This window comes from Sinohyriopsis cumingii, chromosome 10 (assembly GCF_028554795.1).
Source record: "Sinohyriopsis cumingii isolate HCF-2022 chromosome 10, ASM2855479v2, whole genome shotgun sequence".
NCBI lineage: Eukaryota > Metazoa > Mollusca > Bivalvia > Unionida > Unionidae > Sinohyriopsis > Sinohyriopsis cumingii.
Window position 1 is genome coordinate 38,256,758 of NC_142970.1, and position 288,358 is coordinate 38,545,115.

Below are 288,358 nucleotides of genomic sequence, written 5' to 3' on the forward strand. Positions count from 1 at the left end.
CTTAAATCGTAATAGCTGACAACTACATGTTCCCCACCCTACAACCCCAGATACAAGTAATTATTCTGGCTCCCATGACTTTATGCCAACTCGGTACGGTACAGGAGCTTATTTTGCGCAGTGATGTGTATGTACAATGTCTGAGACAGCAGTAAATATTGTTCTAAGTTGTTTTCATGCCCATTACGTTTCTTTCTTAACATGACAACTACTTTATACCGCAACCGCTCCGGTGACCTAATGGTTAGATCGTCCGCCACGGATGCGGGAGGTCGCGGGTTAGATCCCTGGCCGAGTCCTACCAAGGACTTTTAAAAAGGGTACTAACAGCTCCCTCGCATGGCACTCAGTATTAAGTGCTTAGTGTTTGGACTGGTTGACCTAGTGTTAAGATAATGTGTCTAGTAGGGACTACATGTCTGCGGCTTGATGCCCAAGTACTAGATATCACTGTAAACTGACACAATGTAAACATCCTAGCTACATGACTGAAATTTCTTTAAAACTACGTTAAAAATCTCTCTCTCACGCGCGCGCCAACTATTTCACGAACAGAGTTATCAATCCGTAATGATTTAATATTGAATTCACACGTTTTATAATGTCCAGCGTTAGGGCTTGACGTAAATAAATCGAACTGTTTCAGCGAATTTATATTATTGTTCGAGATTGTAAACGTTAAGAGCGTATAAATAATACACCATGTATATAGATTGAGTACACCAATATAATTTGAATATGTGGTGGCCCGATATGTATTGCAACATACAATCGCGCATTCTCGTTTTGCGATTTACGTACTATGTACTCTTACGGCGCATAATGTATTTTAGGGTTAGCGTTGTTCACAGTTGTTTGTGCATTATATGCGGGTGGTTGCGTAGATGACATGCTCCAAATGTTCTATTCTCAAGCAAATAAACTTACTAGACTTTAAGATCTTGAGAACAAATTAGATAATTAAATCCCTGACATTAACTTCCTTACAGCGCTGTATAATCCACCATTACAACGAAATAATGTTTGTCAAGACGAATACAGTACTTCCCCATGATGCTGTGCAACCCACAGTTACAAAACGAAAACCGATTTGTTTGTTATAAGGTTTAACACCACGTTTCAGCACAATATAGGCTATACAAGTCGACCAATATAATTGCTAGAGGAAGAACCCTGCAAAATGTCGGGAAGAACCACCGACCGACGAGAAACTGCTGGCAAGCTTACTCACGTAACCACGTTAATCGAGCCTGAGTCTCGAACCCACACAGACAGAAGTGAGATGGTAGTGATTTGGAACGTTGAGTGCTTTAGACCACATGGGGCCCCAAACTAAAGGTTGAATTGGTTAAGTGCAGTTTTTCAGTAAAGTAAATGTCGTGCACTTAAAATAATTTCCAGGTATCTTCTTACAGAATTTCGTAAAGTGCGTAACATGTCTCTTCAATAACTTTTCATCTGTCTTCATTAACATAGACGATTTACATTCCCCGTTGTTTGGGAAGCCTGATATATGACCGTTATCATTATACCGTTTTAGTTTCAGCTATTTGGTTCCGACATCGCTGGTTCATATAAAACCTTTTGTCATTTTTAAATGATTATACACCTAACATTTTGTATGGCGCTAAATATCCTAACAGTGCGGGTGCGCCGTAAAACTCCAATCAATCAATCAGACAGTTAGCCTATTAAATACTCAATAGCCTACAATTACTACTATTGCAATAATATATTCGGGATATAATTTGTTATTACTAAAAATAACATTATAAAGAACAGATGGCGATATGGCTCATACAGCTCTTGGTCAATACAAACTTGATGATAGCATCAGTAACAAGTAGAAGGCACCTATGAAATATACCACGACTTTTAAGCTTTTAATCCTATGACAGATTGTTTTTGAAGATGGAAGTTTTTTTCTTTCTCCCCCCCCCCCCGTGCATATATAGAAAATGCCACCTAAACAATCTGTCGGTAGTAAGATACTCCTTGATAAGTAAGGTCTTGGCGATGGCACGTACAAAGCAAACCGCATGAAAGTCCACCGCAAGCGCAGGGGTTCGTTAGAAACAAAATTAGGAGTATCCGTCCTTGAATTAAGGGATACAGATATAACACAGGTTAGAACCCCCATCCCTTGATTCAAGGACGGATACTCCAAATTTTCTTTGTAACTAACCCCTGCGCAACAGGGGCGGATTAAGGCTCACCTGTGCCGTAAGCACTGACAAAACTTGGTGCCCCTCTCCTTTCCACGGTGACCCAGTCCATTTTCGTTGTTGACCTGTCTGACCAGATATACAATGCAGGTTGCAGCAGTACAAAAATTTATTCATATGATAACACAATAGACTGTACAAACTAAGCCAAGCTTAGGCTACATAAAGTTCTACAAAAATGCAATACAACATCTATTTTAATATTTCACAAGTTAAATGTATGAAAGTTCCTATTATCAAGACCTGAAAGGCATTTTTCTACATTTCATTTTCGCAAAATCACTGATAACATCCACTAAATTAATACTTCTCAATGTCTGCTTCAATTGTTAAAGGCATACAACCTAAGATTTTCGACTTTTTTTGTTCTTGCAAATGAATATTATAAAAAGTATAGTACAAATAATGAGGAACTAACACGTCATTCAACTTCATAAAGTGTACAACTGTCAGTTTAATCAATGAAAATGTAATGATTTTCTAGTCACGTATATACGAATTGCTAATTAATTATGCGGAAACGGAATTTACCGATATTACCCGAAGTCGCAGTGTCACGTGACGCATGTCAAGAAATATGAAGTCGAGGTAAACGTGTTTTTCTTTTGATGTAATTATTGCTTTATTATATTTTTTCGTCTGTCCTCCTTAGTTCTTTATAGTCACGCGCAATATATGTATTGATTATAGATTTCTCATTGTATATAATAAATTACAAGAAGTAGGTAAAAAAGGCAATATGATGGAGTATCATGAAGATGAGAGTTCCTTTAAGGGCGAATTCTTAAAATTCCCATTCCCCATTACTTGTCGTGTTTGTGGGATTGTGTTACGTTGCAAGATAAACTAAATAAAAATATGATAATTCGTATCATTGCAGTCAGAACCCCAATCAAAAGATCTCGCTAAAGTCGCCTCTTTGGCTCAGAATGAAGTTAATTATCTTGTAAATTTGCATCACCACCTCATGCTCACGTATCCGATACTCGATGTGATTTGCGTACTTGTTTTTACGCTTCAGTAATAATAATAATGATACCAGTGTTGTGGGCAAGCTACATTCATGGCTTTGTCAGTTAGAAACGTGTGGTACTTTGTTATGCAATAGAAGTATTAGCTTCGACAAAAGTGCAATTAAAAATAAAAATTACACCACACCTCCCCATATTACAGTTGAAAAACTTGATTTTTCAGCCTTTTATCACATATGATATAATTATAAGGTTTCTGATAACACTAAGTGAATCAGGATCTCAGACATCATCACTTCATAACAGTACTGACAGCCCAGACCAAAATCAAGTATGAGATGTTTGAAGACGAGGTATTAGAGGAAGGTAGTCTACTAGAAGGGGTACAGGAAGGGAGTCAAGTAGGGGGAGCAGAAGAGATACAAGGCAAAGGAGAGGAAGAGGAAATCGAGGACCATCACTTAGTAGGACTAAAGTGGCTATTACAGCTGAAGCCAGCGATAATCAGTTGACGGTAAACATGATTTTTGTTACCCATTACAGTTAGCTTTTGTATTAAGACTTGTAAATTTAAGATTTATTTTTTTGTCATTTTTTTTATAAATTGTTGAATTCATTTCTTATAGGAACACATTAGCCAAAATGGCAAAGGAAGGACAAGATAAACTTTAGGCTCGAATGTGCCAAAAACACCCCAGCATAGTCTTTCAAGTGATAAATGGCTCATCAACGGAGCAACAATGATACCATTCAAGACCAAGAGGTGAATCACCAGGTTTGTGCATATATAGTAACTGCTGTGAAATCCCAACTGATGATGAAAAGCAGTGCTGCAAACAAATAATGCCAAACTGCTATTCAAGGCTTCCTGTAAGTAATCTTTTGGTAACTTGTCTTTGTAGTTTTACTTTCCATAAGTCTCGTGACTGTAACCTGATTCAATTGCCCATCCAAAGTTAATATTTTTGGTATTTACTTTTAGTATATTAAACAGCTGATTGAAACACTGGTTTATCCTTACATGTTTGCTTCATTACATAAACAGAAAAATCATTATTTTCCCACAGAACATTTAATGCTTTTATCTTTTTGGAATATTTCATACTGGCAATTTTTTATAATTTCTGCAGGACTTCGACCTGGTTCTTTTAGACGAAGTCATGCTCCTTGTTGCACAGAGGTAAATTTTGTTCTGGCAGCAGAAGAAGAGAACGATTACAATTGGGGGGAAAAGGCATGCTGCTTAAAGGCAGTTTATTTTATGGACTTGCGGATACCTTGGTGCTGGCAACAGACGTCATTCCAAGCTGCTGTGTATGGCGTATAAGGGATAAATACCCAGATTGTTTTTGCGAGTACTGAGGCTTTACTGAAGGAAGACTTGGGTGATCTTTCCAGTGATATGATGTGTGAATAATAGAATCTATATTGGGGTTTGCACCAAGACAAGAAAATCCCAATCAAAGATTGGGATTTCATTGTCTTGGTACAAACACTGACTTAGATTATTTTTCTCATCCAATTTTTCCAATTAAAAGAACCCTGCAAGTTTGTAATATAGTTAGCAGATTCAACACATTAGGCAAGTGCTATTATTGCCTCTCACTTTATATAAAGTCATCAGGTATTGTACTCTTGTATTAAAATAAGAATAATTACCTTAATATAATATAGTTTTATATGCTGCTCTTAGAAAAAGGAAATAAGGAAAAGAGTTATAATTGTTACATGTTGGAAGTATTGCACAATAAGCATCAGGAACAATGTGCTATTATGTATAAATACAGCACATTGATACAAATATATGAATGGGGGCAATTGGGTGATCTGTCAACACTAATTACTCAAGTTCATGCATTAGAAAATAGAAAAATAAAAACATTTGATATTATTGCTGTATTAGGTGTCACAGGATAGTTTCGTATTTTGACACCTACTAATTTATAAGGTAGAAGACATGAACCTAATCATCACAAGCATATCATTTATAAATTCACACAGAAGCTAAATCTGTAATGTGGTTGAGATTAACTTTGAGTTAGGCTTGGAAATGGGTTGGCTTGTTGTTGACTGGCTGTCACAGTTAGACGAGCATTGGAGATAAATTGCGTAACTTGGGCTGCAAATGAGCAGCCGACATGGCTTATGTATTTACATGTGTCTGCTACAGAGGTAAATATCTAAAAATCTAGATGGTTGAGGGGTGATGACAAGTATGCTAATTTGTTATAGTACTAGTGAACTTGATTCATGCATAAGGCACATACTGATTCTTTTAGCTGCCTTGTCACAGGAAAATATTCAAAATAGGAGTTGGTGGCAGTGTTGGTTCAGTATAAAAGCCACCAGTTGTAATAGGAATTAACCTGATTGCCTCGGTCAAAATCTCACATGTATGCTTTCTACAGAAATCATTAGTTTGTTTTTATTTGTATCTTCAGTGTAAAATTATTCTCATTTTTCCGCAATATGTCCTTTTCAGATGAAAATTCACCAGATAAACTGTCCAGTGAGACCTGATGACATTTAATTGGAAGATGTCCTATAAAAGTAATAATAAGTAATTAATAGCCTATATACTCCTAACTTTTAACTTTCATGAATTTGGAAAACATTGTGGTTTGTCGCAGCATGATACCGTCCAGTACAATGCTTGGTACACAGTTCTAAATAGGTATGTAGTGACTTCGAGGAGATTTTGAATTGATGACTTAGAAATTTATATTTTCTGTCCTGGAAAGGTGGCAAGTATATATATTACTAATGTAGTGGTATGCTACAAAGAAATCTTGTGAAATAGCGAGTGCGCAAGTTTTCATTTACATTCTCAGATGGGGCAGATCCAGATGTTTGAAAAGTTTTGAAGAGAAACAAAAACAAGTTTGACATAACACATTTCTGGTTGTGGCTGGCTTTGCAGTAGTTCTTGAGAGAATTTCGTTTGTCTTAACCAGTGATGTGTATTGCCTGTGGGTCTGGAGTTCTGCCAGATAGATCAACCTCTTGTATGTGTATCTGTCTCAAAATATTTTGTATGGTGTGTTAACAAAGTTGGAGAAAATAAGTTGATTTATGAGCAGAGTTTTTGGAGTGTGTGTATATATATATATATATATATATATATATATATATATATATATATATATATATATATATATATATACTTCATCTGGCACAGCAGAAGACAGCAAGGGTTTTCTTTTTAAAAGTAGACAGCCAGGCTGAGATAAGAAAAGCAACATTAGCAAAACACCTAGATTTCTTGGTCACATGGGTGAGAAATTCTGTTATTAGGCATACATCTTAATTTTTACTTTAATACTTGTCCTTAAATATATTAGATATTTAGTACCTGATTTTAGATATTAATTTCTTGATAGGAGTCTCTTTCTTAGGTGATTTTATAAAGAATTTCTTTTGTATTATGCAATTTTTATTTTGCATGAACAAGTTTTGTTAACATTTTATTAGCTACCTATCCGCCAAAGAATTATTATATGTATGGCTCTGTTTTAAAAGTAACTGTGAGGAGACCATTTACTGGTATTGTACAGAATATTTATTTAAAAACCAGGTAGAATTAAAGTTGACTAGCATTGTCTTGGGATGCAAAGGATGTAAGGCACGACAGTATGAAAACCCTAATGAATGTACACAACTTCATACACTGTAAAACTAACTGTTATATATCGTGATATTTACTAAACTTATATAATTACAAATGTGCACGTACAGCCATAACTTTAATTCAAGAGTATAGTCAGGTATCAAGAACTGATACATATCATCTAAGAATAATTATGGCATGCATATAAAACTCGTTCTCTCTCCACGTTAAAACTATTGCTACTATATTATATAATTCGCAGAAGTTTGTTTCAAATTTATAGATGGATCTATCTGCTGAAGTCATTGTCATTGCATCCAGAAATGACTTGTCCATCAATCTCCATCTTTACATTAATGGAGAGTTATTTTATACATTTTTTAAGATCATTGTTCCAGAAAAGTCATAAAACTGACTATTATATGAGGAACTAGTCTACCATTACTATAACAGATTGATTACAGACATCCCAGTCCAAAATACTATCCATTACATTGATATTTTATTAGCCTGTTGATTTATTTGCTTTTGACTGAAGTGATTGCCATTTGCTCAATGACAAACTTTAGTACATCACCTAAACAAACTACTACACAGAAACAGATATTGTACAAAGCCCAGCCCCCCACCCCCATGTGTTTCAGATTGCATTTGTTTTAATATTAGTAATGTATATGTAATTATGCACAACAAATTTACTTGAAGGAGTCAATGGTCACAAAATTGTTTGATAGTATACCATATTTACCAAATATATAACCTGTTATGAGTAATGCGGATTATATATATATATATATATATATATATATATATATATATATATATATATATATATATATATATATATATATAACTTATTGTGATTGAATATAACTTATTGTGATTGTTTGAATGTGGTTATCTTGTCTTTCTAATGTAAACCCAATACTATTGATCACTGTTAGTGCACGCATTCAACACAAACCAACAATGATGTGATAGGCAAAGGACATTAAAGTTTCAGTTCATTAGCAGTCAAATGTCATGTACATAATGAAGGAGGGATGCACGTTATTTTCATGAAGTGACATTAGATTGAATTTCGATATTAGGTATTACTCAGGATGATGTATATTTCTGGCCAGCATTCAGTACATGTTGATACATCACATTTTTTATATTGCATTTTTTTATCATACTTTATATTTTTTGTTTATCAAGAAAATAAACATGCACATACATTCGGGTCATTTCATTATATCAGAGTAATTAAGCAAAAGTCAACTTGTTCATCAGCATAGTAAAATGTGAATATGTGACTTCTACAATTTTTATTTTATTTTCTTTAAGAAATTCAACCCTTTTACAAAGCATGCCTTTTCTTAGTTTGTGCTTTTCCTGTCTGTCATTCTTTTGTCCATTGTTATGATGAACACAATTTTCTAGCTGGAATTTTCCATGAATATGTATGTGCAATACCGGGCTGAATGTCCAGGGCTGTCCATTCTACCATCCCCATAATACCAGGATACAGTTCGTATTGGCCCTAAGTTTCATATACGCATTTGTAATAAACAAGAATGATAGCTATCTTATAATAACAACTGCCATGTTGTTTTTGAGTAACCAATGATCAGAGCTGGGATTTAGCCAGAAATTAACGACTAAATGCTGAAATCCAGCTTTCCTCACCTACGTTTTATTTTCCCACCTAAATTTCAAATTACGCTTACAAGCCGAATGATTAAATTTCAAGTCAAAGTGTTAAGATAAGATACAAAATATTTTGTATGATGTTAAAGAGATCCTGTTTAACAAGGTAAGCACATTGAACACCTTGATTTGTCTTCATTCATCTTTGAGCAATAATACTGATTACAATTGATATCAAAACCAAGTGCTGAACATGACGATAAAACAAAACCAATCGGTATGTTTCTTTACTTGGGTTAAAGGTGTTTTCATGATATTTGGAATTTGAAAGGACATGTATATCTTGGATATAGCTATAGGTTTCAGATAACTTTGAGGTTTAGCTATATTAACTGCAATTTAACTTACCAAGAATTACAGTTTCCTTTCCATGTAATGATTAATAACGTGTTCCTGATGGTCAATACAATATTGGTCAATGATATAATTAATTTTTTTTTCTTTTGAATTTCATGAAATGTAAAAATTTAAAATAGGTAGCCTCAGAAATTTTAAAAACATGACAATATTCTGAAAGGTACTGCCAGACATTAATTAGTATGGCAGATGCCAAAAGTAAATCGCAACCATGTAGTTGCCATTTCAGCAGAGGCTGTGAACACCATTTCTTGACACAATGTCCATTTACACAAACCTTTAGATGCATATAAAACCCGATTTATTTTACATACCATAAAAGAGTTCTTTTTTATATTTAGTGTGACTGTTTTCTGTAATAAATAGGGACTTCTACTTACCTTTATGTTTATATTTATTCTGCCAATTACTAAATGTGAACCCACTGACATTAACAGATAACATATATATGACCACCAGTACAGTATGCATAAACGAGTCTAACAATCCAGGAACGTTAGTTTATACCTTAACTGATATGATGACAACATGTATAGTAATATAATGTGAGTAACATCCTGCAGTTTGCAAACTCTGATACATTTCAGAGCACATCTAACAGTTTTACTGGTAAAGGAGTAAATATATCTTTGTAAAAGTAAAAGAAATATTGATAAAGCTGATGAATCTTGGAAGTGCACTGTAATAAACTATAAAAGTACTGTCACCAACAAAGTTAAAGGTATTTTGACAGTATGAATACGCCAAATATCAGGTCCTCCTACTTCTGGTTGATCACTACCATCATCCTCATCATTTTTGTCTTCTTCGTCTTTAGCATCTTCCAAACAAATGTTACTGTCTGGTCTTGAAGATAAAAATGAAATTGCTGTGAGAAGGTTATATTTTATGAAGTTTTAGTATACAAATCTAATATTTGTTGGATTTCATATAAATATTCAGAGATTCTGATGAAAAACATTTCCAATGATATTATCAGGCAGTATGACAGCGTCATTATCTTTTCACTATCTGTTACACAGTTACATACATAATAAGATTTTTTAATCACATAAAAATTATATTGAAAAGATACTAAAATTTTAATTACCTGAATGAAAGATTTAAACTTGGCTTATAATCTTTATCTGACATATGGTCATCTGCTTCAAAGTTACTCTCAGAAACTTCCATTGTATGCCCAGAAAAAAAAACAATAATATTCATTCCCCTCTCTCATACCAAGCTTTCAAAGTTTTGTAGGTTGGTAGGAAATTTTTAGACATTTTGTGTGTGGAAAGCGTATCAGGTATGGGAAAGTTATTACTTTCAAAAGAAAAAGTATGATTAAAAAAGTCAGAAAAATAAAATTTTGAGTCTGTGGCTGTTTAGATCAGTTGGACAGGTGTGAAAACAGAAAATTCTTCAGAGGCCATCTATTTAGTGCGTATGCAAAAATCTGGCGAAGCTTTGTCTCTTCCCTCCCCATCCCTGTACACATGCATACTTTTTTTTTTTTACACACACCCCACCTGCGTACGTACGCTTTGCCGTACCACCACCACCCAAATTCTATAGAACGGCCTATATTTAATCCATGCAGAAATGATCGAGGATTAATAATTTTAACGTGTTTAATAAAACAGCTAGTCCACTGACGTTGAATGTCTGGCTGCATGAAAGAAATAAGCTGCGTAACTTTAAGAAGTTTGTCTAGTGTCCGTTATAATTAAAAACGCTGACTGAACCGAGTCAAACAGGTTATATATTAGACAAATTGTTATCGACCTCCCCCCCATTTCCTATGCGTATGTATATATCAGTAGACCCCCCCCATGTGTATGTACTAAATGGATGGCCCCTATCTATGGCCTTAGTGTGGTTTGTGTTTATAATACAATGTATTAATTTCCTTTCTAAGACAGCCATCTTCATGATTGCAATTATGCATCTATACTATATTTAAGGAATATTGTAATTACACATTTGTAACTTGTAAAGAAAAGAAAGCTTTTGTAGGAGCAAATTTCTCATTCATACACAAATACCATCCATTTATATATATATATATATATATATATATATATATATATATATATATATATATATATATATATATATATATATATATGCCATTGTTTTTAGCTACGTTACATATATCATGCATGTATTACAATGGTTGTTTTTTTAGTTTACTTGACAAATACTCTCCTTTTATGTATGTATCAATTTTATTGTTGTTAGTATACTTAAATGGGTTGATAAAACTATCCCATCATAACACTTTCCTTCTCCTGAAATTCTTCAACTCCAGACAAGGCTGAATCCCCCCCCAAAAAATTTTGAAATTAATAATAATAAGGAGGACTTTGTATAGCGCATAATCTTTAAAGCTCTAAGCGCTTTACAACATTAGACAACACCTATAAGATATATAAAAAAAAACATATGATTACAAAAACGCCATGAAAATAGAAAACGGAAAAACATGCTAAGAATATTTAAGGTAGGAAACATTTTTAGGTCTTTAAGTTCTTGCAGTCGAAATAAGTGAGTTTTGAGAGCACTCTTGAATGGGATCACTGTTTCTTTGTGTCTAAGTTCAGTGGGCAATTCATTCCACGTTGCTAGGCCCTGGTATGCAAAAGAACGCTGTCCATATGACTTTGTTTTCATAGTGGGATTAATGAGTATACGATTGTCTGAAGAGGAGTATCTTGCTGGTGTGTACACATGGGTGAGGTTGGATAGGTATGTTGGACTAGAGTCCCACAGTGAAATGAAGCAGAAAACAAATTTTGTGTTTGATTCTGGATTGGATAGCCAGTATAGGGTACAGAGCAGTGAGGAGGCGTGATCTGATCGTGGTACTCTAAGCATGATCCGAGCAGCTGTGTTTTGAAGTTTCTGGAGCAGATACTGAGATGAACCAGACAGAATTGAGTTACAATAGTCCAGTCTTGAAAGCACTAATGAACACACAAGTATTTTAGTGGCATCAACTGAAAGATATTTGCGAACGTTTTATGGTTGCTGCGAAAATGAAGATGATCCTTAATTCCCCTTTGATAGCCTCAAAAACAGCAGCAGTACATGTTATGGTTTACACGTGTGTCAAGCGATATGCTCTGTACAGGCTATATTGATGCAGGGCTGAAACATTTTATTGCAAGATAAATAAAATAATGTCAGTTTATATAAAACATGTTAATTTAAAAGCTATGATAAGGAATTAACTATAAGAAATAAATGGCGGTATTACAAATTGGCTGTTCATTGCAAAATTGTGACTCACCTATTCAGCAAGAATTTGGCGACCTCTGGATTAGTTTTGAGGCTTAAAGTGGACTTCATTTCATTCCAACGTTCATGCTGGTCACCAATACATACGCGCGTGTTGCCATATTTTTCCCAGCGAGCTTTATTTTTTATTTTTTTCCCTTTCAGAATCCGTAAGGTGGCAGGGTCCAGTTTCGTAATTTGGCCCCTGGCAAATTTCTTAACTTAAGGCTATGGTGTGACTTTTTCAGCTATTATTGTTTACTATTTATAGATATGGATATATTTGTGAACTAGGTGTTTTGGGCTTGTGTTGTTCTTGAAATTGATGTCAGTCATTTACACCTTCCATAGTTGCTCTGCAGTATGTTGATAGTGAAATACCAATAGTTGGCTAGGAAGAAGAGCTAGCCTCCCATAGCAGTAGCCACGTGGGTTCAAGGCAAGCCGAGTATCTCAAAAACGGCTTGGATGGCAACTATTCTGAATTGCATCAAACTATTTAGTAGACAATGTTTTTCAAAAGTTTTATCCAGGGAAAGGGCTTGCGTTTGCACTGTGAGTACTACATGCTGTCAAAAATGGCATTTGGATGTGAAAAATGCAGGTATAAAATAGGGGTTGGGGTGCATAAACCTCTTCTGCTATGAACTGCCATTGACTTCTCTGGTCAAGTGAATACTATTCTTATGCTCTGTTTTAATATAGGTATCTAAAAATATGGACCTTTTTGACCTCACTTGTGTATTTGATTTTTTATGATTTTTTATACTAGGTCACTGATTGCGGCATTAAATTTGTACATAAAAACTGGACCCTGCCCCCTAAGTTTTCGCTTTCTACCGAGTTTCGATCTAGTTGCTTCCTCCATTATTTTTGTAAACACGCGTTTGCGCATGGCTGCAATTTTTAATCTTCGGGAGAGGTCAACTAAGAGGTTACATGAATATAGGCGTGGCGACTTATAGACAATTCGGCCCAACTTGGACCGAAAATAAGACAATTCGGCCCAAAAATCTACTGTACTACTTTTTATCAGACGTCCTTTCTCCACAGTAATATTTGTATTTGGGACGGTTTACCTAAAGATATCAGAAAGCTCCTAACCATTATAACTTCGGAAAACATTTATTTAGTTCACCCAATGTTTCAAATTTTATTCTCAACCTATTCTATTTTACAAACTAATTAAAATGAGAATGAATAATTAAGCTACCTAATGCAAGGATTTTGAACTATACGGTAAAAACATATTACATAAGAATTGTCAAAATATATGTTAAAAATAAATACTTGTTAAAACTATTGTCAGTTGTGTTATAAAATTGGGCCGAATTGTCCAATAGCCAGGCGTGGCAAACAGCGAATTTTTGTCTGCCAGACAATAATGAAGAATCGCGTTTTTTATCACAAAATTTCCGATACTAGCCTGATTTCGGCCTCGGTAAGAACACGAATCATAATTATTCGTCTAAATAAGTAATTATGAACTGAAAAAGGAACTTCATAATTTTATTCGTGTTTACTTGGGTTGTATGCATTTAATATAGACAAAGAGTCGAGTCTTTCTTGAAGCGTAATTGATCTGTTTGGGGTTTTTACACGTTTCAGTTGTGAGAAAGACCTCTCTGTTGTGCAGTTGGTGACCATTAATGTTAAAAATATTCTTAAGGCAATTTCAGCATTTGGAAAGGCACTCTCTAGTTTGTCTTCTGTAATTGTGTTGTAAAGTTCCATGTGAGTGAAATGTGTTTTCTCGGCTTTTTAAACTTACGAAGAACATATGAATGGAACTGCCGAAGCTCTGGAGACAAAGTATAGTTCATGTCATCTGGATAAGCATCAATGAGGGTCTGACAAGTCTTTGAGTACCTTTCACTTTCTGATAATTGGGAATTAGCGCCTTGTTGGGTGGCATTAGGAACATCTGTCAGACGAGAATCTGTCTGCTATTTCAGTGTACATCTTTCGTCTCCTACTCATTGCAGTTTCTAACTTTTCAACAATTACATAAAAAGTGGAGATACGGATTTGTCTCTGGCACTGAGAATGACCTCTGGTGCGTTTCCATCATTGGGCATTCTGTCTTATACGCTTACGCGTTTGAGTTGCTTTGTATTCTACACCAGGGAGCATGTCCTTTTCAAGCGACTCAGATCTCTCGAACTCATCTCTTGATGTGGTACACCAGGAAAGGTAACCCTAAGGACATGAACAATTATCTTCATTTTGTTTTTTCTTCTCACCCTTTTCTCATCTTTGTGGTGCCCCCTTTGGCCCTGGTGCCCTAAGCACGTGCTTAGTCTGCTTAATGGTTAATACGCCTCTACTGTGCTAGCAAGAGCGCATAAGTGTCAAACTTCTCAAAATTGGATGAAGAATCGTATAAAATATAACGAAAAACAAAATTCTGCAGAATATATAAGGAGTGAATACATTTCAGACGACGAGGAAAGGAAGAAAACATGACGGTGGTTTATAATGCTATACGACATTAGAAACTGATATATGTACTTCAAGCATATAAGTTTATTTGACATGTAAAATGTGTTCATGAAAATATGTTTGACTATTGACCTCTTATACCTATTTTCTGTGACACCAAGGATTTATTTTTAAAAAGAGTGAAAACCATCAAAACGAAACATGTTATAGCATATAAATATTTATCTTTACACCTATGAAATCCTCAGTGAATGGAAACCTTCTCAAAACAAAAAATACTTTTGGTTTTGTATTTTCAAGTGTTTTACTGTATGAACCAGAGTGTAAAGATGGTAAAAATTGTGTAGATTTATGTTACAATATACTGTAGGGATTCTATTCAAAAACGAATTAATAATCAAGATATGTAAAACAAAAGCATGAAAAGGCACACAATGAACAGCAGAGCCATACACTGATAAAATGGAAAGATAGAAAAGTGAAATGATCAGCCACTTTTGTAATAACCATATTATTCAAAGTTACTATTTCACATTTCAAAAGTTAAGCGACAATAAGAAATAAATAAAAATAAAAAATCATTGTAATGTTGACACTTTTTGTACCACTCTCTGGAATAATATACGAGTTAAGACACTTGTTGCTATCTACATCAAACACTAGTACTTAACACAACCGCTCTCCAGCCATCAAACACCTGAATAACAATTGGGTTTTGCTGTTAATCTGTCCTCTTGTAATACGAATGTCAATAATTCTTCTGGATTGTCTGTATCTGTACATTTCTGCCGCACTTCTTTTGGGCAGAAGCTCTCAAGCAGCATTTGTCTGTGTTAGGCATATTTTGAACAATTGCGTTCACAAAGTATTCTGGATGTATGTTGTGTACACCTCTCGTGATGCAGTGTACAGTGAAGATATATATGACATATAATCAGATGTTTCATGCTGTTATTATTTAAGCAAACGGATAGAATTACTGAATAAAATGTATACCTTCAAATTCCTTATAAACTCCAAACATATATTTTCCTTAGGTATATTCTTTATGAATATTTGTATGTTCTGAGCAACATTTAACAAAACAAGAAATACAATTTGTAATAAATTTTAAAACAAAAATAAACAAATACCAAACAAAATCATCCGTATAATTGCTTCAGACCTTTCTTAAATGATGATCAAGATGCAATGCTGCAGGTGCAGCCCCTATTCTTAGCTCATGAACCATCTGGCTCATATCGCCTGTCCACAGATAAGATAATGATGAAAATAGACAATCTCCCTGCGTGAGACTGTAACCTGGAACGAATCCAGGAATATGGACATTTCTGAAATGAATGCAATCATTATAGAAAGGAAAATTATTCGATGCAGTCCAAGTGTTTTCAACTTTTGACAAGTCAAGCACCACAAAATGAATATCGCTTTTCATACGAGAAATTATCAGACACTGGGTTACCTAATTAACCTCCATACTATGGTTGTTGCAACCATGCTGAGAGATATTTCATCTGCTTGATATCTGTCTAAACATTTATACATTTGGATAAATTATACTTTTATTAAATACCTCAGTGGTCTTAATAATAAGCACATATGATATCATTAGCAGCTATTAGTTCCAATAATCCTCTGTGGACCATACTGCACTTGTAAGGGAAGAAACCTTGAAGTCCTTAACCTTTAGCCAGTAAATGATTTTTCTGCACTAGAAACAGTATTGTTTTATAATTCATCAACCATATTGAACATTAAAGAAAACAGCTTCTTAATTTTAATGCCAAACATGTTAAATTGCAATAAACATGTTACACAATTTTACAGAATATTTCTTTTTATAGCATCCTAAAAATGTGATAAAATACATGTCACATGAAGAGTTGTGAAATAACAGCTTTGGGTTCAAACATGTCTTGCTTAGAATATATTTCATTTTGAATTTGACTATGAAGATGATGCTGTAAAAAACAAATGAACAGACACTATATGACCGTAACATTATACATAATCGTAACTAAAAACAAGAAAGTAATTAAGCTATAAATGTTGCAACGCAAAGACTTTGTTTTGAAGTCTTGTATCCAAACCATAGCCCTTTGAATATGGCTACATGTGTGGCATGGGGTTGTCGACAAAGGACTTCCATACAGATGCCCCGGAAATCAGGAAAATAACAAAAGCTAATCAAACTACTTGTCTCATAAACTCTAGCAAGGTCACAATTCACCAAGCGGGCCCTCGGCCCATATTGAGAGCGAGTGATCCCTGTAGGTCAAAAACGGGGAAGCATCCCCCCACTACAATACATGCCACAGCGGCACGCACAAATCGATGACACAACTCGATGAGCTCAGCCACAATCAAATTAGGATCCAGATACTCTATATCGTTCTCTCCAAATTGAATAAAAATGATATCCGGAAGCGGCTCCAACCTTGTAGCCCATTGCTGAAAATTATGAATACGTGTCCCTTGGATCCCATCTATGGTCACTATCAAATCACCTGGCTGATGTCACTATGCTGGAAACCAGGCACACCGAGTCAAACTGGCAACGAAGCTATGTCCAACTATATGTAGATGCATGACAATCTTTACAATAAAGAATCTTTCACTTAAATGAACTAAATTAAAGGGATTTGCCAAAGAAATCCTCAAAGAATCGACCATCAAAAGCACTACTCCACCACACCTAATACACTAACTAGGCTAAACAATGCCAATCCCTATTCCTGACACATCCGGAATAAACAAATAGAATAGGCCTCAAAAGGGCCTTTCGGCTTTTAAATCTTATTTTCTCTTTTTGAGCAATAGCTTTTTCCTTACAAAGGAAACAAAAAATGAGAAGAAACCTTGAAGTCTTAAACCAAAAGCCAGTAAATAATTTTGTAAATTAAAAAGAGCTTTGTTTTATAATTCAGCAACCATACTGAACATTAAAGAAAATAGCTTCTTAATTTTATTGCCAAACATGTTAAATTGCAATAAACATGTTACACAATTTTACAGAATATTTCTTTTTATAGCATCCTAAAAATGTGATAAAATACATGTCCCATGAGGAGTTGTGAAATGACAGCTTTGACTTCAAACATGTCTTGTTTAGATTATATTTCATCTTGACTCTGAAGAAAAACACTGAACAGACTATATGACAGTAACATTGTAACTAAAAACAATAAAGTAATTAAACTATCAATCTTTGCAAAGCAAAGACATTTTTTAAAGTCTTTTTTTCCAAACCAGAGCCATATGAATATGGTTATATGTGTGGCATGGGGTTGTCCATAAAAGACGTCTGCTGATAATACCTGTTTTCCTACCCCTTGTCCGCATGTGCACCCCCCCCCCCCCCCGGCTGTGAAAGTCCCCTTCATGCATTATACACTTATCTATGGTCTGGAAGTGCTACAGCTGGTGCTCTCAAAATACAACGCTCACTGATCCCATCACAACATGTAGCTCAAAACAAAGAAGAAAAAACAGAAAGTTATTTCTTTAAAAAAGTCTTTACTCTATATATAGAACTAAAGCTGCCATCACCCAGAAAGCTTAGTTCGATAGACTGTCAGTGTCTTACTCCACTTAAACAAACGCAGACCGTAGAAAGTCAAATAAGTTGCAAGTAACTTACAGACCATCATCACTGCTTTCAGTTGCGGAATTGGATGATGCAGTTGACAGAAGAGCGCTATGTATGCCACTTCGGCTTGTGTACTCACTACTGGATGCCTGTGAATACGGGCATGATTGCGCTTCGCAGCCCGAGATGGAAAGTACACGACACACTGATTACAAAGGCGCTTCTCTTATTACCTGGAAAAATAAAGATATCAAAAACTCGATTAAACCGTAAAATGCATGTAACTGGTTAAAACACGTGTGTGGAATGCCGCTGGAGTAGATGCTTTCAGATGTACTGTGCCTAGCAGCAGTGTGGTGGTGGCTAATAGAGCCAGTCGCCTGCTTCGAGGGAGGCTGGCACTAGCTCTGCAATCGTATGGTCAGCCAGGCTCTTCATCACATGCCAGGCACTGTATTGTCTTACTTGGCTATTTGTATACTCGCTCAGGTCCGCATGGCCGATATGTGGGCCATGTAATCAACCTCAGGCACTGGGAAACAGACCTATGTATTAATGCAAACCCATGCATATATATTCTGTGGCACGAATCGTACGAATTGAAATTGACAAATAGCTTATACTTAGGGATCACCCATAAAGAACATCCACAAAACGTACCGGAATACATGCAGTAGGCATAAAGTAGCTGTTCAACACATAATATCTTAACAAAAATACTAGCTTGCGGAAGTCAGCAAGGTCCTTTACACCCGTCCTCCCTTGTCCGCATTTGAACCCCCCCCCACGACCTTTATGGATTATCCCCATGGCAGCAACTGGGGCTTTTGAAAGAAGGCTTACCTGCTATCAAAACAACGTCAGTAAAATAACCCAGAACTATATTATTATAACACTATCCTAGTTATGATAATGTGCTTGTCTCTCGATTAAGGTGTTATCTTAAAAATAGAGGGTATCAAGAGAAGTATGTTTAAAAATTATGCCAGGGTGCTTTCATTATTCAAAAGTTAGGATGAAAATGATACAAAAACTAAATGGCATCCTGCTAACTCCTACGTACTGAAAGTGACTTCATTGCATCTCATTTGTTTCACTGCAACAGCTGTAACAAGTAATGGTAGCCTTTAGCAAGAAATATTACTTTCTATAAAATAATACTGTAAACAAATAACTTACACACATTTATCATGTTCCAAGCTACTCCTCACTCTTTCAGTAACCTTTGGTAGCATTTTGGCAATCACCTGGGCCAAATTCGAAAACACTTCCCATGTGGCTGATGACAACATCCTTCCTACTTCTGCATAGTTCTTATGCTGAGAATAAAAATGAGATCTTTAAATAATAATAATAAAAAAACTAATAAATATAACCTAAGCCTATTAAACTAAAATATTTGCATTTTTACTTTAAGAAAATATTATATATATATATATATATATATATATATATATATATATATATATATATATATATATATATATATATTGGAGACATTGCATTTAACAATACGTCAGCAACTATATTTTAAGTATCTGACAGTTACAATATTTTAATATTTCGTGTTGACATGAAATGCGATTAAACAGTCAGAAATGCTAAATTCATGAATGAAATGACTAAGTATTGTGATATGTTATATCCTTGATGTTTTCAACTTCGAGGAAGATCGCAACAGGTGTATAAAATACTGGGGGGCGGGGGGGGAGGGTTAAATAGCTAGATCTTAATTTGAATTGTAATTGTACATTACCAACTTGTAAAAATTCCTGTATGTCAATTTTCCTGGTTCGTGATTGGACACATATGCCGTCTTTTTTCGGGCGTCAACTTTCTCAAGGCATTATTGTGCTGCTGTGTTTGGATTTGGCTATAAGCTTTGGAATTGTTACAATTTTGCTGCCATGTTCCGATTTGGCCATAAGGTCCAGTGTCATCACCTTTCTGCTGCTGTGTTTGGATTTGGCCATACGTTCCAGTGTCATCACCATTCTGCTGCTGTGTTTGGATTTGGTCATAAGTTCCAGTGTCATCACCATTCTGCTGCTGTGTTTGGATTTGTAACGAACCCCTGTGCTCGCAAGAGCGCATAAGTGTCCAACTTGTCGTGCATTCTCGTTTTGCGATTTACGTACTATGGACTCTTATGGCGCATAATGTATTTTAGGGTTAGCGTTGTTCACAGTTGTTTTGTGCATTATATGCGTGTGGTTGCGTAGATGACCTGCTCCAAATGTTCTATTCTCAAGCAAATAAACTTACTAGACTTTAAGATCTTGAGAACAAATTAGATAATTAAATCCCTGACATTAACTTCCTTACAGCGCTGTATAAACCTCCTTACAGCGCTATCCACCATTACAACGAAAGAATGTTTGCCAAAACGAATACAGTACTTCCCCATGGTGCTGTTTAACCCACAGCTAAAAAATGCAAACAGAGTTATTGTCAAGATGAATACGGATCAAAGATCGGCAGAGTAGAGGAACTAAAGTTTGTTGTTGGGTTTAATGCCACTTTTCAGCACAATGTAGGCTATACACGGCGGCCAGCATAATTGATGGAGGAAGAACCCTGCAAAACCTCGGGAAGAATTCCCGAACGAGGAGAAACTGCTGGTAAGCTTTCTCACGTCACCACGTTAGTCGAGCCTGAGGCTGGAACCCACACAGACAGAAGTTAGATGGTAGTGATTTGGAATGTTGAGTGCGTTAGACCACATGGGGCCCCAAACTAAAGGTTGAATGGGTTAAGTGCAGCTTTTCAGCAAAGTTATTGTCGTGCACTTAAAGGAATTTTCAGGTATCTTCTTGCAGAATTTTGTAAAGTGCGTAATATGTCTCTTCAAAAACGTTTCATCTGTCTTCATTAACATTGACGATTTACATTCCCCGTTGTTTGGGAAGCCTTATATATTACCGTTATCATCATACCGTTTTAGTTTCAACTATTTGGTTCCGACATCGCTGGTTCATATAAAACCTTATCATTTTTGAAATGATTATTCACATAACCTTTTCGTATGGCGCTAAATATCCTAACAGTGCGGTGCACCGTAAAACTCCAATCAATCAATCAGTTTGCCTATTAGACACTAAATGACGTACAATTACTGCTAAAGCAATGATATATCCGGGATATAATTTGCTATGACTAAAAATAACATTATAAAGAACAGATGGCGATATGGCTCATACAGCTATTCGTCAATATAAAATTGATTAAATCATATGTAGAAGGAGACCACTATAAGATGTACCACAATTTTCAAGCTTTTAATTCTGTGAAAGATAGTCACTGTTGAAGATTTAAGTTTTTTTCTTCCCCTTGTGCATATATAGAAAATGCCACCTGAACAATCTGTCCGTAGTAACATACTCCTTGATAAGGAAAACCTCGGCGAGGACATATACAAAGCAAACCGCAAGAAAGTAAAAACACCGCAAGCACAGGGGTTCGTTACAAAGAAAATTTGGAGTATCCGTCCTTCAATCAAGCTCCGTCCCTTGATTCAAGGACGGATACTCCAAATTTTCTTTGCAACGTTACAAAGAAAATTTGGAGTATCCGTGCTTGAATCAAGGGGGCTTGATTCAAGGACGGATACTCCAAATTTTCTTTGTAACGAACCCCTGTGCTCGCAAGAGCGCAGAAGTGTCCAGCTTGTCAAAATTGGATGAAGGATCGTGGAAATACAACTATAACATAACAAAAAACAAAACTGCAGAATATGCAAGGAGTGAATACATTTCATACGACGAGGAAAGCAAGAAAACGTAGCAGTGGCTCATAACGTTTTACTAAATTAGAAACCTATATGTACTTAAAGCATATGATAAGTTTATTTGACATGTAAAATGTGTTAATGAAAACACGTTTGACTATTGACCTCTTAACCTATTTTTTGTGACATTAAGGATTCATTTTTAAAAAGAGTGAAAACCATCAAAACGAACCATGTTATGCCATATAAAAAATATATCTTTACACCTATGAAATCCTCAGTGACTGGAAACCTTCTCAGAACAAAAAATACTTTTGGTTTATATTTTCAAGTGTGACTGTATCAAGCAGAGTGAAAAGATAGTAAAAATTGTGTAAATGTATGTTACAATATACTTTAGGGATTCTGTTAAAAAAACGAATTAATAATGATAGAAACTAAAAGCAATAAAATTAAAAAAGTGACACTATTAATCATAATCAAAATATGTAAAACAAAAGCATAAAAAGGCACACAATGAACAGCAGAGCTATAAACTGTTAAAATGGAAAGATATAAAAGTGAAATGATCTGCCACTTTTCTAATAACCATATTATTCAAAGTTACTATTTCACATTTCAAAAGTTTACAGCGACAATAAGAAATAAAAAAATAAAAATCATTGTAATGTTGACAATTTTTGTACCACTCTCTGGAAAAATGTAGGAGTCGAGACACTTGTTGCTATCTACATCACACACTAGTACTTAACACAACCCAACCGCTCTCCAGCCATCACACACCTGAATAAGAATTGGGTTTTGCTGTTAATCTGGCCTCTTGTAATACGAATGTTAATAATTCTTCTGGATTGTCTGTATCTGTACATTTCTGCCTCACTTTTTTTGGGCAGAAGCTCTCGAGCAGCATTTGTCTGTGTTAGGCATATTTTGAGCAATTGCGTTCACAAAGTATTCTGGATGTATGTTGTGTACACATCTCGTGATGCAGTGTACAGTGAAGATATATATGACATATAATCAGATGCTTCATGCTGTTATTATTTAAGCAAACGGATAGAATTACTGAATAAAATGTATACCTTCAAATTCCTTATAAACTCCAAACATATATTCTCCTTAGGTATATCCTTTATGAATATTTGTATGTTCTGAGCAACATTTAACAAAACAAGAAATACAATTTGTAATAAATTTTAAAACAAAAATAAACACATACCAAACAAAATCATCCGTATAATTGCTTCAGACCTTTCTTAAATGATGATCAAGATGCAATGCTGCATGTGCTGCAGCCCCTATTCTTAGCTCATGAACCATCTGGCTCATATCGCCTGTCCACAGATAAGATAATGATGAAAATAGACAATCTCCCTGCGTGAGACTGTAGCCTGGAACGAATCCAGGAATATGGACATTTCTGAAATGAATGCAATCATAGAAAGGAAAATTATTCGAAGCAGTTCAAGTGTTTTCAACTTTTGACAAGTCAAGCACCACAAAATGAATGTCGCTTTTCATACGAGAAATTATCAGACACTGGTTACCTAATTAGCCTCCATACTATGGTTGTTGCAACCATTCTGAGAGATATTTCATCTGCTTGATATCTGTCTAAACATTTATACATTTGGATAAATTATAATACTTTTATTAAATACCTCAGTGGTCTTAGTAATAAGCACATATGATATCATTAGCAGCTATTAGTTCCAATAATCCTCTGTGGACCATACTGCACTTGTAAGGGAAGAAACCTTGAAGTCCTTAACCTATAGACAGTAAATGATTTTTGTGCACTAGAAAGAGTATTGTTTTATAATTCATCAACCATATTGAACATTAAAGAAAACAGCTTCTTAAGTTTATTGCCAAACATGTTACACAAGTTTACAGAATATTTCGTTTTATAACATCCTAAAAGGGGCCCCGAGTGGCCGAGTGGTCTAAAGCGCTCTTCGTTACGGATCACTGCCATCTCACCTCTGTCTGCGGCGGTTCGAGTCTAAGATTCAGCCAATGTGGGCATGTGAGAAAGCCTGCCAGTAGCTTCTCGTGGGTCGGTGGTTCTTTCCGGGGTTTTCCGGGTTCTTCCTCCACCATTAATACTGGCCGCCATGTATAGCCTATCGTGCTGAAAAATGGCGTTAAACCCCACAACAACAACAACAACATCCTAAAAATGTGATAAAATACATGTCACATGAAGAGTTGTGAAATGACCGCCTTGGCTTCAAATATGTATTGCTTAGATTATATTTCATTTTGAATTGGACTATGACGATGATACTGCAAAAAAAAAAAATGAACAGACACTATATGACCGTAACATTATACATAATCATAACTAAAAACAAGAAAGTAATTAAGCTGTAAATCGTTGCAACGCAAAGACTTTTTATTTAAGTCTTGTATCCAAACCATACCCCTTTGAATATGGCTACATGTGTGGCATGGGGTTGTCGACAAAGGACTTCCATACAGATGCCCCGGAAATCAGGAAAATAACAAAAGATAATCAAACTACTTGTCTCTAAAACTCTAGCAAGGTCACAATTCACCAAGCGGGCCCTCAGACCATATTGAGAGCGAGTGATCCCTGTAGGTCAAAAACGGGGAAGCATCCCCCCCCCCCACTAATACGTGCCACACCGGCACGCACAAATCGATGACACAACTCGATGAGCTCAGCCACAATCAAATTAGGATCCAGATACCCTATATCGTTCTCTCCAAATTGAATAAAAATGATATCCGGAAGCGGCTCCAACCTTATAGCCCATTGCTGAAAATTATGAATACGTCCCCCGGGATCCCATCCATGGTCACTATCAAATCACCTGGCTGATGGCACAATGCTGGAAACCAGGCACACCGAGTCAAAATGGCAACGAAGCTATGTCCAACTATATGTAGATGCATGACAATCGTTACAATAAAGAATCTTTTACTTAAATGAACTAAATTAAAGGGATTTACAAAGAAATCCTCAAAGAATCGACCATCAAAAGCACTACCCCCACCCCACCTAATACACTAACTAGGCTAAACAATGCCAATCCCTATTCCTGACACATCCGGAATAAACAAATAGAATAGGCCTCAAAAGGGCCTTTCGACTTTTAAATCTTATTTTCTCTTTTTGAGCAATAGCTTTTTCCTTACAAAGGAAACAAAAATGAGAAGAAACCTTGAAGTCTTAAACCAAAAGCCAGTAAATGATTTTTGTAAATTAAAAAGAGCTTTGTTTTATAATTCAGCAACCATATTGAACATTAAAGAAAACAGCTTCTTAATTTTAATGCCAAACATGTTAAATTGCAATAAACATGTTACACAATTTTACAGAATATTTCTTTTTATAGCATCCTAAAAATGTGATAAAATACATGTCCCATGAGGAGTTGTGAAATGACAGCTTTGACTTCAAACATGTCTTGTTTAGATTTTATATTTCATTTTGGCTCTGAAGAAAAACACTGAACAGACTATATGACAGTAACATTGTAACTAAAAACAATAAAGTAATTAAACTATCAATCTCTGCAAAGCAAAGACATTTTTTAAAGTCTTTTTTTCCAAACCAGAGCCATATGAATATGGTTATATGTGTGGCATGGGGTTGTCCATAAAGGACGTCTGCTGATAATACCCGTTTTCCTACCCCTTGTCCGCATGTGCACCCCCCCCCCCCCCCCCCCCCCGGCTGTGAAAGTCCCCTTCATGCATTATACACTTATCTATGGTCTGGAAGTGTAACAGCTGGTGGTCTCAAAATACAACGCTCACTGATCCCATCACAACATGTAGCTCAAAACAAAGAAGAAAATACAGAATGTTCTTTCTTTAAAAAAGTCTTTACTCTGTATATAGAACTAAAGCTGCCATTATCCAGAAAGCTTAGTTCGATAGACTGTCAGTGTCTTACTCCACCTAAACAAACGCAGACTGTAGAAAGTCAAATAAGTTGCAAGTAACTTAAAGACCATCATCACTGCTTTCAGTTGCGGAATTGGATTGGATGATGCAGTTGACAGAAGAGCGCTAACAGATTCAGGCTCCACAGCGCTACGTATGCCACTTCAGCTTGTGTACTCACTACTGCATGCCTGTGAATACGGGCATGACTGCGCTTCGCAGCCCGAGATGGAAAGTACACGACACACTGATTACAAAGGCGCTTCTCTTATTACCTGGAAAAATAAAGATATCAAAAACTCGATTAAACCGTAAAATGCATGTAACTGGTTAAAACACGTGTGTGGAATGCCGCTGGAGTAGATGCTTTCAGATGTACTGTGCCTAGCAGCAGTGTGGTGGTGGCTAATAGAGCCAGTCGCCTGCTTTGAGGGAGGCTGGCACTAGCTCTGCAATCGTATGGTCAGCCAGGCTCTTCATCACATGCCAGGCACTGTATTGTCTTACTTGGCTATTTGTATACTCGCTCAGGTCCGCATGGCCGATATGTGGGCCATGTAATCAACCTCAGGCACTGGGAAACAGACCTATGTATTAATGCAAACCCATGCATATATATTATGTGGCACGAATCGTACGAATTGAAATTGACAAATAGCTTATACTTAGGGATCACCCATAAAGAACATCCACAAAACGTACCGGAATACATGCAGTAGGCATAAAGTAGCTGTTCAACACATAATATCTTAACAAAAATACTAGCTTGCGGAAGTAAGCAAGGTCCTTTACACCCGTCCTCCCTTGTCCGCATTTGAAGCCCCCCACACACGACCTTTATGGATTATCCCCATGGCAGCAACTGGGGCTTTTGAAAGAAGGCTTACCTGCTATCAAAACAACGTCAGTAAAATAACCCAGAACTATATTATTATAACACTATCCTAGTTATGCTATTGTGCTTGTCTCTCGATTAAGGTGTTATATTTAAACATAGAGGGTATCATGAGAAGTATGTTTAAAAATTATGCCAGGGTACTTTCATTATTCCAAAGTTAAGATGAAAATGATACAAAAACTAAATCGCATCCTGCTAACTCCTACGTTCTGGAAATGACTTCATTGCATCTCATTTGTTTCACTGGAACAGCTGTAACAAGTAATGATAGCCTTTAGCAAGAAATATTACTTTCTATAAAATAATACTGTAAACAAATAACTTACACACAGTTATCATGTTCCAAGCTACTCGAAATTTTCTTTGTAACGAACCCCTGTTGCTCGCAAGAGCGCATAATGTCCAACTTGTCAAAATTGGATGAAGGATCGTGGAAATATAACTAACATAACAAAAAACAAAACTGCAGAATATGCAAGGAGTGAATACATTTCATACGACGAGGAAAGCAAGAAAACATGGCGGTGGCTCATAACGTTTTACTAAATTAGAAACTGTTATATGTACTTAAAGCATATGATAAGTTTATTTGACATGTAAAATGTGTTAATGAAAACACGTTTGACTATTGACCTCTTAACCTATTTTTTGTGACACTAAGGATTCATTTTTAAAAAGAGTGAAAACCATCAAAACGAACCATGTTATGCCATATAAAAAATATATCTTTACACCTATGAAATTCTCAGTGAATGGAAACCTTCTCAGAACAAAAAATACTTTTGGTTTATATTTTCAGTGTGACTGTATCAAGCAGAGTGAAAAGATAGTAAAAATTGTGTAAATTTATGTTACAATATACTTTAGGGATTCTGTTAAAAAAACGAATTAATAATGAAAGAAGCTAAAAGCAATAAAATTAAAAAAGTGACACTATTAATCATAATCAAAATATGTAAAACAAAAGCATGAAAAGGCACACAATGAACAGCAGAGCTATAAACTGTTAAAATGGAAAGATATAGAAGTGAAATGATCTGCCACTTTTGTAATAACCATTTTAATCAAAGTTACTATTTCGCATTTCAAAAGTTACAGCAATGATAATAAATAAATACAAATCATTGTAATGTTGACAATTTTTTTACCACTCTCTGGAAAAATATAGGAGTCGTGACACTTGTTGCTATCTACATCAATCACTAGTACTTAACACAACCAAGCGCTTATCAGCCATCACACACCTGACTAACATTTGGGTTTTGCTGTTAATCTGGCCTCTTATAATACGAATGTTAATAATTCTTCTGGATTGTCTGTATCTGTACGTTTGTGCCTCACTTGAAGCTCTCAAGCAGCATCCTCACATCATCAACTGAAGAGAAACTTTCAGAGATGAGCTAAGAAACAAGGAAAGAAAGATAAAATACATTAGTACATATGTATCTATTGACAAAACTGTACGTAAATGTATAATTATATTAACTGATCAATGTGATAACAAATTGCATCAAGAACATGTTTCCTTTATTAAAATAATGAATGCAATGTGCCACAGATATAGGAAGTGAAACGGCGGCACATAAAATGGATGAAATTTATCATAAACTCTGTAAATTATAGTTCACGAGTGCATAAAAATGGACATGGGTAACATTAAACAATTAGTGACTTCATTTGTGGTTGATGGCCCCAATGAAAACAATTTTCTTCCCCGAGTTGCAAATCATTTTAACAACAGACAGTACACCGTTTTATTACACAAATGTAAAGTTCTTTCTTTAAAAAAGTCTTTACTCACGAAATAGTTGTCATCTCACAAAAAGCTAAGTTCGATAGACTGTCAATGTCTTACTCCACTTCAACAAACGCAGACTGTAGAAAGTCAAATAAGTTGCAAAATAACTGACAGACCATCATAACTGCTTTCAGTTGCGGAATTGGATGATGCAGTTGATAGAAAAACGCTAACAGATCCAGGCTCCAAAACACCTACGTATGCCACTTCAGCTTGTGTATTCACCTGTGAATACGTGCATGATTGCCCTTCGCACCCTGAGATGGAAAGTACATGACACACTGATTACAAACGTGCTTCTCTTATTGGCTGGAAAAATATTAAACAGTAAAATGCATGTCACTGATTAACACGCACGCGTGCGGAAAGCCGCTGGAGTCGATGCTTTCAGATGTACTGTACGTAGCAGCAGTGTAGTGGTGATAGAGCCAGTCGCCTGCTTCAAGGGAGGCTGGCACTAGCTCTGCAATCGCCTAGTCAGCCAGGCTCTTCATCACAGGCCAGGCCCTGTATTGTCTGAATTGAGAGCATTATACAGGCAGTGGTGTATCTTACTTGGCTATTTGTATACTTGCTTCGGTCCGCAGGGCCGACATGTGAACCATGGAATCGTCCTCAGGCACTGGGAGTCAGACCTATGTATTCATGCAAATACATTCATATATATTCTGTGGGATGAATCGTACAAATTGAAATTGACAAATAGTTTATACTTAGGGATCACCCATAAATGACATCCACAAAACATACTGGAATACATGCAGTAGGCATAAAGTATCGGTTCAACACAGAATATCTTAAAAAAAATACTAGCTTGCGGAAGTCCGTAAGGTCCTTTACACCTCCTCCCCCTTGTCCGCATTTGAACACCACCATCCCATCTTTGCGTACGTCCTTTATGGATTATCCCCATGGCAACTGGGTTTTTGAAAGAAGAAATACCTGCTATCAAAACAACATATGTCAATAAATAAAATCCAAAACTATCATTATTATTATAACACTATCCTCGTTATGATATGGTGCTTGTCTCTCTTTTAAGGTATGTTATCTTTAAACATAGATGGTATCATGAGAAGAATGTTTAAAAATTATGCCAGGGTACTTTCAATATTCCAAAGTTAAGATGAAAATGATACAAAAACTAAATCGCATCCTGCCAACTCCTACGTACTGAAAGTGACTTCATTGCATCTCATTTGTTTCACTGGAACAGCTGTAACAAGTAACGGTAGCCTTTAGCAAGAAATATTACTTTCTATAAAATAATACTGCAAAAAAAAATAACTTAACACACATTTATCATGTTCCAAGCTACTCCTCACTCTTTCTGTAACCTTTGGTAGCATTTTGGCAATCACCTGGGCCAAATTCAAAAACACTTCCCATGTGGCTGATGACAACATCCCTACTACTTCTGCATAGTTCTTATGCTGAGAATAAAAATGAGATCTTTAATAATAATAAAAAACTAGTAAATATAACGTAAGCCTATTAAACTAAAATATTTGCATTTTTACTTTAAGAAAATATATATATATATATAAATTGGGGACATTGCATTTAACAATAAGTCAGCAACTGTATTTTAAGTATCTGACGGTTACAATATTTTAATATTTTGTATTGGCATGAAATGCGATTGAACAGTCAGAAATGCTAAATTCATGAACGAAATGAGTAAGTATTGTAATATGTTATATCCTTGGTGATTTCAACTTCGAGGAAGATCGCAACAGCTGTATAAAATACTGGGGGGGGGGGGGGGCGGGCCAAATATTAAATAGCTCGATCTTATTTTGAATTGCAATTGTACATTACAAACTTGTAAAATTCCTGTATGTCCATTGTCCTGGGTCGTGATTGGGCGTCAACTTTCTCAAAGCATCATTCTGCTGCTGTGTTTGGATTTGGCCATAAGCTATGGAATCATCACAGTTTTGCTACTGCTCGTCATGGGTTTTGTTTAAATGCCTGTACCCTCTATAGGCATCGATAATATTTCCAAGATCCGCATGATTTAAACTGCATTCTAAATATAAAAATATCAAAGTACCAAATTACTTTACTAAAATATATTTGACTTAAATAGGTAACATATAACATGTTAGCAAATGTATATCTGCATTTGTCAAGTCTTAGCTGTCCATACATAATGATTTCAAAAGGCTGCTGCAGACTTTTGTTTGTGGAAATAACACAATGCAAGATCGCTTACCAAATGGAACATAAATTGTTTCAGCCGAAATCGGCGCAATAGACCTTGCTCTGCAACATATAGAAAACAAACGTATTTTAAACAGCATCATCTTCTCTGACTCACTATCAGAATTTCAGTGATAACATGTTAGCAAATGTATATCTGCATTTGTCAAATCTTAACTGTGCTGCAACTCGTCAAAAATACTGAGCTGAGCGTCTCCCACAAAAAAAAGCCTCATATCCTAGAAGTATTACTAAGCAATGTAATATCCGGGATATAATTTGTTATTCCTCAAATCTACCTTAAAAATAATACATGACGATATGGCTTATCGACTTCTAGGTCAATATAAAATGTGCAGCATAAGAAGCAAGACGAAGCCAACTAGTTGAAACATCAAAACTTTGAAACTTCTAATCCTGTAACAATAGTCGTGTGCAAGTTTGTAACATCGACACTTTTTGTTTTCTATTTGTTTTGTCTTGAGATTTGTATTTTGCCTTTTCAAAAGTTTTGCGCTGTTCATTGTCCGTGTATATCATTCACACAATATACACTATATATATATATATATATATATATATATATATATATATATATATAGCTTGTTATAAAAAAAAAAGACGAGCCTATTAAGAAGCATGATTCTAAAAACAACTTGCAAACTTTCTCAAATATTTACCGTATCATATAAGGTCGACAGGCGAGTACATGTAAGAAAGAGTTGGGGACTATGCCGTAAGTCTTATGTTCTTAGTTCTATTTCCTAGAGGGCTATAACGTACAAGCGTCACGTTTTCTCCTTGGAAATTTAACTTGCTCAATCATGCCCAAATTGTCCAAAACATCTTGTAACTTCATTTTATCAATGTGTTTCGAAGCCATCTTTGTTATTATTTGTACAATGGCGCGAACGACAAACTGTATGTTTTCTGATATAAAAAGGGGCTGTTTTTAGAACTCCAGATGCGTCGATCTAATGCTGACACCTCTCAGGTCTGGCACCGCACACGCATCTCCTACTCCAGTCTCCTTGCCAATTCACCCTTGGTTGAATGGCTTCACTTTAAAAATCTTCTGTCTCTGGGATAGTGAAGACTTCACTTTCTCTTCTCCCATTTCTAACTCGGAGATGAAGTGGGATCCTTACCTCCTGTTGTGGTGCTGATATTCCGGTGTAGGCACCCTTGCAGGGTTCATCATTATGTGAGACCTGATCCCTCTTTTGTTCTTCCTCTTCTTTCTTCCTCCTCTTTCATTCTGTCTTCTTCGACCATGGCCTGAGCTGCCAGTTCATTAAGTATGCGCCTGGCATATTCCAGGTGCATCTGGAGTTCAAGAAGTTTTGCAATTCTGGTGTTCATTGTCTTGCTGTTAACGGGTCAACGATGGCTGTTGTCGTTAGTGTTGACATTACTGTAGTTGTTCTCGTTGTAGTATTTATTGGGGTATTGTTGTTGCTGGTGCTGTTTTTGGACTATTTCGTTTCCTTTGTGGTGTTGTTACTTCCTTACTTTGTGTAGGTGTTGTTTTGAGGGTTGTTGATTCTAGTATTGCTGTCTGTTTTGTGTTTAGTTCAGTTTGTTGGGTTTTTTTCGACTGGTTGGCCGTGTTTCCGTTGTAGGTGTGGGACTAGCGCTTGTTTGTCCCTGTGTGTTATGATCTATGTTTCAGTTTGTATTTTAATTGGTTTTTTGCTCCTTGTCGTTTTGCTTTTTATAGCATCCTCGATTGTCTGAATTTGTGTTTCGGTTTTCTTAAGTGATTCTAGTGATTCTGCTTGTTTGGGGCTTTTTTCCCCTGTGTTTCTGTAAGTACTTGTAATTCTTGAATGTTAATTTTTCTGGATTTTAGGTTGTTGTGGTAAATTACCATGTGAACCGCCGTTTGATTGGTATTTGTGCTTTTATTTATTTGTTCTTGCTCTTAGTGTAGCGTTTGCGGAGTGGTCTTCTATATTGTTATGAGAAGATTATTATTGGTCGTTGAGTGTTTCTATTCTGGCGGTGTGCGAGTAGCGTGGAATGCACTGGGTTTTAGTAATTTGATACTCGCGTTGTACCGCCCGTGGTTGTTTATATGTATAGAACCAGAAGATTAATATTAAAGCTTGAATTTAGTGTATGGATTAGATAGCGAGTTTAATTAGGTAATTATTGGTTAGTTTGGTGCATCGGTTAAATGTTAAATTAGTTGTAGTATGGCTAATATTAAAAAGAAAGATTTCTAGTATTATTAAAATGTAGGAAGAAAATGTAGAATTACTTTTGTCGGTTGCTACCCTTGATAAGAAATCTTTTAACAACAAGTTGTCTCAAGGATCTCATCCAGGAATTGCTAGTGTGGTTCCTAGCTCCTGTTCTGGGCCTGCATTAGTCCGTTTGTGGTCGGGAGTTGTTAATTATTCAGGGAAAAGCTGTGTAAGGTAAATTTGGGGGTTATAGTTATTTATTTGCGTATTAGTCGGTGATTAGTGACTATGTTCATAAAATATGTTCAGTATTCAATTATTTAATAGTTTTATGAGGCAGAATGTGACCCGTAGGCTTAATATAGCTTAAATAAACCCCCGACCATATTTTTGGTTGTGTGGCAGTTTAGCGTGCTTACCGCGCACGCCACTATGGAATCCCTGTTGTGGATTCTGTTTATTAGTTAAGTTCCGATTGATGTTTGTTGAGCTTCCAATTGATGAGTATATTATTTGTCTTTCTTTCTTCTGTTCTTTCTTGTTTTAAATGGTCTTCTTCCCTCTTGATCTTGTATTAGTTTCTCTCGAGACTGCATCGCTTTATATTGTTGGGTAGCCAGACTTAGTTGGATTATAGTGGTTTTCGTTCTTTTGAACATGTACCACTTGCTTATTCACGCACTGCGTGATTTTTAATTACTCCTTGGGGAAGGAAAAGAAGCCTCATCCCCCAGGCTTTTATGTACTCAAAGAGTACTTTTTAATTTAGCCACTCAGGTGTAGGACTAACTAGTCCTTAACAACCTGACTGAAAGGCTAATAAACATGAGTGGGAATAGTCACACCACACACTCGTGTTTCTTAGTTGGATTGAAATGCCCCAGGTGTCAAACCAAGCAGTATGTGACTCCCGCTAGGATTGGTCGGCAGCGATGACGTCACATTAGGACACCTGGTCTTGTAGCATTGACGAAGTGGCCCGCTTTTTTGATATCATCAATTGCCTTTTCCAGTCCCATATTCCGGTAGGCAGAGCCTTCCTTGTTTCCACTCTGTTTAGGTTGTGCAGGTTCATCAGCTTCATTGCCGCTGGATGATGATACTTCCAGGGCCGCTGCCAGCGTGGAAGTTTCAAATTCTTCAGGGTCGTCTGCCAACATTGCCTGGATTTGGCTGAGTATGTTAGTAGAAATAGTTGTGGAAGCTTGATTTAAAAGTTCAGCCAGATGTTGTTTTAGAGACAAGGAGACAGTTAGGAATAGTTTTTTTTTAATTTTATTTCTTCATGTATTCCATATTTATTTTGATTCCTTATCTTATTGGTTTGGAATGAAAACTTGTTTTATGGTTGTTTGTATGTTATTATGGAGTCCTGTTTTAATTAATTCCTATTTTAATTTTTTGTGGCCTTAATTGGTTTTTATTATTCGGGCTATGAACGGCTGTGTCAGTTTATGAACCTACGAGACCTAGATGGCCGTCATAATTCCCAAACAGTGATTTTGTAATATTCGTCCTTAACTGGTTTTTATTATTCGGGCTATGAACGGCTGTGTCAGTCTGTGAACCCACGAGACCGAGCCGGCCGTCATAATTCCCAAACAGTGATTTGTAATACGTGAAGGAAAACACCCACCAAGACCCACAACTTACTTGGATTAAAGTGATGTTCGATCCGATGAAGCATGTATCACTGTTTAATGCACGCACAACATGCCATTTAATTACTCCTGGGAGAAGGAATGAGAGCCACATCCCCCAGGTTTTTATGTCTTCATGGAACACTTATTAATTAGGCCGTCAGATCGAGGTACTATTTAGTTCCTAGCGATCTGGATGTATGGCCGAGGTGAGTGGGATTGGAGCCAGCACACACTCATTGCTTAGGTTGCATTGCTTTGTTGATTGAGAAGAGTCGGACTGGACCCAACGCGCACTCTTGTATATTGATATGGGGGCGTGCACGCGTGATGTTTCGATGTCCGGTCGAGGTAGAGAAGGAAGTAGATTGATTGATTTTTGAACGGCGCATCAGTACTGTTAGGCTATTTAGCGCCAAACAAAATGTTATTTGTATAATCTTGTTAAAAAATTATAAAAGGTCCTATATCGACCAGCGATATAAAAGAACAAATGGTTGAATTTGAAAACGGTAAGATGGTTGATTGATTGATTTATTGGTTTTTTAACGGCGCATCAGCACTGTTGGGCTATTTAGCGCCAAAGTGTTATTTCTATAATCTTTAAAAACTTATAAAAGGTTCTATATCGACCGGCGATATAAAAGAACAAATGGTTGAAATTAAAAACGGCAAGTTGGTAACGGTGCAAAATAAAACTTTCCGATCAACGGGAGATGTAAATGTTCTATGTCAATGAAAAGGTATTAAAATGGGACGATTGATTGATTGATTTTTAACGGCGCATCAGCACTGTTAGGCTATTTAGCGCCAAACAAAGTGTTATTTGTATAATCTTTTAAAACTTATAAAAGATCCTATATCGACCAGCGATATAAAAGAACAAATGGTTGAAATTAAAAACGGTAAGATGGTAACGGTGCAAAATAAAGCTTCCCGATCAACGGGAGATGTAAATAAGTTGAATATGTATTAAAATGGGACGGTTTATATATTGCATAAAACTGCACAAGGTGATAGCATAAAAGTCAGAGTTTAGAATAAATATTTACGACTTTCAGGAACTCTATAATATGAGTGATGTTTATAGTATCAGAAAGTTCTTTCATGTAATGGACTATGTAATAACGATCGCGCGTAGGTTGCAGGTCAAAGCACTCTATCATAAAGTGCTTGACAGTGAATGGTTCTTTGCAAGAAACGCACTCGGGTGGGTCTTCACCTTTTAGTATGGGAGTGGGTGATATATGACCAATTCTGATTCTTGCAATGACTATCTCCTCCCTACGAATGGTTCTGTAGGAAGGAGTTTATTCTCCTAGAGTTGGCTTGATTGCACGAAGTTTGTTATTCATTGCATCATTCCATGATGCCTGCCACTTCTGCCGTAAGGACTTTCTGATACTAGGTTTAAAATCAGTATACGGTATTTTAAAATCAAATGGTTCTAAAGGGTCATTTTAGCAGCGCGATCAGCTTTTTCGTTACCTTTAATACCAATATGGCTAGGTAACCAGCAATATGTTATATCGTGGGAGACACTCATCTCGGTATATTTGACGAGTATGTTTTTCAATAATGTATTCTCCAGTTGTCTATTGTGTAATGACTGAAGTACTGATAGAGTCGGAGATTATACTGTTTAAAATACGTTTCCTTGCTATATGTTGCAGACTAAGGTTTCTTGCTCTGATTTCGGCTGAAAAAATTGATGTTCCATTTGATACGCGAACTTGTGTTGCGTGATTTCCACAGACGAAGGCTGCAGCAGCCTTTTCCTCATCCTTTGAGCCGTCGGTATAAATTCTTCTGCAGTTTTTAAATTCAGTGAGGAGTTCTTGATAACAGCAGTGGAAGACGGAAGGGTTTGTCTCAGATTTTTTTCCATCGTGTAGCGTAAAACGTACTTTTGGTTGTTTAAGTAGCCAGAGTGGTGTTTCGGAGATGGACGTTTTCTGAATTTTAGAAAGATCAATTTTTGTACTGTCAAGGCTGGATGATATTTTAATGCCAAAGGAAGGTATGGCGTTTGGTTTGTTTTCGTACAAGATTTTGCATTTGGGTTGAAAAACAGCCGAAAAAGCAGGATTGAGAGGGTTTAATTTTAATTTCAGAGCATACTGTGCGGAAAGCATTTCTCTACGATGCGATAACGGTGGTTCGTTCGCTTCAGCTAGAAGGCTTTCACACGGGGATGTTTTAAAATGCTCTCAGAGCCAGTCTTATTCTCTGATGATGAATTGGATCAAGCATTTTAAGATGCGATTTTCTGGCACAACGCAACCATAGTCCAGTTTGGAGCGATTAAACGTTCTGAATAAATTTAGGACGACTTTTCTATCAGCACCCAAGTCAGTGTGCGCTACTACTTTAAGTAGGTTAAGTGCTTTTAAGCATTTAGCTTTTAAGTTCTTTAGGTGTGGAATAAAGGTCAGTTTTCTGTCAAAAAACTTTGTTTCCTCAACCAGCATGAGGTTCGGTTCATCGTGATGTCTTCGTAACTGACAGAAATGCATGCGTACCGTTTTTTTATTTCGAGAATTTGAAACCGTTTGCATTGGCCCAATTTTGAATTTTGTTTATACTTTGCTTTAGTTGTCTATCAATTGTATGCTTGTGCTTTGATCGATAACATATTAGAAAATCATCAACGTATGACGAGCAATCCACACCAGGAACCAAACACTTGGTGATGCTATTAATTTTGATGTTAAAAAGCGTCACAGATAAAATACTGCCCTGGGTCACGCCCATCTCTTGCTCGTGCAGATCTGAGAGGGTAGAGTCCACTCGTACCTTGAATTCTGTCGGAGAGAAAGTTGGATTGATTGATTGTTTGTTTTTTAACGGCGCATCAGCACTTTTAGGCTATTTAGCGCCAAACAAAGTGTTACTTGTATAATCTTTTAAACCTTAGAGAAAGTTGGATATGATATAAGGCAGACGGCCTTTCAGACCTAGATCGTGCAGGTCATTTAGTATCCCGTACTTCCAAATAGTGTCATAGGCCTTTTCTATATCAAAGAAAACCGCTACTCAATGTTCTTTCTTAATAAATGAATCGCGAATACATGTTTCCAGTCTAACAAGATGATCATCGGTGCTACGGCCATATCGAAAGCCACTTTGGAAAGGAGATATTAAATTGTTAGTTTCCAAGTACCAGACAAGCCGAGAATCGATCATTCGTTCCATTGTTTTGCACACACATCTTGTGACGCTGGGGGAAGAGAAGGAAGAAGCTTATGGATCGGGAGGCGGTTCATGGCACATTTTTTGGCGTTTCTGAGTTTCAGGGTATAGTTTCTAAAAGTGTCATCCTGCACGATTTGGAGGATAACTGTGTTGTTTTTAGAGTAGGTTAACGGATAAATACCCAGGTTGACAGCCATGGGCTTTGATGTTGCCACCTGGTGTAGCGAGCCCAGATGGTCTTGGGTATTTGAGATCACCTTGATTGGTATTGCTTTTTAGGGTCTTAGTATTCTAATTAGTGTTGTTTTTCGTGAATCTGATGGTCCTTGGGTTTTCGACCACCTTGTACTTGTTAATTTGGGGTTATACTTCCTTTAGCAGAGAGTTTATTATTTTGCAGCCTTGTGCTGCGGGATTTGATAGTCTTTAGAGTTTAGACCACCTTATATATTGATAATTGGGGGTCGTATTGTTCCCGATCTGTGTTAGTGAGGACGATCCTGATGGTCTGTGTACAAGTCCACCTTACATGATCGGATTTAGGGTCCTGTCGGTAATTATAGTTATTTCTTGATTGATGGCTGTCACCTGGGTTAGAATGTGGTCGTAGAGGTGTTAATTTTCATGCCAAGAGACTAAGATGGTTAAAAGAGTAAGGTAGGAAGAAAAAAAAATAATTTTTTTTTTCTTCTTTAATTTTACGTCTTGATTTCCTTATTCATTATGATTCCCTGTCTTATTGGTTTGGAGTGAAAATTGTTTTATAGTTATTTGTATGTTATTATGTAGTCCTGTTTGAAATAATTCCTATTTTAAGTTTTTGTGGTCTTAATTGATTTTAATTGTTAGGGCTATGAACGGCTATGTCCGTGTGTAAACCAACGAGACCTAGCTGGCCGTCATAATTCCCAAACAGTGATTTTGTATTATTTTTGACTGGTCTTGATTTACTTGTATTTTGTTAAAATTATAATTAGATTAGATTCGTCCTTAGTTGGTTTTTATTAATCGGGATTATGGACGTCTGTGTCAGTCTGTGAACCCACGAGACCTAGCCGGCCGTCATAATTCCCAAACTAGTGATTTTGTAATATTTTAGACTTGTCTTTATATGCTTTAAAAAAAAAATTAGATTCGTCTATAAAACTTATGTTTTCGAATGTTAGATTGATATTGGGGTTTGTGTTCATCAAGAATTCTGGGTATGTGATTCCAATATTATGTTTTTCAAGTTTGTGGCAGTTGTTACAAATGTGCAATAGGTCTTCTGGGACCCTGTAGTGGTAACAGTTAGGGTTATGTGGTTGTGGTCCTATGTACTGTCCGAAGCTGTTGGCCAGCTTAGTTCTGCCTGCGAGTATTCTATTTATGAATTTTTGGTCATTGCCTTTTGTTTTGGGTGATTTCATATTTCTGCAGACTTCTTTAATTCTGGTTTTTAGCTTCCTGCATTGGGTGTTTGTGTTCCATAATTCCTGCCATTTATTGTCAACTAGTTTTAGATATGCTATAGAGTTCACATATGTTATATCTAGGCTGATGCGAGTGGTTTCGTTTAGATTTTGTTTAGCTGTTATATCTGCCATATCGTTACCTGGTATATTAATATGGGACGGAATCCACATAAATTCTATTTGTAAGTTATTGTTAAGTTTTTTAACAATAGATTGGTTTGTGTAAGATAATTTTCTCTTCATTTGGTGTTGTTATTAAGTATGGAGTTCATGACGCTTAGCGAGTCACTTATTATTACCGCTTGGGGTATTTTGTTATCTTCGATCCATTTCAGTGCTTCAAGTATGGCCCATAATTCAGCTGTGTATATGGAGCAGAGGTTACGTAGTCTTCGTCCTACTTTAATGTTAAGTTCGTGAATTTCGTAAGCTGATTCTGTTCTGGGTGGTTCTGTTATTTTTGATCCATGAGTGGAAATCTTCATGTAGTTGCAATATTCTGAGTTGATCTCTTCTGTACAGATTGTGTTTAGTTTGAGTTCCTGTTCGTTTTTATTGCCATATTTCGAAATGAGGGTGTTAACTTAAGGGTTGGTATTTATCCATGGTTCTTCGTCATAGTGATTTGCATTTTCTGCTTGGAGGCAGTCTATAGTAAGTGGTTTAACTAACTGAAGGACTAATTTCCCTGCTGGTATGTTTTTTGTTAATTTAGTTCTAAAAGGTATGTTGCATTTATTTATAGCTAGCCGGGTGGGGTGTGTGTCGCGGTGTGTTGTTAACCTTGCTGCATATCTGAGGGGGAGTTCTTGTCTTCTAAGGTGGAGCGGCAGTTCTGCAGTCAAGATTTGAAGCTCCACCAGCGATGTGGACGGTAGTGATCCAGTGCAAATAATTAGGGCCTTTCTTTGTATGCTATCTAGTTTCTTGAGGTTATTTTGGGCTGCCGAGTTGTAAATTTGGCATCCGTAATCTAGTTTAGATCTAATTAATGATTTATATAATGCTAGTAAGGTTTCTTGATTAGATCCCCAGGTGGTTCCTGTAAGGTTTGTAAGGAGGTTAAGGTCTTTATTGCACCTTTTGACTAGTTAGTTTATTTTATGTCCCCAGTTTAGGTTAGAGTCATAGTACAGTCCTAAAAATCATGCTACCTTTACGAATTTAATTTCTTGATTTTGGATGGCAAGTTTTGGAAACTGATTTTGTGATTTACGTTTGGCGGTGAACAGTACTATGGTTTTTTTTATGGCATAATTTGAATTATCCCTATTTTGTTTAAATTTGTTTGAATGTCGCTATTACTTTGTAGTTGGAGGGGTTTCCTGCTCTCCATAGTCCACTGTCATCAGCAAATTGTAAGAGTTCAATTAGTTTTGATGTTAAGTTGGCGTCCAAGTCATTAATCATGATGCTGAAAAGTGTTGGGCTGAGTACGCTCCCTTGTGGTGTACCGTTTTCAAGTGTGTGTGGTTCAAGTAGGTGTTATTTTACGGTGGGCAAGAAAGTTTTCAATGAAGTTACATATTCGACCTGTGATGGCATAGTGGTCGAGTTTTGCTAAGCCTTTTGTCCATACAAGGTTAAATGCCTTTTCGAGGTCAATAGATACTGCAATTAAATTCGTATGAGCTTTGCGTTTGGAGTTGAACGCTAATTTGATTGCGGTTTCCAGTCGTAATTAGTTGATCCGTGGTGCATCTTTTGTTTCTAAATCCGCATTGATTATCGGAGATTAAGTTATTGCTCGCTAGGTGGTGTTTGAGTCGGTTGGTGACTATGGTTTCCATGACCTTACAAATGTTGTTCGTTAGGGAAATGGGTCGGTAAGAATTAATATCGTTAGGGTCTTTTCCTTGCTTGGGTATTGGAATTACTATTGCGTGCTTCCATTTATCGGGTAATTTCCCTAAGGTCCATATTTGGTTTAGTAATTTAATAATTGTGTGTTTATTATTTGGGATATTTTTGTGTATTGTGTATCCTATTTATCTTCCCCTGGGCTAGTTTCGTTTTTGGTTTTCAATCCTAGGTCCCATTTATAAGTTCTAATATCTTTATTTAGGTTCGAGATTTTGGTACCGAGGTCTTTAAAGAGATTATTATGTGTTCTTTCTACTTTGTTGTATGTAATTGAAATGCTGGGGTGTGGTTCGTGTTACTACTTATTTCTGAGAAGTGATGAGCTAGTCGGTCAGCTTTTTCATTTTTAGTAATGGCTCCCGCTATTTTTGGGGTGGTGTTAGTTGTCTTCCCTCTAAATGTTCTAATCTTATCCAAGACTTGTTTAATACTAGTTGTGATATTGATGCTTGTGAAGTAATTATGTCATATTTCCTTAGCCTGTTTAATTAGGTTTTTAAGGGTTTTCTCACTTTGTTTATATGTAGTGAAATCATAGAATCTTTAGTGCGTTTGAATTCGTTGAGGGCTTTTTTTCTTATCAGTGATGAATTGTTTGCATTCTTCATTCCACCATGGGACTGCTTGTTTGTTTGGGTTACCACTAGTTTTGGGTATGTTGGTGGTGGCTGCCTTTAGTATGGTGTCAATCAGGTTTTCATAAAAGTTATTAATATTATCATTTTCTATGTTTTTGGTGTCTACTTTACTTAGTATTTCATTAAATGTGGTCCAATTTGCTTTTGAATATATCCATCTAGGGGTTCTTTTTAGCGAATTGTACTGCGGGGTGACTATTACTGGCGAGCAAATGGTGAGGTCGACGGCGGACATATGGCCGTTGACTGGGATGAGGCGTGTTTTTGTGCCTCATTTAAAATGGTAAGGTTAGATTCAGCGGTCCATTCTTAAATCAATTTGCCTCTTTTGTCCGTCACCCCCTCTCCCCCAGCTCGTTGTGGCCACTGAAATCTTCACAGATGACGATCTGTTCTACTAGTCTGTGGTCATTTGTTTATAAGTAGTTAAGTTAGCTGTGTCTGATTTCCCCCGGGACATAAATGTTAAATATTTGTATTTGACCCTTGCCTGTATGAATTATGGCATAGGTTCGTCCCACCACGATAGCCCTGGCTAAACATATCTGGTCTTGAGAATTGTGAATTTGGACGAGGCTACGCTTAATGCTGCGAAGACTGTTCACCAATAAGACCTTTTTGCGTTGTCCAGACCCTTGAGGAGGAAAGACGTGGGTCATGGACAGTGTCGCTTTTCCATCGGTGATGTCAAATTGGTCATTGGATTGTTGGACGTATTGAATAATGTCCACGACTTTGGAAGGGGTCAAATTTCAGGGCTGCTAAACTCGATCCAAACAGGGGTCGATTGATTGATTTTTTTAAACGGCGCATCAGCGTTGTTATGCAATTTAGCGTCAAACAAAATGTCTTATGTATAATCTTTTAAAAATTATAAAAGGTCTCATATCTACCAGCGATATAAACAACAAATAGTTGAAACTAAAACGATAAGATGGTAACGGTTTAAAATAAAGCTTCCCGATCAACGGGGGATGTAAATGTTGTATGTTAATGAAAAACGATGAAAAGGTATTAAAAAGGGAAGGTATGTTTATTCCAAACAGGGTATTTCAAAATGTGTTCTATGAAAGTCCCAAGCGATCGTATTCTTCGAGTTGAATGTGGTGAGCAAAGAATCCTAAATCTCGGCGATGAAGCCCTCTGCTTTCTCTAACGGTACTTCGGACATGAAATCTTGAAACTTCGCCCTGTTAAGTGTCAGCCGTAGTTCTAAATTTTCTAGAGGAGCGCTTTTCCGTCTCTAGAATGTGATAGTACTTTTCAGGGTTGACTAAGGGTGGTGAATTTTGACTAGAAGGGAAGAAAGTGAATATGAATAGGAGGAAAAAAGCTGTGAAAGTGAAGACATTTAAAAAAAAGTGAAGACAAAGAAGAAGCCTATGAACTTTTTAAAGCGTTGTGTTGTGAATTGGATTGTAAAATAAGTGTCTCTTGGTTTTGATTTTTAGAATAAGAATCTACACGCACTCAATGATTCACACGTATTATGGGTTAAAAAAGGGTTTTGGAGTATTAATTGATGTTGGCCATCGAGATACTATCTCGTTTTGAGAGACATGGGTGGCCCTGAAAAGGGCCTTTGGGTATTTGTTGGTTTTAAATAACAAAGTTAGGAAGACATCAACTTTAACTGCCTTAAGCCTTTGCCACGGCCAAGGCCTACTTCTGGACTGCTTACTGTCGATGATGATGATTTGGTAGAGATTATTAAGGGTGGTATGGTAGGTGTTGTCACAGGGTCGAGTTGTTTAGCTCGAGAAGGTCTTTATCTCTTCGATCGTAATAAAGAAGTCCGATCCATTTGTTTCAGACTTCTTAAATCGCTAAAATGTCTAACAGTATCGCAGACGTTTGACTTTCTCCCGCTTTTTTTTGTTGTTGTTGTTTTTTTTTTTTTTGCTGCTTCTTCTTGTTTCTTTTTACTTCTTGCTGTTGTAGGAGAAAAGCTTGTTCCGCTTCCTTTTGCTGTTGTATAAATTTCTCCAATACTTCTTTCTGCCTGTTTAAAATTCTCCACGTATGGTAAAGAAAAAGGAGGTGGCGAAGGTACTGGTTCCGGAACAAATTCTTGCAAAATCCCAATTCTCCTCTTCTGGAAGTCAGAGTTCACTTGGGTAGTCTCAACGGTCGGTGCACCCCAATTCATTGTCTTTTGAGTTTGCGCAATAATTATGCGGTGTCGCATGGGTTGACTGCGCACAAACGCTAGTGCCTCTATATAGGGAATGTGACGTCACGGACTGCTCTTTTCCGATTGGACGTGTTTGGATTGGTCAATGGACTCAATCCGTTTCGATCCTCCTTTTCCCTATAAATAACCGCAGTTCGCTGCAACCGTTCACCTGTTCTCGTCACCAAGATGTGGACCGACGTGGAATCCTCTAATCTTGTATCTTCAATGATGTTTAGAACGGACTTACCCGTGTACGTCCGATCTACGTGGACTATTGTCAAGACTGCGTATACATGTGTGTGGAAAAAGAATATACCTCGAAAGACAAGGTTGTTTAAAAAGCGGATGATACAGATTTTAGGGTTTGTTTTTTAAGTATGTATACAGAGAATTACCCTTGGTCTGTACGATGTCGACGGCAACCTTCTGTAATCATATTGTTACGGCGATAATCGTCTAACAAGCCTATTAGTAAAAGTAGATTGCGTAGAATTTTAATGAAATATTTTAAAACCCTTTCGGTTATTTTCCTTCAAATTTTTATTTACTGCCAGACCAGCATATTTTTTATTGTATTTTATCCGATATTGTCAAATGTTCTAATCATTGCATTTGGAATTTTATTAAATATTTTGCAAAAATACTCTTCAATGTATTTTACCAAGTATTTTGCATTGTATTTGTTGTATTTTACAGAGTGTTTTCAGCATTATTCTCATTGTATTTTACTACGTATGCAGCGTTTTTCCTCATTGTATTTCTTATATTTTACTGTACATTTGGCTTTTTTTTCTCATTGTATATTTTGTATTTTGCTTAGTATTTGCGGTGTTTTTCTCGTGTATTTTTGAACTTTACAATGTCTCACAATGTGTTATTGAATTTTATTTTATCTTTCACTTTCTTTTTAAGACTGTCATTTTTGTTGTCGAGACCTGGCCTATCCCGACCACCAATCTAACAAGTAGAGGTCAAAATAGTGTATTGCATCAGAAAGCCACTGCTCACCTACCAGGATCCTTTCCTCCTCTGATACCAGACGCAAGCCACGGCAAACAGGTTGCCTCGACTTAGTCCACGTAGCGAGCCACGTTGGAACAATTCTACAACCCCGGACCTGCTAGGGGATATAGGGTCGGAAAGACCACACTGATAAAGCGTCTTCTTGGAGAAGAAGTGAATATTTCCGAGAAAAAGCACAGAGGGAATTGACGTACGTACTCATTGTTGCAGAGTTTCACTGGATACCTTGGAATGGCCAAACTCAACATAAATATTCGTTACCATTGAAACTCATTACAATATTATACCAAGTAGACCCGTTTCATTATAGTACAGACGTTATCAACTGCCACTTCGATATTCAGAAACAGATGCATGCAACCATACCAAATAAGATCAATATATTAGACTCGAGAGACGTGTTACAAAAGAAAGTTCTCACTCCACTACAATAATTCGTCGAAACACCATTTGTCAGAATGAAAACCAATTGAGTTTAGACGGACTATTATTTTAAAAATTAAAACCAAAAAAATCTATTAACTAGTACATCTGATAGGACATTGAAAACATTAAATGTTGGAAAGTGTTGATCTGTCATTTATTAGGCAATTAGTATCGTTAGGTATAGATGAAATCTACAAATATGTATCGAAACGCATTATTTTAATTTCTGTTTCTTGTGACAAAGCAAACATATCTGACTTCGTTTCGCAAGAAAATGCACTATATCACATGTCACCTACTATGAGAAGACGCATTGTATCATCATATTTGGACTGATTAGGGAGGGCACACATTATATCGTATTATACATGGTTTAGAGATGGTTGATCGGATTCGGCTGGTGCTATCTAGGGAATGTTCTCCTTCGATTTATAGCCCGGTGGATATAACATCTACGGAAAACTCGGCATTACTATTCGGAATAAATTATGCAATTCTAGCCTCCTCAAGACAAGAAAAAAAAAAAATTACAATAACAGCAACTCCAAATCAACATAATTTAGTAGCAGTGTCTAATTTCGATTTCTTTCATCATAATAATGAGTGGTGAAAGCAGCGCAATGTTCATGACTGATTGCATCTCCTTCGTCCTTTGACCGTGCATTAACGTGTTACTATTTCGAACCCTTTCTGGACTACCTAGTCATTTATTCTGAACTCTTCACTCCCTTTTCGGAAAGAATAAAATTACCACTAAATATATATATGTACCAATTTCTACACGTACATAACATTCCTCAGTTAACGTTACTCAGAAGCGTACTAGATAGCTATCCACAATGCACAAAAACTGACTTAATCCGATAGCACTTTATCTTCGCTTCACAGGAACCGACCGTAAATTAACATATCAGCGGTATATATTACCGTATCACTATCGACGCTACCACATGCTCGATTACTATTGCATCAAATTCACAAAATTCTAGCTCACGGCATTCCCTAACTTTTAACGTTTAAAGATTACAAAATCGAGTATAAATACGAGATTATCATTAAGTCACGATAATATGTATCGTCCTAACAAAGTAAATTATTTCATATAGCCCTATGAAATCCTGTATATATAAAAACTTCGATAACATAAACGTCAATTCTATAAATTAGTAGATGTATACTTAGAGATTTAATAAATGATACATATAACATGGATCTTAGTCATCCTTAACACATTTGCACAAAACAATCAAAAATAGAACGTTACGTTAAAAATTAAATTTGCGTACCTTACTGCTGCTTTTTCAGAGATTTGGTCCGGGCACTAAACCCGGTATTTTCTTATAATAGAGCCACCTGGTCCTCCTATTCTTTTTAGGCTTCATTGCAGTCAAAGTATATCTCGGGAATTTCAACAAATGTCACTTTAAATTCACATTCCTTTTCAAGTGTACGCCTTAATTTACTCTGCCCAATCGTAATCGGTGGTTTCTAAATCATCCCAAATCTGTGCGTATTTATTTCCCTTTAAAAATGATAATTTGACATGGGTTCCTACCATTCGGTTATGTTATGTTGTTCAAAAGTTTACTATATCAAGACAGCGTTGGAATGCCCTAGTTAAATCTCAGTCATAGATGCTAGGTTTCAAGTTTTAACAATGACACGGGGGGGGGGGGGAATAAAGGTCATAGTGACCATTCACATCGACTTTTCTCGCTTAACTGTGATACAATTTTACGGCTAAATGCATTCAACTTTAAGGTTGAATACAATTCAAAATTCGACACTTTACAATATGTATCATCTTCATATACTGTAACGGATTAATGTATTCACGCATGCAAACCGGAGTTTGTCCCTAATCAGATAATGATGAACCATTTTGTTCTTTCACTGCTCGTGCAGAAAATGTCATGAAGTATCAACTCTTTTCAGAAGTAGAAAAGTATGCACCATTGCAACGTCTTGTCTGATTATTGAATGATCCAGACCCCAAAACGCATGGTCAGTGATAGAAACGAGGGACACATAGGCAACATGTATGAAAGGGACACGCTTGTATTAGGTGCTACCGCCAATCTGTAAGAATGTGTCACCGATGCCAGCGATTTGTAAACCACTTTAGAGCCAGATTATTAAGGGCTCAGTGGCAAGTAATATCCTCTGGACAGAAAGGAAAAGACACCGTGATCCTGAACGGAAAGGTCAAATCGTTTAACTCCTTCGAATGGTCAACGAAAATGCTGCTGAACTGAACAAGAATATAATATGCTGGGCTGACAGTGGTGTACGGTGCCGGACTACTGATTTTTACACAACTCACCCAATGTTTATGACAAGTCGTGCAATTTACCTATTGGTTACAGATCTATATCAACATGTCTGATCTTGTGACGAATGCTCGTTTCATAGCGATGGCATTAAATTGCATATGGTGCATGGTAAGTGTCATTAATGTGACGTTTCTTAAACTTGTATATCCTAGTATTGGCAACTGAATAAAATGTTTTAGTTAAAAATGTATTATTGCCGAGAACCACACATTTGCTCGTTTATGTTTTCAGATGAAACGACATATTATTTAGTTCTTAATGTTTTTAGCCAACAAGAGCTTCAGATCATGTAAGGTTTCGTCGTCGCCGTCCTCAGCTACTGTTTATGATCACTAAAACTGCAGAACAGTTCTCATATTTATTTAAATGAGATACGATTGGAATTACGAGCGACACGTGCATATTCAAATGACTGATATATCGCGAACTCAACATATTGTAAATGAGTTCGTATTTATTATGTATTTCAACAATATAATGTACTATTATCTTAACAGAGCAACCTTGATCATGAACCCCATTAGGATTACATTGGAAATAGTTTACAATCACTTTACAAGCATTAGTCTTTTGCCACTGCATCTCCTTTACAAAACTTGACAAGCAAATGCCAAACTATGGAATGCTCTTTAAACCTCTCGAATTACGACATGCAAAGAATGTATACAGGAAATACATTGGGATTATGACAATTTTATTGTCACACTTTGACAGAGAGCATGGAGTTAAACAAACATATTTTTCTTTCTTATTGTAAGCAAAATATTTAAAGTGTGAAAATGTTCCTGAGCAACGAGTTATAATAACTTCGATAAGAATACAAAAACAAATGTAGATATTATATGTAACACTCCCTTTAGTTTATGTTAGTCCTACGGTACCATCAATATTCTGCGGCAAAGCCATTATTCACTAAATATGTTCAAATATTTTAATTATCTATGAATTCCCTCCAACAAACATGTCATTTTCTAGAACTAGTGGAAATCTGGCTGAACTCCATGCATTCCAATGCACCTCGGAAAATAAGCAAAGAGCTACAGACCTCTAGTGAAAGAATTACAATAGTCTTGAACGTTTTAATGTATCACAATAAAATCCTGAAGTTTTTGAAGGAATCTTCAATATTGATGAACTAGTTTCAGTTCAAAAATAAATGATCACTTTATAACTCTAATGAATGTAAATAAATAATTCCTCTCATAACTTAAAACTAAAATCTGGTCATTGATTCCCAAAGACTGATATGAGACAGGAATGAACCATTATCTACCAGCAACATTATATACAATTTCTACTTGGCCGATGTCACAATACAATGGTCTAGAAACACCCAACATCATGAACCTAGTCTTATTACAAAGAAAACTGACGTTTAAGTTCTGCGCAAATGACAAAAATGATTAAGCCATTACTTTCACACAACCCTCAAATACGAACAAAACGCAAGCATACAACTAATTTTAGAACGTGGTTTATTTTTGTTGAATCTGGATAAGACTGCTTTAGTATGAAAATAAAATAGTCCTCGATTAGTAACGTCCAAAGACGTATCCTCCAAACATTGTCAAAATCACTAATAAAATCAATAAAACCACAAACCAGTTATATCTTGCAAGATTTTAAACTTCAACCAAGATTCTTAATACAAAATACATGATCTGTAGATACGATGCTTAATTGGATAATTCGTCCTGAATGACAATTTTAACACAAGTGTGACTATTACAAGAATATCAGCTTATCACCTTTTATGTTCTTTTCTTTCTTGGAAGCTCGACAGGTATTTCAAGCAAAAACGTTCCAAAATAAAAGGTCGATTGAATATTAACGGTGCAATAGCACTGTTAGGCTATTTAGCGCCATACAAAATGTTATATGTATAGCCGTTTAAATTTTTAAAAAGTCTCATATCGACCAGCGATATCAAAACCATGTAGTTGAAATTAAAACGAGAAGAAGGTATCGGTGAAAAAAAAAAAAGCTTCCAGATCAACGAGGATGTAAATGGTGTATATTAATAAAGACCGATGAAAAGGTAGTGAAATTTTTTTTAAAAAAATCTATATGTATTACATAAAACTGCACAAGGTGATGTCTTAAATGCTCACAGAGCGAGTCTTGTTTCTTGATGAACTGGATCAAGCATTTTCAAATATGTTTTTCTGGCTGAACCATAACAACGCAACCATAGTCCAGTTTGGAGCAATAAAACGTTCTGTATAAATTGAGATCTTTTTTTTATCAGCAGCCCAGTCAGTGTGCACTACTACTCAGATTTTAAGTATTTAGCTTTCAAGTTCTTTAGGTGTGGAATAAAAGTCAGTTTTTCCTCAAACATAATACCTAGAAGTTTGGTTTCCTCGACAACTGGAATGGGTGTTTCGTCCAGCCAGAGTTTAGGTTCATCGTGATGTCTTCGTAACTGATAGAAATGCCTACAGATCGTTTGGGATTTCGAGAATTTGAAACTGTTAGTTCTGACCCAATTTAGAATCATGTTTATTATTTGTATTTGTCTTTCGATTGAATTTGCTTTGCATTAGAAAATCATCAACGTATAGCGAGCAATCCACACCAAGAATAAAAGATGAGCCAACAAGATTCCACTTGGCCAACGACGATTTTGCTATCAATAATACCCGGTATGATCCCATGTTAGAAGAACTGAAAAGAATAACTGATCAGGCTAGGAAACAGCCATTTTGTAGTGAGCAAGTACCTGCCTGATGGCTCACTTTGGAACAAGCAATAATGACACTAAATTTTTGTTGGCCCATCTTCATTTTGTTATTTGATTCATTTAAGATTTCATTTATTATTTCCCGTTATTAGATCATTTCATTCACTTGATGGAATCTTAACAAGACCAGTTTAGGTCGTTTGCTTCGCTATGACTTGTGAAGGACCTGTATCAGAGTGGATCTGTACCGATCGTCCATTAAAGAACTAGATTTATTTCTCAGATTTCAGCATGACAATGGCACAATCACTTACTTTTAGGTGAGAAAAGGTTCATTTTATTTAAAGTCAGTGTAAATGGTTTCAGCAATACTTTGTTTTTTTAGAAACAAATGACTTACTATATATATATACACACACACACAGTTTGAGAGAAGACGCCCCAATATAAATCGACCAATGCATTCGGCATTTTTATCTTCCTCTTGATCTATTAAATTTATAACTGTTGTGCACAATACATATATGTAAACAAGCAGTATTGAACACCGGAACTACGAGAGTTGGTCAGGTAATGTTTCTGCACCTACTTGTATTTTCATCTCTGGCCATAATTTGGGTAGTTTTCTTTTATACTGAAATGTAATTCTAGCAAATGCTTAGTTTTGTTTTATTCTTTATAAAATCTTTCTGCGTATGTCTTTTTTATCTCGAAACAGATCGTCATTTTCAAATTAGAACTAGAAAGAAACAGCCACAGACTAATATATTATTTGTATGATTAGAATTGTTAAAGTAGCTTTAACAATTTTTCAGTTAAACTGCTACTTTGTCTGCAGTGTGGCAGTTTATAGTGATGTGTATCACTGGAACATCATGCCACAGACATCTAGCATCATGTCCCACCCAATCACGTTATCCCACATTATCCGGATACCAGGTAGACCAGTCATAACACAAACCATTTAAATCCAAGTAATCAACGAAAATGCTAATCGTCAAAGATTATGTTGTAATTTCAGAATGCTACAGAGTGCGGAGCTTAGTGATATGTCAAGTTGTTTGTGAATTTGAATTAATACGTTTTGGCGATCTTTACAGTGCCAATGCACTGAAAGAGAAGATCGTGCTGGACCCAAACTGGTTAACTGATGCTCTAAAGAACATAATAACGGCTTACATATTCATATACAGGAACAAATCTGCCACAAATTGGAAGTGGAACGAGTTCGAGAAGAATGGCAAACTTACCCTAGAACTTACATGCTTGTTATCATCTTATCAGTATAATGTGAGCCTTTCTAATAGGAATTATTTACCGTGTGCCAATAATGTCATACACGTGATTCCTTTTTTAACAAATCTGTAAATTGGTACGATTTTTTACTGAAAAAAAATAATATTTGGAACACATATCCCCAGCCCTGAAAAAATAAATTTCAGTAACAGAAATAGTAAAAACCAAAAAGTATTGTAAAACTTCACCAAAGATTATCAAAACTTGTAAATGAAACACAAGAGCAGCTTTGAGTATTATGGAGTGAATTCGAAAGTCCTAAATAAATGAAAACTTCTTTATGAATTTCAAAACCGAAAATGTACTAGTACTCCGTGAACTGTGACGTTGCCAAGATGGCGATGTCAATAATTCCTTCCGATACATCAGTTACAGAACAATATTCAAGTCTAAATAATAAACACTTTATATTTCCACTTAACATTTTAAATGTTTTTTCCTATCAAATAATTTCGAAGTACAACAAAACACCTCAATGGAGTTGCAACAAGAACTTAAGTCAGAATTTCTCGAAATCGGAATGAAACTCCTGACTCAGTTTTCTTTATATATCTATTCTATTGCATGTCGCAAGAGACCCCCAAGAGACTGGCATAACTACTAAGTTTGCGTGGACTTAGACTATTTTCGTGACATAGCCCAATCAATGGTAAATTATTTCAGTCTTCCAGAATCGTCGAGACCCAAGGAAATCGTCGAAAATATAGATTATTTACCTTTTATGATACGAAATATAGAAACAATAAATCACATAATTTCAAAGTCGTAATCGGTGGCAATGTTTTAATTGTCTATGTGCTGTTTGGACGAAGGATAGTAATTTAGATTTTCATCAAAACAAAGAACACATTTTGCTACTAATGGAACAGTTCAACATCATCGCTAAGCCAAGATCATTTAGTGAAAGTGGTTAATTCAAAAATAGTGTTCATGAATTCGAGTCACATTGATTGCTGTTTTAGATTTTATTCGATGTTTCGAAGTTGTTGTGAACAATGAATAGAGAATACGGTTACATTTGGAGCCAAACTAACGAATCTCAAATAAGAAAAAAAATATGTAGATGACACATTAGATCATGTGCAAGAAAACAAAGTGGAAAATATCCACCTAAAGTAATTCTAAGATAAAAATGAAGATGTACTTTGAAACATTTTTATATTAGCACGTGGAGAACTACTATATTGCCCCATGCATGCGCCGTCAGGCAACACTTGAAGAGGTTATCTTTCCTAAAGTGAACTGACAAATGGGGAGGGCCTCTGTTGTGTTTACAGAACAATTTTTTACAATCTCCTATATTACACAGGCTTCTTGCTGCATGCGTTGCCCAGTGGCCTGTTGCTAGAAAGGAGTCAGATCAGATCATCTTTCTGTGGCTACTATGTTTTCGACCTTGACCTTTTCAGAGATTGATCTGCTCTTCGGAACTCGTATTTTTGTTCGATTCACTATAATTGGAAAAAATTTGACGATACCAGATTCAAAGTTATGTATAGAAGCCAGAGAATACATAGACACTACTCTTTCTCATGTTGTTGGGTACCTCTTCAGGAATCTATAGTGCCCAAGATCCAAGGTAGAATGTCTCGACAGCAAGATATTTGCTTCACAGATGAAAGACAAAGGAGTTGATGTGTAATGTCATGCAGATCAAGTGACTGAATCATGCGAGTTATATGCAAATTCTGGTTTGAAACAAAGGCAAGTAATTTGCATATGTATAATTGTACATGTTTCATGGAAATCCATGATCACTCTTAAAGCTAACATGGTTTTTAATAAATGAAATGTCTTTTCTATTTTATACAAAACGCCTAGTTGGAAACTAAACAGAAATTGCAAGTAATATAAACATGTCGACATACAATCTGAAATATACTTTCTTAACAAGCCCACGGTCTAAATGCAACTGGTGTTGCTCAAGAACTCAATTTTTTGTTGTTGCTACATCTCCTGATTGGAGGGTCATATCGACATGGGATTTTCCCTTAAAGACTTCTTTAGGTCCTGTTGGTCATGAAAGACGACTATGCAGATCTAAATTCAAATAGGCCGCCGTGATGGCTATCACGAGTCCTCACAAAAAAAAATCCAATATCTAGCTGGTCCGAACTACAAATGATGCCAATCCTATGTCTAATATGGACACCATGGCATCCGCCTTGAAAATTTTACTATCGCTGCTCCTTCTACATGTATAGTCGTGTTTATCACATAGTTTTCCTTATAAAACTTTATAATACGGGTGTGATGTCCGCTTGTTTTTAAAGGAAATGAATCAATATACTTTATATATATATATAGATAGATAGATAGCCCTGTATGTGAATTGGGAGAAATGCAATCAATGTGGCTGACTATTATTGAATGGATGATCATTCTGGCAAGAGTTTTACCAGTATGTTTCTAATCGTGTCTACTTTGTCCTATACGAAAATTCTGCAATATATGAACCAAGGCAGCTAGTTTTAACATTTTTGCGCTGAAGAATGTCAGTGATGTTTTTAAAATCCTTCATTTAAATAAAGAAAATGGTATTATCTTCAATTCCTGTAAATTCTTTTATCCCATTCGAGCGTCAGCCCCTCCGTGGGACTCCAGATTTTATTTTGATATGTTTTTGACTTTGTTTTACTAAACTCAAGACATTACACGACAAGGAATTGTATTTGTTAGCACGAATACAGGTTTAATTCAGTGTTACGAATGTTGTGATTATTTTCACTCGCTTATGGAAATTGAACAGATGAACAAATTAACGAACATAGATGAACAGATTAACGAATGAATAATTTAATTAGTCAATTTATGACCGTTTTGCTACGCGTTGTAAACTTTTCTTCGCTTCCCTCGATATTCGAAGCGCACCAATTTTCTTCCACTATCGATCAACGTTGCTACTGACGGATGTTAACAATCAATGTTAATATGCAGTGAAAGGAACGAGTGAAATACAGGAACCAGACAACGTGTCATCAAAGAACAAAATGGATCTCAACATTAATTCAATAGCTGGAATGCTCCAAAACTGGATTGGTTTTTGTGTTTATCGCCAGTTTGCACCACTAAAGTATAACCATGGTGCCATGCAAAATGGGGGGGGGGGGGCAATCAATTACCCAAGGGCAAGAAAAATAACCTTCCCACGGGCTGCTACTAGCAAACTTTTCCATTTATCTACGTTGGATCGCAAAAACGAACTCCTTCCACTCAGGGACTTCTATCGCAAGGATATGCAGGGGCCCAGTCCAAAACCGAACATTGTGCAAAACGTAACAGTTGGGTGTTTTGCTAGATTAACTAACTTTATTTATTTCAATCACCACATTCTCTGCCTACGAAATTCAACACGTAAATACAAAATCTCAACTATAATAAGATCTTAAATATCAAGTCGAAACGCAAATTTTTTCGAGAATTAAATTTCAATCGGTATCTTTTCACCTCCTACACACGTTGGATGTGGCTTTCATCCGCCATTTTTGTGGTATGTTGGCATATCTCCCGTAGAGTTTATATGGCGTTTGGAAGTTGAAATAAATTCATTAAATCTCAAAATACATATCTTAACGTCGCAAATCAGGCATTCTGTTAGAGCGTATATTTGACATATACAAGTTGATTTTGCTTCAGTGCGACTTGTTCGTTGTTGGTGGTCACATGTAGCTGAACTGCCACGTTGCCCATGGTCCAGGTAAAAACGCGTCTGTTTGTGGTCTTACTGAGAAACAGGTCCCACCCCAACGATCAATATATAAAGCTGTGTGTATGACTTGTTCATGGTATTCAGCTAGAAAAGTCTGCCATATTGTACACTGATAATGCACGCATTGCGATCCTTTTCGAAGTAAAGGCCAAATACAAATGTGTGGTGACAATATGAACACAACTATCATCTCTTATAATCCAGAAGAAATCAAAATGACTCACATAAATGGCGATATATTCCTTTATAACGCCATTATACGAATTGAATTTCTCTGTTAAGCCAGTATCTAACAGGACAAACCACTAAATAGCTTAGTAACCTAGATGAGATGTTTGCCCACCGTAATGAGAAAACATTTTCCATGGCTGTAGTTAGATGTAAACTGTGATTCTAGTGACTCTGGAAGCAAAATGAAATGATTATTTTAAGTACGGAAATTGCTCATCGTTTGTACGAGTTCCGATGAAAAATGGCAGCCTAGTCATTCTTTATTAGGTTAAGAAGGTGGCAGAGCGGTCGTCTAACGTAATACAAAGAATTACAGCCAAAGAATACATCCGGGATAATTTATTCCATTGTTAATAATAATAATAATAATAACGAGGACTTTGTATAGCGCAGTAACTTTAGAAGCTCTAAGCGCTTTACAACGTTAGACAACACCTATAAGACAAGAAACATAATAATATTAGTACAAAAACAAACAACATGAAATTAGAAAAACATTTATAAAAAAACAACAAAGAACATGCTGAGAATATTTCAGGTAGGAAACATTATTAGGTCTTTAAGTTTGTTCTTACTGCCGAAATAAGTGAGTTTTGACAGCCCTCTTGAATGTGATCACTGTGTCTTTGTGTCTAAGTTCAGTGGGCAATTCATTCCACGTTGCTGGGCCCTGGTCTGCAAAAGAACGCATGAAACACATACGAATTTAACAGCCAATACATAATGAACACAATGGCGAAGATGAAAACAGGCAACAAGCACAAATATCATGAAAACGGCACTAAAAAATGGAACAGCTGCTTCAACGTCAGATCAAGATACTTACTCTCTTATTCTGACAATCGTATACTCATTATTACAAGTATGAAAACAAAGTGATATGGACAGCGTTCTTTTGCATACCAGGGCCCAACAACGTGGAATGAATTAACCACTGAACTTAAACACAAAAAGACAGTGACCACATTCAAGATGGCTCTCAAAACTCACTTATTTCGACTGCAAGAACAAACTTAAAGACCTAATAATGTTTCCTACCTTAAATATTCTCAGCATGTGTTTTAACTTTTTTAATGTTTTTCTAATTTCATTGTGTTTGTTTTTGTAATAATATTATTATATGGGTTTTTTAAATTATCTTATAGGTGTTGTCTACTGTTGTAAAGTGCTTAGAGCTTCTAAAGATTAGGCGATATACAAAGTCCTCATTATTATTATTATTAATTTCAAAAATAGTAAATTTCTAATTACTTAATTAATTAAAATTATTATTTTTACCTTTCCAAATTAATAATTAATTGTTTGATTTATATCATTGTAGTTTTTACACGGCTAAAATCGATTCAGATATACAGTAAAACAAACTTCAGCTCGAGGACTGTTTATGCATTTAACCTTCGCTATAAACTTGGCAAGATCATTAATCGTAGGAAAGGACATTTACAGCTAAAGGAATCTTACCTATGGTATGATTTGTCTCTTTTCGTGGTTTAGGAGGAATTTAAAAACCCGCGGCATCATTTCCTTTCTTTTCCATGATGAGTCGATGTCATGCCTTTCTCCCGATGTATTAGACACAAGGTCCACAGAGTAAGAACTGAAGAAGATCAGTGGATATAAAGGGAAAGAGTTAGTTCATTTTGATGTGGAGCACGGAATTCAACTTACCAGAATTCAGCAGATTCTTTTGGAATATCCACGCTCTGTGGCCAGAGAGTCTCTTGAGATCTAATCTGTTTGGATGGCAATCAATGCAGGCCAAGATAAACCTGGAGAAGGCATTCCGGGAGGCTCGCATGGAAGCTAATATTCTCTACCATGTACTTTCTTCAAGATTTTTAAAATATCAAGTCTTCGTTCGTAAATGCTTCATGCATATATAATTTTTGGAGATCTTCATTGACTGAAGAGGGATGTAAACTGACCTAAACAAATGTGGAATTTAGAGATGTTTTTATGAATAAATGTGTAGATATTCTGGGACATGTTCTGTCAAATGAACACGATGTTATTTTGGCATATGTTAAAACCAGCCATTTTTGGATCATGTACGCATAGTTGAACATGAGCTTTTAGAGCAAATCTCGTGAACGAAGTCTTGAAACCGCAATAACGGATGACCTGATTATTAGTTCCAAAATCCTGGAAATTTAGTACTTGTAGGAAATATTTCAAACAAAGTTATATAAATTCTAAAATTATCGTGAGTCATATTGAGATGGAAGTAATATAAAAATTGTTTGCGGATAGACACAGTGCCAAACGCTTACCATATCACCAATACTTCGAACTTGATACGCTTCAATTTTCAGGAAGGAACGTTCGATATTTTATAATCAATAGATAAATTCTATTTTAAGATTTTTCGAAATCGGCAAAGACGGTAACAAGAAACAGCAAACAATAGAGGACAACGTACGTCATTTTTGCATTTGACCAATGACGTTACGTCTTAGGCTGTATGTCAGGATGCATTCGACTAATGACGTTACTTTGTTGTTGTTGAGTTTAATTATAGTGGCGTGCGCACAACTGTGCATGTGCCACTTTTTTCTGACTACACCACAGCCTGCTAGTTGTTCCTGGGGAAGGGGATGGTGCCACCTCCCCCAGGCTTTTATGGATTCAAGGAACCCTGATAGTTTGGCCTCAATTTGTGGGTCCATAAAGGTCCCTTCAGTTGAATGGTTGGCTGTCATTAGTGGGAAGGAGAGCTCGGGAACGGTCCTGCTTGCTTTACATCGCTGGTTTTTTGTTGCATTTGCCTGGTGTTTCTTGCAATTTTTTGTATTTTTTATTTTTTTATATATTTTTTTTCTTCTTTTTTTTTCTTCTTCAAAATGTTCTAAAAGGAGGGGGGATGTTGTATGCTGTTTATAGAGGTTCTTAGTAGAAATCATGTATGAAGAGAGATTTTCAAGGTTATTATGGTATTACTAGTCGAGGTGTTTAGGGTGTGTTTCCTACGTTATGTTATTTATAAGCTTTTAGATATTACTTCTTTAAATTATTTATTAATTAATGTTTTTAGAGATTGAATGTTATTTATACTTTATTAGCAAGAGACCGGAGTCCTAGCCGATTACACGGTTCGTTAAGAACATCTAGGACCGGAATCCTAGGTGATTACTCGGTTCGTTAAGGACATCTAGGACATCCGATTTTGCGGTTTCCTTAGTTTTTTATAGGTGCTTCGTAAGTGAATTTTTTATTAATACTTTTATAAAATTGAATGATATGTTATGGGCTTTTATGTGGTGGCTTCTACATTTATTTAGCTAGTTACTAGGTCTTTTGGTTTTGTGGGGATAGTAATTATATTTTGTTCCTAAGTCCTGCTGAGTCTATGAATTGATTTATATTTTTATATGCTGATTGTTTATTTTTATTAGAGTCCATAAGTAACTCTGGGTATATGTGTGGTGATCCAATCTCGTTTTGGTTTTTGATAAATATTTTCCGAGCGGGTTGATATTTTGGGCATATATTGAATACGTGGTGTAGATCTTCGGTGGTGTGGCAGTTAATGGTTGCTGGTTTGGGTCCTATAAACTTTCCAAAACTGCTTGCTAGCTTAGTTTTTCCATTTATTATCCTGTTTATGGTTTTCTGTTCTAAATAGGTACCCTTAGGTAGCTGTATCTTCCTATCTACGTTTTTTTGGGTTTCATGGTGCTTTTTACCTTTTCTGGAGGAGTTCCAAAAATCTTGCCATGTTTGGTCTATATATGTTTGTGCGAAGCTTATTGCTTCTATAGAGCTATAGTTAAGCTTGATAGAGTTTTGATCTCCTAGTTTGGTTTTTGCAACTTTGTCTGCTGTTTCGTTGCCAGAGATTCCAATGTTCGACGGTATCCACATGAGCTCGACTAACTGATGTGCTGTGGTGATATCGTCAATTAACTGGCATGCTCTGTCGAGGAATTGTTCCCTAGAGTGTGTATTGCGATTCTGGATCGATTTGATAACGCTTAGGGAATCGCTTATAATGACTGCTTTAGGTATTTGGTTGTCTTTAATCCATTGTAGTGATTCAAGTATAGCCCAGAATTCAGTGGTGTAAATGGAGCAATAGTCAGGTAATCTGGATCCCGTTTGTATATTGAATTCAGGGATGACTATTGCTGCTGCTGTTCTTGGTGGGTTGTTTGTTTTTGATCCATCGGTATATATTTTAACATAGTGCGAGTATTTTTGGTTGATTTCGTTTACCAGTACAGGTTTTAGTAAGTTTTCTTGTCCTTCTTTATTGCCTAATTTGGTAGCTTCATTGTTAATCCTTGGTGGTTTTTGTAACCATGGTGATTTGTTTTGGTTTATATTGTTTGTTACCTGTTTTTTTAGTACAGGTATATTTTCTCTTAGTTCAAGGATTACTTTGCCACTTTGTGTGATGGGTATGATTTTGGGTTTGAAGACAACTTTACACTTATTTAAGGCTATTTTGGTGGGATGGTTGTCTGGGTGGGTATCTAATCGAATGGAGTATCGGAGGAGCAGTTCTTGCCTACGTAATTTTAAGGGTAGTTCTCCTGTTAGTGTTTGTAGTTCTTCTAATGATGTTGAGGGGAGTGTTCCTGTGCATAATAGTAAGGCTTTTCTCTGGATAGTGTCAAGTTTTTGTAGTACAGGTTGCTTAGCCGAGTTATATGCTTGGCAACCGTAATCCAGTTTTGATCTAATTAGGCTTTTATATATCGTGAGAAGCGTTTCCTGGATGGATCCCCAGTCAGTCCCTGTGATGTTCCTGCGTAAATTGAGATCTTTGTTACAATTCTGGGTAAGTTGTTCAGTGTGCTGTTTCCATGTGAGGTGGTTGTCAAAGAACATTCCTAGGAATTTTGCTACTGTTACGTATTTGATTAATTGATTTTGTAATTGACGTTACGTCTTAGGCTGCATGCGACCAATGACATTATGTATTAGGCTGCATTCGACCAATGACATTATGTATCAGGCTGCATGCGACCAATGACATTATGTATTAGGCTGCATTCGACCAATGACATTATGTATCAGGCTGCATTCGACCAATGACATTATGTATCAGGCTGCATTCGACCAATGACATTATGTATCAGGCTGCATTCGACCAATGACATTATGTATCAGGCTGCATTCGACCAATGACATTATGTATCAGGCTGCATTCGACCGAGTCATTCGAATGTAATCTCGCGTAACCCGCCATCTGTCGAGTGCGAAATAGCGTTTACCGTCCTCCGTAAACATTATTATATCTTTTGAATGCATATGAAAAACGTGATATCTTCAAGTTACACGTCTCTTCTATTCGCACATTGGGAAAGCGCGATTAAACTATCATGATACACTGAAAACAACAAAATTGCGTTTCCATAAAACTAAATCTTCAAGGCTTTGTTTTTTCATGTCATCCTCTGACTAAATATCTGGCCATATGAATCACATTCCCGTCAAATATTAAGGTTTAATATTCATAATTATCGTCTTTTGACAACAAATGTTACTTATCATGATATGCATGCGTTGTTCGCGTTACGAAATGTGGATAAATTCGCGAAAGGTTTTCCATTTCTTCGTAGAATTTACCTCATTCTGCTAATTGCCGGATCGTTGATAATTACTGGTAGCTAAGAACACGCAGTCATCTAATGTAGTTGTGGTTTTTGGAAATAAAATTGAAGTAAATAAATGAATGGTTTTTAACTTAGTCCATTTTATGTTTCACGTGCACATCAAACATCTGTTCACGGCAATAAACAAATTAATCTTGCCCTTAACAATCACGTTGAAGGATAGAAATGTTAACGCTAACTCTTATAAATATATCGCAGAAAATGGAAAAGAAAACCCATAAAACATAACGTGAAAGAAATGATAGTCAAGGAAGCTCATAAAATATAATATGACATAAAATCATTTCGTTCCCTTTTGTTTTCAACTTTTGTTTGTTTGTATGTTTGTTTGTTTGCCGCCATGTACAGCCTATCATAAACGACCATCTACTTTGGTTTTTAAAGACGGCTATGTAACAATGTATAAAGTTCAATCCTTTACTCATTTCGGAAAAACTGTACTGTGCTTGCAATTTAGTCCTCAGTGCAAGAAGCACTATATGAATGAAAAACAAACAGGATATTGTGAATATAATCAATTGCTGAACGTACATTTTGTAGGTGGGCATGTTTAACAACTCGAACTAAACTGTAAACATCAAATGTCGCACGAATCTTTATGATAACAACAGTTTGCCGTGTCAGTTTCATGCACATGTATTTTCCACGAAGTCTACATATTCAGATAAATCATGTAAATTTTGTTCTCTCAATTCTTGTAGGAAAGATGCCAAATGACTTGCATCTACAGATAAAGTATAAACGACGTAAGTAGAAATAAACTATATAAGAAGAAATGGGTTTAAGCTCCATGAGTACCACATTCAAACGAAGCGGGGAAAAATACAAAGATCTTTTAACACTTCGTAACGCGAGTTGAGCATGCCGACCATGAGTTTTAAGCATTGGTCAACTATTTTTGTTTCGTGCGGTTTTAAATGTCATACACCGTTGTCGTTGTTGTTGAGTTTTTCCCTACGTATATCAGAGCATCACCAAACTCACATTAGAATTGTACTACCGTAATATTTTTGCATAGCTACAATTCTAAAACGAACGTAAGTCTTCATCAGCAACTAATAGATAGCAAATGAGAAGCAGCCTTTGCCGCTTTCGTGTAAATATAATCCCCATTTCCCTAAAAGAAAAGTGTACCCAAGTTTATATGGACCTTAATGTTTATTCAGTGTATTTTAAAATATACCTTACGTTTGAACTAGATAGGTTTTCGAATAAATATCGATAAGTAACTGAAATTACTTGTGTATAATTTATGAAGTGGAAAGTCTTTTTTAATTCTTAACTTTAATATATTTTACTGTTAAAGCGTGCGTTTTATTTCTCCTAAGGTGTATGAAATTGTAGAATTCTATGTTGACAAAATGTTACATTGTTGCTTCTGTAAAATTTAGGTTTCTATCCTCGCATGTTATCTGACATATATGCAGCACATGTACGAAATATTTATAATAAATGTATGTACTAAATAAATATATTAAATATATGTATTAAATATATGTACTAAATAAATGTACTATAGAGTAATAAAGATATGTACTAAATAAACGTGCTAAATATATGTACTTCATATAGCCAGCTAGTTATTTTCAAGAGTAAAGATAGGTATTTGTGTTAAGTATAGCTTGATTTATTTTCAGTGTATTTTGGTACTGTCTTTATTTTAAGTTTTTTTAAGCATCAGACTTTCACGCATTGAAAAGTAGACTAATTTAATATAATGATAAACTGTACTCTTCTGAAGTTCGACTAAGAATTAAACATCAAAGTGCGTCAACAGATTTTTGGGGTGGTGGGTGGGTTGTTTTTGTATATATTTAAATAGCCGTTAACACAGTATATGTTACATCTTGTCGAAGAAATGCGAGCTAAGCGTCATTTCCAAGGAGACACCCAGGCCGCTGAATTGGGAGGATATCAAATCCGCGACCCTTGAATTAATAGTCACACGTTCTCCCTGAGCTGAGCTAAAGCGACTCCACCAGCAAGAGATCACTCGCTATTGCGCATCATGTAATGAACTCACTTTTAAACAGTATGATATACCATTTAGTGTACTCTATTTTACTTGTATGAATGCATCGTCCCATATATATATATATATATATATATATATATATATATATATATATATATATATATATATATATATATATATGCCCATTTATTAAGACATTTGAAATATTTAAAATACCTAATTCTATTGATTTTTAATTATGCCCTTTCACTATTCACCAAAGGGTTACAGATATTAGTTTATTACATTAGTGTTTTGCAGCTGCTAACCAATTTGTTTAATTTCTTTGATTTCGTTTTTTTTTTCTCATATCTGTTGATTAATCAATTCACCGGCCATTCATTATTATCGTTATTTTTTTCATTAATTCATTAGGATGTGGATGCAAGTAGGAATCGTGAGTAAACGTAGAAAACAATATCATGCATAATTATTTATTTGAGTTCTTGACTTTTGACGGGTCCTGAGGATATATTGCCGGCGTTTCGTCTTGTTTGTAATTTATACATCGGTTGTTTACTGATTTTTTAGTTCATGATATAAGTTTTTCCCTAGGAAATGATATGGTCTACCCGACCGTTGTTTGATTGTTAGCAAACATTTAAGGAAACATACCTGACATTATTTACTAATTGAATGGAGATTTTACTTTTGGACATGTGATAAAACATTTAGTCTAATTTTGGATTTAATTGACAATTCTGTAAGTTCTTTTTCCATTTTCACTTTGCATTCAAGGAAAGATCTTATGTATTAAATGTTACTAAACTTACTGGTTTTATTTTTTTCTACTACTTAGTTTGACGCCATACTGTCGTAGCAGGCAATACATTGAAAGGTACAGTCATAATTGATACTTAGACCATGTAATCTAATGTATAATATACAACGCATACCATGTGGTTTAATTTATAGACTACAACGTATAACATGTGGTATAATTTACAGAGTACAACGTATACCATGTGGTATAATGTATAATGTACAACGTATAACTTGTGGTATAATTTATAGAGTACAACGTATAATATGTGGTATAATTTATAGAGTACAACGTATAATATGTGGTATAATTTATAATGTTTAATGTATACCTTGTGGTATAACTTATAATATAGAACGTATACATTTGGCATAATTTATAATGTACAACGTAGACCATGACGTATAATTTATAATGTACAACGTAGACCATGACGTATAATTTATAACGTACAACGTATACCATGTGGTATAATACATAATGTGCAACGTATATCTTGTAGTATAATGTATAATTTACAACGTATACCATTTTATATAACGTATAATGTACAATTTATAATATGTATTATAATTTAACTATTTCAATTCAAAACAACAGACCGCTCCGGTGGCCTAGTGGTTAGAGCGTCCGCCTCGGATGCGGGAGGTCGTGGGTTCGATCCCCGGCCGAGTCATACCAAAGACTTACAAAAACGGTACTAACAGCTGCCTCGCTTGGCGCTCAGCATTAAGTGGTTAGTGTTAGGACTGGTCGGCCCGGTGTCAGGATAATGGTACTGGGTGGGACATCATGCTACATGTCTGCGGCATGATGCCCCAGTGCTAGACACCACTATAAACTGCCACATTGCAGACATCGTAGCGATATGACTGAAAAATTGTTAAAGCTAGGTTAAAAATCCAAATCACATCACATCACATCAAATCAAAACAACAGAAAATATACATGTTGAAAATATAATTTGTACGCTTTTGTGTTATGTTATTTGGTTATTAAAATTCTCCGGTAAATTCGTTGTCAGATTATATGTGTGTATATTCTGATCACGTCCATCTTGTACGTGACCTGCTCCATATAACAAAATTGCTGCAGAGTTGTTCTCAGATTCATTTATTTAGTGGAAATGTAATCATCTATAAAAATAGTCTTAAGTCGTTGATTGTTAACGACATAATTATATGATATCAATGAAGACACCTTGCTGCCTTTTTATTACGCATTAATATTGATAGGAGAGTTACATACGACACGGTGGACTGATAGGAAAGTTGCACAGGTCATGATGGTCTGATAGTAAAGTTATATATCCCACACTAATATTGATAGGAGAGTTACATAGGTCATGACTGGTTGATAGCTGAGTTGCAAAGACCGTGATAGATTGACAGGAGAGTTTCATAGGCCATGATGAACTGATAGGAGAGTCACATATGCAACACAAAATTGATAACAAACTTACACAGTTCATGATGGGCTGACAGGAGAGTTACACAGTTCATGATGGGGTGATAGGAGAGTTACACAGTTCATGATGGGGTGATAGGAGAGTTACACAGTTCATGATGGGGTGATAGGAGAGTTACACAGTTCATGATGGGCTGATAGGAGAGTTACATAGTTCATGATTGTCTGACAGGAGAGTTACATAGTTCATGATGGGCTGATAGGGGTGTTACACAGTTCATGATGGGGTGATAGGAGAGTTACAGAAGCCATGATAGACTGATAGGAAATTACATAGAACATGATGGGATGTTAAGACAGTCTCATTGGCAGTGGACTGTGTAAAGACATAAGCTATTGAATTGTCCTCGAGGAACAAAGTAAGGAGAACAAAGTGGCATATCAACCTTCATCCACCCCACACCCAACCCAATGAGACAGGATTCGATCCGTTTTCACATCTGATAAGGTATTTATTCAGGAAAAAGGCGCAACTGAAACCTTTATGTATAAAATGAGAATAACACAATAATTGCAACTGATGACTTTATTTCACTCATTAGTAAACATTAACTACATAAAATAATACCTACTTATGCCCATTTAAAATCTTGAATATATAAAATTATTAAATATATGCTCCTGCTACACTAATAAACCGCACAACCAAGGAATACCAGCGTATATGGAAGGATGGGAAACAAGAACTATAGACAGTCCGCCCACTCACTTGTCCTAAAACTCAATAGCTTTGAAGTTAATGCAGGAAACTATCTCCAAGTCAATGGTACCACAATGGGTACAAAAATGACCCCTTTGTTTGTAAATATTTGTATGGGGAGACTGGATAGTCAACTTTTAGAATCGGTCGAACTTACACCATACCAGTGGGTACGATTATTCGATGCTATAGAAATGAAGTATCAACATCGAAAATAAAATATGGCTGATTTCATATCAAAGGCAAACAACTTCCATCCTTCAACGATATTCACGGCGGAAATCCCCAAATGAAGTCACATTCTCCTGGACACAGCGTTCAGACTTGCAGAAGAACAAACTCCACACAGACGCCTACTCGAAACCAGCTGATAAACACCAGTATAGCCTCCCAACCAGCTGTCATCCAAAACATTGCATTCGGAACATTCCATCTTTTCAGGCACATATTATACGCAGACTCTGCTCCCACGATAAAACTTTCCAAAACCTATCTGAAGAGTTATCTAAATACTTGATTAGCCGAGGCTAGTATAAAGACCTGATAGTGGTGACAACCGTAATGACCTACAAATATATGAAGAGAAAGAAAGGTTGATCTGATACTACTTATCTTGACCTACAATCTAGACAACCCCAAAGTAGGTAAAATCATCCGGAAACACTGGCCCATCGTAAAATCATGCATCACACTAAAGTTAATCCTCCTGAACAAACTAGTTGTACAATATATGAGATAAAAAAGCTCAAAAACATCATAGTCAAGGCAAACACCAATCACTAACCAGGACCACCCTAGTAAATCTGGCTGTGTGCCGAGGAAAGACGCCAGACTTGTCAACATATGATAGGTATCAGCACATTTTCTAGCACAGCGACTAGCGAAAAACTAAATATACATTGTCCAAACAGAACGTGCAAAATAGAGAATGTAAATGATCTCATCATATAGATGATGAGTAGCATTCAGTATGTCCAAGAAACAGAAAAGTTACACGGAAGGATCAATCTTAACAAGTTTAATTGGATCAAAATGAAGCTGTACAGACTTCCAGCTGCAGAAAACTTCTCTTCCCATGGCCATATATTCAGTGATGTAACACTTACTGGAATTTCTTACAACTCCAACCGGAGTTCTGAAACACAGGCACTTGATTCGGGGGTAAACTAATGTGTTCACTCACCAATTAACACAAGGTAACTAAATCTCACCGGTCTCAATCTGACCCCTCCATGAATTCGATATAAAAATCCGATGTTATCTGCACATTCAGTCACTAATAACGTACACAGCTGTAAAGAAGACACTCCACACCTTTCATCCATTACCATTTAGTGATTCTGAAAGGACAATTTTGCTAAAAGTTTATCCGCTGCTTCGTGTATGCCACACACAGACGATAATTCCAGGGCTCAGCTTCCGGTCTACTTCGGAGTGAATGCAATTTGATCGTGATTGCTTCAGCGATTTGTTCTTTCACTGAAAGAGTCTTTGCAAACATCGCTTTCAATCGCTACATCTCGGCCTAACCCGGCAATCGGAATATCCACGGTATGTTCTGTCAATTCGTTCCGCTGTTCCGATCAAGACTATGCCGTATTTTCCGGGAAAATATTTAGCAACATTTCTTGACATGTTAATTACATTTAATTTTCTTTGCGCTTTCTGAATAGCTGTATATGTGATCTCTGGTTGTGCGTGAAGAAAGATTCTTTTTTAATTGTAGACTTATTTAATTAATAATTAAGTAATTACCCGAATTTCAACTGACATGTTATCTACATAATATTATAGATTGCTTTGTAAACATTTCTCTGTATGTTAGAGAGTATCAATCTTATATAGGAATTACCCTGTCAAGAAAAGGATAGTAATGCTTGGAAACAGGAGAAGGAAATACAGAGGGCAAAATAAACATCTAACATTCCCTATCCAGAAGCCAGAAAATTTGTACAGGCAATTCACATCGAATAACTCGGGAAGTTATAATCAACCGTTTTCACTATTTGAGCTAATGGAATCTCTGAATAAGGCCCACGATACATCCACTGGGCCTGACGATATACATTACCAGTTTTTGAAACACCTTCCAGAACCTTCATTAACATTCCTTAAGAGTTCTTCCAGAAATATTCAATGATTTATGGATTACTGGTAACGTACCATAAATTTGGAAAGAAGCAACAGTAATACCAGTTCCCAAGCCATTGCCCCAGACGAGCTGCGTATGCATACAATCGAACGAATGATCAATTCTCGGCTTGTATTGCACTTGGAAATTAACAATTTAATATCTCCTTTCAAAAAGTGGCTTTCGTTATGGCCGTAGCACCAAAGATCATCTGGTTAGATTGGAAACATTTATTCGAGACGCATTTATCAAGAAGGAACATTTAATAACGGTTTTCTTTGATTTAGAAAAGACCTATGACACGACATGGAAGTACGGGATACTAAATGACCTGAACGATATGGGTCTAAAAGGCCATCTGTCCTCTTTCATATCAAAACTTTCTCTCAGACAGAGAATTAAAAGTAAGAGTGGGCTCTACCCTCTCAGATCTGCAAGAGCAAGAGATGGGTGTACCCCACGGCAGTATTTTATCTGTGACGCTTTTCAACATCAAAATTAATAGCATCACCAAGTGTTTGGCTCCTGATGTGGATTGCTCGCTATATGTTGATGATTTTCTAATATGTTTTTGATCAAAGAACATTCATACAATCGAAAGACAACTAGAGCAAAATATAAACAAGATTCAAAATTTGGCCAGTATTAACAGTTTCAAATTGTCGAAATAAGAAACGGTATGTATGCATTTCTGTCAGTGAAGAAGTCATCACGATGAACCTAAGCTCACGCTGGATGGACACCTATTCCAGTTGTTGAGGAAACAAAGTTTGTATACATTATTTTCGGCAGAAAACTGACTTTTATTCAACACCTAAAGAATTTGAAGCTATATGCTTAAAATCTCTAGATCTACTTAAAGTAGTAGCGCACACTGACTGCGGTGCTGATAGAAAAGTCATCCTCAATTTATATAGAACGCTTATTCGTTCGAAACTAGATTATGGTTGCGTTGTATATGTTTCATCCAGAAACTCATATCTGAAAATGCTTGATCCAATTCATCATCAAGGAATAAGACTCGCTCTAGGAGCATTTAAAACATCCCCGTATGAAGCCTCCTCGCTGAACCAAATGAACCAGCTTTATCACATCGTAGGGAAATGCTTTCTGCACAGTATACTCTCAAATTAAAATCAAACCCTCTGACCGCTTCTTTTTCGTCTGTTTTTCAACCCAAATACAACACATTATACGAAAATCAAGCAAACACCATACCTTCCTTTCGCATCAGAATATCATCCAGCCTTGACAGTACAAAAATTGATCTTTCTAAAATTCAGAAAACGTTTTTTCCAGAAACACCACCTTGGTTATTTAAAAATCCAATAGTTCTTGTTACGCTATACGATGGAAACAAATCCGAGACATACGCATTCATCTTCCACAAATCTTATCATGAACCCACACCGAATTTAAAAACTACACAAGAATTTATACCGACAGATCAAAGGATGAGGAAAAGGCTGCTGACACACTAGTTAGTGGAAATCACACAACACAAATTCGCTTACCAAATGGCGCATCAATTTTTTCAGCCGAAATCAGAGCAATAGACCTTGATCTGTAATATATATATATATATATATATATATATATATATATATATATATATATATATATATATATATATATATATATATATATATATATATATATATATATATATATAAACGTATTTTAAACAGCATCATCTTTTCCGACTCACTATCAGCATTTCAGACACTACACAATAGAAAACTGGAGAATCCATTATTGAAAAATATACACGTCAATAATACCGAGCTGAGTGTTTCACACAATATAATATATTGTTGGTTACCCAGCCATATTGGTATTAAAGGTAATGAAAAGCGGATCGTGCTGCTAAAATGGCCCTTACTCAAGAACCATCTAATTTTAAAATACCGTATACTGATGTTAAATCTAGTATCAGAAAGTCCTTACGTCAGAAGTGGCAGGCATCATGGAATGATGCAGTGAATAACAACCTTCATGCAATCAAGCTAACCCTAGGAGAGTGGACTCCTTCCGAGAGAATCATCCGTAGAGAGGGGGTAGTCATTGCAAAAATTCTAATTGGTCATACGTATATAACCCACTCCCACATAATAAAAGATGACGACCCACCAGAGTACGTTACTTGCAATAAACCAGTCACTATTAAGCACATTACCACGGAGTGTTTCGACATGCAAATTAATCGCTATCAGTACTACTATGTGCATGGCATGAAGGAACTTTTTGATACAATAAACGTATTCTAGAATTCTTAAAAGAAGTAAATATTTATTCAAAACTATAACTTTTATGCCATCACGTTAAGAAGGCTTATGTAATGTATATACCGTCCTTTACGTTCAATACCTTTTCATATGTCATCATTAAGATACACCGTTTATTTTCCCCTTTGACCGGGAAGCTTTATTTATTTCCGTTTCCATCTTTTCGTTTTACGTTCAACTCTTTGGTTTTATATCGCTGGTCGATACGAAACCTTTTAGCAGTTTTAAATAACCCTACATATAACCTTTTGTATGGCACTAAATATCCTATACGTGCTGATGAGCTGTAAAAATATGATCAATCAATAATTTATACGGATAGATCAAAGGATGATGAAAAGGCAGTCACAGGTTACGGTAGTGGAGATCACACAAGCATCATGGAGAGTGATCAGACCACTTGCTTTTTAGTCCATTTATGAAAATAAAACTTAATACGAACAAAGTGAAAAATACAGTCGTAATATCGTCAAACCGAAGCATATAACCTAAACCGAGAGTTTCACTAATTGGGTTAGCTCATTGTGTTAGTTCATCTTTGTCGTTCACGTTTTTCTAAAATTGTATGCGTGTTTTTCTTTAAGAGTCTGACACTCATTTTTGGTTTCACCCTCCCTGCTGCTGTAGTGTGTGAGTAATTAAATCATTATTATGTCATTAATGGAATCTCGCACAGCTAGATTAACTCAAGAAGAAATATATCTCGGTTCGTGATGCTGTTAAGCGGCAACTGCAAACGCAGGAGTCGTCTCCGTTGGAATTTGCATAAGGTGCAGAACAGTTATTCAAACTAATTATCGAACCAACCAAACAATTGTTACAGCAACTGATGCGACTCAAAAAGCACTTGAGACATTACCTGTTCATATTGTTGGCTCTCTTCAAGCACCTCCCCCCCCCCCCGCAACATCCCACCCCACAACCTGAAGATGAGCCACGATCTCTATCAAGGGTCAAGACCAAGGCATTGCCGCTATCAGAGAACAAAAACGAATCAATTAATATTGCCGCATATGGATTTCGTAAAAGAGAAAAATATGTAAAACTCGAATATATTAAAAATTGTAAAAACTGCCGATTGGATTAAGGATGTATATCGCATCGCTGCTAATAAACCGCAAATCAGATCTAAGGAAGAAATTTATAAGTTTGGCCTCTTTAACCAGAAGGTACATGAGCATATTGAACGAGACAAAGGAAGAATGAAAAAGAAAAAGAAATTAAGTTGTGATTTGAAAAAGCAAGAGTATAAGTGAGACAAAAAGAATATTTTGAATTTTAAAAAATAAACAATGAAAGAAAGTACATTCCTCACCAAGTATGAAAATGGCAAAAGAAACAACCGGATGTGGTCTTGTTACTCAAGGAAGTGGTCTTATTACTTCTTGTCCCAGCAACGTCCTTGCCGATGTTGAATGATTAGAAATTATGATTGGCGGAAAAGGAGCGGATAATAATTCCGGAGAAATCTTTAATGAAGATGCTGACATTTGTCAACGATTATTTATAGGCGGTATCATGGACATTAATGTTTATCGGTTTCTTATTGATGAAATAGTTGATGATTACCACAGTGACTGAGGGTATACAATTATATCAGTGACAAGAAAATAAGATGATTACACATAATGCTCAACGAGGACCTATAATGGTCAGGGTGATAAATTCGTGATTAACAAAACATATAAAGTTACCTACGGAAATAGACTCTGCGATGTTGTTCAGGGTTTATTTAGAAGAATAATCCCAAGAGCAATACCGATTGCAAAGCAGCTGGGAAAGAAAGCTATTGACGTTGTTCGTGATAAATGTGTTGGCAATGTTGCTAGTAAACCATTCTTCGCAATCAAGGATAGACTAATACGATTAATACAGCAAAAAATCTGAACTAATACAACTACCTACCACTGAAATTATGCCTGCAAATGTTCGTAATATAATAAACAAGCTGAAAATCAAAACCTAACAGAGTTGGCTTATGTACCCATGTCACAAAAAGAAAAACATAAAAGAACAACTGCCAGTCTGATAGCAGGAAGTGGGGTAATTCCTAAGATATTTATAAATGCATTAATATTTTGGGGGTGGGGGTAATAAAACACTTCAATATTTTCATGTTTGTGCCTTGGTACAAGCACAACAACAATCCTGTTAGCATCTTTGTGAATTTACTTATGTTATAATGAAAATATTGTGATTTCTTTAGAATTTAATTTTGCCCAATTCCCAAAAGCAGATGGTACTACCCTGAGGTTTTCCCTGCATGCATACATGTGTCCATGATTCATCTAGAAAACTCTCTGAGTGCAGTTGTATGAAATGTACATGTATGGTGACCAAAGTATTGTTTTGTTCATACAGCTTTACATATGTGAAACAGATGTGTACCATTCATCATTGTTTCATTGTTTACTTGTATATAATTACACGAGAACCCTTATTGAATTTACCAGATACAAATGTATGACATAATTGGTAAGTCTGTACAATCTAACCAAAATGTTGATAATATTTGTATGTGATCGTGCCAAAATTTTCAATGAACTCTCACAAATATTTTGATCAAGACATTGAATGAAATATCAATGAATTGTCAGTCATACTTTCAATAGGACCATAGGTTTTCAGGAGTATGTCAGCCTCTTAAAGTATCCCTGTACTGTGGTTGCTTTGGACAGCATGTCTTTTATGGCATGCCTCAAGCAGTTTTGCCTTGGACTGCATGTAAGTATAATGCACTATATACCAATAAACACACTGTGTTGTTTTATTTGCTTTAATATTTTTTTGAGAAACAATAACTTTTCTAGATACAATCTAGACAAAAGATGAAACCCAGACTTCCATAAAAAAATACACACACATAAACATAATACACCATACATTAATATACATGTAAGCATAAATACACCATATACCAATAAACACATGTTGTTGTATTGACTTGAATATCTTTATGAGATACAATATCTATTTCTAGATGTCATCTGGACAAAGGGGAAACACCCAGATTTCCATCACAACAAGGAGAATATTGTACAACTCATGGAAAAGTTGAACATTTTGGCCAGGCCAAGGTTTAACACTCGAGATGCAGAAGAAGTCAAGGTCAGTTAATATAAACAAGTATATTTTGTGAACTCTTTTTCACCAGTGGCTAATTAAAGTTATAAAGGAAGCAGTGTTCTTGGAAAGGACTCTGTTGGGACTTAATAAAGTCATAGATGGAGCCTTGGAAAGGACTCCATAGGGGAATTTTTAACATTATTGGAAAGGCTCTATCGTGTATATCCTGTTTACCTGCAAGGCTAAGGTTTAACTCATTAACATACATAATACACACCGTCATGTACACAATTAACACTCACCACATTGCATGCAAATAACACATACCTTCATGTACACAGATGATGCACACCAAATTTCTTGAAAATAATACACACCTTCATGTACACAAGTTATACACACCACATTGCATACATAAAATACACACCTTCATGTACACAGATGATACATACCTTCATGAATGTACATTATATACACCCTCATGCATACAGGAAATGCACACCTTCATGCATACAAATAACATATCAACAGGCATATAATATTACACACCTTCTTTCATACAACTAATACACACCATCATTTATAAAAATAATACACACCTTCATGGAAAGAAATATAACACACCTTGATGCATACAAAATTACACACATTCATGCAAAAAATGTAGCACACCTTCATGCACACAAATAATAGACACTTTCATTGCATGTAAATAATAAACATTCTTACATAAATGTAATAAACACATTCATGCACACGAATAATACACACCTTCATTTCGTACAAATAATGTATACTTTCATACATATAAAATAACACACCTTCATTTATACAAATATTACATACCTTCATTCATACAAATTATACACACCTTCATTTATGCAATAAATACATACCTTCATGCATACAAATAATACACATTATCATTCATACAAATAATATTCACTTTCAAGTTTACCAATAACACACCTTCATCTATACAAAAAATACTCACCTGCATGCATACAAATAATAAGCACCTTCATCCATACAAATAATACAAACTTTCATTCATAGAAATAACACAACTTGATGCACGCAAATAATACAAACATTCATGCATACAAATAATACATACCGTCATGCATACAAATAATACATACCTTCATTCATAGAAATAATACATAACTTTATGCACACAAAAAATACAAACCTTCATGCATACAAATAATACATACCTTGATGCAAAAAAATAACACACCTTCACTCATACAAGTAATACACACCTTCGTTGATAGAAATAATACACCACTTTATGCACACAAATAGTACACACCTTCATTCGTAGAAATACAGAACTTTATGCACACAAATAATACACATCTTCATACATCCAAATGATACACACCATCTTGCATGCAAATAATAGACACCTTCATGTATACAAATAATACACAACTTCATGCATACAAATACGACACACCTTCATGCATACAAATAATACAAGCCTTCATGCATACAAATACCACACACATTCATTCATACAAATAATACACACGTTCATGCATACAAATAATACACACCTTCATGCATATACATAATACACACCTTCATGCATACACACAATACCTTCATGCATACAAAAAATACAGACACTCATTCATAAAAATATATCAGTGACAAGAAAATAAGATGATTACACATAATGCTCAACGAGGACCTATAATGGTCAGGGTGATAAATTCGTGATTAACAAAACATATAAAGTTACCTACGGAAATAGACTCTGCGATGTTGTTCAGGGTTTATTTAGAAGAATAATCCCAAGAGCAATACCGATTGCAAAGCAGCTGGGAAAGAAAGCTATTGACGTTGTTCGTGATAAATGTGTTGGCAATGTTGCTAGTAAACCATTCTTCGCAATCAAGGATAGACTAATACGATTAATACAGCAAAAAATCTGAACTAATACAACTACCTACCACTGAAATTATGCCTGCAAATGTTCGTAATATAATAAACAAGCTGAAAATCAAAACCTAACAGAGTTGGCTTATGTACCCATGTCACAAAAAGAAAAACATAAAAGAACAACTGCCAGTCTGATAGCAGGAAGTGGGCTTCTTGTTAGACGACAACAATAATAATAAAATGATCAAACGTGTACCATATCCAGCATTTGACATGGATGGGTTAGTTCTCAAAGATGAATTTGTGTGCGATTATCAATAGTATTCTTATGACGCTCAAGAGCCAAGTCAGCGTGGACTAATCGAACTTTAAGTTCAGGACACAAGGAGATATGTCTTACCCTCTGAAGCATTTATTGAAATGGAATGTAGACTTTTACAAGCATATAGTACAGAAATCGGAATTGGTGATCGACCTGAGTTTGTTAACAATAGTAGTATGGCATTATTTAAAAGTGCTGTAGATTGATGGAAAACCCATTAAATCATGCCTGGAAAACATCGATATTGCCACTACGATAATTGGCCTTGCAAGATACAGCGATGATTACTCAAGATCAACTGGTCCGTCAATGATATTTGCGAAGGACACATATGATCATCCAGAAGGCACAAACAAGTCAATGAATGTAGCTGGAACTGAAGAATGGAGAATGAAAATCACAGCTTAGGATTTGCGGTACATAGATCAATGATAAATAATGAAGAAGAATTTTCATGTGCGATTCCACTATTACATATATTTGGATTTTGTAGACATGTCAGAACGGTTATTTTCGGAGTTGTACTTGTTAGAAAAGATAACGACAATGATACAGTCTGGTGACAGGACTTAGCTGGTGCGTGTATAGTAAAACTAACATAACTTTCCTTATGGATGCCAGTAATGACTCCATCAATCGATGAAGAACAACGGTTACTCTCTTTTATGAGTCGAGGTGGTAAATCATCATTGTCATGGTTGACGATGACAACATATAGTGTTTAAAGTGAAGTTGTTGGTTTATTTACATGGCATATAACAACACAGTCGGGTGTTTCGGCACCACGGCATTAATTTATTTCATTTCAGGAAAATGAACGAGAAAACACACAAACACGAAATCAAATGGTATTTGACAAGCTTGGAGTTAGTGAGATTTATTTAAGGCTAAATGGGCATCAAGAGCTATCTGAAGAAGTATTTAATCACAATCATTTAGCACGTGCTTATCATCGGTGATGACATTCATGGGGCGTGATCAGACTGCTGATTCTGGTTTGCAGATATCTCTGTGTGATTTTACAAAGCTGTATCCAATCTATTACTTTTCGTTGGAAACATTTAGACTTACTCAGGCAATCTATCGTTGATATACACTTCCGAACTCGCGTCGCACGATCACCACCAAGAATAACTGGTCCACCAGTTATTCCTGGTCATTATAAAGCAATGTTGCTTGAAGGTGTTGGTGGACGAATGAGAGTCATTGATGCCCCAGTATAAAACGTAATTAAATCGCTCGTGCTATTAAAATGTCATTTCATCATGTTTGTGTCAGTCTGACTCCTGGTCAGATTAAATAACTTTAATCAAAATCAGACACGCACTAAGGAATAAAATTATCACTAGAAAAGATCAGATCACAGGTGGTCAAAATAAACTATCATTGTCAGAACGTCAACTCAGGCATTTCAGTGACGCCAAACAATCAACAACTGGCGTTAAATTTAATCTTTCTGCTAGCGCCATTAAAGATTCAATCAAAATGGGTGGTATATTTCCACTTCGTGCAGCTATAACAGCGTTAATAGCCGCTGCGGCTCCAGCTGTTGCAAAAGTAGCTGCACTTGGTGCTGTTGGAACTGCTGCTGGAATAACATTAAAGAAAGCAACAGGAAAAGGAATAAAAAAAGGGAAACGTTCCAAGATTGCCAGGAACCCCTCATTAGTATGGAAAAGGTCTGAGACTTCCAGGAACACTTCGCTGATTCATCCGATGTCCTATTTCGATTTACTTAATAATGCTAATAATTAAATATATATAAAAAATTCAGAGGTCTTTTATGAGCGATCAGTTACCGAAACAACCAAACCGCGTACAAGATTAACTATGGATGATGCTGAACTAGATGGTATAATTGCTGATACAACGAAGAGAAGTATGATTTTGAGTCGAGAAACAATTTTCGTGCCAAATGTAACTAAATTAGGTACATTTGTGAGTTATATTGATTGTGAGTCACCACAGTTTACTCATTTTAGATCTTCAATGATTGCGTATGTTTCGATAAATTTGTTATCGATGATAAACAGATTTTCTGAATTCGCTGTTAGAGTTGCTACAGATTCATTTTATATTAATAAAAACATGCAGAATTTTTGGAACAAATACATATAGGCGCTTATGCACCATGGGCGAATGGAGAATAAAAAGAGAAAAGATAATTAGTTTTCCTGAATCTGCCGAAGTTCAAATAAAAATATTTATTACAAAAAAAATAATAAAATATCAAAATTCTCATCAGCACCATCAGTATAAGACCCTGTTGTGAGACATAAGACTGTTTATCTTAATGGATCGGGATGTTCTGGTAAAACAACATGTGTGATCGACTTATTTCGTCAGAGTTCTTCAATCTACACATAAACTCGTAAGAGAAATGAACGAACCAGGAGTTAAATCTCATACATATCAAAGCTTCTTTCGATGGAAGGGAGATAGATGGACTCCTGAACGAATGGGTGAAAATATATTCCAAATATTATTATCTGGGATGAAGTATGTACAGGGTCGCTGGGGACGTTAAAATATTTCTTAATTGATTGTCGAAAACAAATACTGCTGTAATAATATGCGGCGATCATGCTCAACCGCCAGCTGATGCAGTTTGCAGATTATTATGAGGAAATGAATGATGATCATAGAGCACTTGATCCATAATTAAGAGATTTTAAGAAATTAATCAGACTACAACCAAATAAAATTCAGTGTGAAATAATGCATGAAACATTTTCAGGAACTCCTATGAACAATTTTTGGAATTTATGAGCCAGATGATTTGATAGTTGCAAGTAGAAAGATAGTTCATGATACACTTCAACAACAATTATTTATCTTACATAAAGAAAAGACCGCTCCGGTGGCCTAGTGGTTAGAGCATCAGCCTCTGATGCGGGAGGTCGTGGGTTTGATCACCGGCCGAGTCATACCAAAGACTTACAAAATTGTACTAGCAGCTGCCTTGCTTGGCGCTCAGCATTACGAGGTTAGTGTTTGGACTGGTCGGCCAGGTGTCAGGATAATGTGACTGGGTGGGACATCATGCTACATGTCTGCGACATAATGTCCCAGTGCTTGGCATCACTATGACCTGCCACAGTGCAGACATTGTAGCGATATGACTTAAAAATTGTTAAAGATACGTTAAAAATCCAAATCACACAGACACACACACATACAAAATTCCATTCTACCCGTACCATTGTGATATCGACCAGGCAAAATACTGAAGTTAATATACCAGGATCGTCAGAGAAACAAAATCTTGTGTTAAATGATATTGTTTTATTTCCTGTCAGAGTTGTTGGGAATGCGTTTACGAAAACCAAAACTCCGTGGACTCTAGGATATGCTTTAAAGGTTCATTCATCTCAAGGATTAACTATTTCTGATATTAATATTTGGATTGTTGATGATTGTATCGAATGGTCAAATTTAGTTTATCATGCAGTGTCTCGGGTCAGAAGAATATCTCAGCTGCGGACGGTTATAATAGACTTTGCAGAAACTGCTGGGAATAGCGATAATGTTATAGATAATGATGCAGTTGGAAAAAGAATTGTTATAAACTGCGTGACCAAAAAAAGAAAAAAGAAAAAAAGGCGTGACTTTGATCTAGATGTTGAATTTATTGTGACGCTGAATCAACAACAGACTAATCATTGTGCAAGCCGTAACACAGTAATTTTGTGGCAGTATTGAAATAATAATCCAAGACAATTTACCGTTGACAGATTTAATAGTATTTTGGTCACACACGCGAAAATGTGATGCTGACCAGTCTTGAATGTAATCGACGTCGAGGTGCTAGTTCACAAAAGTGAATGCGGTGGTAATTGTGTGTCTTCAGGAATTACTTGTAATTGTTCACGTACAAATCCACGTTGAGGAGCAGTTGAATATACTCTGTAGATTGCGGTTCTACCCGTGGATCTTACCACGCTGAAAATTGTATGTGTTGTAATATTCCAAACAGAATCAGTCGCTCTTTTTTTTCCTCCTTCAAGTTCACCAGGTTCATATAAATATCTGAGTCATATTTCCTATTATGATTGTTTTGAAAAGTCGTTTCATTGTATTTGGTATATGTTTTTTTTTGTTTGTAATTGCGTTAATTGGTTTCATTGAACTTGAACGAGTAATTTCATTATTTAACGCAGCTATCACACTTGGTAGCCTTGCAACCCATTCACGACATCTCATATCTTTCTGAATGATTTGCTTCGCATATTGATATCCAAACAATCGCTCAGCAAGTGTTTGATTAAATCGTTCAACAATTGCCTGATCACAATGAATTGCGGAATGTCCTCGTCTGTTTTTGATGTTATGTTGTTTTCATGATACTGCATCAAGAAATTCCTTGCAAGGATCAACCTGTATTAAACTTGGCCATCGTAAGGGTCCTCGTTGATAAATTCGTTCAAACGCAGATGCAACATCAGTTGCTGTTTTAGTTGAACATGTCTGCGGCACGATGCCCCAGTGCTAGACATCACCATAAACCGCCACAATGCAGACATCGTAACGATATGACTGAAAAATGGTTAAAGTTACGTTAAAAGTCCAAATTGCACACACACACACACACACACACACACACACACCTGGTTTCCTTGACTTGTCAAGGGAGATAAATTTGTATTTGCTTGTACCACATTTTACACACTTACCTGTAAGTGCACGCCTTTTATTTTATTAGTATTTGTATTGTTAATCCACTTATAGGGATGGATGCTTTGCATCGAACGCAATATAAATTCATATTATTTATTCTATTTGTACAATACGGATGTCATTGATTTTTCAGCAACACGAAAGCAAGAGCCAGCAAAACATATTTTAGCTTTACCAAATTCCATCAGAATAATAATAATAGGTCCATTCGAATCGAGTAAAACACAATTACTGCTTAATTTGATAATGAGATGGCTCAAGTCGGATAGATTATATTTAGTGGCACCATCTGTAGATGATCAGCGATGCTACGGTGTGCTTAAACATTTAATGAACATGTGAAATTGTTGGACGAGGATGGTAATGAAATTATTTATTTTATCACCGATATTGATGAAGCCCCATCTGTAGATGACCTCGATAGATTTATTAATAATCTCGAAGTATACGATGATGTAATGCTGGACAAACAATCAAATCCAGCTCGGATATTTTCTCGAGGCAGACGCAAAAACACAGATGTGGTTTATGTTACTCAGCGATATGCACAAATACTTAAAGTGATCATAGATAACTGTAATATTTTAGCTGTGTTTATTGGAGTCGATACACATACTCCGGGAAACATTCATCAGACTTGGTGTTCAGGGGATATGAACATGATTAAGCTCAAAAACTTCTTTTCAAAAGCACAAGCTACCGCACACAGATTTATCACGATACATTTACATGATCCGCGATCTCGATATCGAATAGGTCGTGAAAGACATTAGTTTTTCATTATGCTTAAATTTCTCATCAGTATCTTTATAAGTTGATTAGCTCTATCTGACTCTTGGGCTCGTCGTATTATTTCGTTTATACGATTTTCTCTTGCTTCATCTGTAATTTTTTTAAATTCATTTCCTGGTTCACGTTCCGGATTATGAGACATTTTAATAACTCTTGATTCAAATTATATATCTAAAGAGCAGCAGAGAGGGTGCAACCAGTAATGAGTGTCCGACGGGTAAACAAAAACAAGCATAAAAATTTAGAAAAACACGGACGACAAAGATGAAGTATCTAAGTGAGCTAACCCAATTAGAGAAACTCCTGGTTTTGGTTAGAGGCTTCGGTTTGACGTTATTACGACTGTATTTTTCATTTTTTCGTATGAAGTTTTATTTTCATATATGGACTTTAAAGCAAGTGGTCTGTTCACCCTCCCTGCTGCTCTTCAACACAAGTTCGCTTACCAAATGGTACATCGATTTTTTTTCTTCAACCAGAATCAGAACAATAGACATTACTCTGCAAGAATTTTTTTTAAAAAGTATTTTAAACAGCATCATCTTCTCTGACTCACTAACAGTACTTCAGTCACTACACAATAGAAAACTCGAGAACCCATTATTAACCAATATGCTCGTCTAAAATACCGAACTGCATAACTCCCACAATATAGTATGCTGTTGGTTACCTAGCCATATTGGTATTAAAGGTAATGAAAAAGTACATCGCGCGGTTTAAATGGCCCTATCCCAAGAACCATCTGATTTTAAAATACCGTATACTGATTTTAAACCTAGTATCAGTTTGTCTTTATGTCAAAAGTGGCAGGCTATGGAATAATGCAGTGAATAATAAACTTCACACCATCAAGCCAACCCTAAGAGAATGGACTCCTTCCTACACAACCATCTGTAGGGAGGATGTAATCATTGCAAGAATTGAAATTGGTCATACGTATATAATCCACTCCCACCTACTAAAAGGTGAAGACCCACCAGAGTGTGTTTCTTGTAATGAACCCATTCACTGTTAAGCACATTGTGATAAGAGTGTTTCGACCTGCAACCTACGCGCGATCAGTATTACAATGTGCATGACATGAAGGAACTTTTTGATGCAATGACCTCACTTATATTTCAGAATTCCTGAAAGAAGTAAACATTTACTCTAAGCTATAACTATTATGCCATCACCTTGAGCATTTTTATTTAATGTATATACCTCCCTTATTTTCAACAACTTTTCGTGTCTTTATTAACATATACCATTTACCAACATATACATGCACATACACCATTTAACAACATATACATATACATACACCATTTACCAACATATACATATACCATTTACCAACATATGCATATATATACACCATTTACCAATATATACATACACCATTTATCAACATATACATATGCATATGCCATTAACCAACATATACATACATATATACAATTTACCAACATATACATATACATACACCATTTATCAACATATACATATACCATTTACCAGCTTTTTTATTAACATATATCATATTAACTATTAAAAACAACATTCAATCAATGTGTGTGTGTGTGTGTGTGTGTGTGTGTGTGTACTGGTACACATGGGCTTGTCATTGTTTGAATAATATAGGCTAGTTTATTTACTTATTTATTTATTTATTTATTTATTTATTTATTTATTTATTTATTTTCATTTCATGTCATCAGGTAATTATTTGGGGTTCGATGTTTAGAGAAAATATTTTCAGTACCATGATTCCAAAATAGTTTCACCCATGCAAATGTCATTTCGTAGGCCTATACTTATGAGTATGTAAATAATCTGGTAGTTTGTTGTACCATATAAATGAAATTTTCACTTTTTTTATTTATTTATTTATTTCTTTATTTCTTTATTTATTTATTTCGCCATCTTTGGCACAGAGAGAGAGAGAGAGAGAGAGAGTATACCGTTCCTGGGTTGAAAAAAATTCAGGTGTAGAATTTTCTCCTCATAGCACCGGTACCAAATAAATATTGTACAACCTTGACCTATCCGTGCCCTGTGCGACGCATAACCAGATAAAGACAAACCTTGTTATGTGCTGACGTATACTTCGTGACAAAATGGCGACAAGAAGTGGATTTGTTCCAGAAGCAGCCTTTAAATTTGATCATTTGTAAGTGTATTTACAATAATGAAACAAACTTTAGGAAAAATACTGTCATTTAATTATTTTTCCACTTTTGGAACTTTTCTTTTAACATTTACAAAGTACTTGCTTGGACAAACACAAAACGTTATAGTGCTGGATTTTCCTGAATGATCCCGTTTATGGCGTAGTTTCGATTTCGAAATAGAACATCATTTAAATTAAGTAAATGCCAATGAATTGAATTTTGCAACAGATTTATCTCATTTATTTCACATGAAATAGAGCCGAGGAGAAACGAGCGCACTTTCAGACGGACCATGGCTGAACATTTCATAGTTTTATCTGCAAATGGCTTCATGTAAGTCATTTGACTCATCAAGACAAAAAGTAAGTCAAAATCCAAACCTATGAGTCTTATTCAAACCGATGATCAGTTTTCATTAATTTTTAAAAATAATTATAATTTTTTTTAAACACAGCAAAAATATTAGATATATCATGTGACCAAAGCCAATAAGGCAATTTCTTGCCAGAAGCATCTGAGCATTCTGTATTTGTTAAAAATCTTGTTGATGGTTTAGTGTCATCAGAAATAATCTGAGCATATATGAAAGGCGTTTATTGTTCACTGTCAGTGCTTTCATCTGCCACTGTCACAAATGACAAATTTTGCAGGTGATGTATAAGTCTATCCTCAACAACATTTGATAGGCTCTCCAATCACTCTAAACAGCTAGTAGCCGAGTTATACTGATTGGCAAAATTCTTCAGAATGCCAATGGCATAAAACTTTTCAGCTGTTAAGTCGTGTATTAAATTCCGCAGAGATTTGTATTTTTAGAAAAGGGATGTCTTCTACACTCAATCAATGTACACGCTTAAGTGGCACTTTCACTTCTATGTCTTGTTTGGAAGAATGTTTTTGGAAACCTGCATTCAAATCTGCCTGGTGTTGTGGACCTGCAACCGATCAGCAGTTTGTATTCTCGCAAGCCAGCATGTCTTGCCAGTGTACTGTTCTGAATTTTTTTGGCACATTTGGTCATTGATGTCTTTTTTTTGGCCTCTGTACATATATAGCAAAACATTGGTACTGCGTTTTCACTGTCACATTCTTCATGCAACTTCTTGAAAATGTAGCCAGCTGTGTTTTCAACCATTGCTTCACAAATTAACATTTTATCTTACAAGTAACCGTTACCTCAGTTGTGGATGATGAATGCTCCATTGGTTTAATAACAATACTATTATCATCGGTCAGTCATAAATGCAGTCCAGAATATAATTTTTGTGTGTGTCTTGGATGCCATTTTTAGTTAATGCTGACAATATCTTGGAACAGTGTAAGGCATACAATTGAGCAAATGGGAATTGTTGCTTCATTGTGTGACGAAGGTGCACATAAAATAAGTTTCTCATGAGAATCACTTTAAAATCACATTTATTTTCCTCCTCTTTCTTGTGTATGGTGATTATACGGTTCTTACATCCTGTTGCTACAAATGATATTACAGTTACAGGTCACATAATTTCAGATCTAGTCTCCACACTCAGTTGTAACCCTGTGCATTATGATAACATTAGTGTAAGAAACTGTTGTGTGCATGTTTTCCTCGTTTGGGAGAGTTGTAATCTAACCATTACAGTAGCTAGACCAAACCTTAATTTTGTGTAAATCAGCAACACATAGTATTGGGGTGCAGCAATTTATGTACCATCGAGGATTTGTAGACTGAACCTTTGTATTCTGTTAATCAGCAAGACATAACATTGGGGTGTGTCAATTTACATATCGGTGACAATTTCTGTATGTCAAATCAGAAAAGTCTGAGTATTTGATGCATGACACATGGGTAGATAAAACACTGCATGTTGCGCATCACTGTCAATAGTTTTCCTAGTCCTCGAGATGTTTAGAATATCTCTCATTTGGCAGGCCATATGGCCGTTTTTCTATACATTAAAGTTATATTGCTTTAGTTTCACTTTACTTACTGTTATCCGAATTTCCTTTGATTCTGGCCACCTCATATTTTATATTTGGACATTTAGATTGGTGTGTAGGGTCATAGGAATATGATTTAATTTCTCAGAAATTGCAGTTATAGTATTTGTTACACATTTAATCCACTGACAGATGAGACAAAACATGAAATTTCCCAGGAACTTGCCATTTGCATTGCTAGTCACATGACTAGTCAAATCTTGCAACCTGCATGTCAATGACATCATATGTCCAAGAGAATTACTTACTGTAAAGTCTTTCTAATAAATTTAGATTCTGACAGAAGAAAATGTATATGAAATCTAGTTTTGTTGCACTGCATTTCACTTATCTGGAATGTATTGCAGGGCTCGAAATTAGCGGTAGTCTGCTAGCCAGAGGCTGGCAGATTTCCTGTCTGACTAGTAACTTTCATAATGTTAATAGTCTGATGGGTTAGTAAGTTTCGGTTATCAATAGTCAGCATTTATTTAAGCCATTCCTTAATAAAGACTTGACTTAGCAGATGTTCTGTAGAATCAAAGCAGTGGCCATTGTAAACACAGCCATAAAATATTAGCATGAGAAGATGAAGTCAAGTTCTGCCTCGGAATGGTGCGTTTCTATAACAAGAATCAATCTGATTTTGTGCATTTCACTTAGCAGCGCAAAATTTGGTCCCGTCATTAATAACAGAAGTTTGGTAATTGATCCTAATTAATCTGATAACGAATTATATGAAAAAATGACATGGTATCACACTTCATTCACTCGACCACAGTAACAAACTACAAAGCGGTGTAGCACACAAAAGAACACAGCAAAAACTATTCAAAGAAATTAGTTTGCACCTTTTTTTTGTTTAAGGTTCTTTTTTTTCTTGCTCGCTACCCAGATGCTCCAACAGTCACAAACATGAAACTACATATTTTACATTTCCATCGAAATAATTATAACAGTTACATCAATTTATTATGATTACATTATTGACACATCCTTTCCATACAACTACTTTTTCTATGATGATCAGAATAGTTTTTATATTTTTCCCTTACAAGAATGAACAAATAATTGAATACACATGGAGATATCCAAGCAGAATGCTGTACATTTGTTGGGAATTAAGATCTCTGAGCATGGGCATCTAAGATTTGAATTTTTTTTTGGCCTTATTATTAATTTCAACAATACATTGAGGTTCGATTAATTTGGAACAATTGCCAAACTTGCAACTTATGATACCATAATTGGAGCTGTTAAATACGTGTCAAGTGTCAGATGGCTGCGTTTGAAGGGAACACACCTTTTCCAAGCTGAAACTAACACTATCTTCTGATGCTAATATTTTATAGCAGTGTTTACAATAGCCACTGTTTTGATCATGCAGAACATCCGCTGAAGTTAAGTTTTTGTTAGGGAGAGGCCATTTAATTGTGGGAGGGGGCAAAGGACACATGTTTTGAAATGTGTTTCTTGCTCTGACTTTCTTATATAAAGGACACTGCCATACCTTTTCTTGCTTTAAGTAATTCGCATCAGCAATACTATAACATCTCGTATTTCAAAACAAGGCACAATTCCCTCCTTATAAGACAGGCAAAATGTGGCATTTGATAGAAGGTGTTCAGCCACCGAGAAAAAAAAGCAAAACTTGAACAAGAATGATGAGGAAAAATTCTTATGATAGGTGTAATGGAAAATTTAAGAAGAAATGGACAAACAGGGAATGGCTGAATTATGGCGAGGAAAGGAATGTTATGTGGTGTAACTGGTATACACAATTCGCAAAAACAAACACAGAAAACATCTAGTTTTGTTGCGGGTTGTTCGAACTTTATAATTGAATTGGTAAACATATCTGAAAGCTGTGTGACATTGTTTTTGTGAACGGGACTAGTAAAGATTTGGCAGGACTAGTAAATTTCTCAATATACTAGTCCTTCTGGCTGCAAAGAAAGTTGTGTTAAATTCTAGCCCTGCATTGGAAGGGGGGAATGCCAAAATTGGTTAAAAGGGATGATAATTATATTGATAAAGATGATAATCATCTTGATGTATGCAACTGATATTATGAATGAAAGTAGGTGCCAACAAATTATTGCACAATACCTACATTACAAACTCTTTGTTGCCATAAGTTAAGTAATCAAAAATAACTGCTCTGAAGTTACAGCTGAAGAATATTTGACACACTGGTCAGTACCCACTGATGCATTGATATGATCAAAACTAGTCTGAAAATACACTTGGATATTGACTTGGGTTGAAACAATTCATTGATATATCGATGCATCAGTACCTTTGCTGAGACGATACACATATAATAAAAGACGGAGAATTGATACAAAAAGCATGTTAGTTTAATATTAATTATTATTAGTTACCTTGCTACTCTGTAAAATTGTAATCCATCTGAAACAGCATATGTTGCCACAGGCACTCGGGTTTATTAGTAAAGACGAAAAAGATTATTTGAGAATACCCACTCGCTGTCGACAAATAAACACAGTGACATGGTTCATAATCTGCCACCCCTATTCCATGCTAATTATCTTAACCCAGAAGTATGTTCAGCATATGCTATTCATTCCAAATGTGTTCCATGTGTTTAATTAAGTACTACTTTACTCATCATTTAATCACTTTCACGCGAAGTTTCTACTTTGAATTGTATCTTGACTCCTTTAGTCCATTTAAAAGCTATGCTGCCAGAGTGTGAGTAAAATATGTTACATTGAATTCTCATTTGTGTTATTGCTTTTTCCAGTCCAGGTTAAACAATAACAACCAATCAGAAATCAGTGTAGCTTATTCTCTGCATGACAAACAGCAATTATTGGCAGAGCAAAAGAGAGACATCGCGGTGAAAGTCATTAGCTATGTCAAATACTTAAGCGGAGATGCTGTCAGGGTGTACCGTTGCACGAATTGTGCATAATTTGTATGAATTTGTGTGCTTGGAGAACAGTGAAATGCGAGAACTCACATGGATTCTTTGGAAATCCCACATTTGAAACTGCTTGGCTAATTATGCATTTTTATTTAGCCATTCTTGTCACAACATGTTTTTCGAATAACAACTGTTACATCTGGGTTCTTCATGCATGATATAAATGTTATTTTTGTAGGGTTTAACGCCATTTATTAGCACACGATAGGCTATACATGGCGGCCAGTATTAATGGTGGAGGAAGAGCCCAGGAAATCTCCGGAAAGAACCACTGACCCATGAGAAGCTACTGGCAAGCTTTCTCACATACCCACATTGGCTGAATCCGAGACTCGAACCCACACAGACAGAGGTGAGATGGCAGTGATCCGTAACGGAGAGCGCTTTAGACCACTCGGCCACTTGGGGCCCCTGCATGATATAAATGGTTGTGATGCTAAATTTGATCAGCACAATGTGCCCAGAAATAAATATTTTGGCGTAGTTTGAACCATTCATGAGCAAAACAAAGTTTTACAAATACATGTTTTAAAAAAGGGCTACCTGGAAAACCCACAATGTCTGATTCCCATTGTGGTTCATTACAATTTTGTTTGGCAAATACTTGCTGGTGATAGTGATGATGACAATAATATTTTAAGTTATGAAGTGTATCATATTATTGGAGCTGGGAAAGTGTTAGATGTACATGCTGGATGGACAAAACATAGATGGCATGACCTTTTCAGTATTTTGAAATTAAATGCACAAAGGCAGAATACTGAGCCACATTATAATATAACTTAAAAATGTAATGCATTTTCATTTTTTTTAATTGATCGATTTCACCTTGCTGGAAAACCATATACATGTACATTTATCAGAATTAAGATGAATAAAATAAGGGTTAAAAATTAAATGAAAAAGTAATGATATATATTTTAATACCTCTGTAAGTAAACTAGATTCAACAGAGGAAGTTAAATATCTGAGCTCTCTCTGTAAAATTATACATAACAATCACAAAAATCGAGTTTCCCATCATATGCAAGCTGACAAAGCTAGTATTGTATATGCCCTTTCAGAAAGAAGCTAAGAATCATACTGGTACACAGAAAAGGATCAGAGTGTGCTAAGAAATACTATACAGAATAATGCTTGTACAACTTGTTCTTGTTTTAGGGTTTAGCGCCATTTTTCAGCACAAGATAGGCTATACATGGCGGCCAGTACAACTGGTGGAGGAAGAACCCTGGAAAACCCAGGGAAAAACCACCGACCCATGAGAAGCTAATGACACACTTTCCCACGTACCCATGCTGGCCGAGCCAGAGGTGAGATGACAATGATCCTGAAGGGTGAGCACTCTTGACCACTCAGCCACTCTGGGCCCTTGTACAACTTGAGGTGACATCTCTCCATAATGTTGATTTCAGTAGAGCTCTAAGAAAGTGGAGCAGGAAGAAAGAGAGGCAGATATTGAAGCTTAGATAAATATTGGCCTGTTTCTTCCTCCCCCTTCTTTTTTGTTTGATAAAGGATCTGTCATCATCTCACCTTGAATTGTACATGGGGAACAAATTTGTAATTTCTATTATTTTTAATGCAGAGATATTTGAAGACACTGATGGAATAAATGAAATTAGCTTAGAATGCACTATGGGCAGATTTCAAACTGCTCAAGTTGATCACCTTATTTGTAAGTTAAAAAAATTATAGAATTGGACTGGGTGTAGCTATTAGCTTTTCTTCACCTACAAATACAAGTACCCGTGGATGTAACGGTCTCTTGCACCTGCATGAAGTAAAATGTGATAGATTTTGTTGGTATTCAACCTTATTCCCATGCCCAAATTTGTTTAAGATGATTTTGTTTGCATGAGGAAATAGGCTCAGCTAGAGTGGGTATGTGGGAAAGCCTGCCAATAGCTTCTCGTGGGTCAGTGGTTCTTCAGGCCACGATCATATTTGAATTCAATACGCAATCTCTTCCCCATAATGATATTACATTTTTTATACACTATTTCATGTACTTTGAACAAAAAATATTTTTTCTTGTGCGAATGAATAAACAAAATTTCAGGAGCCATGCCAGGATTGTGTTATATCCAAATTCGCATTATAATGGGGTTGTACTGTGTGTATATACACATACATACATACATATATATATATATATATATATATATATATATATATATATATATGCATCTGTGTGAGTTGATTTCTTTTTCTTATTTGTATTGTGTCCTCTATTTCCCAGTATGCACATTTGCAGTTAACTAACTGATAATTTAAATACAATTGTATGTAAAATTGGGTATAAAAGGTCAGAGGAAACTTGGAATGTGACAACAGGCTGCACACAGTGGTATTTATGTAAAATGGTGTATGAAAGGCCAGAGGAAACTCTGCAGCAGTGCAGTACAAAATCCCTCAATCTGGGAACACTACTGTTGTTGCCTATTCCATTGGGCAATGTTTTCCAGTAGTGTAATTTGTTTGATCACTTACTCCTACCTTTTATCTGTCAAGCATCAACATGTTGTTAAAAACGGTTTGCTGATTGCTGCTATTACAGATTTGGATGCGTTGGAATGAAGACGTATCATCAGACTTATAGGAACAGCCGAGACACATTCGTGATTACCACTATATGCGTATATTGTACCAATTCATATTGTCGTAACTTCAGGCTTTTTATGTTGTTTCAAAATATTTCAGCACATGAAAATTTTACTGGTCTGAGGTCTGAGACCGATGTTATTTAGCTGTGGACTGGTCATATGTTAGCAGCAATAGCCTGTCGGACCTTGGAATTTATTTGTTCTTTTATATTGAAGATCTGAAAATATTTATAAAAGTGTACCGATGCAAACAGAAGTTGAACCATAGTGAGAGGCTGTTGTAAAATATCACTATAAATCTGCAAATTTAGTATGCAATATGCTGAATACCAGTCTGAGCTTGATCTTTGTCAATAAAAAGTTTGTTCCACACCATAGCTAAAACTAAGCATCAGCAGTATTGGATTACCATATGTTCTAGATGCTAAGAGTTTGTTTCAATATGTATTTACTGACAAAAGGCAAGAATCAACTCGAGAGGTAACAATTTATTATGGTAATCCGTCAGAATAATGGAAAAATATTTTGAGTCCTGGCATAATGAGAAGTGTACATGCGTCTTCTGAGATGTTATTGTACTTTTATTTGAAGTTTTTTTTTCATAGTAGTGAGTGGCTCCAGGTGGACAAGTGATCTAAAGCGCTTGCCTGTACTGATTACTAATTCTCAATTCTGTCCATGTGAGTTCAAGTCTCAGGCTCAACTAATATGGGCATGTGAGAATGCTTACCAGAGGTTTTTGTGGGTTGGTAGTTTTTACCAGGGCTTTCCCTGGTAGAGGTTTGGTGAGCACTGGCATGTGATAATAGTTCTCCTGACTGGTACACATGTGATGACCATTGTCATGCATGGTATCCCAGAGTAAAACGGAAATGTATTCATGTACCAGGTAATATTAACAAAATGATTAGTTAATTGTTGGCAGATCAGACCTCGTAAAATTTATGATGTGATGTATTGTTATTTGCAGAGAAGCAAGAGTTCAGAATCATCTGAAGAGAGTGTATGGCTGCCTTGCCATATCAATGTTTGCAGCTGCAGCAGGGGCCTACATCCACCTGTTTACACATTTGATGCAGGTACAATACAGCATTTATTTATGCTAAGATACTGTTTGGAGTGGGGGGGGTAGCATGCTTTGTTTAATATCATATAAAGGGAGATAATTTTATCATGCAGTCTAATCCCATTGGCTACCATCTGAAAAATTCTGTCCTGAGTCCATAGGTTATCATGGCAAGGATTATTCTGCTTTATATAATAGGGATGCCTGGTCGCTCAAATTTCTGTTGACAGCCACATACTTTTTACTTTGAAACATCGCAGTTGAAAGTTATTAATTAATCGTGCTTGCCAGAACTTTTCCAACCTCCAGTTCATATTTGTAATGTGTTACTTGACCCAACTTAATCAAACATAAATTTGCTTTTAATTTGATTGTGATAAATCAGGATGGAGGCTTGAACCTAATTTGGGTCATATTGCCTTTCTCAAGCAGGAATAGGGCAGTATTGGAAAAAATAGAGTAGTTGTAGAAAGTTCAAAATAATTAATAAAAATAATAAATAATAAAAGCAAATTTGTATTTTCAAATATGCTCATATCAAATTATTTAAATAATGATGAAATATGAATGTTTGTTAAAATGTTAAGACATGAAAAAAATAGTTTCAACACCACATCCTGAAAAATATTCATCTTCTGTATTGGAAGTCTTCTTTTTGTATGTATATATGAAGAAATATTGAATATAATTGATAGATTTTTTTAAGTAATGAACCTAGATAAGTCATCTAATCTTAATTTTGCTTTAGATTGGGCTACAGAAATATTCTTTTTTACTTTTTTGTGTATAATCATGTGTATACTTGGTGGAAATTCTGTTTGTACATAATCATGTGTATACTTGGTGGAAATTCTGTTTGTACATAATCGTGTGTATACTTGGTGGAAATTCTGTTTGTACATAATCATGTGTGTACTTGGTGGAAATTCTGTTTGTACATAATCATGTGTGTACTTGGTGGAAATTCTATTTGTACATAATCATGTGTGTACTTGGTGGAAATTCTGTTTGTACACAATCATGTGTGTACTATGTGGAAATTCTCTTTGTACATAATTGTGTGTGTACTTGGTGGAAATTCTCTTTGTACATAATCATATGTGTACTTGGTGGAAATTCTGTTTGTACATAATCATGTGTGTACTTGGTGGAAATTCTGTTTGTACATAATCATGTGTGTACTTGGTGGAAATTCTGTTTGTACACAATCATGTGTGTACTTGGTGGAAATTCTGTTTGTACATAATCGTGTGTATACTTGGTGGAAATTCTGTTTGTACATAATCGTGTGTATAGTTGGTGGAAATTCTGTTTGTACACAATCGTGTGTGTACCTGGTGGAAATTCTGTTTGTAGCAATGTAATTTCCTATATTGTTAATGATCAAATTTGAACCAAAATTCTGACTGCAGAACATAAGACTTCTTTTTCTGTCTAACCACTTTGATGGGAATATTGATTCAGAAGTTGACATTTTACTTTTATTTTTATTGCAATGTAGTGAAACAAAAGGGGGTAGTGGTAATATCATCATTATATTAGTCCAATGAATTTCATGTTTCAGATAGATACTGTATTCTGATTCATTCCTTACATGAATGTCAAAATATGTCAAATGGAGATGGAAATGGTCAGAGGAAACTTGGGCTATGCTGTCAACTGCATCACAATGTGGTGTTTGTGAGTCCATAGATAATTATCAATAATTGTCATTTGAAAAACTGCAAAAGTGTTTGCACCATCCCGATGTGGAGCTACCAACCATTTGTTGCAGTTGAGGGTGAAGTTTCCAACCAGGTCATTGCAGTTGTGGGGGAAGTTTCCAACCATTTTTTTGCAGTTGAGGGGAAGTTTCCAAACCAAGTCATATGAAGTAAGATACAGAGATGCTGTCAGGGTGTGTAAGTGTACAACTCGTGCAAAATATTTATGAACTTTTGCACTTGGAAAGATGTGATCAGCAAGAACTCGTCAGAATAGTTAAGGTCCTGCTCTGCCCTTTTATTTAATTAGCCATTGAAGTGGGTTTTTTTTATTTAATTAGCCATTGAAGTGCTTTTTATTTTATTAGCCATTGAAGTGCTTTTTATTTAATTAGCCATTGAAGTGCTTTTTATTTAATTAGCCATTGAATGGCTTCTTATTTTATTAGCCATTGAAGTGATTTTTATTTAATTAGCCATTAAAGTGCTTTTTATTTAATTAGCCATTGAAGTGCTTTTTATTTAATTAGCTATTGAAGTGCTTTTTATTTAATTAGCCATTGAAGTGTGCTTTTTATTTAATTAGCGCCCCAGGGCAGTATTTTATCTGTGACACTTTTCAATATCAAAATTAATAACATCACCAAGTGTTTGACTCCTGGTATGGATTGCTCACTATATGTTGATGATTTTCTCATATGTATCGGTCAAAGCACATGCATACAATTGAAAGACAACTACAGCAAAATATCAACAAGATTCAAAATTGGGCTAGTACGAACGGTTTCAAATTCTCAAAATCAAAAACGGTATGTATGCATTTCTGTCAATTACGACGACACCACGATGAACCTAAACTCACGCTGGATGGAACACCTATTCCAGTTGTTGAGGAAACAAAATTTTTGGGTATTATCTTTGACAGAAAACTGACTTTTATTCCACACCTAAAAAACTTGAAAGCCAAATGCTTAAAAGCACTTGACCTACTTAAAGTAGTAGCGCACACTGACTGGGATGTTGATAGAAAAGTCATCCTGAATTTATATAGAACGTTTATTCGCTCCAAACTAGACTATGGTTGCGTTGTGTATGGGTCAGCCCGAAAGTCATATCTTAAGATGCTTGATCCAATTCATCATCAGGGAATAAGACTGGCTCTGGGAACATTTAAAACATCCCTGTGTGAAAGCCTTCTAGCTGAGGTGAATGAACCACCGTTATCGCATCGTAGAGAAATGCTTTCCGCACAGTATGCTCTCAAATTAAAATCAAACCCTCTGAATCCTGCTTTTTCGGCTGTTTTCAACCCAAATACAAAACTTTATACAAAAATAATCCAAACGCCATACCTTCCTTTGGCATTAGAATATCATCCAGCCTTGACACTACAAATATAGTTCTTTCTAAAATTCAGAAAACGTCCATCTCCAAAACACCACCCTGGCTAATTAAACAACCAAAAGTACGTTTTACGCTACACGATGGAAAAATTCCGAAACAAACCCTTCTATCTTCCACAACTCTTACCATGAACTCCTCACCGAATTTAAAAACTACACCAGAATTTACACTGATGGATCAAAGGATGAGGAAAAGGCTGCTGCAGCCTTTGTTTGTGGAAATCACACAACGCAAGTTCGCTTACCAAATGGAGCATCAATTTTTACAGCCGAAATCAGAGCAATAGACCTTGCTCTGCAACATATAGAAAAGAAACATATTTTAAACAGTATCATCTTCTCCGACTCGCTATCAGTACTCCAGTCTCTACACAATAGAAAACTGGAAAACCCATTATTAAAAAACATACTCTTCAAAAATACCGAGATGAGTGTCTCCCACAATATAATATACTGTTGGTTACCTAGCCACATTGGTATTAAAGGTAACGAAAAAGCAGATCGCGCTGCTAAAATGGCCCTTACTCAAGAACCATCTGATTTTAAAATACCGTATACTGATTTTAAACCTTGTATCAGAAAGTTCTTTCGTCAGAAGTGGCAGTCATCATGGAATGATGCCGTGAATAACAAACTTCATGCAGTCAGGCCAACTCTAGGAGAATGGACTCCTTCCTACAGAACCATGCGTAGGGAGGAGGTAGTCATTGCAAGAATCCGAATTGGTCATACTTATATCACCCACACCCACATACTAAAAGGTGAAGACCCACCAGAGTGCGTTTCTTGCAATGAACCATTCACTGTCAAGCACTTCATGATAGAGTGCTATGACCTGCAACCTCCACGCGATGGTTATTACATTGTGCATGATATGAAAGAACTTTCTGATACTATAAACATAACTCATATTATAGAGTTCCTGAAAGACAAATATTTACTCAAAACTCTGACTTTTATGCTATCACCTTGTGCAGTTTTATGCAATATATGTGCCGTCCCATTTTAATACCTTTTCATCCTTTTTCATTAACATAGAACATTTACATCTCTCGTTGATCGGGAAGCTTTATTTTGCACTGTTACCATCTTACCATTTTTAATTCAACCAATTCTTCTTTTATGTCGCTGGTCGATATAGGACCTTTATAATTTTTAAAAAAAATATACAAATAACATTTTGTTTCACGCTAAATAGCCTAACAGTGCTGATGCGCCGTTAAAAAATCAATCAATCAATCATATTTAATTAGCCATTGAAGTGTTTTTTTATTTAATTAGCCATTGAAGTGCTTTTGCTTCTAGTAGAGGTCACACATCTCTTGTTGTGGCATAAATGGTTTTCAGGTAGGCAGTTGTTTACATAACTGGGTACTTTGGCATGACACTAATGCTTATTAAAATGATTGTTTTTTGTCAATCGGCCTGTTGATCAAGTAATTTTTATGCCTGTTTAAATTATGTGCTACCTAGAAAACCCAAATTGGCTGACTTTTAGACATAAGATATTCTCCACCTGCGCCAGAAAACCATCACTGAAATCAAAAGTTCAAAATGGGCTTTTCGCACAGCAAATATTTGTCATGGGTATTGAAATGGGATTATTGTCTAGCAAAGGTTTGAAATGGGATTATTGTCCAGCAAAGGTTTGAAATGGGATTATTGTCCAGCAAAGGTTTGTCAGGGGTATTGAAATGGGATTATTGTCTAGCAAAGGTTTGTCATGGGTATTGAAATGGGATTATTGTCTAGTAAATGTGTTAAGGGTATTGAAATTGGCTTATTGACCAGCAATGTGTAATGAAGTGGGATTATTGTACTCAAGGACGATTATTTTTAGACATGTGTCCTGGGTTGATAACTTTTAAAAAAGATCACCCAGAATTGCCTTTAACACAACTTTGAAATTGCTATACTTCAAAAACGAACAGATAAAAATTTTGTGTTTGTTCAGATCTCAAAATATTTCGTGTCTAGCCTTATTTTCCTACATAAATTAAACTTTAATTTGAAACATCCTGAACAAGACAATAGCATCAAAACAAGGTCATAAAAATATTAAAATACTTAGGCCTAATGTAATGTCTAGTTTGTCTAAAATGAGATAAATGCAGATCTGACCTCCATTTAGGCCATCAAGGCAATAGTCTTAAACATTTTTTTTATAGCTACAACTCCAAGATGGATGGATGTAGTAGCATTTTACAGCACTTCAGCACATTAGTGACTGTTGCTACTTAAAGGCAATGTTGTTATAGTATATGACTCATTATCCTGTTGTTGCATATATTTTTGTTTACCAGCTTAGATCATGACAGATTGACTACCTTGGTGAATTCTTGAGAAAGGCACACTGTACTTCCATTCCTTTGCATAGTATAGTGCCATTAAACCAACAAAAACAGTCTGCTGTGTGTTTGCTGGAATGATGGCTGTCTATGCAAAGACGAATGAACTTGATAATTTTACCCTATTAATCAAGATGATAGTTTTCCTTGACTGCGTGAAAGCTATGTTGTTTTCTATTACTTGTATTGACTGTTGAAATAACCATTCTATTTTTTCCAGGCTGGCTTTATCACAGCAATTGCTTCTCTTGTTCTAATGGTATGGCTTGCATCCACACATCACAGCAAGGAAAATGAGACAAAGCGAGTTGCGATTTTCATAGGATTCACATTTTTGGCAGGTTAGTATTTCCATCCATATAAGTAAGTATATATATAACCTTTTTAAAAAAACATTGCAATAACAGCCAGTTTTTGTTTTTAATTTCTTTGCAAAAGACTTGTGGTCTTTTTGTTGCCATTTTTCTTCATCATTTTTAGTTTTTTTGTCAAAACCATGTTAGCGGCAAAGCTAAATATAAGCATACATGTTTCCACAGATAGCAGATAATGACCAAATAATGCAGTTTAATTGAACCAACTCAAAATTCAAATTTTATCCTGATCTGCACATAAAGCTTCCAGCTGTTAGATATTTTTATGTAAGCAGTGACGATGTGCATGTCATAAGTTTCTCATCTTGTTTATGTAAGCAGTGACGATGTGCATGCCGCAAGTTTCTCATCTTGTTTATGTAAGCAGTGACAATGTGCATGCCGTAAGTTTCTCATCTTGTTTATGTAAGCAGTGACAGTCTGCATGTCATAAGTTTCTCATCTTGTTTATGTAAGCAGTGACGATGTGTATATCATAAGTTTCTCATCTTGTTTATGTAAGCAATGACAGTCTGCATGTCATAAGTTTCTCATCTTGTTTATGTAAGCAGTGACAGTGTGCATGCCATAAGTTTCTCATCTTGTTTATGTAAGCAGTGACGATGTGCATATCATAAGTTTCTCATCTTGTTTATGTAAGCAGTGATGACGTGCATGCCGTAAGTTTCTCATCTTGTTTATGTAAGCAGTGACAGTCTGCATGTCGTAAGTTTCTCATCTTGTTTATGTAAGCAGTGACAGTGTGCATGCCATACGTTTCTCATCTTGTTTATATAAGCAGTGACAATGTACATGCCGTAAGTTTCTCATCTTGTTTATGTAAGCAGTGACGATGTGCATGCCGTAAGTTTCTCATCTTGTTTATGTAAGCAGTGACGATGTGCATGCCGTAAGTTTCTCATCTTGTTTATGTAAGCAGTGACGATGTGCATGCTGTAAGTTTCTCATCTTGTTTATGTAAGCAGTGACGATGTGCATGCCGTAAGTTTCTCATCTTGTTTATGTAAGCAGTGACGATGTGCATGTCATAAGTTTCTCATCTTGTTTATGTAAGCAGTGATGATGTGCATGTCGTAAGTTTCTCATCTTGTTTATGTAAGCAGCGACAGTGTGCATGTCATAAGTTTCTCATCTTGTTTATGTAAGCAGTGACGAGTGCATGCCATAAGTTTCTTATCTTGTGCTTTTGCCTCATTTGCCATCAGTTTTATTCAGATATAAAACCAGGCTGCTGTTTAGCAATCTACATAAAACATTCTAAAAAACATTTCTCGATATTGTTTCATGTCGCTATAGCTTCATGCATTGCTTGGACATTGATTAATAGATGTCACAAGTGCATTCCTATTTACAGGTTACCAATTTTGAAAGCATTTATATGCACTAAACTAAACTATTTACAAAACGTTTGTTCAAGCAGTGCATCCTTAATTTGCTGTGTTCTTACATTTGCTACAATTTGCTGTGTTCTTACATTTGCTACAATAATACCAAGTGTTTGAGACAAAAGGGTTGCATGGCTTTCCTAGAAGTATGTAGTTATTCTTTAAAAATCACTTAGATATGTTACATATGAAATACATGTCAGAAGAGTTTATTAATCAATAGGAGAAAAAAACCTCGAGTCAACCTGCATGTCAAATTTTATGTACATCTAACTTCTTTCAAAGAATTAATGTTAAAAGCTTTAAGTAGATGGACTGTATCCAAATTTCATTTCTTGCTTTTGTTTCAGGCATGTCCCTGGGACCACTGCTGGACCAAGTCATTCGCATTGATCCAAGGTATTTTAAGAAATGTAATATACCCACCAATGTAGCACACTTTCAGATAAAACATTTGTGGCAGTAGACCATAATATGCAGGTGGAAAGTTTGCTTTCATTAATATGTCCTGTGCTGTCTTGCCACAGACGATTCCATTATCTCATGTGACATAATACCACAAATAATTACTTTATTCTCTCCTGTGACATAATACCAAATATGATTTCTTTATTATGTCATCTGACATAATACCACATATGATTCCTTTATTAGGTCATGTGACATAGTACAAAAAATGATTCCATTATTAGGTCATGTAACATAATGCCACAAATGATTCTGTTACTATGTAATGTGATATAATACCACAAATAAGGTGGTGCTCACCAGTTTTGTATTTTGCATAGGGTTAGAATTTTAAAGGAAAAGAATTTCCCTGGGTGTCCTGACTGGTTATACTGGCTCTTTAAGAAGGACCTTGTATATCTTGGGTATTATTCAAAGAGCCTTTAATTCCCATTATTTTGGTATATGAATGGCATACATGATTAGAACAATCACAGAATGGCATACATTGATTAGAACAAATCACATAGAATGGCATACATGATTTAGAACATATCACATAGAGTGGCATACATGATTTAGAACAAATCACATAGAGTGGGAAATACACAATATAGAACAAATCACAGAGTGGCACACATAATTTAAAACAAATCACATAGAATGGTATACATAATTTAAAACAATCGCAAAGTGGCATACATGATTTAGAACAAATCACATAGAGTGACATACATAATTTAGAACAAATCACATTGAGGTGCATTGTTCATATAGAACTAATTACAGAGTGGCATACCTCGTATAGAACAAATCACAAAGAGTGTCATACATGATTTAGAATAAATCACAGCGAGGCACATTATTCATTTAGAACAGAGTGGCACATATCATTTTGAACAAATCACATAGGATGGCATATGTCATATTGAATAAATTACATGGAGTGGCATATATCATATTGAATAAGTCACATGGCATATATTGTATTAAACAAATCACATAGAGTTGCATATATAGCACATTGAACAAATCACATTGAATGGCATATATCATTTAGAACAAATCACATAGGATGGCATATATCATATTGAACAAATCACATAGAGTGGCATGCATCCAGGGCTAGAAATTAGCGGTAGTCTGCTAGCCCGAGATTTCACGTCGGACTTGTAACTTTTATAATGTTAATAGTCCGATGGGCTAGTAAGTTTTGGTTATCAATAGTGAGCATTTGTTTACACCATTCCCTAGTAAGGACTTGACTTAGCAGATGTTCTGTAGAATCAAAGCAGTAGCCATTGTAAACACAGTTATAAAATATTAGTATGAGAAGATGAAGTCAATTTCTGCCTTGGAAAGGTGCGTTTCTATAACAAGAATCCATCCGATTTTGTGCATTTCATTTAACAGTGCAAATTATGGTCTCGTCATTAACAATGGAAATTTGGTAATTGATTCTAATTAATCTGATAACGAATTAAATGAAAAAATGACGTGGTATCACACTTTATTCACTCTACCACAGTAGCAAACTACAAAGTTGTATACCACACAAAAGAACATGGCAAAAACTATTAAGAGAAATTAGTTTGCACGCTTTTTTGTTTTAGGTTCTTTTTCTTTTGCTTGCTACCCAGATGCTCCAACAGTCACAAACAGGAAACTATATATTTTACATTTCCATCGAAATAATATACGAATTAGATCAATTTATAACGATTTCGTTATTGACACATCCTTTCCATACAACTGTTTTTTCTATGATGATAAGAATAGTTTTTATATTTTTCCCTTACAAGAATCAACAAATAATTGAATACACGTGGAGATATCCAAGCAGGATGCTGTACATTTGTTGGGAATTAAAATCTCTGAGCATGGGCATCTAAGATTTGAAAATTTTCAGCCTTATTATTAATTTCAACAATACATTGAGGTTTGATTAATTTGGAACAATTACCAAACTTGCGACTTATGATACCATAATTGGAGCTGTTAAATACAACGTGCAGAGTGTCAGATGGCTTCGATTGATAGGAACACACCTTTTCCAAGTTGAAACTAACTCTATCTTCTGATGCTGATATTTAAAAGCAGTGTTTACAATAGACTTTCTTTTATAAAGGACACTGTGCCATTCTTTTTCTTGCTTTAAATAATTCACGTCAGCTATACTATAACATCTCGTATTTCAAAACAAGGCACAATTCCCTCCTTATAAGACAGGCAGAATTTGGCATTTGATAGGTGTTAAGCCACAGTGGGGAAAAAAGCTAAAGTTGAATGAGAATGATTAGGAATAATTTTTGCAATAGGGAAAAGCATAATGGAAAGTTTCAGAAGAAATGGACCAAAGATGGGGAATGGCTGAATTATGACGAGGAAAAGAACGTTAATGTGGTGTAACTGGTGTATGCAATTCGCAAAAACAAACGCAGAAAACATCCATCTTTGTTGGGGATTGTTCAAACTTTAAAATTGAATCGGTAAACATACATGAAAGCTTTGTGACATTTTTTGTGAACATGACTAGTAAAGATTTGGCAGGACTAGTAAATTTCTCAATATACTAGTCCTTCTGGCTACAAAGAGATTTGCGTTAAATTCAAGCCCTGGCATCATAATAGAACAAATTACATAGTGGCATACTTCATATTAAATGAATCACATTGATGAGTGTTGTTGTGCCAAGCATATACCTTACATACTTAGCCTGATTCATGCATACCTTCTTAGTCAACCAGACAGCATATATTGCCAGTGTTCATTTAAAGTGTGGTACACATTCTTAGTGAGTCAACTTGTACGATGTGAAACAAAAAATTTGATGTGAATTCAGGTAAGAAACTTTGTGATGATGTGCCACCAGATCTAGATTTTTGGCATAAATGTATTTGACAAATTGACCCGTTATTTTAAGGATTTTTATCTTTGCCTTTTATTTCTTGCATCTTTTTGTTTCATGTTGCGCTTCATATTTGCGTTTATTGGAAGGGTTTATCTTCATGATGGAAAATTTTACTGTTTATTTTTGTATTTTTAGATCTGATTTTTATCAGCACCAACTTGTCAGTATTGTGCTGATGTGCTGTTAAATATATATTTGAGGATAGGAAAGCTCGGGGATTTGAAGCTCGTGCGAGTTCGAACTCGATAATGCTTTCGAGCTTGAGTAGTACGAAAAATAATTTTTTTTTATAATTTATTTAAACATCATTCTTGTTAGTATAATAGTATTTCAAAAAGTCAAGAGCATGCAGAGATTTATCTGATAACTTTGATCACAATTTTGTACAGAAATTAGTAGCAACTGAAAATGCTCTTTCTGAATCAGTTGAAGTCGGTTTGATTGTACTGATGGCATCTGATAATCGCCTCAAATTTTCAGTCAGTTCACCATTACTTTTTGACAAGGAAAATTCTTGGCGTAATTTCTTAAATCGATCGGTTTGAAGAGATCCCTGATCCCTGAGTGCTAAAAGCTTCCAATCGAAATCTAAGTTCATCTTCAAGTGAGAGCTCGTTATGGTTAATTGTTATTTTCTCATCATTTGCAGTATTTGCCGATGGAAATAGCTGCTTCATCAAATTTGTCGCATATTCAATAGCTGTTTTGGATGGAACATTATCCAAATGGTGCAGAGAAATCAGATCCATAAGTTGTTGATTAACTCTACCGTCAATGTAATATTTTCAAAAAGAGTATGACTGATCTCTGTTCCTTGTGCAGACAATTTTTCCCTCATGAAGCTAATAGCAACATAAGCGGTTCTCAGAGAAGCTTTTTTTTCGCTCATAGCATTAAGAGTAACCTCAACCGATTTCAACGCCAAAACTATGGATTTCAATAATTCTATGTTCAAATTAGTTAAGAGATGCTCGGATCTGATTTCACTCAGCACTTCATTGGTGACATCATATAATTTAATAAAGATTTTTAGCATGGAATTCCATCTAGTTTTGCAGTCGAGGGACAGTTGTTGTTCTTTGTTAAATTTTTCTGAGCTTTTAGCTTTAAATGCATCCGAGCATATGGCTGAGCCTTTGCAAAATTTAATGATTTCTCTCAGTGTTTATATTTTCCTTCCATGATTCGCTTTGTATCTCAACTTCTTCAGCACTCAATTCATCATCGCCTTCATCAAAATCATCAGTCTGTCCAGTTTCTTCGTGTGAAAAAACTGAAATTCCTTGACCCTGGGCAATTTTCTCTGTAAAAAGTTTTTGTAACACCCAAATGCAATCTGTGATCAAGGCAGGCTTGATACAGAGCGGGCGATTTTTCTCCAAACTTGATCATGACACTTGCTCCATCACCGGTAGAGGCAACAATATCCTGTTTGAATGAGACACCACAAGAATTAAGATGTTCCTCAATGAGCTCGTTCATTCTTTCAGCATTACAACTTCCGTAAATTCTGACAAGACCAAGATTGATACATTTTGACGAGACCGTATGAAGGTTGATGTTGAGAAATTGACGATTTCCGATACTTGTCCATTCGTCCAATGATATTGAGAACCTCTTTGATTCTGAGAGTTCTTTCTTAATGTCCTGTATGACTTGTTGCTTCACTTTTTCTTCAAAATCGCGAATAAGGGCCATCACCGATCTTTCATCAGCAGGTAGCTTCAGTCCTCTTAATGACAGTGATTGACGAATAAATTCTGAATGAGTGATTTTCCGAATCGAGAATCCATCAACTGCAGCGAGTTTCGAGACTATTTCTTCCAGTGAAGTTTTGACAATAAAGTTATCCATTGTTCTCATTTTCTTCGGCTCTATTTCAGACTCATCCTTGTTGACATCAATATGATGAATGTTAAGCAGATGTTGATGCATTGTTGAAGTGTTTCCTTGTGGACATGAAATTGTCTGCTTACATTCATTGCAAGCTGCGAAATTATCCTTTTCGCGCTTGTTAAAATAAGTCCAAACAGCCGATATCTTATTTTTTGACATCGCTACTGCTTTAGAAATAAAATATAAGTAAAAATTAACAAATAAAGAGCAGATACAATATGAAAAATCGCTGATAACACATTTATGTTGTTTGAACTGTTCGAAAATCAGTTTGAAAGAAATCCCTCGGACGTCATTTGTGCGCCTACTGCCCCTCCAGCACCACTCATCATCAGGCCAAATGCTTGAGAAGTTCACCGGTTCTCTCGCTTGCAGAAGTTGAAAAACCCCTTCTCCCCGTCAGCCGCAATCATAATAGTTGGAATTATTATCTTAGGAGACCCCAGCGATGACCATTGCAAGGCAGCGACCGCCCACTGGTCGACCAACACATGGGGAAGCGTAGGCCATGCGAATCTGTAAAGCCGCTCATTCCCACAGTCAATTAATTACCGCACGGGTTTATCCGGTCCGATAATATAAAAAAGCGGAGAATTTTTCTAGGCGTAAACTCGAAGCTCCTCGAGCTTCAAGCCCCTGAAGATGCTCCAAAATTTTCGAGCCTCGAGCTCGAGCCTAGGCTTGTCCCAAACTCTCTCTATATATATATGTGTGTGTGTGTGTGTGTGTGTGAAGCAGATACCTTGAAACAGTTATTTTGTAGCATATGCATGAAGCAGCATAAGAAAAACTTTTGCAGAAAGCAGTGAACTGGTCAAGCTGATTAGTTTATCCAGCTGCTCACACTTGCATTTCTCTACTTAGCTTTCCGATTCCTCAAATTTATGAAAGCCACATGATCTGTCTCACATTTCACAAACAAATTTTAAATTAATTCATGGCTTGAGAAAATTTATTGGTTACTTTAAGTTCGGACATTAATTGAGTCAATAAGATTGCTGGATTTTATATGTAAATTTAGGTCGCAACTTAAAATGTTACTGTTGAATGCCGCACCTTTTCTTGAAGAAAGTTGATGTGGAATTACTTTCAAAACTAAAAATAAAGAGAAAGTGATACAGTATATTAACATAGTCATGCACATGATTGATAATTATTTTCATCTTGTTGACCAAATTTTATATATTTTTTGCAGCATCATTATGACAGCCTTCATGGGGACTTCTGTAATCTTTATTAGCTTCTCGCTTGCTGCTCTCTACAACCAGAACAGGACCTATCTCTACATGGGAGGTATGTGGAACTTTTATTCTGTCCTCTTTAATCAGTTAACACTTAATCGTTATGTGTAACAACATGAAATTATGTCATCAGATTTGTTTGACACTATCTTGTAATCGATAGCTTTGGCACTTAGCAAGGTTGTCTAGTAATGCTAGACCGTTAGTGATGAACCTTAGACTCTTAGTCATTTGGATTAAGTATGAAGTTTACTTAATAATACAATAACTCAGCTGCCAGTGCTTCATGTACCTATAAAACCTTGTCATGGGTGACCACCTTCAAGTTTTGTTGAAAAATTTGTGTAAAAACCATAGTTATTTAAATACATAGTTTTGAGAGTGATTCCATTGTGACCAAGTTACTGATGTATAATGGTGACCATTGGGACAGGGTTTGATAAAAAATTACTTGTCCTATTGATCATCTTAATAAGACACCTGGTCATAATAGCCATTCTTACCTCTGACGTATTGTATTGCAACTTAAGCACTGCAAACACCTCATAGTATATAGTATTATTCCTCTAATTTCATAAATGTCCATTTCTAGTTAACTTGATAAATATCCCTGATTTATTTTGTCGTGTATTCCCAGTAATGTAAGTCTTACTATTATGACAGTCTTGTTTGTTAGTGAGAACTTCTAATGTACTTTCTTGACAGTCTTGTTTGTCAGTGAGAACCTCTAATGTACTTTCTTGACACTTGACAGTCTTGTTTGTTATTGAGAACCTCTAATGTACTTTCTTGACAGTCTTGTTTGTTAGTGAGATCCTCTAGTGTGCTGTTATGACAGGCTTGTTTGTTAGTGAAAACCGCTTGTACACTGTTGAGTCTTGTTAGTGAGAACCACTAGTAAACTAGAATGAAGTCTTGTTTCTTATTGAGAACCACTAGTTCACTACACTATTAGAACAGCCATGTTTGTAATTGATAACCACTAGTACACTATTATGACAGTCGCCTTTGAACTTGCCTTACTAAATGGCCTGCCTGAGTTCGAGCAGCTATATAGTCATTGCTTTCCAGTTTTCTGCTGCGGCCCTCAGCATCAAAAAAAAATTTTTCCCATGGTGTCAAAAAGTTTGGACAGCACTGCTATATGGTGTCCTCGCTTATAATGTGGGTCACTGTTTGAAATTCTTTTAACAGCCGCAGGTATTGTACTCTTGAAATAAGTACTAAAAATATACAGATGGGAATTGTACTGAAGAAAGAAATCCTGAAGTCATATGTGCATATATTCCTATATGCTTATTTATGTACATTTATAACGAAAATTTGATGTTTTTGGCATCTACTTTATTTTTAGATGAAAGTCAACGAAACTGACCGAGATAATTGTTTTTTTCCCATCAATATTGAGTAGTAAAGTAGATGGAGAAATTAGTTGTGAATATTATTGCAAGCAAAACACCAAAACAATATGTCAAATGAATGACATCATATTTAGATACTGATTAAATGCCATAGCACCTGGCTAAATTACAAGAACACCTATGGCTATTTAAGAAAGTAGGAATTATAAGAAAAGTACTTGCAAGAATTAAGGGTAACATCAGTAATTGAAATTGTTTGACATGTTTTATGTTTATTTAAACATTTAAATTTGTAGTTGAGCCTTCTAAGTTAAAATCCATAGAGGATTTTTTCAAGAGTATTCATTTCAAATGAAGTTTGTTTGATTCGAAGTTTAATACATTTCAGATGACATGAGCACTCATTAACACTTGTTATCTTGTGATACAAAATACTGTTTTTAATACTGAAGCGACTTAAAGTACATGTATATGATAGAAAAATGTGTTAGAAAATCATTGTAGAAATATGATACATGTTAATCAACCTCAAAAACAAGTAGGCGTGTGATGATATAGTTTTCCCATAACCAAATTGTGAGAAGGAAAAGGACAGTGTTGTAGCATGGCATTAAGTATTTTACGTACACACGTACACAGTACACACCAAATGTGTTGACCATGGTACATTTGTGTTGGTCTAAGTGTGAAAATGAGTGTATTTAGTGCTAATTTTATATTGTGCAGATGATTTTACTCCACTCACCTGGTGTAAATTACATTCAGCATCACAGGCACAGATGGGATACGCCAGTGTTTTGATAGTATTTTTCCTTTAAGGACTTGTGCCAGATTATAAATCAGTATTGAAAACCCCACAACACAGTATCATTTGTGCCTGACCCCACCAGTTACACTGGGTTATTATCCATCTTGGTTGGGTGTAAATCAGTGGCAGCTATGCATGCATGAGTGCAAACTGGCCACAACTATTGTAATCATCTTCTTGTATTTTCAGGATTTCTCCTGTCTGCCCTGTCCTGGCTGGTCCTCATGGGATTGATGAACATTTTCTTTGGATCCAAGTTTCTCTATGATGTGAGTCTGTTAATGATATGTAGACTCTGATCAAAACAAACATATCCATCATACTTTGTTGTATGTGATAGGAATTGTAACCCAAGGGTCCAAAATTTGAATTGGAGAGGAGGCTGGCTATGCCATGTTCTTTCCTCACCCCACCCCCATTCCTCTCCCAGGCTGTGGGGTTTATAATGCGCTGTCAAGCTTTGTCTAAACACATAATAAAAATACTGATGTTATCCCATAAAACTACTCCTTAGTGCAGTTGAGTGACTTAAAGTTTGTGTGTGTGTGTGTGTGTATGTATATGTGTGTGTGTATATATATATATATATATATATATATATATATATATATATATATAATAAATTTTATGCTATTTTGTGTGCTAACAGTAGAAATATAAATATAGTCCCCTGAGTTAGGTCATGCACATGGTAGGATAAGTTTTGTGTTTGCATAGGTGAACCTCCTATCCACTCGAATTTAAGAAAGATTTATCCCACATGGCTTTCTCACATGGGCAAAGAGTGTAGCAAAAGTACAGAAGTGAGAGAATTTAATATTTGGCACGAGTGCACCTGATTATAATCCATTACTTTGCTATTAGGACTTCATATTCATTTAGTATATAAGTGCATTCATTACACTATTAGGACTTCATGTTACTTATACTATTAGGACTTCACATTCATTTAGTATACAGTGCATTCATTACACTATTAGGACTTCATGTTACTTATGCTATTAGGACTTAACATTCATTTAGTATATATTGCAGTCTTTACACTATTAGGACTTCATGTTACTTATACTATTAGGATTTAATATTACATTTGTATATTGCATTCTTTCTACTATCGTCACTTAAACAAGCTCATTTTGTATAAAACTGTGAGAGAAAAAGTAACGTGCTCATGTAGGATGGAGGGTTGGACCTTCTAAACTTTTGTCAGAATTCACTGACAGTAACACTTTACAAGCCTCATTCCTTCCTAAATATTCTGACATCTGGATCAGATTTTTGTAGCATTCACCAATGTATGTGATATGTTTTCAATAATGTTCATGGAACTTTACAGATATTTTCATCAGAGCAAACTTGAGACAAGCAGAACTTGAACCAGAGATCTCTAATTTAAATCTTTAGTGTAGTGTAGTTTTCATCAGAACAAACTTGAGACAAGCAGAACTTGAACCAGAGATCTCTAATTTAAATCTTTAGTGTGGTGTAGTTTTCATCAGAACAAACTTGAGACAAGCAGAACTTGAACCAGAGATCTCTAATTTAAATCTTTAGTGTGGTGTAGTTTTCATCAGAACAAACTTGAGACAAGCAGAACTTGAACCAGAGATCTCTAATTTAAATCTTTAGTGTGGTGTAGTTTTCATCAGAACAAACTTGAGACAAGCAGAACTTGAACCAGAGATCTCTAATTTAAATCTTCATTTAGAAGGAAGAAAACCAAGGTTGAGATTTATGCAGTTTAATATTGTTACTAGTTATTTTGATATAAAAGTTCAAATGGAGTGAAGTGACTGGGGCTAGATTGCTTTCATTGTGTGGGATGTCAGCCCATTGCAGGTTAACTCTATACAAATGCATGTATACAACCAGGTGGATGGGTTCATTTAAGGTCAAGTACCTAGCCTGAAGGTATTTGTAAAGTTCCATGAACGTTGAGTGTCAGAAATTACAGTGTGATTAAATGATCTAAAGATGTGGGATATCAACTTTTACCAGGAAGATGTATGAATTTACACATAGTCCTGATGATCATGACAAGAAAGCTTTGAATTTTGCCATAACTTGATTTTTATTTGTCTAGATCAACCTGTATGGTGGACTGCTGCTGTTTTGTGCCTTTGTCCTGTATGACACCCAGTTGATAATTGAGAAGGCCCGCCTTGGGGATGAAGACTACATCTGGTAAGACATAAATGATAGAGACTTTTATATGCCTCATATCATGGTTGTATAGTCATTAAATATTAAATTGGGTCATGTCTCATTTTATGACCGGTGGTTTTTTGAAGAGTGGATGGCACAAGAGGTGAAAAATCCATCCCTTCTTTTTATCAGATGACTACCCCAGTGCTAGACATCACTATAAACTGTGACAGCAAACATCATAGCGATATCACAAAAAAAATTATTAAAAGCTATGTTAAAAATCCAACTCATACACACATGCACACTTTGTTATCAGTTATTTTTATATCATATAACGTTGATAAAATAAAAATTGAATGTGCAGTCTGCCAGAATAAAATATGCATCATGCACAGTTAAATAAAATTTCTACTTCCTCAAAGAGACAACAAAATCAACTGCTTGGTGTATTAAAACATAACATGCCCAGGACATTGAAAAGTTGGTCAGTTAATGCACTTTGATAGCATCATTTATAATCACATGTAACATTTGGAGAATATTATATATGCATTACCATCTTTGGAATTAGTGAAAAAATGTGCTGGGGCCAAGAGTGGCAGAGTGGTCTAAAGCACTCACCATTACGGATCAGTGCCATCTCACCACTGTCTGTGTGGCTTTGAGTCTCTGGCTCTGCCAATGTGGGTACATGAGAAAGCTTACCAGTAGCTTCTCATGGGTCGATGGTTCTTTCTGGGGATTTCCCAGGTTTTTCCTCACTTCCTCCATCATTTATACTGGCTGCCATTTGTAGCCTATCTCGTGCTGAAAAATGGTGTTAAACCATATAACAACAACAAAAATGTGCTGTTCTCCCAGAAATGTGATGAATACATTTTGAGACAATAGGGAGTTGACTGGACATAGACGAAGTCAAGTACATATAATTGGAACATCACCATTTTTGAACTGATCTAATTTGAAGCCCCTCTAAATGGTCAGATTTAAAGTTTAATTTAATGGTCTGATTTGAAGCTTCCTTAAATGGTCTTATTTGAAGATTCATTAGATGGTCTGATGTGAAAGTTAATGATATGGTCTGATTTGAAGTGCCATTCAGTGGTCTGATTCAAAGGGTCATTAAATTGGTCTGATTTGAAGTTTCATGAAATGGTCTGATTCAAAGTTTCATGAAATGGTCTGATTCAAAGTTTCATTAAATGGTCTGATTTGAAGGGTCATTCAATGGTCTTATTTGAAGGTTTATTAAATGGTCTGATTCGAAGGGTCATTGAATGGTCTGATTTGAAGGGTCATTAAATGGTCTGATTTGAAGTTTGATTAAATGGTCTGATTTGAAGATTCATTAAATGGTCTGATTTGAAGGGTCATTCAATGGTTTGATTTGAAGGGTCATTAAATGGTCTGATGTGAAAATTAATGAAATGGTCTTATTTGAAGGTTCATTAAATGGTCTGATTTGAAGGGTTGTTCAGTGGTCTGATTTGAAGGTTCATTAAATGGTCTGATTTGAAAGGTCATTAAATGGTCTGATTTGAAGGTTTTTTAAATGGTCTGATTTGAAAGTTTATTAAAATGGTCTGATTTGAAAGTTAATTAAAACGGTCTGATTTGAAAGTTAATTAAATGGTCTGATTTGAAGTTTCATTCAATGGTCTGATTTGAAGTTTCATTCAATGGGCTGATTTGTCTAATAACTATTGTATAATGCAAAGCTATATATAGCTATACTTATAACTGTCTAGATTGGGGATTGTCTGTTGATGTTCACAGCGGTACTACAGTAGTACAATTCTGATGCAGCTCCTTTGTGGTGAGACTGATTTTGCATACAGTTTAAACAGCTCCCCAAAGCGAGACTAGCATTTTAAAAAGCTAGTGTGTGTGATTACTAACCCAAGGATGAAAAGTGCCAGATATTGTGCAGCCATCCATTTCCAAATGGATCATTCCATATACGGGTTCTGTATAAATCATCAGGTTCATCATATTTGGCTAAATGTGTGGAACGAAAATTCCATGAACAAATTTAAGAACATCGAGTGCATTATGGCAGTTAGCATCCCTAGTATAAAACAAATCGAAGATAATGTAATGTGTAACCTGATGAACTTTGACACGAATGAACGTTGACCCGGACAGTGAAGCACATTCTTGTTGAGCTTGTTGACTTCCAGCATGTGAGGCAGAAGCATTTTGATGTGAATGCAATGATGAAACTTCATGATGATGTACGACCCAATAACTTTACTTCTAATTAACGCCATATAGTCATTATTGTGCTGAAGTGCCATTAAAAGCTAATACATTTCCAGTGAGTCCCTTAGGTTATAACCCAAGGACATAAAGTCATAGCCCCAGGGTCATAACTTTTGAACTGTTAAGATCCCACACTATTAACTGCATATACTTGTACTGGGCATGGAAAGAGGAGTTGATACATGCAGTTTGCATTGGTTCTGGTTTCCCTCCCTAACCAAACCCATATGGGTCATGTCATGGAAACTAATGAAATCTTGATATGGTATCTATATGTACAATTATGGAGCAAGACCAGATGAATTCAGATATGCAGCTAAAATTTGTTGGTGGGTAGATTCCCAACCCCATGGAACTTGATCCTAGGGGCAAATATTTTTAGATGTGTATGATAAAATGTGGAGCACAGTAATGCATTTTACCTATGTAGTTATTATTGCTGTTATTATTATTATTATTATTATTATATTATTATTATTATTATTCCAGGCACTCAGTTGACTTGTTCTTGGACTTCATCAACATCTTCCGTCGTATTCTGATCATCCTTGCTAGCAAGGTAACAAGACATGTGCATGCATAAATGGACTAATGATGATATGTTTTAATTTTTGTCTTACAAGTCATGATCAACATACCATGTAAAATATGTTATGCACTGCTGTTGCAAAAAAGGATTTATTGTTAGCTGCTGCAATTTATACAGCTGCCCCAAATTCTGTTTTAGCATGAAAGCACGCAGTTTATACAGCTGTCCCAAATTCAGTTTTAGCATGAAAGCACACAATTTATACAGCTGTCCTAAATTCAGTTTTAGCATGAAAGCACACAGTTTATACAGCTGTCCTAAATTCAGTTTTAGCATGAAAGCACACAGTTTATACAGCTGTCCCAAATTCAGTTGTAGCACGAAAGCACACAATTTATACAGCTGTCCCAAATTCAGTTTTAGCATGAACACAATTTATACAGTTGTCCCAAGTTCAGTTGTAGCATGAAAGCACACAAATTTTACAGCTGTCCCAAATTCAGTTTCAGCATGAAAGCACATGATTTTTTACACTTTCAGTCTTTACTTTTTAAAATAATATGTCATATGTAGATAACCTGGTTCCAGCTATTAAATTTATTTGTCTCATTTGTGTGCTTATTTTAAAATATGTCCAGCTGTCCATCCATCTGTCTGTCTTTCCATTTATTACTAATTTCATTTCTGCACATAAAGTTGAATTGTCCACCCTCTACAGTTCACAAATTCTGTGGGTGGCTGTCACTTGGGTTTATGAAGGAGCCCCATTGATTTGGGAGTCAGAATGTCAAAACATTTGGCTATTGTTACTGAAATAATAAAAATGATCTCCACATATAGCACAGGTTGTCGCCACTAGTTACCAAATTTAGTGAATGGTTTGACTTGGGACCAGGAAAAAACCTACAGATTCAAGTGTCAGAATGTTATGTTCACGAATTTGACTTGAGGAAGAAAAATGGTTTTGCACAATAGCTTGTGTTCTCCACCATCTTCAGTTTGCCAAATTTTTGGATGGCTTTTTCTTTCGATAAGGAGAAAGTCAATACACATAATGCACAATAACATGAGATTTACATCACAGAAATGGACCAAAACGTGGATGGTTTGTGCAAGGAAGAAACCTGTGGATTTGGGGGTCACAGGTCAAAGTCACTTGCAGAAAGAAAAGTATTTTTGCACAGTAACTGTAGTTGTAGACCACATTTCTTGACCAAAGCTTGTGGAGGACATTCACTTAATATCTGGAAGTGGCCTTTTGGTATTTGGCACCAAAATGATGTATGTCCAGTTCATTGTGGCCAAACTATAATTTTTAAAAAAAATTGAAAAATAACTTTTTTTCCTAGAGTAAGTTTGTTGACCAAACTTTGTGGATGGATTATGCTTATTGGTTTAAAAGTCAGAAGTCAAGGTCATGGTTAGTCCAGTAAGACAGTAATGATTTCTGCACATTAAGTTCGGTGCATTATTTGCCTCCACAGAGGATTATTAAACATGGGTTGAGTGCATAATGTGCCATTCACAGTATTCAACTTTTCAGACTTTTGACTTTTTGTAAACAAAAAGAAAACAAACAACTTTTTAACATATTTGATCAATATTCAATTGAATTTCAGTTGGCATATTTGTACTCATATGTTAATTGCCTGACATACTTTAGGTCATTAGAACAGTTGGCATATTTGTACTCATATGTTAATTGCCTGATATATTTAAGGTCATTAGAACAGTTGGCATATTTGTACTCATATGTTAATTGCCTGACATACTTTAGGTCATTAGAACAGTTGGCATATTTGTACTCATATGTTAATTGCCTGATATATTTTAGGTCATTAGAAAAGTTTTTATAAACAATTTTGACTGAGGTGCCTTGTTTTAAAAAAAAATTCTTAGTATGATTAAGCAAAGATGCTTATTGTGCAGACTATGTACAAAGACATACTAAAAAAACATAAGCTTTTAAACATTAATAAATACTCTGTATATACATTATGTGAAATTCTGATGATGAAATGAAACAGCTATTTTAAAAGTACAGGAAACTAGATGGAATCAGGCTATCATGAAAGAATGTAACTTAATATTAAGACAACTTGAAAAAAAATGTTTTTTAAATATTGAATTGTTTGATCATTAGTTGTCTTAAGGAGTTTGCAATATTTTCTAGTCATAATTTTGAGGGTTTTATTTTTCTTATCTCAGCTTTTACCAGCATAAAGATCTGTCGGTTCTGCCACCAATTCAGACTTGTAGAAATGTAATATTTCTTTAATATTTGTTTTCCAGAGGGAAGAAGGTGATAAAAAGAGACGCAACTGATTTGATTCACCAAAGGAAGTCCAAAGGAAGAGCTGTAACTAAGTTGTTTCCAATGGTTTTTCTGCCTTTTGATCACTTAACCACAAAACTGTAATTCTGTGACATTGTGCATTTCTGCAGTGCTCTCCGTAGGACATTAAAATTGCAAGTCCAGAGTTGCATTTCTGCTGTAATTGAGATTTTTTTCAGAATAAGGGAAAGTGTTGGTCGGATTTTTAAAAAAGTCAATAATGTCCAATACATTTGAGGTTCTGCAAGCAGGGATGCTTACTGCAGAGAGTTCAGCTGTTTGTATTTCAAAGTTTTATAAATATCCGTACTGTAATTTTTGTAAACTTTAATCACCATTTAAATGTGTTGAAATTTGTATCAACTGATCAATCTATAATACTTTTGGGGCTGGTATTGCCATTTTAGAGAAATTAGAAGTGTCATTAATTGAATGAATTTTTTAAAAAAAAGTTTAAAAGAGTTGAGAGTTTACTGAAGCTTAAGTACAAGCAAGAACAATGGAGTTAAGAAATAAGGAAATAGATACATGTAATGATGATGTCTGTCTGGCATCAACACTTTGGTGTTTTCATTTAGTTACTTTTCTGTAACACTGTTGTTCTTAGCCACTTAAGTTGGTGTATATATGCTTTAGGTAGAGTACTATATCTTTAAGTAAAAAATAGGTCACTGTGATCTATACTTAATGATCCAGTGATTGTAATTAACTTTTAGCATTTAGCTCATTTTCGCAAACACTATTAGTTAAGGAATTTTGTAACTTTGTGTGTAATGGCATTGAAGTATTTCATCCATCTAGGTCACTGAGACTTGTATTTCATGGTTCAGCATGTGCTTATGTTTTGGTTAAGCTCAGTTTTTTCTTGGCCAGGGTTTGCATTTGGGTCATTTCACTGGGCGAGTCACAGAAGTTTGTATTTAGCTACATCAATAGGAAGAAAGATTTCTACGAAGACTGTTTCTCTGTTAGTAAAAGGAGGGTATTAGCTTGTGTCAAGTCAGTAATGGAGACATTGAAATAAAATAGAAATGAATTTACAGTAGTTAAGGTTTGGCCATACTGTTATTAGTGGCTTTTGTTACACCTGCCATGGTGGAAACTCAATATGGCAATCACTGTCTGAATGTAAATTCACGCTTCAGGTTAAACTCAGCATTAAAATTATTTAGATTAAGCTCTATCTTAGTATTTCTTACTTCTAGCTAAAAGGCATGCTCACAAAAGAGGATCATTTGTCTGGTCCTCGTTTTTCTGTTTTTGGGCAATTAATGTACAGTGAAACTTCTCTAAAGTGGCCCCTGGACTGCTTCCCAGCTTTCTCTCTGGGCTTACCAAATAGTTATCCCCATTGGGGCTCTGATGATAATGGGTCTCTGCTTCCTTTTTTTAAATACTTAAATCTTGTTTATTAGTTCTGATTCTGGTATTTTGTATAAAGTAAACAAACCAATATATTAAGCAGTAATGTTTTGTTTTTTTTTTTGTTTTTTTGTTTTTTTAATTTTTCAAAAATTCGTATGTGCAGTGATATATTGTGTATAATTTAGTGATGTAGTTATCCAGACTAATTTGTCTGCATATCTGTATTAAGTTCCAACTAAGAAGATGAGAGACTTTAGAAAGTATTGTAGTGAAAGATTGGAGTCAATTCTGAGAACTTCATTATTATTGTGGTCATCATCCCATCCTGAGGGTTACTTTCATATGCAGATTATCTTGCAAATACTTAAAGATCTATTGGTTCAAAATATAACCAGAAAAAGACTTAAAAAATAACTGGTATTAAAAAATTGTGAGATTTTTCCACATATAATGATATTGCAGGTACATTCACAGCTTTGTGTTTTCACCTTGATACGTAGGTCACTGATTGAATTGGTGTTGTAGGTCTTATGTTATGTGTTGGCATGTGGCTCATTTACTCCTTTCACCTTGTATACAGTTACGAAACTTAATGGCAGTATTCATCTTAAAGGGTAATACTTGCCATGGGGCAAAAGTAGCTCACAGTGACAAACTTATTATGTTCTAGTGATTAAATTGGCATTTAGCTCAGTTCTTTAGACACTGAAGTTCATGCAGTCATCAAATGTAATGGCTGTATCTATATTGGGAATATTAATAACTCTAATGACCTGCTGTTGGGGTCACAGTGACCTACTTTTCAGACTCCCGTGATTAATTTTTTCGTTTAATGAACATATATATATATATATATATATATATATATTAGATTTTAATGGCATCTCAGTATACACATGGCTATTTAATGCCACCCAAATTTGATTTGATTTTTGATAAAATTTGTAAACTGTAAAAAATAATTAATTGAATTTAGAAAGATAAACCCTTTGGCATCGAGCTCGGTTCTTTAGACACTGCGATGCGTAGAGTTGTGAAATGTAATGGGTGTATTAATCACCTTCATGACCTACTGTTAAAGTCACTGTGATATACAGTGTTGACTTTAGTGACTATGCAAGATTGTTGGATTGTGCCATGCCAGAGCATTCAAGACCTGGTATTAAACTCACTTGCATGTTACAGTTTTTCTAAATGTTGGTTTAATTATAGTTAGCTTTGGGACAGGGTTTTAAATTGGAAGTGATATATCATGGATTTTTCATTGGAATTAATTGTCACAGATTTAGGTTATGGGTGTGCAGTTTAAGTCCATTGAGTGAATAGCCCCGAGATGTTGAAAATGTGTGTTATGAATTGTCACAGATTTAGGTTATGGGTGTGCAGTTTAAGTCCATTGAGTGAATAGCCCCGAGATGTTGAAAATGTGTCTTATGAATTGTCACAGATTTAGGTTATTGGTGTACTGTTTCAATCCACTGAGTGAATATTCTCCCCAGACATTGATATTGTGTCATGAATTGTCACAGGTGGGTGTAAATTTTCAATCCATTGAGTGAATACCCCAGGACATTTATAATGTGAACTATTTACATTAAAAGAGCGAAACCTGAAAAGCATGATGAAAAAGTTTATATTCAAGTTCTGCGCTCAGGGAGAGTTACCTCCCCTGTATCAGTATATGTGACTGAATTGCCTCACTTTCTGTTAGCAATGATTCTTTTGCTCTGCAAGAAAATACTAATCAATCTTTACAACTACTCTTTAGTTGCATAATTGTAACATTTTGTATCTTTTTTCACCTTCTAATGTTACTTATTGAAAAATAGATTTCCTATTTTTACTTCTTTGGACTATGTGTAAACCATAATATGCTTGAGAAATGTGTCAGATATATAATCGTTCACTGTGAGTATACTTTTTTCTTACTTTCAAATTAGCTTTCATGGCTGTTTATTTATTGATTTGCTGTCAAACTCCAGATAATAAAGTATATTTTATGTCAAATCTTGTATCATTATGTTTCATTTATTGCTCCTTCAATCAAAACTGGAATTTGTTATAAATTATCCTTAAATCTTTTGTTACATTTTATTTTCATGAAAATTTAAAAGGTGCGGTTTAGGTTTACGACAGCCATATTAAAAACTATTTATTTGACTGAATAATGAAAATCCATCATATAAGTTTTAGAATTTTATTGGCAAGTGTTTTATTAATTCATGCTTGTGGGCTTCATGTTGTTGGTCTATTGAATTCATGCCATTTCTCTGTGCAACATATGCTATTTATGGCAGCCAGTATAACTGATGAATTAAGAACCCAGAAAGAACCACCAACCCAGAGGATGATACTGGCAAGCTTTCTCATTTACCCACATTGGCCGAGCTCAAGACTTGAACATGCAGACAGATGAGATGACAGTGATCCGTAACGATTGGTGCTTAATCGCTTAATGGTTAGTGAGATTGGTAAAGACAAGCCCTTCAGACAGCTCTGCTGTCCAGGGTTCATTTTGTTGTTGTTATTGTTCTAGAGTTTAACGCCATTTTTTGACACAAGATAGGCTATACATGGCGGCCAGTGTAACTGGTGGAGGAAGAACCCAGGAAGAACCACCGACCCACGAGAAGCTACTGGCAAGCTTTCCCACGTACCCATGCTAGCCGAGCCTTGGACTTGAACCTATGCAGAGGTGAGATGGCAGTGATCCGGAACGGTGCGTGCTTTAGACCACTTGGCCACTCGGGGGCCCTCGGTTTCTTTTTGCTTTAGCTGTGTACTATTTGGGGGTTAGGTTGCTAGCAAGGCCACTAACCATTGTCTTGGCAGTGCGATTTAATAATACATTGCCATAATAAATTTTCATATCTAAATCCTCAGCAAGTAAATGAGACATCACGATCTGTATTTTCAGTAGGTGGTGAATGCAAACAAAACTATATACATCAGGATTGATGTTTGGGGTTTTAGCGAGCTTAATACAGTTTTACATAACATGATAGGCTCTTGAGGGCAACTAATGTATTTGGTGGAGAAGACCAGGGAAAAACCCTCAGCCCATGGGAAGCTGCATATCTATGTTGCCCAAGCAGATACTTGAACCCACACAGACGTATGTGGTATGTGAGCAATTCATTTACGTCAACGCCATTGAACACTTGGTCACCTAGGCTCCACAGGATTCATGACTTAAAATGCTCTTGATTTGCAAGCATATTAATACATGGCATAAATCTTTTGTAATATACATAAAAATAACTTTAATGGAAACAGATAAAAACTAAAAGTCTCGGACCACGAGTTAAACTATCAACCTTTGGCCATGCATGGAGTAATGCTAAAATAGCATTGTTACTAGAGAGATTAATAAGTTTCTGATAAAACCGAAATTTTCTGAATTAAATGGAGTTTCGCATGGTAAATCATTAACAGATCATTCATAAACATCAATGCAAAGTGTGTATCCATCACTAGCTAATTCATAACCAGCAATGCAGACAGTTTGTGTATCCATCAATAGCTTATTCATAAACATCAATGCAGACACTTTTTGTATCCATCAATAGCTAATTCATAAGCATCAATGCAATTTGTGTATCCATCAATAGCTAATTCATAAGCATCAATGCAAAGTGTGTATCCATCAATAGCTAATTCATAAGCATCAATGCAGACAAAGTGTGTATCCATCAATAGCTAATTCATAAGCATCAATGCAATTTGTGTATCCATCAATAGCTAATTCATAAGCATCAATGCAGACAAAGTGTGTATCCATCAATAGCTAATTCATAAGCATCAATGCAATTTGTGTATCCATCAATAGCTAATTCATAAGCATCAATGCAAAGTGTGTATCCATCAATAGCTAATTCATAAACATCAATGCAGACAAAGTGTTTATCCATCAATAGCTAATTCATAAGCATTAATGCAGACAATTTGTATATCCATGAATAGCTAATTCATAAGCATCAATGCAGACAAAGTGCATATCCATCAATAGCTAATTCATAAGCGTCAATGCAGACAATTTGTGTATCCATCAATAGCTAATTCATATGAATCAATGCAGACAAAGTGTGTATCCATCAATAGCTAATTCATAAGCATCAATTTAGACAAAGTGTGTATTCAACAAAGCTAATTCATATGCAACAATGCAGACTGTGTATCCATCAGTAGCTAATTCATAAGCATCAATGCAGACAAAGTGTGTATCCATCAATAGCTAATTCATAAGCATCAATGTAGACAAAGTGTGTATTCAACAAAGCTAATTCATAAGCATCAATGCAGACAAAGTGTGTATCCATCAATAGCTAATTCATAAGCATCAATTCAGACAAAGTGTGTATCCTTCAATAGCTAATTCATAAGCATCGATGCAGACAAAGTGTGTATCCATCAATAGCTAATTCATAAGCTTCAGTGCAGACAAAGTGTGTATCCATCAATAGCTAATTCATAAGCATCAATGCAGACAAAGTGTATCCATCAATAGCTAATTTATAAGCATCAATGTAGACAAAGTGTGTATTCAACAAAGCTAATTCATAAGCATCAATGCAGACAAAGTGTGTATCCATCAATAGCTAATTCATAAGCATCAATGCAGACAAAGTGTGTATCCATCAATAGCTAATTCATAAGCATCAATTCAGACAAAGTGTGTATCCTTCAATAGCTAATTCATAAGCATCGATGCAAAGTGTGTATCCATCAATAGCTAATCATAAGCATCAATGCAGACAATTTGTGTATCCATCAATAGCTAATTCATAAGCATCAATGCAGACAAAGTGTGTATCCATCAACAGCTAATTCATAAGCTTCAATGCAGACGAAGTGTGTATCCATCAATAGCTAATCATAAGCATCAATGCAGACAATTTGTGTATCCATCAATAGCTAATTCATAAGCTTCAATGGAGACAAAGTGTGTATCCATCGATAGCTGATTCATACGCTTCAATGCAGACAAAGTGTGTATCCATCAAAGCTAATTCATAAGCATCAACGGAGACAAAGTGTGTATCCATCGATAGCTGATTCATATGCTTCAATGCTAATAAAGTGTGTATCCTTCAATAGCTAATTCATAAGCTTCAGTGCAGACAAAGTGTGTATTCATCAAAGCTAATTCATAAGCATCAATACAGACAATTTGTGTATCCATCAATAGCTAATTCATAAGCATCAATGCAGACAAAGTGTGTATCCATCAATGCAGACAAAGTGTATCCATCAATAGCTAATTTATAAGCATCAATGTAGACAAAGTGTGTATTCAACAATAGCTAATTCATAAGCATAAATACAGACAAAGTGTGTATCCATCAATAGCTAATTCATAAGCATCAATGCAGACAAAGTGTGTATCCATCAATGCAGACAAAGTGTATCCATCAATAGCTAATTTATAAGCATCAATGTAGACAAAGTGTGTATTCAACAAAGCTAATTCATAAGCATCAATACAGACAATTTGTGTATCCATCAATAGCTAATTCATAAGCATCAATGCAGACAAAGTGTGTATCCATCAATAGCTAATTCATAAGCGTCAATGCAGACAAAGTGTGTATTCAACAAAGCTAATTCATAAGCATCAATGCAGACAAAGTGTGTATCCATCAATAGCTAATTCATAAGCATAAATACAGACAATTTGTGTATCCATCAATAGCTAATTCATAAGCATCAATGCAATTTGTGTATCCATCAATAGCTAATTCATAAGCATCAATGCAAAGTGTGTATCCATCAATAGCTAATTCATAAGCATCAATGCAGACAAAGTGTATCCTTCCAAAGATCATTCATAAACTTCAATTCAGACAAGTTGTGTAATAACGGAAGCTCTCACTAATGAAATAATCTGAGATTCTTCCAAAGTTTTAAGGTCTCGTTCAATCAAGAATGATATAAGGGGCATGTGATACAAAAAACTACAAAGGGGCCCCGAGTGGTCTACAGCGCTCTCCGTTACGGATCACTGCCATCTCACCTCTGTCTGCGTAGGTTCGAGTCTCGGATTCAGCCAATGTGGATATGTGAGAAAGCTTGCCAGTAGCTTCTCGTTGGTCGGTGGTTCTTTCCAGGGTCTTCCCGGGTTCTTCCTCCACCATTAATACTGGCCGCCATGTATAGCCTATCATGTACTGAAAATGGCGTTACACCCTACAACAACAACAACAAAACTACAAATACGTTTTTTTTTCCAAGTCAGTGATAAGAGTTAGCATGATGTGGGAGTTAGCTATGTCCATTGGGTTCTTAATCCCATCTCAGAACAAAACCTGAATGTTTTCTTTTTGTTACATATCCCCTCATTGTGCTTTTAAACTTTTTGTAGCATGGCTGTATGAATGTAATTTAAAACAGTTTGGATTTAGAAGTTAGATTGACTGCATCAAGAATATTGATCACGGATTCCAAGGAAAACACCTAAGTAGATCAAGAATATTGATCACGGATTCCAAGGAAAACACCTAAGTAGATCAAGAATATTGATCACAGATTCCAGGGAAAACACCTAAGTAGATCAAGAATATTGATCACGGATTCCAAGAAAAACACCTAAGTAGATCAAATCAGGATGTGTGATACAGACATATGGGCTTGAACTGCTGTTCCAAATGAAAATCATGCATGCTAGATTAAAGGGATATACATCCAAAATGAAAAGTGATTAGAATCAACACAAGAGCAATTGTCAAAAGCATTAGCAAATTTGTTCATGAAAGTATGTGGCAGTACAAAAATTACAGTGCAAGTAAAAACAGAAATTTGTATGACCATTTTCATCATGATGTGATACAAGTTTACAAAATATTAAGTAAATAATTTTAAGCTATCCCAAACAAAGTCATGCCAGGCTTGTGACATAAAGCTTATGATGGCATGTCTATGATGTCATGTCAGGCTTCTTACAGGTCTATGATGGCATGTCGGGCTTGTTACAGGTCTATGATGGCATGCCAGGCTTGTGACATACAGCTTATGATGGCATGACAGGCTTATGTCAGGCTTGTTCCAGATCTATGATGTCAGGTCAGGCTTTTGACAAAGCTTATAGTGGCATGATAGGCTTATGTCAGGCTTGTTCCAGGTCTATGATGTCATGTCAGGTTTGTGACACAGCTTATGATGGCATGACAGGCTTGCGTCAGGCTTGTTACATGTCGATGATGGCATGTCAGACTTGTGACAAAGCTTATGATGACATGATAGACTTGTTACAGGTCTATGATATCAAGTCCGCTTTGTGACATTTGTCATAGTAATGTCATATCAAGCTTGTGAAAAATCAATCGAAATCATGTCATGTCAGACTTGTCACATCAGGCTTATGATGTCATATAAACTTGTGACAAACCTGTCATTGTGATATTAGAATGTGATTGTGTGAAAATGTGTTAATTAAAATGGTATTGTAATTTATAAGCAAAGCAAATGCTTAAGGTTTATTACATTAGAAAAGTGTTATTACATTAGGAAATAAACATTACATTAGATAAATGTAATATTTACTTCTGTAATTACATTGATATTTGGGACTACAATTAAACAGTCTACACATTGTGATGCTAATATCAGTTTGGTGTTTTGTTGTAAGGTTTGTTTTTCTCTGCAAGTTGTAAAGACGCTAATCATTGGTGAGCATCAGACATGCCATTTGCGTTTGTTTGGACTAGACAAATTTTAATTTGTTTCCCTGAAGGGTTAGGTTAGGTTAGGTTTTTGTCGAAGCAAAACATCAAAAAGTAGGTAAATTCATAACCGAATTTATATAAACTACATGAAGTGTTATTCATATCCTGTCCTATAACAGTCTGTACTTACTTGTAAGTTGCTTCCAACTGCAAGCATAGATGCTGATCTGTCATCATATGGTGATAAAGCAGATCTGGTTTGATGTTGTTTGGTCTACTTATTACTTCAAACAAACTGATCTGTCACCATATAGTGATAAAGTAGATCTGGTTTGCTGTTGTTTGGTCTACCGATTACTTCAAAAAGACAAACTGCAGAGACCCAAATCTACTGGTGCATTATGCTGCGGCAGATATTGGTTTGTTCAGCTTTTAGTTGGACTGGTATTATAATTGAGTATATGGTATACCTTCCAATCTTACCCTTTCTATGATACATCTAAATTTTGTGAACCTTAATAATTTCAGTGCTATATTATGGTATTATTATTGTCCCTACTTATGGAAGATGTTATGGTATTATTATGGCCCCTTATTATCATGGAAAATGTTATGGTATAATTATGGCCCTAATTATTATAGAAAATGTTATGGTATTATTATGGCCCCTTATTATCATGGAAAATGTTATGGTATAATTATGGCCCTAATTATTATAGAAAATGTTATGGTATTATTATGGCCACTTATTATCATGGAAAATGTTATGGTATTATTATGGTCCCTTATTAACATGGAAAATGTTATGGTATTATTATGGCCCCTTATTAACATGGAAAATGTTATGGTATAATTATGGCCCCTTATTAACATGGAAAATGTTATGGTATAATTATGGCCCTAATTATTGTAGAAAATGTTATGGTATTATTATGGCCCCTTATTAACATGGAAAATGTTATGGTATAATTATGGCCCTAATTATTGTAGAAAATGTTATGGTATTATTATGGCCCCTTATTAACATGGAAAATGTTATGGTATTATTATGGCCCCTTATTAACATGGAAAATGTTATGGTATAATTATGGCCCTAATTATTATAGAAAATGTTATGGTATTATTATGGCCCTTATTAACATGGAAAATGTTAAGGTATTATTATGGCCCCTTATTATCATGGAAAATGTTAAGGTATTATTATGGCCCCCTTATTACCTTGGAAAATGTTATGGTATAATTATGACCCTAATTATTATAGAAAATGTTATGGCATTTAGTCCCTGCTTATCATGCATAATGTTATGGTATTATTATTGTCCCAACTTGTCAGGTAAAATGTTAAGTTAGACCTTTCCATTTGCCTGTCCTTGCATCCAGCATTGTATCACACTTTCGTTTCATTTCCACACAACAACTCTCCGTAATGTTATTGTATTTCAGATGTCTTGTAATTGAGTATATACGGTATACCTTCCAATCTTCCCCTTTCAATGATTTATACATCTAAATTTTGTGAGTCTTAATAATTTCAATGCTATGTTATGGTATTAGTATTGTCCCTATTTATGGAAAATGTTATGGTATTATTATGGCCCATTGTTATCATGGTATAGGTTATGTTATTATTGTCTCTACTTATCATGTAAAATATTAAATTAGAACTTTCCATTTGTCTGTCCTTACATCCAGCCATGTATCCCACTTTCTTTCCTTTCCACACAACAACTATCTTCAACGTTATTGCATTTGAGAAAGTTCCTCAAATTCGGCAGCGTGATACTGTTGAGCTCGCTGCTGAGATTGATCGTTAGTGTTCCAAGTCATCACTTGGATTATGTATAGTCCCTCTGAAACCGGTCTAGTGGTTAGGGCGTCCGCCCCGGAGGCGGGAGGTCGTGGGTTCGAACAAAGGCCGAGTCATTCCAAAGACTCGTAAAACTGATACTAACAGCTGCTTCGCTAGGCGCTCAGCATTAAGAGGTTAGTATTAGGACTGGTCGGCTTGGTGTCATGTGACTGGGTGGGACATCTGAAATAAGCATTATGTCCAGCTGACAAATAACCATTGTGTTGCCACTCGCAAATAAACATTATGCTGCCAAGCATTTTTGCCACTCAAATAAGCATTGTGTTGCCAAGTGTTTGTTGCCACTCGTAAATAAGCATTTTACTGCCACTCGCAAATAAGCATGGTGTTGCCACTCGCAAATAAACATTATGCTGCCTGGCGTTTTTGCCACTCAAATAAGCATCGTGTTGCCAAGTATTTGTTGCCACTCCCAGATAAGCATTGTTGCCATATGTATATGCCATTTGATTCTTGTCCAGTTTAAAATTATACTAAATTTTGACGATATTTGTAGCTTCTATCAAATATGGTCAACATATAAGGTAAGCTTAATGTGAAAGCCAGAGTCATTGTCGTTTAGTCGAGCTATATATAGACCGTATCTGCTTAAAATAGAAATATACATGTAGTAAATAGATCGGACCGACGCCAATATAGGTTTGTGTTGTATGGTCGTTGGTGTTCCCGGCTTGTTCATTTTAATAATGTATCAGATAAAGCAATGCATTTCTCACATCGGGTTGCTATCTATAGAAACATTATATTCCGAACGACGTTTTTTTAAATAAGTTTATTTCGTCTTTTCTGTCATAATTATGAACCTCGTGTGTTTTGTTAATCGAAACGTCAGCATCACCTGACCTCGTATTGGCCTCCATTAGATAGAGCAATGCATTTCTCACATGGGAGTGTTATCTTTAGAAATGTTATATTCCGAACGACGTTTTTTGTTTATATATATATATATATATATATATATATATATATATATATATATATATATATATATTATTGTCATAAATGTGAACCTTGTGTGATTTGTGAATCGAAACGTCAGCATCACCTGACCTCGTATTATCCTCCATTAGATCCCCGTTATGTTGGTAATCACGATTTGAATTTCAAGACTAATTCCAGCTTGCCCCAGAAGTATGACATTATTCTTAATGGAGTTAATAGCCCCAGCTCTGTTTGACCTATTCGGCTTCATTTCTGCAAGGCGCTCATAGTAATTGTTGGATTTTAGTAAAGTTTGGTACGCGTTTTGATATTGATGAGACCTAGGCTGAACATGACGTCATCAATCTACGTCATCACTTGGTGGAACTATAGCCGCTGATTGTTAGACCCTCTTAATTTTCTTTTGAAAAGTAACGCTCTTACATATTGTAGGATTGCAAAAACATCTTGATATTGTACAGGTTTCATCTGCGTTTGATTGTCATTGTTACCAATTTAGATCTTCAACATGTTACGTCGTCTTTAAGGGGACTTAAGACCACGTCTTTCAACGGACTTAAGACCGTAATTGTCTGACAATTTCGCCATAAATAACTTTCTTCGCTTTTTGTTGTTGTTGTTGTTGTTGTAGGGTTTAACGCCATTTGCAGCACAAGATATGCTATACATGGCGGCCAGTAAAAATGGTGGAGGAAGAACCCAGGAAACAACTTCCTACCCACAAAAAGATACTTGCAAGCTTGCTCACATACCTACACTGGCCGAACCCGAGACTCGAACCCACGCAGACAGAGGTGAGATTGCAGTGATCCGTAATGGTGAGCATTTTAGACTACTCGGGTCACCTGAGGGAAAATGTCAATCCAATTTGGTATGAATTCATTCTTATAGGAAGTCAGTCCAAATTCGTATGAATTCATTCTTATTGGATGTCAAATTTGGTATGAATTCCTTCCTATTCAATGCCAGTCAAATCTGGTATGAATTCGGTCTTATTGGAGATCAGTCAAATTTAGTATGAAACTGCAATACAGCAGCTTTGCTCCAAATTCGAGAATTACGTCATTCTTGGAGAATTCAACATAGACTCCCATAATGCCCCTCTGACATGTCTTCCGACGTCAATCTATAAGACAGAAAGAAAGAATCCCACCTATATTCATGGAATAACATGTGATTCTGTTATCACTTCCTTCATAGATGTCTCGCCCAAGGCATTTGCGCGCCATGTTGTCTAGACGAGTGTGCCATATTGCAGCACTCACATCGTCTGGAGAGGTGTGCCATAACGCACCAATCGCGTTTAAGTATCGTTCTCTTGTACTCCGTGTTAGTCCATTAAGTCGATCTGATTGTAAGGTTATGTTCTATAAAGATTACATTGAATTTTACCAGTACAAAGTCAGCGATCATTTCGTTTACACAACGCTACAATAAAATCTGTTGAACACTACCACGTGGTCGTCTGCGCTCGTATGAATGGATGTCATACACATTTCCCTTGTTTATTTTTTTATGGCGTTTGTAGCCATCTCCGATGGTGAAGGTAGTTTAGAAACGAATTGTTCATAATTATTTGATGGAAACTATTTAGTACAGTAATGTATACATTGTTCGGTAATAAATTTTTAAATATAGTCTTACTGAGCGTAAAAATCGAGCAGGCCCCCACCCCGTTTCTTCCTCCACCAATTATACTGGCCACCATATATAGCCTACTGAGTGCTGAAAAATTGCGCTAAACCCACAACAACAGTCCCCTAACGAGAGAGCTGAAAGAATGACCAGGTTTAAGACCTCGTAGTTTTCTCGCATTTTATAAAGTGTCATGAAGAAATATTTTTTTTTTCTTTTTTGGATACTTTTTGTTTACTATTTTTGTAGCAAGCAGCTACAAAATAGATTGCTTTCAAAAACATTACCTGAACTGTCCTAAAAATAAAGGTACAGTGTCAGAGAGCGTTTATGTAAGCCGAGTTTGAAACTGATACGGTCAAATGAAGGTCAGTTACACTATTTTTCAGTATAGCAGTTCTCACGATTTGAATGATTCAACCTATTTTAAAATTCATAAAATGGATACATTGCATTAGTGTAGCAATCAGTTCTGTATTCGAGTTTCATCACATATCTTCATAGTGATCATTCCTGCCTCAAATAACTATAGTTTATATTTAGCTTGAAATTAGGAATTCGCTGCAGTGAATCACTTTCATGCATATGCCGTCTTCATAACCCACCTAATCGTTGAAGGTAATTTAACACATGAAATGGAATTTATGAATATTTGGTCTGCACTTCCAAGCAACCACTGTACTTCGACAGTGGAAAATGAATTTGAACGAGTCTAGTTCATTTCTCGCCGATATATAAAATGGGCTTCACTGCCAGCAGATACAAACCGTACGATTTTAAACCGATATTAAACGATAAATATCAGCTGACCTGGTCATGTGATCTGATAGAAGATAACGTTGACCATGCCTATTCCGTTTTGTAAGAACAAGTGAATAACCACCGAGTTTCTAAAATTTGAATACATGCAAATAGGCTTCTAAGTTTTCTTTCATTGAATCTATCATTTCAAAATTTATTCCAAATAGTTCTGAGATCTACTAATGACCCACAATCGTCCAAATGTAAAACATGCTAATTCAGCATTTTAAATACAGCAAGAAGTGTTGCATTGATTATTGTAAGGTGAACGTATAAATTGACTCTATTTAAGGACTAGACTTTGATGTCATGTACTCTTTATATGTAATGTAGATATACAAATATATCAGCTGTGACGTCATATAGGCTGTCATGTGTAATTATCATGCAAATTCGCTCAAAGAACTAATTTTGTTACTGTTTTGTGAAAGTTTTGAATTATGTTTCAAATGTACAAAATCTGGTGTTGAGTAACCATTTTTCGCTTCTTAACTGAATCCTGGATAGAACATGCTTCCAATTAAACATTAGTGTTTTTGTGATGAGGAAACTTGCCTTTAGTTGCGTTACCCTGTGAAGATGGGGTGACTTTGCATTCATTTTATGGTGATGTACCGAATGACCTCGTGTACTTGAATCAGCTTATGAATTATAATATAATTTTTCACCTCGGTTTTAAATTTATTTACTAATTTTGGTCTGCAAGAGTTTCCACAGCACCGAAACCGTTACTACATGAGATTTACTCCCTGTCGAACCCAAGGGAGTTATCCGTATCTTTACATATCTCTAATGAATAATAAACACTCCCATTCTGTTAGCTGTTGTGTGGGCTGCGTTCAAGTGACGTGGATACAGCAACCTCTGTCAGACTGGAAAAGATATATCTTGATGACCGATATCTTGATATGTTGCTGCATCGGTTTGACATTAATGAGGTTAGAGCAGTGACCCAGAGAAAGGCCAATAAATCAGCCCCTCACTTATGATAATACTGCCTAGTAGGGCTGATATCGCCTATTCATTAAAAACTGCACACATTTGCTGACACTCTTGTCTGCACACATCGGTGTATATTTTATACACTTACCGGTATTTGAGCTACCGTCGACTGGAGGGTTCTTTTGGCGATATGTACATACTGTTTCCGGATCGAATCCTGTGCTTGACGACTTATAAATCCACATAAAATAACACAACCCTCTTTCCTGTGGCCGTTTGAATTTTGCGCTAGATATGTCTGTTACCAAATATCGGTAAATGTCTATACTGTACGCATGTGTGCTCCGGAAAGATTTGTATGCAGCATAATTGCAAATATTAACAAACAGGTGACATCATACCAACATATCGTCTATCAGTATCAGCGTAGAATTAGGCATCTGATTTATCGGACTAACCCAAAAGGTACATGTCTAGCTAGGGGTCTAGAGCAAGGACGACTGGTACGAGTAGAGAATAATGCTATTATGAGTAGATCCCGTTGTAGTCCCGCAACCAGTAATCTAGGGCTCTTGGGTCACTAACAACTGTCGTGCGTTTAGCTAGAGTGATCCCATGGGATAAGTCCATGCAAAGTGCTGGATCCTAGGGATCACATAAGAAATGATCCCATGGGATAAGTCCATGCAAGGTGCTGGATCCTAGGGATCATATCAGAAATGATCCCATGGGATAAGTCCATTCAAGGTACTGGATCCTAGAGACGACATTAGAAATGATCCCATGGGATAAGTCCATGCAAGGTGCTGGATCCTAGGGATTACATCAGAAATGATCTCATGGGATAAGTCCATGCAAGGTGCTGGATCCTAGGGATCCCATTAGAAATGATCCCATGGGATAAGTCCATGCAAGGTGCTGAATCCTAGGAATCGCATTAAAAATGATCCCATGGGATAAGTCCATGCAAGGTGCTGGATCCTAGGGAACAGATTAGAAAAAATGGAACCTTAGATAGCCTAATGCATTAATACATTTCAAGTACAATTAGAGACAATTAAATTTTAAGGTGTCAGGTAAATAATGGTGTTCAACTGGCACGAGATTTTTTCCTTAAAATTGTCAACAATTAAATGCTAAGCAGAAAATTACTGTCATCATCAATCGTCCTTTCTTTATTCATATTTCTTTTCCATTCATGTTTATTCCCCATTTCATCTTTTATTTTTAAATTCATCTACATTCCTTCGTCTATTCTTCCATCCCCTAATTGTCATCTTTGTTTGTTTGTTCTCCAATTCCCTTATTCATTCGTTCTGTTTTGTCTTCCAGTTTTTCTTCGTTCGTTCCTTCATTCCGACCTACGTTTCGTTATCTCCTTTCCGAGTCATTACATCGTATCACGCTTCATCTTATCATTGCAGCAGTTTACCATAGGAGAATAAAATCTTTTTTTCCGAATACATTCTTCTGACAGTATAAAAATGTTGGATAGGATTACATATGCAGATTTGTTATTGTGAGCTTTACGTGACTTTTCTCATCTCGTAATAGGCTACACATAGTGGCCATTTCAACTGGTGGAGGAAAAGTCCAGTAAGAACCACTGATCCACCGGAAGCTACTGGCAAGCTTTCTCATATACCCACACTGGCCGAGCCCGAAATTTGAACGCACTCGGACAGAGGCATGGGCGCCATAAGAATTATTTTGGCGGTGGTGGGGTGGGGGTAGAGCAAATCTGTAGTGGTCAGCTATTAAGTTTTACGGATATGGGCGAAAACATGTTTACAGGTTAAATCCGGGCACCGATGGACAGCGGTGAGATAGCAGTGATCGGTAAAGACAAGCGCTTTTGACCACTAAGGGATCCAGATGTAGATCAGTAATGATGTCGACTTCTGTACCATCATCTAGTTCTATATCGCTTATTAGGTACTTACCATGGTCAATTGACCATATGCAGTATGTTCAAATCAGCAAAGAGGAAAATTATATATTGTAAGGAATTTAAACTGCATTTTGAACGGTAATAGCACATATTTATTGAAATGCCAGCGAAACATTCTCCGACTGCCTTGATATATTTTTGGGATGGACACTTAGCTCAGAATTTATTCTGTTTGAAACAATATAAAAAATGTGGACCCCAAAATATCCTTTAGCATCGTTTCGAAGGGAGCGTGTGGTGTAAACAAGTAGGCGAGGATCTTTGGGATGGAATCCCCCCCCACGAGAGCCTAGGCGGTAAGCTTCTGCCTTTTAATTAAGTGTTGTCATGGGATAAGTGTAATCAGTTAACTCTAAGAAACCATACCCGTTGAATCAGTCTTGATGCCTCAACTCTTTGTTTGGAAAGAAGGGACCGACTCCGCTCCACCCCAGCCCACTTCCGGATACGCCCCTGAATGTTCAAAATGTCATTAAAACCAACCAACCAACTAAAGAATGATCCCGTTTCGTCGCATGACCAAAATAAATAATTAATTGTTCGAATGTATCATGTGGTTTATTTGGCTAAGGATATTCTTTCGAGCCGGATATATTCTTTTTACCTCAATTTAATTCATTTGTTGCAAGTAATATCATGAAGTTAAAAATAAAATTAACATTTTATTATGAATCTTAAAAACGCGAACTTATTTCTGTTTCTAAAATTATAAAACTTCAATAAAACTTCAGATTTTACTGGTAGGCCTATACTGAAAACTCAAGACTGACAACTGCAAGATGGGTCCCACACTTGCTAACAGTGGATCGCATACAGACTCTGTTTGAAATCGCCACGCAGCTAATTGCCAGATATGGAGATTGGCCTGAGATGATTTAATAAGATTGTCACATGTGATAACACACGAATTTACGTACTAAATTCAACTCCAGAAAAGATAATAATATCAAATTATGGATCGGAGAAACCAAGCTGAGACCACAAATTCCACGACATACTCGAACTATTATTAAAGTTTTATGTGCATTATTGTTCGATGCAAAGGTCCGATCGTTCACATACCTTGGCCCGACTATTTTATCGTCACTAGACATTTTTATGTTTCCAATTTGGTAACTGCTAACAGGGCATTAGTAGTGAAGGGGGATACCTTAGCGACAATGGGAATTAGCATTACAGACCCCCTTGGGACAATCTGGCGACAATGGAAAATTAACATGGAGAAAAATCGTGGGACAATCTGGCGACAAGGGAAATTAACATGGAGAAAATCTGTGGGACTGTTGAGCGACAAGGGAAATTAACATGGAGAAAAATCGTGGGACTGTTTAGCGACAAGGGAAATTAACATGGGATTTTTAAAAAAAAAAAAAAATAAAAAATGAAAAAAGGGGTAGGCAATTGAAAAGTCATTCTCTTTTCGAGAAATATGGCTGGCCCTGAAAAGGGCCTTTGGGTTTATGTTAATGTATTCATTAACATAAAGGGCACCGCATTGGTCTTCTTCTTGTCCTTAGGCTGCGTCTTACTGTTGGTCCGTAAATCAGCACTCTTTTCAGGCATCCTTGTCTTTCAACGTAGATCCTACGTATCCACAGGCTGGTGTTTGTCCTGTGGACAACGGTCCACTTGGATCGGACATACATGAGCATGTCCGTCCTAAACATCATGGAAGACACAAGGGTGGATGACTCAACTGTGGTCCACATCTTGAAGCGACGAGAACAGGTGAATCAATGCAGTGAACTGCGCTTATTTATAGGTAGAGGAAGGATTGAAACGGATTGAGTTCATTCACCAATCCAAGCACGCGTTACAAAATTCAGTCAGCTCGCATCCAATCTGAAGAGAGCAGTCTGTGACGTCATGTAGTCTATATAGATTCGCTAGCGCTTGTGTGCAGTCAATCTATGCGACAGTGATTCAACATGACGGAAACTCAGAAAACGATCCATTGGGGTGCACCAACAGGGGAGACCGCCCAAGGGAACCCGGACTTACTTTCAGAAGAGGTGAATTGGGATTTTGTGGATTTTCTCTCCTCGCAAGAATTTGTTCCGGAACCTTCGTTACCTTCTTCATTACCGCAAGTGGAGAATTTTAGACAGAGACAGAAAGAAGAATTGGAGAAATTTATACAACGACAAAAGGAAGCGGAACAAGCTTTTCTCCTACAGCAACAGCAGCAAGAAGAAGAGGTAAGAAAAAAACAACAGCAAGAAGAAGTAGCAGCAAAGAAACAGGAGGGTGAAAATCAAACGGTCACGGTACTGTTGGACATTTTAGCGGAGTTAAGAAGTCTGAAACAAATGTATCAGACTTCTTTATTACGACCGAAGAGAATACGACCTTCCCGAGCTAAACACGTCAACCCTGTGACTAAGCCTACCGTACCACCCTTAGTGATTTCAACCCAATCATCATCATCAACATTACGCAGTCCAGAAGTAGGCCTTGGCCGTGGCAAAGGTTTAAGGCAGTTAAAGTTGATTGCTTAAACTCACCCCTACACCATAAAGAAAAAAAGGCCCTTTTCAGTGCCACCCACATTTCTCGAAAAGAGATAGCCTTTCAATTTGCCAATAACTCAAAAAAATATTAAAGAGCCCATTTTACCCTTATAGTACGTGTCTGTGTATGAGTGCGTGAGTTTACGTTCTTATTTTAAAATCAAAACTCAAAGACACTTACCTTATATCATTAATTTATTCTTTTATGCATTTTTTACAATCCAATTCACAATTCACAACACAACACTTTAATAAAAAATTCATTAACTTCTTCTATCTCCTTATTTAGTCTCTCTGTTTTTTGAATTTCTTCACCGTCTTTTCCTCATTTTCTTCCCTTCTTCTTTTCTTCTCCTGTTTCTTTGCCTCTTGTAAATAGAATTGTCTTCTTTCTTCCTCTTCTTCCTCTGAAGAATCCCTCTCTTCTTCTGAAAAATCCTTCTTTTCTTCTGACTCCTCTTGTTTCTTTTTTGGGCAATCTGGAGACCAATGTCCTTTTTCTTTACAATAATAACAGGTATCTTGACTTTTGTCTTTTTTAGTCCCTGTTTTTGTTCTTTTTTGACGGTCTGGACACTCTGAAGACCAATGCCCTTTCTTCTGACAGATATAGCAAGTATCTTGACTTTTATCTGGAAAGGAAGGAGAGTAGTCTGTCGGCTGGTCTGAAGAGAATTTTCTAATGACCCCTCGCAAAGCTCTGACGAAACGTTCCATCTGGGTAGTCTCTTCCATCGTTGTGCTCGGCTTGAGAGTGAAATGAATAGTGAAAGAACAAGACACACACCCTTTTATATACGCTGGTCTGCCATGACTATAAATTAGTCTATGGTGTTTACACTTGAGTCATTTGACGTTTTGCACTCAAGATGAAACGATCCCATTCATTCGAGAAGAAAGAAGAAGAAGAAGAAAGTAAGAGGCAGAAACGTGATCTATCGCCTCGTACCAGGGCTGAAATCTTGGCACAAATTCATGCCAGTGATTTTGAAGAGGACATGAGTGAACCAGAATTTGAAACCTCTAAACCAAGTTCGTCACCCTTAGTCAACCCTGAAAAATACTATTCCATTCGAGAGACGGAAAAGCGCTCCTCTAGAAAATTTAGAACCACCGCTTACACCTACACGGTGAAGTTTAAAGATTTCAAGGCCGACGTACCATTGGAGAAAGCAGAAGGGTTCATCACTGGGGTGTGGGATTCTTTGCTCACCGCACTCAAGCGACAATGTCAACCCAAAGAAGACGATCGCTTGACATTATCCATAGATCACGACGGTTTGAAATCCCCTGTTTGGATCGAGTTTAGCACCCCTGCAGAACTGACCGCTTCCAAAGTCATGGACAAGATTCAACACGTACAACAATCTAATGACCAGTTTGACATCACCGATGGTAAAGCCACACTGGACATGACCAACGTCTCTCCTCCTCAAGGGACTGGACGCAAAAAGATGTTATTGGTGGACGACCTTCGCAACACCAAAACAAGTCTCGTCCGAATTAACAACCCTCATGACCAGATGTGTTTAGCCCGTGCCATCGTGGTGGGACGAACCTATGCCAACAAGAACGACACGGTAGAATGGAAAAGAACCTGGAAAACTATTCAACGATCCGATCGAGCTAAACAACGAAACGAAGCAGAACTCCTGTTGCAACAAGCTGGCCTGTCCAAAGACACACCCTGTGGCATTCCTGAGATGCAAAAATTGCAAGATGCCCTAGCTCCACGCTACACCTTGAAAGTGCACCCTCAAGAAATGCGCGGGCCTCTGTTGTTTCGAGGGCAAGATTTTAAGGACGGAAAATACATTCATGTTTATTATCACGATGACCATTTCGATACCTTTACCAGTATCACCGGATTCCTGGGATACGGTTATTATTGTGAGAAATGTGACCATGGTTATAATAATCGAGAGCAACACAAGCATTGTGGATTGAAATGCTCAGGATATTTGGCCTCTTCACCCTGTCTGAGCGAAGAACCAGTGCCTTGTTCAACTTGTCTGCGCACGTTTGTCAGCCCTACCTGTTACCAACAACATCTGAAAACGCAAGGTTCACAGAAGAAATGTGCTTGTCAACTCCTGAGATTGTGCACAACGTGTGAACAAGTCATACGTACCAATAATACCAAGGCACACGTATGTTCAGGAAAGAAAAAATGTCACATTTGTCACCACATCGTGGACTTGGAACACCAATGCTACGTGCAAAAATACCAACCCCCACCAGAGAAAGAGGATGGTCACAAGAAGAAAGGCAATTTCATCTTTTTCGATTTCGAATGCATGCAAGAGACCGGCATTCACATTCCTAATTTCTGCGTGGCTCATCGAGCGTGCGAGAAATGCATTCAAGAACCTATCTTCAGTCGATGCCCTCTCTGTAGCAAGATTCCTGGAGGGCGTGAAAAAATCTTTCGGGGGCCGAACACGTTAGCCGATTTTGCCCAATGGGTCTTAGACCCCGTCGACAAGACGTGGAGCCAAGAGGACATCGAACTTTACCGAGATTGTCATCGTCATGCCACGGTGATGGCTCACAATTTCTCCGGATACGATGGACAGTTTCTTTTGAGGTACTATACGGAACAAGGCACCGAACGTCCTAAAGTCACTTTGAACAGAGCCAAAATCATTTTCATGCAAGTGGGACAAGTACAGTTTAAAGATTCGATGAGCTATTTGGCCATGCCTTTGAGTCGAATGCCTAAAACGTTTGGAATGACAGAAATGGCTAAAGGGTACATTCCACACCTTTTCAATACGGAAGCCAATCAACATGCCGTTCTACCCCATTTACCTGAGGCTCACTATTACGACCCCGACAACATGCGTACCGAACAACGAGAAGCTTTCTACGCTTGGTATCAGGCTCACGCCTCGGACCCTTTCGACTTTCAGGAAGAAATGCTAAAGTATTGTCGTTCCGACGTGGACATTTTACGGCGTGGCTGTGGAAAATTTCGAGAACTGTTCATGGAACACGGAGGGGTCGATCCTTTGAAAGAAGCTTGCACCATTGCCAAAGCGTGTTCCTTAGTGTATCGACAACGATTCATGCCTGAAAAGACCGTGGCTGTCATCAGTCCTCAAACGACTCACTTTGTCAAACGTCAATACTCGGTCAAAGCCCTACGTTGGTTACATTACTTGTGCGACAAGGAAGACAAGTGGATTCAGCATGCCCGCAATGGAGGGGGCGAAAAGACCATCGCAACGTATTCGGTCGATGGCTGGGACTTAGAAAACCCCAAGATCGTGTACGAGTTTAACGGTTGCTTATTTCACGGATGTCCCGTCTGTTACCCTGACCGTGGCACTAAAAATCAGTTTTTGCAACGAACCATGGAAGACCTGTACCAGGACACTTGTCAGCGGCGCCTATAGTTGGAACAGGAAGGATACCAAGTGGTGGAAATGTGGGAACACGAGTACGATCACCGTATGAAAACCGATCCCGAGTTTAAACGCCTCGTGGAAAGTTACCAGTTCATGGACCCGCTGAACCCGAGGGATAGTTTGTACGGAGGAAGGACCAATGCCACCTGTTTGCTGTACCAAGCCGACGAAGAAAAAGGAGAAGAAATCAAATACTTGGACGTGTGTTCGCTGTATCCCTACGTGTGCAAATATTGTCGCTTTCCTGTAGGGCACCCACAATTGCTGACGGAACACATCGACCTGAAAAACATTCGACAATACGAAGGCTTGATCAAGTGCAAAGTTTTGCCTCCCACGAACCTATACCATCCGGTCTTACCTCACCATTGTCAAGGCAAACTGATGTTTCCCTTGTGCCGTACTTGTGCCGAAACGTGCAACCAAGACCAACCTTGTCAGCACAGCCAGGAAGAACGGGCCTTGACGGGAACCTGGGTCAGCGTAGAATTGTTCAAAGCTCTGGACATGGGATACCAACTGTTAGAAGTGTACGAAATTTGCCACTTTCCCAAGACACAACAATACCACAAGGGTGATCCCAGTCAGAAAGGCATTTTCGCCGACTACGTGGATGCCTTTTTGAAACTGAAACAAGAAGCCAGCGGCTATCCTTCCTGGTGTCACACTCCCGAAGACCAAATACAATTCAAAGAGAAATACTACGAACAAGAAGGCATCTCTTTAGACCCCATCGAAAAAAACGAAGGCAGGAGATCGTTTGCCAAAGTGATGTTAAATTGCTTGTGGGGTAAAATGGCACAACGACCGTGTTTACCCAAGACGGAATATTTGACAGAACCTTCCCGCTACTTCCAGATGATTCACGACAGAACCAAATACATGAAACACGTGGACGTAGTTCGAGAAAATTTGATCTTGGTCAATTACGAAGAAGATTTGGACTTTGTACAAGACGACCCTTTTGGAAATGTCATCATTGCGGCTTACGTGACAGCTCATGCTCGCTTAAAATTGTACGAAGCTTTAGAACTGTTAGGGGAACGCGTCCTGTACTTTGACACGGACAGTTGCATTTACATCCATCACCCGAGTCAACAGCACCCTAACATCGAAGGAGACCGTTTAGGAGCCTGGACAGACGAGCATCCCGACGACAAGATTCTAAGTTTCGTCAGTGGCGGTCCCAAAAATTACGGCTACGAATACCGGGACAAACAAGGAGAAGTGCACACGACGTGCAAAGTGAAAGGACTGACTCTGAATTATCGTACCAGTTGAGTGGTCAATTTTGGGGTATTGAAAGAAGCCTTGCAATCGGGAGAGGATGGAAACTTTAAAGTGACCACCTATCAACCGAACAAGATTGTACGTTTACCCACTCACCACATCGTCAGTCGGCCCTTGGAAAAAGTCTATCAAATCGTGTACCAGAAGCGAGTGCGACTTCCCAATCATTCCACCTTACCGTATGGACAAGTTGGTATAAAACATTGGTTGTAAGAGGATAGTTACCCCACCAGAAAGATGACTTCGCCACAGCAAGAATCGAGTGAGAAACCCGATGAGAACTCTAAGTTCAAACCCTACCATTTTCCAGTCTTCTTACCTGACTATTGTGATTGTGCCCGTCGATTGGACACGTTTCAGAAATGGCCTACGGATAGGGAAGGATTACCTTCTTCGCATGTTTTAGCTAGAACAGGATTTGTCTACTTGGGACCTGAGTCAGGATTGGGATACGAGGTACAGTGTTTCGCTTGCGGACTGAAGTTACGAATGGATCTATGTATCTATAAAGATTCAGCTATTCTGGAACATACTCGATGGTCTCCGCACTGCCCTTACCTTTCTATGGCCTTTCCACCCATCACACTACGGTACAATGTTGACGGTACCTTAGAGACGGTACCTTCCAGAACAGGACATAAAAAACGTAAAAAAGAAAAGATGTACAAGCTGGAGACTGCATTGCGACTAGTATAAAAAGGGGCTATGGTCAAGATCGATAGTTTATTGTGACTACCAAGACCGAGCGAACAAGATGAATACTTTCAGAGAAACACAGAACAAGTTGTTTAGAAAGGCACAATTCAAGTGTGAGGCTTCGGAAGTGGAATGCGATTGTGAGCCTTGCGATGGATACGATGCTGTACCTTGTGACCTGAGCGATGGCGTAAAGCATCATGGGAACTTTAGTGTCCCTACCCCTATCATGGAAAGTGATGCTGTGCGTGTCAAACCTAAGGGATGCGAAAGTGATGCCGCTCGTCCTCTTGGACATTTTACTGAGTTTCGTTTTAAAGGGGAATGTCGACCTTCACGTTTACCTCCCTACGGATGTCATCCAGCCCTGAGCAAACTCCTGTTCATGTCACCCAACCCTCGAAACGAACCTGTGAAAGACGAATATTCGTTTCCTGTGCGTTTGTCGGAATACTGCGACTTTGAAAATCGTCTTCAATCGTTCAAAGGAAAATGGCCTAAGTATCTGGGAGGACCGACCCCCGAAGAATTAGCCAGAGCCGGATTTTTCTACTTGGGCGAAGGAGATAAAGTCAAGTGCTTCAGTTGCGGTGTGTCACTTCACCACTGGGAACCGCAAGATTCGGCCTACGTTGAACATGCTCGATGGTCACCGAATTGTCATTACTTACCCTTAGTGGGACCGAGACATTGAAATAACTTCTTACCATAATCTGTTGATGGATACTTTACAAGAGAACATTCGTGCTTTGCCTGTGGAGTTGAGAGAACGCATTTACCGAGAGCTGGTTAAAATACAAGTGAAACGTAAAGAACAATTGCATCCGTTACGTCACCGGTGTTTGAACCACTGGTACCTGAAGGCTATACAAGGATTGATTCAATTGAAAGTGTTCCATCGGACAGACATTGATCAACGATCCTCTAGTTTTAAAAAGGATTGGTTTGGTATGGGCGATTCTACCTACATCATTGTAAACGTACTGCATCGAATTCCAGAGGAAGAGTTAACGAATTACCAACATCTTGAAAACAATGTCAACTTAGTGAAAGAGGAAACTTCTGAACGAATTGTAATGTGCAAATTAGTGACTGAACGATTTAAATTCGACACTGAAGTAAAACCATGTTTGTGCAAACAGTACATTTCTTGTGTCAGACCAAACAGGATTTAGTATGACCTATTCATGGATACTTTGCTAGAGAACATTCGTGCTTTGCCTGTGGAGTTGAGAGAACGCATTTACCGAGAACTGATCAAAATACAAGTGAAACGCAAACTCAAAGTGATTCATCCGTTTTTAAATTATGCTTTGTTCCAAAGTACAAGAAGACTGATTATGAGTGGATATTACATTAGGCACAAAGTTAAACGAGGCTATTGGCCACCACCCAACGATTCCAAAAACAGTGTATATACTTATGGATACTTTACAAGAGAACATTTTGGGCTTGCCTGAGGAGTTGAGAGAAAGGGTTTACCGAGAGCTGGTGAAAATACAAGTGAAACGTAAAGAACAATTGCATCCGTTACGTCACCAGATCTTTAACCACTGGTACCTGAATGGTATAAGAGGACTGATTCGTCAGAAATTTTTTCAGTGGTCAGACCTTGTTGAACACTTTCAGTTTGTGAATGATGATGATGGACCAGACGTTCGTAATTTTGGTTACTTCGAGATTCACTTACTGCAACGTATTGAGGAAGACGAGTTAAAGGATTACCAACATTTGTTACATGGAATCTGCTTAGAAAAAGACGAAACATCTAGACAAACTCTGACGTTTCAGTTACAGTATGTAACATTTAAATTCCCTACTGGAGAACGAACATGTTTGGTTAGAAATTACCTTTATTGCTTCCGAAACAAAGACACTATAAAATCAAGTTGCCATGCCACGGATTATGTCACATATCATTGAACAGATTCCGTGGAAGGTACTCAATGACCATATTCAAACCGTGGATCATTACCATCAATTATTACAAGAACTGTATCCATTCAATTTGGGACGACAAGTGGTGTGTGTTTTAGTGACTTGTTTTCTGGGATTTCGTTTACCAGCCGATTCTTTGTGGACTCTTTACGATCAGTACTTACCATACCCCCATGGCCTTAAATGGTCACGAAAAACTCCTTTTGCTCAAAGCCTTGCGGTTTCATCTGGATACTTCTCGACCTCAATAGGAAAAAAAGATTCGTCAACTTTTAGCTACCCAAGACGTGTATGACGATGTGTGTGTAGCTTGTGACTTACATCCCCATTGGACAGATGTCCGTGCTTGGAAAGAATGGGGTTTTGAGGCTTGGACCCAAGAAGTGGCCCAGTATGCACGAGAGTTGTTCAAGGAAAAAAGTTACTTTTCAACCAGTGTTAGTGACGGTGCCAGAAGAACCCGTCACCCAGGACAGGACTGTCGTGGACAGACCTGAAAGACCCTTTCGGGAGGACACTTGTGTGACCTTACCCCCTACTATAGAATTGGTTAGAACATTACCCAAAACATGTTGTTGTACAGACACTTGTGTTTATTGCACGTTCATGGTTATCATGTGCCTTTTATCCTTGTACTTAAGCCTTTGGCTTTTATGTATTTTTGTCTTTCGTATTCATGTTTGAAAAAAAAACATTCAATAAACGTGTTCTGAAAAAGTATATAAACTCTCGTCTTGTTTGTTTTCGTGTCACAAGTGACATTCCTGACACTATGGCTACCTCTGATGTCTCTGCTCCCTCTTCCTCCACTGTCAAAGTCATCGACGAACACTTAGATCGTGCCAGTTGGGAGGCTTTGTATCTTCGCCATCCCTTTAACATGCTCATTGCTGGAGCTAGCGGTTCAGGCAAAACCGAATTCGTCAAACGTTTGATCGAACATAAACATCATTTGATCGATCGGCCACCTCAACGGATCGTGTGGTGTTACAAAGAGTGGCAATCGGCGTACAACCTCTTGCGAGAAAGTCAAGGCGATTCCATCGTCTTTGTGGAAGGCATTCCTAAAGAAGACGACAACATCGTCTCTGACTCCCGTCAAACCCATTTGGTCATTTTCGACGACATGTTAGGAGAAGACGAAGAAGAAATTAAATTGTGGTTCACGCGCAAAGGGCATCACCGTAATGCCAGTGTCATTTACATCACCCAAAATTTGTTTCAACAAAGTAAAGCCCATCGCACCATCAGTCTCAATGCGCATTACGTGGTCTTGTTTAAAAGCCCTCGAGATAAATCGCAAGTGCAAGTCTTAGCCAAACAGGAACGCCTTGGCTGACTCAGGCGTACGACGATGCCACTCAAACGCCACACGCCTATTTACTCGTCGATTTGAAACCTACGATCCCCGAGGATTTGCGATTTGGTACCCACTTGTTTCACCACTGGTGCCAAGACGGAGGGCCTGTCCTGTACACGTCTCCGTCCTCGACTTCATTTCACTCCCCATAAAAAATCTATAAAAACCTCAGACCCTTTTTCGTCTGTCTCACACAGTGTGAACATGACGTCCCTTCAGTCGCATCTTCCCATCAAATTGATTCGTGCCTTGCATGGCATCAGTCGAGAAAAAAATCCACAAACACGAGCCCGTGTCTTAGAAGCTAGTCTCAAAGAAGTCTTACGATGGTTCACGGTGACGGCACGTCAAATACTCCAAGGAATCATTCAGATTCCTCATCAAACCAAACGCTTTTTCGATCGAAACAAAGTCGCTTTGGTCCAACTGGCCGATCCCCGCATCGACACTCAAACCAAAAAACAAATCATTTTGAAACCTGGAGGGAGCGGTACTCTAGGAGGGGTCATCATTCGTTCTCTCTTAAGATGGGATCCTAATGCCCCCAAAGTTATCCCCAAGAAAAAAGTCCAACGAAGCCCCAAGAAGAAGAAAAAGAGCAGGTCCCCAAGGAGAACTTCTCCAGTGGCAGGACCCTCCTCTTACCAGACACCACCCCGGAAAAAGAAAAGAAGCCCCCAGAAAAAGAAACAGAAAAAAGTCCTCAGAAAAAGAAAAGTCCACAGAAGAAAACTAGTCGCAAGAAAGGTACTTCGGCCAGGACGCAACCTTACACTCGCAAACCACGACCTGACACAGCGGTGACTGCGTCTCCGGCAGCCTCACGTTTGTCCACTTCTCTGTTAATGACACCCAGAACTGAAGAGTACTTGGAGACGTTGATCACACCAAGAACTTCTCCGTTGATGACCCCCAAAAGAACTTCCCCAGTGGCAGGACCCTCCAATTTAGCGGCAGTGGCTGCTGCTCACAAAGTACCTTCTCTCAAAATCAAAGTCCATGAAAGATCGGGCATGTTACAAAGTTTACTGGATTTGTCCAAGCAAGAACTGGCTCGATTTATTCCGTTACGTACCCCTGCACGACGTGTCATGCCTGTCCTCAAACTGATACGACGTAAAGACAATCAGTGGCGACGCGTTCCAGTATAAAAAAGGCCTGTGACCAAGTAGGGTATCAGTGTTTTTTTTGGTGCTCCTGAAGACTCAAAGATGTCACCCTCCAGAAAACCCCAAGGAAAGAAAAGGAAAGGACTGCCACCACGTTTAGCCAAACATGGGGACATGTTATCTGTCCTGTCCAAAGCTTCTCCATCCCTACGAAAAAAACTCATTCAAACGGCCTCCAAAGAGGTCATCGATACCGTGTGCGAATGTTATTTGAACGTTTTGAAAGGCACGATCCCTTTGTCCAAACACCAGAAACAATGCTTAAGCAAACATCGTCACGTTCTTCGCCAAATGGTTCAAAAGAAAATTCCCATTCGTCAAAAAAGAAGATGTTGGTCCAACGTGGAGGCATTTTGCCTCTCTTGTTAAGCCCCATACTGAAAGGAGTCTTGGGAACCATGTTGGGAGGACCGATGGGAGCAAGATAAAAAGGCCCTCGGAAGTTCCAAGATCTCAGAATCGACTCTTGACAACCCCATGGAAGGACGAAAACTAGCTTTAGTGCCTTACAAACGATGGATGGAATACCATCGGTGGCAAGAACAACGCACCCCGCATTTACCTCCCAATCCCAATTTAAGAGAGATGTCCCAGTTACAACACGAATTGCAGTCCTTGATGGATCGCCAAGATTTGTCCGAAACAGAAAAATCGCAAAAGTACGGTCAACTTTTGCAACGACTGCAACTCTTTCACCAGAAAGCTTTAGACGAAACAGCTCTACCCACTCTGAAAGATTTTAAGACCTTGATGAAAAGTCCAGCACCATCACCAGTACCAGTACCAGTACCAGTGACCAAGACAGAAAAAGGAAAAGAAGAAGAAGAAGAAGGGTTTCAAACTCCACCAGAAAAAGTACGCAAGTTAACAACACCACCTACCTCCAGAATTGGATGGATTAAAAAGATGATGGCCACCCCTTCTTCATCACAAGAGAAAAAGAAAGTGAAGACAGAAGTGAAACAAGAACCGATATCCCCCGCTCAGACATCCTCCTCCTCCTCTTCAACAGCTATTGCCAGTCGCACACGCAAAGCATTGCAATCCAAGAAAGTACCGCAAGAGAAAAAGAGTAGCCTCCTCCAAGAGTGGGTGTCTTATTAACACACCAACCAACACAAAAAATAAAAAATGGAAAAAGTCTTAGCCAGCATTTACTACGATACCTCGCATCCTGCAGGTTACGCAGGAGTTCAAAAATTGTATCGTGCTGCCAAAAGTCGACTGAAAAGTCTCCGTTTACCTCAAGTGCAACGATGGTTACAAGAACAAGCTACCTACACTTTACACAAACCCATTCGACGCAAGTTTGCCAGAAGTCGCACCCGAGTGGAAGGCATCGATCATCAATGGCAAGCCGATTTAGCCGATGTCTCTCATTTGGCCAGCTACAATCGTGGCTACAAATATTTGTTTTGTGTCATCGATGTCTTTTCCAAATTTGCCTGGGTCGTGCCCTTGACTTCCAAATCGAGCAACGAGTTAGTGCGAGCCCTGCAACGGGTGTTGAAACAAAGTGGTCGTCACCCTCTTCGATGGCAAACGGACAAAGGCACCGAATTTCTGAACCAAGCTTTCCAAAAAGAATTAAAGAAACGTGACATTCATTTTTTTACCACCGAGAATCCCGAAACCAAAGCCAGCATCGTGGAACGTTTTCAACGCATTTTGAAAGAACGCATGTGGAAATATTTTACGCATCACCACACTCTGAAGTACATCGACATCTTACCGCACCTGGTGCAAGCGTACAACCAATCTTACCATCGAAGCATCGGACGTGCCCCGCAAGACGTGACTCCCGAGAACGAAGTGTTGGTGTTTGAGCGCCTGTTCGGTACATCCCCGACGAGGGCTGTACCCAAGAAAAGTGGAGAGTTGGCCGTAGGAGATTGGGTGCGCATTGGCAAAACCAAACGCACTTTCGACAAAGGTTACTTACCTAACTGGACGACCGAACTGTTTCGTGTCACTGGACGAGTGCATGGCCGTCATCCTGCCGTCTATAAATTGGAAGACATGAACGGAGAAGTGCTCAAAGGAACGTTTTATTTGCCCGAGTTACAACGTGTCACCAAAAAAGAAGACGACGTGTACGACATCGAAAGCATTCTCGAACGCAGAACCCGTAAAGTAGGCAAACGACGTGTCAAAGAAGTCAAAGTACGTTGGAAAGGATATCCACCCAGTTTTGATTCTTGGATCGACGCTTCGCAAGTCATCGACTATAAAAAGAAGTGACCATCATGCCCTTTCACACAGCAGACGCAGCTAAGTCGACCACTCCTTCTTCACCTAGTTCTTCTGTGCAAGATTTACAAAAACAACCCTTGTGGGTGTGGTGTGGAGAACGTGTGCCTAAAACGCAAATCGTCTTTTTCTGCCAAATCTTCGTGGTGTATTGTGTCATCGGGGCAGCCATGGCCAATTTGAGTTTGCAACAAGGAGACAAACAATTGTGGACCATTTTATTGAGCAGTTGCATCGGTTACCTGCTTCCCAATCCCTCCCTGAAATTCTCCTCGAACGGGAACAACGGGAACCTTGTGTCCAGTGCCAGTGTTAGTCACCACTCCAACCACAATCACAACCAGAACCCCATTTAGGACGGAGACACGCCTCTGACATCCACTAACCCCTCGGACAGCCACAGAACTCTGGAATTATGAGTCACCAAAACCAATTTTACTTAACCTTACCCAGTGACAGTTCCATGGAGGTGTTTCCCCACAACACGCTGTGCTGTTACACGGCTAAACTACCTCAGGCCATACCCTTAGATCACGAAGCCCATTGGGAAGAGGCTTTAGTAGAAATGATTCACCCGACCCAAGTCCTCAATGTCCTTGACAAACAAAATTTTTTTGATGTGGAAGTTCATGACGATCAATTGAAAAAGAACTTGAGTAATGTCAAATATGATCAGAATCTCAAAAAATATGATGAAACAACTCAAACGTGGACCTACAAGATTTTGATTCCCCCAGGCTATTATTTTAGTGGTCAACATTTGGTCAGCACCATAAGCTCCAGGTTTAATGCCGTGTTTGGGAAAGCGTTGGAGCTTGCCCTAAAAAAGGTCACCTTTGAGTACCACAAAGCAGCTCGTCGCTTATTGATGAAAATTGAGCCGAGTAAAATCGTGTCCATTTTATTTTGTCCTGAATTGTTTGACATGTTGGGCGGTGACATGGAGCTGAGGAAGAAATTAGAACAAAAAACACAACCCGAATTATCAGTCATTTCCGACAACGATTCTTTTGCCAAGTTCTTTCGTGCCCCGGTAGAACTGAACCAAGGACTGAATTTGATGATCGTGTATTCCGATGTGGTGGAGTACAACGTGGTGGGACACACCTCCGTGCCGTTACTGCGTGTCATTCCTTTCAAAGTGGATTCTGCCACGAACGCTGACGAGGAAGGTGGAAACACTTACCACGTCCACCGCGAATTTGTTCATCCTCACTATTTGCCTGTCAGCAAGTCGTATTTGGATACGGTCAACATTACTATAAAAGGAGATTTGGGACAAAATATTCCATTCACCAAAGGAAAAGTCACGGTGAAACTCCATTTTCGAAAACGGTTTTCTCACGACTCGTAAGTCATGTATCCAGTGTACCGACGGGTTGCTCGACAGCGAGGACACGGTTTAGGAGACATGTTAAAATCGGCCTTTCGTTCGGTGGCCCCTGTGTTGAAACCGATGGTGACACGCGGATTGCACGCCTTGAAAGATGCGGCACTGACGCAAGGCAAAGAATTTCTCCAAAATGTCATCATCGACAAACAAAACCCTAAAGAAGCCTTCATGAGGGCAGGCAAAAATGTCTTGCTGCAAACGGGTAAAGACATTTTAAGCCGACGAGACACACCTATAAATGCCCTGCACGCTACCGAGTCAGGCATTCAGCAAGGACAAGGCAGAAAGAGACGAAGACGAAGAAAACACCCTTTCACCAGACTTCAAGCTAGAAAGGCCAAGAAAAGAAGAACCGTTCGAGACTTAGACGTTTTCGATTATTGAGAAAGAGAACAGAACAAAAAAAAAATGATGCACCGAGAGTCTTGCGCTTGTTCCAAGACGGAACTTGATCTGTTTGCCATGCCTCCCACCATGATGACGATGCAAGAATCCAATGGGTGGAATTTCACCCCGTCTCCTCATTGACCGATTCCGCTCCCATCGAGTTTGAAATCAAAGGACAACCCGAAGATTACATCGATCTGAATAGCAGTTACTTGTACTTGAAAGTCCAATTTCTAGATAAGGATAATGGTCCAGTAGAAGACACTGAGAATATAGCTCCCGTCAACAATTTCATGCATTCCTTGTTCAGCTCAGTGGATTTTTACTTGAATAACAAACTAGTCAGCAGCAGCATGGATACTTACCCTTACCGTGCCTACCTGGAAAATCTCTTGACGTACGGAATAGATGCCAAGGATACTCATCTCAATGCCTACGTGCTGTGGGAACCTGACGAAGCGACCAAGTTCGACGCAGTGGATGGAAGCAATTCCGGCTTTGAGCAAAGAGAACTCAAAATCTTAGACAAGAAGAGTTTAGAACTGATGGATCGTTTGCATTTGGACATGTGGTTGCAAGAGAAATATTTGCTGAACGGGGTGAATGTTCGCTTGAGACTGAATCGCAGCAGTACCGCTTTCCATTTGTTGGCTGATTCTAAGACTGGCATTCCTAAAAGCAAAATCGAAGAGGCCAAACTCTACGTACGACGCGTGGAAGTGTTACCCAAAGTGGGAAACGACATCAGTCAAACGTTAAGCAGAACGACCGCCAAGTATCCCATACGACGTGTGGAAGTGAAAATGTTCACCATTCCCGCTAGCCATCATTCCATGATCGAAGATCATCTGTTTCAAGGACAGTTACCCAAACGTTTAATCCTTGGTATGGTCCTGAATTCAGCCTTCAACGGAGCCTTCAGTGAAAATCCTTTCACCTTTCAACACTTCAAGGTGAAGAAAATCGAAGACAGTCGCGATGGCAAGACCTTGTGTACCCGACCTTTCGAACCTGACTTTGATCCCAAAAAAATGAATTACTTGAGATCGTACTTGTCCCTGTACTAAGCCACCGGCCAGTTAGGAACCAACACCAGTCACGGCATTACGTACGAAGATTACGCAGGAGGCTATGCTTTGTGGGCTTTCGATTTCACTCCAGACCAAGGCAGCTACGAGGGACATTTCCACCCTATAAAATCCGGTCAGATTCGTGTGGAACTTCAGTTTGCAGAACCACTGGACAAGACAGTGAACGTCACCCTGTATGCAGAACTCGATAATACGATAGAAATCAACAGTTTGAGAGAAGTCATTCTAGATTATTAGAAGCCATGGAAGACTGTTATCCCTCTTTACCTAGTGGAGAAACTTTGGACATGAAATGTGAGGAGACCGTGGAAGGAGAAGAATCTCAAGACAAAGACGAAGAAGTTGTCATGATGAAATCGAGATGGCCAGAACAAGAACCCCATTTAGTCTCCTGTTTTGCCAAACACTTGGTCGACAAAATGACGGAATTGATCAAGAAAAATTGCTATGGATGTCAAAACGATCATCCCAGTCAAATTCAACTCGATAAATGCCTGATGTTGAGTCAAGAAGAAAAATTGGACGAGTATCTGGACGAAGCTTGGAGTCTCATCTCGAACAAAGACGTGTTGCACCAGTGGTATAAAGACTTGCGTGAACATTCTTGTCCACCATTAACCACTCAAGAGATCCATCGTATCGAAGCTCTCCTGAATCAGAGTGAGGAAACAGAACGAATAACCGTTTATTCGTCAGACATTTTCAAGCAAAAAGTCAGGATCGAATTGACGACTTATTATTACCTGTGAAGAAGAAGAAAAAAAGCACACACAAAACATGGATACCTGGGAACTTTATTACCGTTTGAACCACAGTTCGTATACGGCTTCTTGGAATCCTGTCGTCTGTGCTAAAGATGAACTCCCTCATCGCAAACCTAAAGACCATCAAGCTTACGTGATCAACACGGACGACAGTCATCTCCCAGGAACCCACTGGGTAGCCGTCTACTTTCCTCAAGAAGGATGTGTGGAATATTTCGATTCGTACGGATTGCCCCCTTTGGAAGACGATATCATTGACTTTATGAGAAGAAATGCTCAAACCACCCGATTCAATAATGTGAAATTACAAGGCACAGATTCCTTGGTGTGTGGACAATACTGTGTGTATTTTCTGCATCATCGCAGCCTGGGCTATTCCTTAGAACATTTAGTGACTCATTTTGATCCTCGTTCTTCTTCAAGAAACGATGTGAAAGTAGATCGATGGTTTTGTGACCATTATTCTTATCTTTTGTCTCAAGCTAGGAAACGTAGTGTCCATCAAAGGCCTAATGATTTCCAACAGTGGAAATCACAATTTCATTCACAACGTTGTCAGCCCTGTTTAAAGTAGATTGTAAATTGAGAAAAAATGTTTGTGATTTGAAAACAAATTGTTTGATGTTATATTGTTGGATTATTGTTAAAAAATGTTAGAGTTGTTGTTGGTTAGTGTTAAGTGATTTTTGAATAAAAAATGTTGTGTTTTGAAAAAAATGCCTTTGTGGTTTGTTTAGCTATAAGAAGGTTGGATTCATGCTCTTTCATTTCTTACTATCCCTCTCATGACACTCACTGAACGTTGCGACTCGAAAACCGTGTGGGGGATGTTTTCCTTCACGTCCGCGCTTTGACTTTAAGAACCGGGGTTGTTTCCAGTCTAACCATCCATTGTCGACTCATCCTCCTACGAAGATGTGCTCCAAACTAGCTAAGCTAAACGAAGCCTACGTGAATTTGCATAGGGTCATACACAGTCTGATACCGAAGCCAGAAGAAATAGAGAATGTGAGAATGTTAAAAATCACTGAAGACCTGATAGAAGAGCTCTTCAGAGAAGAAATGAACAAGGAAAAAGAAGAATGGACAGAGAAGTACAGACTTCAAAGACAGTAACAACAGCAACAACAACAACAACAACAGCAGCAACCTGGACCTGACAGAGGCTTTGTCGATTGTCGTATCGACACCAAAGAGTTCTTCTTCTCTTTCCGAAGAAGCAGACCTATCGCCAGAAAGTCTATCCTCAGAGGACATCGCATTCTTAGAAACTAAAAAAGAATGCCATAGCAAACAAAAAAAAAACAGCCCTTTTCAGGGCTACCCAATACTCTAGAAAAGAAATAACGATCAATTTGCCAATGTGTGTAGGTAGAGTAGTGTGAATATAAATACTAACTCTTTTTTAAAAATGTGATGGTATGTGTTTGAGCAGCAGGGGGGGGGGCGAATCCTACATTTGGCTAAAACGTCATTTGGTTTAATTTATACTTTCTGCAACTCAACGATCTAGCGTCGTCAGCGCCTGGTAAAAAAAAAACGACGTCGTCGTCGGGGGGGGGGGGGGGTAATTGTCCGAAACGTCATTTAGTTTAATACACTTTCTGCGCGCCGATCCCAGTGTCGTCAGCGTCCGGTAAACACAGCGACGACCACGTTGATGTCATCGTCGCCCCCCCTGCTGCTACACATTACAATAAAAATTATTTACGATCTCACAAATAGAGTAACCACTAACTCTTCATCTTGTAAATCAATTAGATTATTTGACTGATCAGTAAGTCTGAAATTAATTCTTGTTAACAATTTATTATGGCATCTCATATAGACTGGATTAATTGGACTTTCAACTATTAAAAACCCTGGAGGAGCCGTTGGTGCAAATGAATAAAGGATGTATCCCTGTTGAGCTTGATTTGATTGTTTGGTATCTATCTGATAACTTCCTTCAATTGCATCGCATACTAAATTGAGCGCTATCACCGTCGATATATTTACGTTATACGGAGCAATATGTCTGCCGCCTCCATCTGGGTCATTGTTGTATTTAAGGAACGTTAAATCCTGTTTAGGCTCGGCGAGAAAATCACCCATAGACTTCTCTAGTTCGCGCGCGTTGTATTCGGAAAACTTAAAATTCGGTAAATCGGCTTCTGTGATATTGTAACCGGTTAGAAACTTTTGTTTGTTATCATCGTTGTTATTAATTATCGTCTGAATGATTCGTTCGTGGATATATTCCATGTCCGATACAAGTTGATTTAACACTTCAACGTGCTTTTGTGAGTTTGTCCGCCGTAGTTGTTCCAGCTGTATCCGAAAATTACGATTGATCTCAGCGAAGTAACCAATGATGTCAGATAACGTGAGCGCTATGGTAACAGTTGATTCATCTGTTTTCTTAACGATAAAATCCCATTGTATGTTTTTTTTATCTGTGAATATAAATCTTTCGGCTAATCTTTCTTTTCTTATTTCAGATAAATCATTTCGGTATGATAGATAAATTTCATTGTATGATGGCACACTTGTGTCAGGTTCAACGCGTCGTTGAGGTTTTTTTCAGGCCATCCTAGTACGGTTCTTATTGAACTGTTATAAATGTCTACGACGTACCCATCCGTGGATATCTCAATGGACGATGACAACGTCGGCTCATGAACTTTTATAGCTATTTTTGATTCCTTACCGGTGATTGATTTTATTCTACGCTGGATTTCAGCATCAATTTGTTCAATTTGGTAGGACCCAGTTGGTATCGAAACCTCTTTCCAGTCTGGTGTTCCATCGGGTTTATTACTGTTTGCGAACATCAGCGAGTTATTTGGTTTCTGATCATTAAACGCTACTGATCTGATATTAGGCCAGCTATGATACACCCGTAATTTCACTAGCGCTATTTCCTTTACAGGAATCGGCGAAGGAAAGTTTACACTGAATTCAGGGTTTGTTGACGTTATCGATATCATGCTTGTTTGTATCGGAGTTGTGTTCTCCGTGATCCGTTGAAGCAGTTCGAGTGACATTATTGTTATCACTAAAGTTATTTTCAATTTCTAATTTCAACATCGCGGAGTTATACAACTGGGTCATCGCGAAAAATTCAACATCGGATATAAACGAATTATCTATCGACAGCGAGATCAATTCGGATAATTTCGAGTACGCGTCAAATACTATTTGGTGGCGAACTGTATACTCGCCGAGTTTTTTCTGAGCACACGATGATAGTTTTTTTGTAATTGCGATTGCAACCCCCGCGATTGTTGTTGCCGCGGAAATAGCAATCGGAGCTATCATTGTAACCGACGACAAAATAACACCCGCGCCGGCCATGATCCCGGATATAGAGTACACAGCGACGTCAATCGCGGTTATTTTTCGATGGTATTTTTTTATTTTTACATGATATTGTTCCGAGCGTGCCTTTAAATCGGCGGCGTATTCTCGCACATTGTCGTATCTGTAACGTGACGGCGAATCCATTTATTAAATACATCACCGTTAAATTAATCGACGTTAGGTATAACACCGGTTGCAAATTGTGATTTTCGCGTTCGTGGTGTCGCTGTTGAACATTGTATCGTAGCCGGATTACCGTTGCGATACCACCGCCGTGAAATTAATAATCGGCGGAGATGCTGTCAAGATTTGGTGGAATAGCAGATACATATTCTAGTATCCAAGGTACTTTTGTCCTAACTATTTTATCGTCGGATGTAGATACGTGAACCGCAGAATATTGTCTGGCATCGTTTATATATGTTATTGTGTTAATACCAGTTCGGTCGGGTATCGCGACAAGCAACGTAAATGGAACACGATGTAATGTTGTAAATCGATAACAACCTTGTACACCTTGATGGTCAAACATCACACTATTGCGGTCGCCACCCTTGACCCAATCGAGGACCCCACTAGCTACCGTGTACACGATGTTATTAACATGTGTGGCGGAGTGTGGAATTTTTACTTTGTCGATCAATTTCGTTTTGATATCTTCAAAAAACTTATCAGCGACGCCGCGGGCGGAATTTTTTGCTCGTCAATGAACGTTTTAATTTCAGCAAGGGTCGGTGTAGATATAGCCGGGTTTCCAAAAAAATCCGCGCTAAGCTCGTTAATCTTAAGTCGTTGTTGAGACATAATATGATCGCGGATGCTATGATAAGTTATTGGGAAGTGTTGGGGGGCGACAACACCCGGAAAAAAATTCTCGATGATCTCGCTGACCTTAAGTCGTTGTTGGGTTGTTATATGCAAGTAGATGTTATAAAGACTCTCTTGAATTTTTTCAAGGCCTATGTCGTTAACCTCGGCGGGAGTAAACAATTTATTTTTTTTGTTGCTATAAAAGAAGTTAGTAAAAAGGTCTTTGAACCTAATCCGTTCAAGGTCTTTAATATACCCGTTGTCGTGGTTATGACTGTCAATGAACGTTTTAATTTCAGCAAGAGTCGGTGTAGATATAGCCGGGTTTCCAAAAAACTTATCAGCGATGTCGATGGTGGGGCTATGTTTGTCGACGGAATCTTGGAGGCTAAGGACCCTCTTAATGTATATACGAAGGGGGCTATTTGGGGATGTTTGTTCTTCCATGAACGTTCTAATTTCAGCGAGGGTCATAACAACCGTGGCTGGGTCTCCAAAAAACTTATTAACGATGTTTCTGCGAAAACTACTATACCTTCATATATGATCTTCCAACTCACTAGCATGCCTGGCAATCGCGTCTGTGATCGTGGATACAAGCTCACCCGGTTTCAATTTACCATCGCTGGAATACAACGCCATTTTGTTCTCGTCGACACCGTGTTGTCGTGTTAAAATATCATTGAGTGACACATTACTGGTTTTCAATTTACCCTGGCGATCTTGAAATACAACTATTTCGTCCGGGTCAATATTTACTAAATTTGGTGTCTCAGCGATTTCATCTTTGATTATTTTTTTTACATCTCGTGTTTCCACGATGGTTTTTTGCAGCGCTGACAGAGGCCGTCCCCAAATATCAGCCATTGTTATTGTAAAAACACTAGTGATTTCAATTTCGAGTTTAAACCCGACCACTCGTATATTCATTTACGACCACATGAGGGGGTTTCCGCGACGATGAAATCTCAGCAAGGACATTTAATACTTCACGGCCACATATCGGTGGGTCATTTAATCGTTGTGTTGGCAGTGTGGAATAAAAAACCGGAGTTGGAATATGTTGTATATAACGCATGAACTCGCTCGGCGGTGCTAATCCATATGAATCAAAATAGACAATCGCGCGAGGATCAATCGCGTATGCGACCCAGTGGGTTCCTTTCCCGGTGGAATTATCGAGATTAATGATGCCTGTTTCAACGTGCCTTGGTTGTGCCGGCAATTGATCTCTCATAAAAACCCCTCTGAAGTTTTTTGTCGCTAACGCGTTAGCGGCATCTATTAAATCAAAATTGGATAACGGAGTCATTAAACCGTTCCTGGTAGTCTTAGACCCTTTCCGCTGTACCATGAATACGGGGTTCCTGGCAATCTTAGACCCTTTCCTCGCTTCTTTTTTTTATGCCCGGATCCCGCACCGGTTGCTTTTTTTAGTGCCATTCCTGCCGCGGTACCAACACCTCCTAACGCCGCCGCCTTCGCCACCGCTGGGGCAGCCTCAGCAATTAACGCTAGAATCGCAGCTAACAACGGGAATATCCCACCAGTCTTTATCATGCTGTTGATCGCTGCGGCCGAGAAAGTAATTTGAGTACCTCGCTTGTTCTTGAGCGCATCATTGAAATGTTTTATTTGACGCGTCGTCAATGATATTTTATTTGGGCCATCAGCCATCTGCGACGGCTTCAACGTTATTGTGGTTCCACATTGTTTAGCTGATTTTGATTGCAATTTTTTGAGTTGACCAGGCGTCAATGTAACACCGACAACACTATATGACATTTTTATTTAATTACAGATTGATCTAATTGCTACATGTTTTCCACTGGTGCATCAACGATTCTCATTCGTCCACCAACACCTTCCAACAGCATTGATTTGTCGCTGAGGATGACAGCAATAGCTCTATAATTAGCAATAGCGCCGCGAGTTACATCAGCTCGGAAGTGTATATCAACGACGGATTGTCTTGTTAAATCAAGATGTTCCAGCGAAAAGTAATAGATCGGATATAGTTCTTTAAAATCATGTTGTGATATTTGCAAACCGGTGTCGACGTTTTGATCACGACTCATATACGACAGCAACCGATGGTACACGCGTGCAATATGGTTTTGACCGTAATTAAGTTGTATATCCTCAGATGGTTCCTGTTGCCCATTTATTCTCAGCGAGACGTCAGTAACGCCTAATCGATCAAATATCATATGGCTGGATAATTGATTATCAACTCTCGTCATATCCTGCAACGCAACAAATATATGACGCGGAGCCGAAATGCCTTGTTGTGATGCCAGGTTCCATGTGAATGTACCATTGATATTTGATTGTTTAGTATCTGTTGTTGTTGTTAGCCAACTTAGTAATGATTTTCCTCCCTGCTCCATAAAGGATAGCAATCGTGCCTCTGTGGTAATGGATGGAGTCATTACTGGCATCCACAATGACATTTTAGTTAAAATGACTTTACCAGGGTCATTATTTGGATTTGCAAGATCCGCTGGAATTCTCCAAATTGCATTTCTATCATCACCTTTTCGCATAAGCACCACGGTATGCTTTGCTCCGTAGATAACTTTTCGCACGTTTCTACAAAATCCAAATATATGATGCAGTGGAATCGCGCATGAGAAAGATCTACGCGGTCCTGTTAACATTGATATGCGTGTTGCAGCTCCGAGGTTGAAATTAGGATCGCTGTTTATAATCATATTCTCAACATCAGCGTTAGCGCTATCAGCATTATTTCTTGGTCGTCTTACCACAAATTGCGAGTTTCCAACAGTGTTTCTAGTATCCTTTGCAAACATCATAGATGGACCTGCTGATCTTGTATAATCGTCGGAATATCTTGCTAGCCCGATTATTGTTGTAGCCACATCAACATCGCGTTCTATAGACTCGATCTCTCTTCCATCAATGAGATATCTTGCACTCTCAAATAGCGCCATTACGCCGTTATTGACTAAGCCAACTTTGGTACCATCTGGATACGGTGCTGGTACAGCAGGAGTATCGGCCTCTGTTACAAGTTCTCCTTCGATTTCAATAAACGCTTCACACGGCAAAAAGTATTTACTGGTATCATGGACTTGAAGTTCAATTCGCGATCGCATGTTGGGTTGTGCTGCATGATAGGAATAAAATTGATAATCACGGACAGAATCATCCTTGCGCACTGGTGCGTCCATATCAAACGCCGGATCAGCTGTTCGTTTAAACATTTTATTATTAATACGCTGATGCATCTAAATCATCGTCGTCGTTTTAAATTCTTCGAATTTTGTCGTGATTTTAAGCCACTTCCCGCTATCATGTTTGCGATGTCATCTTGATTATTGTTTACCAACGACGCTAGTTTTTTGTTCCACTGCGTTATTTATTACTTTACTGACATTCGCAGGCATCACTGTCGTAGATGATAGCACCGTTGACGGTTGTTTTTTTCTGAATTTTACCAATGACATTAGTTTGTTCTTTGCTGCAGAAAGTGCCTTTCCGGCAAGATCCCCAACAGCGCTAATTCCCTTATCACGAATAACATAATAGCTTTCATCGATAATTGTTTGGCTAGCGGGGCTACTTTTGGAGCCATTCTTGTAAATAACCCCGCAATGGTATTACCGAGACCATCTCCGTACCACGCACGATACACTGGTAGTCTTGAGTTTACCACATACACGCTTACTGGTTTATCATGACTGTAGTGTATAATCATTTTTTATAATAAGTGTGTTAGTGTTTTCCAATTAGTGATTGATCACCAGTGATTGATCAATCGCTGTGATACCCATCCACAAGTTCGTCAATGAGTTCTCGGTATACATCAATGTCCATTATACCACCGGTAAATAAACGCCTGCAAATATCAGCTGCTTCATTAATTATTTCCGGTGAGTTATTTCCGGCTCGTTTTCCTCCGATGAGTACTTCTAGCCGTGATATATCTTCGAGGACATTACCGGGACATGAAACGCTAGTGTTTCCAACTAAGCCGCGACCCCAAGCAAAGCTTGGAGCAGAGTTTTTAACTCTGGAGTTTTTAACTCCGCTTGAATATCCCTTTCCGCTTGTTTTTTTAGAACCAGCTTCTGCTCTTACGTCTATTTCTTCCGGAATTGTGTCCTCTCTTCCGGAATTGGGTCCTCATAAGGTGGTGGTTGTGGACCACCTTTAACCATAGCTAGAAAATCTTTATAACCAGGGTGGTCTGTGGCTGAAATTCTGTCTCCGCCGTAGTTTGCTAGATATATTTTTGATGCCCAGGCCTCTGTCTTTTATAAAATCTTTAAATTTGTCTTTTAATAAATCCACTCTTTTCCTCTTTGGAAAATTTTCTTTAGCAAAATCAACTAATTTAGAATCGGTATTGATGTTTTTAATTCTACTTAATGCTGCGTCTGTGAATATATTTTCAGGTGAATAGTATTTTCCTGCAGCTGCACCTTCTTGTTCTTCAATTTCACCTGGTCGATGTACCAGTGGTTCACGCGCTGGTGTGGAAACATCAATATCAGTTAATCGTTCATATTCTCGCTGGGTTTTTATATCACTTGATAGCTGTTGTATCCCTCGCTGTGTTTGTTCGGTCTCTGCTGCTATCTTTTCAAGCGTATCAAGCAGCGGAGCCTTTTTCTTTCTTTGTTCCTCAGGGGTATCTCCGTATATCGCTTGTTCGGTGAGTTTTTTTACATCACTGGTCGCTTTAGTTATTGGGGTAAATAACTGTTCACTTCCAATAGCAAAATCAGTCTGTAATTGTTGTCGTTGTTGTAATTGTTGTCGGACTCTGTCTCGTACGGGTATAAATTTCTTAATTGCAGCTAATCGCTCTCGAGATAATCTAGTTGTAAGCGATTCATTAACCATTATTGTAAATTGCGCTACAATTTCAAATAAAATTTTCCACCCGGGTTTTCACAACCTGGCACATACGACTATGCGGGCTAAAAAAAAAATAAAGTCGCATCTCAATATACAGGTAAGGTTTTGTCAGATGTAGACATACCTACTGGCTACTCATGCGGATAACCCAGCTAGGTTAGCGGTGGGGCTCTCTACAGGGGGATCTTCACCCAACATTCTTTTTATGCTTTTCACCTTAGCGATGACCTCTCGCCGTCGCTCATAAGCACAGCCGAGTTTTTGTCGTATTGTTTCAACGGTAGTGAATAGCCCAATCAATGCTTTTACGTCATTGCCATACAGGTTTTCATTAATCGCATATTGTAGCCGTTTTATAAACGCATAACATCTGGATAGTGTGTAACGACCCTTTCTTGAGTGCTCATCAATGATTTCATATTCTGATAATTTTTTTTCATTATCAAGCTTATCAGATAAAACAATTCCTTGATTTTTCAAATTTGAAATTTCATTAATTATATTATTTATATCTTGGATATCCATTATTGTTATAATATATTATATCTCTAATTTTACAGTCATTTTGACCACCCTCGTTTTTTATGATAAAACGGTATTATCTCCACTCAAGTGATGTGGGGCAGACCGTAGGTATATTAAGGACGGTACAATGCCGTATTATCTCCACTCAAGTGATGTGGCAGACTATAGACACATAAATCTCCAAGAGGAGGGCCTAGCGCGGCATATACCGTACTAGTCCCCCCCAGAAGATGTGGTATGACGTAGATGATTTTCGCATAAATCTCCAAGAGGAGGGCCTAGCGCTGCATATACCGTACTAGTCCCCCCAGAAGATATGCCTAATCTTCGAAACCCAGCGCATAAATCTCCAAGAGGAGGGCCTAGCGCGGCATATACCGTACTAGTCCCCCCAGAAGATATGCTTAAGGGCGAAACCCAGCGCATAATTCTCCACAGGGAAGTCTAACTCGGCAAACACCGTGTTATGCCTCCCAGAAGATATGGTTTGGGCTTTGGTGGTTTTAGATCACAATGCGATGAAGGGATGATACATATATGCCTATAGTCTGCAATCACTCAAGTGGGGATAATACAGCATTGTACCACCCTTAATATGCCCATAGTCCTCCACACATCACTCAAGTGGAGATAATACGGCATTAGGGACGGCACAGACAGCACAACATGTAACGACGGGGCCGGATCTTCTACGGCCATTCGACCAATCAAAAGCAACCCATGAAATTAACCCGGTTGCATGATTGACAAAAAGCCAACCACACGCCCGTGTCAATGGCGTGAGTTGTTTTGTTTTGGTCGAAATGGCTTTCGAAAGCCCCAGGCTTTATATCTTTCATACCGTATATAAGGTGACTAATACGGCGATGTCAATCCGCAAGGTGTGTTATTTTTATTTCATTGAATACTTATTAGTGGCGTTTCACAGCATTTCAACAACACTGAATACCTCAATGAAATACTAAAAAAAATAATACAGTTGTTTGTAAATGCCGTGTATTTGATTTGTTTGTCCACAAAAAAACAGATTGAGGTGTCGTCGAGGACTCATTAACTGTCGGCGACTCTATCAACTTTGTCACTGGCGACTTTATCCCCGGAGGAGTTATCTCCGCTGGTGTATGAAAACTTAATTCTGTTATTGAAGCGCTTAGAAAAAGCCGTTTTAGTTATATTTTCTGCCACTCGCTGTACTGAAGGTATACAAATACCAAAGTATTTCCCGGCTTCATTCATTGATTGAAATATTTTTTGTTCGTTAGTTTTTGTATCAAATGATTTGATGGGCCTCTTTTTAACCGATCTACAAGTACCAGTTTTCCCTTTTTTAATATTTTGACGCTGCGTAACCGTCTGAAGGTTTTCAAGAGAGTTATCGGTCCTTACGCCATTTTTGTGATCAATCACAAAACCGTCTTTGATCAATCCGTAAAATGCTTCATAGATAATTCTATGAACGTAATATGACTTCTTCCCAACAGTAAATCGCAAATATCGACTATTGTTTACACATCCAACTGGCTTCTTCAGTCTACGATTTCTGACAACGCCATCGGGGGATGCTTCATAATTGACAAGCACGGGGTGGGTTCTGAAGTCTTGGCTCATTTGCATAACAAATGCTACTTGTCTAATTTATTATTTGCTTTAATTATAAATCTATCAATGTAGTCTTGTGGGGTTCTGATGACTTTGTCATTGACTCCGTCAACGACGGGGTTAATGATTCGTTTGTCATAGTAGCGTTTTAGTTCTCTGTATCGCTTACCGCCACATCCGAGGCATAATTGTGATTTTCCTCTAACGCCAATGTGACAAATTAAGCACGGGCTGGGGCCTTTTGAACCGTTTCTTACGCTCTGTAAATGATATCCGCAGAATTCGCTACGTCATGATTTGTTACACGGGGTTGTTGACCCAATCATAAGCCATTTACAGTGGTTCATTATATATAAATTTCTTATTTAAATACTTGTCTTAATTATAATGGAAGCGGAGTTCAAGAGATTAGCAGCAATTAAGCGTTACAAAAATGTTAAATTTAATCTTGATAGAACCCTCAAAGATATGCCAAAACGGGCAATAAATGATAACAGCTTAAAAAATAAAATCCGTGACTGCGCTGCTGAATTCAAGCGCGATGGAGCATCTCATAGCTGGTCAACATTTCGAATTGATGGTGTTGTTGATGCCACCATGACCGACGAAAACGCAGCCATGATAATCTCACAACTTGGCAGCAAAAAGTATTTTTTTAGAGTGAAATTTATTGTCCGTGTGGAATCAGGCGGTTGGATTATACGAGACAAATTTAAACCAATTCTCAGCGACAAGAAAACAGTCATTGTTAGCCGCGATTCCAAGCCGGGTCTGTTAACTGGAATTGACAAACCCTACTATGAACGAGCATATCCTGAAACAGCAGTTGTTTATGGGGTATATCCGTTAAATGAGAAACCTGATATCAGAAAATTAGCGCCAATGAAATACTCGTCGTCGCCACTCAATTGTGTAGCAGAACGAGTAACAGAGCATTTTACAAATGCACCCCGAGGGAACAAACTGACTGATCTGCGTGCTAAAAAAATTAACCAATGGGAACTAACAGTAAAACAGCGAGGAGCAACTATCAACGACATAGCAAAATTAGAAACATCACTGAGATTTCCAATAACCGTTATGACAATAACCGGAGAAATTTTATACAAATCAAAATATAACAAAAATGGAACCCCAATTAAAATTATTGATCATAACGAACACGCATGGACGCCCGCGGTCACAATATTTCCACGAAACAGAACAATAAGGTATATACCCGACAAATTCTTGAACGAAGATGGTTTCCTCGCTGAAAAGAAACTATTTGATTTTATTGCGTGTTTAAGTAAAAACGACCCCGTATCAGTGTGGTTACTTCGCAGTGCTGAAAACGACATGGATACCTTTGATCAGTTTGTGCGACCAAATGGTGAATTATACCGCACTGAAGCGTTTCACAACAAACTGAAAAAAGCAATTAGTGGGTTAGAAGCCATCGATGATGAACAATTATTAACAAACTGTTTTACAATCCCGTCGGTTGCAGCTCATGTTGCAAGAACGAAAAATGCGTGGAAACCAACACGAACTGAATTCTTGTCAGACATTGAGGATAGTTGTTTAGAATTTAGTCATGGCGGTTTATGGAACCAGAAATACGACCGTGAAAGCGTCATTTCAGTTGATATGATTGCTTGTTATCCAGCGAGTTTTCTTGGTTATGGAGAGTGTACTGAGTATTTCAAACGATTTGGACACCCCGTACATGAAATGACTCGTGTTGCAATTAATGGACCACTTCCTGATTTTGATTTAACCGGATTTGCTCGTGTAGTATCATTTGAATTCGCAGCAGGACTTCATCGCTGTTGCTATATTTGGATTGGTAGACACATGTCTGAAAAGAAGTGGCTGCCAATAGCGTTATTACGGTTCATGATTGATACAAAAATGTTAATTTCGTTGACAGTCAGTGAAGCAATTATATCGTATCGGAAACAAACTAATGTCTGGCTACCAGAACCGGAGCGTCTTGATAGTATAATTGACGAATCCAGAAAACATATTGATGCCGACGAAGAATATATCATTGAGTGGTCCAAGAGGGTATTTAATCAACGAAACAGAGAAGCAAAAGAACTGGGTAGAAGAATAATTGGGAAATTCACCCAAGGTGGAAAAAAATGCGACTACAAACGACATTCTTCACGGCTGATTATGGATAACGCCGAATACGACTTCGTAATGGCGGAGGCAGTATCTAAAAACCTGTATGTGGATCGCAAGGACGCTTTTTTATCCGATGGAACAAAATTGGGTACAGTTGTTACTTTTAGCGATGGTTACAGTTCTCCGTATACACACCTGAGGTCGTCTATGCCGGGTTATGCTTGTATCAATTTATTTTCAATGATAAATAGATTTCCTGACACTGCGGTTAGAGTTGCAGTTGATTCATTTTATATTGACAGTAGTGCAGTTGCTGAATTCACTAATTCGGATGAAAATTGGGGATCATGGAGAATTAAAAAAGAAATGCTGCGTGATTATTCTGAATCAGCAGATGTTGAAATTAAAAACAATTACTTACACGACGATAATTTATCAGAACTTTCTAATGCACCACCGATATCAGATCCAACTTGTAGATACAAAACAGTTTATTAAACGGCTGTGGCGGGTCAGGAAAAACGACTCGGGCAATTGAATTATACCGAGGGCGAGCAAATATGATTGTGCTAACACCGACCCATAGACTTGCAAGAGAAATAAAGCAACGAGGCGTTGATGCTTGTACTTATCATAGCTTTTTTCGATACAGCGGCGATGAATGGACCCCTGATCGAATGGGTGAAAATTTATCCCCGGTGTTATTATTTGGGATGAGATATGTACTGTTTCGGTAGATGTATTAAAAACGTTTCTTGATTGGTTATTAACGAAAAACTGCGCAGTGATAATGTGTGGAGATCATGGCCAACCACCACCATTTATCGGCGCGGGTCCACATGATTGGCTGAAAGGGTTTGTTGATTATTACGAAGAAATCAATACTGACTATAGAGCACTTGATGAACAATTACGCGACGTCAAAAAATTAATTAGATTACAACCGGATAAAATCCAGTGTGAAATAATCCGCGAAGTGATTCCGGAAACTACAATGAATGATTTTTGGGAAGCATGGAAACCAAATGATTTTGTAGTGGCAAGTAGAAAGATAGTCAGAGACACACTTCAGAAAAAGTTGTTTGCGTTGCATAAAGAAAAATTTCCAACGTTGTCAGTGCCGCTGTGTTATAGACCCGTGGATACTCGGCGGCAGAATATTGAAGTTGTCGTTCCTGGCCTGACAGAAAAGCAAATTCTAGTGTTAAATGATATTGTACTGGTTGATATTAGTGTTGTCGAAGACGCATTGCGCGCTGATAAATCGCCATGGACGCTGGGTTATGTAACGACGATACAGTCCTCGCAGGGATTAACAATAACGGATACAATTGTTTGGATAGTTGATAATCGCATTGAGTGGTCAAATCTAGTTTATCTTGCAGTGTCCAGAGTACGGCGAATAAATCAGCTTCGAAGAATTGTTGTCAACGATGCCAGTGACGATGACACAACTAGTATCGTTGATGCTAGCATCGTTGATGTTAGCATCATTAATAAAAAAACTCTCTGGTTACAAACAACAAGACAAAAAAAAATAAACGGCAATTTGATATTGATGCCGAATTAATAATTGCGTTACGACAACAACAGAATAATCACTGCGCGAGTTGCAATTGTATAATGCGTTGGCAGTATTCGGATAAAGACGTTCGCCAATTTACCGTAGACAGAAAAAATAACAGTCTCGGTCATGTCAGAAACAATGTGATGTTGACTTGTCTTGAGTGTAATAGACGTAAAGGCGCTAGTTAAGGCCATGTGGTGGCAATTGAGTATCATTGGGTATCACTTGTAATTGTTCGCGTGTAAAACCCCGCTGAGGGGCAGTTGAATCCAATTTATAAATTGGAGGTCTACCAGTTGATCGTGTTATAGTTGATATGCTATGCGTGGTAACACTCCAAATAGGATCAGTAGCCCTTGCTTTGCCACCTTCAAGCTCTCCTGGTTCATATAAATATCTCACGGTGACATCGCCGAGGATTGGCTGGGAAAAATCTTTTTTTGATCTTCCGGGTGTATACTTTTTTTTTATTGCGTCGCTGGGCTTCATGTTGATTGCTCGGGTAATCTCGTTATTTAGCGCTGCAATTACGCCCGGTAACCTTTTAACCCATTCACGAGATCGTTTGTCCTGGATGAATTCTTTTGCGTATTGATATCCAAATAACCGTTCAGCAAGAGTCCGATTGAATCGTTCAACAATTGCCTGATCACGATGTAGCGCAGTATGACCTCGTCGTATCGTGACATTATGATGTTTCATCACTGACAAAACAGCGCCTTGAAATTCCTTGCCAGGATTAACTTGTAATAGATTTGGCCAGCGCAGAGGACCTCTTCGATAAATCCTTTCAAACGCAGAAGCTACTTCAGTTGCTGACTTTGTTTTCAACGGCTCTGCTTGTTTGTATCGACTCGCAACATCAACTACGGTTAGCGCGTATTTGTAGCCGCTGTCATGCGGCAGAAATAATATATCAGCTTGATGAACTTCATTGGGTACGGTAACATCAAAATGCGAAAGGTTAATTTGTTTTGGCGGTGGTAGATAGATTTGCCATATAGCTTGTTTGGATAACCAATTAGCCGCAGTGGCCTTTTTCACTTTTGCAGCGTCCGCGAGTTTACCAATTGCTGCTTTACCTCTCCAATATCCTCTCGGAGAATAATAAATAGATTCCATATTACTTATAATTAGCACCCATCATTAATTTACCTCTCATAGCTGATTTTACCAACCATGAGGCCAATTTTTCTTTGAAGGATTTATCAGGAATAGCATTTAACGCATGAATTAATTTCACATCCGCGAGATGTCTGTGTTGCAAATCGCTGCTTTTATAAGCAACATCATGAGCATGACACGCCTTATCGATAGCGTTTATCGGATGCTCACCGGGTCGGGGCTGATTTTGATCATCGAGTCTGATATCAAGTCTGGTTCCGGGGCCACAGTAGCTATATCCTGGGAGGTGCTTTTCTCCTGGATACTTTGCCCACGGGGTTCCGGGGAGTTTTGCCAATTTGGCTGCGATGTCACCTCCTCGCTTTTTTTAAAAACATCTCCGGATTTCTTAGAAATGAATCTAAACTTCTTTGTACCGCATTGTGCACACTTACCAGTAAGTGCTGATCTGTTATTTTTAGTTGTAATCGTCGTCACGTCTTCGTGCTAGTACGCGCTCTACACTTAACACAATATAGATTCATAATTTATTATTATAATATGAATGTAATTGATTTTTCGGCGACTAAAACAAGAGAACCGGTTAAGCATGTTGCGGCGCTACCAAACTCTATCCGGATGATTATAATCGGACCATCTGGATCCGGCAAAACACAATTGCTACTCAATTTAATAATGAGATGGATGAAGTGGAACAAGTTGTATTTAGTTGCTCCCAGCGTAGATGATCAACGGTGTTATGAAGTGTTAAAAGATTTTAACGAAAATGCATCAGAGGTTGCAGGAGAAAACGTTATTGAGTTTATAACAGATATCGATGAAGCGCCAAGCATCGATGATATCGATGGAAGCGTTAACAATTTAGTCGTGTACGATGATGTTATGTTAGACAATCAAAAAAACCCAGCCAGGATATTCTCACGAGGCAGGCATAAAAACACCGATGTGATATATGTCACTCAACGGTATACTCAAATACCAAAAGTGATCAGGGACAACTGCAATATTATTGCTGTGTTTAACGGCGTTGATACACATACACTACGAAATATTTGGCAGACTTGGTGCGTCGGTGATATGGACTTTAATTTCTTTAAAAACTTTTTTAGTCACGCTCAGTCAGTCCCTCATGGATTTGTAACGATCAATTTACACGACCCTCGGGCGCGGTATCGTATCGGACTTGATCAAATATTTGGTTAACCCATAGCAGCGGGGGGGGGGGGGGGCGACGATGACATCAACGTGGTCGTCGCTGTGTTTACCGGACGCTGACGACACTGGGATCGGCGCGCAGAAAGTGTATTAAACTAAATGACGTTTCGGACAATGACCCCCCCCCCGACGACGACGTCGTTTTTTTTTTTACCAGGCGCCGACGACGCTAGATCGTTCAGTTGCAGAAAGTATCAATTAAACCAAATGACGTTTTAGCCAAATGTAGGATTCGCCCCCCCCCCCGCTGCTGTTTGTGTGTTTGTGTTTGTATGTGGTTAAGTAAGTTGGTATGAATAGTAGATTAAAATGATGTCTTTTTTTGGTGTTTGAGGTGTAAATTTGGAGTTAGATTGGATTGCTTTGCGTATGTGGATAGTCTATTGAAGTGATTTATAAAAAATTTTAAAATAGTGATGGGTAGCATAAAAAGTGAGTGAGTGTTTCTTTTAGGTCCGCGCGTTGTTGTTTTTGGTTATGATCTAGGTAAGATCAATTTTATGTTTTTAGGGGGATGTTTTCCATCACGTCCGCGCTTTCAGTATAGATTGAAACTCGCTCGGCAGTCTAGCTACCCTTGTTGATTGATCAACACCAGAAGAATGAACACCAGAATAGTGAAACTGTTAGAACTCCAGATGCACCTGGAATATGCCAGGCGCATACTAAATGAACTGGCCGCGGAGGCCATTGTCGAAGAAGCAAGAATGAAAGAGGAGGAGGAGGAAAGAAGAAGAAAAGAAGAGGAGGAGGAGGAAAAGGAGAGAAGAAGAAATTTCAGAATCCCAGAAACCGAAAATTGGGATTCTGAAGCCACATATCCTGCCTCTGCACTCCCAAGAAGAAAGGTGAAAGAAGACTGGGGAAGAAGATGCGTGTGTGGCGCCAGGCCAGGAAGGTGCAACCATTAGATAGGTGCATCTGGAGTTCAAAAAACAGCCCTTTTCAGGGCTACCCAATACTCTAGAAAAGAAATAACTATCCATTTGCCAATGTGTATAGGTAGAGTAGTGTGAATATAAACACTAACTCTTTTTTTAATTGTGTGAGGGTATGTGTTTGTGTGTTTGTGTTTGTAACCGTTCACGTAAGTTTGTGTGAATAGTAGATTATGGGTTTCTTAGCGTATGTGGAGAGTATAGTTAGGGTTTTATTATATGAAATGAGAAAAGTAGGGGGATGTTTTCCTTCATGTCCGCGCGTTGTTGTTTTTGGTCAGTTAGTTAGTTAGTTAGTTGGATTATAGTGGTTTTCGTTCTTTTGAACATGTACCACTTTTTTATTCACGCACTGCGTGATTTTTAATTACTCCTGGGGGAAGGAAAAGGAGCCTCATCCCCCAGGCTTTTATGTACTCAAAGAGTACTTTTAAATTTAGCCACTCAGGTGTAGGACTAACTAGTCCTTAACAACCTGACTGAAAGGCTAATAGACATGAGTGGGAATAGTCACACCACACACTCGTGTTTCTTAGTTGGATTGAAATGCCCCAGGTGTCAAACCAAGCAGTATGTGACTCCCGCCACGATTGGTCGGCAGCGATGAGGTCACATTAGGACACCCGGTCTTGTGGCATTGACGAAGTGGCCCGCTTTTTTGATATCATCAATTGCCTTTCCCAGTCCGATATTCCGGTAGACAGAGCCTTCCTTTTTTCCACTCTGTTTAGGTGGTGCAGGTTCATCAGCTTCATCGCCGCTGGATGATGATACTTCCAGGGCCGCTGCCAGCGTGGAAGTTTCAAATTCTTCAGTGTCGTCTGCCAACATTGCCTGGATTTGGCTGAGTATGTTAGTAGAAATAGCTGTGGAAGCTTGATTTAAAAGTTCAGCCAGATGTTGTTTAAGAGACAAGGAGACGGTTAGGAGTATTTTTTTTTTTTTTTTTTTTTTTTCTTTTTTTTTTTTATTTATCAATTCCTTATTTATTTTGATTCCCTATCTTATTGGTTTGGAATGAAAACTTGTTTTTATGGTTGTTTGTATGTTATTATGGAGTCATGTTTTAATTAATTCCTATTTTCCTATTTTAATTTTTTGTGGCCTTAATTGGTTTTTATTATTCGGGGTATGAACGGCTGTGTCAGTTTGTGAACCTACGAGACCTAGCAGGCCGTCATAATTCCCAAACAGTGATTTTGTAATATTCGTCCTTAACTGGTTTTTATTATTCGGGCTATGAACGGCTGTGTCAGTCTGTGAACCCACGAGACCGAGCCGGCCGTCATAATTCCCAAACAGTGATTTGTTATATTTTTAACTGGTCTTTGATTTACTTTCTTAGATTTTTTTGAGTAGATTGGATTCGTGTATAAAACTTATGATATTTTAATATTGGGGTTTGTGTTCATCAAGAATTCTGGGTATGTTGTAGGGGATCCAATTTTATGCTGTTTAACTTTAAACTTAGCCCTTTCTTTTTCAAGTGTATGGCAGTTGTTAAAAATATGCTCTATGTCTTCTGGGACCCTGCAGTGGTAGCAGTTAGGGTTATGTGGTTGTGGTCCTATGTACTGTCCGAAGCTGTTAGCCAGCTTGGTTTTGCCCGTGAGTATTCTATTTATGAATTTTTGTTCACTGCCTTTTGTTTTGGGTGGTTTCCTATTTCTACATACTTCTTTAATGATGGTTTTTAGTTTCCTGCCTTGAGTGCTTGTGTTCCATAATTCCTGCCATTTATTATCAATGAGGGTTTTAGATATGCTATTGAGTTCGCATATGCTATAATCTAGGTTGATGTGAGTGGTTTCGTTTAGTTTTTGTTTAGCTGTTATATCTGCCATATCGTTACCTGGTATGTTAATATGGGATGGTATCCACATAAATTCTACTTGTAAGTTATTATTGTTCAGTATCTTTAACAATAAATTGGTTTGCCTAAGATAGTTTTCTCTTGATTTGGTGTTGTTATTAAGTATTGAGTTTATGACGCTTAGCGAGTCACTTATTATTACCGCTTGGGGTATTTTGTTCTCTTTGATCCATTTGAGTGCTTCAAGTATGGCCCAGAATTCAGCTGTGTATATAGAGCAGAGGTTAGGTAGTCTTCTTCCTACTTTAATGTTAAGTTCGGGGATTACGTAAGCTGCTGCTGTTCTGGGTGGTTCTGTAATTTTGGATCCATCAGTGTAAATCTTAATGTAGTTGCAATATTTTGAGTTGATTTCTTCTGTACAGATTGTGTTTAGTTTGAGTTCCTGTTCGTTTTTATTGCCATATTTCGTAATGAGGGTGTTAACTGTGGGGTTGATATTTATTCATGGTTCTTTGTCATAGTGATTTGCGATTTCTGCTTGGAGTTTGTCTATAGGAAGTTGTTCAACTAATTGATGGACTAATTTCCCTGCTGGTATGTTTTGTGATAATTTAGTTCTAAAAGGTATGTTGCATTTATTTATAGCTAGCCGGGTGGGGTGTGTGTCGGGGTGTGTTGTTAGTCTGGCTGCATATCTGAGGGTGAGTTCTTGTCTTCTAAGGTGGAGCGGCAGTTCTCCAGTTAAGATTTGAAGTTCCACTAGTGATGTGGATGGTAGTGCACCAGTGCAAATAATTAGGGCCTTTCTTTGTATGCTATCTAGTTTTTTGAGGTTATTTTGTGGTGCCGAGTTGTAAATTTGGCATCCGTAATCTAGTTTAGATCTAATTAACGATTTATATAAAGCTAGTAAGGTTTCTTGATTGGATCCCCAGGTGGTTCCTTTAAGGGTTGTAAGGAGGTTAAGGTCTTTATTACACCTTTTGACTAGTTCGTTTATGTGGTGTCCCCAGTTTAGCTTGGAGTCATAATGCATTCCTAAAAATCGTGCTACATTTACGAATTTAATTTCTTGATTTTGGATGGTGAGTTTGGGAAACTGATTTTGTAATTTACGTTTGGTGGTGAATAATACTGCTATGGTTTTTTCATGGGATATTTTGAAACCCCATTTATCAGCCCATTTCCCTATTTTGTTTAAACTTGTTTGAATATCGCTGATTACTTTGTGGTTGGAAGGGTTTCCTGCTCTCCATAATCCACTATCATCAGCAAATTGTGAGAGTTCAATTAGTTTTGATGTTAAGTTGGTGTCCAAGTCATTAATCATGATGTTGAAAAGGGTTGGGCTGAGTACGCTCCCTTGTGGTGTACCGTTTTCAAGTGTGTGTGGTTCAGAGTAGGTGTCGCCGACTCTGGTTGATATTTTACGGTCAGCGAGGAAGTTTTCAATGAATTTAAACATTCGACCTGTGATGGCGTAGTGGTTGAGTTTGGCTAATAAGCCTTTGGTCCATACAAGGTCGAATGCCTTTTCGAGGTCAATAAATACTGCAATTAAATTCCTATCAGCTTTGCGTTTGGAGTTGAACGCCAATTTAATTGCGGTTTCTAATCGTATTAGTTGATCCGTGGTGAATCTTTTGTTTCTAAATCCGCATTGATTATCGGAGATTAAATTATTCCTCTCTAGGTGGTGTTTGAGTCGGTTGGTGACTATGGTTTCCATGATCTTACAAATGTTGTTTGTTAGGGAAATGGGTCTGTAGGAGCTAATATCGTTAGGGTCTTTTCCTTGCTTGGGTATTGGAATTACTATTGCGTGTTTCCATTTATCGGGTAGTTTGCCTGAGGTCCATATTTGGTTTAGTAATTTAATAATTGTTTGTTTAATGTTATTTGGGATATTTTTGTATATTGTGTATCCTATTTGATCTTCCCCTGGGCTAGTTTCGTTTTTGGTTTTCAGTGCTAGGTCCCATTCGTAAGTTGTAATGTCTTTATTTAGGTTCGAGACTTTGGGACCGAGGTCTTTAAAGAGATTACTATGGGTTCTTTCTACTTTGTCCCTATGTAATTGAAATGCTGGGGTGTGGTTGGTGTTGCTACTCATATCTGAGAAATGCTGAGCTAGTCGGTCAGCCTTTTCTTTATTAGTAATGGCTCCAGCTATTTTTGGAGTGGTGTTAGTTGTCTTTCCTCTAATTGATCTAATCTTATCCCAGACTTGTTTGGTACTAGTTGTGATATTGATATTCGTGCAGTAATTATGCCAAGTTGATTCCTTTGCCTGTTTAATTATGTTTTTAAGGTTTTTCTCCTTTTGTTTATATATAGTGAAATCAATAGAGTTTTTAGTGCGTTTGAATTTATTGAGGTCTTTTTTCTTATCAGTGATGGCTTGTTTGCATTCATCATTCCACCATGGGACTCCTTGTTTATGTGGGTTACCACTGGTTTTGGGTATGTTAGTGGTGGCTGCCTTTAGTATGGTATCAATCAGGTCTTCGTAATATTTATTAATATTATCATTTTCTATGTTTTTGGTGTCTATTTTGCTTAGTGTTTCATTAAATGAGGTCCAATCTGCTTTTGAATATATCCATCTAGGGGTTCTTTTTAGCGAGTTGTATTGGACCGTCATCTGCAGGGTGACTATTACTGGAAAGTGGTCACTGCCCAAGGGGTCATTTTGATCCACTCTCCAGTCCGCCACCTGGGTTATTGATGGCGAGCAATGGTGAGGTCGATGGCGGACATGAGACCGTTTTCTGGGTTAAGGCGTGTTTTTGTACCGTCATTTAAAATGGCTAAGTTAGATTCTGCGGTCCATTCTTCAATCAATTTGCCTCTTTTGTCCGTCACACCGCCCCCCCCCCCCCCCAGCTCGTTATGGGCATTGAAATCTCCACAGATGACGATCTGATTTACTCGTTTGTGATCATTTATTTGTTTGTAAGTAATTAAGTTAGCTGTGCCTGATGTTCCCCCTGGGTCATAAATATTGAATATTTGTATTTGACCCTTGCCTGTATGAATTATGAGGGACTGAATTTCGAATGCTTCGTTGCTACCTGGGGTTGGTGTTATGGTTATTGTTGTTACATTCGGGATGTTATCTGCTATATAGATGGCTAAACCCCCACCTCCTTGTCCCGTGGTTCGATTTTTGAAGTGACCTGGGGCATATCCTGGGAGTTTGGGTATTTGTTTGGTTCTACTTGTTAATTTTGTTTCTTGAATGCATATAATATCTGGTTTGTGTTCTAAGCTTTGTAATTTGGCTTTGAGTTCACTGATATTACTTATTAAGCCTCTAGCATTCCATTGCCATATTATAATGTTCCGGTTTGTTGTATAATCCATTATTGGGGTGGTCATTTATTGATTGTTTTGTGTTGAGGGTTATTATGTTAACTTCAAATTTGATTCGATTTTGCTTATTATGCTTATTATCTGTGTTATTTTATCCACGATGTAGTGGTGGTTGTTGATAAGTTCGGCTTTGATCTCTGTGAGTAACTTTTCTATTGTCGGGTTTGACAGTGATTTGTTTTTGGTGTTAGTGTTATCTGATTCTTCGGGGTGGAGTTGTGAGTCTTTGTGGGATTTGATTAAGAATGTATCTTGTTTATTTAATCTTGTTTGATCTTGTTTGACCTTGTTTGACCTTGGTAGGTTGGGTGTTTGGGCTGTGGTTGCTTCAGTTGCTGGTTTGTTTGGGGTCATGATGTGGTAATTTTTATTACTGGGGGTTAGTTTTTTCGCCGCATGATACGGGATTTGCTTGTTGTTCATGATATCTATGGTTTGATATTCCTTGATAGTGTTGGGGCATTCGTGGGATTTAGGTAGGTGGGGGCCCCTGCAGTTGGTACATTTGGGTGTGGTTCTACAACATACATCTTTGTGGTTTCCCCCACATTTGTAGCATAGTTGGGTATATCTACATCTGTTAGAGAAATGTCCCCAGTGTTGGCAGTTGCTGCAGAACCTGGGTTTGTTTATGTATGTCTCAAGGCGGTGGCGTGCCCCAGAGTGATCTAGTCTTATCATGGTTGAGAGTGGAGAATTTGATTCTAGTATCGCTGTATTGGTTTCCTGTCCTAAATGATTTTTGAGTTTATACGCCCTATTTATGGGGGTACCACTGTCTTTGAGTTTGGCAGTGAGGGTTTCATTGTTTATCCCTTTATTTTGTCCTGTGAGTTTTAGAACTGCTTTAAATGTGGGGGTGTTCGTGCGGGAGTATGTGGCTAAGTCATTTGTTCGTGTGTTATTGTTTATTGCCATGAGGGTCTGGTTGCTATTGTGTGTTTTGGTTATTATGTTCTTTGTCCCTATTTGTTTGTGTCTTTCGACGTTAACCCTAATGTTGTTAATAATTTCAATTTCTAGGAATTTGGCCATTTGACTGCGAGTGCTGCAGTGTACTATTATGTATCTTGTGTTTGGCCTAAATATTTTGAATTGTCCTTGATGAACCCTAAGGAGGGCCTGTGTGAGACTGTTAACAGTTAAGTTTATCAGTTTATTGGAGTTGCTACTGATATAAAGTGTGTGTTCTATGGGGTGGTATGAAAATTTGGCCTGTTTCTTTGGTTCTTTGTGGGGGTGTGAGTTTGAATTATTTTGGGGGGCAGGTTTGTTCTTGGTAAACATGGGTCCCTTCCCTTTACCCTTGCCATCCCACACGTTAGGTTTTGATTTAGTGGTTGGGTTAGCTTGTGTTTTGTTTCGGCTGCTGAGTAATTGTTCTTCAGTTAAGGGTTTTGATGGTCCAGGGGTCTGACTGTTAGGTTTTGATTTAGTGGTTGGGTTAGCTTGTGTTTTGTTTCGGCTGCTGAGTAATTGTTCTTCAGTTAAGGGTTTTGATGGTCCAGGGGTCTGACTGTTATGATATTTCGGTTTGTTGTTACTGATATGAATGGGTGGAGTTATCGTTACCATGGGCCCCATTTTGGGTGTAGTTTTTCCTTTGTTACATGAGTTGGGCCCTATTTTCGGTGGGTTTCTTATTATCATGGCTATATGTTTTTTTTCCGGGGATTGTGCAATGACCATGTATTTGGGGGTGGGTGGCTGGTCTTGTTTTTGGAGTGGCGATATTGGTGTTTCTATAGATATTGTATCATCCAGGTCCTTGTTTGCCGATGGATCTAGTAAGTTTTTGAAACTTACAGTTGAGTTGATACTTAAGTCGGCTGCTGATATTTGAATTAGTTCATTTCTCTCAGGGGTGGTTAGATGCGGTGTTGTTAAATCTTTCCTTTCAGGAGTGGATGAGAAGTTGAGATTCTTCTCGCAAAGTTCAAGGTGCTTGGAGTTTTCACTGAGATCCAATTTCCCCGTGATTATTTGCGGGTTTGGTGTCATAGGGGTGGGAGGTTTATGTGATTTCATTTCCTTTTCAAGCCTATTGTTTCTCAGAATTTGTTTTCTAGTGTTAAAGTTAAGTTTGTTTGTGATTGATTGAGACATTCCTACTTTGGTTTTGAATAAGGTTTAGGTTACTTATTGTTGTTAATAGTGGTTGTGGTTATGAAGAAACAATGAGAGATGAGATTCTGTTACGTTCCGTGAATCGGAAAATCTCACAGCGGTTAGCTTGTGCTTGTAATTTGTGAGATTCTGACCAGGCGTGGTATCAGTGTGTTTCCTAGTGCCTGTTTTCGGGAACAGTGCTAACAGCTAGAGTTGTTATTATAAGAAAAAGGTAGTGGTTAGTTGTGTAATTTGTCGAATTTATTCTCTATGATTGAAAATCACACAATGATATTTGGTGCTTGTATCATGTGTGGGTTCAATCCAGTCGGTTCTAGTATGTTTCTTAGAGACTGTTTAAGAGAATAGGCGGCAAATTGAGTAGATACGGAATTTAGTACAAGTAAGGTAAAATATATTATAGTGAGATGTAAACAGCATAGAGTTTTAATTGCCCGCAGGCTTAGTAATTTTCCTACCTTGTACTAAAGTACTTAGCTTTTATACGAGTTGGTATGATCCAAAATGGCTGCGTGGCGGGCTGCTTGGCTGGATTTCCTTTGTCTGATATATTACTATCTTACTGCGTGTTCCTATCGTTCCTTTGTGAGAGTTCCTTAGATCTGTGCACTTCCTTTGTTCACGGCTTGCCGGGTTGCTAATCGTTTCCTCTTCTTAACATTATTTCTTTGCACAAGTTGTCCTGTTCTTTTTTTCTATATTAATTGGTGTTGGTGGTGGCCGCACTCAGTAGAAATTTTAAAATTAAACACCAAGCCGGTTTTAAACAGTAAACAAGTCAAGCAAATTCAGAGATAGTTTTCAAACTTGACGAGTTTTTGGTCATGATCTAGGTAAGATCAATTTTATGTTTTTAGGGGATGTTTTCCTTCACGTCCGCGCTTTCACTATAAGAACCCACAGTATTCGTCTTTCAAACCATTCTACAAAGAAGATGACTTCTAACCAAATGGACAAAATGCAAACATTGCAAGACGTTTTAGACAATTTAGGAATGATGGAGCAGATGTTAATAAGACTCGTTGAAGACCACTATTCCTATAATCCCCATCGTGTAAAGATGGAAATTAATAACTTAAGAAAGGTAAAGGACAAGATAAGTGGTGTCATGAAAGAGATAAAGGAGGAGAAAGAGGATGAAGAGGAAAGAATAAGAATACGCAAATGGAACGAAAAAATTGAAAAAGAAGAAGAAAATGAAAAGAGGAAGAAAGAAGAAGAGGAAGAGAAGAAGAAAGAAGAGCAGGAGAAAAAAAGAAAGAAAAGAAGAGAAAGAGTGTAGGAGATAAAATAAGAACTTGGTGGAGAAAAAGAAGAAATTAGAAGCAGAAGAAGAAAAACCCAAAGGCCCTTTTCAGGGCCAGCCATATTTCTCGAAAAGAGAATGACTTTTCAATTGCCTACCCCTTTTTTTATTTTTTGTTTTTTTTTTAAAAAAAAAATCCCATGTTAATTTCCCTTGTTGCTAAACAGTCCCACGATTTTTCTCCATGTTAATTTCCCTTGTCGCTCAACAGTCCCACAAATTTTCTCCATGTTAATTTTCCTTGTCGCCAGATTGTCCCACGATTTTTCTCCATGTTAATTTTCCATTGTCGCCAGATTGTCCCAAGGGGGTCTGTAATGCTAATTCCCATTGTCGCTAGGGTATCCCCCTTCACTACTGGCATTGACTTATGATAGTAGGTTGTTTGTGCATTAGGTGCGAATTACCATTGCTAGTACTGCTGAACCTGATCGACGATATCTGACGAAACGATCGGGAATATTGAATATTTGATTCCAGGTTAAAGAAATTCCGGACATGTGTTTAGTTTGGGTGTTATCTTTTGTATTTGAAGAAAATAGCTCTATACACTCCTGCCTGCACAGCGGGAAAGAGAGCGCAGTCCGTAACCAAGAACTTGATAATCCGAAGAGACTACAATAGTGCAAAACAGTGATTTAAAAAGAAACGGAAGCACCAGGTGATGCTGTCATGCCGGCAATCTGAGTTCGATCAGTCACTCGATCATATGATGACATTTTGTTCTAACAGTAACAGAACACCTAAATGAATTTGACATAATTTTTTTTAAAACTATTACCGAGAGAAAGCGACTCATTCACAGGCCCGGCCTAGGGCAAGGCGAACGAGGCAACCGCCTTGTGCCTCTTGCTTTCAGACAATGTAAATTTTTCTGCTTGGGGCCCCACGCTCATCGCTTGCTGCCTTGGACCCCGCACATCCTAGGGCCGGGCATGCTCATTCACGTGCCACTTATTGTATACGTAACTGATTCAATTGTTGTATTTTACAAACGGGAGCTCGTGTTATTATATTCTATATCTCTGCTTATTTCACTGGTATTCCATCCATTCATTTAATATTTTATTTATTAATTGATCCAGGCAATAACACGGTAATCGATCATCTCCTAGATAAAGATAACCAAAAACCTTGGGTGTTGGGGAAGATATCTCTCATCTTGGACAAAGTCTCGTCAAAGAGTGACTTCCTGAAGGAGCACAGCATCTTAGTTCTGTCACATGCTCATTGCAGCTCTGATTTAAAACTGTTTGGCTAATCCCGTTATCAAAGAAATACGGAGTAAGCGGGCGATTTGAAAGCGGCTTGAAGTGCTATTTTCCAGTGTATGAATAACATACTAAACAGTGAATAAAAATAGCATTTAATAACTGGATAATGAGACTTCGAAAGAGTTTAAGGATGCACGGGCAGTACTATGAATGATCGCACTAACACACTGTTCACTAATAAACAAATCGGTTGTACAACACACTAATATTCAGAGCTTCTGAAATACCCCATACGCAAATATACGAACAAATATGCACGACAACTGGAGGGCGCGACAGAGTGGGGTAATAGACACTGGGTCAATTCCTCTTGAACAAAATGAGAAGAAAAACACAACAAACTTTTAAATCTGCTTTTAATTCAATTCAAATACAAAGATTTGAAAACCAATTATCATTTAGCTTTTTTGGCAAGTATTACTCTAAACAACAGATGCAAAATATAAATATTTCGTCTGTTACAAAATTTATACATGATCTTCAAGATTGTAACAATCTGCTTTCTCCCCTTTTCATATTGTGTTTCATTTAGAAATGGACGTTTGAAATTAGTTCTAAATTAATAAATTTCTGTAAATTTTAATCACAATTACAATTACTCAGTTCTGGATTCAAGAACTGAGTAAATAAAATAACCTTTATTACAGCGTGTTTTACGATTATTTGTTTATCATATCTGTACTGATTCCATTTATTTGCTGATCATATCTCTACCGATTCCGATTTTTTGTTCATTATAGCTGTACCGATTCCGATTATTTTTTTATCATATCTGTACCGATTCCGATTATTTATCATATCTCTATCGATTCCGATTATTTGTTCATTACATCTCTACTAGTTAAGATTACTCCCAAGCTTGGAACTAAGAAACCAGTAGACAAGCTTGAAAAATTTGCTCGGGTGAGAAAGAAAAAAAAAGAAACGGAAAGAAACTGCCAATTCATCACAAACGAGCCTTTGGTAAACTTGCCTCAAGTTTCTGCAGAAACTCTTGTAGTACCTGTACGTAATCGTCCCTATGATGCAGAATATTCGCTGCATGTACGGATTTATCCCATCCTTTAGCAGTTACCTGTATCCCCATATTTTTCCAGTTCTCTATCATCTTTTCAAGCTCTTCCCAATCTGACATAGGATCATTACGACAGTAAAACATCAGCGTCATGACCGGAAGTGGACGCGTCTTGAACAATTCAACATGGCTGACGAAGAATGGAATCGTCCAAGGATAAGATATTCCATAAAATAAGACCATCATCCATGGTATAACAGCTCTTGCGATTCTATTCTGCGTCACGCCATTAGCAATGCCATTAGACATTCGCTGAAAAGAACCAAATGTTAAGCTGTCAAAAACTATTGCACAAATTCTTCTCCTAACCCCGTCAAATGTCTGCGGCTGTTCGTACAAAACCTTCAGAAGCACTGTGTACATGTAAGCACCAATAGAAAACGCATGGATAAGAAATCGGTCATAAATGCCACCGTCTAACACAAGGTATTTTAGAAGATTATCAACAACTTTTTCGCAATTTCTAGGCCAGAGAAAGTACTTGATATAGCCAGGTATGAACAGAACGTCGTATCCTTTGTTGTGATAGAGTTCGCAGTATTTGTCTACTGCAGCTGACGAAGCATTATACCATCCAAATAAGAGGACTAATGTAGACATCTGGTTTTCGTCATGTGCATTCACTGACTTCACCACCTCTCGCAGAATAAAGTCACCACTTCTCACGGTGCTTATCTTGAGAAATGCGTCTCTGTTATTCATGTCTGAGAAAGCCTGAAATGGAATGTCTTATATATATATATATATATATATATATATATATATATATATATATATATATATATATATATATATATATATATATATATATATATATATTTAAAGCCAGCATAGCAATGAATATAACGAATGAGATATCGTCCGTAACTACAACAAAGGGCTTTAATGAGGAGAACAGTAGCGGTTAAACAGTCAATGCGTAAGACTAACCACTTTTAGCGTCATTTTCTGTTTAGTTACATTACTCCTGATAAGACTGTACGCGACAGTGTTTCCCTTTACCCTCATTTGTGCTTCAGAGACCCCACATTTTTAATTTGATCGCAAGTTTTGATACCAAGGGTTGGTTTTTACTCAGTCTGATCCCCCCCCCCCCCCAGTTTTAACACCATGAAGATTTTTGACTCTCACCCTTGCACCCCGGGGGGTGGGGGATACACTGCACGGTGAGTACAAAACAGAAAACACCGGGCGATGCTTTATGCCCTGGAGTATCATATGCCGTCCTGTGTTTGTTGACAATTTCTTCAACGTTACCAAAGTGGACCATAAGTAGTAAAGTGGGATACCCTAGCGACAATGGGAATTTGCATTACAGAGACCCCTGGGACACTCTGGCGACAATGGAAAATTAACATGGAGAAAAATCGTGGGACACTCTGGCGACAATGGAAAATTAACATGGAGAAAAATCGTGGGACACTCTGGCGACAATGGAAAATTAACATGGAGAAAAATCGTGGGACACTCTGGCGACAAGGGAAATTTAACATGGAGAAAAAAATCGTGGGACAATCTAGCCTCAAGGGGAATTGAACATGGAAAAAAGTCTTGGGTCACTCTAGCCTCAAGGGGAATTGAACATGTTTTTTTTTTTTTTAAATTTGTTTTTAAAAAAGGGGTAGGCAATTTAAAGGCTATCTCTTTTCGAGAAATATGGCTGGCCCTGAAAAGGGCCTTTGGGTTTATGTTAATGTATTCATTAACATAAAGGGCACCGCATTGGTCTTCTTCTTGTCCTTAGGCTGCGACTTACTGTTGGTCCGTAAATCAGCACTCTTTTCAGGCATCCTTGTCTTTCAACGTAGATCCTACGTATCCACAGGCTGGTGTTTGTCCTGTGGACAACGGTCCACTTGGATCGGACATACATGAGCATGTCCGTCCTGAACATCATGGAAGACACAAGGGTGGATGACTCAACTGTGGTCCACATCTTGAAACGACGAGAACAGGTGAATCAATGCAGTGAACTGCGCTTACACTGGACAACAAATTTTTACAAAAGTCATGTTACTGAAATAAAATTAGTCAATTCTTATCAATTTTTATGTGCTGAACACGAATATGACAGTCAAATTGCAAAATTGGCTCTAGTTTTTTTGTAATCTGCAAGAAATTAATGTTTACATAACGAAATGCATTCCAATAGTAAAAGGTCAACTGTAACAGCCTACCTATAAAAAATCAAGTCATTGACTACATCTTAGATTTCTTCGCCTGTCTCTTGTACAGCTGTTCGGGAGCATCTCTGAGGAGTGTCCAGCAGTAGTCAGCCAGCATTGTAGTGGACCATTTTCCCTGGTATCTTTGTTCCATTGTTGCGATATCTTGATGAAAACGTTCGCCGTGTTCATCACTAACAATACCACAGTTGCTAGGAAAGAAATCCAAATGGGAATGAAGGAAGTGAATCTTTAGAGACATATTGCAGCCAAGTTTCTTATACTTCATCAACATGTCTTCTACTAGTTCCTTATAGTTTTCTGCCCTAACATTTCCGAGGAAGTTTGTAGAAACTAGGCGAAAAGCATTCCATGCTTGTTTCGCGTCACCTTCCAGCAAGTTGTTGAACCGGTCATCTTTGAAAAGCTCTCGAATCTGAGGACCCACAAAAACTCCCTCTTTAATCTTTGCTTCGCTGAGTCGAGGGAATTTTTCATGCAGGTATCGGAATGCTGGCAAAGTCCGGTCAATGGCTTTCACGAAGTTCTTCATCAAACCTAGTTTGATGTGAAGGGGTGGTAGCAAGATTTTCTGAGCCTCAACCAGAGCTGGGTGTTGGATATTCTTCTCTCCAATGGCTACATTCTGCCTGTGAGTCCATTCCTTCCTCGTGTAGTGCATTTCCCTTGCTCGGCTATCCCACTCGCATAAGAAACACATGTATTTTGTATATCCTTGCTGCAGTCCCATTAAAAGGGCAACTACCTTCAAATCACCACAGAGGTGCCAGCTGTACTTGTTATACTCAATGGAATTCAGTAGCTGCCTTAAGTTATCGTATGTCTCTTTCATGTGGACAGCATACGCTACTGGAATAGATGGAAGAATGTTTCCATTGTGCAAAAGCACAGCCTTGAGACTCAGTTTCGAAGAGTCCACAAATAGTCTCCATTCTTGTGGGTCATGAGTGATTTTTAAAGCATTCATGAGGCCCTCAATATCGGAACAGAATATCAGATTACTTTCCTTTCTGAAGAAAGGCTCCAATTGCTGGTGGCGCTTTCGATATGCAGTAATTGTGACATCTTCTTCTAGAAGATTCCATTGTTGGAGTCTTGATCCTAGCAATTCTGCCTTGTTCTTTGATAAGTCCAAATCACGAATCAGGTCATTTAGTTCTTCCCGTGTTATTCTGTGTGGGGTTGATGATGCACCACAGTGAAAATCTGGATCACTGCATGCTGATGGACCAGGAGAAGAACAGGTCGACTCACCTTTGTCTTCGTCAGATGAATCAAGAGAATATTCTGCTGGAGGTTCTGGAATAGGAAGTCCCTCACCATGTGGAACTGGTCTCAATGCAGACGGAATGTTTGGGTAGACTATTCTCGACTTCTTTCGCTTCGTTATTCCGCCGGAAAGAGGAGGAACCAAGCAGAAGTAACAGTCATTTAGGTGGTTGCTTGGCTCTCTCCACACCATTGGGACTGCAAACGGCATTGATGACCTTTTGCAATTCAACCACTGTGAAAGCTGTGTTGTACATGTAGCACAGCATATATGCGGAGCCCAAGGCTTGTCTTGGTCACCAACCTTGCATCCGAAGTAAAGATGATATGCCTTCTTCACTTGAGAATTGATACTTTTCTTCTGGTTGGCAAATGTCACTTCCCCACAAATATAACAAAAATTGTCCGCGGTATTAACACACTTTCGAGGCATTACTGTTCTTTATTGTACGTAAATGGATAAAATAATAAGTTTTATGTAACAGTAGCTTGAACTGTCTCGCACAACGTCTAAAATATTTTAAATGCTGAACCTATCTGATTGGGCTTTATATAGTACACTGCTTACGTCAGCTTCAGCAGCCGCCTGGCATTAGTATAATAGGCCTACACATGTATAGTACACTGCTGACGTCAACTTACTTCAGCAGCCGCATGGCATTAGTATTGCATTGCATCAGAAAATGATGCAATCAACTGTGGATGATGTGAGCATGATGGTATTATGCAATGTTACATCATTATTCCGGATGTTGCTGCAGTCCTACTGGAGAAATTTACACAGTGAAACATAGAAAATGAGGTAAATGAATATCTTCAAAACGAGAGCCAATACAAATTTTTCACGGTTATATTCGTGTTCGGCACACCAAAATACTACAGATTAGGGCCTTTTCAAGTCAGTAATGATTTCACTGTTGACCAGTGTTATTTATAGGTAGAGGAAGGATTGAAACGGATTGAGTTCATTCAGCAATCCGAACACGCGTTACAAAATTCAGTCAGCTCGCATCCAATCCGAAGAGAGCAGTCTGTGACGTCACGTGGTCTATATAGATTCGCTAGCGCTTGTGTGCAGTCAATCTATGCGACAGTGATTCAACATGACGGAAACTCAGAAAACGATCCATTGGGGTGCACCAACAGGGGAGACTGCCCAAGGGAACCCGGACTTACTTTCAGAAGAGGTGAATTGGGATTTTGTGGATTTTCTCTCCTCGCAAGAATTTGTTCCGGAACCTTCGTTACCTTCTTCATTACCGCAAGTGGAGAATTTTAGACAGAGACAGAAAGAAGAATTGGAGAAATTTATACAACGACAAAAGGAAGCGGAACAAGCTTTTCTCCTACAGCAACAGCAGCAAGAAGAAGAGGTAAGAAAAAAACAACAGCAACAACAGCAAGAAGAAGTAGCAGCAAAGAAACAGGAGGGTGAAAATCAAACGGTCACGGTACTGTTGGACATTTTAGCGGAGTTAAGAAGTCTGAAACAAATGTATCAGACTTCTTTATTACGACCGAAGAGAATACGACCTTCCCGAGCTAAACACGTTAACCCTGTGACTAAGCCTACCGTACCACCCTTAGTGATTTCAACCCAATCATCATCAACATTACGCAGTCCAGAAGTAGGCCTTGGCCGTGGCAAAGGCATAAGGCAGTTAAAGTTGATTGCTTAAACTCACCCCTACACCATAAAGAAAAAAGGCCCTTTTCAGGGCCAGCCACATTTCTCGAAAAGAAATACAATTTCAATTTGCCAATAACTAAAAAAAAAAATAACCCACCCATTTTACCCTTATAGTACGTGTCTTTTTGTATGAGTGCGTGAGTGTACGTTCTTATTTTAAAATCAAAACTCAAAGACACTTACCTTATATCATTAATTTATTCTTTTCTCCATTGTTACAATCCAATTCACAATTCACAACACAACACTTTAATTAAAAGTTCATTGACTTCTTCTTCCTTCTTCTTTAGTCTCTCTGTTTTTTAAATTTCTTCACCGTCTTTTCCTCATTTTCTTCCCTTCTTCTTTTCTTCTCCTGTTTCTTTGCCTCTTGTAAAAAGAATTGTCTTCTTTCTTCCTCTTCTTCCTCTGAAGAATCCCTCTCTTCTTCCGAAGAATCCATCTCTTCTTCTGAAGAATCCTTCTTTTCTTCTGACTCCTCTTGTTTCTTTTTTGGGCAATCTGGAGACCAATGTCCTTTTTCTTTACAATAATAACAGGTATCTTGACTTTTGTCTTTTTTAGTCCCTGTTTTTGTACTTTTTTGACGGTCTGGACACTCTGAAGACCAATGCCCTTTCTTCTGACAGATATAGCAAGTATCTTGACTTTTATCTGGAAAGGAAGGAGAGTAGTCCGTAGGCTGGTCTGAAGAGAATTTTCTAATGACCCCTCGCAAAGCTCTGACGAAACGTTCGATTTGGTTAGTCTCTTCCATCGTTGTGCTCAGCTTGAGAGTGAAATGAATAGTGAAACGACAAGACACACACCCTTTTATATACGCTGGTCTGCCATGACTATAAATTAGTCTATGGTGTTTAAACTTGAGTCATTTGACGTTTTGCACTCAAGATGAAACGATCCTATTCATTCGAGAAGAAAGAAGAAGAAAGTAAGAGGCAGAAACGTGATCTATCGCCTCGTACCAGGGCTGAAATCTTGGCACAAATTCATGCCAGTGATTTTGAAGAGGACATGAGTGAACCAGAATTTGAAACCTCTAAACCAAGTTCACCACCCTTAGTCAACCCTGAAAAGTACTATTCCATTCGAGAGACGGAAAGGGGCTCCTCTAGAAAATTTAGAACCACGGCTTATAACTGCACGGTGAAGTTTAAAGATTTCAATGCCGACGTACCCTTGGAGAAAGCAGAAGGGTTCATCACCGAGATGTGGGATTCTTTGCTCACTGCACTCAAGCGACAATGTCAACCCAAAGAAGACGATCGCTTGACACTATCCATAGATCACGACGGTTTGAAATCCCCTGTTTGGATCGAGTTTAGCAGACCCGCAGAACTGACCCCTTCCAAAGTCATGGACAAGATTCAACACGTACAACAATCTAATGACCAGTTTGACATCACCGATGGTAAAGCCACACTGAAAATGGCCCACGTCTCTCTTCCTCAAGGGACTGGACGCAAAAAGATGTTACTGGTGGACGAACTTCGCAACACCAAAACAAGTCTCGTCCGAATTAACAACCCTCAAGACCAGATGTGTTTAGCCCGAGCCATCGTGGTGGGACGAACCTATGCCAACAAGAACGACACGGCAGAATGGAAAAGAGCCTGGAAAACTATTCAACGATCCGATCGAGCTAAACAACGAAACGAAGCAGAACTCCTGTTGCAACAAGCTGGCCTGTCCAAAGACACACCCTGTGGCATTCCTGAGATGCAAAAATTGCAAGATGCCCTAGCTCCACGCTACACCTTGAAAGTGCACCCTCAAGAAATGCGTGGGTCTCTGTTGTTTCGAGGGCAAGATTTTAAGGACGGAAAATACATTCACCTTTATCATCACGATGACCATTTCGATACCATTACCAGTATCACTTCATTCCTGCGATACGGTTATTATTGTGAGAAATGTGATTATGGTTATAACAATCGAGAGCAACACAAGTCTTGTGGATCGAAATGCCGAGGATGTTTGGCCTCTCCACCCTGTCTGAGCGAAGAACCAGTGCCTTGTTCAACTTGTTTGCGCACGTTTGTCAGCCCTACCTGTTACCAACAACATCACACCAAGAACTTCTCCGTTGATGACCCCCAAAAGAACTTCCCCAGTAGCAGGACCCTCCAATTTAGCGGCAGTGGCTGCTGCTCACAAAGTACCTTCTCCCAAAATCAAAGTCCATGAAAGATCGGGCATGTTACAAAGTTTACTGGATTTGTCCAAGCAAGAACTGGCTCGATTTAGTCCGTTACGTACCCCTGCACGACGTGTCATGCCTGTCCTCAAACTGATACGACGTAAAGACAATCAGTGGCTACGCGTTCCAGTATAAAAAAAGGCCTGTGACCAAGTAGGGTATCAGTGTTTTTTTGGTGTTCCTGAAGACTCAAAGATGTCACCCTCCAGAAAACCCCAAGGAAAGAAAAGGAAAGGACTGCCACCACGTTTAGCCAAACATGGGGACATGTTATCTGTCCTGTCCAAAGCTTCTCCACCCCTACGAAAAAAACTCATTCAAACGGCCTCCAAAGAGGTCATCGATACCGTGTGCGAATGTTGTTTGAACGTTTTGAAAGGCACGATCCCTTTGTCCAAACACCAGAAACAATGCTTAAGCAAGCATCGTCACGTTCTTCGCCAAATGGTTCGAAAGAAAATTCCCATTCGTCAAAAAAAGAAGATGTTGGTCCAACGTGGAGGCATTTTACCTCTCTTGTTAGGCCCCATACTGAAAGGAGTCTTGGGAACCATGTTGGGAGGACTGATGGGAGCAAGATAAAAAGGCCCTCGGAAGTCCAAAGATCTCAGAATCGACCCCTGACAACCCCATGGAAGGACGAAAACTAGCTTTAGTACCTTACAAACGATGGATGGAATACCATCGGTGGCAAGAACAACGCACCCCGCATTTACCTCCCAATCCCAATTTGAGCGAGATGTCCCAGTTACAACACGAATTGCAGTCCTTGATGGATCGACAAGATTTGTCCGAAACAGAAAAATCGCAAAAGTACGGTCAACTCTTGCAACGACTGCAACTCTTTCACCAGAAAGCTTTAGACGAAACAGCTTTACCCACTCTGAAAGATTTTAAGACCTTGATGAAAAGTCCAGCACCATCACCAGTACCATCACCAGTACCACCACTACCCGTGACCAAGACAGAAAAAGGAGAAGAAGAAGAAGGGTTTCAAACTCCACCAGAAAAAGTACGCAAGTTAACAACACCACCTACCTCCAGAATTGGATGGATTAAAAAGATGATGGCCACCCCTTCTTCATCACAAGAGAAAAAGAAAGTGAAGACAGAAGTGAAGACAGAAGTGAAACAAGAACCGATATCCCCCGCTCAGACATCCTCCTCCTTCTCTTCAACACCTATTGCCGGTCGCACACGCAAAGCATTGCAATCCAAGAAAGTACCCCAAGAGAAAAAGAGTAGCATCCTCCAAGAGTGGGTGTCTTATTAACACACCAACACAAAAAATGGAAAAAGTCTTAGCCAGCATTTACTACGATCCCTCGCATCCTGCAGGTTACGCAGGAATTCAAAAATTGTATCGTGCTGCCAAAAGTCGACTGAAAAGTCTCCGTTTACCTCAAGTGCAACGATGGTTACAAGAACAAGCTACCTACACTTTACACAAACCCATTCGACGCAAGTTTGCCAGAAGTCGCACCCGAGTGGAAGGCATCGATCATCAATGGCAAGCCGATTTAGCCGATGTCTCTCATTTGGCCAGCTACAATCGTGGCTACAAATATATGTTTTGTGTCATCGACGTCTTTTCCAAATTTGTCTGGGTCGTGCCCTTGACTTCCAAATCCAGCAGCGAGTTAGTGCGAGCCCTGCAACGGGTGTTGAAACAAAGTGGTCGTCACCCTCTTCGATGGCAAACGGACAAAGGCACCGAATTTCTGAACCAAGCTTTCCAAAAAGAATTAAAGAAACGTGACATTCATTTTTTTTACTACCGAGAATCCCGAAACCAAAGCCAGCATCGTGGAACGTTTTCAACGCACATTGAAAGAACGCATGTGGAAATATTTTACGCATCACCACATTCTGAAGTACATCGACATCTTACCGCACCTGGTGCAAGCGTACAACCAATCTTACCATCGAAGCATCGGACGTGCCCCGCAAGACGTGACTTCCGACAACGAAGTGTTGGTGTTTGAGCGTCTGTTCGGTACGTCCCCGACGAGGGCTGTCCCCAAGAAAAGTGGAATGTTGGCCGTAGGAGATTGGGTGCGCATTGGCAAAACCAAACGCACTTTCGACAAAGGTTACTTACCTAACTGGACGACCGAATTGTTTCGCGTCACTGGACGAGTGCATGGCCGTCATCCTGCCGTCTATAAATTGGAAGACATGAACGGAGAAGTGCTCAAAGGAACGTTTTATTTGCCCGAGTTACAACGTGTCACCAAAAAAGAAGACGACGTGTACGACATCAAAAGCTTTCTCGAACGCAGAACCCGTAAAGTGGGCAAACGACGTGTCAAAGAAGTCAAAGTACGTTGGAAAGGATATCCACCCAGTTTTGATTCTTGGATCGACGCTTCGCAAGTCATCGACTATAAAAAGAAGTGACCATCATGCCCTTTCACACAGCAGACGCAACTACGTCGACCACTCCTTCTTCTTCACCTAGTTCTTCTGTGCAAGATTTACAAAAACAACCCTTGTGGGTGTGGTGTGGAGAACGTGTGCCTAAAAAGCAAATCGTCTTTTTCTGCCAAATCTTCGTGGTGTATTGTGTCATCGGGGCAGCCATCGCCAATTTGAGTTTGCAACAAGGAGACAAACAATTGTGGACCATTTCATTGAGCAGTTGCATCGGTTACCTGCTTCCTAATCCCTCCCTGAAATTCTCCTCGAACGGGAACCTTGTGTCTAGTGCCAGTGTTAGTCACCACTCCAACCACAATCAGAACCCCATTTTGCGCGGAGACACGCCTCTGACGTCCAGTAATATCCCCTCGGACAGCCACAGAACTCTGGAATTATGAGTCACGAAAACCAATTTTACTTAACCTTACCCAGTGACAGTTCCATGGAGGTGTTTCCCAACAACACGTTGTGCTGTTACACGGCCAAATTACCTCAAGCCATCCCCTTAGATCACGAAGCCCATTGGGAAGTGGCTTTAGTAGAAATGATTCACCCGACCCAAGTCCTCAATGTCCTTCCCAATCAAACTTCTTTTACGGTGGAAGTTCATGACCTACAATTGCAACAGGAATTGAATAAGAGAACCATACCTGACAAGAAAACCTATAATGAAAGCACTCAAAAGTGGACCTACCACTTGTTCATTCCTGCAGGCTATTATTTTAGTGGTCATCATTTGGTCAGCGCCATAGCCTCCAGGTTTAATGGCGTGTTTGGGAAAGCTTTTGAGCAGGTCAACAACAAAAGTGTCACCATGGAGTACCACAAAGTAGCTCGTCGCTTCTTGATGAAATTTGAGCGGAGTAAAACCATGACCATTGTATTTTGTCCTGAATTGTTTGACATGTTGGGCGGTGACATGGAGCTGAGGAAGATAGTAGAACAAAAAGGACAACCCGAATCATCAGGCATTTACGACAACGAGACTTTTGCCAAGTTTTTTCGTACCCCGGTAGAACTGAACCAAGGACTGAATTTGATTTTTGTGTACTCCGATGTGGTGGAGTACAACGTGGTGGGACACACCTCCGTGCCGTTACTGCGTGTCATTCCTTTCAAAGTGGATTCTGCCACGAACGCTGACGAGGAAGGTGGAAACACTTACCACGTCCACCGCGAATTTGTTCATCCTCACTATTTGCCTGTCAGCAAGTCGTATTTGGATACGGTCAACATTACTATAAAAGGAGATTTGGGACAAAATATTCCATTCACCAAAGGAAAAGTCACGGTGAAACTCCATTTTCGAAAACGGTTCTCTCACGATTCGTAAGTAAGTCATGTATCCAGTGTACCGAGGGGTTGCTCGACAGCGAGGACACGGTTTAGGAGACATGTTAAAATCGGCCTTTCGTTCGGTGGCTCCGGTGTTGAAACCGATGGTGACACGCGGATTGCACGCCTTGAAAGATGCGGCACTGACGCAAGGCAAAGAATTTCTCCAAAATGTCATCATCGACAAACAAAACCCTAAAGAAGCCTTCATGAGGGCTGGCAAAAATATCTTGCTGCAAACGGGTAAAGACATTTTAAGCCGACGAGAAACACCTATAAATGCCCTGCACGCTACCGAGTCAGGCATTCAGCAAGGACAAGGCAGAAAGAGACGACGACGAAGAAAACACCCTTTCACTAGACTTCAAGCGAGAAAGGCCAAGAAAAGAAGAAGAACCGTTAGAGACTTAGACGTTTTCGATTATTGAAACACAGAAAAAAAATGATGCACCGAGAATCTTGCGCCTGTTCCAAGACGGAACTGGACCTGTTTGACATGCCCCCTACCATGATGACCATGCAAGAATCCCAGTGGGTGGAATTTCACCCCGTCTCCTCATTGACAGCCTCAGCTCCCATCGAGTTTGAAATCAAAGGACAGTCCGAAGATTACATCGATCTGAATAGCAGTTACTTGTACTTGAAAGTCAAAGTTGTCGAAGAGGACAATTCGCCCCTAGAAAATACTGATGTAATAGCTCCCGTCAACAATTTCATGCATTCCTTGTTCAGTGGAGTGGACTTGTACTTGAATAACAAACTGGTCAGTAGCAGCATGGATACTTACCCTTATCGAGCGTACCTGGAAAATCTCTTGACGTACGGAATAGACGCCAAGAACACTCATCTCAATGCCTGTGTGCTATGGGAAGCTGACGAAGCAGGCCAGTTTGAAACAGTCGAAACTGATGCAACCAAAACAAACAATGACGGATTTGTAGAACGAAGAAACATAATCATAGGACTCAACAAAAGTTTAGAACTGATGGATCGTTTGCATTTGGACATGTGGTTACAAGAGAAATATTTGCTAAACGGGGTCAATGTTCGCCTGAGACTGAATCGCAGCAGTGCCGCTTTCCATTTGATAGGTAATGACGCTTGCAAAACTGTTATCGAGGAAGCCAGGCTCTACGTAAGACGCGTGGAAGTGTTACCCAAAGTAGGTAACGACATCAGTCAAACGTTGAGCAGAACGACCGCCAAGTATCCCATACGACGCGTGGAAGTGAAAACGTTCACCATTCCCTCTAGCCATCATTCCATGATCGAAGATCATCTGTTTCAAGGACAGTTACCCAAACGTTTAATCCTTGGTATGGTCCTGAATTCAGCCTTCAACGGAGCCTTCAAAGAAAATCCTTTCAACTTTCAACACTTTTCAGTGAAGAAAATCGAAGTCAGTCGCGATGGCAAGACCTTGTGTACCCGACCTTTCGAACCTGACTTTGATCCCGAAAAAATGAATTACTTGAGATCGTACTTGTCCCTGTACGAAGCCACCGGCCAGTTAGGAACCAACACCAGTCACGGCATTACGTACGACGATTACGCAGGAGGCTATGCTTTGTGGGCTTTCGATTTCACTCCAGACCAAGGCAGCGACGAGGGACATTTCCACCCTATAAAATCTGGCCAGATTCGTGTGGAACTTCAGTTTGCAAAACCATTGGACAAGACAGTGAATATCATCCTGTATGCAGAATTCGATAATACCATAGAAATCAACAGTTTGAGAGAAGTCATTCTAGATTATTAGAAGCCATGGAAGACTGTTATCCCTCTTTACCTAGTGGAGACACTTTGGAGATGGAATGTGAGGAGACCGTGGAAAAAGAAGAAGTGATCATGATGAAATCGAGATGGCCAGAACAAGAAGCCCATTTAGTCTCCTGTTTTGCCAAACACTTGGTCGAAAAAATGACGGAATTGATCAAGAAAAATTGTTATGGATGTCAAAACGATCATCCCAGTCAAATTCAGCACGATAAATGCCTAATGTTAAGTCAAGAAGAAACATTGGACGAGTATCTGGACGAAGCTTGGAGTCTCATCTCGAACAAAGACGTGTTGCACCAGTGGTATAAAGACTTGCGTGAACATTCTTGTCCACCATTAACCACTCAAGAGATCCATCGTATCGAAGCTCTCCTGAATCAGAGTGAGGAAACAGAACGAATAACCGTTTATTCGTCAGACATTTTCAAGCAAAAAGTCAGGATCGAATTGACGACTTATTATTACCTGTGAAGAAGAAAAAAAGCACACACAAAACATGGATACCTGGGAACTTTATTACCTTTTGAACCACAGTTCGTATACGGCTTCTTGGAATCCTGTCGTCTGTGCTAAAGATGAACTCCCTCATCGCAAACCTAAAGACCATCAAGCTTACGTGATCAACACGGACGACAGTCATCTCCCAGGAACCCACTGGGTAGCCGTTTACTTTCCTCAAGAAGGATGTGTGGAATATTTCGATTCGTACGGATTGCCCCCTTTGGAAGACGATACCATCGACTTTATGAGAAGAAATGCTCAGACCACCCGATTCAATAATGTGAAATTACAAGGCACATATTCCTTGGTGTGTGGACAATATTGTGTGTATTTTCTGCATCATCGCAGCCTGGGCTATTCCTTAGAACATTTAGTGACTCATTTCGATCCTCGTTCTTCTACTAGAAACGATGTGAAAGTAGATCGATGGTTTTGTGACCATTATGCTTATCTTTTGTCTCAAGCTAGGAAACGTAGTGCCCATCAATGGCCTAATGATTTCCAACAGTGGAAATCACAACGTTGTCAGCCCTGTTCAAAGTAGACTGTTAATTGAGAAAAAATGTTTGTGATTTGAAAAAATTGTTTGATGTTATATTGTTGGATTATTGTTAAAAATGTTAGAGTTGTTGTTTTGTGTTAAGTGATTTTTGAATAAAAAATGTTGTGTTTTGAAAAAAAATGCCTGTGTCTTTTGTTTAGCTATAAGAATGTTGGATTCATGCTCTTTCATTTCTTACTATCCCTCTCATGACACTCACTGAACGTTGCGGCTCGAAAACCGTGTGGGGGGATGTTTTCCTTCACGTCCGCGCTTTGACTTTAAGAACCGGGGTTGTTTCCAGTCTAAACATCCATTGTCGACTCATCCTCCTAAGAAGATGTGCTCCAAACTAACTAAGCTCAACGAAGACTACGTGAATTTGCATAGGGTCAGACACAGTCTGATACCGAAGCCAGAAGAAATAGAGAATGTGAGAATGCTAAAAGTCACTGAAGACCTGATAGAAGAGCTCTTCAGAGAAGAAATGAACAGGGAGAAAGAAGAATGGACAGAGAAGTACAGACTTCAGAGACAGCAACAACAGCAGCAACAGCAGCAACCTGAACCTGACAGAGGCTTTGTCGATTGCCGTATCGACACCAAAGAGTTCTTCTTCTCTTTCCGAAGAAGCAGACCTATCGCCAGAAAGTCTATCCTCAGAGGACATCGCATTCCTAGAAACTAAAAAAAGATTGCCATAGCAAACAAAAAAAAAAAACAGCCCTTTTCAGGGCTACCCAATACTCTAGAAAAGAAATAACGATCAATTTGCCAATGTGTGTAGGTAGAGTAGTGTGAATATAAACACTAACTCTTTTTTTTTAAAATGTGAGGGTATGTGTTTGTGAGTTTGTGTGTTTGTGTTTGTAAGAGCTCACGTAAGTTGGTGTGGATAGTAGATTAAAATCATGTTTTTTTTGGTGTTTGAAGTGTAGATTTGGGGTTAGATTGGATTGCTTTGCGTATGTGGATAGTCTATTGAAGTGATTTATTAGAAAATTTAAAATAGTGATGGGTAGCATAAAAAGTGAGTGAGTGTTTCTTTTAGGTCCGCGCGTTGTTGTTTTTTTTGGTCATAATCTTGGGAAGATCAATTTTATGTTTTTAGGGGATGTTTTCCATCACGTCCGCGCTTTCAGTATAAATTGAAACTCGCTCAGCAGTCTAGCTACCCTTGTTGATTGATCAACACCGCCAGAAGAATGAACACGAGAATTGTGAAACTGTTAGAACTCCAGATGCACCTGGAATATGCCAGGCGCATAGTAAATGAACTATCAGCGGAGGCTATCGTAGAAGAAGCAAGAATAAAGGAGGAAGAGGAGGAGAGAAGAGAGAGGGAAGAAGAGGAAAAGAAAATAGGAGAGAGGATGTCGTACAATATTCCCGAGACAGAGGATTGGGGTGCTGAAGCGAATCATCCCGCCTCTGCACTCTCAAGACAAAAAGTAAAAAGAGACTGGAGTCAAAGATGTGTGTGTGGCGCCAGGCCTGGAAGGTGCAACCATTAGATAGGTGCATCTGGAGTTAAAAAAAAACCAACAGCCCTTTTCAGGGCTACCCAATACTCGAGAAAAGAAATAACTATTAATTTGCCAATGTGTGTAGGTAGAGTAGTGTGAATATAAACACTAACTCTTTTTTCATAGTGTTAGTGTATGTGTTTGTGTGTTTGTGTTTGTGTGTTTGTGTTTGTAAGGGCTTGCGTAAGTTTGTGTGAATAGTAGATTATGGGTTTCGTAGCGTATGTGGAGAGTATAGTTAGGGTTTTATTATATGAAATGAGAAAGTAGGGGGATGTTTTCCTTCACGTCCGCGCGTTGTTGTTTTTTTTGGTCATGATCTAGGTAAGATCAATTTTATGTTCTTAGGGGATGTTTTCCATCACGTCCGCGCTTTCACTATAAGAACCCACCAAGTTTGTCGTTGGAACCATTCTACGGAAGAACCCAAGAAAATGAGTATTGAACTATTTAATGAGCTAAAGGATAGTTGGTACTGGATGACAGATGCAGCCTATGTGGTGGAAAGGCTAGAGAAGGAGTGGATGCATGAAGTTACTAAGGACTTTGTCAAAAGTCAAGTGACGAGTCTAAAACTTGCCAGGGATCTGATTGTGGACATGATTGAAGAGGAAGTTAAAAAGTTAAGAGGCTTCATAAAACTTGACTATGTGAAAGTAGGTAAACTGAAAGAGGCCCTTGATTATGCTATTGAAGTGAGGTGTTTTTTAAAAGATATTTTGGAGTGGACTGAGTGGTCCTATGTGAAATGGGGTTTAAACCAAATGATGAAAGCAGAGGAGATGATGAGGAAAGTGATGAGAGAACAAGTCAAGATAATAAAAGAAAAGTGGTCAAAGGAAAGAAAAGAAGAAGAAAATAGAAAAAAAAGGATGAACTAGAAAAACTGAACACAAACTGGATGAAAATCCAAGAGAAGTTCCGGGCCATGGGCCACCCGGACTGGCTGCCGGAAACAGAAAAGAAGAAGAAGAAAGGAATGATGGACAAAATAAGAGGATGGTGGAAAAAGTTAAGAAGTTAAAAGAAGAAGAAGAAAAAACCCAAAGGCCCTTTTCAGGGCCAGCCATATTTTTCGAAAAGAGATAGCCTTTAAATTGCCTACCCCTTTTTTAAAAACAAATTAAAAAAAAAAAAAAACCATGTTCAATTCCCCTTGAGGCTAGAGTGACCCAAGACTTTTTTCCATGTTCAATTCCCCTTGAGGCTAGATTGTCCCACGATTTTTTTCTCCATGTTAAATTTCCCTTGTCGCCAGAGTGTCCCACGTTTTTTCTCCGTGTTAATTTTCTATTGTCGCCAGTGTCCCACGAGTTTTCTCCATGTTAATTTTCCATTGTCGCCAGAGTGTCCCACGATTTGATTTTTCTCCATGTTAATTTTCCATTGTCGCCAGATTGTCCCAGGGGTCTCTGTAATGCTAATTCCCATTGTCGCTAGGGTATCCCACTTTACTACTCCCATAGATTTCGCAAAGATAATCCTTACCGGTACTTTCATTTCTAAGTTCAGAAGAAAATCCGTATTTACAATTATTTTTTTTTTAACCGATGCTATTTTGGAACCAAAGTCAACAGTAGAGGAAGACATACGGAAGCAAGGTCGGGTTGTCAGTGTAATCTTGAATGTGAAATATATACGCAGTTTTAGCTGATCTTTCCAAATTATGTTTTATAAATGGAAATATATTATCCAATTTCGAAAAAATGTTGCTGTCCTGCTCATACACGTTCCATTCAATTACTGATGACTCAAAAACGAAGATAAGACAATTGATTTAGCTTACACATTTAAATACTTGCCTCTAATGTGTATACCGTCATATTGTTAAAACAACATGTTCATATACATGGTTTTTAATGATGAGTTTATATATGAGAGACATGATTTATCAAACTTGCATTGAAATTTCATAGACATGGTTTTTCAAAATGTCAAAATTTAACATTGTTCTGGATATTGGATAATCAACTTAATAATAATAATAATAATAATAATGATGACTTTGTATAGCGCCTAATCTTTAGAAGCTCTAAGCGCTTTACAACATTAGACAACACCTTTAAGATAAAAGACATATAATGATATGATTACAAAAACAAACACCATGAAATTAGAAAACATTAAAAAACAGCTGAGAATATTTAAGGTAGGAAATATTATTAGGTATTTAAGTTTGTTCTTGCAGTTGAAATAAGTGAGTTTTGAGAGCCCTTTTGAATGGGATCACTGTGTCTTTGTGTCTAAGTTCAGTGGGCAATTCATTCCACGTTGCTGAGCCCTGGTATGCAAAAGAACGCTGTCCATATGACTTTGTTTTCATAGTGGGAATAATGAGTATACGATTGTCAGAAGAGGAGCGTAAGTATCTTGCTGGTGTGTACACATGGGTGAGGTCGGATAGGTATGTTGGACTAGATTCCGACAGTGAAACGTAGCACAGAGAACACATTTTGTGTTTAATTCTGGATCGAATGGATAGCCAGTGTAGGGTACAGACCTGCGGGGAGGTGTGCACTGATCGTGGTACTCTAAGTATGATCCGAGCAGCTGTGTTTTGAACTTTTTGAAGTTTCTGGAGCAGATATTGAGATGAACCAGACAGACTTGAGTTACAGTAGTCCAGTCTTGAAAGTACTAATAAACACACAAGTGTTTTAGTGGCATCAACTGAAAGATATTTGCGAATTGAACTGATGCGTCTCAGCTCAAGATATGCAGCCTTGCATCTGTTCATGACATGTTGGTGCAATGTGAGAGTAATGTCCAGAGTAACACCTAGGTTTCGTACTGATTGTGTGAATTTAATGTTGGTGCTGCTGATATTTATTGTTTGAGGTAAAGGATGTGAATGAGAAAGTCTTTGTGTTGTAATCCGAATGGCCTCAGTGGTATCATCATTCATCTGCAGCTTATTACATGTCATCCATGATTTCACATCAGACATACACCTCTCGACACCTTGGATGGTAGCATCAACTTCAGTTGGGTGGCTAGATTTGTATATTTGGGTGTCATCAGCGTACAATTGGTGAGACACTGGGTGATGATATATGACACTTGAGAGCGACTGAGTGTACAGAATGAAGAGAACAGGTCCTAGAACAGAGCCCTGTGGAACACCACAACATAGATTAACTGGGCTGGAGTGTATTCCATTTGCAGATACAATTTGTGTCCTGTTGACCAAGTAGGACTTGAACCACAGTAAGGCTGTATCATGAATGCCAAATGCATGCTGGAGACAGTGAAGTAATATATCATGGTCTATTGTGTCAAATGCTGCAGACAAATCAAGGAGGGTGAGGACTGTAATATTTCCACTATCCAACGCAGAGAGAATGTCATTAACTACTTTTAGAAGAGTAGTTTCAGTACTGTGGCAAGGGCGATATGAAGATTGTACATTGCTAAAAAGACTGTTTGAATTTAGGTGAGATACAAGCTGGGATAGAACAACCTTTTCTAAGATTTTTGATATGAATGGGAGATTAGAAACTGGGCGGTAGTTCTTTAAATCGTTATGGTCTAGTGTTGGCTTCTTCAGCAGAGGCTTTACAATGGCAGTTTTGAAAAAATGATGGAAATTCCCCGAACGAGAGAGAGGTATTAATAACATCAGTTAGTGAAGGCAATACTGGATCTAAGCACTCAGGCAGCAGTGATGATGGAATTGGATCAAGTTCACATGACTTTGGTGCACTCTTCATCACGATTGTACGTACGAAATCCATAGAGACAGGTTAAAATGCTGCTAATGGTTGCCGCTCAAATTATGTATCCCAACTGTATGGTGACGACGAGTCAATTGAAATTGCGGTGTCAAGCCAGTACGTAATACATTAATAACAAGGTTTATAAGTCTGCTGCATAGCCTATCAGGTACTGTGTGTGTGTGTGTGTGTGTGTGTGTGTGTGTGTGTGTGTGTGTGTGGATTTTTAAAGTAGCTTTAAAAAAAATTCATTCATATTGCTACGACGTCTGCAGTGTGACAGTTTATAGTGATGTCTAGCACTGGGGCATCATGTCACAGACGTGTAGCATGATGTCACATCCAATCACATTATCCTGACACCAAGACGACCAGTCCTAACACTAATCTCTTAATGCTGAGCGCCAAGCGAGGCTTCTGTTATTACCATTTTTGTAAGTCTTTGGTATGACTCGGCTGGGGATCGAACCCACAACCTCCCGCATCCGAGACGGACGTTCTAACCACTAGACCACCGGAGCGGTACCAATATTATTACCACAGTCGCTAATTTTATCAACCAATCAAATGAAGTCTTACATCTTCGCGCTTAGAAACAGAGCACTGTGAATGAAGAGCATAAATGTGTACCGAACGATTTGATTCACTTTCAGATTTTTTAAGGCTGCATTTCCATTCGCTAATTCAAAGGTCACCAGAACACGACCCTGCAGCGGTTGTCGTCAGATCTTCACGTAAGACAGCGGAGATCCGATTTTAATCAGACTGGAATATTCACATAGATTTGAAAAGATGAATCTTCATACTCCCAAATTTTCAGCGGCATTGGTTAATACAGGTGTGGTCATAGCATCAAAGAGTTTGAAAGCTTCTGTCACAGAAAATTTATTTCGAATACTACTCATGGAATGTACAGACTTGTTTGCTTGAATTGTGAGCTTTTGTTCTGTCCATTTAAATTTAGTTGTGAAATATAATCCCACGTGTTTATATCCAGATACGGTTTGGATTTGTTTACCCTTGGTAACCCTTGTAATACCGCCATGTGCGTGTGTGTATGTGTATGTGATTCGGAAATATTTTTAAAAAAATTCAGTCATACCGCTACGATGTCTGCAGTGTGGCAGTTTAAAGTGATGTATAGCACTGGGGCATCAAGCTGCAGACATTTAGCATCATGCCCCACCCAGTCACATTATCCTGAGCAGTCCTAACACTAACCTCTTAATGCTGCGTGCCTCGCAAGTACCATTTTTATAGGTCTTTGATATGACTCGGCCGGGGTTCAGACCCGCGACCTACCACATAGGTGGCGGACGCTCTAACAACTAGACCACAGAGCGGTTACCACCATTCGTTACCGTTAAGAAATTCGCTGACTTTGAATACATTAACTTTAGTTTTACTTAAATTAACACTCATTCACACTGTTTTCAGAAAATGACTCTACAATACTAATTCGCCTTTATTGTTGTAGGGCCTAAATTCATCAGAAGATAGACTATACATGGCGGCCAGTATAGCTGGTGGAGGAAGAACCATCGAGACTCGAACCCACACAGACAGAGGTGAGATGGCAGTGATCAGGAACGGTGAGCGCGTTAGACCACTCGGCCACTCGGGGCCACAATTCGCTTTTGTAAAGAACCGGGTGTATCAGTACAGTCTGCAACGTAATCAGCATACAAAAGCGCAATAATGTCAAATATTTCTTGTGTAATAAAGATACTAGTATGCCAATTTTACCAGAGGTCTGATACTAAATCATTTAAAATAGATTGAACAGAAGATGGTTTAAATTCACTGACTTTGTTACGGATTTGTTTATTGGTAATGGATATTTGGAACAGAATACACTCTGGTTTCGTTTGGGTGTACATCATTGCATGAGGGTGGTTTATCTATGGCCTACTTGTGATAATTTTTTTCTTAGATAATGCACTGATACAGACACACACACTCTCTCTCTCTCTCTCTCTCTCTCTCTCTCTCTCTCTAACAAAACAACACTTATGTACATTCTTTTGCTGTTGCTGGACATTAACCCGTATTCATACTGATACCAATGTCATGGAATCATGAAACGCACATGCATATATAAGGGTGCATGTAAATGATGGAGTGAGCGGGAAGAATGGATTCATTAAAAGATAACTCAGTTAACTCGATAGTGTCGAGTCATATGTTGGCTTTGACCCGTTTCTATATTCGTTGATTTTCCATCTTAAGTACACGTCTCACAGTTATTAAATATATACATGTATGTAACACTGGAAATAACAACGAATATCCTTCGCGGATTGTAAAATAAGGTGTGGAACAAATGATTATTCACATCTATCCCACAACCGAAAAATAAAACAGTCTGTCCTTTACGGCTAGAGGGTTTGTTTTGCTGATGTGATCTTGCCCGTTCAAGGTCCGAAAAGTAAGGACATTGACCTGTGGGATAAAGTCCAGGCATCAACAATATTCTTTGTTTCCTCTAATATAATAATGCTTACCATTGTCGTTATATTGTTATTGTTATGGGTTTAACGCCATTTTTCAGCACATGGTACGCTATACATGGCCGCCAGTATAAATGGTGGAGGAAGAACCCGGGAAAACCCTGGAAAGTATCACAGACCCACGAGAAGCTACTGGCAAGCTTTCTTACGTAGCCACATTGGCCTAACCCGAGACTCGAACCGACGCAGACGGCGGTGAGATGCCAGTGATCCGTAACGGTGAACTCTTTAGACCACTCAGTTACTACCCCTCCCCCACGGTCATCATAAATGATAAAGGCTTGTCGAGATATGGGTAAATACCATATGGTTTGAAACTTACATTACACACACACACACACACACACACACACACACACATATATATATATATATATATATATATATATATATATATATATATATATATATATATATATATATATATATATATACTTTATTATTAGTAGTAGTAGTAGTATGCAGAATGTAATTTCTCCTTACCTACAGTTGTGTTCCACGATGAATATGCATAAATTTTCTTTCAGTCAGGAACATGAATATTCATTTACTTGTTATTTTGTGTCAGAAAACTATAGAAGAAACGACATATTGAACTTTGAGGGAGAAATGTACAAAATATAGAACGTTGACCTTTAAGCTAAAGATAAAATCACCTCTTGCAAAAAGATCGTCGGCTGAATCTGCTATAAATATAACCAACTATTACGGCGATCTGGTTAGTAAACTTATGACAAGCCATTGAGATAATAAGTGGTAACACTAAACGATCTTTACGCCCGCGTGTGCTAAGAAGAAAGAGATAATTGGCCTTTTCACGTAATTCTAACCACACAACATTCATATTTCACGTTCTGGATGCTCGAAAGCTTGACATTCGAGAAATGATATTGGAAAGTGGATTTTACCGCACTATTTCTTACTAATGTAACATTTTATGATCCCAACGGTTCCCCATATACACTTGGTCTGGTGTGCAATGACGGAGACAACAGATCAATGGCGTATCAACAAAGACCACATTGTTGAGTTAGAAGTGTAGGTGATTGGATAAGTGGACATCTGAATCATACATTGTACTAATTATATGAAAAACAGCCAAGAAATGGTTAGTAATGAAAATTATAATTTTATTAAAAGCAAACTCTGTAAATTAAAAAAGAGACAATATGCTATTGACCCAAATTTAGTATTTTTTAAGAAGAAAAAAATACGGTATGTACCAGAGTAGGTCGTACGATTCGAAACATCTGGGCACGCATGACACCACAATACTGCACATATACAGTCCAAAACGACTAGAGTATGAACCACATTTCATATGAAATAACGAAGCATGAAAGAAGAAAGAGTAGCAGTCATCTAGTTTCTAACTAAACGTGTCTAAATCAAAGTCAGTAATTCATATCACGCGAAGCAAATTTAAGCACGACCAGGACAGACAAAATCTGGTTAGTGGGTGTCAACGTACATCCATGCATGCATGCATGCATACATACATACATACATACATACATACATACATACATACATACATACTCTCAACCGTCGAGTACTCACCTTTCATCCTCGATTTTGATTTTGAATGTCAAACATATTTGGTACCTTTTGATCGTTGGTTGGATTCATTTGATGTACTAACGTATTTTATTTGCATTAAACAAACTGTATGTCATTTGCATGTTTGTTGCAGTTATTCATGTGGATTAACATTTGGAATAGTTTATCTTATTTGGAATAGTTTATTTTAATTACAATAGGCTATTTCATTTGGAATAGTTTATTTTAATTACAACAGGCTATCTTATTTGGAATAGTTTATTTTAATTACAATAGGCTATATTATTTCGAACAGTTTATCTTATTTGGAATAGTTTATTTTAATTACAATAGGCTATCTTATTTGGAATAGTTTATCTTATTTGGAATAGTTTATTTTAATTACAATAGGCTATCTTATTTGGAATAGTTTATCTTATTTGGAATAGTTTATTTTAATTGCAATAGGTATTCTTTTTTGGAATAGTTTATCTTATTTGGAATAGTTTATTTTAATTGCAATAGGCTATTATCTTATTTGGAATAGTTTATTTTCATTACAATAGGCTATTTCATTTGGAATAGTTTATCTTATTTGGAATAGTTTATCTTATTTGGAATAGTTTATTTTAAATGCAATAGGCTATTATCTTATTTGGAATAGTTTATTTTAATTGCAATAGGCTATTATCTTATTTGGAATAGTTTATTTTAATTACAATAGGCTATCTTATTTGGAATAGTTTATCTTATTTGGAATAGTTTATTTTAATTGCAATAGGTATTCTTTTTTGGAATAGTTTATCTTATTTGGAATAGTTTATTTTAATTGCAATAGGCTATTATCTTATTTGGAATAGTTTATTTTAATTACAATAGGCTATTTCATTTGGAATAGTTTATCTTATTTGGAATAGTTTATCTTATTTGGAATAGTTTATTTTAAATGCAATAGGCTATTATCTTATTTGGAATAGTTTATTTTAATTGCAATAGGCTATTATCTTATTTGGAATAGTTTATTTTAATTACAATAGGCTATCTTATTTGGAATAGTTTATCTTATTTGGAATATTTTATTTTAATTACAATATGCTATCTTATTTGGAATAGTTTATTTAAATTAAAGTATGCTATCTTATTTGGAATAGTTTATTTTATTTGGAATAGTTTATTTTAATTACAATAGGCTATCGTATTTGGAATAGTTTATTCTAATTACAATATGGCTATCTTATTTGGAATAGTTTATTTAAATTAAAGTATGCTATCTTATTTGGAATAGTTTATTTTATTTGGAATAGTTTAATTACAATAGGCTATCTTATTTGGAATAGTTTATTCTAATTACAATATGCTATCTTATTTGGAATAGTTTATTTTATTTGGAATAGTTTAATTACAACAGGCTATCTTATTTGGAATAGTTTATTCTAATTACAATATGCTATCTTATTTGGAATAGTTTATTTTAATTACAACAGGCTATCTTATTTGGAATAGTTTATTTTGATTACAACAGGCTATCTTATTTGAAATAGTTTATTTTAATTACAACAGGCTATCTTATTTGAAATAGTTTATTTTAATTACAATAGGCTATCTCATTTGGAATAGTTTATCTTATTTGGAATAGTTTATTTTAATTACAATAGGCTATCTTATTTGGAATAGTTTATCTTACTTGAATAGTTTATTTTAATTACAATAGGCTATCTTATTTGGAATAGTTTATCTTATTTGGAATAGTTTATTTTAATTACAATAGGTTATCATATTTGGAATAGTTTATTTTAATTACAATAGGCTATCTTATTTGGAATAGTTTATTTTAATTACAATAGTTTATCTTATTATAAAGAACCGCCAAATAACACTGGTTTAGCAGAAGTTCTGAACTGAATGGACAGTAATACATTTTACACTATTTATTCTACGACTTTCTCCTTAATACACTAATCGGTCGTAGAGAATGCTAATCTCCCTTGTATTAAGCTTGATAATAGTTGTATTTAATGTTATTATTGCTTGCAGTGGTGCAACATTTTGTAGAGATACTTTCACAGTACATTCTGTCGTGTTTAGCGTGACACGTAACCATTAAGGTTGACACATGGGCTAGGCTCGCTATAACTCGGCAGCTCATAGTAGTTAACGTCTCTTGTTTTGAGGCATACAAGAAGTGTAATTAGAGTCCGTTCGATAACGGTCTGACAGATGTGTCAATGTAGGGTTAAGTGTGGGCAATGACAGAGATGAGACAAGCCAAAGCAAGACATTTGAGAAAAAGTGGGCCATTTGAAACGGGTGTCATAAAAATGGTATTTTTAGAATAGCCGTTAAAAAAGCGGACTAGAGAGATTATTTAAACTTTGATGGTGGTTAGAGAAAGTAATCCTGATTGGCCAAGCTAAACGAGGGTGGGTGGTGGGAGGGGGTGTTCCCAGACGAAATTCAAGGTTTTAAAGTAATCTCCCTGTCCAAGTTTTTCTGTCTGAGGGGTTCCGAGACCAGTATATCAGTACAGAGTGAGTTACGACATTATTGTTCCAAAATGACATTCATAGACGTACCCCCCTCCAAAAGCCCGCAAACAAACCAGAAACAAGAATCCCTCGAAGAACGTTTGCTCTTGTAGACGATTTAGTATCCAAGCATAAAATATAGCTCCGTTTATTTTCTGTCCTTAATTCTTTTCAACTACAGGGCATCGAAAACATCTCATATATTCTTGAGAAAATCCAATATGCCACATTTGTTCCCAAAACATCTTCGTATAATTTTTGCTAAAGTAACATGTTCATAAAAGAAGTGCAGTGCGCATCATTATTTGCTACAGACTAAGTCCTCGAACCTGATATAACGGATATCACATTACTGAACTCGTCTCAGATTGTGCTCATGTCAGAACCTGATATAACGGATATCACATTACTGAACTCGTCTCAGATTGTGTTCATGTCAGAACCTGACATAACGAATATCACATTACTGAACTCGTCTCAGACTGTGTTTATGTCAGAACATGATCTAACGGATATCACATTACTGAACTCGTCTCAGACTGTGATCATGTCAGAACCTGATATAACGAATATCACATTACTGAACTCGTCTCAGATTGTGATCATGTCAGAACCTGATATAACGGATATCACATTACTGAACTCGTCTCAGATTGTGATCATGTCAGAACCTGATATAACGGATATCACATTACTGAACTCGTCTCAGATTGTGTTCATGTCAGAACCTGATATAACGAATATCACATTACTGAACTCGTCTCAGACTGTGTTTATGTCAGAACATGATCTAACGGATATCACATTACTAAACTCGTCTCAGATTGTGATCATGTCAGAACCTGATATAACGGATATCACATTACTGAACTCGTCTCAGATTGTGTTCATGTCAGAACCTGACATAACGAATATCACATTACTGAACTCGTCTGAGATTGTGTTTATGTCAGAACATGATCTAACGGATATCACATTACTGAACTCGTCTCAGATTGTGATCATGTCAGAACCTGATATAACGAATATCACATTAATGAACTCGTCTCAGATTGTGATCATGTCAGAACCTGATATAACGAATATCACATTACTGAACTCGTCTCAGATTGTGATCATGTCAGAACCTGATATAACGGATATCACATTACTGAACTCGTCTCAGATTTTGTTCATGTCAGAACCTGACATAACGAATATCACATTACTGAACTCGTCTCAGATTGTGTTTATGTCAGAACCTGATATAACGAATATCACATTACTGAACTCGTCTCAGATTGTGATCATGTCAGAACCTGATATAACGGATATCACATTACTGAACTCGTCTCAGACTGTGTTCATGTCAGAACCTGACATAACGAATATCACATTACTGAACTCGTCTCAGACTGTGTTTATGTCAGAACCTGATATAACGAATATCACATTACTGAACTCGTCTCAGATTGTATTTTTGTCAGAACATGATCTAACGGATATCATATTACTGAACTCGTCTCAGATTGTGATCATGTCAGAACTGATATAACGAATATCACATTACTGAACTCGTCTCAGATTGTGTTAATGTCAGAACATTATATCAAGGATAGAAAAAATATGAACTTGTTTCAGATTCTGTTAAATAATGTTAAATTGGTTACAGAAAAAGTCAAGTGATTGAATCATTCAAGTTATTTTTTTATACATTCATAAATTGTACATTCATAAATTGGCACTGTTAGAGATACTTTGCATTATTTAATATATTTTTAGATATATTCACAACATGAGTGTGGCAAAAATCCAGTCATATTTGATTTTGATATGTTTGATATGTTTGATATGTTGCTCACAAGTGATATACAGAGGAAAAGTAAAGTTTGACTTGTCAATAAATAAAAAAGTTTGACTTGTCAATGAATAATAAAGTTTGACTTGTCAATGAATAATAAAGTTCTAACTTGTCAATAAATAAAAAAGTTTGACTTGTCAACGAATAACAAAGTTTGACTCAATGAATAATAAAGTTTGACTTGTCAATGAATAATAAAGTTCTGACTTGTCAATGAATAATAAAGTTCTGACTTGTCAATGAATAATAAAGTTTGACTTGTCAATGAATAATACAGTTCTGACTGTGAACTTTGTTAATTGGAATGTACCTAAACAAAAAGTTTGTTGAAATTCGCATATTAACATACGTACAAGGGGCCATGTTTAAACGTCAGTATGCAAGCACTGACTTTTGACTTAAAAGCAAATTAAAAAAAAATTGTAAAGGAAGAGAATGTGTTCTTTTTAGAGATAAAAACGTTAGTGATGCATCTGACCGCTCCGGTGGCCTAGTGGTTAGAGCGTCCGCCTTGGATGCGAGAGGTCGTGGGTTCGATCAACGGTCGAGTCTTACCAAAGACTTATAAAAATGGTACTAACAGCTGCCTCACTTGGTGGTCAGCATTAGGAGGTTAGTGTTAGGACTGGTCGGCCTGGGGTTAGGATAATGTGACTGGGTGGGACATCATGCATGATATCACTATAAATTGCCACACTGCAGACATCGTAGCGATATGACTGAAAAATTGTTAAAGCTACGTTAAAAACCCAAATCTCTCTCTTTCACACACACACACAGAGATTGTTGCATCTGAAACTTGAAATCCCTTCAATTCGCAGTGAAGGCGTAATTCATCTAAAGTTGATCGTTAGAGCAAATTGTTGCAATAATAAACTGCTTTTTGTTTTGGTCATATCTTGTTCGAATGTGTTGCAACAAACATGTAGTGGTCATGTTGAGAGGTGAAAAAGTGCCCCCCCCCCCAACCTTGCCCTTAAGTACAGGTACCCATGCTCTCTCTCTCTCTCTCACACACACACACACACACACACACACACAGAATTCATTCAGTTGTATGTCTGTACATATCAGTAAGGGAATACACAGTAAAAGCCAAATGATAGAAACAAACACACGATAGTCTTAAACAGTAATAGTTAGTGAAGGAACAATACTCTACAATAAGTTTCTTCTTTTCGCGTACAAAACAGCAATATTTCGATCGGAATTTGTTTTACTGTTCATTGACCATGAGAAAACGCAAGTATTTTTAGTTATTGGCTTTTGTTTGAATCTGCGCGAATGAGTGTGTGTGTGTGTGTGTGTGTGTGTGTGTTTGTGTGTATGTGTGTGTGTGTGTGTGATCTGGATTTTTAACGTAACTTTAACAATTTTTCAGTCATATCGCTACGATATCTGCAGTTTAGTTTATAGTGAAGTCTAGCACTGGGGCATCATGTCGCAGACATATAACATTAATTACCACCCAGTCACATTATCCTGACACCAGGCCGACCAATCCTAGCACTAACCTCTTAATGCTGAGCGCCAAGCGAGGCAGCTGTTAGTAACATTTTTATAAGTTATAAGACTGTTGATCGAACCCACGACCTCCCGCATCCGAGGCGGATGCTCTAACCACTAGGCCACCAGAGCGGTTCTTGTTGTAAATTGCTGTCTATGGACTTAAGTCTAAAATAAAGTTATTATTATTATTATTATTATTATCATCTCTGGACAAATCAATGGTGATGTAAATTACTAGCCGTCTGTCTGTCTGCTACGCTCTTTCACTCAGCAGTGTAATAGTGCGCGCGAGAAACGGACTGGCGATAACATGATATTGATGTCGCGTGGAAATGACACCGGGAGGTGAGGGATATGTACTAAAGTCCTCTGACAAGTTTAAAACAATTTCTGTGAAAAGAATGGACCATTGTGAATCAATGTGAATATGGGTAGAACGTTTTGACCTATTGGACTCACGGCATTAACGCTACTGAATAATTGGATCTATTCTAGAAATGGGTGAACATTTATCAGTCTGAACGCCCATGATTGGTTCATAATCAAAAGTAAACTTTAGTAACTGGGTGCTTTTCCTCTTTGCGACTGGAAAAAATTGAGATATTATTTTATTCATGGAATTTCTTTCATTATACAGACTTGATTTTAGAACACCCATTACCGAAATCTTCATCCAATTGTTTAGGCGCGGAATGGTTTTCTTTCCACAGAAGCTTGCATCACGGGTTGCATTATACTGAGAAAAATATGTCTAATCACGGAAATTTAAAATTTTAAAAACTATTTTACTTTTAATGGCATGGTGTTTACGTAGATTTACTATGGCTGTTATATTAGTAGTGTGAGTCCTGTACGGAATTAATAGCTGTGTACCGACACATGCGCACTTATTGATATTCAATACATTTTTGTGCAACACTTCTATAGCAGACAGCGGGAAATCAGTGCTTATACGTACACTGTAAGAAAAGAAGAATAAACTGCCATGATAGTCATATTTTGTGACTAGTATATGGAATTACATCACAATTAATACTTCCAGTTCAGTACCCACGAATGTAGTTCTAGTCTATTTTTAGAACATTTTTTCCTCTCTCATTTTGGTGGTGATAGAAGAGTTTTATTTATGCATTTTTGGTAGGGATTTAAAGGTAACTGTTTATTCTTGATAATATGAGCTCAGGGTGTTGTTGTCTGTATGTGTTTTGGCGACAGTGCACAGTGAGTAATAAGGCCTTGGTGATGATCCGGAAGTGAAATACGTGTTCTGGTTACATGCTGTTATGTTGACAGTCAAGGATCTAAAAAAAGAGCAGGTCAACCTTTGACAAGAACTTCACCGTGAAGTCATGTTTGAAGGTATTTTAGATTAACATATGATTTGCATTGATTGTCACACAGTGGAAAGGTCAGTACTGAGAAACAAATGTAGAGAACATATAGTAAAATTAATTGTGTACTATGTCCATATAAGGTATCACGGTACCAATTGTTTCTCCATATACCTCAATGCTAATGTTCTGTGAAATAAGTATCCTTTCTGTCCTACTTGGGCATGCATGTCACACACTGCCATATAGAACAATGCTAGATTGTCAATTTGACAATGACATAACCAGGTACTCCATTGCATTTAAGAGAGATAACTCTACTGGAACTAGACAGTGGTTAGAGTTATCTAGTCACAACAAGCACATTTTCAGCCATGTGTACCATATTTTAAAAAAATCATAAAAAATACAAAATTGATCTAGATAGAAATTAACACAAACTCACATGTTGCCAAAAGGCTCAACATTTTTTTTTAAGCCAAACAGAAAGTACAACTCTTACATAATGCACCAATCACAGCTAGAGTTGTTCTTTAATTCGGAATACAATGTTCCATACACCTTAAGCTCCGCCCACCTGGACTTGCGCAATTGGTACCGTTATACCTATAGCAAACCTTAATTTTTCCAATAATCTGTGAAATAGTTCGGGACTGTATAAGTAACAAATATACTTAGTCTCACTTGTGAAAAACAATTTGATGAGGTACTAGCCTATGTCTTATATGAATGTGTATAGAAATGTCATTGAGCTGTTTGAACTATTGTTTTCATACTTTTACTTCACCATCAAAATCATCTTTTGAAATAAAATGAATTCTTTCAACTATGAGTTGTATCTTATTCATATCAGCACTTATTGAACTTCACATAGGTGATATGGGATAAATCACATTATGTCATATTATGTAATAACTAGGTCAAAGGTCAATGTACCAAATAGTATGTACCTGTCCTACTTCAAAATGTACAATTCACCTAAAAGAAAGGAATTTATATTTGTTTGGTAGGTGCAGAACTTAACATCAGAGACCGGTGGACATGACCCAATCTTATTATAAAGTATAAGCTTTGACCACTTTACACTATCTGCAGATACAAGAGGTCACTAACCACCAGTCCTCACACAAAGGTCCACCTACCCATCCTCATTGTAACACAAATAGTAAGCTTTCCTCCTTTGTAATGTGAATAAAATTGTTTCAATAAGCCAATCAGTCATCAGATATAGTAAATCACAGCTTATAAGTGGTTATGTTGGATTGGGGGGTGAAATTAGGGGAATAAAATACAGAAAAATGCCAAATATAAACACTAAGTATAGCACATCAAATGGAGTTAAAAACAGGAGGAATGTGTTTATCTAAAAGGGAGAGGTAGCTTATGATAAAGGAATTAAAGGAGGCAAAATCAGCAATGCGAGAAATGAGAAGTGAAATTTTGATGACCTTACCTTGGACAAATATATGGGGCAGGGCCCAACAGGTCCAAGGACAGCCCAAAGGCAACTGTGCTATAACATCCCTTACAGGTACCCAAATTTCAAGTGAAGTTGTGTTCATTTCCATCTAATATAAAAGGGTGAATAATTTAGATAATATAGATACATATAAAGTATATTTCTTCTACATAAGAATTTAATAATAATTGGCATAAGATAGAGATAAACTTATCTCAGATCCAAGCAGAACATACCTTATCAGTTTTTAAACTTGTAAACTTTACTGTGAGAAATTATTAAATTGCTTCTACTTACATTTGCATCAAGATTGAGGGCTAATATAATACTTCACAAATCTTCTCTTTATTTTCATAACCAGTCACTGAAAATGTGAGATTTTATTTCCTTGAAATGTTATGACTGGTGTAAGGGAGATAACTGAATGATATACATAAGGTGTGGTAACCTCTAATACAGTATCCATGTAATATAGATGAGTTCATCAACAACCTGTATTAACTTCATTGCAATTAAATTATCTCAAAATACATTACTGATAAAGTGAGAACCTAACATTTAGACTCCTATATTTAGTGGAGACCTCAAGAGTCATGTAATTTTAATTTCTAAGATGACGCAGCTCTTTCATATCACATAGTTCATATTTTCTACAATGCCGGCATGTAGAGTGCAGCCTTCCATAACCAATTTGGATTCTTGCGATGGGATGCAAAGTTTCAAGAACAGTGTGGATTTGAATGGAATGAATACGCACTGTGTGACTAAAATGGTTATCATTCTGTAATGTTGGACCAAACATGGAAATTCCACAAGAGCAGCTTGACAGAAATAAATAGGATTAATTGAAAGTCAATAGTAGATTATAATTGGGCTTATACAAGTGCCAATGGGAAATGATGACTTAAGGAAACTGTTCTTGTTTGTTGGTATTCACTGCTACTTCAACAAAAGGGAATGCAAGAGAACTGAACTAACTACATGAACAATTTCAAAGCAGGAAAGTGTAAAAAAAAAGGACAATTAGAGCAGGACGATTCAAATCAAAGTGTGAAGGAATACCATATCCTTAATAAATTACCTAAAAATTACTCATGCCAGAACATCCCACATGGTACAAGTGATCTCTCTACAACTGTACTTAGAGTGTTCTCTATCCTGGTTTATGGCATGCCTTACAAGAACAAGATAGCTGTTTTTGTACACATGATTTTTCATCTTTTGCAGGTAAAATAGCCAATATTTGGCCAAAATCAACTATATTATGTTTCCATAACTTATTTTGTTGCATGCATTCCAATCTAGGAGGTAACAGCACATACATAAAGGCATCAGGTAACACAAGTCTATATCTATCATAGCTATAGTTATCAAAAGTCCCCATCCAAAGCCAACCTGTGCTATTTTCTGAAGATTTCATACATTTTATTCTTAAAGAACTTTCAATATTTGACCAAAACTGTTCAGCACACATTTGTTTTCCTACATCAAACTAGTATAGTTCATAAATGCCGCCCACATGTATGCGTTTCTATGGATACACTGTGAGGCTATTCTTTCCTTTAGGTATCACGGTACCAATTGTTTCTCCATATACCTCAATGCTAATGTTCTGTGAAATAAGTATACTTTCTGTCCTACATGGGCATGCATGTCACACACTGCCATATAGAACAATGCTAGATTGTCAATTTGACAATGACATAACCAGGTACTCCATTGCATTTAAGAGAGATAACTCTACTGGAACTAGACAGTGGTTAGAGTTATCTAGTCACAACAAGCACATTTTCAGCCATGTGTACCATATTATAAAAAAATCATACAAAATACAAAATATGATCTAGATAGAAATTAACACAAACTCACATGTTGCCAAGAGGCTCAACATTTTTTTTAAGCCAAACAGAAAGTACAACTCTTACATAATGCACCAATCACAGCTAGAGTTGTTCTTTAATTCTGAATACAATGTTCCATACAACTTAAGCTCCGCTCACCTGGACTTGCGCAATTGGTACCGTTATACCATAAACTGCGAGTACCTACCGGTAAGGTACCGGTCTGGCTTACAACCTAGCGTTAATGGAGCGGTCTGGTTTACTGTCTAGCTACGGGGGGGGGGGGGCAGTCTGGTTTACTAGCTATACGTAAGGTGGTGCTGTACATTTTCATATTTTGCATAGTGTCAGGCCTTACTGGTTATACCGGCAATTTAAATTAGACTTTGTCTATCATCGTTAATGTTAAAATAACTTGTAATTTCCTTTATTTGGTGCCTGAGTGATGGGTGTAACTTGGGTTATCGAGCATACAACTTGGCCTTTCTTCAGATGTTCACCTATGAAATAAATAAATAAACAAATAAATAAATCTGCTAGCCACACTTGGTCATTTTCACTTCCTGGACTTGATAGATAAATTGTAAAAAAAGAAGGAAAAAAAAAAGAGAAAAGGTAACCTTTTTTGTTACATTTGATATATTTTGTAACTGACTGATTGCACTATCAGAAGCTGGTATTGTCTAATCTGGCAAAATTAATTTTCCCCTAAATTAATAATTGCTGATAAAAGTGTTCCTTAGACTAATTCAGGTTCATTTTTTGAGCACATGGGAGCAGACATTTTTGTAAAGTGTCTGCTTAGATCATGTATAATTTCCATAAATACATTATCCAAAGAAATGTCAGCCACGGTACATGAAAGTAGTAGGGGGGTATGCCAATATCATCGCCATTGTGCATGTTGCAAATGCAAATGCAAAAAAATTAACCTAACACCCGTCACTCTCTCCAAAGTTCACGGTATATGTCAAGGTAGTAGCCTTGTTTACTGCATAAGACCGGTATGCGAATTAATCTACTACCCATGTGCAGTACTTGTGTCAGGGAACACTAAAAGTATATTGCCGTTATTTGAATCATTATCTAATAGGAAATCAAAAGTTTGTGACAAAATCAAAATGTAATTTTCTTAAATGTTTATTTTACAAAGCGTGACAGCAGGAAGCGTATTCCGTCATCTATCATGTCTGGACAGAACTTAGAAATTACAAAAACGTTGATTTAGTTTAAGATCGACCTATAAATCTCTAGAAAATGGCAGTGGCTGCAAAGTGATTGCTTTACTTTTATTTGGAATTTTGTTTTTTAGTATGTACTTAGCATGCAAAGATAATTTGGGCTTCGTTTGTTTTTTTTGTGTTTATTAATTTTATTTTTATATTTTTGGGAAAACTCGAAACTTTTGAACCAAGAGTACTGATACTTACTGCATTTATATTTCCAGTATCAACTCTTTGGTCAGTGCTAGAAAAAATACATAATATTGTTCAAGTTAATCCAATCCTTGACCCCACATTCTGGAGTGGACACGAACTCTTAGAAACCCTTTGAGTGCTTGTGGACAGACACTCTTAGAAACTCGGGGACTAATTGTGGACAGGCACTGTTAGAAACTCTTGGAGTACTTCTGGACAGGCACTCTTAGAAACTCTAGGACGATATGTGGACAGGCATTCTTAGAAACTCTAGGGTTACGTGTGCACAGACACTCTTACGAACTCATGTAGTACTTTTTGACAGGCACTGTTATAAGTTCTAGGATTACATGTGTACAGGCACTCTTGCAAACTTTTGTAGTACTTGTGGACAGGCACTCTTTGACTCTTGGATGTTACTGATATCTAGGTCAATATTCCCTGGAATAAGTCCAAATTCAGATATAGTTCCAACATGACATGTCTGCTTTGTATGATCCAATATGGACTCCTATATTATTATTATTTCCCTATTTAGTCTACATTTGTTTGGCAGGGAATTAATTTCAGATGCATCAAAATCCTAAAAAATCATATTTTAATAAAACGTAACTTTAGAAATGAACTAACAGTTGAGCTCTTATCACAGGTTAACTGGTATTTGTGTGTGGTTGAGAGTTTATACTAAACAAAATCATATGCCCTGACTAACAAATTTCAGTTCCAGGTACGCATAAATTACTCAGCGAACAATGTTTCCTTAAATGCATATAGATGGTCAGCCCATATTCTGTTTTCTTCATGATCACCAATTATGAGAGAGAGAGAGAGAGAGAGAGAGAGAGAGAATCTGAAAAATGCTTTGGGTGGCAAATTGTCGGAGGGTCTCTACTCTTTGAGCCAATGGTCTCAAACTGAAAAAAAAAAAAAAAAAAAAAAAAACATGAGGACCGATTGGTGACATTTTCGATGGACCACTTTTATTATCTCTCATGACTCCATTATACGACAATCATTTTGCGAGCCGTATAATACGAATTGGAGGACCGCATGCGGACCGCGGGTCGCGTGTTTGAGACTCCTCCTTTAAACAACCGAGTGATAATCCTAACATCTTAGCTGTTTTCGATAAATCAAGAAAATAAGATGTACTGCCACCACTAAGTTAAACGCCCATGCTATATATCTGAATATTTATAATCGCTACGTCGACCATCTCCGCGGACATATCCGTACGCTAAGAGTCAGAAAATAGTTCCAAACACTTATCCACATTACCTTGATTATTTTCCAGGACTTGTTAACATCAGTTTAATACGAGTGTTGATTGTCATTTCAACAAAGTCAGAGCTTTCGTAAAGTAAACAAAAATGTTTTATGAAATTTTGCAAAACCTAAAACTGCCCCTGCTTATTGTACTACTTCCGGTACAAATCATCCGTTTCGGAGGTGTGCAGTCGTGCATGTTGTTAGTCTCTTCAGTTTCGGAGGTAAGTACACCTAGCATGTATTCCGCAGTCCTATAAGGCCTAACTAGAAGTGATCGGGTTTTCAAAACACTGAGGTTGTCAAAGCCTGGTACCCTGGCCTCCCATAATTCTCAGTGTGGAACATCATGGGATGCCAGTGTACCAGGCAAGGACTTATGCAGTTTAACCTCAGATGATAAATACCATAGAGTGCTATAATCGGAACAGCATTTCTTCACAACGCACAGCTGGAATCAGATCACCATTATTAGTTTTTGTTCAGTTCCCACGAATGTAGGCCCAGTGTATTTTTTGAGTATTTGTTTCCTGTCTCCTTTTCATGGTGATGCAAGAAGTTTATTTAGACACTCTTGGTATTGATTTAAAGGTAATTCTTTAGACTATGAGCTTATGTGTGGTTGTCTCTGTTTGTTTTCGCGATAGTGCACAGTGAATAATAAGGCAATGGCGATGATCAGGTAGCGAAATTCGTTGCACATTGTTTTTGTTTACAGTCCAGTCTCTCAAAGAAATGCCTGTGAACCTATGGCAAAAACTTCACCGAGAAGTCATCTTTGCAGGTATTTTAGATCAACGTATGATTTATATTGATTTCGACACAGTGGAAAGTTTAGTACAGAGAAACCTGTCTTTAAAGACCACTGTTATGTGTGACTACCTGTCTTGAAAGACCACTGTTATGTGTGACAACCTGTCTTGAAAGACCACTGTTATGTGTGACTACCTGTCTTGAAAGACCACTGTTATGTGTGACTACCTGTCTTGAAAGACCACTGTTATGTGTGACTACCTGTCTTGAAAGACCAGTTATGTGTGACTACCTGTCTTGAAAAACCACTGTTATGTGTGACTACCTGTCTTGAAAGACCACTGTTATGTGTGACTACCTGTCTTGAAAGACCACTGTTATGTGTAACTACCTGTCTTGAAAGACCACTGTTATGTGTGACTACCTGTCTTGAAAAACCATATTCTCAATGCACAAATTTATTAATTGTATAGTGTTATGACCTGTTATGAGAGACCGCCCATCTTGAGAGACCATAATGTTTTTGCAGAAGGGGTAGCCTCTCAAGAGAGCTTCTAATGTACGGATAAACAAATGTATAGACCATATATGAAAATTAATTGTGATCTGAGTCCAGCCAGCAGGGTATAGTCTCGTAAATGTGCCCCTGTTCAAATGTCTTACTTCAGGCTATTATGTGACTTTTACAGCTGTTATTGTGTAATAAGTAAATATATTTATATATTTGTGAATTAGGTGTTTCGGGCTTGTGTTTGTGAAAGTGTGAATATAGTGAAAAACCAAGTCAGCTAGGAACCAACCAACCATAACAGTGGACACGCTCAGATCAATGCAAGTAGAATATTTAAAACATGGCCGGGGTTGGGGGTTACTATTCTGAACTGCATTAAGCTGTTTAGTACATAAGCCTTTTCAAATAGGATAGTGTAAATATTCTGACATGAAAATATCATGTGGCTATGTGTACGTAAGCAATTTTTGCATTGAGCCTTCATTGACTTGTCAAACAAATGATTCATGCAGGTGTGTGCATATAAATTGTCCCTTGCATCGGCATGATGGCTAAAGGAGACATTGTCAACCTTTTCTGTTAGAACATACGGGAACAACAAAACCCGTTTAATTTACGTGTATTCTGTATAGGTCCTCTAAACTGCTTCTACGTAATACCGGTAGCTACACTAGATTGGGGAACCAGGCTGTCTTCCAACTTCCACATCGGAGGGCTATGCCTCGACTTTACCAAAGTGTCAGTGGTAAGTTCATTTGCAAACTTGAGTCAGCCTGTTAAATATTTTAACGTTATGTATAAATCAAAGTTTATATAGCCTGTTAAAAATGAAAAACATTAGAAGAATACGGATCGCTCAGGTACCAGGGGCCAAATCTTAAGTGGTAATATTATATAAGGGCGCTTCATTAGTGCAGAGGAACAGGCTGTTATTCGTGCGTGTAGAGACATACGGACAGACAAGAGACAAAGTATATAAATGTACAGAAGCGAAAGAAGAAAAAAAACAGCTAATGCAATTACGTTTCAAATTTATTTTAAAAATAAAATATATTAAATTTATAACAAGCATTTTTGTCATGAGCAGGGCTGAATAATAACAAATGACTTAGACACTTTTTCAAAGTCTAGTTGAATCACTTGGCATGAATTTATGATCACAGTGGCAAGCGCTAGAAAAGTACTGTTGTAAACTGGTATATAAAACAGAATAAAAACCGCACAGCTCAAGAAACATTCTGAGGTATATTATTTAATATGCAACAATAAATGTGTACCAAAGGATCCTGTGTGTTTGTGTATACTTTCACCTCTCTTTTCATCATCAAATTTGTTAATGTAGCTTTAATGACAAATTATAGCCAGCATTGTGTTGGCGTGCCGTTAAATCTTTACTTGCAACCATATAAAAAAAGCACGCACAAAAATGTATGCATACACACGACTCTTGTCAACTTTGCAGTGAATGCAAGAAATGTTATAAAAATCTGCACGACTAAAAAGAACTCAAGATAAACTGTCCCACTTTGATGGAGCTGTATAAAAACAAAATTGCAAAACCAAAAAGAATATATACTTACAATTCGCATGATTTCGTGTCCTTTTTACCCACTATACGTAATTCCAATCAAATGACTGCAATTTTTGAACCTACAACCTACAAGGAAATAATCTTAGAAGTCTTTAATACACTCAATTAGAAAATGTTAATTTTGCTTTAAGAAGACTAGTTTGCAAAAAAATAAATAAATATAGAAATAACAATAACACGAACCTACATGACGGCAATGTGTATAAATGTTATATTTTTCGGCAATCTTAAAATGTTCGTATTGTTGGTCCTTGCAATGGTTACTCTAGTAGACACCAGTTCATCCACGTACTGCATTTATTTCAGCCAGAGTAAAAAAAAAAAAAAAAAAAAATGCAGTACACATCAAAACCGCAACATCAATTAATGTTATCACCCGAAAATTGCTTGCTAGTCCAAAATTCAGTTGTTACCACCGTAGCACACCAGGAATATATTTCTCCGCCAAATTTTGATAGTACGGTATCAGCGAGCCTAAGTCTGGGATATCTGGACATTTCGTGTAAAGGTCAAATTGGTTGAACTCCCTGACCCATTTCATCATTTCTATGTCTTTGTTATTGCAGAGGTACATGTAGTCTCCACCAGTGTGCCATGGGTAGAAAGAATGGAATCGTATGATGTACAGCGCCTCCTCTGGAAGGTGACAAGTGTTACCCTTCAGCACCCTGTATAAATATTCGTCATGTCCCCATGACATGATTACATTCTCAAGTCCGCAATTTTCATGATAGATGCCCAGTCTTGTGTTGAGCTTACTATCTTGCATGTTGGGGTTGTCTTTAAAAAGTTCGGCATCGAAAACTATTTTCTTCGAGGGAGCGCAACCGACGGGAAAAGTATCCCCAACAACAGACCACTGGGGTTCGCCCCAGATAGCCATAACTTTTCCAATGTCGTGAATGAGTCCCGTCAATTGCAACCATTCTTTGTCAGGGTGCATTTTCCGGATTCCTTCGGCAGTTTGGAATGCATGCACGGCATTAGGTATATCCACATCGGGGTCGCTTTCATCCAAGAACGTGTTCAATTTATCGAGCGCTTCCATTATGGTCATTTCGGCATGGTCTAACTTGCCCCATTGTTCCAGCTTTCCCTTTGCGTAGGCCAAAGTCTGGTTCGTGTGCATAGCTTGATAGGTTTTCACCACTCTTTCTGGGACATTATGAATTCTAAAATCCCTGAAGTTTTCTTTCTCCTTGTGCTCGGGTCTGTACTCCGATGGGTCATCGTGAGTAGAAACTGTTTCTGGTGTCGTTGGCATAACTGTCTTTGTTATGGAATACGATTTAATTCCCTTTTTTGCCCTCCTTATGAAACCTTCTCGCCTGACTCGGTTCGTGTTTGTGTACTGTGTTACAGTGCCATAAGGTCTATTTATAGTCACTAGCTATAATCTTGCAGGTTAACTCCAGTTCTTACCGGTTCTTGAGTTCAAATGTATACAGGCCGGCTAGCGTAACGAAATCAATATATGTATACACCAAACCACCTTGTGATAGCCGAGCTGTTTGGAGTCACTTCAGTGATTTGGCTGGTAATAGGTTTATATTAGCAAGCCATTATCATAGTCTGGGAACAAAACTCTGTTTCTCGACTGGTTCGTCAGTGACGTATTTCGCACATCGGTGACGTAATTCTCATAATAGTTAGTTCTCACCACCACCCATGGAGTTATTGGTTAGTAGCACAGTAGATAATAGGTACGACATATTTGTATTTTTAGTGAGATGGCGGTTGACAGTTATCTGCGATCACATGAGCAGCAAAAGTGTGACATAGTTGTTAGCAAATGTCGGGGTGATGGTAGCGGAGTAAGTATGCAAGCCAATATCATCATATACCGGTGACTAGTAGTTTCCTTGTCTTCGATTGATTAGTCAGTGACATTATTCACACAATAGTTACGTCGTTCATATGACTGCTATTCGGCAAACGCCACGCTGAACTGCAGCATATCATATTGGTTGTTTTACATCTGCGCTGTGCAGAATGGGTAAATATATATTTTCATAGTATTTTCAAAGATGGAGGGTGGTAGCTGTACGTGTTCACACAAGAGCCGAACGTGTGAAGCAGATGTCATCAAAGTTATTAAGTCTTAAGCAAAAAGATGGAAAACCGCAACTTTTTAACATTTCAGATTATCGTACCCTTTGTTTGAGATATTGCGCAGTATGATCAATTCTGAAATTAAAGTGGAGTTAGAAAAGATACGTTGCGTACAGTGAAGTCAAATTTAGACGTTTGTACATTGGTAATCACAACCGATACATGGCGTATTTATTATTTCTGGGTTTAAATTTAAGGTGGGGTGAATTCGGTTATTTCGCGTTGTCGGTGGCAATTGCCGTGTATTTGTCGTTGGTTGTATCTATCTCACGGCGTACTAAAGTACATATTTTTGGGGATATTTTATACGTAAGTAAGATTATAACATATTACATGTATTTACACATATATCTTGCTGTCAGACTGGAAATGAATCTTAAGGAATATTGTAGTTTGATGGACTGTGCTCATATTATGTTTTCAGGATATGAGAGTAAACTTACAAGAAATACACTTGAAATATAATTGCGAACTTTAATGCACGAGTGCACGTAAGATTAAAAAAATAATTATTCTTAGTGGTCGGTTTTAGTGGCATATTGAACAGAGTTGACCTGGGCCTGCATCCTACTAGCAAACATTGGGTTACGAGCCCGACGCACTACCACCTGAACTACCACGAATCCACGAAATATATTTAAAAAAAGTGATATATATATATATATATATATATATATATATATATATATATATATATATATATATATATTCATTCATTCCGTATGATAAGCAAGTGGAAACAGACAATCTCATCTGTGGTTATTCAAAAAAAATTTTGCTATTCCGACATCAACACAAAACAGGCATGCATTGACTTTGACAATTTTTGACTGGCTCTAATTCATTTTGTCAACTGTTTGTAGATACTATCCTTCAATCAAACACATGCACCAGTCTCTCTTGTGATTTTTTTGGTGCTTGTTTTGTTGATGTGAATTGTTTTTCCCGGACAAATTAGCTTGATTAGCTAGAGTAATCAAGAATCTATTGCATCATTCAGCTGTTACCAATTTATGTCAATCTATGTATTTTCTGAACGTGTGCCAAAGCGATGAGTTGTTCCAATAAAATCACAGCATTATGCAGTTGTTGAGTGGTTTGCTGAAAGGAAAAGTGTGGACACGTGAGCAGTTATCTTAACAAATGATACAGGATTGCTTCCCAAAAAAATTCATAAATAAACAGGGTTGAAAAGACGAACATAAAGGAAACACACTGCACACGGACATTTCTCTTCCAGTGTCCACTGTTTACTTATTAATATATCAAGTGGCCCCGAGTGACCAAGTGGTCTTAAGCCCCGAATGGCCGAGTGGTTTAAAGCTCGAGTGGCCGAGTGGTCTAAAGCGCTCACCGTTCCGGATCACTGCCATCTTTCTTCTGCCTGCGTGGGTTCGAGTCTCAGGCTCAGCTAACGTGGGTACGTGAAAAAGCTTGCCAGTAGCTACTCATGGGTTGGTGGTTCTTTCCGGGGTTCTCCCTCCACCAGTTATAATGGCCGCCATGTATATCCTATCTTGTGCTGAAGAAATGGCCTTAAACCCTACAACAACTTAATAATACATGTTTGGAATCCCGTTGAGCATGACGTGTAGCTAATGCTAAATTAATATGACACACTTACGTAAGCAGGTATGGTGTTTAGTTAGGAAAGCCATATAGACAGGTATATATTCATTTTATTTGCTTCCTTTTTCCTCTTTCTTCTCTCTTTTCACTGTTTTGTTAAAAACTTTTTATTTTATTGAACACATTCATTTTTTTTTCTATGAAAGTTTTAGTTCGTGTCAAGTTCGAAGATTACATGTATTCCAGGGATAATAATTTAGTCCATTCACAATCCAGGTGTACATGTAGGTTAAATGCGGCCGAAGTTTTAAGATACGAAGAACATTAGTTTGTCCCTGTGCTTTTACAGTGTACTAGAACTGGATTGTGTTTTAACACTTATTTGAGCTTGGCATAACTTTGGAAAATACGAATGAAATTATAAATCCCATTCTCTGCGGAATATATTTCATTTTCTAATTTTTTTTCTCCTGATTCTTATTGGAGTTTTGTTATCTTTTATATTGGGTTTCTTTGTGTCGGGTGTAACAGGCCACATATAAACTAATTAATATTTCCAGGCTTGAACTTCTCACATCTAATTAAGAAATAGAAAACAAAATAAACACAGATTTGATTTTAACTAAGGTAAATGCCAAATGTTACTAGTGGAGAGGATCACACACACACACAGATATATATATATATATATATATATATATATATATATATATATATATATATATATATATATATATATATATATATATGTATGTATGTATGTATGTATGTATGTATGTATGTATGTTACGGATCATTGCCATCTCACCTCCGTCTGCGTGGTTTCCAGTCTCGGATTTGGCCAATGTGGGTATGTGAGAAAGCTTGCCAGTAGCTTCTCGTGGGTCGGTGTTTCTTTCTGGGGTTTTCCCGGGTTCTTCCTCCACCATTAATACTGGCCGCCATGTATAGCCGTGTGCTGAAAAATGGCATTAAACCCTACAAAAACAACAACATATATATTACGTGTCCGCGGTACTGAGGAAACAATCGATAACCACCTTCAGTTTTAAAACAAAAGAAGTGTAATTCTTTTAAAACTAAGTAACGTTTTACACGTGAATGCGACCGTCAGCAAGATAAGTGTGTGTGTGTGTGTGTGTGTGTTAAATAGGGAAAGCGTTTAGTTGATTTTAAATAGAATATATACTCATTAGACAACTTACTTGTACGTGTACGTGTGCGTGTTAGAGTGCCAACAATGAAGAAAGCTGTTTGCTTTATGTCCGAATTCTGTGTTGTCGGTCTCCGTCAGCATTGTAACAAAAGCTTGGGTGGCAGTACTGCTTTAAAGCGCCGATATTTATTTTGAAGAAGAAGAAAGAAGTTTTGTTGAAAAAGGATTAATATCAAGGATTAATATTAAGGATTAATATCAAGGATTAATATTAAGGATTAATATCAAGGATTCATATCAAGGATTAATATCAAGGATTAATATTAAGCATGGTTTGACAATAAGCAGATAACATTGTATTTCTTAATGGCTTAATGGCGTTGAGTTATGATCAATTTATCTTAAAACTGGTCCTTGTTTCACTCTCAAAGATAAATGAGCCAATTGTGAATACTAACCGATGCCACTGTCCGCCCAAACGTGGGTCAGCGTGAGTGCTGAGTATTGTTTTTTGTTTATTGTAGTTTTTTGTACCAAGCGTTCTCTTGATACCTTTTTGGGTGATGATTCGTATACAAACCATCTCCATTACTTGACTGATTGTAAAAATAAATGTGGGTACAGCGTGTGTAAGATTTTTGAATGCATGAACTTTGGCTATATCTGCACGATAAACGGCAATTTCTCGTTGTGTTGTTACTGACTTTCGAATGATATTAAAGAAGCAAAAAATCGTGACAAAATAAACATTTAGCTCTGGAGCGTACTGCGGAGGGATCCGTTATGAATGGTTTCACCACACAGATATATATATATATATATATATATATATATATATATATATATATATATATATATATATATATATATATGGTGAGAAATTAGCAGCAGTAGATATCGTGATTAATACTTGACATCTATCACGCCTTTAACTTTGACTGCGCTATCTCAAGAGAAGCAATCAGGGCCATTAGAGCTTACAAGTGTGGGTTTTCTCTGAAGAACCATGAAAACCAAATATGAACGAATACACTAAACTGCTTATAAAGCATTGGCTAGTTTAAAGCCCCTCAGGAACCCATACATAAATTCAAACATTATAAAAGGAAAATATCAAAGCAGATATCTGTCCCGAATAAATACATATACATGCAAACTCCTCATGTCAATGAACAGTAAAACAAACTCCGATCAAAATATTGCTGTCTTGTACACCAAAAGAACAAACTTTTTTTTGAATTATTTTTATTTTAGACTCTTGTTTCTTCACTAATTATTACCGTTTAAGACTATCATGTGTTTGTTTCTATCAACTGGCTTTTACTGTGTATTCTCTTACTGATATGTACAGACATACAACTGCATGAAAGCTAGAAATATATGAGAGAGAGAGAGAGAGCATGGACGCCCACACTTAGGGGCAAGGTGGGTGGGTGGTACCTTTTCACCTCTTAACATGTTTTGGCCTTCATGCGTAAAACTTAGCAGCTGGCCACTACGTTTATTGCCACCACCCTACCCCTCGAAAAAAAATCTGTGGAAGCACCAGAGAGAGAGAGAGAGAGAGAGAGAGAGAGAGAGAGAGAGAGAGAGAGAGAGAATAATGGATTCAGTCACATGCGAATAGGCCAAGGGGAGGCAATTCCAAAGTAAATGAGACAAATCATTATAAGGCTCAACGAGTGAATTTTCCTGATTCCTTTTTGTTACGCCATGCGCCAGAGAAACGGACTATAAACATGGTGAAACAATCTATAGAGACAGAACTATTATTATGGAACAGTTTCGGTTGGTTTTGCCACATGGCGAAATCATTCTGTTAAGATGTCAGTGATGAATATCATTCCGAGACTGTTCTGATGCCATTTATACTTGACTCAAGCTTTATAATTGTATCCATCATCAAGCACAATGACATTCTAAAGTCAACACTATATACTGTAAACACTCTAAAGTCAACACGATATACTGTAAACACTCTAAAGTCAACACTATATACTGTAAACACTCTAAAGTCAACACTATATACTGTAAACACTCTAAAGTCAACACTATATACTGTAAACACTCTAAAGTCAACACTATATACTGTAAACACTCTAAAGTCAACACGCTATACTGTAAACACTCTAAAGTCAACACCGTATACTGTAAACACTATAAAGTCAACACCATATACTGTAAACACCCTAAAGTCAACACTATATACTGTAAACATTCTAAAGTCAACACCATATACTATAAACACCATAAGTCAACACGATACACTGTAAACACTCTAAAGTAACACTATACCGGGTAAACACTATGAAGTGAACATCACACACTGTAAACACTCTAAAGTGAACACGATATAATGTAAACGCTCTAAAGTCAACATGATACACTGAAAACACCGCTAAAATAAAATGCTTGTCTGGTTTTACTATGTTTATTTATTTCAGCTACATTAATTCTTTTGTCATTAATACAGTGAAATAATGAATGATATCGTGTCTGTGTTTTTTTTGTTTTTTTTTTCTCAAGATTTTAAACAGTTTAATCCAAATTGATTGTTTTAAAATATATATATTTCTGGCTCATAAAGTAATAAATTAATCGAAAATAATGGACTAAACTGTTTTACTTTTTTATTACTGTTACATCTATGAATAGTGACTTTAAAAAATTCGATAGCCCGACGATCGGTGCCCCTCTAAAACTGGATAGGAGCCTTCTCGTATTCTGAATGAGTTACCAGTCTGACCTGTCCCAAAAAGTTTTATCTGAATTGCATGAAAACACCTTCAGCACGCCAATGAAAAGCAGCATGTTCATTTTAAGTTTCTGGAAGAGACTGGTAAATCAGTAATACTCAACTCCATGCTTGAGGTCCATCGCATGAAGACCACCTGCTTAATTATAGTGAAAGCAACAGGAAGTCATTATGCACGTGACCTATGACGAGGGAATAATACTATTTTTATTATCCGTAATTCTTTGGCTTTTAGTCGGGAATTATAACAAGCTGACCCTTGGTCACGGTGACTTGATATACCATTACTGGTTAAATGTATCAGTCCCGATGCAATTGTTTGATAATTGTGCTAAGCTATGAACTTAGCCAGTTATGCAACAATAACAACAACAGCAAAAATAATAATAATAATAATAATAAATAATACAAAGCAACAACAACAAAAACAACAACAATAATAACAACAACAACAATAATAATACAAAGCAACAGCAACGAAAACAACAACAATAAAATAATATTAATACAAAGCAACAACAACGAAAACAACAACAATAACAACAATAATAATAATAATAATAATAGTACTACTACTACTACTACTACTAATAATAATAATAAAAATAATAATAATGTTTTTTTTTCACCCTAAAGGAACTAAAATCCATACACTATATAAACATCAATTTATTTCAACAAGTAGTCATTGATTTAACTGATACGGAGTATTTTTTGTAATCGTGACACTTCCATAGTACTATTAGAGGAATCTGAAGCTGCCTTTTTTTACTGATTGCTATTAGAAAAACCAACACCCCTCCCCCAGGTCAATGCTTTACCTACTTTTTCTACTTTCAACTTTGCTCGAGATACATGAAGATTTTGGCAGTGCTCGGAAAACTAAATTACTCCGATGATGATATACAGACTGTACATCGACCTGAATTTATACAGTTGGAGATCGCAAAAGCAAAAGTTGTATGCCACAGTTATTCAGAATTTACCATCCGAGCATGCAGAAATTATGACGTTGTTGGAAATCTCGTTGGCTGTGAGCACCTGTTCAGCAGAATGTGCAGGAGGTTTCAAGCATAAGGGACCGGGCATTTAATTTTTCTCTCAAAATGATAGTGAACACATGTTGTTCTCGGGCAAGTGGATTATGCACTTTGACAAGTGTTTTTATTGAAAAAGAGACTTGTTCTGGACCTGTATCTGAAAAAAATACACCCATCACTGGAGCAATTATACAATGGTTGAGATCAGTACCTGGAGTAATTATACAATGGTTGAGATCAGTACCTGGAGCAATTAGACAATGGTTGAGATCAGTACCTGGAGCAGTTAGACAATGATTGAGATCAGTACCTGGAGCAGTTAGACAATGGTTGAGATCAGTACCTGGAGTAATTATACAATGGTTGAGATCAGTACCTGGAGCAATTAGACAATGGTTGAGATCAGTACCTGGAGCAGTTAGACAATGATTGAGATTAGTACCTGGAGCAGTTAGACAATGATTGAGATTTTACCAGGAGCAATTAGACAATGGTTGAGATCAGTACCTGAAGCAATTAGACAATGGTTGAGATCAGTACCTGGAGCAATTAGACAATGGCTGACATTGATTAGTACCTGGAGGTAAACATCGCTTTATATGAAATATTTTGGGAGGAGAATAAGCACACGAAACGCTGTGTCATAATAAATATAGCGAAATATAAACTTTTGTAGCATATGGAGTGATAGTATGTGTGTGCGATTTGAATTTTTAACGTAGCTTTAAAATGTTTGCAGTTATATCGCTACGATGTCTGCCGTGTGGCCGTTTATAGTGATGTCTGGCACTGTGGCATCATGCCGCAGATATGTAGTATGATGTCCCACCCTGTTACATTATCCTGACACCAGGCCCCAACCAGTCATAACACTAACCTCTTAATGCCGAATGCCTAGCGAGACAGCTGTTGGTAACTTTTTTGTAAGTCTTTGTATGACTCGACCGTTAATCTAACGCACGACCTCCCGTATCCGCGGCGCACGCTCTAACCACTAGACCACCGGAGCGGTCTTAATCAAGTATGGGCAGTGAATTCTGATTTACAGTGTATGATTTATTTTTATGGTTAGCTGTCCTGGATCCGTGTCAGTAGTGAAGGGGGGCACTTTACGGACAATGGGAATTAGCATTACAAGACCCCTTGGGGCACTTTACGGACAATGGATAATTAACATGGAGAAAAATCGTGGGGCACTTTACGGACAAGGGGAATTAACATGGCAATAAATCGTGGGTCACTTTACGGACAAGGGGAATTAACATGGCAATAAATCGTGGGTCACTCTACGGACAAGGGGAATTTAACATGGCAATAAATCGTGGGTCACTCTACAGACAAGGGGAATTTAACATGGGATTTTTTAAAAAAAATTTTTTTAAAAAAAGGGGTAGGCAATTCAAAGACTATCTCTTTTCGAGAAATATGGCTGGCCCTGAAAAGGGCCTTTGGTTTATGTTAATATGCCCTTAACATAGAGGGCATTTGCGACATCTTCTTTTCCTCAAACTTCGTCTTACAGCAGGGCCATACATCAGAGTCCTCTTGAGGCAACCTTGTCTCTCTATATAGACTCTTCTTATCCACAGGCTGCTGTTGGTCCTGTGGACAACGGTCCACTTGGATCGGACATACATGAGCATGTCCGTCCTGAACATCATTGTTGACACAAGGGTTGAAGATTCAACGTCTGTCCACATGTTGAGGCTCCGAGAATAGGTGAATCAATGCAGTGAACGGCGCTTATTTATAGGGACAGGAAGGATTGAAACGGATTGAGTTCATTCACCAATCCAAACACGCGTTACAGAATTCAGTCAGCCCGCATCCAATCGTAAGAGTGCAGTCTGTGACGTCACGTAGTCTATATAGATTCGCTAGCGCTTGTGTGCAGTCAATCTATGCGACAGTGATTCAACATGACGGAAACTCAGAAAACGATCCATTGGGGTGCACCAGCAGGAGAGACTGCCCAAGGGAACTCGGACTTACTTTCAGAAGAGGTGAATTGGGATTTTGTGGATTTTCTCTCCTCGCAAGAATTTGTTCCGGAACCTTCGTTACCTTCTTCATTACCGCAAGTGGAGAATTTTAGACAGAGACAGAAAGAAGAATTGGAGAAATTTATACAAAGACAAAAGGAAGCCGAACAAGTTTTTCTCCTACAGCAACAGCAGCAAGAAGAAGAGGTAAGAAAAAAACAACAGCAGCAACAGCAAGAAGAAGTAGTAGCAGCAAAGAAACAAGAGGGTGAAAATCAAACGGTCACGGTACTGTTGGACATTTTAGCGGAGTTAAGAAGTCTGAAACAAATGTATCAGACTTCTTTATCACGACCGAAGAGAATACGACCTTCCCGAGCCAAACATGTCAACCCTGTGACTAAGCCTACCGTACCACCCTTAGTGATTTCAACCCAATCATTATCATCATTACGCAGTCCAGAAGTAGGCCTTGGCCGTGGCAAAGGCTTAAGGCAGTTAAAATTGATTGCTTAAACTCACCCCTGCACCATAAAGAAAAAAAGGCCCTTTTCAGGGCCACCCACATTTCTCGAAAAGAAATACAATTTCAATTTGCCAATAACTCAAAAAAAAACTCACCCATGTTACCCTTATAGTACGTGTCTGTGTATGAGTGCGTGAGTGTAGCTTCTTATTTTAAAATCAAAACTCAAAGACTCTTACCTTATATCATTCATTTAATCTTTTCTCCATTTTTTACAATCCAATTCACAATTCACAACACAACACTTTAATAAAAAGTTCATTGATTTCTTCTGTCTCCTTGTTTAGTCTCTCTGTTTTTTGAATTTCTTCACCGTCACACTCTTTTCCTCTTCTTCTTCCTCCTCGCTTTCTTCCCTTCTTCTTTTTTTCTCCTGTTTCTTTTTCTTCACCTGTCTTCTTTCTTCCTCACAAGAATCCCTCTCTTCCTCTGAAGAATCCCTCTCTTCTTCTGAAGAATTCCTCTTTTCTTCTGACTCCTCTTGTTTCTTTTTTGGGCAATCTGGAGACCAATGTCCTTTTTCTTTACAATAATAACAGGTATCTTGACTTTTGTCTTTTTTATCCCCTGTTTTTTTTCTTTTTTGACGGTCTGGACACTCTGAAGACCAATGCCCTTTCTTCTGACAGATATAGCAAGTATCTTGACTTTTATCTCTAAAGGAAGGAGAGTAGTCCGTAGGCTGGTCTGAAGAGAATTTTCTAATGACCCCTCGCAAAGCTTTGACGAAACGTTCCATCTGGTCAGTCTCTTCCATCGTTGTGCTCGGCTTGAGAGTGAAATGAATAGTGAAAGGACAAGACACACACCCTTTTATATACGCTGGTCTGCTATGACTATAAAGTAGTTTATGGTGTTTGAACTTGAGTCATTTGACTTTTTGCTTTCAAGATGAAACGATCCCATTCATTCGAGAAGAAAGAAGAAGAAAGTAAGAGGCAGAAACGTGATCTATCGCCTCGTACCAGGGCTGAAATCTTGGCACAAATTCATGCCAGTGATTTTGAAGAGGACATGAGTGAACCAGAATCCGAACCCTCTAAACCAAGTTCACCACCCTTTGTCAACCCTGAAAAGTACTATTCCATTCGAGAGACGGAAAAGCGCTCCTCTAGAAAATTTAGAACCACGGCTTACAAATACACGGTGAAGTTTAAAGATTTCAAGGCTGAAGTGCCGTTAGAGAAAGCAGAAGTGTTCATCACTGAGGTGTGGGATTCTTTGCTCACTGCACTCAAGCGACAATGTCAACCCAAAGAAGACGATCGCTTGAGACTTTCCATACAACACGACGGTTTGAAATCCCCTGTTTGGATCGAGTTTAGCACCCCTGCAGAATTGACTGCTTCCAAAGTCATGGACAAGATTCAACACGTACAACAATCTAATGATCAGTTTGACATCACCGATGGTAAAGCCACACTGGACATGACCCACGTCTCTCCTCCTCAAGGGACAGGACGCAAAAAGATGTTATTGGTGGACGACCTTCGCAACACCAAAAAGAGTCTCGTCCGAATTAACAACTCTCATGACCAGATGTGTTTAGCCCGTGCCATCGTGGTGGGACGAACCTATGCCAACAAGAACGACACGGTAGAATGGAAAAGAACCTGGGACACTATTCAACGATCCGATCGAGCCAAACAACGAAACGAAGCACAACTCCTGTTACAACAAGCCGGACTGTCCAAAGACACACCCTGTGGCATTCCTGAGATGCAAAAATTGCAAGATACCCTAGCTCCACGCTACACCTTGAAAGTGCACCCTCAAGAAGTGCGCGGACCTCTGTTGTTTCGAGGCCAAGACTTTAAGGACGGAAAATACATTCATCTTTATCATCACGATGAACATTTCGATACCATTACCAGTATCACCGGATTCCTGAAATACAGTTATTACTGTGAGAAATGTGACCATGGTTATAACAATCGAGAGCAACACAAGCATTGTGGATGGAAATGCACAGGATGTTTGGCCTCTTCACCCTGTCTGAGCGAAGAACCAGTGCCTTGTTCCACTTGTCTGCGCACGTTTGTCAGCCCTACCTGTTACCAACAACATCTGAAAACGCAAGGTTCACAGAAGAAATGCGCTTGTCAACTGCTGAGATTGTGCTCTACGTGTGAACAAGTCATACGTACCAATAATACCAAGGCACACGTATGTTCAGGAAAGAAAAAATGTCACATTTGTCACCACATCGTGGACTTGGAACACCAATGTTACGTGCAAAAATACCAACCCCCACCAGAGAAAGAGGACGGTCACAAGAAGAAAGGCAATTTCATCTTTTTCGATTTCGAATGCATGCAAGAAACCGGCATTCACATTCCTAATTTCTGCGTGGCTCATCGAGCGTGCGAGAAGTGCATTCAAGAACCTATCTTCAGTCATTGCCATCACTGCAGCAAGATACCCGGAGGGCGTGAAAAAATCTTTCGGGGACCAAACACGTTAGCCGATTTTGCCCAATGGGTCTTAGACCCCGTCGACAAGACGTGGAGCCAAGAGGACATCGAACGTTACGGAGATTGTCATCGTCATGCCACGGTGATGGCTCACAATTTCTCCGGATACGATGGACAGTTTCTTTTGAGGTACTATACGGAACAAGGCACCGAGCGTCCTAAAGTGACTTTGAACGGAGCCAAAATCATTTTCATGCAAGTGGGACAAGTACAGTTTAAAGATTCGATGAGCTATTTGGCCATGCCTTTGAGTCGAATGCCTAAAACGTTTGGAATGACAGAAATGGCTAAAGGGTACTTTCCACACTTTTTCAATACGGAAGCCAATCAACACGCCGTTCTACCCCATTTACCTGAGGCTCACTATTACGACCCCGACAACATGCGTACCGAACAACGAGAAGCTTTCTACGCTTGGTACCAGATTCACGCCTCGGACCCTTTCGACTTTCAGGAAGAAATGCTAAAGTATTGTCGTTCCGACGTGGACATTTTACGGCGTTGCTGTGGAAAATTTCGAGAACTGTTCATGGAACACGGAGGGGTCGATCCTTTGAAAGAAGCTTGCACCATTGCCAAAGCGTGTTCCTTAGTGTATCGACAACGATTCATGCCTGAAAACACCGTGGCTGTCATCAGTCCTCAAACGACCCACTTTGTCAAACGTCAATACTCGGTCAAAGCCCTACGTTGGTTACATTACTTGTGCGACAAGGAAGACAAGTGGATTCAGCATGCCCGCAACGGAGGGGGCGAAAAGACCATCGGAACGTATTCGGTCGATGGCTGGGACTTAGAAAACCCCAAGATCGTGTACGAGTTTAACGGTTGCTTATTTCACGGATGTCCCGTCTGTTACCCTGACCGTGGCACTAAAAATCAGTTTTTGCAACGAACCATGGAAGACTTGTACCAGGACACTTGTCAGCGACGCCTAAAGTTAGAACAGCAAGGATACCAAGTGGTGGAAATGTGGGAACACGAGTACGATCACCGTATGAAAACCGATCCCGAGTTTAAACGCCTCGTGGAAAGTTACCAGTTCATGGACCCGCTGAACCCGAGGGATAGTTTGTACGGAGGAAGGACCAATGCCACCTGTTTGCTGTACCAAGCCGACGAAGAGAAAGGAGAAGAAATCAAATACTTGGACGTGTGTTCGCTGTATCCTTGCGTGTGCAAATATTGTCGCTTTCCCGTAGGGCACCCGCAATTGCTGACGGAACACATCGACCTGGTCAACATTCGACAATACGAAGGCTTGATCAAGTGCAAAGTTTTGCCTCCCACGAACCTATACCATCCCGTCTTACCTCACCATTGTCAAGGCAAACTGATGTTTCCCTTGTGCCGTACTTGTGCCGAAACGTGCAACCAAGACCAACCTTGTCAGCACAGCCAGGAAGAACGGGCCTTGACGGGAACCTGGGTCAGCGTAGAATTGTTCAAAGCTCTGGACATGGGATACCAACTGTTAGAAGTGTACGAAATTTGCCACTTTCCCAAGACACAACAATACCGCAAGGGTGACCCTACTCAGAAAGGCATTTTCGCCGACTACGTGGATGCCTTTTTGAAACTGAAACAAGAAGCCAACGGCTATCCTTCCTGGTGTCACACTCCCGAAGACCAAATACAATTCAAAGAGAAATACTACGAACAAGAAGGCATCACTTTAGACCACATCGAGAAAAACGAAGGCAGGCGATCGTTTGCCAAAGTGATGTTAAATTGCTTGTGGGGTAAAATGGCACAACGACCGTGTTTACCCAAGACGGAATATTTGACAGAACCTTCCCGCTACTTCCAGATGATTCACGACAAAACCAAATACATGAAACACGTGGACGTCGTTCGAGAGAATTTGATCTTGGTCAATTACGAAGAAGATCTGGACTTTGTACAAGACGACCCTTTTGGAAATGTCATCATTGCGGCTTACGTGACAGCTCATGCTCGCTTAAAATTGTACGAAGCTTTAGAACTGTTAGAAGAACGTGTCCTGTACTTTGACACAGACAGTTGCATTTACATCCATCACCCGATTCAACATCACCCTAACATCGAAGGAGACCGTTTAGGAGCCTGGACAGACGAGCATCCCGACGACAAGATTCTAAGTTTCGTCAGTGGCGGTCCCAAAAATTACGGCTACGAATACCGGGACAAACAAGGAGAAGTGCACACGACGTGCAAAGTGAAAGGACTGACTCTGAATTATCGTACCAGTCGAGTGGTCAACTTTGGAGTATTGAAAGAAGCCTTGCAATCGGGAGAGGATGGAAACTTTAAAGTGACCACTCACCAACCGAACAAGATTGTACGTTTACCCACTCACCACATCGTCAGTCGGCCCTTGGAAAAAGTCTATCAAATCGTGTACCAGAAGCGAGTTCGACTTCCCAATCATTTCACCTTACCGTACGGTCACGTTGGTATTGGTCTGTATATAAAAAGGAACCCTAGGCAAAATCGATAGTTCATTGTGACTACCAAGACCGAGCGAACAAGATGAATACTTTCAGAGAAACACAGAACAAGTTGTTTAGAAGGGCACAATTCAAGTGTGAGGCTTCGGAAGTGGAATGCGATTGTGAGCCTTGCGATGGGTACGATGCTGTACCTTGTGACCTGAGCGATGCCGTAAAGCATCATGGGAACTTTAGTGCCCCTACCCCTGTCATGGAAAGTGATGCTGTGCGTGTCAAACCTGTGGGATGCGAAAGCGATGCTGCTCGTCCTCTTGGACATTTTACTGGGTTTCGTTTTAAAGGGGAATGTCCACCTTCACGTTTACCTCCCTACGGATGTCATCCAGCCCTGAGCAAACTCCTGCCCATTTCACTCAACCCTCATCGAAACGAACCTGTGAAAAACGAATATTCGTTTCCTGTGCGTTTGTCGGAATACTGCGACTTTGAAAATCGTCTTCAATCGTTCAAAGGAAAATGGCCAAAGTATCTGGGAGGACCGACCCCCGAAGAATTAGCCAGAGCCGGATTTTTCTACTTGGGCGAAGGAGATAAAGTCAAGTGCTTCAGTTGCGGTGTGTCACTTCACCACTGGGAACCGCAAGATTCGGCCTACGTTGAACATGCTCGATGGTCACCGAATTGTCATTACTTACCCTTAGTGGGACCGAGACATTGAAGTAACTTCTTACCATAATAATTTGTTCATGGATACTTTACAAGAGAACATTCGTGCTTTGCCTGTGGAGTTGAGAGAACGCATTTACCGAGAGCTGGTCAAAATACAAGTGAAACGTAAAGAACAATTGCATCCGTTACGTCACCGGTGTTTGAACCACTGGTACCTGAAGGCTATACAAGGACTGATTCAGTTGAAAGTGTTCCATTGGACAGACATTGATCAACGATCCTCTAGTTTTAGAAAGGATTGGTTTGGTATGGACGATTGTAGTTACATCATTGTAAACGTACTGCATCGAATTCCAGAGGAAGAGTTAACGAATTACCAACATTTTGAACACAATGTCAACTTAGTGAAAGAGGAAACTTCTGAACGAATTGTAATGTGTAGATTAGTGACTCAACGATTTAAATTCGACACTGAAGTGAAACCATGTTTGTGCAAAGAGTACATTTCTTGTGTCAGACCAAAGAGGATTTAGTATGACCTATTCATGGATACTTTACAAGAGAACATTCGTGCTTTGCCTGTGGAGTTGAGAGAACGCATTTACCGAGAGCTGGTCAAAATACAAGTGAAACGTAAAGAACAATTGCATCCGTTACGTCACCAGATCTTTAACCACTGGTACCTGAAGGGTATAAGAGAACTGATTCGTCAGAAATTGTTTCAGTGGTCAGACCTTGTTCAATACTTCCAGGCCCCCGATGATTCACGTGTTGATCATTTTGGTTACTTCGAGATTCACCTAGAGCAACCCATTGAGGAAGACGAGGTAAAGGATTACCAACATATTTTACGTGGAATCTACTTAGCGGAAGAGGAAACTTCTAATCGAACTCTGACGTTTCGGTTACAGTATGCAAGATTTACATTACCCACTGGAAAACGAAGATCACTGGCTAGAAAGTACGTGTATTCTTTTCGAAACAAAGAGACTATAAAAACAGGCAGCTATGCCACGACTTATGTCGTATGTAATCCAACAGATTCCGTGGAAGGAACTCAATGACCATATTCAAACCGTGGATCATTACCATCGATTATTGCAAGAACTGTATCCATTCAATTTGGGACGACAAGTGGTGTGTGTCTTAGTGACTTGTTTTCTGGGATTTCGTTTACCAGCCGATTCTTTGTGGACTCTTTACGATCAGTACTTACCACCTCCATGGCCTTAAATGGTCACGAAAAACTCCTTTTGCTCAAAGCCTTGCGGTTTCATCTGGATACTTCTCGACCTCAACAGGAAAAAAAGATTCGTCAACTTTTAGCTACCCAAGACGTGTATGACGATGTGTGTGTAGCTTGTGACTTACACCCTCATTGGACAGATGTTCGTGACTGGAAAAAAGGGGGTTTTGAGGCTTGGACCCAAGAAGTGGCCCAGTATGCACAAGAGTTGTTCAAGGAAAAAAGTTACTTTTCAACCTGTGTTAGTGACGGTGCCAGAAGAACCCGTCACCGAGAACAACCACTCGCTTCAGGACAGGACTGTCATGGACATTCCTGAAAGGTCATTCCGGGAGGACACTTGTGTGACAATACCTCATGTAGAGACTGTAAGAACATTACACACTGTCCCTAGGACATCTTGGTTAACCAAAACATGTTGTACAGACACTTGTTTATATTCCACTTTGATCGCTTTGCTGTGTTTTATATTCCTGTACATCACTATTTGGGTTGTATGTATTTTTGTCTTTCGTGTTCATATTTGAAACATTCAATAAACGTGTTCTGAAAAAGTATATAAACTCTTGTCTTGTTTGTTTTTCGTGTCACAAGTGACATTTCTCACACCATGGCTACCTCTACTGTCTCTGCTCCCTCTTCCTCTACTGTCAAAGTCATCGACGAACACTTAGATCGTGCCAGTTGGGAGGCTTTGTATCTTCGCCATCCCTTTAACATGCTCATTGCTGGACCTAGCGGTTCAGGCAAAACCGAATTCGTCAAACGTTTGATCGAACATAAACATCATTTGATCGATCGGCCCCCTCAACGAATCGTGTGGTGTTACAAAGAGTGGCAATCGGCGTACAGCCTCTTGCGAGAAAGTCAAGGCGATTCCATCGTGTTTGTGGAAGGCATTCCTAAAGAAGACGACGGCATCGTCTCTGACTCCCGTCTAACGCATTTGGTCATTTTCGACGACATGTTAGGAGAAGACGAAGAAGAAATTAAATTGTGGTTCACGCGCAAAGGGCATCACCGTAATGCCAGTGTCGTTTACATCACCCAAAATTTGTTTCAACAAAGTAAAGCCCATCGCACCATCAGTCTCAATGCGCATTACGTGGTCTTGTTTAAAAGCCCTCGAGATAAATCGCAAGTGCAAGTCTTAGCCAAACAGTTAGGAACGCCTTGGCTGACTCAGGCCTACGACGATGCCACTCAAACGCCACACGCCTATTTACTCGTCGATTTGAAACCTACGACCCCCGAGGATTTGCGATTGCGTACCCACTTGTTTCACCACTGGTGCCAAGACGGAGGGCCTGTCCTGTACACGTCTCCGTCCTCGACTTCATTTCACTCCCCATGAAAAAAATCTATAAAAACCTCAGACCCTTTTTCGTCTGTCTCACACAGTGTGAACATGACGTCCCTTCAGTCGCATCTTCCCGTCAAATTGATTCGTGCCTTGTATGGCATCAGTCGAGAAAAAGATCCACAAACACGAGCCCGTGTCTTAGAAGCTAGTCTCAAAGAAGTCTTACGATGGTTCACGGTGACGGCACGTCAATTACTCCAAGGAATCATTCAGATTCCTCATCAAACCCAACGCTTTTTCGATCGAAACAAAGTCGCTTTGGTCCAACTGGCCGATCTCCGCATCGACACTCAAACCAAAAAACAAATCATTTTGAAACCTGGAGGGAGCGGTACTTTAGGAGGGGTCATCATTCGCTCACTCTTAAGATGGGATCCTAATGCCCCCAAAGTTATCCCCAAGACAAAAGTCCAACGAAGCCCCAAGAAGAAAAAGAAAAAGACCAAGTCCCCAAGAAGAATAACTTCTCCAGTGGCAGGACCCTCCTCTTACCAGACACCACCACCATCACCCCGGAAAAAGAAAAGAAGCCCCCATAAAAAGAAACAGAGAAAAAGTCCCCAGAAAAAGAAAAGTCCACAGAAGAAGAAAACTAGTCGCAAGAGAGGCACTTCGGCCAGGACGCAACCTTACACTCGCAAGCCACGACCTGTCACAGCGTCTCCGGCAGCCTCACGTTTGTCCACTTCTCCGTTGATGTCACCAGGAACTGAAGAGTACTTGGAGACGTTGATTACACCAAGAACTTCTCCGTTGATGACCCCCAAAAGAACTTCCCCAGTGGCAGGACCTTCCAATTTAGCGGCAGTGGCTGCTGCTCACAAAGTACCTTCTCCCAAAATCAAAGTTCAAGAAAGATCGGGCATGTTACAAAGTTTACTGGATTTGTCCAAGCAAGAACTGGCTCGATTTAGTCCGTTACGTACCCCTGCACGACGTGTCATGCCTGTCCTCAAACTGATAAAACGTAAAGACAATCAGTGGCGACGCGTTCCAGTATAAAAAAGGCCTGTGACCGAGTAGGGTATCAGTGTTTTTAGGTGCTTCTAAAGACTCAAAGATGTCACCCTCTAGAAAACCCCAAGGAAAGAAAAGGAAAGGACTACCACCACGTTTAGCCAAACATGGGGACCTGTTATCTGTCCTGTCCAAAGCTTCTCCACCCCTACGAAAAAAACTCATTCAAACGGCCTCCAAAGAGGTCATCGATACCGTGTGCGAATGTTGTTTGAACGTTTTGAAAGGCACGATCCCTTTGTCCAAACACCAGAAACAATGCTTAGGCAAACATCGTCACGTTCTTCGGAAAATGGTTCAAAAGAAAATTCCCATTCGTCAAAAAAAGAAGATGTTGGTCCAACGTGGAGGCATTTTACCTCTCTTGTTAGGCCCCATACTGAAAGGAGTCTTGGGAACCATGTTGGGAGGACTGGTGGGAGCAAGATAAAAAGGCCTTCGGAAGTCCCAAGATCTCAGAATTCACCCCTGACAACCCCATGGAAGGACGAAAACTAGCTTTAGTGCCTTACAAACGATGGATGGAATACCATCGGTGGCAAGAACAACGCACCCCGCATTTACCTCCCAATCCCAATTTGAGCGAGATGTCCCAGTTACAACACGAATTGCAATCCTTGCTGGATCGCCAAGATTTGTCCGAAACAGAAAAATCGCAAAAGTACGGTCAACTCTTGCAACGACTGCAACTCTTTCACCAGAAAGCTTTAGACGAAACAGCTCTACCCACTCTGAAAGATTTTAAGACCTTGATGAAAAGTCCAGCACCATCACCAGTACCAGTACCAGTACCACCAGTACCCGTGACCAAGACAGAAAAAGGAAAAGAAGAAGAAGAAGGGTTTCAAACTCCACCAGAAAAAGTACGCAAGTTAACAACACCACCTACCTCCAGAATTGGATGGATTAAAAAGATGATGGCCACCCCTTCTTCCTCACAAGAGAAAAAGAAGGTGAAGACAGAAGTGAAGACAGAAGTGAAACAAGAACCGATATCCCCCGCTCAGACATCCTCCTCCTCTTCGACACCTATTGCCGGTCGCACACGCAAAGCCTTGCAATCCAAGAAAATACCCCAAGAGAAAAAGAGTAGCCTCTTCCAAGAGTGGGTGCCTTATTAACACACCAATCAACACAAAAAAATGGAAAAAGTCTTAGGTAGCATTTACTACGATCCCTCGCATCCTGCAGGTTACGCAGGAGTTCAAAAATTGTATCGTGCTGCCAAAACGCGACTGAAAAGTCTCCGTTTACCTCAAGTGCAACGATGGTTACAAGAACAAGCTACCTACACTTTACACAAACCCATTCGACGCAAGTTTGCCAGAAGTCGCACCCGAGTGGAAGGCATCGATCATCAATGGCAAGCCAATTTAGCCGATGTCTCTCATTTGGCCAGCTACAATCGTGGCTACAAATATTTGTTTTGTGTCATCGACGTCTTTTCCAAATTTGCCTGGGTCGTGCCCTTGACTTCCAAATCGAGCAGCGAGTTAGTGCGAGCCCTGCAACGGGTGTTGAAACAAAGCGGTCGTCAACCTCTTCGATGGCAAACGGACAAAGGCACCGAATTTCTGAACCAAGCTTTCCAAAAAGAATTAAAGAAACGTGACATTCATTTTTTTACCACCGAGAATCCCGAAACCAAAGCCAGCATCGTGGAACGTTTTCAACGCACTTTGAAAGAACGCATGTGGAAATATTTTACGCATCACCACACTCTGAAGTACATCGACATCTTACCGCACCTGGTGCAAGCGTACAACCAATCTTACCATCGAAGCATCGAACGTGCCCCGCAAGACGTGACTCCCGACAACGAAGTGTTGGTGTTTGAGCGTCTGTTTGGTACGTCCCCGACGAGGGCTGTCCCCGAGAAAAGTGGAATGTTGGCCGTAGGAGATTGGGTGCGCATTGGCAAAACCAAACGCACTTTCGACAAAGGTTACTTACCTAACTGGACGACCGAATTGTTTCGCGTCACTGGACGAGTGCATGACCGTCATCCTGCCGTCTATAAATTGGAAGACATGAACGGAGAAGTACTCAAAGGAACGTTTTATTTGCCCGAGTTACAACGTGTCACCAAAAAAGAAGACGACGTGTACGACATCGAAAGCATTCTCGAACGCAGAACCCGTAAAGTGGGCAAACGACGTGTCAAAGAAGTCAAAGTACGTTGGAAAGGATATCCACCCAGTTTCGATTCTTGGATCGACGCTTCGCAAGTCATCGACTATAAAAAGAAGAAGTGACCATCATGCCCTTTCACACATCAGACGCAACTACGTCGACCACTCCTTTTTCACCTAGTTCTTCTGTGCAAGATTTACAAAAACAACCCTTGTGGGTGTGGTGTGGAGAACGTGTGCCTAAAACGCAAATCGTCTTTTTCTGCCAAATCTTCGTGGTGTATTGTGTCATCGGGGCAGCCATTGCCAATTTGAGTTTGCAACAAGGAGACAAACAATTGTGGACCATTTTATTGAGCAGTTGCATCGGTTACCTGCTTCCCAATCCCTCCCTGAAATTCTCCTCGAACGGGAACGTTGTGTCCAGTGCCAGTGCCAGTCACCACTCCAACAACAACAACCACAACCAGAACCCCATTTTGGGCGGAGACACGCCTCTGACATCCACTAACCCCTCGGACAGCCACAGAACTCTGGAATTATGAGTCACCAAAACCAATTTTACTTAACCTTACCCAGTGACAGTTCCATGGAGGTGTTTCCCAACAACACGTTGTGCTGTTACACGGCCAAATTACCTCAAGCCATCCCCTTAGATCACGAAGCCCATGGGGAAGTGGCTTTGGTAGAAATGATTCACCCAACACAAATCAAAAACATCACTGAAACTCAAAACACTTTTGACGTCGAAATTTTGGACCCAGCACTGCAGCAAACCATGACGGGCAGTCCTCAACATAACTCACATCTTGCAAAGGAGCTATTACCCCGCAGCAGTGACTCTTCTCCTCCTCTTTTCGTTTATCGCTTTAAAATTAATTCAGGCCATTATTTTAGTGGTCAGCATCTGGTGGAGGCCATCGCTGACAAATTCTATGCAACCTTTGACAAAGTTCTGACCAAAGTAAATAAACGTGTCACCATTCAGTACCATCAACAGTCTCATCGTCTACTCATCAAATTTGATAGTGAGGAAAGAAGTATACGTATTAAATTTTGCCCTGGATTGTATGACATTTTGGGTGGAGACCTCAATTTGGTCACGGATAAGCAGACCAAAAAAATTAAAATGGCAGAGATTGACAACGACATGCATTTTGCAAGGTATTTTCGTTTCCCGGTAGAACTGAACCAAGGACTGAATTTGATGTTCGTGTACTCCGATGTGGTGGAGTACAACGTGGTGGGACACACCTCCGTACCATTACTGCGTGTCATTCCTTTCAAAGTAAATTCTGCCACGGTCACTGACGAGGAAGGTGGAAACACTTATCACGTCCACCGCGAATTTGTCCATCCTCACTATTTGCCTGTCAGCAAGTCGTATTTGGACACGGTCAACATTGCTATAAAAGGAGATTTGGGACAAAATATTCCATTCACCAAAGGAAAAGTCACGGTGAAACTCCATTTTCGAAAACGGTTCTCTCACGACTCGTAAGTAAGTCATGTATCCAGTGTACCGAGGGGTTGCTCGACAGCGAGGACACGGTTTAGGAGACATGTTAAAATCAGCCTTTCGTTCGGTGGCCCCGGTGTTGAAACCGATGGTGACACGCGGATTGCACGCCTTGAAAGATGCGGCACTGACGCAAGGCAAAGAATTTCTTCAAAATGTCATCATCGACAAACAAAACCCTAAAGAAGCCTTGATGAGGGCAGGCAAAAATGTCTTGCTGCAAACGGGTAAAGACATTTTAGGCCGACGAGACACACCTATAAATGCCCTGCACGCTACCGAATCAGGCATTCAGCAAGGACAAGGTAGAAAGAGACGACGACGAAGAAAACACCCTTTCACCAGACTTCAAGCGAGAAAGGCCAAGAAAAGAAGAACCGTTCGAGACTTAGACGTTTTCGATTATTGAGACACAGAACAAAAAAATGATGCACCGAGAGTCTTGCGCTTGTTCCAAGACGGAACTGGATCTGTTTGCCATGCCCCCCACCATGATGACCATGCAAGAATCTCAGTGGGTGGAATTTAATCCCATCTCCACACTGACCGATTCCGCTCCCATCGAGTTTGAAATCAAAGGACAGCCCGAAGATTACATCGATCTGAATAGCAGTTACTTGTACTTAAAAGTCCAAGTTCTAAAAAAAGATGATAAAGGAGTAGAAGACGATGATAATATAGCTCCCGTCAACAATTTCATGCATTCCTTGTTCAGCTCAGTGGATTTGTACTTGAATAACAAACTGGTCAGCAGCAGCATGGATACATACCCTTACCGTGCCTACCTGGAAAATCTCTTGACGTACGGAACAGATGCCAAGACAAGTCATCTCAATGCCTGTGTGCTGTGGGTAGATGACGAAGCGGACAAGTTCGACAAAACAGATGGAAGCAATTCCGGCTTTGAGGCAAGAGAAAGCAAAATCTTAGAGAAGAAGAGTTTAGAACTGATGGATCGTTTGCATTTGGACATGTGGTTGCAAGAGAAATATTTGCTGAACGGGGTGAATGTTCGCTTGAGACTGAATCGCAGCAGTACCACTTTCCATTTGCAGGCTGCTGATCTTACTAAGGCTCCTAAAAGCATAATCCAAGAAGCCAAACTCTACGTACGACGCGTAGAAGTGTTACCTAAAGTGGGAAACGACATCAGTCAGACGTTGAGCAGAACGACCGCCAAGTATCCCATCCGACGCGTGGAAGTGAAAACGTTCACCATTCCCGCTAACCTTCAATCCATAACCCAAGATCATCTGTTTCAAGGACAACTACCCAAGCGTTTAATCCTTGGTATGGTCGAGAATGAAGCCTTCAACGGAGCCATCTCTAAAAATCCTTTCAACTTTCAACACTTCGACGTGTCCAAGATCGAAGTCAGTCGCGATGGCAAGACCTTGTGTACCCGACCTTTCGAACCTAAATTTGGTGACAAAAATTACTTGAGATCGTACTTGTCCCTGTACGAAGCCACCGGCCAGTTAGGAACCAACACCAGTCACGGCATTGAGTACGACGAATATGACGGAGGCTATACTTTGTGGGCTTTCGATTTCACTCCAGACCAAGGCAGCGACGAGGGACATTTCCATCCTATAAAATCTGGCCAGATTCGTGTGGAACTTCAGTTTGCAAAGCAACTGGACAAGACAGTGAACGTCATCCTGTATGCAGAATTCGATAATACCGTAGAAATCAACAGTTTGAGAGAAGTCATTCTAGATTATTAGAAAGCCATGGAAGACTGTTATCCCTCTTTACCTAGTGGAGAAACTTTGGAGATGGAATGTAAGGAGACCGTGGAAGGAGAAGAATCTCAAGACAAAGACGAAGAAGATATCATGATGAAGTCGAGATGGCCAGAACAAGAAGCCCATTTAGTCTGCTGTTTTGCCAAACACTTGGTCGACAAAATGACGGAATTGATCAAGAAAAATTGTTATGGATGTCAAAACGATCATCCCAGTCAAATTCAACACGATAAATGCCTAATGTTAAGTCAAGAAGAAAAATTGGACGAGTATCTGGACGAAGCTTGGAGTCTCATCTCGAACAAAGACGTGTTGCACCAGTGGTATAAAGACTTGCGTGAACATTCTTGTCCACCATTAACCACTCAAGAGATCCATCGTATCGAAGCTCTCCTGAATCAGAGTGAGGAAACAGAACGAATAACCGTTTATTCGTCAGACATTTTCAAGCAAAAAGTCAGGATCGAATTGACGACTTATTATTACCTGTGAAGAAGAAAACAAACACAAATGGATACCTGGGAACTTTATTACCTTTTGAACCACAGTTCGTATACGTCTTCTTGGAATCCCGTCGTCTGTGCTAAAGATGAACTCCCTCATCGCAAACCTAAAGACCATCAAGCTTACGTGATCAACACGGACGATAGTCATCTCCCAGGAACCCACTGGGTAGCCGTCTACTTTCCTCAAGAAGGCTGTGTGGAATATTTCGATTCGTACGGATTGCCCCCTTTGGAAGACGATAGCATCGACTTTATGAGAAGAAATCCTCAAACCACCCGATTCAATAACGTGAAATTACAAGGCACAGATTCCTTGGTGTGTGGACAATATTGTGTGTATTTTCTGCATCATCGCAGCCTGGGCTATTCCTTAGAACATTTAGTGACTCATTTTGATCCTCGTTCTTCTGCTAGAAACGATGTGAAAGTAGATCGATGGTTTTGTGACCATTATGCTTATCTTTTGTCTCAAGCTAGGAAACGTAGTGTCCATCAATGGCCTAATGATTTCCAACAGTGGAAATCACAATTTCATTCACAACGTTGTCAGCCTTGTTTAAAGTAGATTATATTTGAAGAAAAAAATGTTTGTGATTTGAAAAAAATTGTTTGATGTTATAGTGTTGGATTATTGTTAAAAATGTTGTTGTTTAGTGTTAAGTGATTTTTTGAATAAAAAATGTTGTGTTTAGAAAAAAATGCCTTTGTCTTTTGTTTAGCTATAAGAATGTTGGATTGATGCTCTTTCATTTCTTACTATCCCTCTCATGAACGTTGCGGCTCGAAAACCGTGTGGGGAATGTTTTCCTTCACGTCCGCGCTTTAACTTTAAGAACCGGGTTGTTCCCAGTCTAGCCATCCATTGTCGACTCATCCTCCTAAGAAGATGTGCTCCAAACTAGCTAAGCTCAACGAAGCCTACGTGAATTTGCATAGGGTCAGACACAGTCTGATACCGAAGCCAGAAGAAATAGAGAATGTGAGAATGTTAAAAATCACTGAAGACCTGATAGAAGAGCTCTTCAGAGAAGAAATTAACAGGGAGAAAGAAGAATGGACAGAGAAGTACAGACTTCAGAGACAGCAGCAACAGCAGCAACAACAACAGCAGCAACAGCAACAACCTGAAGCTGACAGAGGCTTTGTCGATTGTCGTATCGACACCAAAGAGTTCTTCTTCTCTTTCCGAAGAAGCAGACCTATTGCCAGAAAGTCTATCCTCAGAGGACATCGCATTCTTAGAAACTAAAAAAAAGAATGCCATAGCAAAACAAAAAACAGCCCTTTTCAGGGCTACCCAATACTCTAGAAAAGAAATAACTATTAATTTGCCAATTTGTGTAGGTAGAGTAGTGTGAAATTAAACAATAACTCTTTCTTAAAAATTTTGAGGGTATGTGTTTGTGTGATTGTGATTGTAAGTGATAAAGTAGGTTGGTGTGGATAGTAGATTAAAATGATGTTTGTTTTTTGGGCTGTTTGAGGTGTATATTTTGGGTTAGATTGGATTGCTTTGCGTATGTGGATAGTCTATTGAAGTGATGGGTAGCATAAAAAAGTGAGTGTTTCTTTTAGGTCCGCGTTGTTCTGGTTAATGATCTAGGTAAGATGAATTTTATGTTTTTAGGGGGATGTTTTCCTTCACGTCCGCGCTTTCAGTATAAATTGAAACTCGTTGGGCAGTCCAGCTACCCTTGTTGATTGATCAACACCAAAAATGAACACGAGACTGGAGAAACTGTTGGAACTTCATGTGCATCTGGAATATGCCAGGCGCATATTAAATGAACTGGCTGCTGAAGCCATTGTCGAGGAGGGAAGGATAAGAGAGGAGGAAAGAAGAAAAAAAGAAGAGGAGGAGAGAAGATATAAAGAAGAGGAGGAGGAAAAGGAGAGAAGAAAAAATTTCAGAATCCCAGAGAGTGAAAATTGGGATTCTGAAGCGACATATCCTGCCTCTGCTCTCTCCCCCCAAAAGGTAAAAAGTAACTGGGGGATAAGATGTGTATGTGGTGCCAGGCCTGGAAGGTGCCACCATTAACCAGGTGTCCATGAAGTTCCAAACAAAACAGCCCTTTTCAGGGCTACCCAATACTCTAGAAAAGAAGTAACTATTAATTTGCCAATGTGTGTAGGTAGAGTAGTGTGAATATAAACACTAACTCTTTATTAATAGTGGAAGTGTTTGTAAATGGTGAAGTAAGTTTGTGTGAATAGTAGATTATGGGTTTCTTAGCGTATGTGAAGAGTATAGTTAGGGTTATATTATATGAAATGAGAAAGTAGGGGGATGTTTTCCTTCACGTCCGCGCGATGTTGGGTCATCATCTAGGTAAGATCCATTTTATGTTTTAGGGGGATGTTTTCCTTCACGTTCGCGCTTTTCGTATAAGAACCCACAGTGTTCGTTGTTCAAACCATTCTGCAAAGAATACAAAGAAGATGGCGTCAAACCAAATGGACATATTACAAACCTTGCAAGACGTTTTAGACAGCTTAGGAATAATGGAACAGATGCTATTAAGACTGGTTGAAGACCATTATTCCTATAGTCCCCATCGTGTGAAGATGGAAATTAATAACTTAAGGAAAGCAAAGGACAAGATTAGTGGTGTCATGAAAGAGATCAAGGAGGAGAAGGAGGATGAAGAGGAAAGAATAAGAATACGCAATTGGAACGAAAAAATTGAAAAAGAAGAAGAAAATGAAAAGAAGAAGAAAGAAGAGGAGGAAGAGAAGAAAGAAGAGGAGAAGAAAAAAAAGAAGAGAAAGAGTGTAGGAGATAAAATAAGAACTTGGTGGAGGAAAAGAAGAAATTAGAAGAAAACCCAAAGGCCCTTTTCAGGGCCAGCCATATTTCTCGAAAAGAGATAGTCTTTGAATTGCCTACCCCTTTTTTTTAAAATTTTTTTTAAAAAAAATCCCATGTTAAATTCCCCTTGTCCGTAGAGTGACCCACGATTTATTGCCATGTTAAATTCCCCTTGTCCGTAGAGTGACCCACGATTTATTGCCATGTTAATTCCCCTTGTCCGTAAAGTGACCCACGATTTATTGCCATGTTAATTCCCCTTGTCCGTAAAGTGCCCCACGATTTTTCTCCATGTTAATTTTCCATTGTCCGTAAAGTGCCCCAAGGGGTCTTGTAATGCTAATTCCCATTGTCCGTAAAGTGCCCCCCTTCACTACTCGTGTCTGAATTTAGTAATTTTTGTTTTCTTTCAGGACTAAAGATACAATATGCAATGAAATCATTAATTTCAATGTTAGATGATATTACTGGGATAAAAAAATGAATAAATAAATAAATAAAAAATAAAATGCCCCAATATTTGATTTAAGTATTTGATGATTGTACAAAAAATGATATTCACACAGTCTGCGATCTAATATAAATTCGAACTTATTATATTATTTGGCGGTTTGATCCGTTCGAAACCTCTGTTTTAGCGCCATCTAAAAAGTTGCTTAATTCAGGTTTTAGTGCTAAATCGCTCCGTTATAGCGGAGAAGTACTTTATGCAGTTAGCTGGACTCCAAAATATTGGGCTTATCCCCCTCGCAAGCTTAAGTCAGACAGTTCTCATATAATTTTCTCTACTTGTAACTTTACCATTATGCTTTATCGCATATTTCGTACACCATACTTTATTCTATGGATCTGATGTTTTTGAGCATCAGAACCCCTGTTCGATGCATATACGCAATACAATTTCAACTTAAATGGTGCACGTGTTATCATTTCATTTAAAATGATGATGTTGTAAATTGGTTCCACACAGAATGTTTGAGAATTACATTTATCTTCTTTTTTTTAAATTGCTTTAAGGAGTACTTTCATTAGCGAAGCCTTAGAATGACATTACATAACGGATCCGGTTAAACGTTGAAAAAGATTTCTTGAAAAATACTATACATGTTTAAGAGTTACTAAATTTAGCTCTTTCGGTAGCTTGGTTTCCGTTCCCTACGTGACTACCGCCCGTGTAAGTACATGAAGGGACCAGTCTAATCTTTTGGTGCATGTAGGTTTTGTCAGAAAAATTGTCGGTGTCGCATTCTTGCTAACAAATCCCATGATCCTATGTTTAGTAACGCTGGAAAAACCTATTACGAAGGGAAATTCGTCTTTTTCTAGAACTCGTGTAAAAGTGTGACAGGGCTATAAACAGATAAACAGCTATTTCAGTTCCCTTTTCCAGGTAAGACTAATTCTGATACACGCGTTGGGCAAATTAAATTCGTTTGAAAAAGTGAACATGTACGGTGCGTGGTTAGGGCCATTAATCAGGAATTTAGATGCACTCATAATTAATTTGAGTTTAAATGATTTTAAGGTGACCGTTATTTCATATACACACTGAAATAATCTAAGATAGCCTTAAGTTCGAATAATAAAATGTAGTTTCAGACTAGTTTCTGTCAATGTAAATTAATTATAATTGACCATACATTCATGACAGTCGACCCTTTACTATATTTGTGGTGTTCTTACTTCCTTAGTTTCATCCATAGCCGCCTAGCTTTCCGGCAGAAGTTTTAGTACTCGTATTTCTTGATAACTTCCCTGTTTTAGGATAATTATATTGTTTTTAATAATTGTACTGTTTTTGCGTAATTGCAATGGTTTGGATAATTGTACTACCAATTTTTAGACGTCTGGTTTACGGCTCTCTGTGTGTGTTTCTGTGCGTGTGTGTGCGCGTGCGTGTGATTTGGATTTTTATGGTAGCTTTAATAGTTTTCTAGTCATATTTCTACGAAGCGGTCGATTCAACTACAGGACCATCTCACCTCTGTCTGCGTGAGTTCGAGTCTCGGATTCGGCTAATGTGGATATGTGAGAAAGCTTGCCAGTAGCTTCTCGTGGGTCGGTGGTTCTTTCCGCGTTTTTCCAGGTTCTTCCTCCACCATTAATACTTGTTGCCATGTATAGCCTATCATGTGCTGAAAAATGGCGTTAAACCCTACAACAACAACAACAACAACTACAGGAATAGGGTACTCTGAATAGTGTATGTATGTATGTATGTGCGTTCGTGCGTGCGCGTGCGTGTGTGCATGTGTGCATGCATACATGCATGCATGCATGTATATGTATGTATGTGTGTGTGTGCGTGCGTGCGTGCGTGAGTGCATACATGCATGCATGCATGTATGTGTATGTATGTATGTATGTATGTATGTCTGACTGACTTTCTTTATTTACTCTTCAGAAGAAATTTGCGGCACACCAGCACAATCATATCTGTATAGTGCAAGGTAAGTTTTGTTATCCCCTGAAAAGGTGTACGAAACAAAGATAAAGGCAGATAGATAAAAATCCTTAAAATTTAACGTCAGACTTTTTGCTTTGATTGAGATAGGCCAGTAGAGCTTACAGGATGTCCTATTTTCCATATTCTGTCGTTCATCGAATTTGTCCGACATCCGTCTGTCTGTTAGCTCTAGTTTGCTTTAGCTACTCTTCCTCTACCATTTGGATCAGTGCCTTGAAACTGTACACACACACACACACACATTTATCCCATGTTCTAGTTGATCCTAAATTAAATGCACAACGGCCATCTTGAAATTATATATATATATATATATATATATATATATATATATATATATATATATATATATACTACTGCTGAATGTTCAACACGAGGTTTTCACTCAACGATTTCTTGCAATGTCCTGTTGGTCCTAAATTAATTTTGTGCCATTCTGACTTGCAATATTGCTACCAGAGCAGCCGGGTCCACGGGTGGCCAAGTGGTCTGAAGCGCTCACCGTCACGGTGATTACTATCATTACCATCTCACCTCTGTTTGTGTGGGTTCGAGTCTCGGGTTAGGCCAAAGTGGGTATGTGAGTAAGCTTGCCAGTAGCTTTTTCGTGGGTCGGTGGTTCTTTCTGGTGTTTTCCCGGGTTCTTCCTCCACCATTAATACCCGCCGCCATGTGTAGCCTATATTGTGCTGAAAAATGGCGTTAAACCCCACAACAACAACTGCCAAATCTTGTTATCGCTACTTATCCTGAACGGAAGGTCATATCAGCATGGGGTTTTCATCATAAGACTTTTTATGATGTCTAGCTGGTCCAGAATGAATCTGGTGCCATCACCCGACTTCCGTTGTAGCCACGATAACGACCATCTTGATAATCTTGTTATCGCAATAATGGATGGTCACATGAACATCGGGCTTTCGCCAAGAGCTTCTTACGATGTCTATTGGGTCCTACATGCAAATAGCAGGTAACCTCAATATATCTTGAAGATTGCTTCGGAAGGTCATATCAGCATGGCGTTCTCACCAGATGACGCCTAATTCTTTCTGGTTGGTCATAAATAAAGCATCTCGAATAGTGAAAATCTTTGGCAGTCGTATTGGGATTTCGCCAGAAGACTTCTTACGGTGTCTAGATGGTACCAAATTACAACGGTGTCTAGATGGTACCAAATTACAATAGTGTCTAGATGGTACCAAATTATAATGTCTAGATGGTACCAAATTTCAATGGTGTCTTGATGATACCAAATTACAATGGTATCTAGATGGTACCAAATTACAATGGTGCCGATCTGACATTCAGTATGGCAACCATGGCAGCCGTCTTGAAAATTTTGTTATTGCTTTTTCTATATCCATTTGGGATTTTCACCAGGGGACCAAATATGAAATCTAATTGCTGCCCAGCTGCACAAATCAGATATTTGTTCATGTAGAATTGGCAGATAAATCCAGTCATAATATCACGAAATTTAGTAGAATCGACCAAAGTACCAAAATCTATTCATTCCAGACTAAATGGAAAAGTTGTTGCAATGTACATTCTTTTACAATATGAGTCTAAATTTCGATTTTAAGTCTCCTAAAACGACAATATCTTTAGAAAGTGATGTCGACCGCGCGACTAAGTTCAAATTTAGCGAGGCGGAGTTATATGCATGTTGTTGTGTACTGATGAATCTATGCTTGCGTGTTGTTGTGTACTGATGAATCTATACTTGCGTGTTGTTGTGTACTGATGAATCTATGCTTGCATGTTGTTGTGTACTGATGAATCTATGCTTGCGTGTTGTTGTGTACTGATGAATCTATACTTGCGTGTTGTTGTGTACTGATGAATCTATGCTTGCGTGTTTAGCTTCAGATACAGCATAAATTCATTTATTTTGTTTCTTGTTGTTTAATTTTATTTATATAATTAATCCTTAGGTAGAATGGGAACATGAGCATAAAATGAAAGGTTACTGCACTTGTATGGGAAAATATGAATTCGCTTTGTCGGATGGATGTGCTGCACTCCCAAGGTCGTACAGTATATCTATCCGAGAAAACTCGTTTATAATTTCCCATACAAATGCAATAACCTACACATACATGTCTATACGTGTCCATACATGTCTATACATGACCATACATGTCGATGTTTTTCTTCATTTATGGAGAAGTACTAGTAATTGTACAGTTTTACGAAGACAGTCTCTCCTCTGCGGTGCTCGTCTTTCATCGCTGTACATTTACCAACTGTACAGTTATTTTCCACTTGTACAGCTTGAAAAGTTTTGATATATCTCATACTTAAAAGCAGTATTTCATACAAATGGTAAACATTGAGATATACGGAGTGCATTCTTCTGTCTCTCATAAGGAAAAGTGATGGGAAACATGTTGTAAAAATGTATACATTAATCCCGAAAAAGTGTGTATCCATTGGTTCCCGAACTGTCGGGTAGACAAGATCGAATGCACCCCTCCCGAAAAAAGATTTACTAAGGTGATTTCGAGTATGTATGGCCAGAGATGCATGCTAAACTGGCGGAAAATCCAGTGCTACACGCGCCGTTGTCCAGCGACAGTATGTGCTCTATTGTTCCATTGTCCCTATTAGACATTATTTCTGGATCCGCTACTGGCCATGCAGATATCTCATTTTAGCCAACGGTAGTGGAAATATCTCATGTTTAGCCATTGGCTATGGAAGGATATCGCTTTTAACCACTGGCCATGGAAGGATATCGCTTTTAACCAATGGTCATGGAAATATCTCTTGTTTAACCACTGGCCATGGAAGGATATTGCTTTTAACCACTGGTCATGGAAATATTTCTCTTTCAGCCATGAAAATATATCTTTTTCAGCATGTATCGAGTGAGTGGTGTTGCCCTGCATGAATGTGTGCATGTGTGTGTGTGTGTGTGTGTGTTTATTTCTAACGTAGCTTTAACAATTTGCCAGTCATATCGCTACGATGACGGCAGGCTGACAGCTTATAGTGATGTCTAGCACTGGGACGTCATGCCGCAGACATGTACCATTATGTCCCACCCATTCACATTATGGTGACACCAGGCTGACCATTCCTTTTAATGCTGATCGCCAAGCGAGGCAGCTGTTAGTACCATTTTATAAGTCTTTTGTATGACTCGGTCAGTGTTCGAACCCGTGACCTCCCGCATATGAGGCGGACACTCTAACCACTAGACCAACGGTGCAGTCTGCCTGGTAGTAGATAAGACTGAGAGTCAGTGTAGTATGTAATACAAGACGTCAATTGTACGGTCCGCAACGTAGCACTGGGTATTGAAGAAGACGCTCTTTAAAGTTTATTGCCATTTTTCTATCTGTATTGATAACTTGACGCGAGTAAACGTTAACCATCTTTTCTTTTAACCTTCCCATGAACATATATCTATACTGCAATGCCATTTCAACCCTTATTGGAAAATAACAGTAATATTGATAGTTGAATCATTGTCGCAAAAATCAGTGATGATTTAGTCCCTTGGACTGTAGTGAGCTGGATATTCTATTCTAGTCGCCTGGAAATTAGTGAGCTGGAATTCTGTTAAAATCGCATGGAAAGTAGTGAGTGCAAACTCCATTTTATTCTCTTGGACAGTAGTGAGCTGGGATTCTATTCTAATTGCCTGGATATTAGAGAGCTGGAATTCTATTATAGTCGCCTGGAAAGTAGTGAGCTGGAATTCTATTCTAGCAGCCTGGACAATAGTGCGCTGGAATTCTATTTTAGTCGACTGGACGTTATTGAGCTGAAATTATATCCTATTCACTAGAATTCTAATATAGTCGCCTGGACAGTAGTGTTCTGGAATTCTATTCAAGTCTCTTGGACAGTAGTGAACTGGAATTCTATTATAGTCGCCTGGACAGTAGTGAGCCGGAATCCTATTAGAGTCAGGTGGACAGTAGTGAGCCGGAATTCTGAGTCGGGTGGACGGTAGTGAGCTGGGATTCTATTATAGTCGCCTGGACAGTAATGAGCTGGAATTCTATTAGAGTTGCCTGGACAGTAGTGAGCTGGAATTCTATTAGAGTTGCCTGGACACTAGTGAGCTGGAATTCTGTTAGAGTCGCCTGGACAGTAGTGAGCTGGAATTCTGTTATAGTCGCCTGGACAGTAGTGAGCTGGAATTCTATTCAAGTCACTTGGACAGTAGTGAGCTGGAATTCTATTCAAGTCACTTGGACATTAGTGAGCTGGAATTCTATTTTAGTCGCCTGGACATGAGTGAGCTCGAATTTTGTTTTAATCGCCTAGACAGAAGTAAGCTGGAATACTGTTTTAGTCGCTCGGACAATAGTGAGCTGGAATTCTATTTTAGTCGCTCGGACAGTAATGAGCGGAAATTCTATACTAGTCGTTTGGACAGTAGCGGATTGGAATTCTATTAAAATCGCCTGGACATTAATGAGCTGAAATAGTGTTTCAGTCCTTGGTCACTAGTAAGCTGGAATTCTATTCTAGTCGCGTGTACAGTAGTGAGCTGGAATTCTATAACCCTTAAGCAGTCGCTGTCAGATCGACATCTAGGACAGTGGAGATCTGATTTTAATCAAATTGCTTTTGAACTATAATTGAGCGAAGGCGATAGTCAGTTAATTTGGACGTTTGCCCTTTTTCCAGTGCACTGGTTGTTATTCAGGGGTTGATTATGTTGCAAAATTTGGAATTTACACTTATTTATCGAGCAGATGAAAATGCATACATTTTTCTAAGATAAAGGCTGACAGTTTCAAAAAATACCTTTATAGTAATCGTATTATGCTTTTAAGGACAAGGAAGATGATGCCTTTGGAATTCGCGAAGTTAAACTTTATAGGAATGATCACAAGTGAATTACTATTGCTGGCTTCATTTAATTGTATTTGATTTTTCTTCATTATATTTTTGTTTAATGTCGTTTCAGGTATCATGGATCAGCAAGTTCCGGACTATTACGCTCCGGTTTCGACGCGATTGAGTGAAGTGCTGGACAATGTTGGATACTCACTGGCGGACAGAGAAAGGAAGGTCAGGCTTGCCATTGAGGCTGAGGTATTTTTTAACTTGACCAGTTCATCTGGCCAGTCACTGATGCAGCGTAGTCCATACATATGTGGCAGTAGGTCAGAAGGTTCTACGGGACCTGGTCTGTGTAACGATATAGACATTTTGATTATTAGTGATTTCTGCAATGTAGTTACAGATTACAATGGATGTCAGACAGATAAAATCAATTGTCTTATGGTGCGAGATGCCCATACTCATCCAGGTTACGTCAAGTTACAAAGGGTGGAAATATTACCTGATAATACGTCTGTTTCATTGTATCCTATTGGGTATTTGTCAATCAGAAGAGATTCATACTTTAGGACGACAGAAGGTAACTGGATTACGAACAATGTACACAATATTGGGACGATACTGAATCCCATAATATCCAGATTAAATCAAGCCAATGCTGGTCCAGCGATGCATCATCGACACTCTGTGAAATTGTATTCCTCGGACCGAGTGCATGCTTATAGGTGTTTTGATTGGCCTAAGGAGTGTTCTGAATGGTTTAACCGGCATCGACTTCATGGATGGCCTTCAACACAGCAGATAGGAAATGCTAGGAATTATGGCTGTTTCGTAACACCTATTGGACACGCTTGTAGCGCTGAACAGCATTTGGAGTGGCGGCTATCATTCTCTCTAGCAGAAAGAGAACTTACAAGGTCTTTTGAGGATACAGTGATGAAAGTCTATGTACTGCTGAAGATGATAAAGAAAACGTTCATTGAGCCTCACCTTGGCAGTGCTATTTCCAGCTACCACTGCAAAGTTTGTATGATGTGGATGAGGGAACAAACACCGCCGGAACTTTGGCGCACCGAAAATCTTCTTTATTGTCTCACATTATGCATCAGAAAACTGCTTGAATGGGTCTCACTGGGGTATTGTCCAGACTATTTTGTTGCGGAAAACAATATATATGACACAACTGTATTTGGAGCTACACGATTCAAGCTTTTAATGATAGTTAAGTTTCTTCTTTCTCAGGATTGCAGATTTTTGTTGGCCATAGAATGTTGCGGCATTGGACATCTCCTTGCAAGCAGCTTCTTGCAAATGGACAATGAGTGGCTGCTATTAGAGGAGCTGATGCTAGACTACGAACTCTTCATTGCTGCTGCATGTGAATGTAGAACTCATATGATGAGGAAACCTATACAAAGTTTGAGTAATTATGTTCCAAGGCTATGGCAAGTCTTAACGCATGCGCATCACTTCCTGCAAGTCCCACTGTGTTATATCCTAATGATTATTTATGAAAAGCTGGGATTTCATACTGCGTCCATTTGCATGGCCGCTGTGGAGAACTTCTCCCAGGAAAACATGTACTTTCTCGTGCGTCGTGCTTCAGAGTTACTGGCTGTTAGTATTAATATTGATGCTACCTCTGTGCGGCTCAAACTGTGTGCCATGGGTATTGTGCTGGAGAACTATGGTGAAACGGAGATTTGCCTACAAAGCATATCTGACCATTGTATGAAATACATATACTCTTGTACAGGATTTGAATTTATGGGACCAAGGGTATTAAATGGTAGTTTTATATCATTGACAGAAAACACAGTGGTATACAATAGTCGAGAGTTGTTGCAAAACCAGTCATCCTACGTTGTAGTCTATCAGCCATTAGAGATTTACATTGCACCTGTTCCATTTAGGATGGAGATGTTCAGATCCTTCGCAACGCCACCTTTCTTAAAACATTTTTGGCATGACTGGGCCGTGGTGGATTCGCTTTTTTGCTTGCACTTTCTGCAATTTCTGAACTTCAGTAAACAAGGCAAGGTACAACACAAACAAGTTGCCATGGGCAACATGATCCATGTGATCAGGACAGAGCCGGACATTCCACACAGGGATACAGCACTAAATCTACTTGGATACTGCTTGCTGCTGGAAAATGAACCGAAGAAAGCATTTTTATGTTTCATACAGTCTTTGAAAATCATGCCTTATCACAACGCTGCTAATTTCTACTTGGGACTTCTTTTCCAAAAGGTCAAAGCTACGCGTGGAAACGAGTGACTTACCACAGTTAAACGTGGATGAGATCGATGGCAGTAATTAAAAGCACAAGATTTATCCCTTGGTGGGGAAGGGGCAGTAGTAAGGAATGATTAAGGAAGTGGCCACGAGAGGTTTTTGGGCGGGATGATTTGAGTCACAGTAATGGTGACTTCTGACAAAATAATTAGGTTCAGATGAGACTAGTAGATTTAGAAGTGACTTTATAACTAGGATATAATTCTGTCTACATGTATGATGTTATGATTATATTGATGAAAGGGTTATAAAGGTTTTATATTTGCCACAGGGTAAATGCACGGATGGACATTGGCTTTATCCCAGAACCACTTTAACTGTAGATGGACGCTTTACCATTTTAATATCCGAGTCGACGCGCTCAGTCATGCTCGTTAGGCTTTCTCAGATTTTTTTAGACACGTCCCTGTGTCTTAACGTTTAACGTCCAAGTAATTGGACCCACCTTAGCCGAGGTGCAGATGTGGAATCCTACCGGCGACGCCAAATGTAACAAGGAAAAAATGCACGGTCGGACCAGGAATCAAACCTGGGGCCTCCCTTATATTAGACGGGCGCTCTACCACTTGAGCTCTCAAAGCCGACCCCATGCGTTACTCGTTGTCCTCATAAACACAATTGTTTTCTATATACAAATGTAATCACTCCTAATTGTGCGGTTGAACGGACAGCTCCTGATTGTGGTGTTCACAACGGCAGTCACAATATGACGTTTTTGCAATATTCTTGGCGTGAGTGATATCCGTTTGTAAGAAAGAATGCATTAATTATCATGGTCTCTTTATTACAACTCAAATCATAATTCATTTCTTCATATACAACAAGAATGATCTGAAATGTTTAATATGGTTGTTATTATGTTCCAAAATATGTTTATACTTTTGTTCTATATCCGATAGCGTTAATCTATACCAGAGTGAATCATAATAGAGATGTATAGAAAATAATATTTCAAGGTAGCTCTACGTCTGAAGATTACTTGAATCAATATTTATTTATTTGTCTATTTATCCGTGTACGTCGATTAATGTAGAGTTACAAAAACGAGAAATAAAGATTGAAATACTGTGATGGCTATACATTTATTATAAGGTCACGCATTCTATCTATCTATCTATCTATCTATCTATCTATCTATCTATCTGTCTGTCTGTCCAAGTATCTATATATCTATATGTATGTCTGTCTATGTATGTATGTATGTATGTATGTATGTATGCATGCATGCATGCATGCATGCATGTATGTATGTATGTGGGTATGTGAGAACGCTTGCCAGTAGCTTCTCGAGGGTCGGTGGTTCTTTCCGGGGATTTCCCGGGTTCTTCCTCCACCATTAATACTGGCCGCCATGTATAGATTATTGTGTGCTGAAAAATGGCGTTCAACCCTACAATAACAACAACAATGTATCTGTCTGTCTGTCTGTCATAATACCGTAATTGAAAAAGAGTATATGAGCATGCATGCTATTATGTTCTTCACAAAACAATATTATAAAAGTTCTTTTAAACATTTTGTTTTATTTTGGTGCCGGTTTCTGCTTTCGCAAGCATTCCGTATGTTTTGATTATCCATATCAAGGAAAATAAGAAACTGTAAGAAGTCTCAAAACATTCAGGAAGAAAAGAAATTTTGTTGGGAAAATAGCAAAAGTATTTTGATCAATATTATCAAATAATTTAAAGTATGTAACAACTAAACAAAGACATGAAGTGACTGATTTCTTGTCAAGCATCTTAATGACGTCATTGTATACAATCTAAAGATGATTATGAAGTGAAAGCAATTACGTGACAAAACAAAAGAAACAAGAACAGCCGCAACCATCAACAAAGAAACCAGTAGTTGAACGTGCCCGAAAATTGTCCTGTACAATAAACACTACATGGCGAGCAAGACAAATAAATACGTTCATCTTCTCACACAGCTGATAACGCAGCTGTATTTTTGTTATTTTATGTATTGACTTGAGACTCGCATGTCAACCAGATTGCTTCAACATGTAGTGTTCCGTGCCGAGACTTACATATCATCTGGATTACCTCAAAATGTAGTGTTCCGTTCCGAGATTCGTAGGTCACCCGGATTGCCTCATCATGTGGTTTTCCGATCCGAGACTCGCACATCATGCGGATTGTCTCATTATGTAGTGTCCCATGAAATAGAACAAGTAAAAATCATATTTCGTTATTAGAAATGGGTTTTAATTTACACTTGGCAACCTCCTTATTAATGTATATTATATTATCAACATGAAGAATGTTAGGAAATCAGAACAAAATATGCTTTCTATTTCTGTTAGCCTCAAAGATATACACATTTTCATTGACTGAAGCTGAATCAATTATTGGCTGTATTGTCAGAAAGAAGAACGTCACATCGCCTGTATATGCAGATAACACAACAGACCAGTCTTTCGCTGGTTTGCACTTTTTTGTTGTTGTGGGGGTGGGGCTTCATATTAATTTAAAACAACGTATATTAAATAATAATGGCAGACCGTGCCTTTTTATGCTACGTCTATTTGCTTGGTTAGAAATAAATTGTAATTGTCTTAAGTTTCATCCGTCAAATATTCAAAGATAAAATAATAACTGACAACAATTAACATCAATTATATAAACGTCCTATCGCCAACAGCAGAGAAAATGAAGTCAATGCAAGGTTGTCGAAAAATTTCTGAAAATAGTGCACGTTCCTTCATAGTTTCTGCATGGTGGTTTTTCACTGAAGCACAATACTAAGTAGGTTTGTTAAATCTAGCTTGTTTGAGAGCACAGTTAGTGATTTAAGGACGCGATTTTAATAATTTAAAAAAAAATTAAAATGCCTATCTTTCTGTGATTATTCATTAACAATGGAAATATTCAATGATTAAAACAATAAATTCAGAACATATTTTCTTGTGCAGGAACATTGCTGTCATAGTTTGGTTGCTCAAAATTTCAATCCAAGACATTAATTTCATTTTAATCTGAGAATTTAAAATTCCGAAATCAACCGCACATCGGCCATTACAGTGCCCGTGGCCGTTTTGTTTGTGGAAAGGTCACATTGATAAATACTCGTATTTGTCGTAACTTTAGCCATAAGTACGACATGGGACCATTGTAAGTTTTGTAGTATAAAAATGCGCCAGATGCGATGCCATGAAACTGACTCGGGGCGGGGTGGACCGGTGGGGGGGGGGGAAGAGGGAATACAACAGGGTGTCAGTATAAACTTTATTCTGTCACTAGGATTTGGACCCTATTTTTATTGATCGCCAAAATGACTGATGATACATATTAGGTAGCACTTTCCAGAAAGCATCAGAACGATTGATGGGTGTTGTACTCTCATGTTTTAGTGCTGCACAGTCCAACTAAAGCCGACATTTACTACACACATCAAACACTACCCCATAAAAAGAAAAAAAAAAGAAAAATGAAAAATTATCCTCCAAAGTGTGTAGTCCTTTCCAATAATAAGTAAGAAAAGTATACACCGCCCACCCGGAAAAAGCCAAAACCATCAAATAAACAAACATTAACTTAGTAAGTACTCCAGAAGGATTTTAATAAGCGTTTGCCAAGGAATCACCAAGTTCCTCAAATTTGTAAGGAAAATATAACATCACTGATGCTAAAATGTCGTCAGGTTCTGTCAGTACATAGGTATATTGTTATTTTTCATCATGTGGCTTTATTAGTAGATGATACTACACGTTTCTTTTGGAAGTTTTTCTTTTGACTTTGCCATATACAGGTGAAACTGCTATCATACGCATATTTGGAAATAGGTGACCGTAAATAAATACCAAACTGAAAAGGTTATTCCAAAAAATACCAGCTTGTTTCTTTTTTGCTTCCCCCAGCCTCCAAGAAAAAGATACACACATATAAAAACAGACATACATGCCTTAAGGACGACCAGCTGTTTTGGGAAAGTTTATTTTAGTGGTTAGAAGTCCAGATAAAATAGAAATTCCGTTTAATGAACAAAAATAGTCACAGTTCTAACTGTCGTTTGTGAGTCTAATGCAATTTTCAGCATATGCTTCATTATACGTGGCGGCCAGGATAACAAATGAAAGCTCACTAAAGAACCACTGAACCACGCGCTGCTACAACCTTTCTCACGTACCCACGATGACCGGGCCGGATACTCCTGTGAGATGTTTGAATATCAGTAAAGCCATAAGCCGCTGAGATTCCCGTGGCCCCCAAAAACAAAGTAATATGCAATATAAAGAAAATATAATATAAATCTACTTGGTCTTACTCTATTGGGTACAATATATGTTTCGAACGATCAGGTAAATCCATGAATTTTTGTTTTAAGAGATGGGAAATAGGGTTAGAGTGAACTTGATTTTAACAGGCCTGAATCGGTCCCCAGTGAGGGTCCAGGGGACAAAGACCCCTTTCAATTGGACGGTGTTGGAGATGGGCAAATAAGCACAACTAAAAGCACAACAAGTGCATTTCCCCAATGGCTCTGAAAAATGAATCAAAACTACCTAAAACTAGAGAACTAGTGCATTTAAGTTTTAAGAGCACTTAAGTCGTCAATCGTCTAATCGGTATTGATCGATTTATTTTGGTTACAGTTACACGGTACATTTCTAATTTGAAAAATGTCCCCTGCTGTTTGAAACCTAAGAGAGTTTCTCGCAATGTCGTATCGGCTTTGGTTCATTTTTCGCATGGTCGTACCGGCTTTGGTTCATTTTTCCCATTGTCGTACCGGCTTTGGTTCATTTTTCGCATGATCCTAGCAGTTAAAGTTAGTCGTTCGCGCGCATCACTCGCATTGATTCTGGAAGGCTTGATAGAAACCGGTGAAAATGGAAAAGCAAATTACATTCGTCTTCTCCTCAAATGATAAAAACTTAAGACAGTGTCCATTGCGTACAAGAAAGAAAGAATGAAAGAAAGAAAGCGAATTAAAATACTAGTGAGACCTAGGGAGGGCGGCATTTCATGGATCTAAGATATTTTGCTTTTGGTTTTGTTGTTTTTAACAGCTCTTTTAATTTATCATGCCAAGGAAATGGGATCTAAGTGCTTTTTACATGAACATAATGATGCAGCCGAACTAGGCTGGCCTGGGTGGGAAACGTACTCGCGACTCTTAAAAGTTAAAGTGTATTTTTTTATACTGTAACTTAAAAAAATTATAATTTCTTGATTAATTTTCACCGTTTGCATAAAGATCAAGATTTTAGTGTGTGTGTGTGATTTTGATTTTTAACGTAGCTTTAACAATTTTTCAGTCATATCGCTATGATGTCTGCAGTGTGGCAGTTTATAGTGATGTCTAGCACTGGGGCATCATGTTGCAGACATGTAACATGATGTCCCACCCAGTCACATTATCCTGACACCAGGCCGACCAGTCCTAACACTAACCACTTAATGCTGAGCGCCAAGCGAGGCAGCTGTTAGTACCATTTATAGTCCATGGTATGATTCGGCTGGGGATCGAAACCACGACCTCCCGCATCCGAGGCGGACGCTCTAACCACTAGACCACCGGAGCGGTACCAAGATTTGACGAAAAACCGATAATATTATTTTAAACTATTCTTGCTGTAAGTTAGACCTTCCTGGATTTTTAAAACGGATATACGTTTTAAAGTTTGCAAGTAAGAACTGCAGAACGGTTAAGGAATGAAGGATCGTTGTTGTTGTTTGCAGTGATGGGATTTACGCCATGTTTCAACACGTGACATTCACAGAGCATAAGACTTGAATCTACGCGGACAGAGGTGAGAGGTCAATGATATGTAAAGGTCAGCTGACCTTTACATATCATTGACCTCTCACCTCTGTCCGCGTAGATTCAAGTCTTATGCTGACCTTTACATATCATTGACCTCTCACCTCTGTCCGCGTAGATTCAAGTCTTATGCTCGGTGAGCGACGGTAGGTGAAAAAACTTGCCAGTAGCTTCCCATTAGTCGGTGGTTCTTTCCAGTGTTTTTACGGGTTCATCCTTCACCATATATATTATTCACCATGTAATGCATATCATGTGCTGAAAAATGGCGTAAATCCCATCACTGATGTCGTCAATCGTTAGTTCATCCATTTCTATTTATCATTAATTAACAGCGTCCTAAAATTACTTATATTTTGAGGCCTCGGATGACCGAGTGGTCTAAAGCCCCAGGTTGTTGAGTTGTCTAAGGCCCTGGGTTGCCGATTAGTCTAAAGCGCTTTACCGATCACTGACATCTCACATCTGTCCGCATGTGTTCGAGTCTCAGGCTCAACCAACGTGTGTAAAAGCTTGTGAAAACTTGTCAGTAGCTTCCCGTGGGTCACTGGCTCTTACTGGGATTTTCCCGGGTTCTTCATCCACCAGTTATACTGGCTACCATATATAGCATATATTGCGCTAAGAAATGGCATTAAACTCAAAACAAATAACAACAGTGTATGTTCATTCCTACCCACGTTAACCAGTATATACATCTGAATATTTGTGCTCTATTCATGTTATAAGAATGTGAGTTTTAAAGCGTCAATTTATTACAGTTCATGGTATTAATTATAAGAGCAAGGAATTAAAGTACAGAGTGGAGGTTAACTCAGTGGAGTGGAGGATAACTCAGGGGATTCCAGTAGTGACCATCAACATTATTAGTCAGCACGGAATGGTATCCAATATCATGCCTATATTGCACATGTATCGTGACACGATGCGAATATTGACATTGTTGCACGTGCATCTACAAAGAGTCATACCAGTGTTATGGTATTGTATGTAGTTAATACTATTGTTTTCAAAGTCGACATGGTACTGTGTGTAGTTAATACTATTGTTTTCAAAGTCGCATTGGTACTGTGAGTAGCTAATACTGTTGTTTTCAAAGTCGCCATGGTAATGTGTGTAGTTAATACTATTATTTCCGAAATCGCTATATACCTATGTGTGTAGTGAATACTTACTGTGTTAAAAATCCCCATCTCACTGTCTGTAGTTGACATTATTGTTTTCAAAGTCGCCATCGTACTGTGTATAGTTATTACTGTTGTTTTCAAAGTCGCCATGGTAATGTGTGTAGTTAATACTATTATTTCCGAAATCGCTATATAACTATGTGTGTAGTGAATGCTACTGTGTTAAAAATCCCCATCTCACTGTCTGTAGTTGACATTATTGTTTTCAAAGTCGCCATGGTAATGTGTATAGTTAATACTATTATTTCCGAAATCGCTATATAACTATGTGTGTAGTGAATGCTACTGTGTTAAAAATCCCCATCTCACTGTCTGTAGTTGACATTATTGTTTTCAAAGTTATCATGTAATGTATGTAGCTAATACTATTGTTTTCAAAGTCTCCATGTTTCTATGTGTAGTTGATACAGATATTTTAAAAATCACGATGTCACTGTGTACTTAATACTTTTATTTTCAAAATAGACATGTATATGTGTAGTTAATACTATTGTTTTCAAAATCGTAATGCTACTGTGTCCATCTACAGGTAAAGTGGTTCTGGGATAAAGTCAATGTACATCCGTGCATTTTCCTTGTTGCAGATATAATACTTTAAAACCCTTTCATTAATATAAGGGTAACATAATGCATGTGGACCTAATTATCTAGTCACATTGGAACCTAATTATCTAGTCATATTGGAACCTAATTATCTAGTCATATTGGAACCTAAGTATCTAGTCATATTGGAACCTAATTATGTAGTCATATTGGAACCTAATTATCTAGTCATATAGGAACCTAATTATATAGTCACATCTAAACCCAATAATATAGTCGCATCTAATCCTAATTGTAGATTCACATCTGAACCTGTATAATCACATCTGAACCTAGTTATATAGACAAAATGCACCATTCCTGTGGCTCAAATCATTCCGCCCTAACACTTCTCGTGGCCACCGTCCAAATTGTTCCGTACTACTGCCCCTTCCCCGTCAACGGATAAATCAAATTTCTAAAACTGTCATGAGCGACTGCAAATTGCTACAAAATCCGTTATCAAAGAATAACGTATATGAATCGTGAGACTGTACTACAGTGCATTGCATAGACACAACGTAATTTACATCTTTTCTGGAAACAATGAGGAAGAAAGTCATTCATATATTGTCAAAAATATTGGGCTAGATCAAATCATGATCTTAATAGAATATGCCTGTTTACACTGTAAACTAAAACTGTTTTTGCTTTTGATTACGGCCATCTATGTCATCCTCGTTTACCTGTGACAAGTCACTCGTTTCCACGCGTAGCATTGACCTTTTTGGAAAAGATGTCCCAAGTAGAAATGAGCAGCGTTGTGAAAAGGCACGAGTTTCAAAGACTGTATGAAACATAATACTCTTTTCTGCGGTTCATTGTCCAGCAGGAAACAGTATCCAAGTAGATTTAGTGCTGTATCTCTATGTGAAATGTCCTGCTCTGTCCTAGTCACATGGATCATGTTGCTCTTGTCATACTATTTGTGTTGTACCTTACCTTGTTTACTAAGTTCCGTAATTTCAGCAATTGCAGGCAAAAAATCGAATACACCACGACCAATTCATGCCAGAATTGTTTTAAGACTGGCAGCGAATGATCCGAACATCTCCATCTTCAACGGAACAGGTGCAGTGTGAATCTCAAATGGCTGATATTCTACAACGTAGGATGATTGGTTCTGCAACCCTCTCGACTATTGTATATCTCTATGTTTTCCATCAATGATATAAAACTACAATTTAGTACCCTTGGTCCCATAAATTCAGATCCTGTACAAGAATATATGTACTTCATATTGTGATCAGAGATTCTTTGAAGGCAAATCTCTGTTTGATCATAGTTCTCCAGCACAATGTTCATGGCACACAGTTTGAGCCGCAAAGTAAATATCAATGTTGATATCAATATCCAATAACTCTGAAGCACGACGCACAATAAAGTACAATAAAGTACGTGTTCTCGTGGGAGCAGTTCTCCGCCTCAGCTATCCAAATGGACGCAATATGAAACCCCAGATTTTCATTAGAATATAACACAGAGGGACTTGAAGTAGCTTCATGAAACTGCTTTGCTGTCTTTGCCTATGGACAGTTGATAGATCTTAAGTACAATTTCAAATCCTTCATACACTGTCTTTTTATTTTGTTGCCCTTTGCGTTGAAAAACTAGTTTGAAATTCAATTATATATGGGCATTGTAATAGACGGTAATTTATGGTAATTGCATATTCGTAATGGGCATTGTAGTAATCACTCTGGTGGATAAATGCTATGAAGATTTCAACTGTCTTTTGTCCCAGCTTTTACCGAGTCTAAATGTCAGTGCATAATTGGTAAACACGTGAGCAGTCCAAAGGAGATAAGCAAACCAGCACAGGTATCCAAGAAAATAAACGGTCTTAACTTTAAACTGAATATTCAAACATAAAAACAGATTTTATTGCATGGAATATAGTTTACTAGATGCATATTGAACCACATGTGGAAGCCACCAGAAAATGCCAAGAAACTAATTTCAGACAACAAGAAGGTTTCAAGTATGAACTTACTCAAGCTAGTTTTCTATATGAATCGTGCAAATTTTCAGTGATTGAACTTACATGTCTTGTCTGAATTCAATATTCAGTGTCACCTATGCATGCAACACCTTTTCCGTTCTACCTAAACGATAGAAGTTCATAGGACAAAACTTTTGATTAAATATAAAATTTTTTTCATTAGTGTCTCTGACCAGCACTCTTATATTCGTATTTGGAAACGACAGAGATATGGAGAATAAACGCGTACCGAGAGCATACCGAAATTAGGTGACTATCTAAACGTGTATACAGCGTCGACTACCGCACTAGACATGAAGCTTGGAAAGAAAACATAATTCACCCTTAAATGTAGAAAAAAATTTAACACTTAGATTACTCATTGTTTTTCCATTTCAAACATAATTGCAGATGAAAATATATTGCTTTAGAAATACTTCTGTACTGTTGAAATTAATGAATAATTAACGAAGATACAACAAATACAGTTATAATTTTATTGTTCTCTTTACAGCATCTGGTACAAAAACCGCACCTTACTGAATGCCAACACAATACAAATTGGCACAGCTGTCAAACGTCTAATTTACCATGTGCATTGATTTGATTTGTTGAGTAAAGTTAGAATTTGTTTAGTCTGCGCACGTAAGAGTCTAAATTTCAATTTTGCTCAAAATGATATTGCATCAGGGTGATACCAGGATAAACAGCTTCCTGGACAGTACCAACCCTGGTGGTTCAGATATAAATTAGAGGTTACGTTTTGGTAATGCCTTTCATTGTGAAAATATCCAATCTTATCATGGAATAACTGGAAAAGGATCTTTTTATTTTCTAATATGCATCTACCTATATGTAAGGTAAATCATTAGAGGTCTGACCTCTGTAACACGCCGTCGCCTTGACCAACTCTGACTCCAGGGGCATTATAAAAACTGTTATCCACTTCTCTTTGGTGAACTAGAAACAAATTACTTGCTTGACACTAGAAGTAGCGGTAGAAGCGGTATAGGTCCATTCAACATTGTAGTAGTACCATCAGTGTCAATAGTAGTACCAGCAGTGTCAATAGTAGTACCATCAGTGTCAATAGTAGTGCCAGTAGTGTCAGTAGTAGTACCAGCAGTATCTATAGCAGTACCAGCAGTGTCAGTAATAGTACCAGCAGTGTGAGTAGTAGTAGTACCAGGAGTATCAATAGTAGCAACAGCAGTGTCAGTAATAGTACCAGCAGTGTCAGTAATAGTACCAGCAGTGTCAGTAATAGTACCAGCAGTATTAGTAGTACTACCAGCAGTATCAGTAGTACTACCAGCAGTTTCAGTAGTAGTACCAGCAGTGTCAGTAATAGTACCAGCAGTGTCAGTAATAGTACCAGCAGTGTGAGCAGTAGTACCAGCAGTGTGACTAGTAGTAGTACTAGCAGTTTCAGTAGTAGTACCAGCAATGTCAGTAATAGTACCAGCAGTTTCAGTAGTAGTACCAGCAGTATCAATAGTAGTAACAGCAGTATCAATAGCAGTACAGCAGTGTCAGTAATAGTACCAGCAGTTTCAGTAGTAGTACCAGCAGTTTCAGTAGTAGTAGTACCAGCAGTGTCAGCATTAGTAGTAATAGAAACTGGAGTCTGCGGTTTCATTGATATATTGGTCTCAATCTCATCATGTATCAATTTGGTGCAGGAATAATCAGCATAATTTTTAATAAGTTTTAGGTAACGATTGCTTTTTGAAATATATATATATATATATATATATATATATATATATATATATTGGGATTAGGATCGAAGTCTTAAAGCCGTTACTGTTGAATGTCACTTCACTTTATAACCTACATTGTTCTTACCCCTAAAGATCAAAGTCAACTTATGAACCTACACAGTTTGATCGTTACATGACTCGAAAGACCAAAGTCAACTTATGAACCTACACAGTTTGATCGTTACGTGCCTCGAAGACCAAAGTCAACTTATGAACCTACACAGTTTGATCGTTACGTGGCTCGAAAGATCAAAGTCAACTTATGAACCTACACAATTTGATCGTTACGTGACTCGAAAGAGCAAAGTCAACTTATAAACCTACACAGTTTGATCGTTACGTGACTCGAAAGACCAAAGTCAACTTATGAACCTACACAGTTTGATCATTACGTGACTCGAAAGGCCAAAGACAACTTACGAACCTACACAGTTTTCTGGTTAGGTGATTCAAAAGATTGATGTTAGCTTACGAATCTACCCAGTCTGAGTGTTACATGACTAGAAAAATCCAGGTAAAAATATACACTATTATTTAGAAAATATGTTGGCTGATTATTAAGTTCGATACGAGTATTGTAGGTAAAATTCAGCATGAAAGTCGGGGAGGGGGGGGGGCTTCCTGGACACATATTTAGTTACAATATTTTCATGACTGGATATATTATAAGCAAATGATAAGATACCTTTATGAAAACCAATTTAATTTAGAATCCAGCATTGTTTTTGGAATTTACCCTTAATATACAATATGCACATTTTATCGACGTACACATCCATAAATATATTTTATAAAACTATAGTATTTACCTGTCTCGCACTGGACATCTGTATAACCTTGTAGACAATATCAGGTAAATTCATTTATCTTGTCAAAACACGTGCCTCTAAATTTACATAGACTGCTTTCACATCCGTCAATGTCTGCAGGTAATTGAAATGGCATATGTAACAGTCTGAATTCAAGAGACATTTGTGAAATGTGCCAATAATACGAGTATAAAGTCATATTAATTTTTATTATTTGACACACATAAAGTGCTGAAATACATTTCCGTATTATCAATGACCAGTTGAAAGCAAAATTTTGATTCATTCTGAAACAGCAGTTGTAATGTAGTGACAGAGTACGTCGAGAGAAACAATAAACGAAGTTGTTGGAACTAAAGATTCTGAAAATTAAATGAATTTAATGTTTAAAGATTGAGCTCAACATCAATAAAGATCTACCATGATGCTTTAATTTTTTTCTCCAGAACGGGCTGATAATAGACAAAACTAGTTGGACAGAAGCGCAGATTTGGTCGATAAGACGTAGGAATGGACGACGTGCTGACAATATTCGTGACCAATAATGGTTTATACATCAATTCATAACAATTCCTACTTGAACAATTTATTCTGGCAGCTATTTGCTTTATTATAGTCTGACTTTATATATAAAGTATGAAATCATCAAAGAAGCTAAGTAAATTGCAGGAACCAGTCTAACAGAGACTAGTCTTCACGGATTTGATGACGCGCTGTTCACCATAATCGAACAAGTCTGCATACATGTCACTCGAGCAAGAAAGGTAGACTAGTGTGTTTTTCTATTCTTGCTAGTGACTATTCAGACTTCTACAGCAGGTCATTGGAGAGATTAATCCTCCTAATATAAATGCACCAATAAAAGAACGTGACAGTACACACAAATATGTCAATAAACCAACCTAAATTCAAAAACTAAATGTAATCGCTTGGAGTGAAAAGTAGGTCACTGATCTATTTTCTGGTGGGTATTGCTCTTCAATAGGAATATAATCCTGAGCACACAACGTAATAGCTGTAGCATTAAAAGTAGCTCATAGTGACCTAATTGTGCCAACGGTGAATAGTACCCTCCATGACAAATATACCCATCAAGTTGGAAAGCTGTGGAAACAACTATGCCAGAGGAGCTGAGTAAAATGCAAACAATTAATTTACAAGGCTAGATAACGACAAGTGTCAAAGCGACCTTCATTTTTATATTTCACAAGTCTGTCAGATGAACTGAGCCAATGCAAAAATGATCATAATCGTAGGTGTAAAATGGTTCACCATGACCTGCTTTTATCCGAGTAGAATAGAATCCTACATGATGACCACACTAATCAAATTATAAGACTGAGAATGAAGATGAGGCATACATAGTACATGCGCTGAATGTAAAAAGTTAATGTTGACGCCTATAGCAAAACCAGTAGCAGTAATAACAACAGCTATAAGAACAACAAGTTCTTCTAAAAGTGATCTTTGTGTATCGCCTATGCTCTGAAGGCGATACAAAACTTGAGAGCTCTTGCAGTATCCATCCAAAAAAAACTCATGCATATTTTCCCATACAAATGCATATAAATCCAAAATATTTCTTGTCTGAATTCAATATAAGGCAAATTTAATGTCTTTCTCCAAGTATAGTATTGAGCACTTTGTAATTATAGTGAATAATATTTGGAATTAATCCAAATCAAACACTGAACAAAAAAATGCAAAAGATCTTGCTTTAAATCTTATCGTAAGAATGAGTAAAGTTTTATGTAAACAGGACCATTTAAAAGGACAAGACACAAAAATAGAATCAGGATAAGAAAATAAGGTAATTTATAGAAACTTTCAATATCTGTTGTTAAAATTATCATACAGAATGTGGTAAACGTGAGGTAGACCAGATTATTCCGTGAGTGAATTTCAAGGTCCTACATTCAGGTTAAAATAAACATGGTTGGATTTCTATTGATCTGAATACTTAATCCACAATCATTGCCAGAAAAAAATCTACGTATCCTGTTGTTCACAGAACAAATGTTACAGGTCAGCTACAACCTGAAACTGGTTTTCGATAAGGTGAGGTCCAAAATGCAATTACTCTCACATATACACGTGGCAACAACTAACAAACAATACAAATTAAATATACATAACAGTACATTTCATTCATAAAAGACTGGCCTATCAAGATAAACTAAAAATATCAACGATTTTCGAAATTAAAACGAATGCACTTAATCCAGCAAGTGTATGCGTATCAGGGAGTGATTAAGATAAGTGTAAAATGATTGACGACGAACAGTACAAAATTTGGTTTTTGTTACTAGTCTAAGAGCTTTCGACTCTAAATAAGTCAAAGGCAATGGTAACACAGTGACAGGGAAGGACATGACTATGTCCAATGGAAGTATTGTGTTTAGTTGTATTGTTTACATTGTCAGATAGAAAACTTTAGAAAGAATACTAAAAGTGTACTATCATGATATAAAAATTTACTATTTGTACCTGTGATGCAGCATGAATCGGTATAACCAGGAGAACACTTACAGCCTGAGGCTGCCAAATACATTCCATGGTCACACGTTTCTCCATAATTAGCGTGATCATTGTTCCAACCACCACTAGGTTTATTATACGTGCAGTGCAGTCTCTCCACTGGTCCCGAGCGTCTAACGCACAACAACGTCCCACCGATCTCATTCTTGTTACTCCGCCACGTGTAACAGAGCACGAAATCCAGTTCTCCTAAGGAACCCATTTACCATCAGTGTACCATGTGATAGATAATGAAAGAGGAATGTAAATCGAAAGACAAAGAAAACGTGTAGCCCAGCTTGTTAAAAACAGCTTCATCCCGGTGTTGTGTTCAGTTGCAGAACTATTTAAAAAAAATCCGTGTACTATGGGTTGCATCTGTTGAAGCTTAAATTCAGACAAGGATGCTGTCATCGGTTTGAAGGTTTCCTGGTTGATAACTATCAAATGACGTGGTTATATATATATCGTAAGAGCACAAAAGTAAGTTAGTTGTTGAATTGCTTGTAAATTTGGAACATATTTGTTTTTTATTTTCATCCAGTTATTAAAACAAAAACAGCAACAAGGGATACAGACATACTCATTCGCATTCTGATGTGATATTTCACAGCGGGCTGTCAAAACAACGTCTACAAATTGTTTGGATATACTAGTTTTATCGCTTGTTGTAACTTTTGTCATTGTTTTATGAAGTTTACTTGATTTAAGATAACGTAAATAACAAAGGGACATGCATTTCGGTCGCAGTGTTACTTGCTACATTACGTCCCATTATATGTATTGTCTAGTGATTAATCATTTAGTTTAATATGTTTAAAATTGATTAATATTATTAGAAGTGGACACAATTAAAAGCCCTCTTGAGCTGAAAGTCACTTATATATCACTATGTATCAAGTTGAAAATGATAAATATCGGTTTTGAAGAAAGAAAGCACTTTATAAATCCTTCCTTTTCGTCAAATACTCCGTTTGAAAAACGAATCACCAATCAAAAACAAAGATATTCCTTCCTTTCCATAATGGCGTTATCTTAACGTGTTGCGCGTTCATGCCATTGGCTCATTAATTCTCGTTGCTAAAAATAGTAAATCAATAACATTTATCTTAAACCATTTCCTTTTCGTAACAATACAGTCAAAGTCTGGCAATAAACAAACGCATGCTATCTATTAAGTTTAAAAAATGAATCACAACGAAGATATTTTATTCATCTATAATGACGGTATCTCAACTTGTATTACCCTTACTGACATTCATACCGATGGTCCGTTAAACCTCGTTGCTAAAAATGGAAAATTACTGACATTTACGTTCGAACATCTTTGTGCCAAAATATACTTTCAAATGAATTTAAGTACCAAGATTGTAATTAAGGAGCATTTATTGCTCGTTTATCATTTATCATGTGGTCATTTCATGATATATTCACGGTTTCTAAATGTTTATTATGATTTGGATATTTCTTACATTTCGAAATTAAACACAGGTAGAAAATGTAAAGATCGCTATGATCTCTGTACATATATTAACATCACTGCGTCATGCGCATCGTGATCTCCATAGATCTATAATCTATCTGACAATCCTCTGACAAAATAATAATTATTGTTATGGTAAACATATTACAGGTCGTGCATCTGCTAAAGCGAGAATAAATGGATGGCAAAATATACATATCTTAATTCAAGCATTGTTCTACATTTAATGGAGTAAATTCATAGTCAAATGAACATGAAATTGGCAAGACCATCGATATGAGAACACTGATCAGATAAGAATGTAATGTATAACCATAAACGGTAAAACATCCTGGATAAATTGATCATTTCATCAAACAGTAAAGGAAAGGATAAGGCTGGATTTGATGAGGAATTGTCTCCTATAAAAATATCTATGACTGATAGCGTCACTATGTCGTGTTCTTTTTGTAGTTTGTGAATAACCTTTAAGTAACTGACCAGTAAAGAGCTAATTATAAAAAGTTAGAAATTGAAAATACAGAGTTTTAGGTATCGATCCCGATAAAACTTATGCTATATCGTAACGTATTAATAAACGAAATATTCGGCACAAACCAAAGATTGTAAGTTACCAAAAGAGCCTTCAAAAGATTGGAAAAGCTTTTTTAGCCTTATGCTGAGAAAATATACAAGGTATCTGAGTGACTGTGAAATTTATCCTTAAATGAATCTATTTAATTATACGTGTCTAGGGGGTTTCCATTTGCTATAAATCATTTGCAAATATTACTTTAACGTCGAGGAAGCACTAATAAATTTCAGATATTGAACAATTTCATTTTTGATTCTTTGCTAGAATTTCAGAGAGAGATTCGTTCGTTATCGTTTTCTCCTAATAAAACAGAGACTGTTTCTCAGGGATATATGTATGCACTGTGTAAAGATAAAACAGAGACTATTTCCCTGCTGTATAATTCTGCACTGTGTAAAGATAACACGACTGGGTATTAGGTACCTTTTGTAAGCGTAATCTATACCCTCAAAAACGTCTCTTCAAGCCAATAACTTTGTGATGTTTATGTTTGATTTAGTGTTTAGGGGCAACGCAACACAGGATTGCTATTTAGGGTCGAATCAGCTGGATTGAAAGGCTTTGACTAGATACGTACAACGGTGGGCGACTCGGACGATCCGATAGTACAATTTCGGGCACGAGTTTGACACGCTTAACACTGTTTCTGTGCATCCCTTGTATGTATGGATGTATGTATGTATGTATGTATGTATGTATGTATTGCTTCAGTGAACATCCTTGGGGTAGACGTACTGCAGAGTCAAGACAGAACAGTCACATCCGACATACTTCAGAGAGTAAGATCGTTAAAGGAAAGATTATTAAGATTGTGAGATTATCCATTGGTTTTATTTTGATTATCTCTTCATTAAACGAGGAATTATGTGGTCTTGGCAAGCTTCATGTCTAGTGCGGTAGTCGAAGCTGTATAAACGTTTCGATATTCACGCATTTATCCCCCATTTCTCTGTCGTTTCCAAACACGAATTGCTATTTTGGGTCGAATCAACTGGATTAAAGGCTTTGACTAGATACGTGTTAGTCACAGTCACTAATGAAACAATTTTTATATTTAATTAAAAGTGTTTCGTCCTATGAATCTCTATCGTTTATGGCAGAATGCAAAAGGTATTGCATGCGTATGTGACACTGAGTATCGAATAGAGACAAGCCATGTAAGTTCAGTCACTGACAATTTGCACGATTCATAGAGAAACTAATTTAAGTAAGTTCATACTTGAAACTTTCTTGTTGTCTGAAATTAAGTTTTTGGCATTTTCTGGTGGCTTCCACTTGTGGTTCAATATGCATCTAGCAAACTATATTCCATGCAATAAAATCTGTTTTTATGCTTGAAATTGCAGTTTAAAGTTAATACCGTTTATTTTCTTGGATACCTGTGCTGGTCTGCTTATATCCTTCGGACTGCTCACGTGTTTACCAAGTATGCATTCACATTTAGACTCGGTAAAAGCTGGGACAAAAAGACAGTTGAAATCTTCACAGCATTTATTGACCAGAACGTTTACTAGAATGCCCGTTACCAGAAAGTTTGCATAATGTATAATTCAATTTCAAACTAGTTATTCAATGCAAAATTCAACAAAATAAAAATGAGGTACATAATCCTATGAAAGGATTTGAAATTATTCTTATCTTAATATCTCTCAACTGTCCCTAGGCAAAGAGAGCGAAGCAATTTCATGAAGCTGTTTCACGTCCCTCTGTGTTATAATGAAACTTAGGATTTCATACTGCGTCCATTTGCATGGCTGAAGCGGAGAACTGCTCACAGGAGAACAATGACTCTCTCGTGTGTCGTGTTTCAGAGTTACTGGCAGTTGTTATTAACATTGATGCTACCTCTGTGCGGCTCAAACTGTGTGCCATGAACATTGTGCTGGGGACTATGGTGAAACGGAGATTTGCCTACACAGAATCTCTGATTACTGTATGCAATACACAGACTCTTGTACAGGATTTACATTTATGGGCCCCAGGGTACTAAATTGTAGTTTGATATCGTTTATGGAAAACAGAGAGATATATAGTAGTCTATAGCTGTCGCAGAACCAATCATTCTACGTTGTAGTCTATCAGCCGTTAGAGATTTACATTGCACCTGTTCCGTTGAGGATGGAGATGTTCAGATCCTTTGCAACGCCACCTTTCCTAAACCTTTCTGGTATGACGATGCTTTGGTGGATTCTCTCTTTTGCTTGCACTTGCTGCAGTTTCTGAACGTCAGTAAACAAGATAAGGTAGACACGAACGGGTTGAAAAGGGCAACATGATCCATGTGACTAGGACAGAGCCGGACATTCCACAGAGAGATACAGCACTAAATCTATTTGAATACTGCTTCCTGTTATAAAACGAACCGCATAAAACATTTTTATGTTTCATACAGTCTTTGAAAATCCTGACGTATCATAAAGCTGCATGAAAAAAAATGTACATATATTTGTATAGGACAGAATAGTTCAAGTTTGCTCTACGTCTACAAACTATTTGAATACATATCTATATATTTATCTATCTATTCATGTACGGCGATTGATGATGAGTTAAAAGAAAACGAGAATGAATGAGTGAACTATACTGTGATGGCTTTATATTTATGATAAGGGCACGCATTCGATCTGTCTATCTATATAGCTGTCTGTCTATCGGTCTGTCTCTTTGTCTATCTATCTATCTATCTGGCTGTATGTCTGTCTATCTATCTGATGATGTAATTGAAAATGGCGGCGATACTTTCGTTAGAATTTGACAAGATTATATGAGCATGCACGCTATTATATTCTTCACAAAACAATATTATAAAAATTAGTCTAAATATTTAGTTTTATTTTCGTTCCGGTTTTCTGTTTTCACAAGCATTTTCTTTTTTTGATTATTCGTATCAAGGGAAATAAGCAACTGTAAGAAGTCTCAAAACATTCAGCAAGAAAACAAATATTGCTGGGAAAATTTACAGAAGTATTTTGAGCACTATTATCAAATGATAAAAAATGTAACAACTAAATACAAACACAAAGTGATTGATTTTTCATGTTAAGCTTATTTATGACAAATTGTAGATAATCCTTATCTAAAGATGATTATGAAGTGAAAGCAATTTCGTGACAAAACAAAGAAACAACAACAGCAGAAACCGTCAACAAAGAAACCAGTAGTTGAACATGCCCGAAAATTCTCTAGTACAATAAACACTAAATTGCGAGCAAGACAAACAAATCGTTCTTTTCTCGCACAGCTCATACATTAGCTGTATTTGTGTCATATTCTGTATTGACTTGAGACTAGCATATCAACCAGATTTATTCAACATATAGTGTTCCGTGCCAAGACTCGTATGTCATCCGGATTATCTCAAAATGTAGTGTTCCGTCCCGAGACTCGTATGTCATCCGGATTGCCTCATCATGTGGTGTCCCATGAAATAGAACAAGTTAAAATCATATTTCTTTACTGGGTTTTAATTTACACATGGTAACATCATAGTCGACTTATGACTATGATCCTTATTAATGTAAATTCTATTATCAACATGCAGAATGCAAGGAAATCAGAAAAAAATATTTTCTTTTTCTGTTCGACTTTGTAAAATTTATACACATTTTCATCAACTGAAGCGGAATCACTTGTATTATCAGAAAGAAGAAAGCCACATCACCTGCATATGCAGATAAAACAAAAGTCCAGTTTTTAGTAGGTGTGCACATATTTCTTTTTTATGGGGCTTCATATTAATTTAAAACAATGTATATTAAGTAATAATGGCAGTCCATGCATTTTTATATCACATTTATTTGCTTGTTTAGAAATAATAGCAATTTGTATTACGTTCAAGAATTTTATCTGTTAAAATATCCCAAGAAAAAAAAATGATAACTGACAACAATTAACATGAATTATATAAACGTCCTATCACCGATATGGAAAATGAAGTTCATGCATGGTTGCAGAACAATTGCGGAAAATAGAGCACGTTCCGTCATTGCTTCTACAGGGTTTTTCCTTTTCTTTGAGTCACACTACTGATTTTTTTAAAATCGACCTTGTTTCACAGTTAGTGATTTAATGACACGATTTTAATCATTTGTTTAAATTAAAAAATACATCTATCTGTGGTTATTCATTAACAATGGAATTATTCAATGATTAAAAAAACAATTTGCATAACATCTTTACTTCGGCAGGAAATATGCTGTCATAGATTGATCACAATAACGTTTTAATCCAATACATTTATTTCATTTATATCGGAGCGCTTAAAATTCTGAAATCAACCGTTGTTTAAATTAGATACAGTGCCCGTGGCCGTTTTGTTTGAGGAAAGGTCACGTTGATAAATGCTCGTATTTTTCGTAATATTAGCTAAACGTACGACATGCGATCATTCTAGTTTTGTAGTATAAAAAATGCATTGTTTGTAACGCCATGATATTGACCCAGATGTCACTGAATTGTATAAATCCCTTTATTTATTAAATAAATGTACTCGGGTTTCGGTTTGTATATACAACGATACCCGAGGGTGATTTATCTATATTGTACACATATTTCGAAATAGTGAGTTCGGTTGATCCTATGCCGCACGTGCGAAGTGCTTTCGATGGGAAGAACCGAATACTTCCAGCGAACAGACGATGTATTGCGGTATCGTCTATGTATAAATACCTCACTGTAGGTGAAAATCTTTACATTACGGAGCGTCTTGTGAGTGAGCGGTCTACTTAAGGACTTGCACATCTTCATCTGTAGCGGTATGTGAGATATTAATTTCTAGTGTATAAGTTATAATTATTTTACTACCACGTTTCTTTTTGTACATTTCTATATAGCTTCGGCTTACGTAGTATCATGTAAATATTTTTTTATTCTTGTTTCTGACTTAGCAAGAGATTTATATTAGCAATATATAAAGTTGCATTTTTAAGAAACGTTTAGTACCATTGGATTCTTGTCGGACACGGTTAGGTTCACTTCTGATTTTGTGTATTGTTTTGTAATTATTGTGCCGATAATGTAATCTGTGTAGCTTACCGTATATAATGTCATTACGTTTTATAGTATATGTCCGTGTCGTGCATAATACACGGTGTTTGATGTATTTTCCGCTGGCCATAGTGATCGGAGTCGCAGCTGTATAGCTGATTGGAGTGATCAGTGTGATCAGAGTTATAGGAGTGATTCGAGTCGACGTGGTACCAGCTGCAGAGCTAACCACAGAAGTTGACCATAGCAGCTGTGAAGCTTAACCATAACAGCCGTAGAGCTGAGTAAACACTGTTGATGGTCAAGTAGCAGGTGATCGGACGTTGCTGACCGAGATTGGTGGGCGCTGATTGCTTCATTGGCCGACCTGGAAGACTGACTGCTTGATTGACCAGTGTGACTGGTAGCCAAGTGTGCTAGTGACGGAGGTTGTAACTCCATACATGTAATCTTTTAGCCGTGGGCTAAAGGTTCGGGTTTGTAATACCCAAAGTGTTTTTGGGACTGTAAAAATATTTTGTACATCTCTCCCTTTGCTTTCATCATTTCCACTATTTGAGTGAATACATTTTTACTATATGAGTAAAATACCACAGTTTTACTATTTGAGTAAAACACATTATTCTTTCGTTGTGAAATAACTGTGAATCATTCAACCCCTGTCATTGTACTGTGTATGGCCATTTATTTGTATTTTCATTATTTAGTTCGTGCGGATTATGTTAATTGATCCAGTATTTGGTGTTTTAGTGATGCACAGTCAAGCCAAAGGCCCATATTTACTACACAACCCCCGCACCACAAAAAACAAATGGAAAGGAAAGACTGCAGAATTTGCCCCCAAAATTTGTTACCCCCCCCCATCATAAGTAAGAAAAGCGTACACCGCCCACCCGAAAAAACCCCAACAAAACCAACAAATAAACAAATATTTCCTGATTAAGTACTTCAGTATGATTTTGATATAGGTTGCCAAGGAATCACAAAGTCCTGTCTTTGGACAGGAAAATATACTTGCACTAATTATAATGTTGTCTGGTTCCGTCAGTACATAGGTATATTGCTATATTGGTATATTCCATTATGTTTATTTATTAGTAGATGGTAACACGCGTTTCTTTTTGAAGAATTTGTTTTGCTTTTGCCATTTACAGATGAAACTGCTATCATACGCATATTTGGAAATTGGTGATCGGAAATAAATATCAAGCTGAAAAGGCTATTCCAAAAAATACTAACTTTTTTCTTTTCTGCTCCCCCCAGCCTCTGAGACAAAAAAAGCAACAAAAAGCAAAAAAAAAAAATATATATATATAACCTCCCAAAACACATCCCAAAAGATAAACAACTATTCCCAAACAAACTAAAACACAAAACAATAAAACAATATAATGTGCTTGAAGATACAGTTCTTAGGGCACACAATATAAACTATGGATAATATGATTATGCAGTCTGACAGTTGTTGGGTGAACATTTGTGTTGAATTATAAACAACTATCAGTAAAAGTCAAATTTTTGCCAGCAATACTCTTGTTTTACTGACCTTGGTATTCATTTGCAAATTATGCATTATAGTCGTCCATCTCGGTTTACTGTTGACTTTTTTGTAGTGCCTTTAATACAATGAAGAAAAGGTTTTTTCCTCAATGATTTTAGAATTGACATGTTACATAGGTCCGTAAATCTACTTGAATCACGCTTAAACTACACTAATAACAATGCTGAAGTTTTTTCCCTTTTTCAGTTAGTTTCCCATTGATATTTCTTGTTGTCAGGAGACAACAATTATCGCACTTTAGTTAACTGCGTTCTGTTTAATTTAAGTGGTACACAGTGAACTCTGGGAGATAATGCCAATACATTCACTAATTGCGTGATAATGGAAAATCGTCATGGTATAACGGTACCAATTGCGCAAGTCCAGGTGGGCGGAGCTTAAGGTGTATGGAACATTGTATTCAGAATTAAAGAACAACACTAGCTGTGATTGGTGCATTATGTAAAAGTTGTACTTTCTGTTTGGCTTAAAAAAATGTTGAGCCTCTTGGCAACATGTGAGTTTGTGTTAATTTCTATCTAGATCATATTTTGTATTTTTTATGATTTTTTTAAAATATGGTACACATGGCTGAAAATGTGCTTGTTGTGACTAGATAACTCTTACCCCTGTCTAGTTCCAGTAGAGTTATCTCTCTTAAATGCAATAGTACCTGGTTATGTCATTGTCAAATTGACAATCTAGCATTGTTCTATATGGCAGTGTGTGACATGCATGCCCAAGTAGGACAGAAAGTATATTTATTTCACAGAAAATTAGTATTGAGGTATATGGAAAAACAATTGGTACCGTGATACCTCATGACCTTCAATGTGGTCAGATCATTAATTATTTTACTATATATTACCTACATTCTTCTAGCTGAACCCAGACCAAACTTCCAAAGAGACTAGGATTCCTACTGGTGATAGTGCCAATGAACACACACTAGTGTACATGAACACACACTAGTGTACACGAACACACGCTAGTGTACATGAACACACACTAGTGTACATGCACACACACTAGTGTACATGCACACACACTAGTGTACATGAACACACACTAATGTACACGAACACACAATAGTGTACATGAACACACTCTAGTGCACATGCACACACACTAGTGTACATGCACACACACTAGTGTACATGAACACACGCTAGTGTACATGAACACACACTAGTGTACATGAACACACACTAGTGTACATGAACACACGTTTCAACCTGTCAGGTGTTACCCTGCATTTGTTAAATGACAGTTTACCAAAGCCATACTGCTTTACACACCCACGTTAAAAGACATCTCAAAATATAAAAAGATGACTTCATCCCAATCATTCCATGTTAACATAAGTCCCGGTTATGAATATTTCACAATGAAATGCACAGCCAAACAACAGCTCTAAACGTGGATATAATTATTTGGCTCCATACCCATCCGGAACCATTATTACTGTAGTCGGATCTTTGATAGAATACATCTTCCCTCAAGCAATGAATGGTCCCCTGTTCCTCCTCCAGCTTTGCTGATGTTGCATACGAAATCAAATTTCACAAGCTCAGGTGTTTTTCGCAACCGATGTCTTTAGGGGGCGCACACTAGTTATCATGTACTTTTGAGATAGTGACGTATGTAAGGTGAAGTTGTTTGCATTTAAAACACGCACAATGGAGAGAATGTTGGCATACCTCTATGCTACATTAATGGATTGTGGATGATATTTCTTTGGATATTGTACTTTTGGAAATTGTACATGATCTAAGCACACTGCTAGCTAAAATGTCTGCTCCCTTCTGCTACAATAATCAGCCTGAATTAATCTAAAGTACACTATCCATAGCATCTATTAAAATAGGGAAAATTTATTTTGCTAGACTAGACAATAGCAACTTCTGAAATTGCGATGATAAAATTACCAAATATATAAAATGTAAAAAAAGCTATCGGCTCTTTTTGTTTAAAATTTATCTATGAAGTTCAGAAAGTGAAAATGACCAAATGGAGGCGGCAGTTTTTTTAGGTGCACATCTGGAGTAAGGCAAAGCTGTATACTAACTATATAACCCCTATTATACCCATCAGTCATACACTACATTAAGGGGAATTAAAGGTTCTTGGAACAATACATAATATAGGCAAGGCGTTGTTTAAATAGTCAGTACAATCAGTGAGGAAACCCTGTAAATTATTTTTCTTTAAAATTCTAACCCCCATATGCAAAATACGACAATGTACAGCGTCACCTTAGACACTATGGGATTGCGAACCGCATGAAATATTTACTTATCTCCGAAGTTAAAGATCCTGAAAACATGAACAGCACTATGTACCCCCGAACTTGAGTATAGTCTTTTCGTTATCAATACGCTCAAGACATATATAACATGGGGCCCCGAGTGGCCTAGAGGTCTAAAGCGCTCTTCGTTACGGATCACTGCCACCTCACCTCTGTCTGCGGCGGTTCGAGTCTAAGATTCAGCCAATGTGGGCATGTGAGAAAGCTTGCCAGTAGCTTCTCGTGGGTCGGTGGTTCTTTCCGGGGTTTTCCGGGTTCTTCCTCCACCATTAATACTGGCCGCCATGTATAGCCTATCGTGCTGAAAAATGGCGTTAAACCCCACAACAACAACAACAACAACATATATGACATTGATGTCAGCAGGACACCCCCCCCAAAAAAAAACAACTTAATAACTTGTCATGATAATTACTATACTTTAGATGGGTGCCAAACTTTTGAAAATAAATGAGTAAAAATTGTCATAAATTAATAAACAATTAAAAAGAATAAACAAGACTGAAGAAGGCAAACAAGGCGAACAAACATAAGGGAACGAAAATGAACCGCAAAAGGAGCACAACATTATTTTAAGATGACTAATTACCACATAAAAGATAATTTCGATAACTGAAAATTACCTAGGTAGTTGCTAAGTGAATATGTATTTTGAAACAGAAGCTGAAAACGTGCATCTGCCTCCTCTCATAATATTTTTCTTTCTCTTTCTTTTTGACTTCTCAATTGGGGCCCCGAGTGGCCGAGTGGTCTAAAGCGTTCGCCGTTACGGATCACTGCCATCTCACCTCTGTCTGCGCCGGTTCGAGTCTCAGATTCAGCCAATGTAGATATGTGAGAAAGCATGCCAGTAGCTTCTCGTGGGTCGGTGGTTCTTTCCGGGGTTTTCCCGGTTTCTTCCTCCACCATTAATACTGGCCGCCATATATGGCCTATCGTGTGCTGAAAAATGGCGTTAAACCCCACAACAACAACAATTATGTAGATAATCATTAACTTTTAAATCCATCAGATTTAGTTCCCTAGCAAGACACGCACTCTCCCAACGGACATGTAGGCCTACTTATGACTCTAGTTAAATACGCACTCGGACAAAAGACACGTACTGATGACCCTACTTAGACACTCGGACAATTAACATGTACTTATGACCCTAGCTAGAGACGCATTCGGAGAATTGACATGTATTATGACCCTAGCTAGACATGCGCTTGGAGAATGGACGCTCAGGTCGATACACGAGAGTCTGCAGAATTATTTTTTGGGCTAGGACAAGCATACAGTAAGTAATAATAAATCACCGTAAAATTACACGGTAAGTAATGATAATCGCTGTAAAATTACACAGTAAGTAATCATAAATCACTGTAAAATTACACAGTAAGTAATCCTAAATCACTGAGATGACACAGTAAATAAAAATAAATCACCGTAAAATTACACGGTAAGTAATCATAAATCACCGTAAAATTACACGATAAGTAATCTTAAATCACTGTAAAATTACACGGTAAGTAATCATAAATCACCGTAAAATTACACGGTAAGTAATCATAAATCACCGTAAAATTACACAGTAAGTAATCATAAATCACTGTAAAATTACACAGTAAGTAATCATAAATCACCGTAAAATTACACAGTAAGTAATCGTAAATCACTGTAAAATTACACAGTAAGTAATCATAAATCACTGTAAAATTACACAGTAAGTAATCATAAGTTTCTTCATATAACATTTCAGCTCCAACTTAGGGCACTAATAATTCGTTTGTGTTCCTATTCAGTTCCTATACGCTTGTTTTCGTCTTCAATTCGTTCATATTTTTTATATTTTTAAAATTATATCCACTTGATTTTTGTGAGTTTCGTTTCCCTGAGGACTACCAGCTATTTTTGGGAAAGCTTAGGTCAGTGGTTGCGAAATAAAAGTATAATCGAAATACCGTTTATTGAAAATAAAGTCGTCGAACTTGTTGTTGGTCTAACGTCATTATTCATTCACTTTCAGCACATAATTTACTATACTTAGCCGCCAGAATAACAAATGGAGGATGAATCCGTGAAAGGCTGGAAAAGAACCACCGAACCATAGTCAGATACTAGTTTTCTCACAAACCCCCGTTGGCAGAGCCTGAGACTCAAACCCATGATGCCAGAAGTGAGATGTGTGATTAACAAGTAAAGGCACATATGCGCCTTAGCTACCCGTGGCCCCGAAAATAAAGTAAAATGAAATTTTAAAAATATAATTAAAATGTACTTGGGTTTACCCTATGAGTTAGAATACATTTTTACTAAAGCTGAGGTAAATCCATAATTGTGGTTCTAAGAGATGGGAAATGTGGCTATAGTGAGTTTGATTTTAACAGGCCTGAACTGGTTCCTCCTTAGGGTCTAGGGGACAAATATACATTTATAGGCTGATGGTGGGAATTGGTAGCCTTCATCTAAATACAACACAATCAAAAGCACAGCAATTGCATTTCGTCAACGGCTCTGAAAAATGAATCCAATCTACATCGAAGAAGAGAACGTATGCGTTTAAGTTTAAACTGAAGTTAATCGATATTAACCGAAATATTTTGGTGTGAGTTCAAAAATGCATTAGAATTCGATGAAGGTCCCATGCTTTCATTTTTAACAACCTAAGCTAATTTCATTCATGATCGTACCGGCTAAGGTTCTTTGTTTCGCATGATTGTAGCTATTCAAGTTGATCTTTTTCGCGTATCATTGATTCTGAAAGGTTTGATAGAAACGGAAAAAAGAAGAGCCAATTACACCTGTCTTCTCCTAAATGGGATGAAACATAAGACAGTGTCCCTTGCGTACAAGAAAGATGTAATGAAATAAAGAAATAAAGAAAACGAATGAAAATACTAGTTTCCACTTGGATTTCCATGGAAATGGGATACAAATGCATACACAGTGAGTCAGCCGAACTAGACTGGCCTGAGTGCATAATGAACCAGCGACCCTCAAAAGTTCAAATGCACTTTTTACTGTAATTTAAAATCTTGAATAATTTTCATCATCTGCATAAAAGACGAAGTCTTTACAAGAGATCGATAACTGTTTAAGATTATTTTAAATAAGTGACACTCTAAATTAGACCTCACAGGATATTTAAACTGAATATACACTTTAAAGTTTGCTATCAAGAACGGCATAATAATCAAGGAAAGAATGATAGTTATTATTATTGCCGTGGTGGTGATCTAACGCCATTTTCAGCACACAATAGGCTATACATGACGACAAACATATATATTGGAGGAAGAACCTGGGAAAACACAGGAGTAGTAAGGTGGGCCACTATACGTACAATGGAAATTAGCATTACGGAGACCCCTGGGTGAATATACGTACAATGGAAATTTAACATGGCGAAAAATCGTGGGTTAATATACGTACAAGGGGAATTAACATGGGAAAAAATTGTGGGCCGATATACGTACAAGGGGAATTTAACATGGGGAATAGAGTTTGGGGGTTGTTTAGGGACAAAGGGGAATTGAATATGGGATTTTTTTTTTTAAAATTTTTTTTTTAAAAAAGGGGTAGGCAATGGAAAGGCTATCTCTTTTCGAGAAATATGGCTGGCCCTGAAAAGGGCCTTTGGGTTTATGTTAATGTATTCATTAACATAAATGGTACCGCATTGGTCTTCTTCTTGTCCTTAGGCTACGTCTCACTGTTGGTCCGTAAATCAGCACTCTTTTCAGGCATCCTTGTCTTTCAACGTAGATCCTACGTATCCACAGGCTGGTGTTTGTCCTGTGGACAACGGTCCACTTGGATCGGACATACATGAGCATGTCCGTCCGGAACATCATGGAAGACACAAGCGTAGAAGATTGCACATCGGTCCACATCTTGAAGCGACGAGAACAAGTGAATCAATGCAGTGAACTGCGCTTATTTATAGGTACAGGAAGGATTGAAACGGATTGAATTCATTCACCAATCCGAACACGCGTTACAAAATTCAGTCAGCTCGCATCCAATCCGAAGAGAGCAGTCTGTGACGTCACGTGGTCTATATAGATTCGTTAGCGCTTGTGTGCAGTCAATCTATGCGACAGTGATTCAACATGACGGAAACTCAGAAAACGATCCATTGGGGTGCACCAACAGGGGAGACTGCCCAAGGGAACCCGGACTTACTTTCAGAAGAGGTACATTGGGATTTTGTGGATTTTCTTACCTCGCAAGAATTTGTTCCGGAACCTTCGTTACCTTCTTCATTACCGCAAGTGGAGAATTTTAGACAGAGACAGAAAGAAGAATTGGAGAAATTTATGCAACGACAAAAGGAAGCGGAACAAGCTTTTCTCCTACAGCAACAGCAACAGCAACAAGAAGAGGTAAGAAAAAAACAACAGCAACAACAGCAAGAAGAAGTATCAGCAAAGAAACAAGAGGGTGAAAATCAAACGGCTACGGTACTGTTGGACATTTTAGCGGAGTTAAGAAGTCTGAAACAAATGTATCAGACTTCTTTATCACGACCGAAGAGAATACGACCTTCCCGAGCTAAACACGCCAACCCTGTGACTAAGCCTGTCGTACCACCCTTAGTGATTTCAACCCAATCATCAGAAGTAGGCCTTGGCCGTGGCAAAGGCTTAAGGCAGTTAAAGTTGATTGGTTAAACTCACCCCTACACCAAAATAAAAAGGCCCTTTTCAGGGCCACCCACATTTCTCGAAAAGAAATACAATTTCAATTTGCCAATAACTCAAAAATAAACCCCACCCATTTTACCCTTATAGTACGTGTCTGTGTATGAGTGCGTGAGTGTAGCTTCTTATTTTAAAATCAAAACTCAAAGACACTTACCTTATATCATTCATGTATTCTTTTTTCCATTTTTTTACAATCCAATTCACAATTCACCACAGAACACTTTAATTAAAAGTTCATTGACTTCTTCTTTCTCCTTGTTTAGTCTCTCTGTTTTTTGAATTTCTTCACCGTTTTTTCCTCATTTTCTTCCCTTCTTCTTTTCTTCTCCTGCTTCTTTGCTTCTTTTAAATAGAATTGTCTTCTTTCTTCCTCTTCTTCCTCTGAAGAATCCCTCTCTTCTTCCGAAGAATCTCTCTCTTCTTCTGAAGAATCCTTCTTTTCTTCTGACTCCTCTTGTTTCTTTTTTGGGCAATCTGGAGACCAATGTCCTTTTTCTTTACAATAATAACAGGTATCTTGACTTTTGTCTCTTTTAGTCCCTGTTTTTGTTCTTTTTTGACGGTCTGGACACTCTAAAGACCAATGCCCTTTCTTCTGACAGATATAGCAA

General features: G+C 37.9%; 5 protein-coding genes across 9 annotated transcripts; 2 read left to right on the forward strand and 3 right to left on the reverse strand.

Annotated features, from left to right (window-relative positions):
• Nucleotides 1-21,737: 21,737 nt before the first annotated feature.
• Nucleotides 21,738-184,034, reverse strand: LOC149789893 (uncharacterized). Its single transcript, XM_089971966.1, has 2 exons — nucleotides 181,855-184,034; nucleotides 21,738-23,291 (listed from the first exon to the last, which is right to left on the reverse strand). The coding sequence occupies exon 1, from the start codon at nucleotides 183,563-183,565 to the stop codon at nucleotides 181,877-181,879; it is 1,689 nt and encodes a 562-aa protein (XP_089828092.1). The 5' UTR covers nucleotides 183,566-184,034; the 3' UTR covers nucleotides 21,738-23,291; nucleotides 181,855-181,876.
• On the forward strand, nucleotides 83,290-118,528 carry LOC149789894 (bax inhibitor 1-like). The gene is made up of 9 exons (XM_089971965.1): nucleotides 83,290-83,423; nucleotides 91,910-92,018; nucleotides 97,680-97,800; nucleotides 99,569-99,617; nucleotides 105,668-105,765; nucleotides 108,072-108,151; nucleotides 109,966-110,066; nucleotides 112,782-112,851; nucleotides 115,114-118,528. Exons 1-9 carry the CDS (start codon nucleotides 83,371-83,373, stop codon nucleotides 115,144-115,146), a joined length of 714 nt encoding a protein of 237 aa, XP_089828091.1. The 5' UTR covers nucleotides 83,290-83,370; the 3' UTR covers nucleotides 115,147-118,528.
• LOC149789895 (transmembrane protein 53-B-like) lies at nucleotides 178,987-202,011 on the reverse strand. Its single transcript, XM_089971967.1, has 2 exons — nucleotides 201,832-202,011; nucleotides 178,987-180,391 (listed from the first exon to the last, which is right to left on the reverse strand). Exon 2 carries the CDS (start codon nucleotides 180,377-180,379, stop codon nucleotides 179,549-179,551), a length of 831 nt encoding a protein of 276 aa, XP_089828093.1. The 5' UTR covers nucleotides 180,380-180,391; nucleotides 201,832-202,011; the 3' UTR covers nucleotides 178,987-179,548.
• A 15,901-nt stretch (nucleotides 202,012-217,912) lies between these two features.
• Nucleotides 217,913-258,628, forward strand: LOC149789896 (uncharacterized). Of its 5 annotated transcripts, none has more exons than XM_089971968.1 (2): nucleotides 217,913-218,085; nucleotides 255,387-258,628. In XM_089971968.1, exons 1-2 carry the CDS (start codon nucleotides 218,058-218,060, stop codon nucleotides 257,540-257,542), a joined length of 2,184 nt encoding a protein of 727 aa, XP_089828094.1. In that variant the 5' UTR covers nucleotides 217,913-218,057; the 3' UTR covers nucleotides 257,543-258,628. The 5 variants fall into 5 exon arrangements, with proteins under 5 accessions (XP_089828094.1, XP_089828097.1, XP_089828099.1 ...); XM_089971971.1 differs by lacking the exon at nucleotides 217,913-218,085 and adding an exon at nucleotides 220,600-220,745; XM_089971973.1 differs by lacking the exon at nucleotides 217,913-218,085 and adding an exon at nucleotides 222,645-222,709.
• Nucleotides 218,360-220,292, reverse strand: LOC149789897 (inositol oxygenase-like). Its single transcript, XM_089971974.1, has one exon. It carries the CDS (start codon nucleotides 220,193-220,195, stop codon nucleotides 219,341-219,343), a length of 855 nt encoding a protein of 284 aa, XP_089828100.1. The 5' UTR covers nucleotides 220,196-220,292; the 3' UTR covers nucleotides 218,360-219,340.
• Nucleotides 258,629-288,358: the final 29,730 nt, after the last annotated feature.

What these genes read in the sequence shown, in the direction of transcription:
- LOC149789894 (XM_089971965.1), top strand. Translation starts at nt 83,371, where the DNA reads ATGGCGACAAGAAGTGGATTTGTTCCAGAAGCAGCCTTTAAATTTGAT. An exon ending in GCCTTTAAATTTGATCATTT is followed by an intron (nt 83,424 to 91,909) that starts GTAAGTGTATTT and finishes TGTTATTTGCAG; the next exon opens with AGAAGCAAGAGTTCAGAATC. An exon ending in GTCATTCGCATTGATCCAAG is followed by an intron (nt 99,618 to 105,667) that starts GTATTTTAAGAA and finishes TATTTTTTGCAG; the next exon opens with CATCATTATGACAGCCTTCA.
- LOC149789893 (XM_089971966.1), bottom strand. Translation starts at nt 183,565, where the DNA reads ATGCCTCGAAAGTGTGTTAATACCGCGGACAATTTTTGTTATATTTGT.
- LOC149789897 (XM_089971974.1), bottom strand. Translation starts at nt 220,195, where the DNA reads ATGCCAACGACACCAGAAACAGTTTCTACTCACGATGACCCATCGGAG.
- LOC149789896 (XM_089971968.1), top strand. Translation starts at nt 218,058, where the DNA reads ATGCCTCGACTTTACCAAAGTGTCAGTG. An exon ending in ACTTTACCAAAGTGTCAGTG is followed by an intron (nt 218,086 to 255,386) that starts GTAAGTTCATTT and finishes ATGTCGTTTCAG; the next exon opens with GTATCATGGATCAGCAAGTT.
- LOC149789895 (XM_089971967.1), bottom strand. Translation starts at nt 180,379, where the DNA reads ATGAATAACAGAGACGCATTTCTCAAGATAAGCACCGTGAGAAGTGGT.